Below are 259,879 nucleotides of genomic sequence, written 5' to 3' on the forward strand. Positions count from 1 at the left end.
GGCGGCTCCATCACCTTGCATGCATGTGCATACATGGTGATGTATGCGCACAAATGCGTCATTACACAGGCATGCATGTTTGATTCTGCTTGCCGCGAGTGCCCTTTTTTAATTTACTTATCTGGAACTAATAGCAAAATGTAAAAAACGTAATGCAAAAAAAATGTTTAAGTATACTTTTTTAAACTATTTAAAAAAAATAGGTCTGCAGGGTGGAGCCAACGGAGAAGCCTTTGGGAGCTGGAAGCAAAGGGAAAGGAATAGCAACAAACGAGGGAGAGCAACACAGTGGATGTGGAGAAGCACATAAGCAAGCCAGAGGAGTACTTAGGGCAGGGGAGAGAAACACATGGATGAGAGTGAACAAAACAAAAGTAGTTTCCTAAAACTGAGTGATGGAAGTGGCAGGGCACAAGTAAAGAGATATGCAGAGAGAAAAACACATGATGTATAAGGCAAGCCAACAATTAAGCAAGTAAATGAAACAGACAATAAAGCCAACCAAGGCTAAGCAATGAGAGGACTTTAGGCCCACGGTAAATTCGGTTCCACCGTGTGACACACAACATTGGCTTCTATCACACAGTCACCTGGTGAGGAGCCAGCATCACACGGAGGCAGAGAAAACAGGCTGAAAACCACTGTAAACAGTGGTCTTTAGCTCTTTTTCAGAGGCTTTTAACTGCCGTTAATGGGTGTGAACACACCCCAGGACATCGGCAGTAGCCTCAGCAAGCCTTTTTTTTTCCTTTTTAGAGGAGGGGATTTGAGGCTAAGTGCCTCCTAGGTGCTTCTCGGCACAAGTCCACGCCCCCTCCAAGGTCCCACCCCCTCCTCACACTGACATTTTTCTTGAAGTTGGCAGGTCTGCAATAGGTCATTTTTAGGCTCAACCTAAAACTCAAGGAAAAAGTCCCATGATCATACATTGACACTCTGTAACATGATATATGTTCAGAGTTTTGATTTCATGAATGCTTGGATCTTTGTAGGTGTAGAATGAAGCTGTTTAACAAGTTAGGGCCACAAGTATGAAGCTCTTGTCCAGTCGCAAACGGGCTGATTCTGCAAATTGCCCCGTTTGCGAAATGGAAAAATGCAATGTAGGATGTACAAAGCCAAAATTGCGATTAGGTAACTTGTTTTCAGATCGCAAATTGGGTTTGTGATTCAGTATTAGAAAGGGACGCGTTAAGGGCTTTCCTTTCTAATGTTGAATCGGAAAGGTATGTACGAATTCTTTGCAACCGAAATGAGGTTGCAAAACATTAGCATTTTACCGTCAATGAAAAGTTGGTGGTAACCCCTTTGCAAAAGGGAAGGGGTCCCCATGCACCCCTTCCCCTTTTGAGAATGGTTGGGAAAATATGTTTTAAGAGCAGGGGCCACTCACTGCCTGCTCTTAAAAAATGAAACTTGAACGTTTCATTTTTCCTTATTAAACACATCCCGTTTTTCTTTATGGAAAACGGTCTGCGTTTAGAAACAAGATTGCTTTATTTAAAGGCAATCAGAGACATGGTGGTCTGCTTACCCTAGGAGGCCATCATTTCTGTGATTTTTGCAGTTCCCAATAGGTCGCAAATTGTGCCCTACCTCATTAATATTCACGAGGTAGGTCTATTTGTGACCCTATGGGAATTGCAAAAGAAACACAATGGAGTTTCGTACATTTGAGATTTCCTAATTGTGAGTTGAATGGAATTGCAATTAGGAAATTGCAATTTTTAACATATGTACATGTGGCCTCCTAACTCCTTCAGGTTCTTTAAGTGTGAAGAGAAGATCCAGACCATTTGACAGCTGCACATGTAATATTCCGACCTGGGCTGGTGTGATAAATCCTTGGCTTTTTTCATTTGCAAAGTACTGTTTTAGATGCAAAAGTAATCAGGAGCTTTCGTAGGACTTCATCGCTCTTTAAAGTATGTAGTGCTATGACGTTGATCCGAGACGTAGCCCTGCAGCACAAATCACGAGTTGTTGCTTAAGAGGATCTTGAATTTCTGATTTTACTTCACTCCAAAATGGTTTACCGTGATTAAGTTCATAATCATATCCATCAATGTGACTTTAAATTTCTGACAGTGCCAACATCAATCTGGATTTCCTAGATCCAGTCAGTCCATAGGACGTCCATGGCGTGTGATGTATTAGCATGAACGGGACCTGAGCAATTGTCAGACACTTGATTTGTCCCCTGGCAGCCTTCAAACCAACATGCGCACTTACAGTGTGCGCTACTCCTCCCCCGCTGTCATCTTGACCCCGACCCACCCTAGACTCGGCTGTGTCTTGAGCCGTAAGAAAAATAAAATGATAATAAAACATTTTTACTATCATTTTCTTTTTCACGTTTCCCACTACTGGCTCTCAGCAGGAGGGTGACACTCCTCTGCCCTAATGGAGGAGCCGCTGCTGATTGTGGGCACAGAGGTCTCTCCATTAGTAAGGAAAAAAACATGTTGTCTATGTACACTGCCAGTTTAATTGATATGATGCCAAAATTAACACCATTGATGCTTTCATCATTCTGTAAGGAAATTAACAAAGGCTAGAGAAGAATTGAAAGGAAAAGGGGCAAAACGGGACCGCCCTGCCTTCTTCCTTGTTTCAAACTAAAAATTCAGGGATGGTGACCTCTGCTTTACTATTTGCTCAAGGGTTATGATCTATTATGGCACCATCAGTGACCTTGACTCAAACCATCTAACTGAGGAAGTCACTAGTTCTGCTATCCCCAGCAGCAGGGATACAGGACACACACTACTGCGCCCGGCAACTCAAGGATTATGATAAAGTGTCATGACATCTATAACATACGAGTCACTCAGCCTTTCTTCATAAAGAGTTGTTCAGAAAAACGGCAAAGACACCTTATCAAATGCCTTTTCAGCGTCTAATGTTATAGTGGTACGATACCTTTACTTTACAGGCTCCACAATGGGAGTCACTACATCATGGGAGTTATAATGGGAGCCTTTACATAACAGTTTTCAGTATTTTTCTTTGCAGCTCTTTACTTCACAGGTAATTGACTTAACCTTAACAACGACATACATCTGTATATACTTGTATATGTCTGTGTTTGTGTGTGTTTGTGTGTATGTGTGCACACATTTACAAAGTATTACAGTTAAGGTAATTAATTTATAACGCAAAAAAATAAACATTAAATCCAGAATTTACAGCAGCTATGCTTTTGTTGTTTGCTCATCCCAACGCAATCCCACAGTTATTAGGGATACTGTTATAAATGGAACACAATTTTCAATAAGTGCCGTCCCGGTGTATACACCCAGCCACCTAGGATGTAAATGCCAAAGTGGAAAAAAAACTGTTGGGCTGATAAGTCCATCAAAATGTTTTACCTATTTTTTCATTACTGTCTTTAGGCTTATCATGGCCTCAACACATGATTAATGTTCAATTAACGTCCAGTATGTTTTTGTTTTTTTTAACGCTGACTCTTTCCCAAGTATGTTATGGGCTATAATTTAATTAAATTATGGGACCTTGCCATAAACATATGTAACTCATACATCATATTTGTATGATTTCGCAGGTTACTTGGAAGCGGTCTACCACAACCATGTTGATTATAATTATACACACCCCGATTACTAATAGGCAACACATTTTTAACGGGACATTCATATACATTCTGTGAAGAATCATCACAAGCTTTGGGTATGTTGTGTTGTGTTCTTTATGTATGGCCACTATAGCGATCCCTATTGTTGCTTCATTCACTAATATTGATTGATTTATCCTGTCTGGCACTTGGTGTTTCTTTTTAAGTTCTTTGGCATATTTATTGATCGCAACGGCTTGTATACAAAAATCTGCAAATCTCTTGCCGTGTAAATCCGGGTACTGCTGTGGTTGCACACGGATGATCCCCTTTCTGTTGTTTTGCACCATTCTTGATTGGAGATGATGCTCATTGATGGGTTGACTCGAAGTTTTTATGCACCTAATTCATAATTAAATGAATAGTATCCCTGATAGCATGTATGTACATAATTACAACACCATGTACATTTTCTTTGCATCCTTAAAAAAGTAATGATGAGGAAACACGTGTTGGCTGTAGAAACGCACTGGAAAAACTGTATTAACGAGTACATTTATTTTGATTATAATTAATCTCTGTTAGTGGGTAAATGTACTTTGGTTAGAATTAATCTTGGTTTGCCTAAATATACATCCATTTACTCTCCGTTCCATATAGTTAATCACCTGGATTTCATACCAGCCTGGTTACGGCCTGTTTCATTTTTAGCAGGATTGTAATGAAGCTTGCTGTTGCACAGAACTTGTGCTGCCAATGGCACACAGACTGCAGACGTCATGTTTTTCGGATACTCGATGAATATAACTTTGTTCTTTCTCTGTATACTCACATTATAGATAAGTCTTTGTTAGAAATGGGGTCTTTGGTTGACAGTCAGGTTACCCCTTGTTCAAGCAAGGACCCTCACTCTAGTCAGGGTAAAAGAGAATCACCCTCAGCTAACCCCTGCTTACCCCCTTGGTAGCTTGGCAGAGCAGTAGGCTTAACTTCAGAGTGCTAGGTGTAAAGTATTTGTACCAACACACACAGTAACTTAATGAAAACACTACAAAATGACACAACACCAGTTTAGAAAAATAGGAAATATTTATCTAAACAAAACAAGATCAAAACGACAAAAATCCAACATACACAAGTCAAGTTATGAATTTTTAAAGATTAAACTCAAAAATAGCGCTTAGAAGCAAAAATGCTTCAATGAGATGTTAACATGGCGTCGTGACGGAGTCGTTCCCAACAAGCCGACACCAGCGGCGCCGGACACGGAGTCGTGTAGACCCCCAAGTACAGTACCTTTGGTGAAGAGTGAAAACAAGCCGAGGCGCGAAGTCAGGAATTGCGGCGTCTGTGCAAAACGTTGAATCCGTGCACTTCAAGCGGCGTCAGTCACGACGTGGTGCGGCGACTTCCACGGAGTCGCGGACTTCAGCGGGGCTGCTGCAGCGACGGGCCTGCGAAGAGTGTCGCGTTCCAGCGAAGGTCACGGCCTCAGGTGCAGGCGGCGTTACCGGATTCAGCAGCCGCGTCGGTCCAGAGTCGTCCGAAGTCGATTTCCTTGGATTTCCACCAGCTTTCCTTTCAAGGGCCCAGGTACTGGATAGGGCACCACTTGTCAGAGCAGGAGTCTCTCCAGAGACTCCAGGTGCTGGCAGAGAGAAGTCTTTGCTGTCCCTGAGACTTCAAACAACAGGAGGCAAGCTCTAACTCAAGCCCTTGGAGATTTCTTCACAAGATGGAAGGCACACAAAGTCCAGTCTTTGCCCTCTTACTCTGGCAGAAGCAGCACTGCAGGAAAGCTCCACAAAGCACAGTCACAGGCAGGGCAGCACTTCTTCCTCAGCTATCAGCTCTTCTCCAGGCAGAGGTTCCTCTTGGTTCCAGAAGTGTTTCTAAAGTCTGTAGATTTGGGTGCCCTTCTTATTCCCATTTTAGTCTTTGAAGTCACCTTTCTTCAAAGGGGACTCACACCTACTTGTGAAATCCTGCCTTGCCCAGGCAAGGCATCAGACACACAGCAGAGGGTTGGAGCCGGCATTGTCAGTGGCAGGCACAGTCCTTTCAGATGAGAGTGACCACTCCACCCCTCCCTCCTAGCAGAGATGGCTAATCAGGAAATGCAGGTTACACCCCAGCCCCCTTTGTGTCACTGTCTAGTGCGAGGTGAAAAACAACCCAACTGTCAAACTGACCCAGACAGGGAATCCACAAACAAGGTAGAGTCACAAAATGGTTTAAGCAAGAAAATGCTCACTTTCTAAAAGTGGCATTTTCAAACGCACAATCTCAAAATCAACTTTACTAAAAGATGTATTTTTTAATTGTGAGTTCAGGGACCCCAAACTCCACATGTCCATCTACTCTCTAGGGGAATCTACGCTTTAATCATATTTAAAGGTAGCCCCATATTATCCTATGAGAGAGACAGTCCTTGCAACAGTGAAAAACGAATGTAACAATATTTCACTGTCAGGACATATAAACCACATTACTATATGTCCTACCTTAACCATACACTGCACCCTGCCCTTGGGGCTACCTAGGGCCTACCTTAGGGGTGCCTTACATGTAAGAAAGGGGAAGGTTTAGGCCTGGCAAGTGGGCACACTTGCCAAGTCGAATTTACAGTGTAAAAATACACTTACAGACACTGCAGCGGCAGTTCTGAGACATGATTACAGGGTTACTTTTGTGGGTGGCACAACCAGTGCTGCAGGCCCACTAGTAACATTTGATTTACAGGCCCTGGGCACCTCTAGTGCACTTTACTAGGGACTTAACAGTAAAACAAATATGCCAATCATGGAGAACCAATTACGTACACATTTTAAACAGGAGCACTTGCACTTTAGCACTGGTTAGCAGTGGTAAAGTGCCCAGAGTAACAAAAACAATAAAATCAGAGTCCAGCACCCATCAACAACCTGGGGAACAGAGGCAAAAAGTTAAGGGAGACCACGCCAAGGATGAAAAGTCTAACAGTCTTGAACAAGTTAAAAAATATATAAATACATGCCAGATAAGTTGTAAAGGTTACCTCCGGCAAAACGTCTTGTATAAATATGTGCTTTAAGATGTTTTACAAGAATGCATGTTACAATTATGTTGTAAATAGACTTTAAAAATGTGTTCTAAACTTTCAAATACCTGAGCAATTTTCATGACATATCACGTTTGGGCATTGTTGCATTCCAGAAAGTTATTTGAATGTGGTGATCTGAGGTAATAGATTTCGAAGGTTGCAGGCATGAATTACATTTTTTATTCCTTGTGGAAATTATAACATAACCTTGAATATAGTAGTGCTATTATAGCACTGTAACATCTATGTGTCCAATTAGAATGGACAAATCCTGTGTTATATGGTCTTATAAAAAAATGTAAGGTTTTTATGACAGGATAATAAACCATCACGCTGAAAGAGGTTTGTAAATGTCACTAGTTTGTAATATGTTACCTGTTATGTATTTTATATAGTACTGGTTTTTAATATAAAAATGTGTAATGAAAGTGGCTTTACCGAATACTGTTTTAAACTGTAGTATCCTATTCTATTTCCCAGGCTTCTCAGTGGTTGAAATGTGTTTTTGACAAGGATAATGTCATTTACATGAATTACAAAAATAACTCATGGGTATTACATGAGTTCCATGAAATATGAGTTTTGGAACATCTGCAGTTTGCGTAATGACAGTAGTCAAACATTTCATTTAGCGCTGGAAAAACGTTGATGTTTTAAGCTTTCCTCCCTCTCCCTTTCCCAGGCTTCTCAATTTCCCCTCCTGCCACTTTAACCGCAGACTTCTGCCTTTAGCCCTGCACTGGTCTGTAACTGGCAGGCCTGGGCTCCTGTGTAGGGCCCACAGACAAATCTAAGCAGTCTGACGAGAGGTTAACAGGCTAGGTGAACCAGCTGCCTTGCAACTTTGACCTGCCTCGGCATCTCTGTGCAGCCATGGGCCCCTCTGCCTTTGGTGTGGACGCCCCCCTAAAACCCCAAGACACGCATGGCAAATATGCCGAGGAAACCTGGCCAAATCTGGGCGTGGAAAACAACACAGTTGCCCGATCACAAAAAAAGTAAAAGTGCAGATGGAAATTTATATCTCTGACTAAAGTTAAATTTATGTTGTGGTTTCTTGTCTTCTGTTGGAATCTTCATGTAATGTGACATATGTGTCTTCAGCTGGCCGGAGGTGCATTTGTGGAGCGGCTTAACTTCACTTCCCCATCCTGGCATCTGTACAGTTAACATTTTATGTTGTTTATAAACTTTCCCAAAGGGACACATATTGGGCATGACAAGTGAGATCTCCTAGGCACTCCCACCCCACAAAAATCTATAAAGCACACACATCCAATTCAGCACAGCCTGCTGCTCAAATGCACACTTTTGTTTCTCAGCTGGGAAATAATTGTACCTATGGTGAAAGCCCTTCCTCCACCAAATGTGAGGGTCATCTGCTGCCATTCCCATCCTCAGAGGGAAGTACATTTGTGAAAGGATAAGTGCCAGAGCCCAAACTTTTGCTCAGAAGTCCGCGGCCGGAGCTACGACCACCCCAGCGCCTTGAGACCCTAACGGGTGATTAGTGCGCTCTGTAAATCCTTGATTGATTGATTGAATCAAAGGTTAGGGTGCCTAATACCAAGGCTGGATTGTCTTAATTCCACCTCATTACCCTTTCATCTACCACCAGACACTCCATGCCCCTTCATGCCACTCGTTCAGGCTCTTTTTATTCCCTGCTTTCTTTCACGCGATTTTTCCTCCTTTCAACCCCTCCTTCTGTGCCTCTGGTGCTTTTCTCTCTCCTGCTCTGTGTTGTAGTCTAATAAGGAAAAATAAGTACCGCTCCCCAAAAACGAGTGCCACTATGACGCCCCACTGGCAACCACCGGCTCAAATTAAGCAGTGCTTACTCCAAACTATGTACAGGATGGGACAGGGTTAAACCGGAATTTTTGAATGTCCAAAAATGTAATTAATAATGGCAGTTCACAAACTTACAAGGCAATCTATACCTTCTCACACCTCCCTCCAGCAACCCCGTGCAAGTTAGTACTGCAGATTTCTCTGCACGCAGAAAGAAATCCTTAGTAGTAAATCCCTTTTCGGCTGCTAGCAAGGCTTTTTGTGACTCCACGATGGGCGTAAATTAGGTATTTTTGGCCATATACTTTATTGGAGTTGGAGAGGTATTTTCCACCGTAAACCTTTGTTTACAACGGTAAATAACTTTGCGACTAGGGCCCAAAATGCTGAGTTCTGGAGCTCGAAAAGGGGAAAACATGATAAATTACCATGTCATTCCCCTATTATGATTTGAAGGAGGGCATTATTGCCGCCAATCCCCAGATGAGGACCGATATGTGTAAATGGCTCTGGAGTGTAGACTCAGGCCCATAGTTATACTTTTTTAGCGCTGCATTTGTGCAGCTTTTTGAAGCAAAAACGGCGCAAACTTACAAAATACAATTGTAGTTTACAAGGTTGCGGCACTTTTGCATCAAAGAGTGACGCAAATGCGGCGCTTTTGCATCAAAGAGTGACGCAAATGCGGCACTAAAAAAGTATAAATATGGGCCTCAGTCTCTGAGTCACGCGTGTCCTTGACGCTTCCCATGTTTTACGTGTGGGTGCAGCTCCTGTTTAGACTATTGAGAGCTGGCTGTATATTGCGCTGCATGAAAAACGTTTTATCTAGAACACCAATCCATCTGCGTGTGGGTGTTATTTACAACCGAGCAGACCACAGACATCTGTCTTTCACTGGAAGTGCATAGAAGCCTTCTGGAAAGAGGTTGATGGCCCGGTAATGTGTCACCAGCTAGACGTGCGGACGTGCAAAACTCAGTCTCTGACGTGCGATAAATAGTGTTTGCCTGGGCTTTGTGTGGTGCAAGTCCGTGTTGGTCTGAGACCCGGCAGTAAATAAGAGCTGACATTGAAACGGTTCCCTACTGGGACCTTTATTGATGTCCTTAACGTTAAAATAAAAAATGCTGGTTGATTTCTGAACATTGGCTATATAAGGACATTAAGTTAATCCATGTCGGTGACGTTGTTCCTGTTTACATTTTAAATGTTTTACTTGCTTTTGCAATCCTTAAGAGTACTTTGCTTTTCCCAGGATGTTGTATTTTTGAATTTTTATCGTGCCACAACTCGTTTGTACTGTGAAATGAGTCACATCTAGCAGTTTGTGTAAGTTTGTATGTGGGTGTTTATGACGGGCCATAGTTGGGAGCTCTGGAGTTCAGGCAGAAAGCAGTGCCTGCCAGTGGGCCATACATCGGTTAGAATATATGTTGGTCCAGGTCTTGGCCTTTCTGCAGAATGCACATAGCAGGGGTCCGGCGTGCAAATTGTAAATGTGAGTCTATGTGATAGTGTGTGAAGGAGCCACAAGGATGTCAAAATAAGACGAGAATGTAGTGCTTACATGTGTGTGGGTGCGTTGTGTGTGTGAAGGACATGCAGGGAAGTACGTGCGGGCGAAAGTGAAAAGAGGATGTGAACAAGAAAGAGATAAGGTATGAAATATGCAGATAGGGGGTTTCAGAAAGGTATCAGGGGAAAACAAATTTAAATATCTAACCGAGAGACTGCAGAAGAGAGCAATATGAAAGGAAGACCAGGTGTGATTGAGAAACTCTGAAAACCACTACCACTTCCACAGACCTTAGAAATGTTAAAATCGCAGTCTCATGATTTCAGAATGAAAACACTTTCCATTCCAATTGTTCACAACACGCTTATTGATGTTACTCATTCATCTGATACTGCTAACAAGCATTGACTAACCCAAAAGGGCTTTTTTTTTAGGTGCATGTCTATTACTGTGTGAAATCTCTGGATCCAATAACAGAAGCCCACAGAGAGGCCCCAAAATACTAGTCAGGTGGTCAGCTGTGGTGAGCAAAGTTTACATGATCTGACCAACGTCTTTGTTTGTATAGGTGTCCTCCATTGAAAAGTATTCCTAGTTACGGTTCTTAGGTCATGCTCCTTTCCGAGACTGCACACTGTTTTCATCCCACTTAAAGCCTTGATGTTTGCTGCCATGGCCGTGCAGGGGCGTAGCTTCAGTGGTGGGATGTGGGGTGTTACACTCCCCCCCACTAATAAATGTATTTTGTGATAAATAGTTAGAAGCAGCTGCTTTCAGTCTAGTATGGTGAGGAGTCTGTCGGATTTCACAAGGAATGTTTACACAGATAAAAACGCACACATACTCTCTCCTTCTCTCTATTTGGAAAGGCTTCAAAAATGTTGGATATTTCACAAAATAATGTGGTTTCTTCCACCTAGTACCCCTACCAAACCGCATTCCTCTCCCTTTCCACTGCCTCTTAAGCCCCTCTCATGTGTCCTGCTTGTTATATAATGTGTTTAACATTATATGCTAGTGTGATTATCACGCAGGTGTTTAACGTTCCCGCAGCCTTTCATTGCCATCTTGTGGCATCATGTAAAACTGCAGCAAGATTTATGTTGCTGGCCCTGCCACGTTTTAATTGTAGCATCTGCACGCAGGGATCAAATCTCAATATCCGCATGGGAACGGGGAGCGCAACTCACGGGTGCAATGATGGGGGCAAGGCTGGCACAGCCAGGGAAGAAGCACGTCAGCAATAACAGTACACAAGTCCCAGGGTAGATTTGTTTCGTACCAAAGACTTCTGTTTCAATCCATCGGTACTTATCTCGCTTGTCATCTCTACCAAAATCCACCAGGCAGTGTGTGATGGGCTGGTCTGGCAAGACAGAATGAGGGTCGGTCTTTTGTCTGTTTCTGCACCTGTTTTATGGCCTGGTGTTTACTGGTGATTTCCACAAACACTGCTTGAAGCAAGCACCGATGCATGCATTCTCCTCTAACTTGTAAAACACCTATACAACGTGGACGTTCAAAACCGCCCTGATTTGCAAATGTGGGCGAATTGGATATCTAATTGATTCACTAATGGGAGCCACTTTTATGCGGGCCTATGTTCTGTCTTAGTCCAACCCTGCCAGTCCAACCCTCCCTTGCACCTCTACCTCTCGATGTTGAATCTGCATTTCTGTTTTTTTCTTGTCATACCACCGCCCTCCTCTTACCATCATTTCTTCCTCCCGCCCTCTCACATTCTCATGCTGAAAAACTGTCCTGTTGTGTTATCCCTCAGCCTCTGAATTTCCCTCTCGTTTTACCCTTTTTTTCTCTGACCTCCATCTTTGCCATCTTCTTCCCTGTCTCGCTCACTTTATCTCTTTGCCTCGTCTCTATTTCTGCAAGTTTCTTTTTACCACATCTGCTTCTGTCATTCTATTGTGCATAACCCTCCTAGTTTCTCTTCCTGTAATTTCTCTTGCTTTAGCTCAATTTCTCTCTCGTCACCATCTCAAAATCTATTTTTCACCTCTGCCAGTTTCCATCTCACAAGGCTCTCTTAAGTTTGTATCTCACCTTCACTTCTCTTTATTCTTTCACCGCTCTCCTTCTCATATTACCCCTGACTATAAATAGAGGCGTATTACTGCCACCTCTTGTTGGACCTGGCCATTTTGGCAGGGTTATCCCCAAACATTTTGCCTCCTTCCTCCTATTTTTTTACGACCTGTTGTTATTGGCTTTAGGACTCTGGGCACTTTACCACTGCTAACCAGTGCTACAGTGCATATGATCTCTGTCTAAATTATATTGGTGATTGATTTATTCATGATTGGCATATTTGATTTATCAGTAAGTCCCTAGTAAAGTGCACCAGAGGTGCCCAGGGCCTATAAATCAAATGCTACTAACGGGCCTGCACCAATGATTGTGCCACTCACATGAGTAGCCCTGTTACCATGTATCAGACCTGCCACTGCAGTGTCAGTGTGTGCAGTTTGTAACTGCCAGTTCAACCTCGCAAGTGTACGCATTTGCCAGGCCCAAACCTTCCCTCTTACTACATGTAAGTCACCCCTAAAGTAGGCCCAAGGCAGCCCCATGGGCAAGGTGTAGTGTATTTAAAAGGTAGGACATGTACTGGTGTGTTTTACTCTCCAATAGGTTAACATGAGAACTGCCTTGAAATATATTTTAAGTGTAATTTCCCATTGGGAGCAGATAGAGATGTGGAGTTTGGGGTCTCTGAACTACAATTTAAAAATACATCTTTTGGTAAAATTGTTTTTTAGATTGTAAGTGTGAAAATGCCATTTTTAGAAAGTGGACATTTTCTTGCTTAACCATTCTGTGCCTCTGCCTGGCTGCTGAATACATGTCTGGGTTAGGCTGACAATTGGGCTGTTTGTGAATTCACTCTAGTCAGTCACACAATGGGAGCTGATGTGATCCTGCATATCCTGATGGGTCTTCCTAGGTTACAGTGGAGGGAGGAGCTGACACCTGCACCTGAATAGGGCTGTGCCTGTCCTTACACAAAGCAGTCTTCCCTCCCCTGGAATGTATCTGGGGCCATGACAGGGAAAGGCAGGGTATTGTGCACTACAAAGACTTTCCTTTGAAGTTTGCCTATTTCAAAGACAGAAATGAGCATAAGTATTGGACTGCTGACCCCACAAATTTAGAACACTTCTGGATCAAGAGGAGATTAAGGGGGTCATTCTGACCCTGGCGGTCATTGACCGCCAGGGTCAACGACCGCGGGAGCACCGCCAACAGGCTGGCGGTGCTCCCAAGGGCATTCTGACCACGGCGGTATGGCCGCGGTCAGAAACGGAAAACCGGCGGTTTCCCGCCGGTTTTCTGCTGCCCTGAGGAATCCTCACCGCCATCCTGTTCCTGGCGGTTTTGACCGCCAGGAACAGGATGGCGGTGAGGGGTGTCATGGGGCCCCTGGGGGCCCCTGCAGTGCCCATGCCAATGGCATGGGCACTCAGGGGCCCCCATAAGAGGGCCCCTAAAAGATTTTCAGTGTCTGCCATGCAGAAACTGAAAATCGCGACGGGTGCTACTGCGCCCGTCGCACCCTTCCCACTCCGCCGGCTCCATTCGGAGCCGGCTTCCTCGTGGGAAGGGGTTTCCCGCTGGGCTGGCGGGCGGCCTTCTGGCGGTCGCCCGCCAGCCCACAGCGGGAAACACAGAATAACCGCGGCGGTCTTCTGACCGCGTAGCGGTATTCTGTTGGGGGAACTTTGGCCAAGGAGAAGAGCTGAAGAGCTGTGAGGAGGAGAACTGTCCCTTTGATGTGTGTACTTTTCTGGGTTGGCCTGCAGTTGCTGCTTCTGCTTTGGAGAGGACAGACACTGGACTTTGCTGTGTATCCTGCTTGTGAAGTTTCTCCAAGGGCTTGGACTGAGCTTGCCTCCTGTTGAGAAGTCTCAGGGGCATCAAAGACTTTACCTGCCAGCCTCTGGGTTCTCTTGCTGAGGACTCTGACTTGCCAGGTGGTGCTCATTCCAGTTCCTAGGTTTTTTTGGGAGTGAAAGATGGCCTAAAAACAAGAAGAACGAGGCACATCAACTCCAGACAACTCCAGAACCGGTTCTGCTGCCTGACTCCATGCTGCTGCCTGCACAATAAGTTGTGGTCCCAGCTGAAGTACAACGACCGCGACTGACGCTGCTGGCCCAAAGCCGCAGCAGCACCAGGTGAAGTCCTACGACATTGTAAGTCCTGAGTGCCATATCACTGATGTCTGTGACATCCGACTCCGCCTCAGCGCCTGTGGCCCCTGTGAGAAGGTAGCCTCTTTCTAGCCTTGTTACCCCCACTTTTGGCCTGTTTGTGAGTGTATGTCAGGGTGTTTGTCACTGTTTTCACTGTCTCACTGGGATCCTGATAGCCAGGCCTCAGTGCTCATAGTGAAAACACTATGTTTTCAGTATGGTTGTTATGTGTCACTGGGATCCTGCTGGTCAGGACCCCAGTGCTCATAGGTTTGTGGCCTATATGTATGTGTCACTGGGACCCTGTCACACAGGGCCCCAGTGCTCATAGGTGTGCATGTATATGTTCCCTGTGTGGTGCCTAACTGTCTCACTGAGGCTCTGCTAACCAGAACCTCAGTGGTTATGCTCTCTCATTACTTTCAAATTGTCACTAACAGGCTAGTGACCAATTTTACCAATTTACATTGGCTTACTGGAACACCCTTATAATTCCCTAGTATATGGTACTGAGGTACCCAGGGTATTGGGGTTCCAGGAGATCCCTATGGGCTGCAGCATTTCTTTTGCCACCCATAGGGAGCTCTGACAATTCTTACACAGGCCTGCCACTGCAGCCTGAGTGAAATAACGTCCACGTTATTTCACAGCCATTTTACACTGCACTTAAGTAACTTATAAGTCACCTATATGTCTAACCTTTACCTGGTAAAGGTTAGGTGCAAAGTTACTTAGTGTGAGGGCACCCTGGCACTAGCCAAGGTGCCCCCACATTGTTCAGAGCCAATTCACTGAACTTTGTGAGTGCGGGGACACCATTACACGCGTGCACTACATATAGGTCACTACCTATATGTAGCTTCACCATGGTAACTCCGAATATGGCCATGTAACATGTCTATGATCATGGAATTGCCCCCTCTATGCCATCCTAGCATTGTTGGTACAATTCCATGATCCCAGTGGTCTGTAGCACAGACCCTGGTACTGCCAGACTGCCCTTCCTGGGGTTTCACTGCAGCTGCTGCTGCTGCCAACCCCTCAGACAGGCAGCTGCCCTCCTGGGGTCCAGCCAGGCCTGGCCCAGGATGGCAGAACAAAGAACTTCCTCTGAGAGAGGGTGTGACACCCTCTCCCTTTGGAAAATGGTGTGAAGGCAGGGGAGGAGTAGCCTCCCCCAGCCTCTGGAAATGCTTTGTTGGGCACAGATGTGCCCAATTCTGCATAAGCCAGTCTACACCGGTTCAGGGACCCCTTAGCCCCTGCTCTGGCGCGAAACTGGACAAAGGAAAGGGGAGTGACCACTCCCCTGACCTGCACCTCCCCTGGGAGGTGTCCAGAGCTCCTCCAGTGTGCTCCAGACCTCTTCCATCTTGGAAACAGAGGTGCTGCTGGCACACTGGACTGCTCTGAGTGGCCAGTGCCACCAGGTGACGTCAGAGACTCCTTGTGATGGGCTCCTTCAGGTGTTAGTAGCCTTTCCTCTCTCCTAGGTAGCCAAACCCTCTTTTCTGGCTATTTAGGGTCTCTGTCTCTGGGGAAACTGTAGATAACGAATGCATGAGCTCAGCCGAGTTCCTCTGCATCTCCCTCTTCACCTTCTGATAAGGAATCGACCGCTGACCGCGCTGGAAGCCTGCAAACCTGCAACATAGTAGCAAAGACGACTACTGCAACTCTGTAACGCTGATCCTGCCGCCTTCTCGACTGTTTTCCTGCTTGTGCATGCTGTGGGGGTAGCCTGCCTCCTCTCTGCACCAGAAGCTCCGAAGAAATCTCCCGTGGGTCGACGGAATCTTCCCCCTGCAACCGCAGGCACCAAAAAGCTGCATTACCGGTCCCTTGGGTCTCCTCTCAGCACGACGAGCGAGGTCCCTCGAATCCAGCGACACCGTCCAAGTGACCCCCACAGTCCAGTGACTCTTCAGCCCAAGTTTGGTGGAGGTAAGTCCTTGCCTCACCTCGCTGGGCTGCATTGCTGGGAACCGCGACTTTGCAAGCTTCTCCGGCCCCTGTGCACTTCCGGTGGAAATCCTTCGTGCACAGCCAAGCCTGGGTCCACGGCACTCTAACCTGCATTGCACGACTTTCTAAGTTGGTCTCCGGCGACGTGGGACTCCTTTGTGCAACTTCGGCGAACACCGTTTCACGCATCCTCGTAGTGCCTGTTTCTGGCACTTCTCCGGGTGCTACCTGCTTCAGCGAGGGCTCTTTGTCTTGCTCGACGTCCCCTCTCTCTGCAGGTCCAATTTGCGACCTCCTGGTCCCTCCTGGGCCCCAGCAGCGTCCAAAAACGCCAAACGCACGATTTGCGTGTAGCAAGGCTTGTTGGCGTCCATCCGGCGGGAAAACACTTCTGCACGACTCTCCAAGGCGTGGGGGATCCATCCTCCAAAGGGGAAGTCTCTAGCCCTTGTCGTTCCTGCAGTATTCACAGTCCTTCAGCCTAGTAAGAGCTTCTTTGCACCAACCGCTGGCATTTCTTGGGCATCTGCCCATCTCCGAGCTGCTTGTGACTTTTGGACTTGGTCCCCTTGTTCCACAGGTACCCTCAGACAGGAATCCATCGTTGTTGCATTGCTGATTTGTGTTTTCCTTGCATTCTCCCTCTAACACGACTATTTTGTCCTTAGGGGAACTTTAGTGCACTTTGCACTCACTTTTCAGGGTCTTGGGGAGGGTTATTTTTCTAACTCTCACTATTTTCTAATAGTCCCAGCGACCCTCTACAAGGTCACATAGGTTTGGGGTCCATTCGTGGTTCGCATTCCACTTCTGGAGTATATGGTTTGTGTTGCCCCTATCCCTATGTTTCCCCATTGCATCCTATTGTAACTATACATTGTTTGCACTGTTTTCTAAGACTATACTGCATATTTTTGCTATTGTGTATATATATCTTGTGTATATTTCCTATCCTCTCACTGAGGGTACACTCTAAGATACTTTGGCATATTGTCATAAAAATAAAGTACCTTTATTTTTAGTATAACTGTGTATTGTGTTTTCTTATGATATTGTGCATATGACACTAAGTGGTACTGTAGTAGCTTCACACGTCTCCTAGTTCAGCCTGAGCTGCTTTGCTAAGCTACCATTATCTATCAGCCTAAGCTGCTAGACACCCTATACACTAATAAGGGATAACTGGGCCTGGTGCAAGGTGCAAGTACCCCTTGGTACTCACTACAAGCCAGTCCAGCCTCCTACATTGGTTGTGCAGCGGTGGGATAAGTGCTTTGAGACTACTTACCACTCTTGTCATTGTACTTTTCATAAGAGAAAAATATACAAAACAAGGTCAGTGTATATACACATAGCCAAAAAGTTTTGCATTTCCTCTTTTCACTCTTTTCTAAGTGCTGAAAAGTACTTCTAAACTTTCAAAAAGTTCTTAAAAGTTTAAAAAGTTTTTTCTGTCTTTCCAAAAAGTTCTGAAAACTTTTTTCTCTTTGTCTATCACTTTAACTCTCTCTAAAAATGTCTGGCACAGGAAAAAATGTTGAACTGTCCAAACTTGCATATGATCACCTTAGCTGGAAAGGAGCAAGGAGTCTCTGCATAGAGAGAGGTTTGAGTGTAGGGAAGAATCCTTCCTTAGAACTGTTAATTAATATGCTTAGATTACAGGATAAGGCCATAAGTGCCCAATCTGTAGAAAAAGTAGCTAATGGTTCTCAATCTGATCCAGGGACTCCCCCAGGAAAAGGTTCAGGAAAGAAACTTCTCAGCCTGCCCATTACTAGACAGTCTAGCATAGTTGGTACAGAGGTTGAATCACACCATACTGATGGTGTGCTCTCACATTATGCTGGTAGCCAAGCTGTTAGGGTGCCCTCTGTAAGGGACAGGTCTCCTTCTGTTCATTCCCATCACACCTCTGTATCTAGAAATGTCCCTCCCACCCACCCTGATGACAGATTGTTAGAAAGGGAGCTCAATAGATTGAGAGTGGAACAAACCAGACTGAAGCTCAAGAAGCAACAGCTGGATTTGGATAGACAGTCTTTAGAAATAGAGAGGGAAAGACAGAAGTTGGGTTTAGATACCCATGGTGGCAGCAGCAGTATTCCCCATAGTCATCCTGCAAAAGAGCATGATTCCAGGAATCTGCACAAGATAGTTCCCCCTTATAAGGAGGGGGATGACATTAACAAGTGGTTTGCTGCACTTGAGAGGGCCTGTGCTGTACAGGATGTCCCTCAAAAGCAGTGGGCTGCTATCCTATGGCTATCATTTAGTGGAAAAGGTAGGGATAGGCTCCTTACAGTGAAAGAAAATGATGCCAATAATTTCCAAGTTCTTAAGAATGCACTCCTGGATGGTTATGGCTTAACCACTGAACAGTACAGGATAAAGTTCAGAGAGACCAAAAAGGAGTCTTCACAAGACTGGGTTGATTTCATTGACCAGGCAGTGAAGGCCTTGGAGGGGTGGTTACATGGCAGTAAAGTTACTGATTATGAAAGCCTGTATAACACAATCCTGAGAGAGCATATACTTAATAATTGTGTGTCTGATTTGTTGCACCAGTACCTGGTAGACTCTGATCTGACCTCTCCCCAAGAATTGGGAAAGAAGGCAGACAAATGGGTCAGAACAAGGGTGAACAGAAAAGTTCATACAGGGGGTGACAAAGATGGCAATAAGAAGAAAGATGGTGAAAAATCTCAAGATAAGCATGGGGATAAGGGTAAAACCAAAGATCCCACTTCAAATCTTAAACACTCTTCAGAGGGTGGGGATAAAACAAATTCTTCCTCTTCTTCCCAACCTGCACACATTAAAAAGCCTTGGTGCTTTGTGTGTAAAAACAGAGGCCATAGGCCAGGGGATAAGTCCTGTCCAGGTAAACCCCCTGAGCCTACCACCACTAATACATCAAGCTCTAGTGCCCCTAGCAGTAGTGGTACTAGTGGTGGGACTGCTGGCAACAGTCAAGCAAAGGGTGTAGTTGGGTTCACTTATGGGTCCATAGTGGAAACTGATGTAATCAGTCCCAAGACAGTTTCTGTCACACGTAGTGGCATTGGCCTTGCCACACTGGCTGCTTGTCCCCTTACAATGGATAAGTACAGGCAGACAGTTTCAATAAATGGTGTTGAGGCCTTGGCCTACAGGGACACAGGTGCCAGTTTCACTTTGGTGACTGAAAACCTAGTGCCTCCTGAACAACACATCATTGGACAACAGTATAAGATTATTGATGTCCATAACTCCACTAAGTTTCTTCCCTTAGCTATAATTCAGTTTAGTTGGGGTGGAGTTACTGGCCCTAAGCAGGTGGTGGTATCACCTAGCTTACCTGTAGACTGTCTCTTAGGTAATGACCTAGAGGCCTCAGGTTGGGCTGATGTAGAGTTTTATGCCCATGCAGCCATGCTGGGCATCCCTGAGGAATTGTTCCCTCTCATTTCAAGTGAAATGAAAAAGCAAAGGAGAGAAGGCCTGAAAACTCAGGATCCCTCTCCATCAACAGGTAAAAAGGGTATCACAGTATCCCCTAACCACCCTACCATTCAGGATACTATTCCTGTGGTGGGAGAAACCTCTCCTAGGGTGGCACCTGTTCCAAGGGAATCATCAGGTGGCAAAGCTGGACTCCCTGAGGTAGAAGTACCTCTCTGTGGGATAACTAACATTGGTGAGAAAAAGAGCACCATTTTAGTTAACATGGAGCATCCCTCCAACCCTCCCAGAGAAACTTTAGTGCAGAAACTCTGCACTGCCTCACAACACTTAGGACAGCATCCCTGCCCTAGTGTGGAGCTGATAGGACAGCATCCCTGCCCTGCTCCAACTCAAGAGAAACAGCATCCCTGTTCTCTCTTCCAGCCAGATGGACAAAGTTTTTGCCCAGCTATGGCTTTTCTGAGACAGCATCCCTGTCTGGCATTTCCATCACTACAAATAGGTTCAGTGGACAATTCCCACTGCTCTAAACTAAAACTTACTGATAGAAACTCTGAAAATACATCTTCACATTGTTGCTTAGCTAAAAAACTTCAAACAGGGTGGTTTACATCCCCACAGGGAAGTAACCATATAGTGGATGATAAAGGGAGTAACCAGTCTATTGCAGAGCTACTCTCTACTTATCACCACTTAGACAATAAAGTATCAACTGGCCAAGGTTAGCCTTATTGTCCTTCGTTTGGGGGGGGGTTGTGTGAGAAGGTAGCCTCTTTCTAGCCTTGTTACCCCCACTTTTGGCCTGTTTGTGAGTGTATGTCAGGGTGTTTGTCACTGTTTTCACTGTCTCACTGGGATCCTGATAGCCAGGCCTCAGTGCTCATAGTGAAAACACTATGTTTTCAGTATGGTTGTTATGTGTCACTGGGATCCTGCTGGTCAGGACCCCAGTGCTCATAGGTTTGTGGCCTATATGTATGTGTCACTGGGACCCTGTCACACAGGGCCCCAGTGCTCATAGGTGTGCATGTATATGTTCCCTGTGTGGTGCCTAACTGTCTCACTGAGGCTCTGCTAACCAGAACCTCAGTGGTTATGCTCTCTCATTACTTTCAAATTGTCACTAACAGGCTAGTGACCAATTTTACCAATTTACATTGGCTTACTGGAACACCCTTATAATTCCCTAGTATATGGTACTGAGGTACCCAGGGTATTGGGGTTCCAGGAGATCCCTATGGGCTGCAGCATTTCTTTTGCCACCCATAGGGAGCTCTGACAATTCTTACACAGGCCTGCCACTGCAGCCTGAGTGAAATAACGTCCACGTTATTTCACAGCCATTTTACACTGCACTTAAGTAACTTATAAGTCACCTATATGTCTAACCTTTACCTGGTAAAGGTTAGGTGCAAAGTTACTTAGTGTGAGGGCACCCTGGCACTAGCCAAGGTGCCCCCACATTGTTCAGAGCCAATTCACTGAACTTTGTGAGTGCGGGGACACCATTACACGCGTGCACTACATATAGGTCACTACCTATATGTAGCTTCACCATGGTAACTCCGAATATGGCCATGTAACATGTCTATGATCATGGAATTGCCCCCTCTATGCCATCCTAGCATTGTTGGTACAATTCCATGATCCCAGTGGTCTGTAGCACAGACCCTGGTACTGCCAGACTGCCCTTCCTGGGGTTTCACTGCAGCTGCTGCTGCTGCCAACCCCTCAGACAGGCAGCTGCCCTCCTGGGGTCCAGCCAGGCCTGGCCCAGGATGGCAGAACAAAGAACTTCCTCTGAGAGAGGGTGTGACACCCTCTCCCTTTGGAAAATGGTGTGAAGGCAGGGGAGGAGTAGCCTCCCCCAGCCTCTGGAAATGCTTTGTTGGGCACAGATGTGCCCAATTCTGCATAAGCCAGTCTACACCGGTTCAGGGACCCCTTAGCCCCTGCTCTGGCGCGAAACTGGACAAAGGAAAGGGGAGTGACCACTCCCCTGACCTGCACCTCCCCTGGGAGGTGTCCAGAGCTCCTCCAGTGTGCTCCAGACCTCTGCCATCTTGGAAACAGAGGTGCTGCTGGCACACTGGACTGCTCTGAGTGGCCAGTGCCACCAGGTGACGTCAGAGACTCCTTGTGATGGGCTCCTTCAGGTGTTAGTAGCCTTTCCTCTCTCCTAGGTAGCCAAACCCTCTTTTCTGGCTATTTAGGGTCTCTGTCTCTGGGGAAACTGTAGATAACGAATGCATGAGCTCAGCCGAGTTCCTCTGCATCTCCCTCTTCACCTTCTGATAAGGAATCGACCGCTGACCGCGCTGGAAGCCTGCAAACCTGCAACATAGTAGCAAAGACGACTACTGCAACTCTGTAACGCTGATCCTGCCGCCTTCTCGACTGTTTTCCTGCTTGTGCATGCTGTGGGGGTAGCCTGCCTCCTCTCTGCACCAGAAGCTCCGAAGAAATCTCCCGTGGGTCGACGGAATCTTCCCCCTGCAACCGCAGGCACCAAAAAGCTGCATTACCGGTCCCTTGGGTCTCCTCTCAGCACGACGAGCGAGGTCCCTCGAATCCAGCGACACCGTCCAAGTGACCCCCACAGTCCAGTGACTCTTCAGCCCAAGTTTGGTGGAGGTAAGTCCTTGCCTCACCTCGCTGGGCTGCATTGCTGGGAACCGCGACTTTGCAAGCTTCTCCGGCCCCTGTGCACTTCCAGCGGAAATCCTTTGTGCACAGCCAAGCCTGGGTCCACGGCACTCTAACCTGCATTGCACGACTTTCTAAGTTGGTCTCCGGCGACGTGGGACTCCTTTGTGCAACTTCGGCGAACACCGTTTCACGCATCCTCGTAGTGCCTGTTTCTGGCACTTCTCCGGGTGCTACCTGCTTCAGCGAGGGCTCTTTGTCTTGCTCGACGTCCCCTCTCTCTGCAGGTCCAATTTGCGACCTCCTGGTCCCTCCTGGGCCCCAGCAGCGTCCAAAAACGCCAAACGCACGATTTGCGTGTAGCAAGGCTTGTTGGCGTCCATCCGGCGGGAAAACACTTCTGCACGACTCTCCAAGGCGTGGGGGATCCATCCTCCAAAGGGGAAGTCTCTAGCCCTTGTCGTTCCTGCAGTATTCACAGTCCTTCAGCCTAGTAAGAGCTTCTTTGCACCAACCGCTGGCATTTCTTGGGCATCTGCCCATCTCCGAGCTGCTTGTGACTTTTGGACTTGGTCCCCTTGTTCCACAGGTACCCTCAGACAGGAATCCATCGTTGTTGCATTGCTGATTTGTGTTTTCCTTGCATTCTCCCTCTAACACGACTATTTTGTCCTTAGGGGAACTTTAGTGCACTTTGCACTCACTTTTCAGGGTCTTGGGGAGGGTTATTTTTCTAACTCTCACTATTTTCTAATAGTCCCAGCGACCCTCTACAAGGTCACATAGGTTTGGGGTCCATTCGTGGTTCGCATTCCACTTCTGGAGTATATGGTTTGTGTTGCCCCTATCCCTATGTTTCCCCATTGCATCCTATTGTAACTATACATTGTTTGCACTGTTTTCTAAGACTATACTGCATATTTTTGCTATTGTGTATATATATCTTGTGTATATTTCCTATCCTCTCACTGAGGGTACACTCTAAGATACTTTGGCATATTGTCATAAAAATAAAGTACCTTTATTTTTAGTATAACTGTGTATTGTGTTTTCTTATGATATTGTGCATATGACACTAAGTGGTACTGTAGTAGCTTCACACGTCTCCTAGTTCAGCCTGAGCTGCTTTGCTAAGCTACCATTATCTATCAGCCTAAGCTGCTAGACACCCTATACACTAATAAGGGATAACTGGGCCTGGTGCAAGGTGCAAGTACCCCTTGGTACTCACTACAAGCCAGTCCAGCCTCCTACAGCCCCATCCTGTGACAATGACCCCAAGAGGTTGCACCAAAGTGTCTTGACCTGCTGGACTCATTGACCCCGCCGGATTGTATGGAACCGCCACCTCGCCACCGACACTGCATCACCTCCCCTGCAACCGTAAGGAACCCACCACTCCACACTTCTGCCTCTTAGTTAGGAACCAACTTTGCTTATCGGTACAAGGCAACACCCCCTTCAATGGCCCACCCCTCCTTACACTGAGATTTTTCTTGAAGTTGGCAGGTCTGCAATAGGTCATTTTTAGGCTCAAACTAAAACTCAAGAAATAAATCCCATGATCAGACATCGACACTCTGTAACATAATATATGTTCAGAGTTTTGATTTCATGAATGCTTGAACCTTTGTAGGTGTAGAATGAAGCTGTTTAACAATTTAGGGCCACATGTACGAACCTTTTGTCGAGTCGCAAATGGAACGATTCTGCAAATTGCCCCGTTTGCGAAATAGAAAAATGCAATTTGGGATGTACAAAGCCAAAAGTACGATTAGGTAACTTGTTTTCAAATCGCAAATTGGGTTTGTGATTCTGTATTAGGAAGGGACGTGTTGAGGGCTTTCCTTTGTAATATCAAATCGGAAAGGTATGTACGAATTCTTTGTAACCGAAATGAGGTTGCAAACCATTTGCATTTTCCCACCAATTAAAAGTTGGTGGTAACCCCATCGCAAAAGGGAAGGGGTCCCCTTGAACCTCTTCACCTTTGAGAATGGTTGGGAAAGTATGTTTTAAGAGCAGGGACCACTCACTGCCTGCTCTTAAAAAATGAAACTTAAACGTTTAATTTTTCCTTTTTAAACACATCCAGTTTTTCTTTATGGAAAACTGGATGTGTTTAAAAACAAGATTGCTTTATTTAAAAGAAATCAGAGACATGGTGGTCTGCTTACCCTGGCAGGCCACCATCCCTGTGATTTTTGCAGTTCCCAATAGGTTGCAAATTGTGACCTACCTCATTAATATTCATGAGGTAGGTCTATGAGGCAAAAGAAACCCAATGGAGTTTTGTACATTTGAGATTTCCTAATTGTGAGTTGCATGGAATTGCAATTAGGAAATTGCAATTCGTCACATATGTACATGTAGCCCCCTAATTCCTTGCAGGATCTTGAAGTGGGAAGAGAAGATCCAGACCGTTTGACAGCTTCACATGTAATATTCCCACCTGGGCTGGTGTGATAAATCCTTAACCTTTTTCATTTGCAAAGTACTGTTTTAGATGCAAAAGTAAACAGGAGCTTTCGTAGGATTTCATCGCTCTTTAAAGTATGTGGTGCTATGGCTTTGACCCGAGACGTAGCCCTGCAGGACAAATCGCAAGTGGTTGATTAAAAGGATCTTGAATTTCTGATTTTACTTCACTCCAAAATGGTTTACCGCGATTACATTCATAATCATATCCATCAATGTGACTTTAAATTTCTGACAGTGCGAACATCAATCTGTATTTCCTAAATCCAGTCAGTGCATAGGATGTCCATGGGGTGTGATGTATTAGCAAGAACCTGGCCTGAGCAATTGTGAGACACTTGATTTGTCCTCTGACAGCCTTCAAACCAACATGCGCACTTACAGACAGTGTGCACCACTCCTCCCCCCGCTGTCATCATGACCCTGACCCACCCTAGACTCGGCTGTGTCTTGCACCGTAAGAAAAATAAAATTATAATAAATCATTTTTATTATCATTTTATTTTTCACATTTCCACTATTGTCTCTCAGCAGTAGGGTGACACTCCTCTGCCGTAAAGGAGGAGCCGCTCTGATTGTGGGCACAGAGGTCTCTCCATTAGTAAGAAAAAAAACATTTTGTCTACGTACATTGCCAGTTTAATTGATATGATGCCCAAATTAACACCATTGATGCTTTCATCATTCTGTAAGGAAATTAACAAAGGCTTGAGAGGAATTGAAAGGAAAAGGGGCAAAACGGGACAGCCCTGTCTTCTTCCTTGTTTCAAACTAAAAAATTCAGGGTGGTGACCTCTGCTTTACTTTTTGCTCAAGGGTTATGATCTATTATGGCACCATCAGTGACCTTGACTCAAACCGTCTAACTGAGGAAGTCTTTTTGTGCCATATACTTGCTGAAGTGCCTTTTAGGGGTCGAGCATGCTGTTTTGTGTTAATTACTTGCCATATGGTTTTATAATGTTCCTGATATAGGCATTTATCATACTTTTATGACAAGTGCATTTATTTCTTTACTATGATTCCTGACTCCTGCTTAAGTTGCAGAATTCTGAGTACTTACGTGTTCTAATGTGACAACAGCTTATTCGTGCAGAGTATTAGTAACCTGTGTAACGTTCTGACAACTACTAAGGTAGCAGGGTATTACTGACATGTAATGTTTGGTCTAATTATGTTTTGTGCAATACAGTTTATTTTTACATAGCTCAGTGTTGTGTTTACTTTGTAGAGTATATATTGCATCATGTGTGTTGTGTGTGTTGTGCAAACGCTTTACACATTGCCTCCGGGTTAGGCCTGACTTCTCGTGCCAAGCTAACAAAGGGGTGAGCAGGGATTATCTTGGACGTGTAATTCCTTTGCCCTGACTAGAGTGGGTGGGTTCTGCCTGGCTTAGGTGCATACCCTAGCCAACCAGAAACCCCATTTCTAACATTGGTTGTCAGCGGTGAGGATAGGATTTGCGTTTGCACAATACCATTGTGGCTCATTTTTGCACCGCAAATTGCACTTATACCACTACATGCTCTAATTCGTTATTCTCCTGTTCCCTCAAACTAGTCATTTTTATTTTATTACTCCTGTGTTGTATTCTTGCACTGTGGACTCTTGTTGTTTTGCACCTTTGTTGTGCTCTCATCAAAAGGGAGTCTACCTTTGAAATGGATGAGTTGTGGTATTGCACTCTAGAAGAGTTAAAGGGATTCTGCAGGGAGAGAGGTATACCTGTTATTGGTGGAGAATCTAATATGATGGTCCTCAAGAGAGCCCTTATTAATTTTGAGGAGGCATACTGGATAGCAACAGCAAAGGAGGCCCAAAGGCGGGGGGGCAGTTCTGAAGGAGACATTGAAGAGAACCATGACAGTAGTGAGGACTCTGAGGAGGAGGGTCCCCAGTCCACACCCTAGGAGGACAGTGACCCCAGAGAGTTAGACACTGAGGGAGAAGATGACTGGACAGGGACACCAGCAGAGAGAGAGGACCCCATAGATAGAGAGTCCCTTACTGGATCCTTGCCTAGCAGTATCGCCACCACCCATTCCCTGTCACCTGAGGAGCTCAGAGATAGGCGGGAAGAGAGGGACCTGAGGCTGCAGCTAGCCAGGCTGGCTGTAGAAGAAAGACAGGCTGAGGTTGAAAAGACCTTAGTCCAGAAGAGGATGGCAGAGGCTGAAAGGGCCTTTGCCAGGGAAAGACTCGCTCTAGAGCGCAGTCTGACAAATCTGGACTCACCAGCACTGCAGGTGGAGTCCAGTGGTGGCAGCATTGATTGTAGTGTTAGGCACAATCCTTACCTACCCACAGACTTAATACTTGGGTTCAAGGAGGAGGACAATATACATCAGTGACTGAGGGAGTATGAGAAAGCTCTAGTTGCGCGCAGGATCCCTGAGAGGGATTGGGAAACTGTCCTGGAGAGCTATATTCCTGAGGTGGAAAGGGATGCCCAACAGGCCCCAGAAAGGAGTGACAGGCAGGGGTATCCCCACACCAGAAAGGCCCTAATAGAAAAGTATGGTCTTTACCCTGAAGGCTATAGGTTGAGTTTCAGAGGCAGCATAAGCAGTCTCACCAGTCTTGGGAGGATTTCATGGGGAACTGTTGCAAAGCACTAGAAGGATAGGTGGAGATTAGGACATCAACCACTTATGAAGGGCTGTTTAATCTCATTGTAGTGGAGCACATGTTCCGTTGCTGTTTTTCAGAGCTACGCCAACACGTGTCACACTCTAAGTTCTCTGACCCCAGGGAACTTGCAAAGGAGGCCGACCTCTGGCTTAGGGCTAGAGGAACTGGTCAGGCATTAAGGGCTGTCTTAGCTTCACCCCGGCAAAGGTGTGGGGAAGGTTCTGGGTAATCCAGTCCAAGTTCTGAGCTGGGAGGGTGCAGGATCTAGAGGGACCTGTCCTCTTAGGCATGTATTGGAAGGCACCCAGAAGGGACCCCAAGGCTGGTAATTAGTTGTTACCAAAGGCAGATCCTCTGAAAGGGATCTCCTAGTGTTTGAAGGAGTGGGAGGGACAACTGGAACCAGTGTCCCGCCAGCTCTGGAGACCAGCAGCACCACCCCGCAAAGGGGGGTGCGGACGCTTCCTTTGAAGAGTTTGAGGGAGAGGGAGGACTCTCCCCTAACTCAAGTCCAGCCCAAGGGTACCGCCCCTTGGTTGGAGAACCAGGTCATGGGCTACCCCCTAGATCTGGAAGTAGAGACTGCTGTACCCAGCATCCCTACTGTTTTGTTCCCTAGGAAATCAACTTCTGAGGGGAAGGGTTTGAGGGAGAGGGAGGACTCCCCCCTAACTCATGTACAGCCCAAGGGTACAGACCCTAGGTAGGAGAACCAGGTCATGGGCTGCCACCTTGACCTGGAGGTAGAGACAGCTGTCCACAGTCTCTCAACCAATACTTCTTGGGTAGCACTTCTGGTGGGAGGGTGCGCAACTCTCAAAGAAGGGGCACGAGGATGAGAGGCTCTTTCCTGACCCCGGCTCAGCCAGAGGGGAAGGACCCTGGGTTGGGAGACCAGTTACAGAGGGGCTCCTCTGAGCTGGTGGGTGAGCAGACCAGGACGACTGACACCCGCGCCCTGGCAGTTCTGGATTCTGGGGGCACCCCTCCTCCACGGAGGGTGCAGAACCCTAGAAGGAGGGGTAGGGGGAGGAAAGACTCTCCCCTAGCCCCTATTCAGGCTATGGGACCAGTCCCTAGGCTAGAAGACCAGTGGCAGGGGGTAACCCCTGAACTGGTGAGAAGGAGAGTGGAGAGAGGATGCTATGCACCTGGGGCTACCGCCCCCCACTCAGAGAGGTTTCAGAGACCAGAGGCCCCAGTATGGCCTGGGACCTGGCTCTGGCCACAGACAACTAGGACGCCTCCATGGGTTAGCTTAGATTGTCTGGGGATCATAGACAGAGGGAACCAACTGAGTTCAGATTGGCGTAGAACTGGATCATGCGCCTGCAGTTGCGGGACAGAGGCCTGGTTCTGTCGCCTCAAGCAGGGAAGTCCATCAAGGTATTGATTGGTCCCCCCTGGCTTAAGGCAGGTAGGGGGTCATGTTGGACCTGGCCCTTTTACAGGGTCATTCCCCAAACTTTTTGCCTTTTTTCCTCATTTTTCTGACCCTTGTTGGCTGACGTTATGACTCTGAGCACTTTTTCACTGCTAATCAGTGCTAAAGTGCATGTGCTATCCCTTGTAAACTTGGTATGATTCGCTTATATCTAAGTGGCATATTTAATTTATCTATAGGTCCCTTGTAAAGTGGCCCCCCTATACCCAGGGCCTGTAAATTTAATTCTACTAGTGGGTCTGCAGCGCTGCTTGCGCCACCCACTGAAGTAGCCTTTCAAACCTGTCTCAGGCCTGCTAGCGCAGGGTCTGTGTGCTCAGTTTTCTGCCACAGGGACCTGGCATCTAAATTTACTTGCCAGGCCCAGAACGCCCCTTTTACTACATGTAAGGCACCCCTAAGGTAGGCCTTAGCTTGCCCTATGAGAAGGGTGCCATGTATGTAGAGGGCAGGACATGTGCCTATTAATGTGGCATGTCCTGGTAGTGACAAACAGCCTATTTTCTTTCTCACAGATGTGAGTGCTGCCTTCTCATAGGATTGCATTGGAAATGCCCTGCCTTATGTGTAAGGGGTATTGTCTGAATTATGAGGGGTAGCATAGGCATGTTTGGTATGGTTGTAATGGTAGTGAGAAATGCTACTTACTGGTGTAGGTGGATTTTTTATTATCATTACAGAAATGCCACTTATAGAAAGTGAGCATTTCTCTGTGCTTATGACTGGTGTTTTGTAGCTTGACTTCAATCCACTGTCAGGGCAGAGTGTCACTTGGGCTTTGTGCATACTTTTCAGACAGCCTGTACACAGGGAGGGTGGAAGTGTCACAGAGGTGCATCTACATACTGAATAGTCATCCTGGGCTGAGAGAAGGGAGAGGCACACCTGCATTTGTAAAGGCTTTGCCCTGGCCTCACACAATAGGATTGTTTACCCCTCCCACTGATGTTTGGAGCCTGTGCTGGAGGAGAGAGGGGACACTCCTAGAACCAGTTGTAACTGGTTGAAACCCCCCCTCCTCCTCATCAAAAATGCTTTGCAGAACTGAGTATAAGTACAGGGGATTTTCCCCCACAATTTAGACATTCTTGGGACTCCGGGGACTCTTCTGGAACTGGACAGAGGGTGCTGCTGAATGGACTCACCAGGACCCACCTTGGACTGCTGCTGCTGTGCTGACCTGTGACCTGCCTGGTCACTAGGAGGAACCGCCACCATCTGCATCCATTGTGCTGGCCTGTTGTTGGGCCTCGTAGCCCTGTGCTTCCCTCCCCTCTGCTGTCTCCAGGGGCAGGGTGCTGTGGCCCCTGAACCCTGCAACTATCCAATATGAAAAGTGCTGCTTTTTCTACATATATTGTGCCTGGAGAAAAAAAAAATTCTGTGCCCTGCACTTCACAGTACCTGTTCAGCGAAAGGAATTCACCGCTGCAACCCGGGGTCTGGTTTGCCCCTAGCGCTTTGAAAAGCACTTTGTGGTGGAAGGAAATCACCGCCGCGGCCCAGGCTTCCGTAATTATCAAAGTGCGTCTGAGCGCGCTGTGTCTTGTGCCCCCAGGGCACCAGGACGATGAACAGAGGAGCCGGTGTGCTCCTTCTAGTGCCCCCGGGACCCGAAGCTCATAAGATTTCTAATGTTCCTAGTATGGACATGGTGAATGGATTATGTTAACCTGTTACTTTTTGCGCCATATACTTGCAGATGTGCATTTTAGGGGTCGGGCATGCTGTTTTGTGTTGATTACTTGCCACATGGTTTTATAATGTTCCTGATATAGGCATTTATTATACATTTATAACAAGTGCATTTATTTCTTTACTATGATTCCTAACTACTGCTTATGTTGCAGAATTCTGATTACATACGTGTTCTAATGTGACAACTGCTTATTCTTGCAGAGTATTAGTAACCTGTGTAACGTTCTGACAACTGCTAAGGTAGCAGGGTATTACTGACATGTAATGTTTGGTCTAATTATGTTTTGTGCAATACAGTTTTATTTTTACATAGCGTGTGTTGTGTATGTTGTGCAAACGCTTTGCACATTGCCTCCGGGTTAGGCCTGACTGCTTGTGCCAAGATACCAAGGGGGTGAGCAGGGGTTGTCTTGGACCTGTAACTCCCTTGCCCTGACTAGAATGGGTAGGTTCTGCATGCCCTAGCTAACCAGAAACCCTATTTCTAACACATATGTTGTCAGAATAATGGAATTGTTATGAATGTTGAGAAATGTGTAAAACTGACAAAGTAGTGCATGATCTATGTCAATGCAATATCATTATGAAAACATAACGATGTGTGTATAAGGATTAATTCAGGTATTATTTAGTTAAATGCCAAAAATATTCCTCAATGCTTCACCTATTATTCATCTGTATCTTTTTCCTTTCACGCAAATTTCCCTTGCTCTCCATCTTTACTGCTCTTGTGCCCGCACTTGAATTTTTCCCAAATTCAGCCTCATTACCATGTCTGCCTCCTCCCCTCACCACTGGTCGTAAGTCACTATTTGATGTTCAAAGTATTCACCTTCTAAAATATCGCACTGGCTACCACTACATCATCACGTTAAAGTATATCTCTCTTATTGTTTACTCCATACCTACTTACCTAAACTTACCTTGCGATGCAGTGGTAAGGTTGATATCGCGGATGCAGTATTTTTGTAGACCAATAGTTCAACCTCAGCATAGTGGCAGAACACCGTCTCTTTCACTCCCAATGTCCGCTCCACTGCTCCTTCTCGCCGTCCTCCACTGTTCCTTTACCATCTCTCCATTCCATGTCCACTCCGCGGCTCCCTCTCTCCCCTCAGTCACTGGTCCCCTCACCTCGCCACCTCTCCCTCTCTCACACTGCATCCTCCATCTCAAGATTTCACCATCATAGATCCTTTTCCCCTCCACATCAGTTTTTTCACATCTCTATGTCTAATTCTCTCAGTATAACAACTCCCTCTATCCCAGGTTCTCTCTCATTACCTCCAAGTTCCTTTTCCTTCCTCCACACGTTTTGTTTTACTTGGTAACCTCCCCACGTCTCTCCCATGCCCATCATCTCTCCTCCTGTTTTAGTTTCCTCTAAGTCCACCTCAACTTTCAACCGCTTCTGTTATTTACCTTGAAACAAGAGGCCTAATCCTTATAGTATTACTTGAAACAAGAGGTATATTGCCATATCCTTATAGTAGTACTCGAAACAATAAGCCCCTCTCGTTTCAAGTAATACTATGAGGATATTGCAATATAAATTATGTGTGGAACTGAGAAGAATTACATAGTGCAACTTTGAAAGAATTGTAACAGATGTGGCATGTGGCAATATTATGTTGGGGAGATTTTGGAAATATGCATCTAAATAGAACACTTTGGGCCAGATGTAGCAAAGGGTTTTCCCCATTCTGTGTCAATGGGAAAATGTGTTGGTACATATGGCCCCTAATATTTGTCTGCAGTGGTTAAACGCTATTTAGCTACGATGAAAATGGACACTGTGGACTTGAATGATTACTGATTTATTCTAGATGCATTTGGGGAAATGTAGGATGTTACCTGCAGTCATGTGCCTGCCTGGATTGAAAAGCACATGAGTGTCAGTAAATGTGAATCCACTCACCTGTGAACAAGGCTTTACACAAAGCCAAGCCAAACCCGTCAGGAAAGAAACTTGATGTAACTTTTATTTATCAACATTAAACGTCTGATTGTTCCAGGAGCTGGGCCTCAGGACCTTCTTTGGATGTATATATATATATATATATATATATACATATATATATATGCTCCTCTCTGTTGCTGTTCGCTACTGATAATATGGTAGCATGACTTGAATGGCTCTTGCCTTTCCAAGCATTTCTTCCTCAATCCTGTTGTCCTGCTTCACCTTGGCATTATTATGGTGGTCATTATGATATTGCCGGTGAGTGATAAAGTGGCGGAAATTCCGCCAACAGACCAGCGGTAATTACTGCTAAATTATGACCATGGCGGTGAGAACTCCCATAGACAGCCAATTGTACTACACCAACTGCCAGGGCGTTAACATCATGCGCCATGGCGGTAGCCATCAACAGCCAGGCGGAAGACAAAGTACCGCCCACCATATCACGACCCAACACACTGCCACGATATCTGGGGCGGAACCAATGCCTTCAAAAGCCTGGCAGAAACACTGCACAGGAGACGAAAGACACCATCAGAGACACAGAGAAGGACAATGCCGCCATGGAACTGGAACTGCAAGGCTTCCCGATGCTCTTCTACGCCTTGCTCCACCTGGAACACCAACGCCGACAAAGATGACAACGGTGAGTACAGCCGCCTAGCACACAGGGGAGGGAGGGAGGAAAAGGAGAGTGACACACACACGCACAGCACACACCAGCCACACACACACACCATACACACAACCAGCTGTAGACAAAAAGCAATGGCACACGACACACGGCATAATAATGCAAGGACAACAAGAAGGCAGTAATGAGAATGTATTGAATGGGAACAGCCTCCAAATGAACCAAAAACAAAGAGATATGTACAAATGTCCACAAAGGGCCAATGCCCAGTCCAAAGTACTAAGGCCCCACATGACCACAGGGCACAGTCCAAGGCCCAACTTGTTTCCTGACATCATCCGCACAGAACTCAGCAGGGGTATCATTTTACAAGTGGGCAGACACCTCAGGGGGATGAGGGGCACCTCAGCCGAAGTCAGGAACTTGCCCACTGATTCTGGAGGGGGCTCCATGCCCATTTACCTATGCTGGGGAGTGCAAGGTCACAGTCTCTCAGGTGGGTGACTTGCCCACTGGTTCTGGAGGGTGGTCCATGCCCATTACCTTTGCTGGGGAGTGCAAGGTGACAGTCTCTCAGGTGGGTGACGTGCCCACTGGTTCTGGAGGGGACTCCTTGTACAGCAGTCCCTGGAGGGTGGCCTACATGCCCTCTGCTGGAGGTGAGGGCTGCACTGTCTCATCTGGAGGTGAGGGCTGCACTGTCTCAGCAGGTGAAGGTGCAGCCTCTGCAGGAGGAGTAGGCTGCACTGCCTCAGCTGGAGGTGAGGGCTCCGTGACCACTGGTGGTGGTGGTGTCACCCTGCCAGTCTCTGCTGGAGGTGAGGGCATCTTCCCCTTCATGGCAGGAGTCGAGGGCTCCTTCCCCTTCATGGCAGGAGTCGAGGGCGCCTTCCCCTTCATGGCAGGAGTCGAGGGCTCCTTCCCCTTCATGGCAGGAGTCGAGGGCTCCTTCCCCTTCATGGCAGGAGTCGAGGGCTTCTTCCCCTTAATGGCAGGAGTTGAGGGCTTCTTCCCCTTCATGGCAGGAGGTGGGGGATCCTTCCCTTCTTGGCTGGTGGAGTGGGATCCTTCACTGTCTTGCCTCCACGACTAGGAGGTGCCTACACTGTCCCTGTGGACTGTTTCGCTGAGGTGCTGGGCTGGGTCGTTGGGACCCTGCTCTTATGGGCAGGACAGGGGGGGAGGGAAGAGGTCAAGTTGGGCAAGGAAAAGGTTCTTGGGGATGGTGGGGCCGGAAGAGGGAGGAGGGATGGGAGTGGAGGTTGAGGGAGTGGGTGTTGGAGGTGTATGTCTCTGGACATGGGTGCAGGTGCATGAGCAGTGTGCGTGTGTGAGGTGGATGGCTGTTGTGTGTCTGAGTGCTTGCGTTTGTGTCCTTTAGGAGGGGGGACAGACAGGGTGGGAGAGGACACAGGGGACGCATGGATGGATGTTGTGGAGATGTCTGCTAGTGAGGAGTGTGTGTGCTGCTTGGTGTGGTGATGCTGGTGGTGGATGTTGATGCAGTGCATGCAGGTGTGAGTGTGGACGTGACTGTGAGGGAGGTGGAGGAGGAGGAGGAGGGGTAGACAGTGGAGGCAGTGGATTTGGTTGTGTCTGCAACTGCCTGGTGTTTGTGTGAGTGCTTGTGGCTGAAGTGTGGTGCCTGTGTTTGACTGTGCCACTCTTGTGTGATGTCTTGTGTGCACGCTTATCTGTATGTGTGCATGGGATGGATTGGGGTTCAGGAGACTGGGACTGGGAAGTGGTAATTGGAGGGGGGTACAATAGGAACAGGGACAGTGGCTGCCATCAGAGAGGAGGCCAGAGCCTGAATCGATCTCTGATGGACCGCCAATCCACCGAGGATGCCATCCAAGAATGCATTGCTGCATCTGGGGTGCCAGCCTCTGGATAACATTCACAATGGTTGACTGCCCTACAGAGATGGATCGCAGGAGGTCAATAGCCTCCTCACTCAGGGCAGCAGGGCTCACTGGAGCAGGGCTTGAGGTGCCTGGGGTGAAGGAGATGCCCACCCTCCTGGGTGAGCGGGCACCAGCAACTCACTGAGGGGCTACTGGGAGGGCGGTGGCTGTACCTGCAGCTGGGGAGGTCACAGAGGTGTCCGCCACCACCAGGGAGCTTCCACCGGAGGAGGTATCTGAGTCTATGTTGTCACCTCCTCTCTCCGCTGTGGTGCTCCCCTTGCCCTCCGTCCCACTGGTTCCTTCGACGTCGGTGGACTCGGCCTCCTGGGTCCTGTGGGATGCAGCTCCCTCTGTCACCTGTGCCCCTGCTCCTCTGCCAGATTATGCTAATGCACACATGGACAGGATGACGGATGAAAAAAGGGGGGAGAGAGAAAGGGAGCCCTAGGTCAATTACTGCACCAACACCACAGAAGGCATACACAGTATCGTCACACACAGGGATCAGGATTGAGCACTATGCATTGAACTGCCAAACAAATGGCTAGATGCCACAGCAAGATGAGGGCCAATCACTGCCAACTGCACCCCTCCTGCGACCCACTAGGCCCTGTCTGACATGGAATGCAACCCAGCTAGGTTACCTTGATTTCCCTCCCAACCATTACCCTTGAGCTGGATCACGCTACAATGTCTGGCCTAGCAATAAGGGGCACCCACTAACTGACACCCACCACCCGGATCCCATGCCACCTACCAATTATTTTTGTAACTGCCACCCTACTCACCCCCTTGTGGCTGCTCTGATGCCCTCAAGCACCCATCCAGCTCTTGGTAGGCCACCAACAGTATGCAGGCTATCAGGGGGATCAGGTTTCGATGGGCACCCCGCCCTCGTTGGGAGGCCATCTATAGCTGGGCCTCTGCGGTATTCCATGCCCAGCTTCCCAGGTCCTTCCACTGTTTCAACAGTGGGTGCTCCACCTGCCAAAGACCCCCAGGGTCCGCACGTCCTTGGCGATGGCACGCCATAATCCCTTCTTTTGATGGGCGCTGACCTGCAGAAGAGATACAGACGGGAGAACACCATTACAGACACAATCCAGCCTGTCACACATATGGCCCACCAATCCCGTTTCGATCATCATTGGCACACACATCGCCCGCCCACCATGTACACCACCACAGGCCATTTTCCCCCCGATGACACGATGCTTGAACACACATCTCTATGCATCCTTCCCACATGCATTGTGCCCAAGGTGTACTCACCTGTTGGTCTGGAGGCCGATACAGCAGTCCGTTCTGGGGTAGGACCCCATCCAGCAATTGCTCCAACTCCTCCGCAGTGCAGGCAGGAGCCCTTTCCCCGGTCACACGGGCCATGATAGGCTCCAGACACAGGTCACAGCAGCACACGCAGTGTAGATGTTCTCCTGTTGAAGATCAGGAAACAAGTGAGGATTCAGATAGAAAATGGCGGTCATGTCCGTGTCGGTGTACACCATCACTGCTGGCGCTGATCCCCATTGGCCACTGTACTCTATAGAGCCCCATATTATTCAATGAGAAATTGCACGGCGGTGCAAGACCGCCTTCCACCATGATGCCCAACATCGGTGGAGTTACCTCACTTCCACCTGTCACTACATACAGGACAGGCAGTCGCCATTTCATTGTGGTGGACAATGATCAGATTCACTTTAACTGCGTCACTGCCTAGATTTGCATATACCTTGCCATTCCCACTGTCCCATCACATAAATACACTAAGTACACTGAGGTGCGGGTTCCATTGTTCAAATTGTGACAGCCTACTCAATCTTGTGTCCCTTAGTTACCTACCACTGAGGATGATTGGGAGGAGAAGGCAAACCCAGGTGTACAGACCCCTTGTGGACCTGGCTACACTGGAGGACAGGCACATTATACTGACTTATAGACTGGACAGGACCACAATCACAGAGCTGTGTGCCCAATTGGAGCCTGACCTGATATCAGCTATCCGTCATCCCACTGGGATCCCCCCTCTTGTGCAAGTGCTATCAGTGCTCCATTTCCTGGAAACTGGCTCTTTCCAAGTGACAGTGGGCTTTCAGCAGGAATGTCACAGCCAATGTTCTAATTGTGCTGGCAAGGGTTTTGTCTGCCTTGATGAAACACATGTGCAGCTACATTGCTTTCCCTCAGGCGGAAGATTTGGCCACTGTGAAGGCAGGATTCTATGCAATGGGGAATATCCCCAATATTATTGGGGCGATTGATGGTACACATTGCATTTGTACCCCCGCCAGAATGAACAGGTGTTCAGGAATCGTAAGAGTTTCCACTCACTGAATGTGCAAATGGTGTGCCTGGCGGACCAGTACATATCCCACGTCACTGCCAAGTATCCTGGGTCAGTGCTTGACGCCTTTGTCCTGAGGAATAGCAGCATTCCAAATGTGATGGCCCAACTACAGAGGCACAGGGTTTGGCTAATAGGTGAGCCAGAGTCCCCACCCACTGTATGTCAGTATATGCCTTCAGGTGTTATCCCCATAGCATTGTGTAAGACTAAATGTTGTCCCTCAATACTTGCAGGTGACTCAGCTACCCAAGCCTATTGTGGCTCCTGACCCCTGTGAGGAATGCCAGGACAGGGGCTGAGGACCGTTATAATGAGGCACATGGGTGAACCAGAAGAATAATCGAGAGGACCTTCGGCCTCCTGCAGGCCAGGTTCACGTGCCTCTATCTGACAGGTGGATCCCTGTGGTACTTACCCAGAAAGGTCTGCCAGATAGTAGTGACATGCTGCATGTTTCACAACCAGGCCCTCAGACGACATGTGCCTTTTCTGCAGGAGGAGGAGACTGGAGATGCCCCTGTGGCAGCAGTGGACTCTGAGGACAGTGAGGAGGAGGAGGAGGCAGAGGATGAGGATTTGGACAACAGAACATCAGTTATATGTCAATGCTTCCAGTGACACACAGGTGAGACAGTGGAACTGATCATTGCTTTGACTATTGATTTCATCTGTGTGACTGTAGCATGATGGCATTCACTTCCTTTACATCTCAACTTGCTTTCACCTGTGGCTTCTCATTTTCCAGATGTTGGTGGTATGACAACAATGTCCTGATGTGATCACTACAGACAGTTACAGGTCATTAATTGTATGCTATCACAGTGTTCTGATCATTTGCACTAGATGTGACTGTTTCCATAAATGCACATTTTCAACACATAAAACAGTGTAATTCAAATTGTGTTCAAGGGTGTTTATTGTATTGCAAATAATTGACAGAAAAGTGCAATGGAATGGGGTGATGGTAGAGGAAAGTCCAGGGTATTGTTCCAGTCTGTTTGTAGCACATGTCCGGTGTCCAAGGGGCCATAGGAAGGGGAGCAAAGGCAGATCAAAGTGGACAAGGTGACAGGGTGGTTCACAAGTGGGACAATCAGGAGAGTCTCATTTCCTGGAGGTGGCCTTGGTCTTGGCAAGTGTCTCCGGCTTCCGTCTGGGTCGCATGGAACGTTTATGGGGTGGTTCACCTTCTGTAGGGGGAGCGGTGCTGGTGGCTGAGGATCCTATGGGTCCTGTGGCAGGGTCCCTTGTCCACTAGCGGCAGCGGAAGTGGTGGGCTGGTCAATAGACTGGCTAGTGGTAGGGGCCCACTGGTGTGCTGTCCATTCCCTCATGATGTTGGCCATGTCTTCCAGCACCCCTGCTATGGAGATCATGGTGGTGTTGAGGGCCTGCAAGTCCTCCCTGATCTCCTGATGGTGTTCCTCCTGCAGCCGCTTGTTCTCCTGCATGTTGTTCAGGATCTAACCCATCATGTCATGGGATTGTTGGTACGCCCCCAGGACATTAGTGAGTGCCTCCTGGAGAGTCGGTTCCCTGGGCCTGTCCTCCCTCTGGCGCACAGCCGTCCTCCCAGTGTCCCTGTTGCCCTGTGCCCTTGTCCCCTGAACGGTGTGCCCACTGCCACTGACCCCAGGTCCCTGATTGTCTTGGGGGGCGAGGTGTGGGCTGGGGTCCCTGTACAGATGGGAACACTGCTAATTGATGTGTCCTGAGGACAGAGGTGTGGGGACGCTGGGTGGGTGCTGTGGTGTTGGATACTGATGGGGGAGGCCCTGTAGTGGACTGTGAGTGGGCTGGGGTGACCGACTGTCCATGGGCTCGGTAGTTCATCCAGATCTAGAAGTCCAGGGTTACCGTCATCACTGGGGACATCTTCTGTTGGGGGACTGAATAGTCGTGGCACCTCCTCTCCGCTGGGCACCTATGGGAATGTAAGTGATGTATTATGCTTCATGCTTGTGACATATTGTACATCCCTAGCTTCCCCTCTGTCGTTGCTGTTGCCCTGCCACCTTTGAATGTGTATGGTGATGTATTGTGGGATTGTTAGTTCCCCTATGCTGTGCATGCTTTGGTGATGGATGTCCATGCAGGGCTGGGAGGGCTGTCCATGCATTGGTATGGCATGCAGGGCTTAGCATTGGGGTTAGTCATCTGCGATGGTGCGGAGTGTGTGATGTAGTGGGGTGATGTGAGTGGGGGTGAGATGGCATGCAGGTATGGGGGGGTAAGTGGTAAATGTTGACTTACCAGTGTCCAGTCCTCCGGCTACTCCAGTGAGTCCCTCTGGATGCAGTATTGCCAGGACTTGCTCCTCCCATGCTGTGGGCTGTGGAGGGAGGAGGTGGGGGTCCACCGCCAGTCCTCTGTATGGCGAGCTGGTGCCTTGCTGCCAGGAAACGTACCTTTGCCCGTAGGCCGTTTCACCTCTTCCTGATGCCCTCCCTTGTTCTTGGATGCTGTCCTACCGTGTTCACCCTGTCCACGATTCTCCGCCATGGCTCCATCTTCCTTGCAATGTGCATCTGCTGGACCTTATGCTCCAAAGAACTGTGGTTTTACCCTGACTATTTCCTCCACCATAACCCGCAACTCCTCATCTGTGAAACAGGGGTGCCTTTGTGGGGCCATGGGTGTTGTGTGGTGTGTGTAAGTGTGTGGGTATTGGGCACTGTGGTTGGGTGTGCGTAGTGGAGTGCGTGAGGGATGTGTGGGTGTGTGGGTGTAGTTGTCTCAATGGTCTTGATGTCTGTCTGGTGGCAATGATTTGTATTCGTAAGGGGTTGTGGGTAATGTGGGTGTGTGTTTTATAGTAGTGTGGGTGTGGTGTGGGTATATGGGTGTCAGGTGTGTGTTTTTCTTATTGGCCAATGCTGTGTAGTTTAGTATTTGGGTGTCCATTCTGAGCACGGCGGTTTGTACCGCCAATGGTTTACCGCTGTTGAATGTCCGTTGTGGTGATTTGTGGGACATAACGTGGTGCGCGTTGTTTTGTTGGCATAACGATATGGGCGTTGGTACGGACAGTTTAACACTGACCTTTGGGCTGGCTGATTTTTTGTATGTGGCTGTATTCTGTTGGTTTGGTGTGTGCGTGTCATAATATGGCAGACTGATATCCGCCACCGTGGCGGTATGTTGGCAGCCGTCATAGTGGCGGTAAGCGGGATTTACCGCCAATGTCATAATGAGGGCCTATGTTTTAAAGTTATATTTCCTGATCTTTCTTCCTCCTTTCCCCATTAATCTTCTTCAGGGTAAGACTGGCCCTCATGGCAATCAGGCAGTGCCTTATGGGCTAATCTGACAGGTTAATGTGTGGGCCCTCATTGAGCTGTTTGTGGGCCGGTACTTTTATTGCAAGGCCATTTTTTTACTGTTAAATTCCCTGATATAGAAACAAACATTGCAGGCATCAAGCTCAAATCCATGCAGTCTTCCATACCTTACAAAACACCATACCTTTAGAAGTTGAAAATGGCCCCATTTTGTAAACATGGGCCACTTGTTTAGCTTTTTAATTCACTGGGGGAGGCACTTTAATTTTGGTGCCGGCCCTATTTTCTATCCTTGTCTGACCCTGCCCATCCTCCCTTTTTTTTCCCAATATTTTTATTGGCAGTTTCAAGAAATTATTGGTCATCCATTCTTAATCAACATATAAGTGTCCAGTTTGTTTCAAAACAGCCTCTGGTATATGGCCTGTACAATACATAAATACTTAAGGAATTATGTGGACAAAGGTAGTGACTAAGTACGTTGACATTCTTTTTCCATTGGAGATTTCTTTTTTCGTATTCATGGCAATCACATTTGTTTCTATGTGTTTTATCGTAGTTTCCTGAAGTATACATCCTGTTATTAAGGGGAGTGAAAGATCCCGGACCGTGTACCAAGTCAAACAGTTCAGAAAAGGGTAGAGCTGCCATTGTCAGTGCCCATATAACTTTCATAATGTTTCAAACAAAACGTCTCAAACATACTCAATAACTTGATGAACAATGGGATCTCTGGAAGGTAGGTCGCAAGCGTTACGGGGAGTGGGGGGAGTCAGCCCCCCTGAGAAGGGGTGGCTATTTGGTTGTATGTGTATCAGATTTACTGGGCAATATGTCCAATTCCCTGTCAAGGAATGAGGCCATGGGATAGGTTACTTACTCATGTGTATGACCCCGGGGAGATCAGTGGCGTGCTGCAGCGCCTTGTCTACCTGAGCTAGTTTAAGGGCATGCTCTCACTCTGTGTCCTTCTCCGCTGGTGGTGCTCTGTGTCAGTGTCGCTGCTTTGTTCTGAGTCAGGGACCTCAGTGGGGCACTGCCAGACCCCCAGTATAGTGCTCCATGAGTCAGCCAGAGGCTGTCTACGTGTTCCCTTTTTGTCCTCAGTTTCGAGCACCCCTCCTCTGCTTCCACCCATTTCGTGATGTCTTGTATCCAACACTCGTAACTAGGTCCCAGTCTGGCTTTCCAGGCCATTGCAATACGGCGCTTAGCGAGCTCCAGTGCAAGGTCCAAGGACAATGCAGGCCTCCATTTATGCAGGCCTCAATTGTCTGTGGGATGTGTCATCCCACCGCAAGATACACCCTGTGCAGGACAGTCTTCCAGAACACCCGAAGGACTGAACAGCCCTAGGTCATGTGGAGGATGTCTGTATCCGGATGTCCGCATCTTGGGCATCCCCCTGCGCCATATATTACTCGAAGCCTATGTTGTGTAAGGTAAGTCATGTGGAGGAAGTCGAACTGAATGTACTTAAGCCCGGAGTTCCGAGATACCCTCTTGGGATTTTCTAAGATATTGTCCCAATTCTTATTGGAAAATACCTTCCCACATATGCTATCCCATCTGGCCCTTACTGTGTTCAAAGGCTGTCTTTCCACATCACTTAGTGCTCTATAGAACCAGGTGACTTGTTGTTTGAAAGTACCCAGCCTCAATAGTAATTTCAGAATAGCATGTGGCGTGGGTTCCTACAAATGAGCTGCGTACTGCTACATACCACAGGATTTGGTCTCCAGGCAGTGCATACGCTTCCATAATGTCTCCCAGAGGCATAAGCATCCCCATTTGATAACAGTCACCCACAGAGGTCACCCCACTGCTGTCCAAGCATGGAGGTCATTTGCAGTAAACAGAGTAACTGGGTTACAATGTGGCAGACCCACCAGCGGGAGGTCTGGCGCGTATGGGATCGCCCCATGATTTCTCACTTAGCATCGCCTCCAGGTGTATAGTGCCACCTGCAGTAGAATAATGGAGTGAGGAATCTTAGGGCCAGATGTAGCAAAGGGTTTTTCCCATTGTGTGTCAATGGGAAAATGTGTTTGTACATATGGCCCTTAATGTCTTGCGAAGGAGCCATGGGAGAAGGAAGTCTCGGTGCGGGGAGAGGCCCATGTGTACCAAAGTACCACAGGTCGAATCATGAAGTCATTTTGCCATCAACTGCAATTGTGCCGCCAAATAATATAATTCAAAGTCTGGCACCCCCAATCCACCCTCATCCAATGGGCGTCTTAGGGTTTGAAGCGAGACCCGGTATCTGCTCCCAAATCAGATCCCTGAGCAGAGTGTCCACTTGTCTAAACCAACTGGTGGGGATTCTCAGCAGTAAGAAATATAGGAAACATGGAAGAACCACCATCTTAGTTATGGCAATACATGCCATCAGGGAGAGTTTCAGTGATCTCCAAAAGGTGACAATACCCCTAAGGGACCTGTAGGTCCTCCCTAGATTTACCTCCTGGAGGTCTTCCACTGAGTGGTATGCGTGTATGCCCAGGTATTTAAAGGAGGAGGTTTCCCATCTAATGCCCTCCGGCTTATCTGGGGGACAGAGCATGTCAGCAGAACACGGAAATAGGCAGGTCTTAGACCTATTCAAATGGAAGCCAGAGATTACCCCGAATTCCTCAAGCCTTGCCACCGCTCTCCCCGCCCCCCCATGCCCTTTGCTATGTATATCAGTAGGTCATCTGCATAGAGTGATATAATATGTTGAGATCCATCCACCATTATTCCCTCCCCTACACCCTCTGCGTGGAACAGTGATGCTAGGAGTTCTATGGCCAATGCAAACAGTACTGGTGACACAGAGCAGTCCTGTCTAGTGCCCCTGTAAATATCTTAGAGGAGACAGTATTCCCAGTTCTCACTCTGGCAGTAGGGTCTTATAGAGTAGAGTGACCCACCTAATCCATCCCTCCCCCAGGTCCATTTCCCGCATGACCTAGACCAGAAAGTCCCATCTGATTGAATCGAAAGCCTTCTCCAAGTCCACTGACATGAGTACAGCCTGCGGTTGAGTTAGCACATCTGGATGATATAGAACATGGAATAGTCTACATAGATTGAGGGCTGTGCTTCTGTTTGGGATAAATCCATTCTGGTCTTCATGCAGCAGATTCTGCATGTAGGGTAGTATTCTATTTGCTAGTATTTTGCTAAGGATTTTGAAATCCGTGTTAAGCATGGGTAAAGGCCTACAAGCCATAGCCTGCATTCTTGGGAGTTTAGTATTAAGAAGCGACACCACCAACGCATCTTTGGTAGACTCAGGGAGACGCCTCAGACGTGGTGCGGTTGCATAGAGAAGTGTAGGAGGCTGGACTGGCTTGTAGTGAGTACCAAGGGGTACTTGCACCTTGCACCAGGCCCAGTTATCCCTTATTAGTGTATAGGGTGTCTAGCAGCTTAGGCTGATAGATAATGGTAGCTTAGCAGAGCAGCTTAGGCTGAACTAGGAGACGTGTGAAGCTACTACAGTACCACTTAGTGTCATATGCACAATATCATAAGAAAACACAATACACAGTTATACTAAAAATAAAGGTACTTTATTTTTATGACAATATGCCAAAGTATCTTAGAGTGTACCCTCAGTGAGAGGATAGGAAATATACACAAGATATATATACACAATAGCAAAAATATGCAGTATAGTCTTAGAAAACAGTGCAAACAATGTATAGTTACAATAGGATGCAATGGGGAAACATAGGGATAGGGGCAACACAAACCATATACTCCAAAAGTGGAATGCGAACCACGAATGGACCCCAAACCTATGTGACCTTGTAGAGGGTCGCTGGGACTATTAGAAAATAGTGAGAGTTAGAAAAATAACCCTCCCCAAGACCCTGAAAAGTGAGTGCAAAGTGCACTAAAGTTCCCCTAAGGACAAAGAAGTCGTGTTAGAGGAATAATGCAAGAAAGACACAAACCAACAATGCAACAACTGTGGATTTCCAATCTAGGGTACCTGTGGAACAAGGGGACCAAGTCCAAAAGTCACAAGCAAGTCGGAGATGGGCAGATGCCCAGGAAATGCCAGCTGCGGGTGCAAAGAAGCTTCTACTGGACAGAAGAAGCTGAGGTTTCTGCAGGAACGAAAAGGGCTAGAGACTTCCCCTTTGGTGGACGGATCCCACTCGCCATGGAGAGTCGTGCAGAAGTGTTTTCCCGCCGAAAGAACGCCAACAAGCCTCGCTAGCTGCAAATCGTGCAGTTAGCGTTTTTGGACGCTGCTGTGGCCCTGGAGGGACCAGGAGGTCGCAAATTGGACCAGGAGAGAGAGGGGACGTTGGGCAAGTCAAGGAGCCCTCTCAGCAGCAGGTAGCACCCGGAGAAGTGCCAGAAACAGGCACTACGAGGATGCGTGAAACGGTGCTCACCCGAAGTCGCACAAAGGAGTCCCACGTCGCCGGAGACCAACTTAGAACGTCGTGCAATGCAGGTTAGAGTGCCGTGGACCCAGGCTTGGCTGTGCACAAAGGATTTCCGCCGGAAGTGTACAGGGGCCGGAGTAGCTGCAAAAGTCGCGGTTCCCAGCAATGCAGCCCAGCGAGGTGAGGCAAGGACTTACCTCCACCAAACTTGGACTGAAGAGTCACTGGACTGTGGGGGCCACTTGGACAGAGTTGCTGGATTCGAGGGACCTCGCTCGTCGTGCTGAGAGGAGACCCAAGGGACCGGTAATGCAGCTTTTTGGTGCCTGCGGTTGCAGGGGGAAGATTCCGTCGACCCACGGGAGATTTCTTCGGAGCTTCTGGTGCAGAGAGGAGGCAGACTACCCCCACAGCATGCACAAGCAGGAAAACAGTCGAGAAGGCGGCAGGATCAGCGTTACAGAGTTGCAGTAGTCGTCTTTGCTACTATGTTGCAGTTTTGCAGGCTTCCAGCGCGGTCAGCAGTCGATTCCTTATCAGAAGGTGAAGAGAGAGATGCAGAGGAACTCGGCTGAGCTCATGCATTCGTTATCTAAAGTTTCCCCAGAGACAGAGACCCTAAATAGCCAGAAAAGAGGGTTTGGCTACCTAGGAGAGAGGATAGGCTAGCAACACCTGAAGGAGCCTATCACAAGGAGTCTCTGACGTCACCTGGTGGCACTGGCCACTCAGAGCAGTCCAGTGTGCCAGCAGCACCTCTGTTTCCCAGATGGCAGAGGTCTGGAGCACACTGGAGGAGCTCTGGACACCTCCCAGGGGAGGTGCAGGTCAGGGGAGTGGTCACTCCCCTTTCCTTTGTCCAGTTTCGCGCCAGAGCAGGGCTAAGGGGTCCCCTGAACCGGTGTAGACTGGCTTATGCAGAATTGGGCACATCTGTGCCCAAGAAAGCATTTCCAGAGGCTGGGGGAGGCTACTCCTCCCCTGCCTTCACACCATTTTCCAAAGGGAGAGGGTGTAACACCCTCTCTCAGAGGAAGTCCTTTGTTCTGCCATCCTGGGCCAGGCCTGGCTGGACCCCAGGAGGGCAGCTGCCTGTCTGAGGGGTTGGCAGCAGCTGCAGTGAAACCCCAGGAAGGGCAGTTTGGCAGTACCAGGGTCTGTGCTACAGACCACTGGGATCATGGGATTGTGCCAACTATACCAGGATGGCATAGAGGGGGCAATTCCATGATCATAGACATGTTACATGGCCATATTCGGAGTTACCATTGTGAAGCTACATATAGGTAGTGACCTATATGTAGTGCACGCGTGTAATGGTGTCCCCGCATTCACAAAGTCCGGGGAATTGGCCCTGAACAATGTGGGGGCACCTTGGCTAGTGCCAGGGTGCCCTCACACTAAGTAACTTTGCACCTAACCTTTACCAGGTAAAGGTTAGACATATAGGTGACTTATAAGTTACTTAAGTGCAGTGTAAAATGGCTGTGAAATAACGTGGACGTTATTTCACTCAGGCTGCAGTGGCAGGCCTGTGTAAGAATTGTCAGAGCTCCCTATGGGTGGCAAAAGAAATGCTGCAGCCCATAGGGATCTCCTGGAACCCCAATACCCTGGGTACCTCAGTACCATATACTAGGGAATTATAAGGGTGTTCCAGTAAGCCAATGTAAATTGGTAAAATTGGTCACTAGCCTGTTAGTGACAATTTGAAAGAAATGAGAGAGCATAACCACTGAGGTTCTGGTTAGCAGAGCCTCAGTGAGACAGTTAGGCACCACACAGGGAACACATACATATAGGCCACAAACTTATGAGCACTGGGGTCCTGACTAGCAGGGTCCCAGTGACACATAACAAACATACTGAAAACATAGGGTTTTCACTATGAGCACTGGGCCCTGGCTAGCAGGATCCCAGTTAGACAGTGAAAACACCCTGACATACACTCACAAACAGACCAAAAGTGGGGGTAACAAGGCTAGAAAGAGGCTACTTTCTCACACAACCCCCCCCCCCAAACGAAGGACAATAAGGCTAACCTTGGCCAGTTGAGACTTTATTGTCTAAGTGGTGATAAGTAGAGAGTAGCTCTGCAATAGACTGGTTACTCCCTTTATCATCCACTATATGGTTACTTCCCTGTGGGGATGTAAACCACCCTGTTTGAAGTTTTTTAGCTAAGCAACAATGTGAAGATGTATTTTCAGAGTTTCTATCAGTAAGTTTTAGTTTAGAGCAGTGGGAATTGTCCACTGAACCTATTTGTAATGATGGAAATGCCAGACAGGGATGCTGTCTCAATAAAGCCATAGCTGGGCAAAAACTTTGTCCATATGGCTGGAAGAGAGAACAGGGATGCTGGTTCTCTTGAGTTGGAGCAGGGCAGGGATGCTGTCCTATGAGCTCCACACTAGGGCAGGGATGCTGTCCTAAGTGTTGTGAGGCAGTGCAGGTTTTCTGCACTAAAGTTTCTCTGGGAGGGTTGGAGGGATGCTCCATGTTAACTAAAATGGTGCTCTTTTTCTCACCAATGTTAGTTATCCCACAGAGAGGTACTTTTACCTCAGGGAGTACAGTTTTGCCAACTGATGATTCCCTTGGAACAGGTGCCACCCCAGGAGAGGTTTCTCCCACCACAGGAATGGTATCCCGAATGGTAGGGTGGTTAGGGGATACTGTGATACCCTTTTTACCTGTTGATGGAGAGGGATCCTGAGTTTTCAGGCCTTCTCTCCTTTGCTTTTTTCATTTCAGTAGAAATGAGAGGGAACAATTCCTCTGGGATGCCCAGCATGGCTGCATGGGCATAAAACTCTACATCAGCCCAACCTGAGGCCTCTAGGTCATTACCTAAGAGACAGTCTACAGGTAAGCTAGGTGATACCACCACCTGCTTAGGGCCAGTAACTCCACCCCAACTAAACTGAATTATAGCTAAGGTAAGAAACTTAGTGGAGTTATGGACATCAATAATCTTATACTGTTGTCCAATGATGTGTTGATCAGGGTGCACTAGGTTTTCAGTCACCAAAGTGATACTGGCACCTGTGTCCCTGTAGGCCAAGGCCTCAACACCATTTATTGAAACTGGCTGCCTGTACTTATCCATTGTAAGGGGACAAGCAGCCAGTGTGGCAAGGCCAATGCCACTAGGTGTGACAGAAACTGTCTTGGGACTGACTACCCCAGTTTCTATGATGGACCCATAAGTGAACCCAACTACACCCTTAACTTGACTGTTGCCAGCAGTCCCACCACTAGTACCACTACTGCTAGGGGCACTAGAGCTTGATGTATTAGTGGTGGTAGGCTCAGGGGGTTTACCTGGACAGGACTTATCCCCTGGCCTATGGCCTCTATTTTTACACACAAAGCACCAAGGCTTTTTACATTGTGTAGGTTGAGAAGAAGAGGAAGAATTTGTTTTATCCCCACCCCCTGAAGAGTGTTTAAAATTTGAAGTGGGATCTTTGGTTTTACCCTTATCCCCATGCTTATCTTGAGATTTTTCACCATCTTTCTTCTTATTGCCATCTTTGTCACCCCCTGTATGAACTTTTCTGTTCACCCTTGTTCTGACCCATTTGTCTGCCTTCTTTCCCAATTCTTGGGGAGAGGTCAGATCAGAGTCTACCAGGTACTGGTGCAACAAATCAGACACACAATTATTAAGAATATGCTCTCTCAGGATCAAGTTATACAGGCTGTCATAATCAGTAACTTTACTGCCATGTAACCACCCCTCCAAGGCCTTCACTGAATGGTCAATGAAATCAACCCAGTCTTGTGAAGACTCCTTTTTGGTCTCTCTGAACTTTATCCTGTACTGTTCAGTGGTTAAGCCATAACCATCCAGGAGTGCATTCTTAAGAACTTGGAAATTATTAGCATCATTTTCTTTCACAGTAAGGAGCCTATCCCTACCTTTTCCACTAAATGATAGCCATAGGATAGCAGCCCACTGCCTTTGAGGGACATCCTGTACAACACAGGCCCTCTCAAGTGCAGCAAACCACTTGTTAATGTCATCCCCCTCCTTATAAGGGGGAACTATCTTGTGCAGATTCCTGGAATCATGCTCTTTTGCAGGATGACTATGGGGAATACTGCTGCTGCCACCATGGGTATCTAAACCCAACTTCTGTCTTTCCTTCTCTAGTTCAAAAGACTGTCTATCCAAATCCAGCTGTTGCTTTTTAAGCTTCAGTCTGGTTTGTTCCACCCTCAACTTATTGAGTTCCCTCTCTAACATTCTGTCATCAGGGTTGGTGGGCGGGACATTCCTAGATACAGAGGTATGATGGGAATGAACAGAAGGAGACCTGTCCCTTACAGAAGCCACCCTAACAGCTTGGCTGACAGTGTAATGTGAGAGCACATCATCTGGATGATGTGCCTCCACCTCAGTACCAACTATGCTAGACTGTCTAGTAATGGGCAGGCTAAGAAGTTTCTTTCCTGAACCTTTTCCTGGGGGAGTCCCTGGATCAGATTGAGAACCATTAGCTACTCTTTCAACAGATGGGGCACTTTTAGCCTTATCTTGTTCTCTAAGCATATTAAGTAACAGTTCCAAGGAAGGATTCTTCCCTACACTCAAACCTCTCTCTATGCAGAGACTCCTTGCTCCTTTCCAGCTAAGGTGATCATATGCAATCTTAGACAGGTCAACATTTTGGCCTTTGTCAGACATTTTTTTGAGAGAGTTAAAGTGATAGAAAAGGAGAAAAAAGTTTTCAGAACTTTTTAGAAAGACAGAAAAAAAAACTTTTTAAACTTTTAAGAACTTTTTGAAAGTTTAGAAGTACTTTTCAGCACTTAGAAAAGAGTGAAAAGAGGAAATGCAAAACTTTTTGGCTATGTGTATATACACTGACCTTGTTTTGTATATTTTTCTCTTATGAAAAGTACAATGACAAGAGTGGTAAGCAGTCTCAAAGCACTTATCCCACCGCTGCACAACCAATGTAGGAGGCTGGACTGGCTTGTAGTGAGTACCAAGGGGTACTTGCACCTTGCACCAGGCCCAGTTATCCCTTATTAGTGTATAGGGTGTCTAGCAGCTTAGGCTGATAGATAATGGTAGCTTAGCAGAGCAGCTTAGGCTGAACTAGGAGACGTGTGAAGCTACTACAGTACCACTTAGTGTCATATGCACAATATCATAAGAAAACACAATACACAGTTATACTAAAAATAAAGGTACTTTATTTTTATGACAATATGCCAAAGTATCTTAGAGTGTACCCTCAGTGAGAGGATAGGAAATATACACAAGATATATATACACAATAGCAAAAATATGCAGTATAGTCTTAGAAAACAGTGCAAACAATGTATAGTTACAATAGGATGCAATGGGGAAACATAGGGATAGGGGGCAACACAAACCATATACTCCAAAAGTGGAATGCGAACCACGAATGGACCCCAAACCTATGTGACCTTGTAGAGGGTCGCTGGGACTATTAGAAAATAGTGAGAGTTAGAAAAATAACCCTCCCCAAGACCCTGAAAAGTTAGTGCAAAGTTCCCCTAAGGACAAAGAAGTCGTGTTAGAGGAATAATGCAGGAAAGACACAAACCAACAATGCAACAACTGTGGATTTCCAATCTAGGGTACCTGTGGAACAAGGGGACCAAGTCCAAAAGTCACAAGCAAGTCGGAGATGGGCAGATGCCCAGGAAATGCCAGCTGCGGGTGCAAAGAAGCTTCTACTGGACAGAAGAAGCTGAGGTTTCTGCAGGAACGAAAAGGGCTAGAGACTTCCCCTTTGGTGGACGGATCCCTCTCGCCGTGGAGAGTCGTGCAGAAGTGTTTTCCCGCAGAAAGAACGCCAACAAGCCTTGCTAGCTGCAAATCGTGCGGTTAGCGTTTTTGGACGCTGCTGTGGCCCTGGAGGGACCAGGAGGTCGCAAATTGGACCAGGAGAGAGAGGGGACGTCGAGCAAGACAAGGAGCCCTCTCAGCAGCAGGTAGCACCCTGAGAAGTGCCAGAAACATGCACTACGAGGATGCGTGAAACGGTGCTCACCCAAAGTCGCACAAAGGAGTCCCACGTCGCCGGAGACCAACTTAGAACGTCGTGCAATGCAGGTTAGAGTGCCGTGGACCCAGGCTTGGCTGTGCACAAAGGATTTCTGCCGGAAGTGCACAGGGGCCGGAGTAGCTGCAAAAGTTGCGGTTCCCAGCAATGCAGCCCAGCGAGGTGAGGCAAGGACTTACCTCCACCAAACTTGGACTGAAGAGTCACTGGACTGTGGGGGCCACTTGGACAGAGTTGCTGGATTCGAGGGACCTCGCTCGTCGTGCTGAGAGGAGACCCAAGGGACCGGTAATGCAGCTTTTTGGTGCCTGCGGTTGCAGGGGGAAGATTCCGTCGACCCACGGGAGATTTCTTCGGAGCTTCTGGTGCAGAGAGGAGGCAGACTACCCCCACAGCATGCACAAGCAGGAAAACAGTCGAGAAGGCGGCAGGATCAGCGTTACAGAGTTGCAGTAGTCGTCTTTGCTACTATGTTGCAGTTTTGCAGGCTTCCAGCGCGGTCAGCAGTCGATTCCTTATCAGAAGGTGAAGAGAGAGATGCAGAGGAACTCGGCTGAGCTCATGCATTCGTTATCTAAAGTTTCCCCAGAGACAGAGACCCTAAATAGCCAGAAAAGAGGGTTTGGCTACCTAGGAGAGAGGATAGGCTAGCAACACCAGAAGGAGCCTATCACAAGGAGTCTCTGACGTCACCTGGTGGCACTGGCCACTCAGAGCAGTCCAGTGTGCCAGCAGCACCTCTGTTTCCCAGATGGCAGAGGTCTGGAGCACACTGGAGGAGCTCTGGACACCTCCCAGGGGAGGTGCAGGTCAGGGGAGTGGTCACTCCCCTTTCCTTTGTCCAGTTTCGTGCCAGAGCAGGGCTAAGGGGTCCCCTGAACCGGTGTAGACTGGCTTATGCAGAATTGGGCACATCTGTGCCCAAGAAAGCATTTCCAGAGGCTGGGGGAGGCTACTCCTCCCCTGCCTTCACACCATTTTCCAAAGGGAGAGGGTGTAACACCCTCTCTCAGAGGAAGTCCTTTGTTCTGCCATCCTGGGCCAGGCCTGGCTGGACCCCAGGAGGGCAGCTGCCTGTCTGAGGGGTTGGCAGCAGCAGCAGCTGCAGTGAAACCCCAGGAAGGGCAGTTTGGCAGTACCAGGGTCTGTGCTACAGACCACTGGGATCATGGGATTGTGCCAACTATGCCAGGATGGCATAGAGGGGGCAATTCCATGATCATAGACATGTTACATGGCCATATTCGGAGTTACCATTGTGAAGCTACATATAGGTAGTGACCTATATGTAGTGCACGCGTGTAATGGTGTCCCCGCACTCACAAAGTCCGGGGAATTGGCCCTGAACAATGTGGGGGCACCTTGGCTAGTGCCAGGGTGCCCTCACACTAAGTAACTTTGCACCTAACCTTTACCAGGTAAAGGTTAGACATATAGGTGACTTATAAGTTACTTAAGTGCAGTGTAAAATGGCTGTGAAATAACGTGGACGTTATTTCACTCAGGCTGCAGTGGCAGGCCTGTGTAAGAATTGTCAGAGCTCCCTATGGGTGGCAAAAGAAATGCTGCAGCCCATAGGGATCTCCTGGAACCCCAATACCCTGGGTACCTCAGTACCATATACTAGGGAATTATAAGGGTGTTCCAGTAAGCCAATGTAAATTGGTAAAATTGGTCACTAGCCTGTTAGTGACAATTTGAAAGAAATGAGAGAGCATAACCACTGAGGTTCTGGTTAGCAGAGCCTCAGTGAGACAGTTAGGCACCACACAGGGAACACATACATATAGGCCACAAACTTATGAGCACTGGGGTCCTGACTAGCAGGGTCCCAGTGACACATAACAAACATACTGAAAACATAGGGTTTTCACTATGAGCACTGGGCCCTGGCTAGCAGGATCCCAGTGAGACAGTGAAAACACCCTGACATACACTCACAAACAGACCAAAAGTGGGGGTAACAAGGCTAGAAAGAGGCTACTTTCTCACAAGAAGTGGCAACTATTTGGCCAATATATCTATATAGGTCCGAATAAATTTAGCCGGTAGGCCGTCTGGACCTGGTGTTTTACCTGAAGCTAACTCCCTGACCACTTGTTTGATTTCCTGTATGGTAATGGTTGGATTGCCTAATAATGCCTAATATTTCTTTAGCCACGGAGGGCAACTGAGGCAGGTGAATCCGTGTAAGGTAGTCAGATTGTGCTTGAGCAGGCAGAGTTTCTGAGTGCCCGTACAGTGTCTCATAATACCCCTAAAACTCATCATTGATGGGTCCCGAGGCAAATACGTGCTCCCCCTCAGATGTGGTCATGTGAGTGATGGGGGCACCCTGAGTCTCCGGGTGTATCAGCCACACCAGAAGCCTTCCAGACCTGCCCTCCTCGGCATGCACTTTGGTTAAGTACATTTTATAATCAACTGTTTTCAACCTGTGCATGACTTCATTGTATTGTTTATTGGCTGCACTGGGCCTTAAGCCCACCGTGGGGTCTGTTTGTTTATCTGTTTCTAGAGTGTGTATAGTAGTTTCCAACGTTACTAGCTTTCTGTGCAGCTCTCGTCGGACTCTAACAGTCTGACCCAGGCACTGCCCTTTTATCATGATTTTGAAAGCCTCCCATTCCATAAGCACAGATGAGGCAGTCCCTGAGTTCAGTTCGAAGTAGTCACTGAATGCCTTGCACAGCCGTTCCCTGTAGCTATTGTCCTCCAACAAAGCGGACTGTAGTCGCCAGAGAGGTGTCATAGGCCTATCCACTAGAGGGTGGAAGACTACGAGTAGGGGACTATGGTCTGAGAGGGTACGCCCCAGGTACTCGGTACGTTTAGCATAAGTACAAGTCTCTCAGAGCAAACCACTCCATCTACTCTGGTATGTAAATCGTGGAGGTGTGAGTAATAGGAAAAGTTGCGTTCCTGAGCATGTTGTAGCCACCATACGTCTATCAATGCCCAGTGATGCAACCAGGTCCTGAACCCCATGGCAAGCCTATGGGCCGGGCTGCCTTGAGGTGGGATAGAGCGATCTAGCATAATATCTCCCACACAATTAAAATAGCCCTCCAGTAAGAGATCCCCGTGCATCAAGGAACCTAGCGGACTAGACAGCGAGTGGAGGAATCCTGAATTGGGGCATATATGGAACCAATGACCACCTCTCTGCCCATCAGTCGACCGTGGAGCAGGACATATCTCCTGTCTTTGTCTATTAGTTCCTTGATGAGTTCAAAGAGGTCCAGCTCTGATCCAGATCAAGTCCCCTCTCGCATACACTGAATAGGAGGTAGAGTATAGTTGCCACCGTCTTCGAAGATGTTCAGTCTCAATTCCCATGAGGTGTGTTTCCTGTAACATCGCCACCTGTACCCCTCGGTGTCGCAGGAAACAGTGAATCCTATATTGTTTCACTGCAGATCCCATCCCATGGACATTCCATGTTATACAATAGACTTCCTGTAATGAGCCTACCATTTAGATGTAAGCGTGTTTATTTGCCCCCTCGGAGCTTTCCCCCTCTCCCAAGCTGCATAAGTATTACATGGCCAACCATCTGTCATTCCAAGAGAATTAGAAAAAACATAAAGCATAAACAGGTAACTCAAATCCCTAACTCCCTCTCCCCAAGGCCTCAAGGCAACAGCCAGCCACCCAAACACTGTTAGTGCCACAGAGGAAACATAATCAAACGTATGGATCCACAACACCCTAATATAGAGTGAGGTGATGGGGGTGGAATACATGTACCGTCAGTCAATGAGTCTCCTTGGCCCAGTAACTCCAATCGATTCTGGGGCCCGGGGCATCCAGGGAGTCGAGCAGCAGGACCATTCCTTAAGTCCACCATGCTCCGTTCGCAGAGTTCCATTATGGTACAGCCTGCACCTTTCTATAGTATGGAGCTAAGCATGTATCACCATGCAGCAGCACCCGTTTGGGGCTCAGCGTGAAGTAGTGTCAGATCAAGTCATCCGCTGTTTGCGGGGTTACTGTTGGCCCATCCTCCTCTTCCAGCGTAGACTGTTCTGTGTCCGAGTCCATTGCCAGTTTGTTGATGTCTGGGCTTGTTCCCACGCGAATCGCTGACTCTCTCTCCTCCTCCGCCTGTTCTCTAGTTGGTTTAGGTAGTCTGTGTATGTATTCTGAAATCTGGAATTGTTTGGTGCCAGGGTGCTGCCATCTACCCCTCCGTTTGCGTAGCCGTCCCTTCCAAGGGATGCCAGTCTTATAGCCCTCCCATGCATCTTAGGGGTTGTCACAGAAATGCGCCGTTCTGTCTACTATAAGTTTTAATTTGGCAGGGAACATGAGTGAGTATTGAATACCCTCATCTCTGAGTTTCTTTTTAACTTCGGTATAGAAGGCCCATTGAGACTGGACAGCCATTGTATAGTCCGGAAACATAGTCACCCTACTATTCCCATCTTGGTAGGGGCTTTCTGCCCTAGCGTGTCTCAGAAAAGCATCCCTGTTGCAGAAGTGGAGCAAATTAGCAATTACTGTATGCGGCTGTCTGCCGGGGGCAGGTGGCCTCGAGGACACTCTATGCGCACTTTCTATTCCAAAGAAAGGAGTTAATTAGATCTGTACCGTGAATGATCTGATGCAGCCACCATTTCCATCCCCTCAATGTTTTCAGGAAGTCCCACTATACGAATGTTGTTCCGTCTGTTCCGTCCCTCTGCATCTTTGGCTCCACGTTCCAGGACCCGTACTCTATCAGTGAGGGAGGTGAGTTGACGGCCACGGTCTTTCTGTGCTAGGCAAATTTCTTCGTATCCTCTCTCGACTTCCTGAACTCTATCGGCCAGCTTCTGATGTTCCACGCGCAGCAAGCCCAGGCCCACGGACACCGCACTTATGTCCTGCTGGAGAGACGTCTTGGTGTCTACAGTAGCCGCCAGGATCTTGTTGAGTTGGAGCTACATAGACAATGGCATGGCGTCCACCTCCTCAGTTCATTCTGGTGCAGATGTTTGTGAGGCGGGCATTCCCTGGATGACCTATGACTGTCTGGTTTTAGACTTCCCCATATTCCGTAACAAAACGTGTGGAGCTGAGGCATGCAGCATCCTGATGCTATATATGCTGAGGAGAGAGTCAACAGCGGGTTCCCCGGTCGGATGGGCGCAGGTTCCTGACTCAGCCCTCAGCCTGCAGATGTATGGTAAGTGTCCCAGTGCAGCAAAGGCCACTGCAGTAAGACCTTCCTGCAGGATCCGACTGCACTTGCAGCTCCTTTCCCAGAGGCGGCCTGGTTCATCCTAGGCCCTGGTAACTGCGCTTGCTTTTATTTTCATAGACCTCCACGTGCTTATCCCTCTGGCCCTCTTTCCAGCTGCCCTGGGGTCACCGATTACCTCTGCTGGTCCTCTCCATTTGTCTCTGAACCCGAGATGGGGGCCACCACTCCACTGTCTCTGATGCAACCTCTGTCCCTCTGCTCTTGCTCATGTGAGGCCTAATCCACCATGCAGGCTCCGTCCAGCCAGCAGTCCCTCAGTCTGTCTGCTCACCTCCGCTCTGCTGGGCACTCTCTCTTCAGGGGCTGCTAACAACACCAGAGCTAGTGTTGAGTCTCGATTGAGTGGGAAGGTCTCCATTGGCGGCATCCTCTCTGCTGCGTTAGGCTTGGGGGTCCGCGGGTCTGCCAATCCCGTCTCCGTCCGGCCAGCAGCCCCTCCTCCAGTCCGCTTATCTCCGCTCCGCCAGTTGCTCCAGACGAGTGGGCTCCCTCGGTCTTCCACGCTGCCGAGTACAGCCACATTGTCGATAGGCTGCAATCTAGGCCACTGTTTCCATGCTCAGCATCCCTGCTCCATGTCCAGGCGCTGTCCTGTGTTCAGTTCAGGGGGCTACAGACATGCAAAGTCGGGGCGGGCTCTGCTGCCCTCCCCTCCCACCTCCGGGTGCCTGTGGCTTAGGGTTTAAGCAGATAATTCACTGGCCCGCAGCCGAGCATTTCATTCACATGTCCGCCATCTTCAGCGGCTTTGCCTGCACCCCCTTCCCATCCCCCTTTACCTGCATCAGAGCTACCTCTCCTCTTCTTCCTACCCGATTTCTATCCCACTTAAGCCACATTTTGTACACTGGTTGTCTACATATTTGTTGGTTGTGCAATACATAAAGCACTCTAGTACCATCTTGATGTCGCTGCACTGTGGAAAAATACAAATAAACAAATAAGAAAGGTTTTGCAAACACTGCTTTAGTTTTATGGTATCACTAAGACCCCCCTTGCTGTGGATTCTGAAACATCCTTTCGTTTTTTTCGAGGGAGCAACATGATTGTCCTTATGAAGTCAGTGCAGCAATGTTTTGCTTCAATAAAACAGGGGACACCTTGGTTGTAATATTTTAACTCTTGGCTGTACTGATGTGATCTTGTATCCGAAATTTGATCTTGTCAGTCCTATCTTACAGAGGACACGTGCATTCTAGTTGGTAGATGATGAATGTGGTATTGCAGTTGCTCAAGCTGGATCATATTAATTTGTGTCAGCTATGTAAGCAACTTGTTTACTAGATGGGCTTAGATGACAGATGCTAAGTTGCCGCAGGGTTTGTGGTCTCTTGTTAGAGGTAATTCCCATAAGGCCTACTGTATCTTTGTCTTCTCTAAATTGTGGGTGTGGACAAAGCGATCTTTTAAATTGCTAGATCCCTTAAGACAAACGTGGCTTAGGAATTGTTTCTTCACGCTTCTCTAGAATTTGCCAGTGTTTACTAATAAGGCTACATATCTTGGTGGACAGTAGATCGAAGTTCTCAACGAAAGCTCTGCATTCATGCTTAGTTTTCACGGTAGTTTCCAGTAGCATAGATCGTGGCTAGTTTAAAGCTCACTTGTATGGCTAAAGTATAACATTTGGGGGGCGTGCTTTGTCTACTGACCACTGTTTGGTTGGCAACTTGCTGGTATTACTACTGTTGCACTTGTATTGGAAAACCTGCCTCACTGGGAGACTGTTACAGAGAAACCGAGGGTGGAAGGATCTATAAATAGGCTATCTTGTTTTAGGTTTTAATCGAAAATAACTGATAATCCTCACTGAAAGGGAAACAGCCCTCATCAGAGTAACTATATAACACTATAAACACTGATAAACACCTGCACAACCATAAACTAAAATGCCACTGAAGAAAGGAAATTGAGTGGTAATGATTAGCTTTTGCTTCCTCCTGAAAGGGCCAGTACAATATAACTATTTTATACAAGGTAGCAGCAAGAAATACTGGTCTACAATAATTCTGTTTCAGTTTTCTTGCATAGGGATATAAGTAAAATATTATTACCTCTTCCTTTTGTTTCCTTCAATTTTGTGTACCTGAATTAAAGATGCAGGGTTAGGAAGCATGGTTTCGATCTAAACTAATTATTTTATACACTGTAGAGTATCTGGAAATATTAAAATCACATTTGATCTTTTGGCAATGCTTAATTCTTTTACTGATTGGTGAAATGGATCTTAAACAATATGTACTGTCACATTTACCCACTGACACAGACCAGGTAAAACCCTTTGATACTCCAGCCCCTATCCCTAACAATCAGTATAGATTGCAGGTCATCTGCCAAACATCCCAGGAAGTCTAAACATGTTCTATAGGCCTAGTGCAGCTTGGCATTAGAGAATAGAAAATGTCTTCTAATTCATTCATATACATCATGTCATTGATCCAGTTAGAGTATACAGAAGCTGGACTCCTGTACCACTAGATATCAGCCCGCCATTTGGTAATGTTAGCTTCCTAGTATAGAAAGCACCACTTGGCTGAGTCTCAAATATTTCCAGTATCCAAACTTCACTCAAGGTTTGAGAATCCATCTAAACAAGACCTTCAAATGCCTCTTGGTAAAAATTAGGATTTGTAAACAAAACCCTGCCATATGAATGAAACCAGGCCTGTCTTGCCCACATCTAGAGCACCTATTTGGTACTGAAGCGTCTTCCTTATGCTACAGTGTAAATAAGGTAGGCATTGTGGAGAAAATGAAACTGAATTTACTTGTGCTTATAACAAGAGAAACTTTCTTGGTTTGCAGGCAAGCATTTACCTATTCATTATCTGAAAAAGAATAACCCAAGTCTGTTTCCCAGGTAATGATGGATGCTCAGGAAGGCACTGATCATGTGTCAGACGAACTAGAGTCAATATGTGATACCATATGCCTGGAGAGTGGTGCAGTCAGGATGTAATGAATTAGCTTGGATGTTAATAGATTCTTCAGGAACCAATAAACCCCCTGCTAGTGCAGCCTTGTGCGAACATGCTATCTGATACTTATAACACCTACAAGATCTTTGTATATATATCCACTCTTCCCCTTTAGTAACTGTAGGAAAGTACCATCTTGCCTGGCATGTTACCCCCATTTCTACACCGTGGGACATCTTCTGACTAAAGGAGAAGCTCCTGGCACCTTCGGTTGTTGCAGAATCTTTGGCTTCTTGCACCCAGAGGCAGCCCTTTTGCACCTTCATTCGGGGTTTAGTGGGCTCCTGCCCCCCCCGGACACTTGCGTGACTCTTGGACTTGGTCCCCTTCCCTTGCAGGTCCTCAGGTCCAGGAATCCGTCTTCAGGACTTTGCAGTCAGTTGTTGTCTTTGCAGAATCCCCTATCTCGACTTACTGTCTTTCTGGGGTAGTGGGGTAACTTTACTCCTACTTTTCAGGGTCTTAGGGTGGGGTATCTTGGACACCCTTAGTGTTTTCTTACACTCCCAGGGACCCTCTACACACTACACTAGGCCTGGGATCCATTCGTGGTTTGCATTCCACTTTTGGAGTATATGGTTTGTGTTGCCCCTAGGCCTATTGTCTCCTATTGCATTCTACTGTGTTCTACAGGGTTTCCACTACTTTTCTAACTGTTTGCTTACCTGATTTTGGTCTGTGTGTATATTTTGTGTATTTTACTTACCTCCTAAGGGAGTATATCCTCTGAGATAATTTTGGCATATTTTCACTAAAAAAATAAGTACCTTTATTTTTAGTAACTCTGCATATTGTGTTTCTTATGATATAGTGCTAAGTGATATAAGTGGTATAGTAGGAGCTTTGCATGTCTCCTAGTTCAGCCTAAGCTGCTCTGCTATAGCTACCTCTATCAGCCTAAGCTGCTAGAACATTACTAATCTACTAATAAGGGATAACTGGACCTGGTTCAAGGTGTAAGTACCATCAGGTACCCACTATAAGCCAGGCCAGCCTCCTACAGTAGCTTGATCAGCGAATCAGTCAGTAAGCCGGTAAGAAATTATAGTAACAGGGAACATAACCACATCCTCAACCAGCACTGCCCAGTTTAAATTGCCAATGAAATACCTAAACACCATTGTAACTTGAACACCAACAGGAGCACGTTAAACAACACAAAAGGGAAATGTGTACTCATGCTAGCGCTCCACGGAGAGGTCACATGCGTCCGCACATGGAGGAACGCCCAGATGACTCCTGTGCAGGTCTGGGGGATGCTGCCAAGCTTCAGCCCACCCGTCGAAACAATCTCATCTTTGTGACCCAGAGTGCCTGCTGTGGAACCAAAATACAAAAACTTATGCAGCACGGTATAGTTGAGGCAAAGCAGGACTACAGTGACATTGGGTAGGTTGCAGCTAAAAATTACATTGGACACCCATATTGATCCAGCCCACTGCTACCCCCAGTCTTTGTGTAAAAAGCAACCACGCTGCTGCAGAACTGCAGTTTCAACACTTGTCAAGAGAGAAACATTTGCAACAGAATAGTACATAAAGAGGAGAGCCCATGGGTAAAGTGCAACCCTCTCACGCCGATGCCATAGATAGAAATATCCAAGAGAACTAATATTTGGAAATGAAATGGGAAGCATCAAAAGGCCCTCTTAGAGTCAGCCCAAAAAGTTCAGCAACCCACTCAGGATACAATGAAGTTACACCCAACTATCAACATAGGTTCCTCAAAACAACCCATGCGAGTACCCATAGGTAGGAAATATAAACCAAGCTTATTACAAAACAGGTAGCAACCAAATTGGGGATATTGTACATTCTGCCATATATTAACACACATCTCAGAGTCCAGTGCAGGATGTGAACACCCTTCCTCTTCACAATGCTAAAATATCCTGACTGGAAACTATAACTGTTCGGATGTCCCCTGCATGATGTACAGTTGTGTACCCTACCCTGAATGAACGAACTGCACACATGTGATCTTGTTTTTTAATTTTGATCATGCACCACATTATTCCAGTGTGTGCGCATTGACGTAGGCTCGGCTTGGTGACAATGCTAGGTTCTAGACTTAGGGGGTCATTATGACCCTGGTGGTCTGGTGGCAGTTTCACTGCCAACAGGCTGGCAGTGAAAACCGCCACATTATAAGTGTGGCGAGTTGGCCTCTGTCAACCCACTGCATCTCCACTCATACCGCCAGGGTGGAGATGAGTATCTCCAACCCGGCGGTCCACAGAAGTCCGCCGGCGGTATTAGGAGCCACTTATCCACCAGGGTTTTCGAGGAAGTAGCACCACCAGGAAAACCCTGGCAGAAAGGATACTGGTGACAGGGAATTTCTTCCCTGTCACCGGTAGACGACTCCCAAACCCCACCTCCAGACACAGCACCCTGCACCCACTACCCCCTCCAGACACAGCACCCCCCTCCCTGCATACATGCACACAGACACCAACACGCACCACGCATACACTCAATCACCTACACTTACATACACGCATTCATTCACACGCATCCATGCTCGCCTTCACCTCAGCACTCATACACTCATTCAACCATGCATACTCACACCCATCCAAACATGCACACTCACATGCAGTCAAACAAGCATTCACAACACTCATACTCGCATACACACATGCATACACACTTACATGCATACAGGCACTCACTTCTGCATTCAGACACGCATACACCACGCATACATACATTCATGCACACATGCAGACACCACACACTCACAGCACCCCCCACCCTCCCACCCCGCACCCCTGTCCTACAATCAACTTACCTGGTCCGGGGAGGAGGTTGTCCGGCAGGGAACAGGAAGGGGTGCTTCCATCGTCGGGCAGCACCCCGCCGTGAGGACACCGCCAGGCCGTATTATTGCTCATAATACGGTGGGCGGTGTCCTACTGGTGGGCGCTGGGCCATTGGTGGAACTGCCCATGTGCCTCTGCCCGCCAGCACGACTTCTGCTGGATTTCCGCCCAAAGTATGTGGAAATCCAGCAGTACCCGTGATATTGTGTGGCACCCATGGCCTTGGTGGTCTTCATGTATGTTAGATACAAGAGGGGAGTTCATGAGCTACATCCACCAGTTTACCTGATTGACCCTATGTGGACTATGAAGGGGGTGACGCAGTATCAAAGGGGGAGCCAGGTGATGGCCTAATCAGTGGAAGCCCCCAAGAGCACCAAGCCCTGCATGGCATGTAGGAATTGGCTATTCATGTATAATTGAATGTGCAGCGATTATCTTTGTTTTTTATGGAATACATGTACTTGTCTTTTTTCCAACAAAAAGAAGCACTGGGCTGGACACTGATTTTATTGTGCTGCTTCTGGGGGCTGGCATTGATTCTTGATCCAGAGTAACCCCCACACTAACCTCCCTCAGAAGCCTGTTACTGCTCACCTACGCTATCAATGAGACTCAAGTGTGAAGAGGGTTGTACTTGGTCCAGTCTGCAGAGCTACAGCCGGGCTGGCCCGGAGATAGAAGAGGTAAAAAAGCCTCAACCCCCATGGTTGTGCCCAGCAACCCCTGCCTGCCCCGTGGCCTCCGGAATGTAGTATGACAATACCCAAGTTGGGTGGTCCCACATATATTACCAGCATAACCAAACAGGACAGGTAGCTAAGGCCAACTGAGCACAGTGCAGAACATCTCGTCTTGCTCGTCCATGTAGGGGAAACATACCTTAGCTCTGAGTCTATTTTTAGTTTTTACCATGCCTTGGTGCCCAGCGTGGGCCAGCTGTACCACATGGGAGTGGAGGCTGGCTGGGATTACCAGTCTAGGGCCTCTTAAGACACATCCTCCAGAATCAGCTACCAGCACTTGTCGAACATGATAGAGGCTTTCAAGTATGCGCCCGGCTTCCGGGGTCTTGTGTGCCCAGCTTTCCTTGAACTTCTGCCACCTGTTGGTCTGGATGGTTTTCAGAACGTGTTGCAGGCACTCGTCTTGAGCTGTGGCCTGTTGTAGGTGTTCCAGAGACAATGGAATAGGGCGAGAACGGTCCATGACAAAGCGGACGTACTCCTCAATCTCTCAGGCTTCGTCTTCCTCCGCTGTAGTGGCTTCTCAGGGATGGCGAGAGAGATAGTCTGCGGGGTTACTTGATCTGGGGCGATATTCAACCTGACAGTCATATTCTTGTAGCTGAAGCAGCCACTTCACTATCTGGGGGGGGGGGCGGATTTTCGGCAGTGCCCCGGAACAGGGGTTTCAGCGGCTTGTGATCAGTAGTGACGACAAAGGGCTGGCCATAAGCATATAGGTGGAAATGCTGGCATCCCCAATGTAAGGCTACGGCTTCTTTCTCGATTTGAGAATACCGTTGCTCTGTACTTGTGAGCGATCTGCTTGCGAATGCCACTGGGGCCCACTCTCCGTCAGCTGGTTGTTGCATCAGCACAGCACCTAAACCTTTAGGCCCTGCATCCACTGCGAGTGTGGTTTCCTTCAAAGGATCGTAGTACAGCAGAGTGGTGTCTGCCGAGGTGGCTGTCTTAGTGTCTTCAAACCCTTGCTGTTGTGTGGGACCCCACTGCCATGGAGTAGCAACTCTGGTCAGATCTTGCAGGGGTTGCAACGTGGTCGTCAGGTCTGGGATGAACCACCCGCAGTAATTTACCATCCCCAGAAAACTGTGAACCTCTGACACGGTGGTAGGAGCAGCAGCTTCTTTGATGGCTCTGACCTTTTCTGGGTCAGGAGCTAGTCCATCGGCTGAAAAGGTGTACCCAAAGAAGCTGATCTGTTGCGTTAGGAACTTGCACTTGTCTCGGTGCAGGGTGAGTCCTGACTCCTGCAGACATTGGAGCACTCCCCTAAGTCAACTGTTGTGCTCTGGGATGGACTTTGCATATATCAATATGTCATCACTGACGTTGATGGCTCTTGGCAATTCCCAAAGGATCTCGTGAATGGTGTTCTGGAAAACTTCGGCAGCACTGGAGATGCCAAAATTCAGTCTGCGGTATCTTTGGAGTCCTTGGTGCGTTGAAAACGTAATGTAACGCAACTCTTCAGCCAGTGTGATCTGATGGTATCCAGAGCGAAGGTCTACTTTCGAGAACCAACAAGCACCATTCAGTTCCGATAAGAGGTCATCGATGGTGGGAGTTAGGTGTCGCTCTCGCTTGATGGCCATGTTGGGTAACCTCATGTCTACACATATGCAAACCTCACGGCGCTGCTTCGGTTTCCTTGCTACGACGATGGGAGATACCCACAGGGTGGGTCCATCCACTCTCTCGATGATTCCTTCTTTCTCTAGCTTGGCTAACTCCTTCTCAACTTGGGGCCTCAGGTTGAATGTGATTGTCTGGTCAATGTGAAGGGTCACCTCTTTGTCTCTCAGGCATCCGATCCCTTCAAACACACCAGGGAATTCATCCAGAATGTGCATGATTGTTTCATGGTGTACCCCTAGGGCGAAAGTGACAATCTTCAGGACTTCTGCCGTTTGGCACCCTAATAGCATTCCATGTCTGTCTCCCGTGACGTAGACAGTTGAATCGCATACCTCCGACTCATGCGTGATAGGCGCACGGAACCTCCCGTGGATGTGTAGAGTTTGGCTCTGTCCATACGTGAAGACTTTCACTGCTGTCTTGTCCACTTGAGGAGTAGAGCGTAAACTGGCATATATTTCTTTGGACAGCAGGTTAACGGAAGCTCCTGTGTCTACGGTCGCCAACACTTCTTGGGTGCCCACTTGCAGATGGCACTGTTGGAGACGCGGGTGCTTCCCCATCTCTTTGCCTACAGTGACGATAGTGTGAACTGTGTGCTCAAGTTCATCATCGTTCATGTCACTTTGTTGGTCTACTAGCAAATAGACACGTGTTGGGGTGGTTCCCTTTTCCTTCGATCGCAGACCTTGGCGAAGTGGTTGAATTTACCGCAGGCCGCACACTTTTTTCCTTTGACAGGGCAATTCACCACGCGGTGAGGGGGGCCCCCGCAGTACCCACACGACTTTTGCGGTGTTTCAGTCTTCATGGACATCTTCCTGGGCTTGTCTGACGGGATGGCATTTACGGTTTCCATCTTGATAGGTTTGTTGAGGACAGCTTCCATGTGGGAGGCTCGAGCTTTTGATAGCTCTTTGTTCCTCCCCAACGTCAGGATGTCAGTGAGCGGCTTTCCTGGTTCTTCTAGGATGCGTTCCCTCAGTTTGGTGGAGGCACACCCTTGAATGATTTGTCCTCTTATCTCCTCACACTCATCCGTGAAACCACACGTGCTTGCTAGTTCTTTGAGTCTGGTGTGGAATACATTGAGGGACTCGCTCTCTTGCTGTCCGGCCTGTCAAAAAATGAACCACTCGTAGTCTTGGTTCACCATGGGTGCAAAATACGCATTAAGCAATGTTATTAGTGTAACATGCATCTTGGGGTCTGCCTCCAGGAGTGTCTTGGATATCCTGTGCAGCTCTTTCCCTCCTAGATGTAGGAGCAGGGCTCTCTTTCTTTCATCCTCAACATTCATGGCGTCGAAATACAGGGTAACTCTCTCTACCCAGTCTCTCCATCTGGAGGTTTGAGCTGATGGGGCCCCTTCAATGATGAATGGCTCTATGGGGGGAATATTTGTCATGATGGGTGGCTCTTTGCTTGTTTGCTGCCTTCGTGCACTGGTGTGTTGGTGTAGGTGGGTGTTGTGCCTGGCTTGGCTTTTATTGGTGCTCCCTCATTTCTCTCCGCGCTAGGGTTGATGACCCACCTTGTGCTCCTCTTGCTTCTGTTGCGGCCTGTATCAGCTCGTGCCACGTGTTGCTGCCCAGTGGTCTGACAGCTGCATAGCAGAAGGCGATCCCGTCTCTCGTCGCCAATTTGTAGTGTTGCCGTAGCAACACTGAAGCACACTCCCTGTTGCTGAGGTAGCATGCGTAGCCCATTAATGGCTGAGCGCCTTTCGTTCGCACTGGCAAACGAGCGGGAAGCAGTAACGGAGACCACACAGTCAACTAGTTTCACTCGCGCTCCAGCGGGCCACACTGACCTCCCGCCCCTTTGGGTCTCGCTATTTATTCCTTCTCGTGCGCTGACCCGGGGTCGAGCGCACCTTGGCTGAAACTGCAGGGGTGTTCATTTCACACCCCTGACAGAGCTCGCACATGCGGCTATCCTATGACGCACAATTAATGCGCTACCGCGCACAACATTACACACTCAATCTAGATTGTAAGTGCGCACACTTCGCAGGTCAGGCGAGAGATATTTGCAGCTGCTTTTAAAAATGCGAGCCTGCACAAAAAAATACAGGTCATTATCGAGTTGGAGAATCACAGGGAGAAGTGAAGGCAATCCAGTGTGGAGGAGCACTTTACTGTGGAAGAGGCAGTGTTTGGGGGTCTGCCGAGGGTCACAAGGTGCTCAGCAAGTGGCTCCCGCACATGCCACTTGCTAAATTAGTTTCAGTGAAGGGGTGGCGGCTACAGCGGTGTACAAGCAGCAGTGGCATCTCTGATTAATGCATTTTTTATGGTCATGCATTAATTCGCATTGTTGGCATCACTCAAGAGTTTTTTACTAATGTTTTGTGTAAAGTGCTCTGAGCTTTTTGTTTACAAACAGTTGATGCTCCTGCAGGGACGGCTTCTGGTGTTCTTGGCCCAGCCATTTCACTGGTGGATAAAGATCAGCTTGTTCATTCTAAGTGAATCGGTGCACAGGCCCTGCAGACAGAAAACATCACCTAAAGACTCTTCATAAAACAAAAATGCAAATGTCTTTATCACTCGAAAGCATTGGCATTAATACCTCACATTATACCACTGCACTGATAGGCACTGATAAAAAGTAAGTTGTTGAACATCGTCTCAGAACCATTTCTCCCCCACCCTCATAACAATGCTGTTTGTGAGTTGAGCCAAGTATGCGGCTCCTATTCTTACACAGAGAGCCGCATTACAGTCTATTAAGGCAAATACAATAGGATTGTATGCTTCTTATGCTGAAATAACCTATTTGAAGATGTTTTTAAATGTAGTAATGAACAAAATGGCATATTGCTGAAATAAAATATGCGCCTAAGGTCACACAATTTGGCAGGAATTAATCTCAGGTTTTCTAGTTTCACTTTGTGTAAATCAGCCACTAAATAGGCATCTGTTTCCCCTTTTTACCTCAAATGTTAATGCTTTGTTTTTACCTTTTTTTTGCATAATTTCCATCCACAGTGCTTCTCAAGCACTAGAGAGATAGGCGTGCTGTCTTCGTCCCTCATTCCAACTTGTTTGTCCCAGTTTGTATTGAAAGGTAACAGTTACATACCTCAGATTGTTAGCATTATTGGTAATGTTGTCACTACTGCTATCTTAGAATGCGATAGCCATTGTGGCATGGGCCCTAGTAAGGGTGACCAAGTGCCCCAGATTTGCCAGGACCGTCCCAGTTTTTCACCAATTGACCCAGCAGATTTCTGCAATTTTGGCTCATGTCCCCATTTTCAGAAAGGTTTGACTGCAAAGAATGGGATGCATGCTTGTATGTGTTCTAAAGCAGAACTAGTTTTCAGCTGAAGAAAGCAATTAATTTAAAACATATGATATTGATTTTAAAAACTGCACTGTATTTACTGTGGGTGTGTGATTATGCTGGGTCATGACTTAGGGCTCTGTAGTTGAGGAAGGATGAAGTGTCAGTTGCTCACAGTGCCTGTCAGTGGGTTCTAAAGCTGTTTGGCCTACATCTACTTCCAATTTTAGTCTCTGTACAAACCACAGAGAGTGATGGTCATATATATGTAAATTGTAACTGTAGAAAAATAGGTGGAAAAGTTACACAACTTTCCAAATAAGATATCATCAAAGAGAAACAAAACACAGCGCTTGCTGTAGGTGAGTGGGTGTGTGGTGTGTGAAGGATGTTGAAGCAGAGGAAGTGAAAGGAAGTATTTTCATGAGAGAGTGAAAAAACAGTGCACAAGAGGAAAGATGATGTGTGTGATATGCATATGGAGGATTTCTGGAAACTGTGAGGAGAAAACGAATGTAAATGTCAAACAGAGTGATAGACTGCAAGGAAAATTGGCATGAAGGGCAGACATTTTCAGCTCACATCATTATAACAATATCATTGTTACTCATTTGTTTGCCACAGCCAAAATGCATTGGCAAAGCCAATAGGTCTGGCTTATTTTAGCCGCAGGTCCATTGTTGTGTAATGCCTGGATGTAGTAACAGAAAAAATCCCAAATACTGGTTAGATTTGCCGCTGTATGAAGAGCAGGATTCTGATGCACATGTTTTCAGCCATACGTCTTGGAAAGGATGCTAGTTACACTTATTTGGCCATGCCCCTTTTAGAGATTCCCTACCACTTTCTGTACACTTAAAGTACTGCTACACATGTGCAATACTATTAGGACATTCTTTGAATTAGTGCTGCAGGGAATGGTACCATAGTTTTGTCTGTAGTCTCCCCAAAGGGCCATAATCAGAGTGTGTGCTCATCTTCTCAACTCCACCACATATGCACATAGGGTCAGGGAGACAAGTTCAAACACTCCATTTAGATACTGATGGGTGTCAGGGTTGTGGTAGTCTGATGCATAATTCATTTGGTGTCATGGTCAGTCATCATTTTGCTCTGCTATCATCTAGTCTGCTACAAAGAATTGAAATGCAGCCCTTAATGAAGTACCTTTGCTGTATCATTTCATGTGGGATATTCTAATGGATTGTATCTGGCTCAGCCCTGCCTATGAATTTCCTAGTTTGCATATCTCTGCCTCTCGTGCAGCATGAATGCCAGGAAAAAGCTGCATCGCAGAAGGAGTAACAAACAATGCTGGTTTAGAAACCTGTTTAGCATAGTAAATGCTAATAAAGAAACATGTGAGTACATGCCTGTTTGGCCTAAAGTGGAACCCCAGGTAACTGTTGCATGCATGGTCAGTTTATTGGCGCACACAGCCTTGGCTCCAGTGCACAGAGACGTTACATTACCGCACACAGAGGAAAAACGTTAGAGGGAACATTGGTTAGGATCTCCATCTCCTTCTCAGAAAAAATTCAATTTTCTTTTCCTTCCCGCATCCTTATCCCCTTCCTGGCATGCCATTGTTTTTTTGGAGAGGGGGTGTTCTCGATGTATCACCAGCAGTTTGCAGTACCTCCTACTCTCTCTGCTTCACCGGCAGGAAATGAGAAGCACTTCCTAGTTCAGGTGTTTGACCCTGAGGGTGAAACACCTGAACCAGGAAGTGTTTCTCTGTGTTTAACATTACTTCTGCAATTTGCGACCATGGTCGCAATTTTGGAAACCGCAAAATGTGATTTAGAAACTTCACATGAATTGCGAGTCAAAATTAGTCAATTCAAAATCAGAACATACCAATTTGCTATTACTTAATTGCGATTCGCAAAAAATCACAGTTAGGTAATCGCAAAAAGGACCGCACACACATCTGACCCTTTATTACTCAAATTATGACTCCTTCTTGACTCTTTTGAGCGAGATGAACTCTGACCCAAAGTTCATAGCTTATACACTCCTGTTGTATGGGAATGCAATGGGAGAGATTCAAATAAATGGCACAATATCAACCTCCATCTCAATACTCAGAAGCAACCAACAAGAATATTGTTTTCATTCACTATTGTGCCATTGGCAGATTAGCACCAGAGAAATGACAGGGTAGACGGCTTTCATTAGGCCATGTTGTTGGAGGATAAGAGGTTGCTTTTTGCCAGTAGTTTACTGATAGATCTCTGAGATCAAGCAACACTTATGGTCTCAGGACAAAGCAAATACTTATTGATTTCAGGCCCAACAGGTCAAATGGGATAAACCTACATGTCCATCCCTCTGTGTCTTTGGGGATATCTGGCTCTTAAATCACAATGACCCTCCGATCATTCAAATATCTTGGTATGCGTATGTCCCCAGATGCATCATTTTCGTGGGAAGCAAACAGCCCCAGTGGCAGATACCTAAAGTGCAACCTTGGGTACTGGAATTCAATTCCACTCTCCCTAAGGGGAAGAGTGGCACTAATTAAAATGGTAACACTTCACAGAATCTTATTCACTTTGCAGTTTCCTATGCCATTCCAAAATCGTTCTTCCAAAAACTACTGTGTACCATTTCAAAATCATTCTTCCACAAATGTAGGTCCAATCTCAGCTCCTTTTTTTGCAGAACAGAACTCTATGGGTAAACATGCTAAAATGCTGCACATCGACTATTGATGGTGAACTGGCAATGGCAGACTTCTGTGGAGTTGCTAGGCCTAATAGGCCCAACCGAATAAGACACTGGATACGGTATTAGTGTATGCGCAAAGACCCCAGGTCGAGACCCTGACCATCCTTTTCTTATCTGCTTCACGTGACCTATTGGTCTGAACCACCCACTCTAAGACAGCTCCACACCACCCCCCAACATGGCATGGGCCTGTCACCTCCTAGGAATACTACATCTTCTTCTTTTAGTATCGAGCAGCACACCTCCCTGTGATCAATGAGTGGATATATGCCCCGGAGCAGACTATCTATAAACACAAAAGATGAGCTATTGAGGGAAATAAATGAAGGCGTCCTCCACTCAAACCATGTAATCATCACAACAGCCCTTAATATGCCTCACACAGCTATTTCAAACTATAGGGAGACCATCTATTTTCTATTAGGCGGCAGCGGTTCGAATGTCTACTTAGGAACACCCCCAGTGTGTGTGTTACATTAAAAAGACAGGTCCTCCTCCAAGGGAAACACCATATGTGAAAGAAATAGATATAAAGATATATGAAAATGTATAGGAAGTGCCTTACGTAAGCAACTACCATAGAGCAATTGTCAGGTTCTCATCAAATTGCTCAGTTTGTCATCATTAGCAACATTGCTATATATAGGGAGGAACCAGCACCCAAGCAAGATCAGAAGACTGTTGGGTGTGCGTCTATATAACCCTGTTGTGTCTAAAACACGTCTCAAACATCCTCCCTGGGCCCTATTGAATTTCTTATGCCCACACTCATGATTAAAAACAGCATACCATGTTCAGACCATTTAAGAAGAAAGGCCAACATGTTTCATTGCCATCTTTTACTTACTGGCAATGTCATCAGGGGATGAGGACCATATTTCACCCATGTGTGTACCGGATCTGTATATGAAAAGAGATAAAGAGGAGAACAGACATACATAGCAGACATATATAATTTGAAACCTATACATGGTTCCCACCACCTGCACTCCAGATGGATCATAAAAAGAATTACTATATGACCAACACGTGAATGCCTACCGGTAGGCCAAGGGGAAGGGAGAGGATAAACTACTTCAAATGCATGATCGCCTGAAAAACAAATGGTGTACATCCATTTACTCTTCTTGAAATCTGTGTTTTCATTAATCATAGCAACAGTGAATTCCCGCTGATTACAACTCAGTGCAATGCTTTTCAACACCCCCACACAAATACACCACCTCAAACGGCTGCTTACAGGACAACAGGAACACAGGAACAACAAACATAACAAGCGCTGGTGACTGCTGCTTTCATGTCCTGTTGTATTTAGAGGTATTTTCTTAGAGCAAAATGCTGGGTTACACTCCGAGCATAATTGTGCACAATCATGTTTAATATTACTGTAATTTCACAAAATGTCTTTAAAGCAAATAACGCAAGTTATGGCCACCTTAGTCTTGGCATCTAGATTTGTAGACATTTTATATCAATTTTGTTGAGGTCACCTAAGAGTTCCACGTAAATATTGAACAACATGAGGTGAGTATGGATCCTTGCAGTGTGAGGTACAATGTGAAAAGGTATGGAATCTGCAATTGCCGAGGTGGATTTCCATGTTTCTGGTGGACCTATAAAATGTGAACAACCGTAGCAGAAAGCTATCTAAGCCCAGCGTTTTCTTTAGGAAACTTTGGAGAATGTTGTGCTTGATGGAATGGAATGTTGCGGGTAGATTGAGAAGCACTAAGATGGTCAATATGACCCTGATTGTCTTCTGACCGCCAGGGCAAATGTGGCGGTTTCACTGCCAAAAAGGGTGGCAGTGAAGAACGCCACATTATGAGTGTGACTGGATGGCCTCTGCCAACCCGCCCATCTCCCCTCAGACCTGATGGGCCACAGATGAGCATCTCCGACCCGGCGGTCCACAGAAGACCGCCGGCCGTATTAGGAGCCGCCTTTCTTCCAGGGTTTCTGCCGCAGTAGCACTGCCACAAAAACCCTGGCGGAAGGGCTACCGGTGACAGGGAATTTCTTCCCTGTCACCATTAGATGACTCCACCCCACCACCAGCAAGCACAAAAAAACCTCCCTGCATACATGCACTCGCACACAGACACCCACACGCACCACGAATACACTCATTCACCTACACTTACATACACGCATTCACTCACACGCATCCATTCTCGCATTCAACTCAGCACTCATACACGCACTCAACCACACATGCACAAACCTATCCAAACACGCATACTCACACCCATGCAAACCCGCAAACTCACACCCATCCAAACAGACATACACACACCCATCCAAACATGCATACTCACACCCATCCAAACACGCATACTCACACCCATACACACGCAAACACCCACTCACACACAACACACCCTCCCCTCCCAACCCCTTCCCCTATCGGACAATCGACTTACCTGGTCTGGGGAGGAGGTAATCTGGCAGGGAAGGGCCGCTTCCACCTCCAGCCACGCCCCGCCATCAGGACACCGGCACGCCATATTATTGCACATAATACGGCGGGCGGTGTCCTTCTGGTGGGGCATGGCCGGTGGTGGAACCGCCCATGCGCCTCCGCTCACCAGCACAACTACTGCTGGTTTTACACCCAAAGTGTGGCGGAAATCCAGCAGTACCCGTAATATGGTGGGCGGAAGACCGTCCGCACTGGCAGTCCTCTGGTGCCTGAGGCTTTGGCGGTCTCCAAGGAAGACCGCCAAAGTCAAAATGAGGGCCTAAGTGATGTGACTCACTGCAGTATAGGACATTAAGTGCATCATCCACAACCTCGTTCTAACTATATTCCAAATGTAAGCCTAAATCACCTACGAAGATATTCCTGTTGGACGTGGGTGTAAGGTCCATGTTTTGCTCTGATAAAGTAGTATTCTGTCCATTGGGGTTTGTATATAAGATTTGAATATAGGGTTATCAAGGGTGAGAGGTGGGGATCTGTGGTCAAGTCCTGGAAAGAACTACATTTTTGGATGGAGACCAAGGAACATGATGCTAGAGGTGTGCAAGCCAACAAATTAACAGGGCAAGCCAAGCCACAGCCGAACTAAGGGTCTAGCTTGGCCCATGCATGAGCCGAGCCCTGAAAACATTTGCCATGTAAATCAAACAACAAACATCATATAATATATGATGAAGTCTCTTCAAAATTCATAAAACTGTATTACATGTGGAAGTGTTGACATTATTATGTGACATTATAGCACTACAGTGAAAAGTACTTATTAAAAGTGATAGTTTTTAAACATGAACTTACAACCATTTCTGCCCCCACCCTTGTAATAGTGCCATTAATGGACTATGAGGCAAGACTGTTTTCATGTGAACCCTCTAGGAGGCCCAGAATCTTATAGCGGGAGCAACATTATAGTCTAGTAAATTAAACAAGGCCTGGGTGTGCAGTTTCACTGCCACTTTGACTTGGCATTTAAAAGTACTTACCAAGCCTTATTCTCCCCTTTTTCTACATATAAGTCACCCCTAAGGTAGCCCTGGGTAACCCACAGGGCAGGGTGCTGTGTAGGTAAAAGGCAGGACCTATACCTGGGTGTTTTATATGTCCTGGTATTGGAAAACTACTAAATTAGTTTTCCACTGCTGTGAGGCCTGCTCCTTTAAAAGGCTAACATTAGGGCTACCCTCATATACTGTTTGAGTGGTAGATTCTGATCAGAAAGGGGTGGACAGGTCACATTTAGTAAGGCCAGAATGGTAATATAAAATCCTGCTTATTGGTGAGGTTGGATTTTATATTACTATTTTAGAAATTCCACTTTTAGAAAGTGAGCATTTCTTTGCACTTACATCCTTCTGTGCCTTATAAATCCACATCTGGACTGGGCTGGTTGACACCTCTCTTGTGCATTTTACCCAGACAACCACAAACACAGGATACTCAATCACACCTGCACACATCTGCATACTGAATGGGTCTTCCTGGGCTGGAATGGTGGAGGGCCTGACACTTACATTTCAAAGGACAGTGGCCTGCCCTCACACAATGGACTGCCAAACCCCCTACCAGGAGCCTGGCAGACAGGGTTGTACTGAAAGGGGACCTTGTGCACGTCAAAACCACTCTTTGAAGTCTTCCCCACTTCAAAGGCACTTTTGGGTATATAAGCTGGGTCTCTGACCCTAACAATATAGACACTTCTAGACACTTCAAGATACTCCTTGGGACAGACACCCTGCCCCAGGACCTGCAACCTGCCAAGAGGAACTGCCTGGCTGCCCAAAAGACTCACCAGGACTGCTTTTCTGAGAAGGACTGCTGCCTTGCTGTTGCCCTGCTGCCTTGCTGGCCTCTGGCTCTGCTGAGAAGTGCTCTTCAAGGGCTTGGATTGAGCTTTCCTCCTGTTTCCTGAAGTCTCAGGGGCAAAAAGACTTAGGGGGTCATTCTGACCTCGGCGGTAAAAGGCGCTTACCGCCGGTCAGAAGCCCACCATAACACCGCCGCGGTCGCGGTAAACCGCCACGGTCATTCTGACCCGCAACTGGCAAACCGCCAGAAACCCGACACCAACAAAAGTCCGCCACACCAAAGGTCAGCGAAAAAATGGCGATGACCAAACCTCCACCGTCACGGCAACAGAAATACGCCCATGCCATTACGACCCACGAATCCACGTGGCGGTCTTTCATCCACGGTATTCTATTGGCGGTACACACCGCCGCGGTCGAAATTCACACACCTATACAAAACATCCCCACATTGGTCAATTTGAAACACACACACCTGAGATACATATACACACCACTCCCACACACCCAATACAGAATAAAACACACACCCACATCACCCACAAACCCCTACGACAACAATTGCGAATCAAGGACAGAGAGAGACAGCACTGCTTAGAGTAGACCATCACACCGAGGCAAATCACAACATCACCCACACAATTACCACGCACAAAACACCATACACCACCACACACATTACACTCCACAACACATACACCACCCCTCACCTCATCCACACCACACCATGGCACCCCAAAGACACCCCAGGTTCTCTGACGCAGAACTCCGGGTCATGGTGGAGGAAATAGTACGTGTAGAGCCCCAGCTATTCGGGGCACAGGTGCACCACAATAGCTAGGAAGATGGAGCTCTGGCAAAGGATAGTGGACAGGGTCAACGAAGTGGGACAGCATCCACGCAATCGGGATGACATCAGGAAGCGATGGAACGACCTACGGGGGAAGGTGCGTTCCATGGTATCAAGGCACAACATTGCGGTGCAGAAGACTGGCGGCGGACCCCCACCTACTCCCCCCGAATTTACAGCATGGGAGGAGGAAGTCTTGCACATCCTGCATCCTGAGGGCCTCGCAGGAGTATCTGGAGGATTGGACTCTGGTAAGTCAAATCTTAACTACTACTTCCCACCCCCACCCCCACCCCACCTGCATGCCAGCACATACCCCCACCCTCAACCCCACCCCCATCACACCAACTCCTTGCAAAAGGCTCACCATCACAACCCACCCATCCAAACACCAAGCCCTGCATGCGAGCACAAAGCATGGACACCCATCACCAAAGCATGCCCACTGCACACACACATCACCCCCACAAGCCACCCTCACAAAAGCCCCCACAAGGGAATGCCTGCACATGGGTACACGGACACCCACCCATCACACGAAATGCCACACACAGAAGCTATAACCATACCTTAATACCCCTGCAGGACCCGAACGCCACCACACCGCCACGTAGGGTCCAGAGATGTCCATCCCACCCCCAGATGAGGCCCCCAGCGATGACAGCAGCTCTGTCTCCCTGGAGCCAGACGACCAGCCCGGCCCATCGGGGACCTCTGGACAGTCGGTTCCCCACAGACAGCCACAGGCTACACCAGACCCAACCCCCTCTGGGAACACCAGCACAGCTCCCACCCAGCGGGCCCATGCCTCTGTCTCCAGGACACGTCAATCAGCGGTGTGTCTGCCACTACAGGGCACCCAGGTTGACCCACCACCCCAACAACCACAGGGACCTGGGGGCAGTGGTAGTGGGCACACCGTCCAGGGGACAGAGGCCCAGGAACACAGGGGAACTGGGAGGGCTGCTGTGCGACAGGGGGGGACAGGCCCAGGGAACCCACTCTCCAAGAGGCCCTCTCCACCATCATGGGAGCATACCACCACTCCCAAGAGACGATGGCGACGGTACTGGTCAGGTTCCAGGAGATCCAGGCACAGCATGGGGTTCAGAGAGGAACTGAGGAACATCGGTTCCACAATGGGGACCATCGTCCTGGCCCTTAACCAGATAGTCACCACATTGCGGGACCATGTGGCACCACAAAGGGCCCCTGTCACTAGCCAGGACCAGGAACAGGCTACAACATCCGCCGGAGCTAGTGGACAGGAGGCCCCCACACAATGACAGTCCACCAGAACCCCACCTCCTGCTGAAGAAGAACCACCCTGCAAGCGGAACCTGAGATCTCACAAGAAGACAGAGTAGGATTGCAAGACCCCCGCCAGCATATGATACCCCCTGATGTCATCCCACTGTCCCACATAGTCACCCTGTCCAACCTTGAATTGCCCCTGCTCCATCCTTCCACAGGCATATGGACAATGCACCTGTGCGACTGGGAACTGGACTCTGCCATGGACATTACTCCACCCCCACCCATCCCCGCTTCCCAATCATTTACCTATATGTAGCACTTGAAATAAATCACTCATTGCACTTAAAATAACAGGAGTCTGCTTCTATTTTTCACAAATGTATTACACATAACGGTGCAATTATGTTCAGTAACATTGTGATGACAACATACCAATGTCAATAAGCTTTAGTCCATGGGCAAACAAAGCAGTAGTCACGCAGTCGGTCATACAGCTCTGAAAAGGGAAGGGAAAGTCACAATTAACTTTAAAGGAACTGGGGGGAAACACAGACAGTAGAGACGCAGGAGGCCTTAAGTAAATGTAAATTGGGGTGGCTGTTTCTTACCTGTGTGCTACTGAAAGTATTGTTGTATTACTGTATCCCTGTTGTCCGTGTCGTCCCCGTCGTCTTCCTCCTCTTCACTCTCCACAGGCTCCACAGCTGCAACAACACCACCATGTGGACCATCCTCCTGCACAAAAGGCACCTGGCGTCGCAAAGCAAGATTGTGAAGCTTACAGCAGGCCACGATGATCTGGCACACCTTCTTTGGTGAGTACATTAGTGATCCACCAGTCATATGTAGGCACCTAAACCTGGCTTTCAGGAGGCCGAAGGTCCTTTCTATGATCCTCCTAGTTCGCCCATGGGCCTCATTGTACCGTTCCTCTGCCCTGGTCCGGGGATTCCTCACTGGGGTCAACAGCCAGGAGAGGTTGGGGTAACCAGAGTCACCCAATAACCACACACGGTGTCTCTGTAGCTGTTCCATCACATAAGGGATGCTGCTATTTCGCATGACATACGCGTCATGCACTGACCCAGGGAACTTGGCATTTACATGGGAGATGTACTGGTCAGCCAAACAGACCACCTGGACATTCATCGAATGATAACTTTTTCTGTTCCTGTACACCTGCTCACTGTCTTTGGGGGGAACCCAAGCCACATGGGTCCCATCAATGGCACCAATGATGTTGGGGATATGTCCAAGGGCATAGAAATCACCCTTCACTGTAGCCAATTTGCCCACCTCAGGGAAAATAATGTAGCTCCGCATGTATTTCATCAGGGCAGACAACACTCTGGACAAAACCTTAGAAAACATAGGCTGAGACATCCCAGATGATATGGCCACTGTTGTCTGAAAAGACCCACTTGCCAAAAAATGGAGTACTGACAGAACCTGCACCAGAGGGGGAATCCCCGTGGGTTGGCGGATGGGGGACATCAGGTCTGGCTCCAGCTGGGCACATAGTTCATGTATAGTTGCTCTGTCAAGCCGGTATGTAAGTATGATATGTCGTTCTTCCATTGTCGACAGGTCCACCAGCGGTCGGTACACGGGAGCATTCATCCTTCTCCTCGCAAGTCCCAGCGGACGGTGCCTAGGAAGGACAACATGGAGCACAGAGTCAAGCAACCCACAGGTTAGTTCACACAGCTTGCACAGTACACGAATCGCTATGCATGGAACGGCTTGTATGAGTGGCTATGCAAGGCCTAGGCCTGTGTGACGCAGTAGAAATCATGCCATGTGGGCCCTTGAAATGGCTGCTGCCTGACCTGTGAAGTGTGACAGTGGGATGTGAGGTCACTGCGCTGGCGTGGCACACCGTGGCGGTAGGCGGTCGAAGACCGCGGCGCAAAGCAGCATTGGTTAACATTGAACCCTATGGGTCTCAGGAGCCAATGACGATGTGCGCCGGCGGGCGCGGTACGCACCGCCGTGGTACGCACCGCCGCGGGCGTGACCGCCATTTTCTATCTGATTAATCACTCGAGACCTGATCATCCACAGGAGAGGACCTATACTGCAAGTCCTGCTGTGACCTCGGTCTGGGAGATACAATGGCTGCTGTGACTGGGGAAAGGGCCCCTGCCTTCACTGCCGAAGAATTGGAGAAACTTGTTGATGGGGTCCTCCCCCAGTATGCGCTACTCTACGGTCCTCCAGACCAACAGGTTAGTACACAGGGTGCACGTTGAATGGGCTATGCCTGTGTTGAGTGGGGTGTATGTAAGATGGTGGGGAGGGGAGCGAATGAGGAGTGCAACGCACGAAAGATGAGAGCATGTGCCACATGGCAAGGTTGAGGAGGGGGGGGGCACTCACATTGACCAGGCAGAAAACTGATGCGATTTCCTTTACCACCCTGTACATGTCACATAGGTCAGCGCCCATCAGAAGATCGACATTTGGCGTGCCATCGCCAAGGACGTCCGGGCCCTGGGGGTCCACAACAGACGGGGCACCCACTGACGAAAGAGGTGGGAGGACATCCGCCGCGGGACCAGAAAGACCGCTGAGTCTCTGCTGGGGATGGCCTCCCAACGTAGGAGGGGTGCCAGCCGCCAATTGACCCCCCTGATGTCCCGGCGGTGGCCTACCCCGATTTGGATGGGCGCGTGAGGACATCACAGCAGACACAAGGGGGTGAGTATCAGCACATTCTGCTATCTTTGCGCGCAGTTGAGGTGTCTGGGTTGGGGAGGAGGGCTGTGGGTAACTCAAGGCCAGGGCGCTTTCTGTAGGCTAGTCCCCTCCGTTAGGCATGGCCCTGTGCCCCCGCCCCCCACCTCTGTAGGGTGCCAAGTACAGCTATCCATGGTCCTGCATCACCCATGTGTGCATTTGTCGTCCATAAACCTGTAGGCCTAGTCACAAGAACTGAGTAGTGTACCCCGATTGCGCAGCGTAGTGCAGGGGGCTTCTGTGTCTGTCCTCTCCGCCAACGGTGTTGCCAATGCATGCACTCAACTTGTCTTCATTTTTCCCCCCCACCCATTTTCTTTTTCTTCCTGTGCATGTGTGCATTAGCATCATCAGGCGGAGGCGAAGTGGCATCGGCGCACGAGGGAGCTGCATCTCACATGGCCCCGGAGGGCCATGCAACCGACTCAGAGTTCACCAGTGAGACGGAGGGCGAGGGGAGCTCCACAACGGGGACCCGTGGAGACGTCAGCGACACAGACACGTCCTCGGAAGGGAGCTCCCTTGCGGTGGCGGCAACATCCGTGCCCACCGCCACAACAGGTACAGCCGCCACCCAGCGCACCAGCCCCGCCCTCCCAGCAGCCCCTCGGCCTTCGTTCCGTGCCCGCTCACCCATGAAGGTGGGCATCTCCTTCGCCACAGGCACCTCAGGCCCTGCCCCAGTTACCCTTGCTGCCCTCAGTGAGGAGGTCATTGACCTCGCAGACCATCATTGTTGGGCAGTCTACCCTTTTGAATGCCATCCAGGGTGTAGAAAGGGAGGTGCATCGGAGCAATGCATACCTGGAGGGCATTTATTCGGGTCAGGCTGCCCATCAGCGATCGTTCAACGCTCTGGCCTCAGCACTGACGGCAGCCATTGTCCCTGTCTCCAGCCTCCCTCTTCTAACTCCCTCCACCCAGTCCCAGTCTCCTGTTCCTCTGCCTATCCCATCCACACCATCGATCCCACAAGCATTCACACAAACAACATCCAGATGCAGACATGCCAACAGTCACTACCACCTCTGTGTCCCCCTCCTCCTCGTCTCCCTCCTCCCTCCCTGTGACGTCTCCACTCACACCTGCATGCACACCACCATCAGCCAGTCCTTCCATCACCAGCACACCCTCCATTACAGTCAGCACACATGCAGTCACCACCCCCACTGCCATTTACACGTCCCCTGGGTCCTCTCCCACTGTGTCTGTCACCCCCTCTTCCAAACCACACAAACGCATAACAGCCATCCACCTCACGACAGCCTCTAGCCCAAGCACCTGCACCCAAAGACAGCACACTTGACTCTCCTACAACCACATCCTCTTCCTCCACTCCCATACCCACTGCACGTACCCTTCCCATTGCTCCTAAAAAACTTTTCCTCTCCAAAACTAACCTCTTTGCATCACCTGACCCACCCCCTCCATCTGGTAAGAGTCCAAAGAGCACCTCAGCCACCATCAGCCCTGCATCTAGTATCACCATAGTGCAGGGCTATTGGAGTCCACCAGCTCCTAGGGAAGGAACATCGGCCAGCAGCAAGGGGACAGCCAGCCCACCCCCTGGGAAGAGGACAAGAAAAATTAAGGGCCGGCGCGAAAAGCCTGAGACGGCTGCCACCAAGGAGAGTGGCCTAGCCCCGTCACCTGCCACATCATCTAAGGGAGGCAAGGGCCAGAGAGCTGCAGCGAAGGAGGGCAAGGGCAGCAGGGCGGAAAAGACATGCAGCAGGCGAGCGCACCAGGAGGGCCCCACCAGCCCCATACCGGGGGTGAAGGACGATACCCACGGGCCCAAGACTCCATCACAGGAGGGCGACTAAGCGGGGAGTCTTGGCCAGGTCTGGGTCCCTTGAAAGACAGGACAAGCACCGCTGAACAGGGCCCCGCCAAGACAGGCACCGCTGAACAGGGCCCTGCCGTGAAGAGCACCGCTGAACAGGGCCCCGCCAAGACAGGCACCGCTGAACAGGGCCCCACCGTGAAGAGCACCGCTGAACAGGGCCCCGCCGTGAAGAGCACCGCTGAACAGGGCCCCGCCGTGAAGAGCACCGCTCCGCTGGGCCCTTCCTGTCAAGCACCGCTCCGCTGGGCCCTGGGCCCTTCATCTCAAGCACCGCTCCGCTGGGCCCTTCATCTCAAGCACTGCTCCGCTGGGCCCTTCATCTCAAGCACCGCTCCGCTGGGCCCTTCATCACAAGCACCGCTGCGCTGGGCCCTTCCTGTCAAGCACAGCTCCGCTGGGCACCGCCGTCTCAAGCACCGCTCCGCTGGGCCCTTCCTGTCAAGCACCGCTCCGCTGGGCCCTTCATCTCAAGCACCGCTCCGCTGGGCCCTTCATCTCAAGCACCGCTGCGCTGGGCCCTTCATCTCAAGCACCGCTCCGCTGGGCCCTTCCTGTCAAGCACCGCTCCGCTGGGCCCTTCATCTCAAGCACCGCTGCGCTGGGCCCTTCATCTCAAGCACCGCTCCGCTGGGCCCTTCCTGTCAAGCACCGCTCCGCTGGGCCCTTCCTGTCAAGCACCGCTCCGCTGGGCCCTTCCTCTCAAGCACCGCTCCGCTGGGCCCTTCATCTCAAGCACTGCTCCGCTGGGCCCTTCATCTCAAGCACCGCTCCGCTGGGCCCTTCATCTCAAGCACCGCTGCGCTGGGCCCTTCCTGTCAAGCACCGCTCCGCTGGGCACCGCCATCTCAAGCACCGCTCCGCTGGGCCCTTCCTGTCAAGCACCGCTCCGCTGGGCCCTTCATCTCAAGCACCGCTGCGCTGGGCCCTTCATCTCAAGCACCGCTGCGCTGGGCCTTTCCTGTCAAGCACCGCTCCGCTGGGCACCGCCGTCTCAAGCACCGCTCCGCTGGGCCCTTCCTCTCAAGCACCGCTCCGCTGGGCCCTTCCTCTCAAGCACCGCTCCGCTGGGCCCTTCATCTCAAGCACCGCTCCGCTGGGCCCTTCATCTCAAGCACCGCTGCGCTGGGCCCTTCATCTCAAGCACCGCTCCGCTGGGCACCGCCGTCTCAAGCACCGCTCCGCTGGGCACCGCCGTCTCAAGCACCGCTGGTCCATTGACAGTGCCGGTTCTGTGTCGAGCAGGTGTTCACGAAGCATTCTGGGCACCATGCCTCCTCCAATACCAGTGGAGTCGGTTATCCATCTGATGGACTGTGGCTTTGCACTCCCTAGGATGGTACAGTGGGCATGGAGGCCCCTCGTGGATCTGGCATCGTGGACTCATGTGGCTGAGGTGCCCCCCTTTCCCTTCCCCCTGAGGTGCCTGTTGTTTTATCATCTGATGCCCCTGCAGTGTTCTCTCCAATGGTATCCGGTCTCCTGTGTGGGCTTTGCCCATGTGTTTGTACACATTGGCCCACGGACTATGGATATTTAATGGACTGTGCAGGACTGATTGACTATGTTTATACTTTGCACTATGTTCATTATTTCTTTTGTATATTTCATTTGGCATATTTACCATGACTTCAATGAACCTATTTTATACATAAATATGTAACTTCATTTTAATTATGTCTTTGCATTCTTCTGGGGGGTTTGGGGGGTGTCACTCTGACTTGTTGCTCTGCATTGGTGTGTAGGTATTGGGGGGGTGGGTTGGGGGGGTGGGTGTATCGCGTATGTGTGTGCACGTAACCTTTCCTCCTCCCCCTCCCCTGTGTCTTAGGTGCAGTACTCACCGTTGTCGTCTGCGCCGGCGTTCGTACTCGTGGTAGATGAGCAGGTAGACAAGAGCTGGTAGTATGTTTAATTCGGGTTCCATGCTGTCCAGATTCCTCGTGGAGTGTGTGGAGGTGAGCGTTTTCCCGTTCGTAGTCTGTTTCCGCCGTGTTTTTATCGGCGGGGCTCCCGCCCCGGAAAAGGTGGCAGATTGGTGAGTTGTGATAGGGTGGGCGGTACATTGTCTGCCGCCTGCCTGTTGGCGGGGACCGCCGCGCTGTTTGTCGGTCCCGCCGTGGCGGTCGGAGTGTTAAAGTGGCGGTCTGTGTTGGCGGTTCCCGCCAGGGTCAGAATTGCATTTTTTGGACCGCCTGCCTGTTGGCGGGTTGGCCGCCGCTTTATCACCGACCGCCAGGGTTGGAATGACCCCCTTAATCTCTGCAAAGAACTCCTTCTGCGGTGAAAAATCGACGCACAGCCTGCCGTAAACGACGCACAGCCTGCTTAGCGGGGAAAGAATCACTGCATCGCCAAACACAGCCCACTGGATCGCCGCATTGCCGAACCAGAACGACGCATAGTGTCTTCCTGGATGAGGAACCGGTGCAGCGCCTGCCATGCAACAGAAATTTGAACGCATCACCCACCGGATCGACGCAACCCCTGTGGCTTCATCCTGCTTGCACAGGATTTCTCCGCATTGTCCCTGGGTCTCAAAAGACCCCGCATCACGAAGAAGGTCCAAGCCCTACGCCGGAATTCGACGCAAAGCCCTTGCCATGTGGAAAAGAATCGATGCATTTGCCGGGGGTCACCTGGAAATCCGACGCATACCCTTTGTTTTCCACACATCTCCTTCTCTGCGGTCTCCGTGCGTGTAATTTTGACGCAAACCAAACTTTATGCAAGAGACAATTGTTGCTTTTAAGAACTTAAGACTATTCTCATTGATATCAAAAAGTGATATTTTCAACTTTAGATTACCCAATCTTTTGACCTTAAATTAATCAGATAAATATCTTATATTTTTCTAAATCTGTGTGGTGTCTTTTTGTGGTGTTTCCACTGTGTTATTGCATGATTTATTGCACAAATACTTTACACATTGACTTCCAAGTTAAGCCTGACTGCTCAGTGCCAAGCTACCAGAAGGTGGGCACAGGATAATTTGGATTGTATGTGACTTACCCTGACTAGAGTGAGGGTCCTTAGTTGGACAGGGGGTAACCTGACATCCAAAGACCCCATTTCTAACAAGGCCTATATACACAAAGTTTCCCTACGTGTTGTGCATCTAAAGCTAATTTCCCTTGTGTTTTTATTTTGCTAAATGCATGATCATTTCTAAATGTCCTTTTCTCTAAACCTTTCTCTAACTTCTCCTTTTGTGCCTTTGTCCTATCATCAGTCTGATCTAAGAAACTCTTTTCTATAGGTGTCAGTAAGCATGTGAGGTTGTTTCTTTGCACGTAAGCTGTGCCAAATGTCAATGTATGTTCAAAGAATACTCTCACTAACTCTGTATTATTTTCTTTAGCTACCCTACTCAGGTATTTAATTATCGGAACAAACGAAAACACTAATGCCCTCATTATGATATTGGCAGTAAAAACCACCTACTGCCACAGCGACGGCCGCCAAAAGACCGTCACCGCGGCTACCAGCCGCCTGCTGTATTATGACCACAAGAATGGCGGAAATCTAGCTGTGGCCATGCCGGTGGATGGCAGTAAGGTGGCGCTGCTGCCATCAGCAGCGCCACGCCAGTAGACCGCCGCCAGCTGTATTATGTCAAATAATACGGCCTGGTGGTGTTCTGCTGATGGACGCTGCTGCTGGTAGCAGCGCCCCGTCCCGTCTCCTGCCGGTGGACCCCCTGCACACAGGTAAGTGGGTGATCCGACATGGGAGGGGGGGTTGGGGTGTTGTGTGTGTGGGTGGGGGTGGGGGTGTGTGTGAATGTTTGTGCGTGCATGTATGCGGGTGTGTTTCATGTTGAATGTGTGTTCATGTATGTTGTGTTCTGTGAATGCGTGTCTGCATGTATGTATGAAGGGGGGGGTATCTGGAGAGGGGGTCAGGGGTGGAGAAGACCTCTATCAGTGACAGGGAACGGATTCCCTGTCACTGAGAGTGCCTACCGCCATGGTTTTCGTGGCGGTAAGGAAGCCACGGAAACCATGGCGGTGGGCGGGGTCATTATCCCGCAGGTGGAACAGTGACGGCCGTCGGGCTGGAGATTGATTTCTCCAGGCCGCCGGCTGTTACCGCAATGGTGATCGGTGTGCCACATTGGCGGTTTGGCTTCAGCCAAACAGCCAATGTCATAATATTACCACCAACCGCCAAGGTCATAATGAGGGCCTAAGTCATGATTTGTGTAGAAATACTGAATGTGTTCTCCTGGTTATAAATTCTTGTAAGTAAAAGACCACAACTTATTCCATAAGTAAGAGGCAAACTGTGGTAAGTAATTCTTTCCTCCACTGATGAAGGAATTTGCGTGCACACATAACATTCCATTGCATTCATCTTCTCAACATACTCACGCAATAGGCGATAGAAAACATTGGTAGAAAGATCTCCGTGGTTGTTTTCTACATGCATATATTTCTCATCTATTCTAAACTTGTCTAATTCTGTAAATGTAGTAGTTGTCTATAAAGCAGAGGTATGGTTGGCCACAATCTTGTCAAGAAAAGTCATACTCACAATCATTATCAAACACCCTATCATGCATACAATCGCCAAGCCAGTACCTAAGTATTTACAGCACCTATTGCTCCTAACCTGCTGGTTGTAGTTACACGTGATCTGTAAAGAATCAGAAAGTAGAGGAGAAAAAAATATAGCTATGCAGCAAAACAAAACTAAAATCTCCAATCTTCTTTTAGCAGTTATTTACAGCTTCTGCTCTTTCTTCCAGGACCCTTTTTTGTCAAAAATAGGTAGCGTGTCAAAATCAGCAACTGGTCAAAATCGGTTTAGCAGCTTGTCAAATCAGGTTGTTTCAAAAGTCTCTTCCGGTTACTCTCAATTTTCTTCTTTTTTTTTCTTAGCTTCACGATTTTACAAAGTTCAGTTCATTGATCTTCTTCACATGCCAAAATATTGACCTGGGATTTCTTGATCAAAAGAAAAAGAAAAGAATTCACTCTGCCATTCACTTGTCGTTGCATACCCCCATTCAGGACCTGCGTATCTTCGATTTGCAATTAGCTTTTTTAAAAATCTTTGATCTCCATTTAACTCTTCATCACTCAGATCTTCTTTTCTTCTTGTGTCTATTTCTTCTTCGATAGTTGTCACTGTAAATGCTTCTTTCCTCTTGGCTTGTGATTTCAGATACTTATCTCCTTTCAGTGGACCTCTTGTTAATGCTCTTTTCAGTGTTGGACTTGTAACTTCTCTCTGTTCTGCAGGATTTTCTTTTGATGTACTTGTGACTGGTTCAGGAGGAGTCAGGTCCCTTTGGCTTTGATCAGCCTCAACTCCTTCCCCCTCGGGTCTGTCATTTGCTCTGGTTATTTTTCAAGACCAGTTGCTCTGGGAGAGCCCTCCTCTGGCTAGATTCTCCTGCTACGTCAGTTGAGGTTGGTTCACTGTCACTCTCCTGTATGTTTTCCGTTTCGTCTCTCACAGGAGTGTTCAAACTGCTTTCAGTTTGTTCAGAATCAGTCTCTGATTCTCCTGCTCTCTTCTCCATTTCTGGAGTTTGTCTTGAAGTTGTTGGTATTCTCAACAACTCTTCTTCATCGTCCAAAGGACAGGGTACTTTCTGAGTATGGCTGGCACGAACCCAGTTCGGAACACCAGCACACTTCACAGCTGTAGTAGTAACCAGTACTACTTAGTATGGGCCTTTCCACAGAGGTTCCAAGGAAGTCTTCCTCACATGTTTTCTGATCATAACCCAGTCTCCTGCTCTCAGGTTGTGGCTTTGATCTTGAGATGGTTGCAGTGTGGTGGCTTCCACATGATGAGAGAAAGAGCGAACTACATCAGCCAGACCTTGCAGTAGTCCAACACCATATCATCTGTTATGTTCACAAGAGTATTTGCAGGAACCGCTGGCAATCTCATTACTCTGCCCATGAGGATTTCATGCGGTGACAGTCCAGTTTTCCTGTCGGGTGTAATTCTCATACTCATCAGAACTAACGGAAGTGCGTCTGACCATTTCAGATTCGTGGATGCACAAAATTTCGCTATCCTTGACTTCAAGGTACCATTCATCTGCACAACAAGTCCTGAGGCTTCAGGGCGATAGCTACAATGCAGCTTCTGCTCAATGTTTAAAGCTGAACATAGCAATTTAATTACTTCATTGCTGAAGTGCCTTCACCTATCTGATTCTAAAGAGACCAGAAAACCAAAACAAGGTATCAGTTCCTTAAGCAGTAACTTTGCTATTGTGAGGCTGCAATTTCTTCGTGTGGGGTAAGCTTCAATCCAATGACTAAAGATACAATTACAAGCACATATCTCAATCCTCCACACACAGACATCTCAATAAAGTCCATCTACATTCTGCTAAATGGACCTCCCCCTCTTCCAATGTGGCTCACGTTGACCACAGTCCCTTTTCCCACGTTCATCTGCTGACAGATAATGCAACGATGACAAACCCCTTTGGCAACCTGTCTAAATTTTGGATTGAACTAGAATTTCTTGAACGAGCGAATCATGGCATTCCTTCCAACATATGCTTGACCATGAGAATACCTAGCCATTTGAGTCAACAAACTGTTTGGTAGAACCACTTGTCCCTCCCCAGACACCCATATGGCGTCCTCACGCTGAACACATTTTTATTTTAACCAATTTTTCTTTTCTTCCCTGTCAACGTTTTCCTGAAGCACTTTTAGTTCTTCCAATGTGCCAATTACATGCAAAGCATAGCTGGTACAATTCACTTCCTCAGGTAACAATTCTGGTTTGTCTTTGAATGATATACAGACTTGATCCGCATATCCATTTCCCATTGACACAAAATCTTTTGACTTCAGGTGTGCACTGCATGAAGGTTTTTTTGTAGTCAAGCATTCCCATGTTTCTTCATGGGAAGGGGGTCCTTGGGCTTGGGTATGGGAGGGGGTGGGTCTTTACCCTTCTGTTTAGGGGGCGGAGGAGTGGGCTTGGGGTGGGAGGCTGGAGTGCCACTCTTGTGCCCCTTTGTGGCAGGTGTAGTCGTAGGGGGAAGAACAGGAGTTGAATGGGAGGTGGTGGTACTGGGCTGGGGGGGAAGGATCTTTCTCTTACGGGCAGGACAGGGGAAAGAGGTCAAGGTGGGAAAGGAAAAGCTTCTTAGGACCAATGGTGTGGCTTGTGGGAGGATTGGGAGTGGAGGTAGAGGGAGTGGTTGTAGGAGCAGTAGGTGTACTGGACTTGGGTACAGGTGCACGGACAGTGTGCATGTGTGAGGTGGATGGCTGTTGGGTGTCTGCGTGGGAGCGTTTATGTGTAATTCGAGGGGGACAGACAGGGTGGGAGTGGACAAACAGGACATGTGTAAGTATGTTGTAGTGTCTGCAAGTGAGGTGGGTGTGCTGCATGAGGTTGTGATGGTGGTGGTGACTGCGCATGTGGTGTGAGGGGTGCATGTCTGCGTGTCCGCTGTTGTGGTGCCTGTGGACAAGGCTGTACAGGTGGCAGGCTCTGGGACTGATGATGCAGTGCATGCAGGTGTCAGTCTTGATGTGACTGTGAGGAAGGAGGAGGAGGGGGAGACAGTGGAGGCAGTGGTTGTTGTAGTATGTGCATCTGTGTGTGTGCTTGTGGAGTGAAGTGAAGTGTGGTGCCTATGTTTGTCTGTTCGAGTCCTTTCTGTTGTTTTGGTGCATGCTTGTCAGATTGTGTACGTGGGATGGGTTGGGGGAGAGGGCTTCGGGACTGCCAACAGGTAGTTGGAGGGGGGACGGTAGAACCAGGGACACTGGCTGCCGTCAGAGAGGAGGCCAGAGCCTGAAACAATCTCTGTAGAGCAGCTAAGCTACCGTGAATGCCCTCCAGGTAGGCATTGCATTGCTGCATCCCAGATGGAATTCACTATGGTTGACTGCTCTACAGAGATGGATCTCAGGAGGTCAATAGCCTCCTCACTGAGGGCAGCACTCCGGCTACGCAAACCTGTCCTGGCTGTTGACCCCTGTTAGGAATCCCAGAACAGGGGCTGAAAATCAGTACAATGAGGGACATGGCCATACCAGTAGGGTGGTAGAACGCACATTTGCTCTACTGAAGGCCAGGTTCAGGTCCCTCCATTTAACTGGTGGGTCCCTATGCTACGCCCCAAAGAAGGTCTGCCAGAATATGGTGGTCTGCTGCATGCTGCACAATGTGGCCCTCAGATGCCATTTGCCCTACCTGCAGGTGGAAGGGGGAGATATACACCAGTGGCAGCAGTAAACACTGAAGACAGTGAGGAGGAGTAGGAAGATGTGCACCACATCTTTAACAAATCAAGCGCCACCATCGCACCCCACCTCTGCAAAGTCATCAACATCTCCTTCGAGACCGCTGTAGGAAAGTACCATCTTGCCTGGCATGTTACCCCCATATTTTACTGTATATATGTTGTTTTAGTTGTATGTGTCACTGGGACCCTGCCAGCCAGCCAGGGCCCCAGTGCTCATAAGTGTGCCCTGTATGTGTTACCTGTGTTATGACTAACTGTCTCACTGAGGCTCTGCTAATCAGAACCTCAGTGGTTATGCTCTCTCATTTCTTTCCAAACTGTCACTAACAGGCTAGTGACCAATTTCACCAATTTACATTGGCATACTGGAACACCCTTATAATTCCCTAGTATATGGTACTGAGGTACCCAGGGTATTGGGGTTCCAGGAGATCCCTATGGGCTGCAGCATTTCTTTTGCCACCCATAGGGAGCTCTGACAATTCTTACACAGGCCTGCCACTGCAGCCTGAGTGAAATAACGTCCACGTTATTTCACAGCCATTTTACACAGCACTTAAGTAACTTATAAGTCACCTATATGTCTAACCTTTATCTGGTAAAGGTTGGGTGCTAAGTTACTTAGGGGCTCATTCTGAGCCCGGCGGGCGGTGGGAGCCGCCCGCCTGGAGGGAGCCGCCAAATGACCGCACCGCGGTCAAAAGACCGCGGCGGCCATTCATACATTTCCTCTGGGCCGGCGGGCGCTCTCCAAAAGAGCGCCCGCCGGCCCAGAGGAAATGCCCCTGCAACGAGGACGCCGGCTCAGAATTGAGCCGGCGTAGTTGCAGGGGTGCGACGGGTGCAGTTTGCACCCGTCGCGTATTTCAGTGTCTGCATTGCAGACACTGAAATACACAGTGGGGCCCTCTTACGGGGGCCCCTGCAGTGCCCATGCCATTGCCATTGGCATGGGCACTGCAGGGGCCCCTAGTGGCCCCGCGGCACCCCCTACCGCCATCCTGTTCCTGGCAGGAGACCCGCCAAGAACAGGATGGCGGTAGGGGGTGTCAGAATCCCCATGGCGGCGGAGCGCGCTCCGCCACCATGGAGGATTCCCCCGAGCAGCGGGAAGTCGGCGGGAGACCGCCGACTTTCCACTTCTGACCGCGGCTGAACCGCCGCGGTCAGAATGCTCGTGGGAGCACCGCCAGCCTGTTGGCGGTGCTCCCGTGGTCGGTCAGAATAACCCCCTTAGTGTGTGGGCACCCTGGCACTAGCCAAGGTGCCCCCACATCGTTCAGGGCCAATTCCCCGGACTTTGTGAGTGCGGGGACACCATTACACAAGTGCACTATACATAGGTATGTATAGCTTCACAATGGTAACTCCGAATATGGCCATGTAACAATGTCTAAGATCATGGAATTGCCCCACAAATGCCATCCTGGTATTGGGGAGACAATCCCATGATTCCCCGGGTCTCTAGCACAGACCCGGGTACTGCCAAACTGCCTTTCCCGGGGTTTCACTGCAGCTGCTGCTGCTGCCAACCCCTCAGACAGGTTTCTGCCCTCCTGGGGTCCAGCCAGGCTTGGCCCAGGAAGGCAGAACAAAGGACTTCCTCAGAGAGAGGGTGTTACACCCTCTCCCTTTGGAATAAGGTGTCAGGGCTGGGGAGGAGTAGCCTGGAGGGCGACACTACGGAGTCTGAATTCACCAGTGGGATGGAGGGCGAGGGGAGTTCCACAGCGGGGACAGGAGCTGAGACCAGCGACACCGACTCGTCCTCTGATGGGAGCTCCCTTGTGGTGGCGGCAACATATGTGCCCCCCGCATCTACAGGTACAGCCGCCACCCCCCCTACAAGCACCACCCTCCCAGCAGCCCCTCAGCCTTTGCCCCGTGTCCGCTCACCCAGGAGGGTGGGCATCACCTTCGCCCCAGGCACCTCAGGCTCTGCCTGAGTCACCCCTGCTGCCCTCAGTGAGGAGGCCATTGACCTCCTCAGGTCCCTCACTGTTGGGCAGTCTACCATTTTGAATGCCATCCAGGGTGTAGAGAGGCAGTTGCAACAAACCAATGCATTCCTGGAGGGCATTCATTCTGGTCAGGCAGCCCTTCACAGAGCTTTTCAGACTCTGGCCTCAGCACTGATGGCAGCCATTGTCCCGTCTCTAGCCTCCCCCTTCCAACTTCCTCTACCCCGAATCAACCCCCTGTACCTCTGCCTATCCCAAGCACACCATCAGACCAGCCTGCACACACGGAACACACAAGGGAAGCTCAGGCAAACATAAGCACCACACATCCCACAGGTACTCACGCAAGCAACACACACATGCAGACCCACCAACATCCACTGCCTCCACCGTGTCCCCCTCCTCCTCGTCTCCCTCCTCCCTCCCAGTCTCGTCTACACTCACACCTGCATGCACTACCTCTACAGCCACTACGTCCCTCTCCAGCACACCAACCACCACACCCCGCTCACAAGCAGTCACCACCCCCACTACGATTCACACGTCCCCTGTGTCCTCTCCCAGTGTGTCTGTGACGCCCCCTCCCAAGATACACAAATGCAGGCACACACCCACCCAACAGCCATCCACCTCACGACACCTCCAGCGCATGCACCTTCACCCAAAGTCACCAAACGTACACCTCCTACAACCACCACCTCTTCCTCCACTCCCAAACCCCCTCCAGCTACCCATCCCAGTGTGTCCCAAAAACATTTCCTGTCCACCCTTGACCTCTTTCCCACACCTCCCCCACCACGTCCATCTCATAGGTCCGAAGTAGCACCTCAGCCACAACATCTCCGGGACCAGTGGTGCCTGTAGTCACCGGAATGTGGAGTGCACCAGCCACCAGGACAGCCAGTGTGCCACAGCACAGATAGTCCCCCACCTGTGAAGCATCAGAAGTTGGCCAGTGCCCGGCGGGAGAGGGGACAGACTCCAGCCACCAAAGCCGCTCCCAGGGGTCCCGTTGGGAGTGTGGAGTCAGCTGTGACACCTTCCAAGGTGGGGAAGGGCCACAAGAAACCTGGCAAGTCTGGGAAGAGCAGCACGGCGGAGAAGACCGCCATCATCCCCGCTGCCCAGGAGGCCACCGCCAGCCCAAGCCCAGCTGCCCAGGAGGCCACCGCCAGCCCCAGCCCAGCTGCCCAGGAGGCCACCGCCAGCCCCAGCCCAGCTGCCCAGGAGGCCACCGCCAGCACCTGCCCAGCTGCCCAGGAGGCCACCCCCAGCACCAGCCCAGCTGGGCCATGAAGGACCGCAAGCAAAAGGCCCGTTGGGCCATGAAGGACCGCCAGCAGCTGAGACCCTGCAATGTAAACCGCCATCTGAAGCACCGCTGAACAGGGCACCGCCACCTCAAGCACCGCTGAACAGGACACCGCCATCTGAAGCACCGCTGAACAGGGCACCGCCATCTGAAGCACCGCTTCAAGCACAGATAGCCCATGAGCGGCAGGGGCACTGGCGCAACTGGGTCCGTCACGGGGTGAATGATGCACTCTGGGCCCCAGTCCCCCTACCAGAACCAGTGGAGAGATCCATCCACTACCTCTGTCCTTAACAGGATGAAGCACTCTGGGCACCAGTCCCCCTCCAGAACCAGTGTAGACTGTCATCCACTTGAGAGACTGTGACTTGGCACTCCCCAGGATTGAACAGTGGGCAACCCACCCACTGTATAGACTTGAGAGACTGTGGCTTTGCACTCCCCAGGATTGTACATAGGGCAACCCACCCACTGTATAGACTTGAGAGACTGTGGCTTTGTACTCCCCAGGATTGAACAGTGGGCAACCCACCCACTGTATAGACTTGAGAGACTGTGGCTTTGTACTCCCTAGGATTGAACAGTGGGCAACCCACCCACTGTAGAGACTTGAGAGACTGTGGCTTTGCACTCCCCAGGATTGAACAGTGGGCAACCCACCCACTGTAGAGACTTGAGAGACTGTGGCTTTGCACTCACCAGGATTGAAGAGTGGGCAACCCACCCACTGTAGAGACTTGAGAGACTGTGGCTTTGCACTCCCCAGGATTGAACAGTGGGCATGTGGCCCCCTCGTGGATTTGGCGTCGTGCACTCAACCAGCTGAGGTGCCCCCCTTTCCCTCCCCCTGAGGTGCCTGTTTTCTTGCTCTCCGATGCCCCTGCAAAGTTCTCTCCGTCATGGTCGGGGATCTTGTGTGGGCCTCGCCCATACCGTGTGGTCCCAGTGTTCCACTGACTTTCTTTGTGCAGTACCTGGACTACTATGCCTGGTATTTATTTTGTACATTGTGTATATATATATTTCCGCCTACTTGTTTTTAATATATTCAGATGGTTACACTCATTTTCTTTGGTCTTTGCATTCTTCCAGGGGGTTTGGGGGGTGTAACTGTGATGTATTGATATGCATTAGTGTGTGTGTTGTGGTGGGTGAGGGTGGGGGTGTTGCGTGTGTGTGTCCCTGTTTTTTGCCTCCCCTGTGTTGTAGGTGCTGTACTCACCGTGGTCTTTGCCGCTGGCGTTCGTGCTCCTGGTAGAGGAGCAGGAAGACTATCGCAGGGAGAATTTGGAGTTCAGGTTCCATGGTGTCCTCGTTCCTCGTGGAGTGTGTAGATGTGAGCGTTTTCCCTTCGAAATTCCTGTTTCCGCCGTGTTTTTATCCGTGGTGAATCCGCCCCGGAAAAGGTGGCGGATTGGTAGGTTGTGATACTGTGGGCGATACATTGTCTCCCGCCTGTCTGTTGGCGGTGACCGCCGCGCTGTTTGTTTGTACCGCCGTGGCAGTCTGAGTGATAAAGTGGCTGTCTTTGTTGGCGGTTTCCGCACCGGTCGTAATTGCTATTTTTTTACCACCGGCCTGTTGGCGGTCTTACCGCCGCTTTAACACCGCCAGCCAGGGCTGTAATGACCACCATAATCTTTTCACTTTGTATCATTGAATCTGGAAATCTTAACCTTTACCAACTTCTCTACCAAATCTGCGAATTTTATTGCTTTCTTAATGAGACAAACCTTGCAACTCTTTTACCAGAAAAAAGGATCTTATGATGGCCTCTTAAGGAAACTAGCCATCCTACTCTGCTACCATTTCTGTTAGCGAGTCAATCCTTATTTGGTCCTTTATTGTTTAATTTATAAGGGGACGTGTTAGAGGTTCGATAGACCTTTTGATTACACTTAGAGTGATTCCACCTTACGTCCCAAATTCAGTGCAAATACAACATCGTAACCAATAAACATCATCAATTACATCTCTGAACTCAATAATCTCCACGCACCATGACCCATTTGGCCATGAATAACCACACCTTTATGTAAAAGCTAGAAAGTTTATTTCCCTAGATTAACAATGCTAATATGACGTAAATTAGTCTCAAAACCAAATGGTAAACATACATAAACAACACTGGTTGACCGAATCTTCTTAAGAATGTCAATTTAGCTAGAGCATTTATAACTAAGCATTCAAGCCTCACAGTACAAATTAATAACATGAAAAACTGTGCAATAGAAATGACATACATCTAGATTCAGCAAATGAACAATATCAACTATTCATTAATAACGATTTGTTAGCATTTCTGGGTCTCCCTAACTAACCTTTTGATTGGAATAGAATGTTTGGACTTCATGACAAACAATTTAGTCAGTTAATTTGGAAAACATCTAACTATGGCTTATCAAATAGCGGTTGGTAATTAGAAACAAAGAACAAAATGTACGACAAGAACAACAGCATTTTGTTATATCTCTCTTTAACTAGATCAGCAAGCATTGCTAAAAAACACCCGAACGCACATGGCGCCGGTATGTAGATGCAGGAACAAGCGCCCCATTATACTCACCCAAAATACCACTACAGACCATACCGGGTGTAGACAAATTGCGCGGTAGGTTAGATCTGTCAACCTGGGTCACAAAAGGTGTCCAGACGATGGGGGACCTCTTTTCGGAGGGACCACTCCTCTCATACAAGACGTTAGCAGAAATACACAATCTAGGCAGTGGCGAATTCCTTGTATACAGGGCATTACAGCGGTTGATACGAAATGCATGGAGAAGCAGTAATAAAGAACCACAAACATCACTAATTCTACACGAACTACTCCAGGGCTCGGGAACACAATCAGGTATCTCTTGGCTGTATAAGGCTTTACAAGCCAACCTAGAAGCAGCACAACCACAGGCTAAGATCAAATGGTAAGAGGGACTACACATTCCTCTGAGCACACAAGCATGGTCCATGGCACTCACAACCACACGCGAGATATCACGCAATGCCCGCTTCCAATATACACAATTCAATTATCTACATCAAACATACTTAACACCAGCCAGAATACAACACATGTTCCCGCAAGCGGGATCTGATTGTCCAAGATGTGCTCATTCACCAACTGATTTCTACCACATGACGTGGGACTGCTCACCATTGCCTCACACATTGCAAGATATAACTAAGCAGACCGTGCTTTTGACCGGGCTTCCCCTATCTCCAAATCCCGAATCTTGCATTTGGGGAATACACAAAAGACGCAGTAAAGAGAAACAAAAACATAGATGCGCAGACCTAGCGTTCATTATATTAAAGCGACTCATCGCGACACATTGGAAATCACCAAGTGCCCCTAGCGCACGCCACTGGACTTACTACGATGGGCCACAGCAGAGATACAAACGCTACACGAACTCTGCGATAGGGGTGTAGTAATCAAAGGAATAGAAGTATGGGAAGCTTTCATAGAACAGCTGGCAGAGAAAGATGACACCCGCCCCCCCCTGAACTGCACATGCAACACCAAATCGAAATGCACAGTTATTACCCAATAAGATCGATAACACCACCATAACAGCACAGTGACCCACCCAGACACTGAAAACACGCAAAGCATGGACAAGTAACTCAGCTGCAATATACAGAGCCTCACAGATCTCTCATACCCCATACTATTTTCTCCTCCTATAACATAAGTTTAATGATCAAATGCCCCTCTACCTCCCTGACCGTCCCTCTCCCTGCCCCGACTCTCACTCCGACGTTTAATAGAACTCCACATATTCTCTCAAGGTGACTTCTTCTTTTCTCTCCCTATTCTTCCTTTCCTTCATTAATGCAATTAAGAGTAAACCATTAACTCAAACTCATTTTGATTAAGCAATTAATCTGTTAACGCAATATGATGGGCGCAGGAGCGTCTGAAGCGAATTTCGTAACTCATTGCATTATCATGATCATGCTTTTAACCACTGCACTATATTTAACAAAGTTAATAAACAGATTTAAAAAAAAAAAAAAAACTAGATCGGCAAGTCGCGATTCTCTTCGTTAGTTGGACATCCGTCTGCCCAGCTTCAGCAATGGGCAATGAAAGGAAGTGGCTCAGCACTGGCTGGGCCCTAGGTTAGCTGAACCATTTAGGGACATTAAGCAAAAGAGTCAACATTATCTGAAATTAACAAATACATGGAACTATAATGCTCCACAGAAATAGGACTCTAACAAGGACAAGTTGAATAGCTCTAAAGGATTCAGGAAAAGGGCTGCAAGACATCAGGATAGGACCTGGCTTCTCCCAAGTGCAAGCAGACTAAGTTAAACTTGCATAAAGTAGGTTCTCAAGCTGTTATTGGTCAAACAATTGTACGTTCACAGTTAATCCAATAGAAATGAAACCCTAAATCTAACATATAACTAAACTGTCTTTCACACCTCGATGATTGGCTCATCTTCTCCTGCTCCCATTGTCAGACTAGTCAGGTAACTTTCCTGCAAGAAACCGTACTCAAGTCAGTGCATCCATTGTTGGTTACTGGGAACATCGCTGTCTCACGCATCAAACTCTACAAAGTAGCAACTTCTAGTACAAGACATTCTAGCAAGCAGTTCTCATGAGAAAATTTAAGACATCTGCTAAACATTTGGTCAACACAATGTGAACAATAAATCAGTATTTCTCAGGACATACATTCCCACAAATTTTATTCAGACATTGCAGCATAATATGAGGTTGTGCAGAGCAGTCCCAAACCTCGCTAACTTAAGGCCTAAGGTTAATAAACCAGTACATAACATGAAATCATTAATGTAGCACATTACTGAAATCTTCTCCACACATGCACTTTGAATAATAATACTTAAAATGCATTCCCTAAAAGCTTTACGTATTTAACGGTGGCCACTCGTGGGCACATTTTCCAAGTCACATGTTATTTCCTCTATTAGCCTAATTTTATGCAAATTCTTAACACATAATACATAAAAAATCATTAGCAATAAACTCATTGTTCACACAGCCCACCCTGCATGGAGGCCCTGTTCATGCTCACAGAGGCGTCACAGACACTGGCACACAGAATTTCACAGAGATCCCATTTTTGGCACCATGTGGGAATACCAACTTTGCAGTATCTCTGCAGATGGTCCGCGCTTCTGATGCGGTCCTGACCGGGCCAACCAGTATCACACTTCGCTATTCGGGGTGCAATCACCAGTATCCCCTCTAAACCTCACTTCTTACAGCAGCTCCCCTCCTCCTTCTCACAGGGCTTCATTGATCTGTGAAGGGCAGACAGACTCAAGGTGCTCTCCATCTCACAGGGTGCACTGGTCTTGACAGGCAGGCAGCCTCTCTTTCAGCCTTCTTGTCTTGACATGCAGACAGGCCCTAGATGATCTCCTCCTCACAGAGGCACTCTGCTCTTGCAAGCAAGCAGAAGGCTGGTGCTCCAGGCTAGCAGCTAGTATTCTTGAATCCCTGGATTATATTCGCTCACCCATCAGGGAGACTGGCAGAACTCTCTCCTAGTTCCAACAGCAAAGAAGTCTTGGTGATCTTCACTTTCCTGATAAGATGGGGCTGTTCAACATAGAAATGGCCATATGCTTCCACATTTATAATCCAAATCCAGACATAACTGTGATGTAGTGTCTGATCTTTCAAATTTGTATTGGGGGGTGTCACCTTCTTTAAAGTGCTTTGCCCTTTATCAAAAGGACAGTCTGCCATAGAAGGAATATGTCCAATTCAGAGTGACTCACAACCTAGGCCAAGTGCCTTGGGCTCACACATGGCTGTCGGCCTCCACCGAAACATGTGTCATAAAGGTTCAAAGGAATAAGCCTTCCTCTCTATCAAAATTGCCTGGTAGCGACAACCTTATTGATGCCACTGTCTTCCCGAAAATGAGCCCAGGCCCAACTGACCAGTAGCACCTCCTGGAATGAAAGAAGATCTAATGTGCACTGAAGAATCCCTGATCCTTTCCTTTCCGGAATGTCTGTTCCACATGACCAAAAATCTGTACCAAGAGTCCAGATATTGTTCCAAGTTTGGGCAGTCAGGGCAGGGATGCACATCAGACACCATGCAGGGGACGTTTCCATCCTAACAATGTACCTTTGAGATCCTCTGCAGTATAAGCCTGCAAAGTGCAGTATAGCTGACCACTGTAGTAAACCCTGTATACCTAATATACATTAAAATAACGGTCATGCTCGTATAAAACCAGCCAAATAGCAACATTACATGGTTGAAAGGTGGTGATACGAAGAACTAATGGCTTAAAGGGCTGACTTAAAGCCCTAAACTGGCCGTTCTTACTGCTCGGCCTCTTCTGACATCCCTACAGTGACCATCCTCACAAACTAAAGAATGTCACTGCAGTGGAAGAAATAGAGACCACAGTCCTTCATTAAACATGAGCCTTGATTCCCCTGCAAGTAGGCAAGCACAACTTTGCATATCATATGAACAACACACATAGGCCCTCCTTACAACATTGGTGGTAAATGCTGCTTACCGCCGTGCAGAAGACCGCCAACACACCGCCACGGAATTCCACCACAGCTATTACGACCCACAGCTCAGAATCCGCCAAAATCTAGACACCCACACAAGTCCGCCACGCCAAAGGTCAGTGATAAACTGGTGATAACAAAACCTCCACCGTCACGCCAACAGGAATACGCCCACACTATCACGACACACGAATCCATGTGGCGGTCTTTCAACCACGGTATTCCATTGGCGGTATACACCGCTGTGCTCAAAATACACACACATTTACAAAACACTACCACACTGGACAATTCCAAATACACACACCTGATACGCTTACTCACACCACTCCCACACACCCAATACAATATAAAACACACACCCACATTACAAACCCTTACTACCAAAAGTTTTGAAGAAGGCCAGAGAGACAGCAAAGCAAAGACAACACCAGCATACAGAGGCACACAACACCATCACACATACACATCCACGCACAAAACACCACGCACTCCTAAACATCACCCCACACATCACAACACACACCACCTCACACATCACCCACACCACCCCATGGCACCGCAAAGACACCCCAGGTTTTCTGAGGAGGAGCTCAGGGTCCTGGTGGAGGAAATCATCCGGGTAAAGCCACAGCTATTCGGATCACAGGTGCAGCACACCACCATAGCTAGGAAGATGGAGCTTATGGCGCAGAATCGTGGACAGGGTCAACGCAGTGGGACAGCATCCAAGAACACGGGAAGACATCAGGAAGAGGTGTAACTACCTAGGGGGAAGGTGGGTTCAGTGGTCTCAAGACACAACATTGCGGTTCAGAGGACTGGCGGCGGACTACCACCTCCTCCCCCACAATTAACAACATGGGAGGAGCAGGTCTTGGCTATACTGCATCCTGAGGGCCTCGCAGGAGTAGCTGGAGGAATGGACTCTGGTAAGTCAAATCTTAAATACTTCATCCCCCACCCTACCAGCATGCTATCACATACCCCCACCCTCGCCCTCACCCCCATCACTCCAACTCCTCACATATGTACCATTAACACAAACCACACATCCAAACACCAAGCCCGGCATGCAACAACAAAGCATGGACACCCATCACCAAAGCATGTCCACTACACATACCCACACAGACCCCTAAACAATTATCACACAAGGTCCTACACAGGAATGGAAGCACTGGGGTACAGGGTTACCCATCCATTGCACACCGTGGCACACACAGATGCAATAATCATGCCTTTACACCCCTGCAGGGCCCCTACCCAACGTCACCGGACAGGAGGTTCCAGACATGTCCACTCCCCCACAGAAGAGGTCCACAGTGATACAGCTGCTCTGTCCAACTGGATCTAGATGACCAGCCCGGCCCATCTGGGATCTCGGGACAGTCGGTTCCCCCCACACAGTCACAGGCCACCACAGAGCCTCCCCCCTCAGGAAACACCAGCACAGCACCCACCCAGCGGGCCCATACCTCTGTCCCCAGGACACGTCAAGCAGCAGTGTGTCCACCACTACAGGGAACCCAGGCTAACCCACCACCCCAAGAACAGCAGGGACCTGGGGGCAGTGTAGTGGGCACACGGTTCAGGGGACAGAGGCCCAGGAAAACCGGGGAACTGGGAGGTCTGCTGTGCGACAGGGGGAGGACAGGATCAGGGAACCCACTCTTCACGAAGCCCTCTCCAACATCATGGGAGCCTACCATCATTCCCAGGAGACGATGGCAACAGTACTGGCCAAGTTTCAGGAGACCCAGGGGCTGCAGGAGGAACAGTATTTGGGGTTCAGGGAGGAACTCAAATCCATCAATACAACCCTGGGCACCATTGTAGGGATGCTGAAGGACCTTGTGAACACCAGGAGGGACACTGTGGCACAACAAGGGGCCCCTGACACTAGCCTGGACGATGAACTGCCCACCACCTCTGCCGGCGCTAGTGGACAGGAGGCACCACCACAGGACCACGACACCAGCACCCCATCCCCTGCAGATGGAGAACCACCTTGCAAGCGGTCCCTGAGATCCAGGACAAAGACAGAGAACAATGCCAAGACCCCTGCCAAGAAATGAGACCACCCTGAATGTCATCCTTCTGTCCCACTTTGTCACCCTGTCCATCCTTAAACTGCCCTAGCTCCACTTCCTATGCCCCTTTGGACAATGCACCTGTGAGACTAATAGACTGGACTCTGCCATGGACATTCCTCCACCATCACCCCTGACCATTTTACAACCCCATCCAGTATTTAGCACTTAAATAAACACCCTTAAATCACAAAACAATCTGGACTCAGTCTGTGCTTTCACAATTGTGTATTTGCAATAACTGAGGGAAATAGCAATGTCCATTGTATTGTCAACATACCTATGTCACACAGCTCTACTCCATGAGGTAATATAGCAGAGGTCACACAGTGGGACCCACATCTGTGAAATTGAAAGGCAAAGTGACAAATCAGGGTCCATACACTGGGACAAAGTGACAGACAGATGAGAGGTCGAACAATTTTATCAGATGTAGGAGGCAGTGATGTCTTCTTACCTGTGTCTCACTGGAAGTATGGATGAGAACAGCGATCAGAGGGTCAGCCAACACTGAGGTACGAAATAAACAACTTTATTGCACACATTTGTCAATCCGCTATGTGGCTGTCTTAGTGTGTATGCAAGGCCTATACATGTGTGACGCATTTAAAATGAATGCCATGTGGCACCCTGAAATGGCGGCTGCCTGACCTGTAATGTGGGACAAGGGGATATGAGGTAACTGCGTTGGCGTTGTACACCGTCACAGTAGGCAGTCGAAGACCGCGGCGCAATCCTGCATTGGTTAACATTGGACCCTATGGGTCCCAGGAGCCAATGACGATGTATGCCGGAGGTGACGGTACGGTACGCAGCGCAGCACCGCGGACGTGACCGCCATTTTCTCTCTGTTCACTCACTTGATACCTGATCTTCGACAGGAGAGGACCTACACTGCAAGTGCTGCTGTGACCTCAGTCTGGAAGTGACAATGGCTCAAGTGTCTGGGGAAAGGGCCCCTGCCTTCACATCGGAGGAGTTGGAGAAACTTGTGGATGGTGTCCTCCCCCAGTACACGCTACTCTACGGTTCTCCAGACAAACAGGTGAGTACACTGTGAGCATGCTGTATGGGCAATGCCTGTTTGGAGTGGTGTGGATGAGAGATAGGGGGGAAATGAGACGTGCATGAAACGACGGTGAGTGTGTGTGCGTCAGGGCAAGGGTGGGAACGTGGGCCAATGACTGTGACGGTTTGGATGGTTATAGTTTTTCCTTTTTCCTAGTACTATTCCTGTAGGTCAGCGTCTACCAGAAGAAGGATATTTGATGTGCCATCGCCAAGGACGTCCGGGCCCTGGGGGTCCACCACAGACGGAGCACCCACTGCCAGAAAAGATGGGAGGACATTCGCCGCTGGAGCAAGAAGACGGCAGAGGCCCAGGTGGGGATGGTCTCCCAACGTGGGAGGGGTGCCCGTCGCACCATGGCCCCCCTGATGTTCCGGATCCTGGCAGTGGCGTATCCGGAGTTGGATGGGTGCTTGAGGGCATCACAGCAGCCACAAGGGGGTGAGTACACTCACATCCATCTGATTCAGCGCGCATTGAAGGTGTCTGGGTGAGGGAGGTCGGCTGTGGGTTCCCCTAGGCTAGGGCGAGCCTTGTAGGCAAGGACCCTTTATGAGGCAGGCTATGTGGCACCCCATCCCCACCTGTGGTAAGAGCCATCTACACCTAGTCAGGCTCCTGTGACTTGCATGTGTGCAGCAATCGTGCATAGGCCATGTACCCCATGTCCCTGTGATCAATTAGGGAACTCCAAGTTCATGGCGTAGTGCAGAGGGCTGCTGTGTCTGTCGTCTCCGCCAAAGGTAGCGGTATTGCATGCACTGAACATGTCTTTCTACTTTATTCCCCCCCCCCCCCTTTGTGGTCTCCCTGTTCTTGTGTGCATTAGCATCATCAGGCGGAGGAGCTGTGCCACCGGAGCAGGAGGGATCTGCATCCCACATGGCCCTGGAGGGCAAGACTACGGACTCAGAATTCACCAGTGGGACCGAGGGCGAGGGGAGCTCCACGGTGGGGACAGGAGCTGAGACCAGCGACACCGACTCCTCCTCTGATGGGAGCTCCCTTGAGGTGGGGGGCCCCTCTGTGCCCCCCACATCTACAGGTACAGCCGCCACCCCCCCCCTACCAGCACCACCCTCCCAACAGCCCCTCAGCATGTGCCCCGTGGCCGCTCACCCAGGAGGGTGGACATCTCCTTCGCCCCAGGCACCTCAGCCCCTGCCCCAGTCAGACCTGCTGCCCTCAGTGAGGAGGCCATCGACCTCCTCAGATCCCTCACTGTTGGGCACTCTACCATTCTGAATGCCATCCAGGGTGTAGAGAGGCAGTTGCAACAGACCAATGATTACCTGGAGGGCATTCATTCTGGCCAGGCAGCCCAACAGCGGGCATTTCAGACTCTGGCCTCAGCACTGATGGCAGCCATTGTCCCTGTGTCCAACCTCCCCCCTCCAACTTCCTCCACCCAGACCCAATCCCCTGTACCTCAGCCTATCCCAAGCACACCATCAGACCAGCATGCACACACCTCAACAAACAAGGGTAGCTCTGGCAAACATAAGCACCACACATCCCACAGTCAGTCACACAAGTATTAGACCCATGCACACATACCAACATCCACTGCCCCCACTGTGTCCCCCTCCTCCACGTCTCCCTTCTCCCTCCCACGTCTCCACTCACACCTGCATGCACTACATCGTCAGCCACTACGTCCATCACCAGCACGCCCATCACCACACACCGCTCACGTGCAGTCACCACCCCCACTACCATTCACACATCCCGTGTCCTCCCCCAGTGTCTGTGAGCCCTCCTTCCAAACTACACAAACACAGTCACACACCCACCCAACAGCGATCCACCTCAGGACAGCCTCCAGCCCATGCACCGTCACCCAAAGTCAGCAAACGAACACCTCCTACAACCACTAACTCTTCCTCCACTCCCAAACCCCCTCCATCTACCCGTCCCAGTGTGTCTAAAAAAACTTTTCCTGTCAAACCTTGACCTCTTCCCTTCAACCTCCCCCATCCCTTCCGTCCCCTAGGGCCCGCCTTTCCAGGTCCCAACCCAGCACCTCAGCCACCACATCACCGGGAACAGTGGTGCCAGCAGTAACCGGCTTCTGGAGTGCGCCAAGCAGCAGGGCAGCCAGTGTCCAAAGGAGCGAGGCCAAGGACATTCCCCCACCTCCAAAACAAAAGAAGTTGCCCACAGCCCGGAGGGAGAAGTCCAAAACACCTGCCACCAAGGGCTCAGCCAGGACAACAGTTGGGAGTGGCAAGACAGATGCGCCACCATCCAAGGTGGGGAAGGGCCAGAGAAAGAAAGGGAAGTCGCCGCCAACCTGCACGGCGGACAAGACCGCCACTGGCACCGCCACATGCACCGCCGCTCAGGACACTGCCACCAGCAGCACGCTCAGTGAGCCCCCCACCAGCACAGCCGCTCAGGACACCGCCGCCAGCAGCACGCTCAGTGAGCCCCCCACCAGCACCGCCACGCAGGACACCGCCACCAGCAGCACGCTCAGTGAGCCCCCCACCAGCACCGCCGCTCAGGACACCGCCGCCAGCAGCACGCTCAGTGAGCCCCCCAGCAGCACCGCTGCTCAGGACAGCGCCGCCAGCAGCACGCTCAGTGAGCCCCCCACCAGCACCGCTGCCCAATGAGTGCTGCAAGCGCCGCCGCTACTGAGCCCGCCGCCAGAGCCACGCCACATCCTGTGCCAGTGGCACCACTGCAGACATGGCTGCCATCCCCAGTGGTCATTTGTACGAGGCTGGTGGTCAGTTCCAGGGGCCTGGACAACTTCCATGTTGCCCCTCCGTCAGTGGAGTGTCAGAGCCAGTACCTCAGTCCTTGGCAGGATGAAGCACTCTGGGCACAAAGCCCCCCTCCAGAACCAGTGGAGTATCACATCCACTACCTCTGTCCTTGGCAGGATGAAGCACTCTGAGCACAAAGCCCCCTCCAGAACCAGTGGAGACTGTTATCCACTTGAGAGACTGTGGCTTTGCACTCCCCAGGATAAAGCAGTGGGCAAACCACCCACTGGAGAGACTTGAGAGACTGTGGCTTTGCACTCCCCAGGATGAAGCAGTGGGCAAACCACCCACTGGAGAGACTTGAGACTGTGGCTTTGCACTCCCCAGGATAAAGCAGTGGGCAAACCACCCACTGGAGAGACTTGAGAGACGGTGGCTTTGCACTCCCCAGGATACCTCAATGGGCATGGAGCCCCCTCGTGGAGCTGGCGTCGTGCACTCATCCGGCTGAGGTGCCCCCCTTCCTTTCCCCCTGAGGTGCCTGTTTTATTTTGATCTGAAGCCCCTGCAGTGTTCTCACCGTTTGGATCGGGTATTGAGTGTGGGCCTCGCCCATGCATTTTGGGCCCAGTGGTCCACAGACTATGTAGGTGCAGTACATGGACTTGAATTCTTGGTGTACATATTTGTTAAGAGTGTATATATATTTTTGAGTAATGGATTTTTTCCTGATTACAATTGTTCAACTCATTTCCTTTTGTCCTTGCGTTCTTCCAGGGGGGGTTGAGGGAGGAAATGTAATGTTTCAGCATGTATTTGTGTGTGTGTTGTTGTGTGTGAGGGTGGGGCTGTTGCGTGTTGCGTGTGTTTGTCACTCTCTGTTCGCTCCCCCCTCCACTGTGTCGTAGGTGCAGTACTCACCGTGGTCGTCGCCGCCGTCGGTCGTGCTCCTAGTAGAGGAGCAGGAAGACTATCGCAGGGAGAATTTGGAGTTCCGGCTCCATGGCGTCCTGGTTCCTCGTGGGGTGTGTAGAGGTCAGAGTTTTCCCTTCCAAGTCCTGTTTCCGCCGTGTTTTTGTTCGCGTTGAATCCGCCCCAGAAAAGGTGACAGATTGGCCTCTCATAATGGTGTGGGCGGTACATTGTCTTCCGCCTGTCTGTTGGCAGTGACTGCCATGCTGTTTGTTTGTACCGCCATGGCGGTCGAAGTGTTAAAGTGGCTGTCTATGTTGGCGGTTTCCGCCACGGTCATAATTCCATTTTTTTTTACCGCTGGCATGTTGGCAGTCTTACCACCGCTTTAACACCGACCGCCAGGGTTGTAATGAGGGCCATAATATCTTTAATCAGTCTACACTTGGCTGTGGGAACCTATGAGCAAGTTTAATGCTTGATTCTGCCTTCGCTTATCTGCTCACGGGTCAGGTGCCCCCAATAAAACCATACTTAGTTAAAGAAATTGATGGGAAATGTATTATTTCATGTTAACATTATAAAACATCAATTGGTTAATGCCGTTACTGAAGAAGTTGTGTTAACCAGAAGGAAACAGAATTGATTCCTGGTTGGCGGAGTGGGGAATAGCGACTCTAGTATAGCCTGCAAAGAAAAGAACAGAGAATATGCACATTGTTTTAAATTGCATTACACACAGTATAAGAGTACGGCAAAACGGGCAGAGATTTAGAGGTATAAAGCAAGCGTTAACCTTCTAATTCAAGGGTTTAACTAGTCATGCGTGGGCCGGGGAAACTTGACAGCTCATCTTGTGTACATGTAAAGTTCTCCAATGCCCGTAGGCCAAACTAAGGCTATATAAAACTGCAAACGCATGAAAATATACACCATAATCTGTCCGTGGCCAGACCAAAGATTTGACCTTCCATGGTGTCTTCGTTTCGTCTTTAAACCATAATTAAGCTTGCTTTTAAATGATGGATTTTCGGTACACCAAACATGGCCCCCTTGCAGAGATGGGAAAACTCCCTTGCGCTCTAGCTCGGAAAGTTATGTATCGGTTCGTGGCAGTCCTACAGTCATGTGACATGGTCGTCGTCTGCTCGCCCTCAATACATTCATCTGTCCCCGCTGCCACCCCCTCTCTCATGCACACGCAGTGGCAATCATGGGAAGAGCGAGTCGGTTGCTGGGCTGTCTGACGGAACTGGGCATAATTAAACGAAGCTTTCAGCCCTTGCTATCCCCTTTCCGACAACCCCTCAGAACGATACCCGCCATGCTGTTTGTTTGTACCGCCATGGCGGTCGGAGTGTTAAAGTGGCTGTCTATGTTGGCGGTTTCCGCCACGGTCATAATTCCATTTTTTTTACCGCTGGCATGTTGGCAGTCCTACCACCGCTTTAACACGGACCGCCAGGGTTGTAATGAGGGCCATAATATCTTTAATCAGTCTACATTTGGCTGTGGGAACCTATGAGCAAGTTTAATGCTTAATTCTGCCTTCGCTTATCTGCTCACGGGCCAGGTGCCCCCAATAAAACCATACTTAGTTAAAGAAATTGATGGGAAATGTATTATTTCATGTTAACATTATAAAACATCAATTGGTTAATGCCGTTACTGAAGAAGTTGTGTTAACCAGAAGGAAACAGAATTGATTCCTGGTTGACGCAGTGGGGAATAGCGACTCTAGTATAGCCTGCAAAGAAAAGAACAGAGAATATGCACATTGTTTTAAATTGCATTACACACAGTATAAGAGTACGGCAGAACGGGCAGAGATTTAGAGGTATAAAGCAAGCGTTAACCTTCTAATTCAAGGGTTTAACTAGTCACGCGTGGGCCGGGGAAACTTGACAGCTCATCTTGTGTACATGTAAAGTTCTCCAATGCCCGTAGGCCAAACTAAAGCTATATAAAACTGCAAACGCATGAAAATATACACCATAATCTGTCCGTGGCCAGACCAAAGATTTGACCTTCCATGGTGTCTTCGTTTCGTCTTTAAACCATAATTAAGCTTGCTTTTAAATGATGGATTTTCTGTACACCAAACATGGCCCCCTTGCAGAGATGGGAAAACTCCATTGCGCTCTAGCTCGGAAAGTTATGTATCGGTTCGTGGCAGTCCTACAGTCACGTGACATGAAGTCGTCGTCTGCTCGCCCTCTATACATTCATCTGTCCCCGCTGCCACCCCCTCTCTCACGCACGCGCAGTGGCAATCATGGGAAGAGCGGGTCGGTTGCTGGGCTGTCTGACGGAACTGGGCATAATTAAACGAAGCTTTCAGCCCTTGCTATCCCCTTTCCGACAACCCCTCAGAACGATACCCGGTACACACGACCAAAAGCGACTTTACAGCCCCGGCACTACAGGCACAAGGTGAGTGCAGACACCGGTCAGATGGGCACGCAGTGACGTCACCACGCACAGCGGTTCGGGGAGGAGCAGTAAATACACCTGGGCGGAGTCGCTAGCCTAACAACAGCCTTTATAGATGCAGTTTAGTTCCGTTCACTTGTGGGAAAGTCGGAGACCTGATTGTAGGAGAACCAGTAAAACAGAGGCATACCTTCATACTTAAAGTGTTCGTCAGTATAGGTAGCTTCTTGTAGTTACTTTTCCTTCGCGTGTCTCCTGAACGCCGTGGGGTTAACAGTGAGTAGGCTTATCAGCAGTTTAGCGTATCAGAGGGAGGTGAAAAAGGAAGGTAATGGTGTGGTGTGGTGAAGGAGGGGTAAAGGTGACCGTGTCAGCATTACTTAAGCATCACAGAGGTGTTGGTGGTACCGCAGAACATTTTAATTGAAGTTAAGTGGCTAGAATTGTTGAGAACCGATGGCTGAAGGATACAAGGGACAGATAGATCATGGGTTCTTCTCTAATGTGTACATGGACGCTTTGATACACTGTTTTAAAGCTCATTGGGTATGAAAATCCCTCAACGTCTATTTCAAGGGTACAGGGAGAGGGATTTTCTTTTTTTGGGGAGGTCAAAATAAAACAGTGTAAATACTACGGTAAAGCAGATTTGCTAAGCACCAATGATACACGTCTTTCTGATTATTAAATGTGCTGCAGGTTTAATATTCACACTGTGTTCCTAATAAATATACAACATTCAACATCTCGTATCTAGAAAGTGCCTCGATGTCAACTTTATTTCGGTCCATGCCCATTTGAAAGCGTGAGACACTCTCAGGCATGTAGAATTATTGATTTATTTCTAACTTTTTGATACGCAGCACCGGTGCCGCTTCTTGAAACGATGGGCATTCCATCGGTGAGCACGTCCGTACTAGAGGAATGAGGAATCAAATTGCTGGGAATATACAGTTATGCGCGTTCTATAGTGGTCACTCTACACTAAGGGCCAGATGTATCAAAGGGTTTTACCCATTCTGTATCTATGGGAAAATGTGTTCGTACATATGCCCCTAAGTGACTGCCATGTCGAATAAAACAAGGTGCCATGTATTGAACCCATGCAGTACAATGCCACTCCCCTTTTAACCCCTGTTCCTTAATTACCGTGTACGGAAGGCTCTGGGAGTTCTGTAAAAGGACAATGTGGGCACAGACTATTTACTATTCAGACGCAATCTCTAGTGCCCTCATCAGGGCGGAGTAACTTGTTTCTGTATATTTAAAAATATGTTGTCTATCTTTGAATAAACAAGAAGGAACAATTATGTTTACAGACATCCAACAAACTACTTAGCATTTCTTCTTTACCTCAACATGTTGAAAGAATGCCTCTGTATAACAACAAACAATGTACACATAATTGAACGCGGAAGCAACGTGGAAATGAAGTGCCCCTCTGAGATCTGTTTTTCTTGAATGTTAGTGTTTAACACGCGAAAAATCTAGCATACGCAATCGTAAGTCATATTGGGCCAGATGTATCAAAGGGTTTTACCCATTCTGTGTCTATGGGAAAATGAGTTGGTACATATGGCCCCTTGTGTTTTCTTCCTTTTTGGATGTGACATCATGACATATCACATGATCACTTGCTTTGCTGGCTGTAATAAAGATGTGTGGACTTACACTGAAAAGACGGAGCCTTTCCAGTTATACTGAGCACAACCTACCTACCAAAGGACAACCTAATTGTCTCAAAACGAATCACATACTATGTAACGTCCTCTGTATAGACTCTGGGAATGCTTGAGTCTAATGTAGTTGAACTGTGAGAGAATTTTGTAATGTATTCTGCCTGAATAGTTTTTTTCTTGCTTGTTTCTCATTGATGCATACCCTGTGATCATTGTCAAAACCAAAAGTTCTGACATTGGTGGTCAGCCTTTTGGGTTTGTCAATGTGTGTCTAGTTTTGACATGGGTTTTGTAAAACGTTATTGTTGTGGAGCTGCCAGACCCTCAGCATTATAACAAACATTGGCAATAGCAATTATATATATTTTTGGTTTCAGAAAGCACACATTGCCACAGTAGTTTCTAGCAGTGAACACAACTACATTGTGTGCCAATATGCCCCCTGTGACAAAGCAGAATCCTGTCACTCACAGTGAAGCCATGTATAGATAGTAAGAGGGAGACAGAATTTAAATAAAAACAAATGGTCTTGTTTAACTCAAGATCTAATTAGTTGCCCAAAACTTAGTCATAAAAGTGCACTGCACCCATGTTATATGCTTTTGTATTAGTGCATATTTACAACCTTCATGAATTCACAATTTACAGAAGTTGGCCAGGAAATCGTACTCCAAGAAAATATTTTTGAACTACATTTTAGCACAAGCTAATATGCAGGTGTAGATTTGCTCATGCAAAAATCTGTTGAGCGTTTACAAGTTCCTCCAACAACTTTTCCTAACAGTGTCAGGACCAACCTTTCTCAGTATGAGAAAAAATTAAAGAAGAGCTAGTGAAAACTCCTCAAACATGCAACTAAGTAGGTTTGCACAGACTCTAAAGTAAATTCCAATCCTGGAACTATTGCTTAATGCTACCTCCAGCCCCAGTATGTAGATCTGTGGAAAGGTGGCGAAATGCAGGAATTGTAACATAATCAGAATTCTGGCATAATCAGTGGCCTTTATCAGAGCACTTTTATAATGAGATTGCTGCATTAATTAATCGTCACACTACATGGCAACAAAGGGACAAGTGGATTTTTTTTACGTGATAAGTATATTTATAAAACAACCTGTCCCATGGACAAGTAGATATTTTTTTAAATCCCACACCCCTGGAAAACCTTTATCTAAAGTCCTATAAAAGGATGCATTTGTTTTCTGGTTTGGGGCATTCACCTTCTGCCTTTCTTAGAAGGCGAATCTACACTGGATTTTCTATGGAACTTTAATAGATTAATTATGTATTGCCCAGTATTTGATTGTTGACCCAGCCTATACATTTCTATACTTATTTCCTTTAAGTAAACTTTTACATTTCTCTACTTGTCTTCCATTCATATTGAGGATGGTTACAGCCTTTTCAAATGTATTAATTTAATCCAGTAGAGATAGGTTTATTGGGGAGCACTAAAGTCCATATAAGGACTGTCCGAGGCCAAGCCGTTGTAGTGTATTAAGCAGGTAGATAAGATATAGCTTGGCTCTCTGATAGATCTGGTAGCATAGCTGATGGTTCTGATTGGATCTGTCCGGCACAGAATGGACCTACTTGGATGAGGTAAATTGACTTTAGAGCCGATTACTGCACCTTCGCTGCTCAGGCGGTTTTGCCCTCACATTCAGATTCCCAGAAATTCTAATTGACCTAGCCCCAACACAATCCTGATTCCTGAAGACGAGGTGACTGTTTCGGTAACCCAGAAAGACCAACATGAGTGTCAATAGGGATTTGTATGCTGGATGGGAAGCGAGGTAAAGCAGTTCATGTTGGGACTTGAAGTTTGAAATGTCGTTGGAAAATGTGGTGGACACATTTTTAACTTAACTATTGCATGGCATTAGTTCTTGGACTTGTGGGCACAGCAGTTATTGTGTTTTTGACTATGTGTTTAATTTCATTTCAAATGAAAGACGCGTATGGCATAAAGTGGGGGTGACGTACCACAGAAAAATTTTGTTGAGTTGTCTGCTAAGGTGAGGTGTACTTTCCAGACTTATCAGTCACACTAGGATAGGGAAGTAACATTTATTTTGCATTAATGTATTAAATGAACTCAGTAGGTGTTTATTTCTTAGTGCACATAAGTGATCACGCTAGGTATGGCAGACTCCCACAGGTCGAGAGTTCACTACTGTACAATGTGGGTAGTGTTCTCCACTGTATAGTAATATCTGTTTAGAAAAAACAGACATACTTTAACATTAAGAAAGGTAGAAACAGTCCAGGAGAAGCTTGCAGTATACATGTGTTCATTTCGTAGAGTGCCTGCAGGGACCTTTGATTGAGAAGCTCTGGTATTGTGAATTTAGTAGAAAAGAGTGTGCGTGCAATTGTAACAAGGAGCAATTGAGAATATTGACAGAATGGGAAAATCCCTTTTTGAAAAAAGAGAAAGATGCAAATAAGGAAAGGAAATTTTCACCTGAAGGCACACCAGCTTGAGAAATGGCAGCAAAGAGAGGGTTACACATATGTATGTTGCTCAGCCAATGACGTGAATGCATAGCAAAGGATGGGGAATTATGTTTTTCACTAACTAGTACTTTCCACACCCCAAAAACACAATATTTGAGAAGGAGAATGTACAACTTAAGACCCCAGCCAGACCCACACAATTTTAGGCCTTGAATCGTTGGGTCCTCCCATTTTAACAATCACAAGCATGCCGCAGAATTATACCATTCCGATTGTCTTTAAAATCAGTACATCTATCCAGTACATTAGATTCAAGCACTCTGCAGAGAGAATCCTTCAAAACTCCTGATGCAGGATGTACCATTACTACCACGACTCCACAGTCTACCCGGAAACACAAAGAACCAACCCCTCAGAAACTCCATGTCGCCCAACTAAAGACTGAGTTTCAAGAAACTGTAAAGGGCATTGGATTTCTTTGGACAATATAATGAGAAAGAGTTGCTTTATGCGAGTAAGGAATCTGCAAGTGTGGCACGAGAGGCATATGCGAGAGTAGAAGAAGTGATAGGCAAATGTGGATTTGATCTGACACAAAGAAATAAATTGCTAAGAAATGTCAGGATGATGGATGATAAGGAATTGAGACTGTAAAAACTGAAGGGACTGAAGACGCACATCAGGGAGTTGGTTGAGAGCACTAGGGAGTGGAGTGCTGTGGAGCAATTTAAAGAGTTGTGATCTAAGAGAGAAAGGCCAAAAGCGAAACAGAAGAAATAATCTACAGGGAATGAGGCTGGAGTAGTTGCAGAAAATGTAGTAAAGGAATACCCCTTGGGGGAGTTCCAGGGAGGAGCATATGTACATGTCCCGTAGTATTAGACATCTGCCCTCAGACAGAGGGAGAATCCCAACAAATGATATACTCCGATAGAACAGTGAGTGACCATTTCTAACATCATGTGGAAGGATTTGCTGTTTGAAGTGGCAGACCCAAAGGGCCTATGAGCAGAATGCAAGAGAGCCTTGGATTGGTGGCCGACACAAGAACCCCTTAAAGTAGTAAACACAAATGCACCATTGCCATTGGTCAGAACTAAATATGACAGTCATTGCTCACCTTAAGTCTAATGTTTCACAAAAGGAAATTAATTGGACCAAGATTTCTCGAACATCCCAAAAGCCCAAGAAATCTGGACATGCATACATGTAGAGATTAATGCATGTGTACAGGGAGCATGGTCATCTGAATGACCCAGGTGGAGATAACATGAGGGTTTTCTTGCCTCCTTTGTGCAAAGACTACAGCCTGAAATTAGAAAAACAATCATACAAGGTGTCTGCTGGCAAGGCAAGCCTATAGACAAAATTTTGCAGTATGGAAAATATTGCAGCAACACACTAGATACTAAACAAAGAGGGATGAAGGAAACAATCATGGTAGCCCAAACCCAGTTAGCGCAGAATGGAGGAGTAAAAGGGTGGAAAATGCCTAGCCTAGGGCTAGACCTTGATCACAGCATAGGATTAAATCTGCATGCAGTCTTCATGGCTTATGGAGGAAATACCCAAGGAAAGGGATTGGGGAAGTATGCCTGGAACCAACATAAGTGTTTTAAATAAGGGTACCCTGTGTCAATTTTGCAACAGGGTTGGTCACTGGAAGTATAAATGTCGGTATAATCCTGATCGAGTGGTGAGTGATGCCCAACCCTCTAGTTTCTTGAAGCAGGGAGAACCTCCCCATGTACCACAGAATCCCCTTGTGCCATACAGATGCGAGGAGGGAATCTCCCTTTCCAAACTAACAAGCAAGTTCAGCACAGCCCATTTACACCTCAGACTGCCCAATGCCCATAATGTTTGGGAGCACCAGAGAACTCGAACAGACCCAATGATGGTGTTGGGTGGGGGGCTTTGATGCATGTTTGGCACAGTCCCAAAGGTGGATCAGAGTGGGCCATATGTGGATGGAGAGGTTAGTGGACATCCTGTATCCTTTCTGATTTACACAGCAGCCACTCATTCACCTGTTAGAACAGTTAAGGTCCTGAACCTAGCGCTCTCAGGAAAGGAAGTCCTAGCCATTAGCATCACAAATCAGCAGCATACAAACCAGATTAGAGCCCCAGTGAAGATTGGGAACATCAAACAGTATCACCAGTTTATTAAATGTGAATCGAGTACCGTAGATTTGTTGGGAAGAAACCTACTCTGTATCTTTAATTGTGTTATATATTGTACACCAGACAGAGTGGGGTTGGAAACTTAAGCAGCGGACAATGAGTTGAAATTGCAGGCACTGAAATCTGCAGTCCGAATATACCCAGTTCTTACTAAAGAGGATTTACATTCACATCTAAAGTAATCAGTCAGGTAAGATGTGTGGGACATCACAGGAAAAAAGATTGGGTTGATTAAGGGTTCTAAACCCATAAAGATAATCCTTCGGTCCGATACAGTTTTCCTTCAAACACGTCCTTATAAATTGTCCCCAGGATCCATTGCTGGAATTATCCATATAATTGAAAGCATAGCATTCTGACGGAAGCAATTAGGAGTCCATGTAACTCACCGATTATGACCTTGCATAAAACAAATAAAAAGTGGAGGATAATTCATGATTTAAGAATGATCAACCAACTAGTAATGCCATGCTATACCATAGTACTGAATCCTGCCATAACCGTATTCCAAATTTCTTCAGAAGCTGAGTGGTTAACGGTCATTGACCTATGTCAGACATTCTTTTCTGCCCCCTTTACGAAGAGAGACAGTTTCTATTTGCTTTTCGATTCCAAGAGAAAACATGTGTGGTATCACACTCCTTAGGGGTGCAGATAGTCCCTCATAGTCAAAAAGAATTTGGAGCCCTTACAATTACCATGCAGTTCAACCCTATTTCAGTACATGGATGAGCTACTTGTTGCATCGACGACAAAAGAAGTTTGTAGGCAAGACACCATCACCTTACTCTACCATCTTGCTGAGAATGGGCATAAGGTTTCAGCCAAAAAGCTGCAGTGTTGTCAGAAAGAAGTTGAGTATCCAGTACATCAAATTGAGAATGGAGTCAGATGAGTGTCCCACAAGCTCATCAAGACTGTTCTTAAAATGAGATTAACAACCAGACAAAGAAAATTACAAATGTTTTCTGAAATGGTTGGCTATTGCCAAGAGTGGATGCTGAACTTTTCACTAGTGGCAAAGCCTTTACTGAGGCTGATGCACACTGATGAAGGGTGATGAGAGCATAGAAGCCTTTCAGGCTTTTACTTTGCAGTGCATCCACTCTTGGAATTCCAGACTACACCAAGGAGTTCATACTCTTTTGCCATGAGCATGATGGGTGTGCTTGTCTGTGTTGAGACAGACCCATGGAGAGGCCAAATGACCAGTGGCCTACTTCTCGGCAACTCTTGAGCCAGTAGCAGCAGCATTACCTGGTTGTTTCAAAGCGGTCGCGGCAGTCAGCCTGAGCAATCAGCAAACACAAGGCATTATGATGGGTCACCCACTTATTGTGATCGTGCCGCATTCCATTGACACTCAGTATTTGACCAACAGCTGCCTAACCTGTTATGAAATAACTATTCTGGCTGCAGACAATGTTTCTTTAAGGAGGTGTAACACACTAAATCCATCTTCTTTATTACCCACCCCAGATGAAGACGAGGAAAGTGAGCTCTGTCATGATTGTAGAAGTGTTACCAAGTTGTGCACAAAGCCATGACCGGATATGCTGGATGTTCCCCTTCTTGAATTTGACCACACCATGTTAATTTATGACTTGCTTCAGAAACAGACACAGCATTTTGAGAGCCGCATATTCTGTACGTACCCTAAGTGGAGTTGTGGAAGCATCCTACCCGTGTCATGTAACCTCTGCACAAGTAGTGGAACTGATTGCCCTCTCCAGCGCCTGTTACGCTTCAGAAGGCTCACAAGTTGCCATTTACAGTGATAGCCAGTACGGATTCGGTGTTGTGCATGACTGGTCAATTGTGGTAGTTTAGAGGATTTATGGTGGTAAAGTGTGCTGCATACGAGCGTCGATGACTTTGTCACTAGAGGCAACCACTCTGGAAATTAAAAAGGACAGATGGGAAAGAATGGGATGTATGAGGCTTGCTAGTAACATCTGGGTATCAGTTGAGAGAAACCCTGTACTTCCAGATTCAATGTTGCTGGCAAAGGTGGATTAAAATGTGGGACAAAGAAGCTGTTGGCAACAAGTGGAAGAAATAGAGAGTTGATGTAAAAGACTATGAGATGCAGAGCGAATGTTACGATACCATAAAGGAATTGGAAGGATCCAAGGAGAAGAATCCTAAAATGATGACAACTCTATTGTAATTTATCCCTAGATGTGATGATTTAGAAATCATCAGGCGGTGGGGGAATGGAGGAGGCGGTTGTGATATCTCTTTGTCTTGAATTATAGTGCTTAACACGCGAAATCAAGCTTACACTAACTTAAGTCAATTTTACCTTTTCTTCCATTTTGGATGAAACAACATATCACGTGATTGCTGTTGTTTTTCTTGTTGTAATACAGAATTATGAGCTTACACTGAAAAGACTGATGCCCTCATTATGAGTGTGACAGACCTAAGACTGCCACACCCGCCGCGACAGTCGGACTGCCGCCAAATTTGCAGTCCGACCGCCACATTATGACTGTGGCAAAAGCACCACAGTCAGACTGCTGCACTGCCACTTTTAGTCCGGCCAACGGTCTGGTGTTGCTGGCGGTTTTAATACACCAGGGCAGCGCTGCGCTGGGGATTACGATCCCCGTGTCTGCCAGCCTTTGCATGGCGGTGGAACTGCCATGCCGAGGCTGGCGGAGACGGGGTGCCAGGGGCCCCTGCACTGCGTATGCACATGGCATGTATAGTGCAGAGGCCCCCATGACCGCCCGCCACGCTTTTCACTGCCTGAATTACAGGCAGTGGAAAGTACGACAGGTGCTGTCGCACCCGACGCACTGCAACATTGCCACTGGCTTGATTATGAGCCGGCGTCAATGTTGTGGTGGGTTTCCCGCCACCTGCCAAACTCATAACGAGGCCCTGAGACTTTCCCAGTCACACTGAATGCAGTGTACCTACTCAAGGATAAACTAACTGTCTCACTACAAATCACATAGTATGTAACAAGTCACGTCAATTGAATAGACTAGGAATGCTTTAGTTGAATGTAGTAGAACTGTGAGACAATCTTCAAATGTATTCTGTAGTAAATTGATTGATTCATGCAAGTATCTTAACCTCACCCACTACGCCCATGTACTATTCTACCGCCTACAGAACGTTGCTTTCACTTTTCCATGGAGGCAAGAGGTAGTGTTGATGCGTGTTTTCAATATAGAACATATCACCTGTGACAAAAAAGTTCACATCTCTAGCCTCAGCTATTTCTTTCACGTCTTCTTTCTTACTCCCATTGTACTTAGTTTTCCCAATTGGGATTTGGGGGGGCTTTTGTTTCTGGTGGGGGTCTTCAGTGTAATAGTCTGTGATGCCCTACCTTTACCCCAAGTACCCCACCTAACATATGACCATGCACAACAAAACTAAGTACATCAAATGGGTAAGAGGGAGAAACTGAAGAAAGTGTCGCTGAGTAGTGAGGTTGGGGTCCCATCCACAACTGAAACTCAATGGTGGTGAAGTGGGTAGAAGATGAAGGAGCCTGGTGTTTTTAGAGGAGTAGGTGGCAAAAGTCTCTCATCTGCCAGAGATCAGTGCTGGAAAACCATCATGGAATGACATCTTCATCAAGCTGGCCTAAAACAGAGGTGTAGGAACTACCGTGGCCAAACACTTTTATTGCAACAATTAAAATGTGGCTGTCCTAAATATCTTTGCCCCTGGACACCAATTAGGACAGTTTCCTAGCAACGGGACTTCCCGATATGGGCAGCTATGCACTTTACAATTCCTACACATAAATTTGGCAACGCTGGTATATGCTGTTGAATCAATATTTGATAACTACGAACACTTGGAAATTACAACCTAGAATATGTGCTAGCAGTCAGCTGTTAAGCACCTTCAACTGTATTCTTGTAAAACAGTTTTTTTGGTGGCACTATACTTGTATGCCAGTAAAATGCCAGCTGCCTTATGTTATGGTAGGAAGAAGCAAAATCCAAACCCAATTGATAAATATATTTGATAAAACACCCTTCTATCTATCTATCTATCTATCTATCTATCTATCTATCTATCTATCTATCTATCTATCTATCTATCTATCTGTTACGGTTCCATAGATGGAGTGTTTTTTGTATTTCTAATAACTAAAGTGACGTTTGACGAATCTTCACAAAATTTACAAAACTAATATGACAGTCAGTTCAGCTGCTGTGGGGAATATTTCAGGGTGATTCATAAAGTGGGGACCGAAAAATGGGGGAGGGGGATCCCAAAACACTTTCTCCCCAACTTTTCTCCAACTTTGGCACTGTTTGACAAATCATCACTAACATTTCTAAACTAGTACACTACTTACTTCAGCTGCTGTCTTCAGTGTTTCAGGATGATCCGTCAAGAGAGGGCTGAGAAAAAGGGGGTCCCAAAAAGGGTATTCCCCTTGCACTTTCCCGTAGGGATTTTGAACGCGACTACAGCCCAAACCGCTGAATGGAATTATGCCAGATTTGGCAGAAAGGTAGATCTTGGCTGAGAAAGATCTCTTTTTTTGTGATTTGGTATGCACAGCCACAGGAAGTGAACTCCCATTGGAGGAAAGGGGATTATTGCAGAGGTCAGGAGATGGAGGGGCAGAGAGAACCAGGAAGGATATCATCGTTGATTGACAGGAAAAAGATTCACAGAGGCCAGAGGGGTGGTACTACATGAAAAGGGCTCCAACAGTGGAGTCAGAAGACGGGGCCGACATCCATCCTGAGATAGACAGCAGACACGATCACAAGGAGGTACAAGATGCCGACCTAGACGCCGAACAGGAGAATAGGTTGGAGGAGTGGTGGAGCCCAATGATGCCAAATATTGTGCCAATGCCCGCCACAACTGAAGGAGAGTTGTAGCAACTGCAGTGAGTGGGAAAGGGCCTGTTATCCACAAAGTTATTGTTTTCCTTTTTCTTCCCCCGTTTTTCTTGCATGGATATGGGGAGAACTCTGGGTCAATAGATAAATTGAAAACATGTGTCTTGCTGTTGACGCCTAAACGTGAGATCACTTTTGGGCATTCAATATATATATATATCGAGGTATACATCAAAACAGCACCCTTTCAGGGTTAGAGTGACACATAAATTATGCAAAACACAAGAGAGAACTGTGGGTAGTTCCCAAGGTTAGGTGGAGAGCAGCTCCTGTAAGGAGCACCCTGCAACACCAGCGACACTAGATTTGCTCACCTCAAATGTCTGTTTTTCTAGTAGTTTTTAAGCATAGGATTCAGGGATGTGGAATTCCTATCGCCCCACGCCCCGGACATCTTGTTTGAGGTCAAGGGCAACAAGTTTTTATGTTCACTTTGTCCTTGGGACAAGTAGGCCCAACCTTCTGCAGCACAAACCCTGTGGCTGCCTGTTTACAGAGAGTGGAACTCTCTGCAGTTGAGGTAATGTGTTTCCAAAAGATAATGCTGTTCGAACTTGTATTTATGGTTCATTATTTGAAAACCTTCATTATTAGGGTGAGTGCTGTAAATAAATGTTTTAAGGTCACACTTCACTACTGACGTTGGTTCCAGTACAAAAAAAAAAAAAACGTGTATACACATGTTTGAAAAGTTTAGGCTATGAGGCTAAGTATAATGCTCCCAGAATGCTCTCTGATTAGATGCAAATGAAGTGTCATTTAGTAAAATGTTTTGATGCATGCTAGTATTTCACAAAAATATTTCGAATGGAAAATCAGTGTAACCATTTTCAACACTATTATGGGAAGCATGAAAATAAACAAACACTGACAAAGCCAACTGATCTGACATATTTTTATAAGTCTTTTAGTTTCATCAATGTGTGTCTTGTTTTGACATGGCTTTTGTAACACTTTATTGTTGTGGGAGCTACCAGCCCCTCAACATTGTAACAAACACTGGCAAAAAAAAACCAAGCGTTTTTGAACTCCAAAAGCACACGTTGCCACCAGTGGCATAACAAAGGCCCCGCAGCCGCCCTCCAGGGGGCCCCTTCAGCACAGCACCTGCCCTGAGTGAGTCTGGAGAGGGGGCTCCTCCATGTTCTTTGCAAAGGGGCACCCTCCAGTTTCGTTACGTCACTGATTGCCACTGTTGTTCCTGACACTGAACAAAACTACTTTGTGTGCCAATATGCTCCTTGTGGAAGAGAAGAATGCGATCACTCACAGTAAAGCCAGCCAAAAGAGAGAGAAATAGAAGTTTAATAAAAACAAAATGTCTTTGTTAACACCAGACCTAATTAGGGACCAAGACCCACATGTAGGTAGCTTTTTGCATGTCGCAAACAGCGACTTTCGCTGTTTGCGATGTGCAAAAAGCACATTGCGATGCACAAACCCAGTTTTGCGATTCGGTAACTTGGTTACCGAATCGCAAAACGGGTTTGCGACTCGCAATTAGGAAGGGGTGTTCCCTTCCTAATTGCGACTCGCAGTGCAATGTAGGATTGCTTTGCGAACGCGGGCGCAAGCCAATCGCAGTTTGCACCCATTTCAAATGGGTGCTAACACTTTCACAAAAGGGAAGGGGTCCCCCTGGGACCCCTTCCCCATTGTGAATGTCACTGTAAACATTTTTTCAGAGCAGGCAGTGGTCCTGCGGACCACTGCCTGCTCTGAAAAAATTAAACTAAAACGTTTCATTTTTCGTTTTTGTAATGCATCTCGTTTTCCTTTAAGGAAAACGGGCTGCATTACAAAAAAAAAAAAACTGCTTTATTGAAAAGCAGTCACAGACATGGTGGTCTGCTGTCTCCAGCAGGCCACCATCCCTGTGAGGCCGCCATTCGCAAAGGGGTCGCAAATTGCGTCCCACCTCATGATTTTTCATGAGGTGTGCATTTGCGAAGCCCTTGCGAATCACAGATGGTGTCAGGGACACCATCCTACATTCGGATTTGCGACTCGCAATTTACGGGTCGCAAATCTGAACCTACCTACATGTGGCCCCAAATTCTTAAAGAAAGTCACAAAAGTGCACCCATGGTATATGTCGTATCCCTATAAAATATTTGTGAACTGTATTTTAGCATGGGTAAATACGCATGTGTAGATTTTCTCATGTGAAAATCTATTGAGCATTTGCAAGTTCATTTTCCCTCCAGCCACTTTCTTTCCAACCCTGGAAGAAGTTCTAATTCTGCCATTGTCCGGAGTAAATGTCCAACCTTTCTTATTATGGGAAAATATTAGAGAGAAGCTGGTGAAAATCATTAAAACATGCAGGTTAGTAGGTTTGCAGACTCAAAGGCATTCCAGCCCTGGAACTATTGCTTACTGCTTCCTCCAGCCCCAGTATGCAGATCTGCAGAAAGGTGGAAAAATAAGGAAATTGCTACAGTAGGGATTGAAACTGCAAGTATTCAAGCCCTACTATGGTAGTAGCCCTGGCATAATCAGAGAGGCTATTATCAGAGCTCTTACATAATGAGATTGCTGCCATAATTTGGCGCCACACTACATGGCACCAAAGGGACAAGTAGATCTTTTTACAGGACAAGTAGATTTGAGAAGCAGCCTGTCCCGTGGACAAGTAGATATTTCAATAAATTCCACACCCCTGGGATTGCAACAATGCCATCCATGCTGAGCTAGAAAGCGACAAAGTCTTTTGCCATTTGTACAGCAAAATCTTTAAGTTTAGGATTGGCCCAGTGCCAACCTTGATGAGCTGTAAAATGACAAAAGCCTTTCACCACTCCAGACACTGTATTACAGCTTTGGACTGGTAAAATACCACCCAAGCCAACCTGGAATGAGCAAAAGCAACCCCTGACACGTGTTTCAATGTCATTACATCTCTTCAGAGAGGTTTAGATTTGTCCAGACACAAGGGAGCACCCAGTATAAGTCAAAACAACATCCTTTCAGGGTTAGAGTGACACATACATTATGCACAAAAAAAAGAGAGAACTCTGGGTAGTTCCCAAGTTTAGGTGGAGAGCAGCTCCTGTAAGGAGCATCCTTGAACACCAGCTACACTGTAGATTTGCTCACCTCGAATGTCTGTTTTTCTAGCAAAGTTTTTAAGCATAAGATTGGCACAGTCCCATCCATGCCGAGCTAGAAAGCGACAGTCTTTTGCCATTTGTACAGCAAAATCTTCAAGCATAGGATTGGCCCAGTGCCATCCTTGCAGAGCCACTGTAGTTTTGTTCTTTGTACCCTTTCTTATCATCCTTCGCCCCCCCCTTCTCCAAGGACATGACCTTCTCTCCCGAGACTGGGGTCTTGGTGCTATATCCCTCCAGCCCAAGCATGCTAAATACCACCTTAGGGTGAGATGGTGATGGTTTGTGCATTGTAAATAAGAACAAACCACTTATCGCGTTGTCTCCTTCCTTCAAGGGTGCTGGCGGGCGATATTTCTGGATTCTATGGAAAAGAGAGAAAACAGAGAGCATATTACCATCCAGCACATGCCCATAAATCCCAAGAGAAGAATACTACCAGAATAAAAGATGTGACTGGAAGACCGAAGAGCTCAGTTAATATAATTTTTATTTTGACAATTTCTGCTGTAATTCTGCTTTGAGCCTCCTTAATAAACGCTTAGAGTCACCTATGAAACAAGTCTCCTTAGCTGTATTTCTGCCCCTCCCTCTGACACAGTGGATCCACAAATCTGCAGCAAAATTAAAAAAACATAAATGTCCAGCTCTCTCCGTGCTGCTGAATCGCTCTTGCTCCTGTCTTCTCCTTGCTTTTCTCCCTGTTATTTGAGTGCCTTCTCCTTGTTTTTCCCTCATTCTCACTGCTTTCTCCTTGCTTTTTTCCCCATTTTTTGTGTGCTCGCTGTAGGAAAGTAGGCTATTTTTAGCATGGTTACCACTTTTTGCCTGTTGTCAGTGTGTTTGACTGTGTTCACCCGGATCTTGCTAAACAGGACCCCAGTAACTAGAGAGTGCTCTCTCCCTGTAAATGTGGTAGCTTGGACCACACACCCCACATTTGGCATACTGGTGGCCCCTTACAAGTCCTTAGTATATGGTACCCCGGTCCCAGGGCATGGGGCACCAGGGGTCTCCCATGGGCTTCAGCATGTATTATGCCACCCATGGAAGACCATGCAAAGTGTGTCTGCAGGCCTGCCATTGCAGCCTGAGTGAAAGGGTGCATGCACCCTTTTCACTACAGGTCACTGCATCAGGTCACTGTAAGTCACCCCTATGGTAGGCCCTCCTAAGCCCAGAGGGCAGGGTGCAGGTACCTGTGTGTGAAGGCACCCCTGTTGTGAGCAAAGATGCCCCCAAGGACTCCAGACCCATTTTCATGGACTTCGTGAGTGCGTGGACGCCATTTTATGCGTGTACTGGACATAGATCACTACCTATGTCCAGCTACATAATGGTAACTCCAAACCTGGGCATGTTGGATATCAAACATGTCGGAATCATACCATAATACTGTTGCCAGTTTTGGAAGTATGATTCCATGCACTCTGGTGGCTTCTTAGAGGACCCTCAGCATTGCTCCTACCAGCCTTCTGGGGTTTCCCAGGCAACCCACGCTGCTGCCACCCCGAAGACAGGTTCCTGCCCTCCTGCTGCTTGATATGCTCAAGCCCAGGAAGGCAGAACAAAGGATTTCCTTTGAAAGAAGGGGTAACACCCTCTCCCTTTGGAAAACAGTTGTTACATGGCTTGGGAGGGGTAGCCTCCCAAGCCATGTATATACTTTGAAGGGCACATTTGGTGCCATCCCTGCATTAACCAGTCTGCACCAGTTCAGGGACCTCCAGTCCCTGCTCTGGGGCGAAACTGGACGGTAGAAAGGGGAGTGACCACTCCCCTGTCTATCACCACCCCAGGGGTGGTTCCCAGAGCTCCTCAAGGGGTCCCTTGATTCTGCCACCTTGAATCCAAGGTGGGCAGAGGCCTCTTGAAGCATCTGAGTGGCCAGGTTTGGCAGGTGACGTCAGAGCCCCCTCCTTGCTAGGTGACTAATCCCCCTTCCAGGGCTATTTAGGGTCTCCCTCTTGGGTGGGTCCTCTGATTCAGCTTGCAAGATTTCAGCAGGACTCCTCTGCAACCTCTACTTCGACTTCTGGCCACTGGAACTGCAACTGGATCCTCCAGGAACCGACAGTCTGCATCCATGGTGAAGACTCTGCTTGCGCATTGTTTCCACAGCTCCTTCCAGCTTCTGCAACATTTCCCCGGCTGTGCATCCTCTGAGGGCGGCAAGTCTTCTGCCTGCACGAGAAGGAAGAAGGAATCTCCTTTGGAGAGAACGAGTCACTCCCCTGCGTCTGCAGGCATCAACTGCAATGGCGACCGGCTGCGTGGATCTCCTCTCATCCTGAGCTGCGTGGATCCTGCATCATGGGTGGTGGGCTAGAGTGGTCCCGTTGGTCCTCCCTACCAGCTGTACAACTTTGGTGGAGGTAAGCCCTTGCCTTCTCATGCAGGACACTACCCGTGCACTGCATCTCTTGCAGCTACCAAGGCTTGCTCACCTCTCCTCCAAGGCGTGGGACCCTTCTTCAGTTGTGCTGCATGGGTCTCTCTGCGACTCCTGGTTCCTCGTCCAGTGGGTCTTCTGTGGGGGCTGCCTTTTCTTCTGTTGACTCAGCTTTTCTGAGGGTCCCCCAGGACTCCCCTTCTTGGCTTGAGTTCTCCTGGACCTTGCTGGTCCCAGGCAGCTCCACCTTTGCTTAATCATGACTTCTGCCTTTGCCAAGACTTGTTGGTGGATTTTCCACGCCTCTGACTGACTGCAATCTTCCATCCGACGGTGACTGCATCCTCCAGGAACTTTTCACCGACTCCAGGGCTGCATTGCTGACCGTCTTTGTCCTACAGTTGACCACTTCTGCAACCACAGACGGGTAGGTAGTGGCTCCTGCCCATTTTGCAGCATTTTCTGTGATGTCTGGACTTGGTCCCCTTCTTCCATGGGTCTTCCTCTTCAGGAATCCACCGATGGTTTCTTGCGGTCTTGTCTGGGTTGGGGAAAATCCAGTACCTTAGTCCTTTCTTTCTGGTCACTGGGGGCACAGTGGTACTTACCTTTGGGGTTTCCTAGTTCCTCCAGCTCCCCTCTACAGACTCTGCTTACCTGGGTGCGGGTCCTGTATTTGCATTCCATTCCTTTAGTATATGGTTTGGGCTTCCTCCTAAGTTCATTATTGTCTATTACTTTTGCACTGTTTTCTATTGCTATTTATGCCTATTTCTGATTACTAGTGTGCATATTTAGTGTGTTTTCTTACCTCCTGTTGGGGTAATTGCCTCGCTAGTATTTTCGGTAATTGTGTCACTAAATAAAAGTACATTTATTTTTGTAACACTGTTTTCTTTTCTTCCAAGTGTGTAAGTGCTGAGAGACTACAATGGTATTGCATGAGCTTTGCATGTCTCCTAGATAAGCCTTGGTTGCTCATCCATAGTTACCTCCAGAGAGCCTGGCTTCTAGACCCTTCCTACACTACACTAATAAGGGATACCTGGACCTGGTAAAAGATGTAAGAAACTTCTGCACCCTCCACACACCAGGCCTGCTTCCTATACCCACTCCTTGCTTTTCCTTCATGTTCACTGCTTTCTCCTAGTTTTTTTCCCTGTTTTTGGAGTGCCTTTTGCTTTTCCATTGTTCTGACTAATTTCTCATTCTTTTTGCCCTGTTTTTTTGTGTGTCTTATCTTTTCTTTTTTTTGGTTTTCACTCCGTTTTCCTTGCTTGCTTCCTCTATTGTGTGCCTTCTCCTTCCTTTTCCCTAATATTCACTTTCTCCTTGCTTTTTCCTGTTTTTTGAATGCCTTCTCCTTGCATTTACTTTGTTTTCACTGCTTTCTCCTTGCTTTTTCACCCGTTTTTTGTGTGCCTTCTTTTTGCTTTTCCCTCGTTTATTCTGTGCCTTCTCCTTGTTTTTCCCTCACTCTCACTGCTTTCTCCTTGATTTTTCCCCTGTTTTTGTGTGCGCCTTCTCCCTGCCTTTCCCTAGTTTTCACTGCTTTCTCCTTGCTTTTCCGCCCATTGTTTGTGTGCCTTCTCCTTGCTTTTCCTTTGTTTTAACTGCTTTCTCCTTGCTTTTTCCCTTGTTTTTTGTGTGCCTTCACTTTGCTATTTCTTAGTTTCCACTGCTTTCTCCTTGCTTTTTCCCAGTTTTTTTGGGTGCCTTCTCCTTGCTTTTCCCGCATGGCGTGGGGTTTGATGCACTTGGGGGGGGTGGTGGGGGACATTACCCGCAGGCCAGGCCCTGCCATAACCCCCCTTCATCGTTATGAAAGCCATTGAAGTTCACTGAAACATCCAAACGTTACAGGGACATTGAGTCTGAGTCCCAAGATGGCTGCCAACGCTTCCTGGTTTAAGTGTTGGTAGCCAATCAGATCTGTCAGATCCGCGGACCCTTTGCGTTCCTAGATACCTATTTTTTTTTCCTTTAATAACTCTAAAACTACTGAACAGATTTACATCAAATTACAAAAAGAGATCTTTCTGGACCAAGATCTAGCTTTCGGCCATATTTGTTGTAATTCCATTGTGCGGTTTGGGCTGTAGTTGTGTCTAAAATCCCTGTGGAAATTTGCATGGGGAAAACTTGTCTTGGGACCCCCTCTTTTTCTCGTTCCTCGCTTGACGGATCATCCTGAAACTTTCCAGACGGCAGCTAAAGTGAGTGGGAAACTAGTTTTGAAAATTTCATGAAGATTTGTCAAACGGCATCAAACTTATTGACAAAACAAAAAAATGAATAAATATAAGTGCCTTCAAATAACTAATCTTGGCTTCATATGTTTAGGTGGGTAAAAGGATTTGTAATCAAACTTCTTAAAGTAAGTGTTACCTCCAGTAAAAGTGGGCTTACCCAATGATATATCCTTTGTGCTTTGGTGGAACTGGCTATTAGTTTTTTTTAATGATGAATTTCATTAGGTTTATTTGCTTGTTATCGTCGTAAACAGGAAGAAGTATTTGCAGAAGATACAAATAAATTCTTTTGATCACCCTCCTCTTTCCTTCCTGACAAAATTTCCTTTTATGGTTCAAATTCCAAAACGATATAGCCAAGAGAGCATAAAACAACTGTTTAATACAGATCACTATGTCAGTTTCATATCTACAAATTTCATTGTCTTCTATTGCTGTTACAGGGATGGCTGGATCCCTAACAATTTCACAATGTCGGCACAAGTCTAACCAAATTTTGAAATGCTTCTGTGGACATCCTCTGGCCTCATAAATGGGCTTTTCTAAACTGATACATCGGGCTAGACCCTCCTTCCTTTCCGCCAAAAGGGGCACTGTGCTGTCTTTCCACTGACAAGCAGTGTCCCTGTTTGTGACCACCAGGCCCAGCCACAACAAAGCCATTTTATATTGGTTAACATCTAAATCTACATGAATGGTGAATTTGGCATCTCCATCCCAACCCAATGCACATCCTAGGTTTCTAGAGAGCGCGCTGTCAGAAGGGACAAAGTACCTCACACCCCCATATTGTGTGTAGCAAGTCCCCGACCTGTATAGAGCACCTCAAGCACACTCGGGAGGTCACCACTTCCATGGGACCGGGCATTATTTTAGTAACAAGTGAAAATCATAATGGTTATAAATGGTTGACAAAAAGTTCCTATATTTTTTTATTATATTTGCTGAACAAGCTGTCAGCTTTCAATTATCAAGTACTATAATTCACCTGTAAATGTAAGTGCCTTCAAAATTATTTTGAGCAAACTGGCTTCTGAGTGGCATTATGCATTTATTTCAATATTCACAGTCATTTATATTAAAGCACACAGCTTAGTGTTGTATGCTGTGGTCGGAAGAATTAAAATGTTAATGTCGGCGGAGCAACACTTCTTTTACTGACATACACACTCATATACATACATAGAAACCTGGATTTTTTTGTCATTACTAGAAGTCCCTCGTGAGTCAGATGAAAAAACATTCAATTTCTTTCATGAAGCTGTAGTTCCTCAAGTTATTATGTGAGGTAGGTGCATGTGGTGATGAATGGGTACTCTTACAGAATGACACAACATTGGTCACATCGTTTCTCCTTCTTACAAGGCGAGAACTATTGGTTTTGCCATAGCTTGTAAATCCATGTAGTTTACTTCATTATTATTTGTGCATTTCCTCCCTTCAAGTTAAATTTTTACGTTCTAGCTTTTGTCGAGAAAGAATACTTATACAATGTCACGTTGATTTAACATGCAATTTACACATTTTGCAAGTCAGTTGTATTGAATCTAGTGTGCTAATTTAGCTCCCGAAGGCAAATGTAACCTAGTCCCTTTTTGTTTGATGTTTAGCTAGAGAGCGAAGGAGATAGTGTTTAGTGGACAAATTCCAGGCTGTGTGACTAGGGAAACAAGGGTTTAAATCCCAACCAGAATCTCCAAATTACAAAATTCTGTGACCATAAGAACGAGTTACTTACCTTCGGTAACGACTTTTCTGGTGGATACATTAGCTACCTGTGAATTCCTCACCTAATGAATACTCCCATGGCGCCAGCATTCGATGGAAATCTTCTTCCTAGCTTCTGCACGTCGACGAGGACGTCACTCTAGCCTGCGCGACGCCGTCTGACGTCATACAGGCAATAAGAGGTCCTCGCCGACATCAGTACCAACATTTTTGTTTTTTTACGTGCATGAGAATAATAACCCAATGCAATGAAAGAGCAAGGCAACATCCCATAACATTGTAAATCAGACAACATTGGAATAAAATGGCTGTAGATTTAATATAACTCTCCTTTTTTTTTTTTTTTTTTTTTTTTTTTTTTTTTAAATCAAACAAACAAATATATGCAAATCATGTATATACAAAAAGATATATATATATATATATATATATATATATACAAGTATCCATATATACAAAATCTATTGCAGCCTTGAAGACCAAGAGGAGCGCACTCAAGGATTACTTGGTAAGACCAGAAAGGCAACGGGGAGGCGGGTGGGACCGTGAGGAATCAACAGGTAGCTAATGTATCCACCAGAAAAGTCGTTACCGAAGGTAAGTAACTCGTTCTTCTGATGGATACAACTACCTGTGGATTCCTCACCTAATGAATAGAGTCCCAAAGCAGTACCACGCCCGGTGGTGGGTGCCGAAATGGTCAAACCAAGAAATCCTGCAGCACTGACCGTGCAAAATGGCCGTCCCTTCTGACCTCAGAGTCCAAACAGTAATGTTTCGCAAAAGTGTGAAGGGACGACCAAGTTGCGGCCTTGCAGATGTCGACCACAGGAACACCCCTGGCCAAGGCCGAAGTGGCCGACTTAGCTCTGGTGGAATGAGCTCTAATGCCATCAGGAGGATCCTCCTTTGCCAAAGAGTAACAGATTTTAATGCAAAGAACAACCCACCTGGAGAGTGTTCTCTTGTGGACTGCCTTTCCTCTCCTCTTGCCCACGTATCCGATGAACAGCTGATCCTCCAGCCTGAAATCCTTCGTTCTATCAATGAAGAAGCTTAACGCCCTCTTTGGGTCCAAGCGATGTAGTCTCTCTTCCTCCTTAGAAGGATGAGGTGGAGGATAGAACGTGGACAAATTAATTGTCTGGGCCACATGGAAAGGTGAAACAACCTTCGGGAGGAAAGCAGCCTTGGTCCTCAACACCACCTTATCCCCATAAAAAGTTGTATAAGGGAGTTTTACCGATAAGGCTTGCAACTCACTCACTCTCCTTGCAGATGTTATATCCACCAGGAAGACTGTTTTAATAGCTAAATACCTTAAGGGGCAGAATGCATAGGCTCAAAAGGGGACCCCATAAGGAAAGTGAGGACCAAGGACAAATCCCATTGAGGCATAACGAATGGTTTCGGAGGATATTTATTTAGAAGACCTTTCAAGAATCTGAGAACAATAGGGGATTTAAAGAACGATGGTTGGTCTGGAAGACAAATGAAGGCTGACAAAGCCGACAAATAACCCTTAATGGTAGCCACTGCACAACCTTTCTGCGCTAGAGACAGAGCAAAAGACAAAACGTCCGACAGATGAGCATGTAAGGGATCAATCTGTCTCTCTCCACACCACATAACAAATTTAGACCACCTATTAGCGTAGATAGATTTAGTGGAGTGTCGCCTGGCCGCTAATATAACATCCACTACATCAGGCGGGAGAGAGAAGGAACTCAGGTTGCCCCGTTCAATCTCCAGGCATGTAGGTGTAGACTCTGGAGGTTGGGGTGTAAAACCTGCCCCTGCGACTGCGAGAGGAGGTCTGCCCTGAGAGGGAGACGGAGCGGAGGGCACAGCGAGAGTTGGAGAAGGTCGGAGTACCACACCCTCCTTGGCCAATCCGGAGCTATTAAGATGACTTGGGCCCGGTCTTGGCGAATCTTCCTCAACACTCGTGGAATCAAGGGTATGGGGGGAAACGCGTAAAGCAACTGGTCGCACCAGGTTATCAGAAACGCGTCCCCCAATGCTCCCTGCACCGGATACTGGAGGCTGCAGAATAACGGACAATGCGCGTTCTCCAGAGTGGCAAACAGATCTATCCGAGGAAACCCCCACATCTGGAAGATTAAACGGACTTGATCTGGATGGAGACGCCACTCGTGGTCGGCCGAGAATTGGCGACAGACTGTCCGCACGTACATTCAAGACCCCGGCCAGATGATTTGCTACCAAGCAAATCTGATGGTCCTTTGCCCAGGACCATAGTCGAAGAGCTTCTCTGCAGAGAAGGTACGACCCTACTCCTCCCTGTTTGTTTATGTACCACATCGTGGTAGTATTGTCCGTCAGGACATGTACCGACTGACCACGAAGGGAAGGGAGGAAGGCCTTGAGAGCCAGACGTACAGCCTGTAACTCTAACAGATTGATATGAAACATCTATTCCTCTGGAGACCAAAGTCCTTTGATCTCCAGATCCCCCAGATGAGCTCCCCACCCTAGAGTGGAAGCATCCGTTATGACCGTGGCCACTGGTGGCGACTGCGCAAACGGCTTTCCTTGTGAAAGATTGTTGCTCGCAATCCACCACTTCAAGTCCACAGCAGCATCTCTGGAGATCTTGACCACACCTTCTAGATCTCCCTTGTGTTGAGACCACTGCCTTCGGAGGCACCACTGAAGAGCCCTCATGTGCCAGCGAGCATGCGTGACCAACATTATGCAGGAGGCAAACAGACCGAGCAGACGAAAGACCTTGAGGACTGGAACTACCGCTCCATTTTGAAACATTGGAACCAATTCCTGAATATCTTGAATCCGCTGAGGCGGAGGAAAGACTCGATTCAATGTTGTATCCAGTACTGCCCCTATGAACAGGAGGCGCTGAGAGGGCTCCAGGTGAGATTTGGGCACGTTCACCGAAAAGCCCAGGTCGAACAACAACTGGGTTGTTGACTGCAGATGATGCGACACAAGCTCCGGAGACTTGGCTTTGATCAACCAGTCGTCCAAGTAAGGGAATACTGCTATCCCCTTCCTTCTGACCTCTGCCGCAACCACCGACATCACCTTCGTGAAAACTCGAGGTGCTGAAGTAAGACCAAACGGGAGGACCGCAAACTGATAGTGCTGCGACCCTACCACAAACCGGAGATACTTCCTGTGCGACTTGAGTATCGGGATATGAAAATAAGCGTCCTGCAAGTCGACAGACACCATCCAATCTTCTTTGTTCAACGCCAAAAGCACCTGTGCTAGGGTCAGCATCTTGAACTTTTCCTGTTTGAGGAACCAATTCAAGATCCTCAGATCCAGGATCGGTCTCAACCGACCATCCTTCTTGGGAATCAGGAAGTACCTTGAGTAACAACCTCGACCCCTTTCCTGCTCTGGGACCAACTCCACCGCGCCCTTTGAAAGGAGGACTTGAACCTCCTGTTCTAGCAACAGGAGGTGTTCTTCTGAACAATAAGATGGGCGGGGCGGGATGGGGGCGGAAACTCCAGAAAGGGAAGGGTGTAGCCTTTTCCCACAATACTGATAACCCAAGTGTCCGTTGTAATAGTCTCCCACTTGTGGAGAAAATGCCGTAACCTTCCCCCTACAGGAGAGGAGTGAGTGGGAAATGGTGGAAGCCTAAGGCTGCTTTCCCTGCTGCACCCCTCCAGAGGACGAGAAAGAGGCAGAGTGCTGTTGAGAGGCTCCTCTGGTGCGGGCCCTACCTCTCCCTCTAAATGATCTATAGGGGTGGGAAGAGGCGGGTTGCTGGAATCTCCCCCGAAAGGAAGAGGATGAAGAGCCACGCCCAAATCCACGAAACCTCCTGAAAAACCTGGAAGAGGCAGAGGAAGAAGGAGCTTTCAGCCCTAACGATTTGGCTGGGGCCCTGCTCTCTTTAAATCGCTCCAAGGCCGAATCTGCCTTGGCCCCAAACAGTTTGTCCCCATCAAACGGGAGGTCCAATAGGGTCGACTGCACGTCCGCAGAAAACCCTGAATTACGGAGCCAGGCCTGTCTCCTTGCCACCACAGCCGTGCCCATCGCCCTAGCCACCGAGTCGGTCGTGTCCAGCCCAGACTGGATAATCTGGGTTGCGGCAGCCTGGGCGCCCGAGACAACATCCAAGAGTCCCTGGGGAAGCTCCGTAAATGAAGATGAAATATCGTCCATAAGAGCATGGATGTATCTCCCCAGAATGCAAGTTGCGTTGGTGGCCTTCAACGCCAAACTGCAAGATGAAAATATTTTCTTGGATGGTGCATCCAGCTTTTTGGAGTCCCTGTCTCCAGGTACCGTCAGGAAAGATCCAGGCGCTGACTTCGATGAACAGGAGGCTTGCACCACCAAGCTCTCCGGCGTAGGGTGTCTAGAAAGAAAGCCAGGGTCAGATGGTGCAGCTCGATATCTCCTGGCCACAGCCCTATTAACCGCCAAGGAAGATACTGGCTTCTTCCACACCTCTAACACCGAATCAAGCAAAGCCTCATTAAACGGCAAGAGAGGCTCCACTGCAGCAGAGGCCGGATGCAATACCTCCGTCAATAAATTCTGCTTCGCCTCTGCCACCGGCAAAGGCAGGTCCAGAAAGTTAGCTGCCTTCCTTACCACAGCGTGAAAGGTAGCAGCCTCCTCCGTATACTCCCCTGGAGATGAAAGGTCCCACTCAGGGGAAGTATCCAGACCATGCAATCCATCACCAGAGTCCTCAACCTCTCCTTCCTCCAGGACTCGTTGGTACTCCTGCTCTTCCAAAAGACGGAGAGCACGCCTCCTCGAATGTAGTCTCTGCTCGATACGCGGAGTCGACATGGCCTCCGCCGAAGTCGAAGATCGGCGCCGATCTCCAGAAGTATCCGACGCCGCGTCGGGCGCCACAGACAGCTTCGGCGCTGTTGAAGGAGCAGGACGAAGAGATCTTGGAGCCGATGGACCCACCGGAGTCACAGGACGAAATCCTGACGTCGACGGGATGGAAACCTCTGGGGCCAATCCCTCTGAAGCCACCGGAGCGGCCACCGGCACCGAGCCCACATTCCCAAAAGGGAGAAAGGGCATAAAGGGTGCCGGCCGTAGAGGCGCAGGATCACCCAATGAAAAGGCCAAAGGCCCCGAAGGACCAGCCAGAGCACCCCCTGGAGCCATCTTTTGAAAGATGGTATACATCGCATTCAGGAATGCGGTACTATCGGCTCCAGGGGTGGGAAAAGCCGGATACTGGGGTGCCTGGATCGAAGGCGACCCCGACGCCGGCCTCGACATCTGCGACGCCGGAGACAACACCAGAGGCTGCATCACCTCAATCACAGACGCCTGTCCAGGCGAAGTCGGTGACGCCGGAGAGGGCAACGGCGTCGATGGATGCGGCGTGACGGTGGGACTGACCTCCCAAGTTCTCCGACGCCGAGCCGAAGGCGACCTCGAGCGAGTCTCCTTGCTGGAATGACGCCGTGAATCTCTACGGCGCCGGGAGTCTCGATGACGCCGATGAGACCTTGGCGAAGAAGACTTTTTATGATGTTTTTCCTTTCTCTTCGACTTCGCCATGAATAGTTTAGCCTCACGTTCTTTGAGGGCCTTCGGGTTCATGTGCTGACATGAATCGCAAGTTGCGACGTCGTGGTCGGTGCTCAAACACCATAGACAGTCGGAGTGAGGATCTGTAACGGACATCTTGCCCCCACACTCTCGACAGGGCTTGAAACCCGACTTTCTCTGAGACATTATTACCGCAGAGAAGAACTACGCAGCAGAAAATACACTGTAACTACGAAAGTAACAGTAGCTCCCTCGAAGATAACCGTTTCGAATGCACGGAAAATAGGGAACTGATGTCGGCACGTCGGCGAGGACCTCTTATTGCCTGTATGACGTCAGACGGCGTCGCGCGGGCTAGAGTGACGTCCTCGTCGACGTGCAGAAGCTAGGAAGAAGATTTCCGTCGAATGCTGGCGCCATGGGAGTATTCATTAGGTGAGGAATCCACAGGTAGTTGTATCCATCAGAAGCTAAGTTATTTGCTTCACACTTCTATTTCTTCACTTTCTATATTATGAGTTCTCTGAAATAATTCCGTTCATTGTGCTCTACAAACAACTACATTCATAAAAGGTTTACCGTGAAGTGTTGCTCAAAATATTAAAGTAATATTTACTATGTGTATGAAGCCCTTGACAATTTGAATATCTCCTGGCTCTCTCAAGACAGTGACGTGGAACTGAGAAGGCAGCATTCTTGAAACTTTCTGTGTTCATGTTTAGAGACTAACAGTTTTAATAAATATCACTGAATGCAGTTATAGAATATCATGTAATACGTTAAACATTTTTAAACATTACAGAATTCAACTGTTTTTGTGTTATAGAGTCTTCAGGGGTGTGGAATTTATTGAAATATCTACTTGTCCACGGGACAGGCTGCTTCTCAAATCTACTTGTCCTGTAAAAAGATCTACTTGTCCCTTTGGTGCCATGTAGTGTGGCGCCAAATTATGGCAGCAATCTCATTATGTAGGAGCTCTGATAATAGCCTCTCTGATTATGCCAGGGCTACTACCATAGTAGGGCTTGAATACTTGCAGTTTCAATCCCTACTGTAGCAATTTCCTTATTTTTCCAACTTTCTGCAGATCTGCATACTGGGGCTGGAGGAAGCAGTAAGCAATAGTTCCAGGGCTGGAATGCCTTTGAGTCTGCAAACCTACTAACCTGCATATTTTAAAGATTTTCACCAGCTTCTCTCTAATATTTTCCCATAATAAGAAAGGTTGGACATTTACTCCTGACAATGGCAGAATTAGAACTTCTTCTAGGGTTGGGAAGAAAGTGGCTGGAGGGAAAATGAACTTGCAAATGCTCAATAGATTTTCACATGAGAAAATCTACACATGCGTATTTACCCATGCTAAAATACAGTTCACAAATATTTTATAGGGGTACGACATATACCATGGGTGCACTTTTGTGACTTTCTTTAAGAATTTGGGGCCACATGTAGGTAGGTTCAGATTTGCGACCCGTAAATTGCGAGTCGCAAATCCGAATGTAGGATGGTGTCCCTGACACCATCTGTGATTCGCAAGGGCTTCGCAAATGCACACCTCATGAAAAATCATGAGGTGGGACGCAATTTGCGACCCCTTTGCGTATGGCGGCCTCACAGGGATGGTGGCCTGCTGGAGACAGCAGACCACCATGTCTGTGACTGCTTTTCAATAAAGCAGTTTTTTTTTTTTTTGTAATGCAGCCCGTTTTCCTTAAAGGAAAACGAGATGCATTACAAAAACGAAAAATGAAACGTTTTAGTTTCATTTTTTCAGAGCAGGCAGTGGTCCGCAGGACCACTGCCTGCTCTGAAAAAATGTTTACAGTGACATTCACAATGGGGAAGGGGTCCCAGGGGGACCCCTTCCCTTTTGTGAAAGTGTTAGCACCCATTTGAAATGGGTGCAAACTGCGATTGGCTTGCGCCCGCGTTCGCAAAGCAATCCTACATTGCACTGCGAGTCGCAATTAGGAAGGGAACACCTCTTCCTAATTGCGAGTCGCAAACCCGTTTTGCGATTCGGTAACCAGGTTACCGAATCGCAAAACTGGGTTTGTGCATCGCAATGTGCTTTTTGCACGTCGCAAACAGCGAAAGTCGCTGTTTGCGACATGCAAAAAGCTACCTACATGTGGGTCTTGGTCCCTAATTAGGTCTGGTGTTAACAAAGACATTTTGTTTTTATTAAACTTCTATTTCTCTCTCTTTTGGCTGGCTTTACTGTGAGTGATCGCATTCTTCTCTTCCACAAGGAGCATATTGGCACACAAAGTAGTTTTGTTCAGTGTCAGGAACAACAGTGGCAATCAGTGATGTAACGAAACTGGAGGGTGCCCCTTTGCAAAGAACATGGAGGAGCCCCCTCTCCAGACTCACTCAGGGCAGGTGCTGTGCTGAAGGGGCCCCCTGGAGGGCGGCTGCGGGGCCTTTGTTATGCCACTGGTGGCAACGTGTGCTTTTGGAGTTCAAAAACGTTTTTTTTTTTTTTGCCAGTGTTTGTTACAATATTGAGGGCCTGGTAGCTCCCACAACAATAAAGTGTTACAAAAGCCATGTCAAAACAAGACACGCATTGATGAAACTAAAAGACTTATAAAAATATGTCAGATCAGTTGGCTTTGTCAGTGTTTGTTTATTTTCATGCTTCCCATAATAGTGTTGAAAATTGTTACACTGATTTTCCATTCAAAATATTTTTGGGAAATACTAGCATGCATCAAAACATTTTACTAAATGACACTTCATTTGCATCTAATCAGAGAGCATTCTGGGAGCATTATACTTAGCCTCATAGCCTAAAATTTTCAAACATCTGTATACACGTTTTTTTTTGTTTTGTACTGGAACCAACGTCAGTAGTGAAGTGTGACCTTAAAACATTTATTTACAGCACTCACCCTAATAATGAAGGTTTTCGAATAATGAACCATAAATACAAGTTCGAACAGCATTATCTTTTGGAAACACATTACCTCAACTGCAGAGAGTTCCACTCTCTGTAAACAGGCAGCCACAGGGTTTGTGCTGCAGAGGGTTGGGCCTACTTGTCCCAAGGACAAAGTGAACATAAAAACTTGTTGCCCTTGACCTCAAACAAGATGTCCCGGGCGTCGGGCGATAGGAATTCCACATCCCTGGTCTTACATTTTTACATGGCATCTGTTTATATGACATTTCTTCCAATGGCTCGATTCTTACTTTAACTCTTAGGATCAAGCCAAACCCCCTGCTCAGCTGGGGTTAGAACCAGGGCCTTATTCACAAAGGTAAACTACAGTTTTGTGTAATTTATACTTTTGAGTAAGTTTACTGTTTTTGGTTATTCACAAAATCAGCTTGTAAATTTTACTCCACAAATGTAACTTGCATGTCTCCCCCAAATTAAAGGGCCCGGAGATCTTTAAGAGCTTTTCTAACCGCCTCTATTCCCATCTGTTTCATAGGGAGCATCTAAGTCGTGGCCTAGGCCGTGGTCTCCTCACATTTTTTCAGCTGCTGTGTGCTCAGTCCTGCTGCCGTCCATCTTGTTCCAGCAATCGCAGTCCCAGGCACCCTTGCTAACTCCCAGTGCTTGTCTGTCAATCCCCCAGGACCCGTAATATTTTCTTTTTATTACTTTGACACAATACTGAATCTCACTTCCACACCATCCCTTCAGTGTTTTGGTGAGCCCAGCCTGAATATTAAAATGTACTACCAAGAAATTATGTGCGCTTAACTACCCATATACCACTCACCTTTTCACATCCAGCCTAACCTCTCCCATATTTCAAATAAATCCTTGAACCTCACGCTCACTCCGAAATGAGTAAATCACTCCTGTGTAAAACCTGAGCAGAAGGGGCTAGATCTGTACAGTCAGATAAAATCTAAGCGCAAAGTCATACAATAGGTTTCAACATTTTTCACAGACAAATATGATCGATGTTCCCCTTTTGGACGTCCCAAGCAGGCCTCTGTTTCTGCCAGTTCTAAACATCTGAGCAACCTTCCCCCCCCTGATTTTTGCTGCAACACATGCTAATTTCTAAATAATTGTTAGGAGAATGCGCGCAGTCTACTTTGTGGATACTGGGACAGCATTAATATTAAAATTTGACAAGGTCGCACCTCTGTCATATGTAAATATGTGTTCCACAGACGTGCATATATTTGTGAATTGAGCCATACCAGTCCTGTAAAACTTTGTTTTAATGTGTATTTCAATAATACACTAGAATGTGTTATAATTTTGCTCCCAAGGGGTTGAGGTCAGTTACACTTTTTTTCTCTGTTGGCAGGCGTTCTTGATAATGTATTTGAATTTGTAATATTGAACAATTCTGCTAGTCTTTTACCGTGCAGTATTTAGATATGTTGTTAAAACTGTAATGTCATTGATTTATTTTTTTCTATATAAAACTTTGAAATGAAATGTTTTTTTTCTGTTTTGTGATTGTTTCTCCCAGTACCGTGACGCTGGCGTATGACCTGTTTGATGGGAAAGTCAATGAGGTGCCTCTTGTGTTTCTCCATGGTCTTTTTGGCAGTAAATCCAACTTCCAGTCTATTGCCAAAGCCTTGGTGCAAAAAACTGGCAGAAAGGTGAGAGCTGTGTGTGACTGGCAGAGCCGTTGCTATGCGGGGTGGGGGGGGGGGGGGGGGCGGAGTGTTAGGGTGTTACACACCAGCGATAAATGTATTCTTCAATAAATAATTTCGTGCGTGTGCTTTCAGTCGGGTATGGTGAAGTGGCAGTCCGGTTTCACCTAGAATTTTTACATGCATGTACAGACAAAAAGACACACACACTCTCTCTCTCCTGTTTTGAAGTTCTCAAAACTGTTGATTATGTTACAACGCTCACTATGAAATGATACATCACGCTCCTATGTAAAACCTCAGCAGAAGGGGCTAGATCTGTAGAGTGAGATACATTCTAAGTGCACAGTCATACAACAGGTTTCAACAACCTTTTAAGTAATCCTAACAATCGTCACTGCTCTCCCTTTCCACTGCCCTTACGCCAGCTCATGCCCTGCTTTCCATTTAATGTGTTTTGACATATGTCAGCGTGACTGTCCGTAAATTTGAAGCTCACCCACTCGACCCCCCCCCCGACCCCCCCAATATTACTGACCAAGCTACACCCCTGGTTACTTGGGATATTAATTGAGGCAGTGGAGGATAGCTGTGGCCCCCTGAGAAGATTGAGAATAGTGAGGACTCCTGGTTTCGCATGAATGTTGCAGGTCTCAGTGTAGCAGAAAGGTGTCACTGCGTCATGCCAGATCCCTCTAGCGAGAAGCATTCCTTTCCCAGGGACTTGTGGGATGAAGATTGGGCTCGGTCTTTATGAAAAACTTCTGCAACATGGCAGAACCTTTCCACATCCAGGGCGCAGAAGCAATTGAGGTGTCTTTGCCTTGAGCCCTGTACAGTACTCCACTGCAGCTCCGCTTGGATTGTGATACTTGAATAACACAAACATACATACAGAGAGGTTCATGGTATTTCTGTGGAATAACTAACTAGAATAAACTGGTCAAGGAGAGTCCTGTTTTCTGATGGATGCATCTTCCCGTGTGTTCCCCTTATTAAAGATTCTATTTCTAGACCTTGATTGTTCCAATTTTTTTTACCTGGCATACTCCTCCAGTACCAGCATGTTGGCCAGTGCTGTTCAAGCTGTGACTCTGCCTACTCACATGATGGCACCAGAGTATATTAGACACCAACCAGCACACTAGCATCAGTTGCTTATTTTCCTTGCTTCATTGACGTAGTTCCAGAGCCTGTCTCACCAACAAAAATTGCTCAGCATCATACAGCAACTTTGTCAGAAATCTTTCCCAAATCTTTCAGGTTTCAACTGCTAGTTGCCTCCGTGCACCTGAAGGCCATCAGAGATTGGGAGGGCACTGGCTAAGGACCTCCAGGAGATGCCTAAGTGACCAGTAACTCAGCTGTCAAACTTCCAAAATATCCTCTGACCAGTGGCATAACAATATCCCAGCGGTATGGTGGGTCTCCGAGCTCCAGGGGGCCCTTTCCGGCACTGTGCACGAATGGCAGGCCCCTGGTCTGAGAGCTCCTGACTGGGTCCGAAGCATGGGGGGCTTCTTCATGAATTTTGCAGGGGGCCCCCTCAGGTTTTGTTACGCCACTGCTTGACATAAAAAACAGAAAGTACTATACGAATAAGCTGTCCTTTTCTTCAAGGAAAAAGTTATACTTTTGCATCCGCTGTGAGTCTTGATGCTGTTCCCCAACATTAAATAGTTCCTCGTTGTCAACGACCCCGATGCTGAAACAGATTAAACTGGCATTTCCGGGTCCATCGACTGGCCACACTCAGGTTTAAGCCTACTGCCAAAACTGAAACATGCACTGGAAAATACATTGTAGCGGAAGGAGGGACAGAAAGGGTTGCTGATTAGCTCGTTGACCCAGCGATGTGTCATAATTGCCTCCCAGTAAGTGGAAAATTGGTGGACTCCCCCAGCAAATGATGATAATGTGAGGGGGAGGCCAGTTATAGAGGGTTTGAAGCAGCAGAGCAGACAGAGAATGGTAGAGACTGCATATGTTGCTGTTGTTGGTTCATGCCTGCCCCGAAAGGAGCATTATAGTAGATAGGGTATCTAAACAGTCTGAGAAAGGTTTCCCACCCAGGACTGCAGTACCCTGGATTAGCCACAAAACCTCTTTTGTTAGTGAACTTGACACTAAAGAGATGCTAGGCTGTAGCTCTGATGTTATTGAAGCACTCCAGGAAGGATTTGATTTTCTCTCCTAGTAGATGCTTGTCATCGATAGGTATGTCCATGAGTGTGGTTTTGGAGTGACAACGCTGGCTATTCCAGTGGAACGCATGCAAGCCGGTTGTCTCAGTGCAATATCTGTGCCTTTAGATGGAGCAGCAGTCTTTGCAGAATTCAGGCAGCGCTTTAAGATCTGTATGGATGCATCCAGGCTGTCAATGATGAGGTCCGTAAATGGCTTTTTTCAAGTGGTCTAGCAAGCTGATTCCCAATTTGCCGTAGGCAAGAACGTTGCTACCTAGGAAGCAGGTTGTATTAACCATGCGGGCAGCCAAGCTGCCTGAAGCAAAGACTTTTCAGCCTTTGAGTCTGGGTTCTTCAACTTTTTCCAGGGCAGAGACTGATGCATGCAAATCATGCAGGAGATCTCCATCTTAACAGAGACCTTTTCTAGCTATTTACCTTCTGAACTTGTTCATTTGACAGGGCAGGTTTGAGATTCTTGGCCTGATTTAGATTTTGGCGGACGGGTTACTCAGTCACAACGGTGACCGATATACTGTCCGACGAAATATAAATTCCATAGGGAATAATGGGATTTATATTTCAGCAGTCTCTTAGCTAAGTCTTTTTGTCCCTGAATGGGAGAGACTTGTCAACATCCACGGATCTCCAGGACACCTATTATCATCTTCCAATTCTTTCCATCCACAGGCATAATCTGAGGTTTGTGGTGAAATCCCAGCACTACCAATTCAGGGGTCCTTCGTTCACACTGACAACTGCTCCACACAGCTTTACAAAAGTGAGAGTATTCAAGGCAGCTTTAGTATGACAGTTGGGCCTCCAAGTATAGGCCTTGAAAAATCGTAAAAATGTTACCAGACCTGCAGGTCTAGTGATTTGAATAATCTACTCAACACAACTGTTAAGTATGCGACCCATAAACTGGTCTCAAATTGTGTGGTCCTAGGTAAAAATTGTATTTTACAAAGCTGCCTTTTTCTTCATTGTCTCTTATGTGAGCACCATCAACTATGCCAGTTCAGCATTTCTGCTGTGCAAAAAATTGTTTTGGTTTATTTACTAGACTACATTTTTGCTCCATGTATAATAAGAATTGGCCCACATATAGGGTACACATGACTCCTGTTGTGCCTCATCACACCAGTAGCATTGTAATCAGGACAGGAGCTAAAATGTTTCTCTGTTCATGTTTAAAAACTTGCTTTGAATAAATATATCACCAAAGCATGATGTGCTAGCGCACTGTCATCTATTAACAGCACATTTGTCTTTGAAGTAGCCACAGACGTTCACACCAACATGCAGGTTTGCTGATAAAACTATATAGCATATACAAAATAATATGTAGAAATTGGTTTTCTGCAAAAAATGTAGCATTTACACTTCACCAAGTAAAGATTTCTGATTTGTTTTCATCCTATTAAATTCTTTTTTTCATCACACACAATTTAAAAAGTGTTTTCATAACTGCTGAAATATATTTTGACATGTTTGTAAGTTCATTTACTAGCTATTTAAATGTTGTGTGTTAGAAAAAAAACTGAAATCTACAACTCTTCATTTCACACACTTTGTATAGCACGATTGTCAGATAGTTAATTTAACAAAATTCTCTAACTTGGCAGTCAGAGAAAGAAAAGTAAGCACCAATTTCCAGAATAAAATAAGGAGCAAATTGTAAGAAGACATAAACCTACATTAATCATCTGTCTCTGAACACAGAGCAAATGTGACAAGTTAAAAGCAAGATTTAAAGGAATTTTTATTGCTCATTTACTTTTTGAGTGAATGGAACACCCATTGTTTGTCAGCTGTCAGAATGGTACAGAGGGCCCTAAAAATTGCTTGCCCTGATAAAATCTGATTCGTCATAGCAAGTTGGTGAGTAGATTTCTTGAGGCCTGAAGTATTTCCATAGTTGATTGACTAGCTGGTGAAAGCCGAGTCCCCAGCACAGGTCGGGAAAAGGACTTTTGTGGACAATAACTCTCCTCTGTGACTTGGCTTTATCATCAATGTTCTGAAGTCCCACATGTCTCGTACACAGAGGCTGACCTTCATAGGGACGGTTTTGAACACAAACCCATGAATGCCTTGCTTCTTCCTCAGAGGACTGAAATATTCAAGAAATGATTTGGAGGAAGGCAAAAAGGTCGAGATGCCATCAAAGGAAGTCAAAACACCATTCAAATCCCACTGAGGCATAATAAACAAGAGTCACAGTAAACAGCTAAAGGAAACCATGGCATGAAGGCAGACAGTGCTGCCAATAGTTCTTAACTGTAGCCACCACCAGACCTTTCTGAGCAAGAAACTACATGAATTACAAGACGTTGAAAATGCTTTAAATATCTCCTCTCCACTACCCAGTCACAGGCTGCTTCTAGTGTATTGAAGAAGGTGGTTTATGAGTTATAGGTGGCCTTAAGTCTTGACTTTCTCTGCTGTTGGCCTGTGTGATCGGGTAAGATTAATATCAAGGAATACTGGAACCCCAGTCCCTTGGTGCCTCTGTGGATAGCACCCCTCTCTTTATACTTTTGCACTATGGCAATGAGAGGATGGGATGGGTGCTGGGGAACATGGGAGTGGTTCTGAGTAGGGAGCTCTGTATCAATGTCTTGTGGGCCATCTCCAGAATGAAGCAAGATGAAAGTTAGTCAATGCCCCTGGGCATTGGTGGGCCGTCAATCCCTCTCCAGTGGTTGGGGATGGGTCAGATACAGGCTTTGTGTATCTGTCTATTTTGGCGTGTGCGCTTGTTGGGACAGTGTAGTCTTTTATCATGATGGAGAGGTAAATGGCTACAGAGCAGAAGGTCCTCTACCATAAAACCCTCCAGGTACCAGTGAGGTAGTGGACCAGACAAGACAGTACAAATTGCCCTGGAAGAAGAGATTCAATCTTCAGTTAGGGCAGAGAGAATGCAATCAGGTCCGCACCACTTTTGTTGGTGATTACAAGGTCGTATTTAATACTGGCCAAATCCACAGTATGTTTATATTGGACACACCAGGTTACAGAAGGAATAGACAGGAATATATTATTGATCATATTCCCGGTTAGCCTTGCTAAATCATACCCCCATGATTTCAGCCTGCAGACAAAGTTATTCACCTGGCCCAGGGCCACCCCATTACATAATCTGCCAAGGAACAATGTGAGCCCATGTCACTACAGGACAATCACCTTTATGTTATATCCCAGGCGGCGTCAGACACTCCAATAGTCCAGTTCAAACTCCTGACTTCGAAGCCCCAGTCCAGCAGCTGTTCCCCCAGGTCTGGACACTCCATTGCCAAACCTGTCGGGGGATGGGCTTCATACCCCACCCGGCCTGCTTTTTCTACAGATTAACTGTGCTCCGACTCAGACAGCACCAGCAGCCCAGTGGGCCTTGCATACCAGGTCCAATGCATACCAGGCTCGCAAGTCACAGTCATGGGGGTGGCCAGGGAACAGTCTTTCTGGTAGGAAGGGGTGGGAGGAACGTTCCTCAGATTGGCACCCCTCACTTCTCATTCCAGCAGACAGGAAGCAGAATGCTTACCCAGCCATTAAGGCGTGCTGAGGTTTCACAGTCTCTCTGGACCAAGACAGGTACCCTGGACCCAACAAAGAAGAAGAAGGTATGGGAGATAAGCCACACCCTTCTTAGCCCAACAGAGCTACAGTGATTCGTCTCGCCCATCCAGAAATCCTCATATGTATTGGGTAGGGCCATAGGGCAGAGCTACTTGCTATCATGGGCCTATTACAGCTCGGCTGCTTCCAGTCTCATTGGGGGCAGTGGACCTTGGGCACAGAGTTCATTACCATGTCTTGTTGCTTTAGTAGGCAGTCACTGCATGGCATGTTTCAGGGTACTTGCAGTCACCTAAGTGTATGATGGCTCAGGATATTGGGGGGATAGGCTGGAGCACAACTCTCTCCTAATTCTGTTTGGGTGTTTGACTGTAAAAACATTAAGGCACTTTCAGTGCCAAGCATCACTACTTAGACATTCAGCTTCATGCGAAGTTGCATATCTATTTTGTAGCGGTGTGATCCTACCTGAGTGAAGGGTATTTGCAGAAGGCAACCCATACGTGTACATAGGCTCTCACTGCAAAGCTATATTCATCTCCAGTGAAGTGGCCCCTTTATCTGGTGCTTACTTGCTGGAAATCCAGAAGAGATTTGGCCCAGCTGCCTTTTGCTACACAAAAATTGCTCCACTCTCATCTGTATGCCCAAGATGAAGGGTCACCACTCTTGCATTTCTGTTGCTAAAGGAGAACTGTTTTCATAGTTTCATAGCATATAGCACATTATGGTTTGAAGAGTCTAGGGAGTAATAATCTTGCCAAATGATAAAAGTGGTGATGCTGTGCTGAAAGTTTGCAAAAGGGCCTGGTGTTACCATGGTTAGACGTTCGCAGCTTCTACTCACTCCTGACATTTGTGCCATACGTTACACATTGTTGAATGCATGTGTAGGCACAGCTCATATGATTGGAGTAGCCACTTAATGGTTGTTGTCTTTTTCATTCTAATTCTGTATATGCATTGTTTTTTTTTGTTTTTTTTACTTTGTTACTTTTCTGGCCCAGCTAGGTACTGACACTGGATGCCCGTAACCATGGCAGTAGTCCACACTGTGCCACTATGACATACGAAGCAATGAGTGCTGATGTCCATAGGCTACTGGAACTGCTTCATATCAAGCGCTGCATCCTGATCGGTCACAGCATGGGTGGCAAAACTGCCATGACTGTGGCACTGCAGTGGGTAGGTATCTAGCTCACAGAAGTATACATTTGTTGGAAGTTAAGGTGGTATGTGATGTTAAGTAGTGGTAGCTAAGAGATTTAGGAGGGAAGCCCAATTGGTCACAGCAGGTTATGCGATGTTGTTTCTTCCAAATTAAATGTACAGAATACACCGGGGTTATGTATTGTTAAGATTTCACTGCAAAGATATGCTCATATCTATGATGAATGCAGTTTAACTATGTTTTTTAAATTCTTGCTAAGGTGTAAAAATGAGTTTCCAAACAACGTGCAAATTGAGCAGTTTATACCCCCACCACGCCTGAGAAACGAAGGCCTTGTGGCTCCGGTAATCACTGAGTCTCCACAGTGTGACAAGTTCAGTCTGTAATGTGTAGTAAGTGGGTATGCTTCCAGCTTTCGTATATTCCTTAGCAGGCCGGTGGATGCTGGATCTGGTCCTATTTGACAGATGATGCCTTCAAGTGATATGAAGCTATTTGCTAAGCGTCACCAATGTAGATGGAGATGTTGCCACTTGTAATTTCCATATTTATGTTATTTTTATCCTCCTTAGTGTCTTTTTTGCCAGTTTACTAGCTTTAAAAACTTTCTGCTTAATTTGGAAAACTAACTAAATTAAATTTGGTAGCACAAATACCTGTACATTAGAGTGCTTGCAAAGGGTTATGAACATTGGTGGCATTCCCATGATGGAGAAAAATGTTACTTATTCGTTACACCAGTTCATGATTTTGTTCATTTCATTTTGTTCATTTAATTCACACACAATCCTCTTTCCTCCAAATGGAGCCTGTAAAATGGAAGCGGGGTTATTAATTTGAGATCCTTTGCACTTCTGTACGCATCTCAGAACGTGGGAGCAACTGACACCTTGGCTTCCATATTCATTCTCTAAAAAGGGAGTGGGGGAGCATTCATGCGCTTTTAAATCTTTTTATATTTTCCCGGTGGATGTCTGATATTTATGGAAGCATTTGTTGTGTTAAAAGATAAAAAAACGTAATTTCTAAGATTGGAATGGTTTTTCCATCCATGGAAATACTCATTCTTTATCAATTTAATGAACAAACCCATAATGAAGTACAAGGATTACAATTAAGTAACCAGTTCTTATCCCTCGTTATATATGGCACTTCCTGTTATCAGCACGGCCTCCCTCAGCAGAATGGCCACCCAGCTTATAATGCTTTTATATATCTTGCTCTGAAATACAACAATCTCACAGTATCAGAGAATTTCAGTTATTGGGTGAACCAACAACAGAATACCAACACCCAAAGTGTTATATGAAATTTGTCAGACTTACATTTTATTCAGTAAGTTGTTGGCCACATGCACTTTGCCTGTCTGTTCCTAGAACTGATTCAGGGCAAGTGTAAAGAAATCTTCAGCTGGACACTTCACTTTTTTTCATGTGGTCTGACCACAGGGAAATTAACTTTTTAATACTGCCTTTCTTACATCGGTCTGCAATGAAACATACCTCATGCTGAAAGTATTATTGAAAACAGTGAGGCAAGGAGCTTTTCATGTCACAGCTTTCACCTTGATTTTCAGTGTCCCAATCTGGTCTGGTATTAAATTCGGCAGTTGGCTGAACATGGAGTTGGATAAGAAAGATAAGTAACCAGATCTCGGGTGCTGCAGATAAATGCAGTTTACTCTAAAATCTCTGAATCAAAAGATTAAATGCTTATCGGAAGAGAAATACACAACTAATTTTAAATGTCTTAAAAAATCAAGCATTCCTTCTCCTCTCACTGAGAACTCTGTTAAATTATGGACAGAGTTTGAAAATGTATTTCCTCTTTAGCCAAACCAATCTCCTTCACAGAACATCTGTAGCTCCATTGTTGGTTTGTTGAGCAAAAAACAAGTTGCATCTATCACTCATAGTGTTCATAAAAAGTAATTTTATGAGTTCTACTAGCACTACAGTGACTTCTGAGGCTTCTGTAACACTGTCTAATGTTTATCACTCCCTAATGTGTGGCTTTACACCAGTGTCCTCCAAAACATCTGCATTGCATTTGCATTACAAGGCCTTTTTTGGATTAGATGAGGTATGACCAGTATGATCCTCGAGGTGACTTTCTCAATGCAGTGTGTCCCTATTACACTGGATGAAACTGTAAAACTGGATAAAACTGAAATCTCTTGTTTCGAAACCTTAATGAAACACCAGTGACCTGTCCAACTACAGAAGTATGTCTGGGTTCCTTTATCCAGCTACATGCGCTTTGCCCTAGACAAGTTGGAAACCTTCATAAAGAAAAATGGCATACTTGAATCAGTCTTGGTGCAGACTGGCCCTAGAGTACTGAGTTTGTTGCCACAACGATCATCTTTTGGACACAAATAGTTATCAACAGCATTGGACCATTGATTCTGCTTGATCGATTGGCAACTTTCAACATCGTTGATATGGCATTCTGTTATCCCGACTCCACGAGGAAGGACTTTCAGATGCTGGACTGTGTTACTAATTTCTTGTTTGATCCAAACCCGTGCCGCATATACATCTGTACAGGGCATGAAAATTGGATTGCCGCAGGGATATGCTTTGCTGCACCTCTTTTTAAGATAATTTCTTGGTTCCATCCATCAGCCTTATCCAATTTTTGGTGTTTGTTTTTTTCAGCTGTATGGAAGGAACTCATCTAATCCGATCTACCATTACCACTGCTCTATGAGCAGAAAGAGTCTAAAATTATACCCTGCTGAGATCATCTTAAATGGGGCATCAGCTGCTGCATGGCAGACTAATATCAAATTGGCATATTTTGAAGACCTGCCTCACCCTGTTGCAGCTCTGAAAACTATTGTAATGATACTGTATGCAAATTATCGACGACCCATTGGTTTCTAATGTCTGTAAAAGGTGATTCCCTTATCTGAAGCTATTAAAAAAATCCCCCTGAATAGAATAGAATACATTTACATGTGAGTGACCTCGAAGAGCAGTAATTAGTAGCAGGCGTCCTTTCAAAGTCCAAAGCTGTACCTGTGATTGATTTAAAAAAATATATATTTTGTTTTCATTTTCTTTGGAATTTGCTTGCTAGATTAACATGAAGGTCTGCATATGATTAATAACTGGAATCAATCTTAGAATTAATCATAGCACCAACTACCGCCACTTTATATGTCATAGGAAAAAATAACTGATGTGGACGTGCTACCCATAATACTATATGGCTTCATAAAGTGTGACAGACATTCAAAAAATCTTGTCTTCAAAATTTTAAAGCACTATCTATTGTTTCTACATACCAAGGGAACCTGAGAGTCGTCAGGGACCTTGTGTAAACACTGTAAAACAAAACAAGTGACCATTGGTTGGTAGCATTGTTGCATTCATATGTCATGGGGCAATTGTATTGTATTACAGGACTATTTATTGTAACAAATTAAATCAGTAGTGTTTTGTATACAGTGTGCATACATGTGAAAATAAAGTATTCAATTAGAAAACCACATACCTTCTTTACATACATACAAAGAACGCCATAATGTTCAGATCTTTAAGATAAAAGGCAAATTTGACCTGTATTAATGCTGGGCTTACCTTCTAAAGTTGAATTTAATACCAGAAAAGATGGCACATTTACTGTTGTTGTGCAGCTGAAACTTTGTTTGACATTAGATCAATGTGGCACTCTTGAAAACTAAAAACAAATGGCGCAAGTAAATTGTAATTCAGATGTTGGTTCACAAGTTACCCTTTCACAATGGTGATGGATTTCCCATCAGCCGAAATACAAATCCCATTATATCATATGTGATTTATATTTTGGCAGATGGAAAATTGTTACCGCTATGATGGAGTAACTCATCCGCCAACATCTAAATCAGGCCATATTGTCTTTGATTGCAGCATCAGCTACTCTTGCAATCTTATTTCATGTGTTGATAATACAGTCATGATGCATCACTTGCAAAAACAATTAGGGCTGAATGTTGAATTCACAAACAAAAGTTAAGGAGAGGGCAGCTAGGAACTCAAGTGTTTAAAACTTGTAGTTCATTTTAGAAGACTTCATATTTAATATCTGTTCTGCCAATGCATAGATGGATTATCACCTACGTTTTGCGTGGGTGTGATAGTTCTGACACTTTCTTTTGTTAAGATGCCTCCTATAGGCTCTTTTCATATGCCATACAGCAGGTTCAATCCTCCTCTGATCTTCCACATGTCCAGGAGTATTCTGAAGTGGATGGCTGGAGATTTCAAATTTATGCCAGCCACGAGCTGGTGGGTGCGAATGACCCCTTTGGGACGCCTTAACCAATGGGGTAAACGTTCCCAGGGCTAACTCTACCCACTTTGGACATTTTCAAAGTTCTGCCACTCTCAGTTTGGGCACTGAGGACTATGGGGGGGGGATGTGGGGAGTGTAGTATGGTAATCCTAGTGCCCTGCCAACATCTAACACTAAAATCATGTTTTAGCAGTCCATGTACCCCCAACAAAGTCAGAGACAGAAGTCTCGTAACATCAAAGCTGAGTTTGCAGTAACCGGGCCGTGGATGCACTCTAAGAAAGTTTTTTGGCATTCTGTTTCCCTTCTTTGATGTGGCCCCAAATGTTATATGCAAAACCCTGTAAACCTGCCAAGCAGGATCTGACAATGTGTTATCCAAGCAGGATTTGACAGTCTCATTTCAAAGACGATGCTCACAGTCCGGTAGTCACTTCATATCAGATCTGGGGCAACTCTCACTCCCACTTGGGTTGTCGCAGGACTGTCAAGAAAGACCAAAGCGGGGCAGAACCAAGTGTCATCTACATCTGCTTGTGTCAGAGAAGGCCCTTTTGAAGTGCACCACGAGTCGGGGCTTAGCCCCAAGGCTATACTGTCACGGGGATATCCGCAACTCCCCACACCCAAGGACCATGTTCCCTGTCCTGAGAGCAGGTCACGCCTCACCACAGTGGAGCCATCAGGCTGCCAAGTGACTATGGAATACTTACAAAAAGGCCTCCAGAGAATTAAGGCAGGCAAAAGGTAACCTTTCTAAAGTGCGTTGTCTGAAATAGACAACATTTGACTTTACCATTAAATTGGATTTTGTTTAACTATCAAAAAGAGTCCTTGAAATATTTCTCTAGCCATTACTGTAGGAAAGTGTCTTCATTCTTGGCATGGTTAGCCCCATTTTCTGCCTGTTGTCAGTGTGTTTCACTGTCTACTGGGATCCTGCTAACCAGGACCCCAGTAGTTATGCTCTCTCAGGTAGATTTTTGCTAACTGTATCTTTTTCTTCCCACAATGGCATACTGGTCCCCCCATGTATGTCCCTAGTATATCGTACCTAGGTACCCAGGGCATTGGGGTACCAGGAGATCCATATGGGCTGCAGCAGTTTTTCCTGCCACCCATAGGGAGCCCATGCAAAGGGTTCTGCAGGCCTGCCATTGCAGTCTGCATGAAACGGGTGCATGCACACATTTCCACTACAGGTCACTCCACCAGGTCACTGTAAGTCACCAATATGTTAGGCCCTCTCAGTCCAGAGGGCAGGGTGCAGGTACCTGTGTGTGAGGACAGCCCTGCACTAGGAGAGGTGCCCCCACAAACTCCAGATCCATTTTCCTTGACTTTGTGAGTGAGTGGACGCCATTTTACGCTTATACTGGACATAGGTCACTGCCTATATCCAGCTTCATAATGGTAACTCCAAACCTGGGCATGTTTGGTATCAAACATGTCCGAATCATACCCCAATACTGTTGCACTTATGAATGTATGATTCCATGCACTCTGGCGGATCCTTAGAGGACCCCCAGCATTGCTACCACCAGTCTTACAGGGTTTTCCGGACAGCCTAAGCTGGTGCCACCCCTCAGACAGGTTTCTGCCCTCCTGCTGCTTAAGCTGATCAAGTCCAGGAAGGCAGAACAAAGGATTTCCTTGGGAGAGGGAGGTAACACCCTCTCCCTTTGGAAATAGGTGTTACTGGCTTGGGAGGGGTAGCCTCCCCAAGCCACTGGTATGCTTTAAAGAGCATATTTGGTGCCCTCCGTGCATAAACAAGTCCACACTGGTTCAGGGATCCCCAGTCCCTGCTCTTGCGCCAAACTGGACAATGGAAAGGGGAGTGACCACTCCCCTGTCCATCACCACCCCAGGGGTGGTGCTCAGATCTCATCCAGAGCGTCCCTGGGTTCTGCCATTTTGTTTCCAAGGTTGGCAGGGAACTCTGGGAGCAGTCCAGGCAGGTGACATCAGAGCTCCTTCCTGACAGGTGCTTACCTGGCTATTTGACCAATCCCCCTTTCAGGGCTACTTAGGATTTCTCTCTTGAGTGAGTCCTCAGATTCGACTTGCAGGACTGCAGCAGGATTCCTCTGCAACCTCCACTACCACTTCTGGCCATTGGAACCGCGACTGGACCCTCCAGGATCTGACAACGCTGCAATCCATGAAGACTCTTCTGCAACTTTGTTTCCACAGCTCCTGCCAGCTTTGCAACCTTTCCCCGGCCGTGCATCCTCAGAACACAGCCACTCTTCAGCCTGCACAAGAAGGAATCTCCCTTGGAGTGTAGGAGTCACTCCCCTCCATCCGCAGGCAGTTGCTGCAACAAAGACCGGCTACGTGGATCTCCCTTCATCTTGAGCTGCGTGGATCCTGCATCACGGGTGGTGGGCTGGAGTAGTCCTCTTGGTCCTCTATGCCATCGAATTTGCAGTTTAAACCTGCACAGCCAGACTACTCATGGTAGGCATGAAGTCATATGTATTGACACTGCAGTGGGTGGCACAATGAGTGCTACAGCCCGCTGATGACATTTAACTTAGAAGCCCTGGGTATACTATGGTTACCAGGTACTAGTGACCTATAGTTCAGTTTTATATGCAAATCAATTTTACGATGTTCAAAGAAGGAGCACAATCACTTTACCACTGGTTAGTAGGAGTTCTATAGCCAGCAAAAATAGGGTTCAGCAAAAAGGCCAAAACAATTAGGGAGACCCCGCAGAGAGGGCACCTTTCCAAGATTTAGTTTATAAGGTTTGCTAGCCCATGAAAGGTTGCTTTTTGCAAATTTTTTGTTCTCTAACGTTGGATCTTTCATAGTTTCACATTCTTAAATTATCTCCCGACGTCAGACTGGGGCCCTTGGTAGACAACGTTAGTACAGCAGTCCAATACAGTTTCAATACAACATTGAAATTGAATAGACACACAATAATAGATAATCTCTAGACCATCCACCTTATTATGTGACCCCAAACTCCTGCGACTCGGTGGAGAGACTCAAGGTTTTAACCCTCTTCGGAGCCTTCGATTGCTAGATTTTCTATCACTTGGTATCAGTTAATGGGGAATCCCTCTGAGCTCCGCTCAGTTTTTTTTATGTACTGGATGTTTTGACACAACTCCTTGATAAGCATTCAAGGACTAAACTACCTGATCTTCATGAAAGCTTATGGTACAATCTTGTATTTCAAGGGAGAAACCATGTCAGAATCCTCTCAGCCAAAGTATCTCTGCAGGCCATTTGTCATGTGGAGCAAGAAATTTTTTCACAGTTGACCCACACACTAAGTATATTTATTGCTTACATAAATCTGCCTGCAAACACTAAGAATTTCTATATGCCACCCTTAGTAGAAAAACCTTGTAAGACAGAGAAAGTTGTCTTCTACACTCCCTCAATGCAAATGATCAAGCGCTTCTTCAGAAAAAACACTCTGAAGTATAAAAAGCACAAAGCAGGAAGAGCATGGTTCAAAAGAGGCAATTATGGGGCTACTTAAAAAACAAATCTTCCCTCCACCAAAAAACATCCTGTGCCTGCCTTGAAGGGGCAGACTTTTGGTCATGGTGAGGTCTCTACTCTGACTTCTGCTGTCGCTATTGAAGAAATAGGCAAAGTCAGTGCCTCCACTGTTAGCGACAAAGGATAATAACAAAGGATAATAATCCATTAACTGGAAAAATGACAACAAAGGAACTGTCGACGACTGCTTGTACACTTCAGATTTCATCCTTGCATATTGTTCCATTGTCGACGAAATTGATGATGAAAAGCAGATAGTCTACAGACCACAAAGATCCTTCCCCGGCACTACAACTACTGTTGACGCCAGCTCGACAACCAGAGATGAACCTGCCACAGAAAAAATCATCTTTGTTGATGAAAGAAATACTGCTGTCATCAAAATCATTAGTGCCAATGAGCAGCCTAGTATAGTCGGCAAAGATATTTTCGATAAGTAAGCTTTGGTTTTCCATCAAACCACCCCTGTCAACAAGGCTACGATGCAGGAACCTGTGCTGACTGTAATACCAGCAAATACAGTCCCAAGTAAAAGACTATTTCTTCATCAACGTCACAATTGTTAATGACAATAACAACATCCGCAGCAGTGCTGCATGTCACCACAATAACAACTGCTTTCCCTCAAACACCAATTGCTTCAATGATGCACCTAATGCCGCTGGTATCGCCAATCAGAATTAGAGAAATCCAGAACAACTCCCAGATGATTGGGAACTGTTATCTTCTCATAGTGAAAGGTTCTTCGGCCACAAGTCTGACAGAGAGCAAATTTATGCTGATGCTTAGTCTCCTAAGCAGAAGGGCAAAACAAAAGTGATATTCATTTTGCCACAGAAAAGTTGACAACACAGAATACAATTTTGGCTACCAAGAGCCATGTTACTCTGGTAAACACGAAGGAGTGCTGTTTCCACAAATCTCCACAACTCAAATAGTACAAGTAACCATGGAATGTTTCCACATCTTGAGGGAAAGCGATGCACATCTCTTGTTGGGAATTGCATCCATGTGTACTGGTAGCATAACCTCAGGCACCTCCTTTAGATTTGACACCAAGATCACTGAGAAATATGCAGTCAGACATCCTGCCACATCAGATGAACCTCTCTGGAAGCAACATCCAAATTGGCAAGAAGAAATATGGGGCATGGCACACCTTCTGAATCAGAACGCGGAGAAGGAGATAATTTCCCAGGCTATGGTACAGACTCTTGTCATGGGGATAATCAAGGTCCAAATAGGGTAGACTATACCAGCAGTGCAGCCAAGTCCAGATCCAAATCTAAGGGACTCCCCACTAGATTAATTAATTCTTTACTCATTATAGTAGAAAGATGGGATCAAGAATTGTATTCACTGTTGCCAACGATAGAAGAAAATCTTTTCTCTTTGACTTCAATGTTAGAAACAGATCACTCAGAATAATTCCAGTACTTGACTGTATATTGGCAAGAAGACCCAAGCTGCATGAGAAATCTTGCAATTGGATCTACTCTTATAGCAAAACTTGAAAAGACATTCAAGGCCGATGATACTACACCTGTTTGCTTGCTGAACCAGATTTAAATGGACTCATTGATCTCCACTGCAGTGCACAGGAAATCATGAACCCGGTGGCTCCATGCGTGTGTGCCCGCAGACAATGACAGCAAAAGGTTGGACACAATCTGAAAGAAAATTGGAGTGTTTGCTGCTGCAGTGTAAACATTTCTAATGCAAATGGTATCCTATTGAGATATGACAGACAATTGTGGAACGACTTCACAGTTTCCTGACAAACGCTTGAAGAATTGTAAAAGACAAACAAAACCAATTCTCAGAGAAGGCAAATTCACATCAGCCGCTCTCTTAAATGGAGCTCTAGACGGAGCTAATACTGCCTTCAGACAAATGGCAACAGGAATGTTGTAAGGCGATGTGGCTGGGTGCTCAGTACCACTTTCAAGGGGCAATCAAAGGTCATGAACATGCCTTCAGTGGTCAACATTTAAATTTGAATCACATGTAGACAAAGCCTTAAAAGGCAATTAAAATCGATACTGACACAGCCAAAGCATTGGGAATTTAGCAAAAAGACAACCATACTTTTATTACAAAAGACATGAGTACAGACAAAGCTTGTTTCGGCCCTACTTGAAGAATTATTATAACCAGAACCAAAACGCACAATAAAGAAGAGGACAAATGAAAAGCAAACAGCAAAGAAACATAGGAAGATCAGAGCCCCATCAAGTAGCAAGGGCCAAACAGAGGATGAGAGCCTGCCTCTCAGAACAGCCAGCTTCCCTCAATGACCATGCCGGTGGGGTGAAATTGAATGTATTTGTTCCTGGATGGCGAAAATAACATGAGATGGATGGATATTGGATTTAATCCAAAATGGATGCACAATAGAATTTACATTTGTGCCACCAAGAAAGCCTCCCATCAAGGAGAAGCACCACCACATGGAGGTTCTGAAACAACACATTAGATAGCTACTTCTCATTCCCTTTTGGCCTGAGGTCAGCATTGTGAGAGTTTACGAAATGCCTGGCTTCATTAACTGCTTATATGTGTTGTCAAGGGATAAGAATATATCCATACCTCCATGGCTAGCTTATCAAAGAACCATTGCCGCAACTAATACTTATTTCACTATCCTAGGGAAAAGAATTGCTAAAGAAATTGGATCTCACATTAAACTTCAATATGCCCTCCTAAGTGCCAACTCAGAATATATTGTTTGTGGCAAACATATCCTCAAATCAACTAAAAGCATATCCATCACAAGAAAGGACCGGAGAGCTCTTTGTAGTGATTCAGGAAATAAGCTCCAAAAGTTGCATAACAGTAAGAACATTTAAAGTATTTAAAGGATACATTCTCTATCAGCATTCCACTCGTACTACAGTGCAGGCTGAGACTGAGGTTTGGAAGTTTTAGACAAGTAATGGAGGCTAATACAAGGCATCAGGATGGCTACATACAGTTAACCACCAAGATGAAAAAATCTGTGGCCAGATGGAATAAAAAGCAACGGATATGCTGGCTAGCATCCATATGAGTTCAAGCCATGCTTTCATCTAATTACTGCTGCCTTGAAAGGCTGGGGTGCTCACATGATGGCTATGACAGTAAGCAGCACAAGGTCAATACAAGGAAAAAAAGCATTTCTACCTATGATAAGAAAGAAATATGTTAAATCACGAACACGAAGTATGACAACACTTTATTATACATGGAAACAGGGAGGAACGAGATGCAAATATCTGCCCACGAAGAGCAACAACTATGGCACTGGGCCTTGAAATACATCAGCTGGACAGTAGAGCATGTTCTGGGGTCACAGAATGAAACAGCAGAAGCAGTTATCAGAAAGATGGGGGAAGCCACATCTAGATATATTTGCAACACCGCAGAAGCCAAATACCAAAACAACACAGGCAGTGATGGTATCCAAACTCAAAGAAGTGTTTTCTAATTCCTGGTTAGGATAATTTATATACACTTTCCCCCAGTACTGCTTATTCAAAGGGTCTTGAGGAAAATGAAAAAGGAACCACGCCCCATCATATTAATTGCCCTAGCATGGGGCCATACAATTCCGGTTCACTGGTCTGTGGGATCTCTTGATGCAAATGAGTTAGACAGCCAGATAGACCGCAGAGTGAACACAGCAACATTTCCTGTGATAGCACATAACATAAACAACCCAACCCAAATCCCCCCACCTACACCGTTGAATACAATCCCCAGTGAATCCCAAATAACAAGAACATCCCATAATAAGTAACTATAGTGGTATAGACAATTGGGGTGCGGCAATTCACCGATGTGGGGAAAGCATCCAGACACAGTATATACCTGCCTTGGTCACAATGCCCTCGTTGGGTTTGACCTTCACCGCGTATTCATTTATGTATATTTTTCAGCGTGTGTCTATAAGCACAGCACCCTCCCGGAGGTCCTATGACGCAATTAGCATAAACACTGAAAGTAGGTCATGCATGCACCACGTGTGTTTTCTTAGAGATGCCTCACGTGTTTTAAGTGTTTTGTAGTGTTTCTTATATGTAGTACGTCTTGTATTCGTTTTTATGTATGAATTACTGGTGCCATTTAGCTGGGTGATGTTGACAACTGCACTACACCCCTGAGAGATGCATTTACGTCTTCTATTTTCCCTTTTCTTCCACAGATTTGCCCAGTAGAACATTGACACTGATAGGTAGTATTTAATTTAATTGGTATATATCACCTTACCACAGTGAATAGTAAGAGTACTCCCATTAGTGGTAGACACACAAGGAGTGATACTAGGGAGATCACTTTGGTCATGAAGAGGAGTTTAGGGGTAAACTCCGAAACTTGTAGACCACTAAGGAGGACAGGTACATAATATACCCACCCTCCTGACACCCCTTTTTAATCATACCACCCCAGTGAGACATATTAAACTAGTAATATCATCCAGAGGGTAGTATTTTTAACTTACCAAGACCCCACCACTCCTATTCTTTTCTAGCATCCACATCGTTGATACCAACAGTGCTCCCACGTATTCCGTCGCAGAATGCCTTGTTCTGCAGCAGAACGGGAAGAAACCCAATGATGAAGCATGCCACCAAGGGGTAACACTGGTGGGTGAGAGTTTTTCTAACAAAAAAACTTTTTTTCTGTGGAAGTTTTCCCCTTCTGGGTTGGGTCTCTAAATATGTTTACTGAAGCTTCAAGGAGGATAGACCCTTCCCATTTAACCCTCCTTCTCTCCCTTTGTGTAGCATAGTATATAAGAGCAGTATATTAAACTAAACTGGTTACTGCCTTGGGTGGTATCATAGATTCTGTCCAATAGGTCATAGTACATAGCATTTTTTCTGCACGGAAGGTTCAATTCTGGGGTCCGTCATCCAAGGACCTGGCGTCCCGCGACCGGGGTGGTGACTTAGGGGCTGAGTCCGTGGAGTTTGGCCCATTACGCCTCAGACTCCCCAGCTGGCGCAGCTTGGAGAAGGTCGCAGTCTCAGTAGGCGAGGTGAAGATATGATGCTTGCCCTCCGATTCAATGCGCAGTCGTGCAGGATATAACATGGCATAGCGAATGTTGTTCTTCTGAAGTATTGTCTTTACATCTGCATATTTGCAACGTGCATCCTGGACCAGCTGCGTAAAGTCAAGGAATGTGGAAATGGACATCTCCTGATACAACAAGGGCCCTTTTTCATGAGCCAGATGCAATGCAGTATCTCCAAAGTTTAGGAGCCTAGCAATTATAGGGCAAGGAGGTTCACCCAGGACAGGCCGCTGGCCCAGGGGTCTATGCACCCTTTCCACAATAAAAGTGGTGGTAAAGGCCTCCCTGCTAAATGGGTCCACCAGGAGTTTTTCCACAAAAAATTCCATACGTGTTTGTCGTTTCCACCACTCCTGTAATGCCCGATGGCCAAGAAAACAGGGGCGGGGGGCCCACAAGCACTCACCACGCTGGCAGCGGCACTCCCCACAGAAGTCAGTGCGGGTCCGCCAGAACCTTCCTCGTGGCCTGTCCGTCTCAGACCGCCACCCCACCCTCAGGCCCACCCACGGCCCCTGTCGCCGCGGGGCCTCAGAGGGTCACATCAGGCCGCTGCAGCTCGCACTGCACACCGCGGCCGGGCACCCGGGTCCTGGCTGCCAGCAACAGCATTGGCGGTGTTGAGGACAGCGTTCCCCGAGAGCTTCATACACGCAGGGCCATTATGGTCAGCGGTCAGGCCACGCCCCCCCTTTTCAAACTATCTTTATTTGTTTTTAGTCTATATTGTGACAACAGGTATGACATAGCCCAGAGAGGAAAAAGGTGCAGTCCCTGTCAGAGCCTTAGTACATTTTGCAGCATTCACACAGTGGCTTATGTTTTTTGCACTCCTTTCAGCCACATAATCAGAACTCTAGATCATAATGGCAAGTCGAGCAGTGAACATTATCAACATGTCAAGGCTGCCCTGTGATTCATAACAAAAAATACTAATTATGAAAACGTAAATCAGTGTGAAACGTAGAAAATTCCTAGCTTGGGTCAAAAACGCAGCCAATACGGAGCTTGAAATCTGTATCCAGGCACAGGTCAGTGAGGCGTGTTAGATTCCAACAGGTGCTGGGAAGGGTCAAGCGTGATTTTCAACCCCATTACCATTGCCAGTAATGCCCCCTCCCTGTGTAAGTCTCCGAATTCCCCTAGTTCTACCAGACCAAGTGCAATTGGGCAAGCCACTGATGCTGCCCCGCAGAGTAATACTGTTCATAATCTGGGACTCCCAAGCCTCCCTTAATAGTGGGTCTCTGAAGTATGCATAGTGGCACGCAGTTGTGCTGCCTATCCCATATCAATTCCCAGAGCAGTACATTCAGGGATTTAAACCAAGCCCCCGGTATCCAGACGTACAGGTTTGTAAAGTAGTAGAGAACTCTGGGCTAGCCATTATGGGGAGCTTAAGTATTCTCCGGAAAGCTACGTTGCTCTTCAGGCCGCACATTGCCCCTTCCAGGTTACCCTCAAACGTGCCAGCATCAGTAAGGTATACCTTAATCTCCCAAATATTTAAAAACTCCGGGCTCCCATTGGATTCCCAGATGCCGTATCCAGGTCCAGTGACACCGGGAATGCATATTACTTCTGCCAGTTATTGCATAGTCCAGAGACCCGACCATGATCCTCCAGCAAGGCAACACACCATGAGACTCTGGTTCGGGCCTCCATCAAATATATGAGCATGTTGTCTGCATATATTGAGACCACATGCTCTCCATCATGTAGCGGAACGCCTTTGTTACGCCCCTCTATGTGCAGTATGACGGTGAACAATTCAGCTGCCAATACAAAGAACATTTGTGAGAGAGGACAACCTTGCCTGGTGCCATGGCAGATCGTGAAGGGATCTGAGATACAGCAAACCCTTGCGGAATCTTTCCTGCACAACTGCATACAATAAAGTTACCCTTTTATTCCAGCCCTCTCCCAGTGATATCTGAGACATGACCACTTTGTAAGTGTTGAACGCTTTGTGAATGTCTATAGATAAGAACTCAACCTCAGGGTACTGGGACAGAAGTCTTGTGAAGAATGTGGTATAAACGCCTTATGTTATACAGTGCAAAGAGGTGTTTCATCTTTGTTGGATAGAAGTGCTGGATGGTTCTGACCAATGGAATGCACCTGCAGGAAATTCATAATCAGTGGGCACAGAACAAAGTCCAAATCAGTGGAGGCTAAATCACAAAGTAAAAACCATGCATGACAGACTCTTCAATTTACACAACGAAAGGTAAATCCGTATTTTACAGGTTATTTCTATGCCGAGAACACCTCTTGGGAAGTGGCATTTTGATCAGCAGCTGGAAGTGTTTTCTAAGGTCATTCAGGTCCTCTTCAGGTATATGTTCAAGCTATACATCACAATGATGATTTCTCGTAAACCCATCTTCAGGAAAACAAATATGATTTTCAGACTTCACTCGGATATAGAGGATTCTCACATATGGTTACAACTGAACAAGATGAGCTAGTCTGCTTGCTAGGCTAGCATCTATCCATCAATGCCTTGAACCTTTAGGTAAACTCTCACATAAGCTTGAACTGTGTTTTCCTCCAATAAACAGATAACCAAGAATAAACATTCCTGCCCTAACCACATGAATATCTGAGGTCTAATCGTGGATGAGACACATGATATTCAACCTCGCCTACAGAAGTTTCCGCTAGCCCATATCCAACTTACCAACGTACTGAAGGAATTTAGGGGAGAGTTAAAGAGCCACCTTCTAATCTTGGACCAATAGAGCCTGAATATGCCTATATGATAGCCGGAGCACCTATGAGAAAAGCTCCACCACAGATTGCTCTCTGATCCCACACACAAAGAGTAGGTACACTTTAAATAATGTGTTTACATTTGATCCCAATGTTAAATGCACTCATTGTTCACCCTCTGTGTTATTCATTGATTTTTGTTGGTAATGGTTTCTCCTCCCTAGAATGTATCATGTATTTCAAATCGTTTGTTGTATTATTGCTGTTTTACTTTGCGTCGTGCCATTTGCTTTCTTGATGTGGAGTGCCCTACCACCTTAGTGGGAGCCTAGAAAGTGTTACGTGTAAACAAAATAAAATAAATGACTTGTAATGTGGTTCCATGGGCAGTGAGTGCCAGTATTAAGTAAACATACATTTTAGCCTCTGGCTATAGATACCTTTAGCTGTCTGTTGCAGAACACTAATGCAAGGTACTATCTTTTTGTGAATTATTAGAAATTGGGTCTCTAGTTGGCAGTGGTTTGCACCCTCTCCAAGTAGGGACCTTCACCCTAGTCAGGGTAAGGGAGCCACACAGCTAAAATAACCCCTGCTCACCCCCTTGGTAGCTTGGCACGAGCAGTCAGGCTTATCTCAGAGGCAATGTGTAAAGTATTTGTACACACACACACACTAACACAGTGAAAACACCACAAACGTACTCCACACCAGTTTAGAGAAATAGCCAATACTTATCTGAGTAAAACAAGACCAAATTGACAAAAATCCAAAATACACAAGTTAAGGTCTTAATTTTCAATGATTAAATCTTAGCATAGCACTTAGAAACACAATAGATACAACAGGGGCTATCATGGCATCTTGACAGAGTCGTTCCCAACAGTCAGACACCACTTGCGAGGAAGAAGACGAGGAGGAAGCAAAGACATTGAACGGAGTCAAGGAGGTGAGGCTTCACAGACGCCGGTGCGACATTGGTTTCTTACTGCCACCGGGGAGGTGAGGCATTGGTTCCTCACTGCTAGACAGGGGAGATAAGGCATCAGCTCTTTACAGTTGCAGGGGAGGTCATGTGGTGTTGGCGGTGAGGTGTTGGTTCCTAAACAACACAATGGGATCGATTTATCCAGCAGGTCAAGACGCGAGGCGTCAACTTCAATGTCACAATCACACCACGGGGTCACAGGTGCTGCGGTGGAGTCTGAGTCAGGTGCCACGGATGTCGGTGACAGGACGCTCTAGACTCATGCTGTGGCGGGACTTCGGAGGCACTGTGGCGGGACTTCAGAGGCGCTGCAGCATCACTAGTGGTCGTTGCACTCAATGGGACAACAGCTCCGGTGCAGGCAGCAGTGCGGACTCCGACATTGGCACCAGTTCCGAAGTCGCTCTGGAGTCGATGTGCTTGGTTTCTTCTTGGTTGCACCAGAACCTACTCCCAAGGGCCCATGGACTGGATTTATCACCACTTGGCAAGTCATGACTCTCCACAAGAGAGCCCAGGTGCTGGCAGATGAAGTCTTTGATGTCCATGAGACTTCGTAACATGAGGCAAGCTCAGTCCAAGCCCTTGGAGAACCTTTGAAAGCAGCATGTAGAAAGTAAAGTCCAGTCCTTTAACTCCCAGCACAGAAGTAGCAGGCCAGCACAGCAAAGCAACAGGCAAAGTGCAAGTCCCTCCTACAGGATCCAGCTCTTCTTCCTGGCAGAACATCCTCAGTCCAGAAGGGTTCTAACTTTGCAGGGTCAGGGGTCCAGTACTTCTACCCATTTCTGCCTCTGAAGTAGGCAAACTTCTTTGTAGTACACAAGATCCTGCCTTCCCTGCTCTGGCCCCAGACTCCCTCCAGGGGTTTAGGACTGCTTTGTGTAAGGACAGGCACACCCCTATTTAGGTGCAGTGTCGGCTCCTCCCACCAACTCAGGAAGACACATCAGGATATGCAGGGCACACCTCAACTCTCTTTTTGTGACTATCTAGGGTTAATTCAAAACAGCCCAACTGTCATCCTGACCCAGACGTGTATTCCACAGCCAGGCAGAGGCACAGAATGGTTAAGCAAGAAAATGGCCACTCTCTAAAACTGGCATTTTCAAACTTACAATTTGAAAACCAACTTCACCAAAATATGTATTTTTAAATTGTGAGTTCAGAGACTCCCAAACTCCATATCTCTATCTGCTCCCAAGGGGAAATTATACTTAAAATATATTTCACGGCAATTCCCATGTTGCCCTATGGAAGTAATAGTCCTTGCAATAGTGAAAACCGAATTTAGCAGTATATCACTATCAGGACATGTAAAACACACTGGTACAAGTCCTGCTTTTTAAATACAATGCACCCTGGCCCTGGGGTTTCCTTGGGCCTACCTTAGAGGTGACTTACCTGAAGTAAAATGGAAGGTATGGGCCTGGTAAGTGGGTGCACTTGCCAGGTCAAAAATGGTAGTTTAAAACTGCACACACACTGCAGTGGCAGGTCTAAGACCTGTTCCAGGGCTACTCATATGGGTGGCATAATCAGTGCTGCAGGCCCACTAGTACCATTTGATTTACAGGCCCTGGGCACACATAGTGCACTTTACTAGGGACGTGCTATTAAATCAAATATGCCAGTCATGGGTAAACCATTTGTCAATATGTTTTAGACAGAGAGCATATGCACTTTAGCATTGGTTAGCAGTGGTAAAGTGCCCGAGTCCTAAAGCCAGCAAAAACAAAATGCAGCACAAAGTCAAAAATAGGAGGTCAGAGGCAACAAGGTTGGGTGATAACCCTGCACAATGGGCCATTTCCAACAATTACACACTGTGCCATTGACTTGGCGTTACAGCTTCTTCATGGCAGAAGTAAATCATGTAACAATAATGCCACTGCGGGACTCACTGGGTGTATTACTGGCATACATTCAGAATACAAACCAGGCCTGCTACATTTGCTAATGCTAGTTCAAACCTCCTTCCGTGTATGATTAGAGATGGGTAAAAATAACTCCCTACATCAGGGCTCCCACCCTTTATGTGAAACATTTTCACAAGGACCGTTTAAGTTGAGGCCAGATTTCAATTACCTTAGTACAGCGATTTGCCCTCTTCTAGAGCTAACTCTGAAAAGTGTGTTCATGTTTCATCTTTCAGGGAGTGAAATCCTTCCTGCGAGAGCGCTTTACCCTAGAACCCCCTCAAACCTCATCCTGGTGTCTAGGCCAGATGATAGGGGATCTGAGATCCACTGGATAAACCAGTGTTTGGAGCTCATTTTTGTATTACAAGCCAAAGACAGAGCATTGTGCTTCTTAAAGTCATTGTAACAGGAACCCTACAAGCCCTTGCACAAATGAAAGTATGTTTTTTTGACATTTATTTTCAGTTGAGAAACTTCACAGACTGATGCTTTCTGCGTTCACCGTTAATGATGGAGAGTAAATAGTGCAAATGCTCATTTTGAAGAAGGGCTTTAATAATTGTTGTTATTTATGCAGTCCCTTTACCTGTTCTCTTTCAAAGTCTTTCTACTGATGGTGATCAAACTCAGTACAGTATCTGAGGAATTCTAACAAGGTAGTTGAAGGCTGTCATGAAAAAAACGTGACTGTGACTTTTGTTGCAAACATACAACATTGGTTTCTCAATTCTGTGTTCCTCTAATCCTGTGTGATGACCACAACCCACTTGCATCCTTCTATATCAATCAGGAGCATATGACAACTAAGGCACATTGCCTCAGATTTTAATATCCTTGGGGGTCCCTTTTTATAGTTAAACATATAGTGGTGTGAGTGGGTTGTGGTCACCGCATAGGATTAAACTCATGAGTAGTTGCTCGTAATACAGAGATGGGCTGGTAATAAGAAATAACCTGTTAATTCTTGATTTTCAAAATATCGAAATATGGAGTTTGGGGCTCGCCTGATGCAACTTGTTTTATTCTCTTAAAGGATTGAGTTACTCCTCAAATTACTGAGGGTTCCAATAGAGAATTTGTCGTCCGCTTGGAAGACTTAAGTGGTTGTGTAACCCCATAAACGTAGCTTTACAAGCATGAGTGGGCATCACAGTATAGAGTGTGCTAGTGAATAAGGAAAGATATGAGAAGCCTGCTGTGAGAGAACGTATATTTGGGGTCTGTAATGGTCATGATGTAGAATGACAGACAGTGGGGGGCCCCACTGATGAGTGAACTAGCACTCTGTAGTTTGAGGTGTCCTTCTATGAGTGGTAGTTTGAACGGAGTGCATGCCTTGATTGCAAGAAAATAATGGTACCTCTACAGTAAGGGACAGGTTTGGGGTCTGTATTTATAGATATTATGATACAGAGTTTTGAGAAATATAGTTTTGTGTATTATGTCTCAACAGATGCTTTTAATGTTTGTATGTGGGAGAATATGATGTTGCCCTGGAGAAGGTGGTGATAACTTGTGAAGGCCATCGAAATGCATCAATGTAGATGTGATACTGACTCGGTTTGGTGGCATGTTACAGTATATTGTGACCTTTATGGGAATGGCATGTAACATACATACACAATTGTTTGCATCAGTAACGTTGAAATAGACAACTGTGCTGTATTGTGTGTCCCTCCCATTTTTTTTTAGACCGTTTTCTTGTAAAGTTTTATGAAGATATTAGTTTGCACGGTTTTGTGGGGCTGAATGTGGGGATTGTGTTTTTTAGGAACTCTGAATAATTTGAGCAAAATACCTGTATTGACCTGTCTATAAAACCTATTGTGTGATTAGAGGAAACGCTTTCATGCCCATAATTTGAGTTAGTGATCATGATATTGTCGTTGTACTGATCTGAGCATTATTGCATTGCTGAGTGGTGTGGTTTCAAGTGAAAGTTGGTGCAAGGAGTGCCTGATCGTAGAGCGAACACCCAAGGGGAACTCTGGTCTTTGATTGGTCAGATAAAACCCTGCGAGCGTGCTGCTCCGCTCATGGAGGTGTGAATGCTCCAGTGTGAAATAGTTTTTCGATTAATGGTTACCCAATGGCGCTAAAATATCCCAAAATACATTTCTAGTGTTCTGATAGTCTCTCACAGTGTAATGGTGTATTCAAAGCATGTGTCTACTTGGAATCCCAATGGTGGAGAGCCATTGTTACACGGAACTCTTCTTTCTGTATGTTCCCAGAACAGTAAAGTAATGTATCGCTTGCCGGGTTACCCAGCTGTATCTGACCATCACTATGGATTTTCTTTTATCTCACATGAAGCCGGATCTTGTGCAGGGATTAGTGTCCGTGGACATCAGCCCAGCTCCAACAACTGCTCACAGCCGCTTCCACACCTTAATCTCTGCAATGAGGAGCGTTCAGGTGGAGGCGAACACCCCGCGGTCCACGGCCAGGAGGCTCGCAGAGGAGCAGCTGCGCCTGGTGGTACAGGTAACTTTCATTAACCCGTGACTCCTCAGTGTGTTTTTGAACAATTGGTTACGTTTTGTGGGCATCATTCAAGTGGGCCTTGCACTGTAGCAGCCAGGGGATGCCAGTGTTTCTTGGTGGTGGGCACAGTCAAGGCTTTGTGTTTGCCCTGTTAGGATTGCCTGGGTGGCAAGGCAATGTTGTGTGCAAGTTCTTCAGGGGTCAGCAGTAAGTGTATGGTAGCAGACTTTCACATTCGGAAGGGCGGAGTGTATGTGTCTGGTGTGATGTATGTGTGAAGGAAGTCCCTATAGTAATTGAACAGAATAGCACCCTCTAGGGGAGGGCCATTAGGTTAAAGGGTCGAAGCATTTAGTTAAAAATCAATTCGAAACTTTTCGTATGAAAAGCATTTAATCAAAACATATTTAGTCGGCAATATAAATCTTGGAATTTCACAATTTGCCATTACAGCAGCTTGTGAGGAAGGAGATGTTGTTTTTGCAGGCGGCAGCCCTAGTCTGGGTGCCTCTGAATGGAGGCAAACGTGTGTTTCTTTTTACGCCACTGCATGTCTCTGTCACATGGTACCAATGAGTCAGTGCTAGTGTCACAGCTGCATCTCTTTCCATAAACTCGGTTTGTTTTACAGTCTATGCCAAGGGTCTCCTACCTTTTCAGTAATAAGAGCTACTTGTGTTCAATGAATAGCATCCCATCTACTAATTTTAGCTCATTGCTCTGAGAAATGATCAATAATACAGGTGCATTTCAATAGCTTCCTAAAGGACATTTCTGATCGCTCTTGTCTGATATGTCCCGGAAGCTTATTCCAGAGTTTAGGAGCTAGATATCTGAAGGAACTACCGCCCCTCCTTACTTTCCTGATTCTAGGAACACAAAGAAGGCAAGATTACCAGCAGTGATAACACCTGGCACTATTGCCAGCATTAGTTTAATTAATGCTTTGTCTGTGTGGAATATCTGTCAGTCTTTGCTAATGTCACTGTGTATTTTTGTCCTTCAGGCAGCAACACTTAATTTTTGCAAGTCTCACTAGACGTGCCTCTCACCGGAGGTTTCCCTCTGTATGTGCTTACAGGAGACTTCCAGAGTTTAGCATTCAGTTTAAAGCAGCTCCCTTCACATTCCTGCCCATACCACATCGGAAATCCAGTTGTGTATTGTGCTTTTGCTTTTCTAATTTTCAGTAGGTCATCTGACATACCACCTTTAAAATCACCTCATATCACACCACCAGGGAGATTTCAATGATTTTTGTTGTTGTTGTCTTTGTTGAAACTAATAGAAAGCTCATAGTGTAGCAGCATCATAACATGTTGTTTATTGTCACAAAGCGCTGCATGTCTGTACTTGTCTGTTTGATTGTATGGACCCATTCCAGGTTATATTTAGAGAGAGATGATCACTAATAGTTTCTACCTCGAAAGGTTAGTGTCTGTGGAAATAGTCTGTATTTACAAAAACGTAAAATACTGTGGCACATTCCATGGCTCCATAAAAAGGTCAACATCAAAAGAGGGACAGGGAGGATTAAAGGTCCAGTGTACAGTCTCCCAAGATATCACTCACACAATAAAGAGTACACTGTTCCAAACAGAAAAAGGGAACCTACAGGTTTAGGAGCTAGAGCCCTCACACATCCTATCGGATATCATGCTTCATCATCGGGGTGCTCCTCGTCAGACTGGCACTGCAATGTCTGACGGGCTTCCCGTGAGGGGGTTCTTTGCCGGAGATCTTTTGTGGTGACTGCCGTGGTCAGTAATATTTAGAGTGATACCTACAGGCAGGCACTTACTCAAGACAGGAGAGAATTGAAATTGGTTCTAAACCCCATCAAACATCACCGTTTAATAATCAAAAAGGGTTAAGACCAAGATTAAAAGCAACACGAAAGTGATATAATGAGAGATAATGCTCAAACACTTTCTATAGCGATTGGGGACCAGGCAATTCTCGCGTAACCCCTAGATACAGGTCAACAAGCAATGACACTTTTGAGGTCTGTCTGTATTCAAGTGATTAAATAAATAACAAACAGTCACTTACATTGAAGTATACTGTCCAACGGGTCACCTGAACACACAGATCGCCCATCCCCTCAAGACAAGGAAGGGACATGGCACACATTATTGGTGTTGTTTTTTAACTTTTTCCCAGAGATTTGTCTGAGGAGTGAAGAGAGGTATCTTTAAAGGGGGATCAGGATACTGCCTCCCTATTTTCAACTCTAAATCACAAATGTATCCTACTACCCTACTGACCGAGTCTTCACTTTGACTGACCCAAGTCCTTTATGGATGGAAAAACCCACACTGGTTTATTAGGGACCCTCACACACCATGTTGGTGTCAAGCTTCTTCATCAGGTCTCATCCTGATCCATTATTTGTGGACCGAAACTGAATGTGACTAGGAAATGTTTTCTTTTAAATTGTTATTTGTTTCTTGAGGATAGACAGTTGTATCAGTATCAAACATTAATAGAATTGAGAGTAAGGGATATCACTTAGCCTTTGTGGTGATTCTTTAGGCAGCAAAATATTGAATTAGCCGGACATGGCACTTGAACTTTATATTGTGGCTATAAAAGTGAGATGTTGGTTTGAATAAGTCAAAATGATATATTTAAGTGCAGGGACTAAAGTAACAGATGACAGTAATCTGTAAATTGCGACTAACTTTTTTCTTGCTGTCAGTATTTGAGAGACGTTTTTTGGATAATCCTTTATACACATATGCCATGCAAATATTTTTCTTTTATGTAAAAAGCACAATAGAGAGGACATCCCACGTAATATGGATTTTGCTATTGTAATCTGAAACATATTTTTGTATTGGAACATTGGCACTAAAATAAACTGATTGTTTTTACATGTTTAAAATTTTTTCTTGTGAAACCTATGTCTAGTATGTTGTAAATCGGTTTATTTAACTGTTACAATTGAATAAAATAAACTCAATGCCTCATACAAGAGGCAACATTGATTGCTCTAATTTCAAACTGTGTTTCCCCCACAGGAGACAGCACTTATTCAGTGTCTCTTAAACGAGGCAGGCTTGAGCTTGTGCCAATATCTCTGTAATTTTCCTTGTAGGACCCAGCGGTGCGGCAGTTCCTTCTCACAAACCTGGTGGAAGTTGATGGGCAATACATTTGGAGGGTAAACTTGGACTCTATCTCACAAAGTCTGCCCCACCTCATGGGGTTCCCTGAGTTTCATTCACCGTACACAGGTTCATCCCTCTTCTTGGGGGGTGCCAACTCTCCATACATAAGGTAAGCCTTCAGTGTTTGGCATGAGGTAATGTGAGAACCCACTTTAACATAAATTAACTATAATGCAAGGGCTATTCTGCATCACGAAACAGCAGTCAGTCAGTCAAAATTCTTTATCCAGCGATATGCCATAAAAGTACAGATTAATTTATGTCAAAAAAATTTAAATAATTAAAATGCAATGCAAATAGTTTAAAACAATAATGACGAAACTTTTTCACTAAACAAAATTACAGAACTGTTTACAGTACCTTTATCAGTATTTCCATCAGACCAAATGTGTGAAATGTAGTAATTTACATATAATAAATATCTTAGCATCAAAATAAAATCATATACTTCCAGTTTGTATTAATATACAGCTTCTTCCACCAGTTCGTATTGATTCCTAATGGCAATAGCAGATCTAATAAAATTTAGAACAGAATGACACATTTGTATTGATGAAAGTCTTTGGATGCTTATCAGCGCTTCCTTGTGAGAAGTGGTTTGCAATTCGTGCAAAATTGTCAATATAAAAGCATGTCTAGAAGCAGAGTAAAGACAACAGAATAAAAGAAAGTGACATGTGCTTTCAAGAGCATTTTTTGCCAGGCACGTTTCTTTGGGAAAGCCACTCTAAAATGTATCCGATTTAATCTTCATAAAACAAGAAGGGAATATGATGAAGAACTCAGGAACCAGGTTAGATATGGTTCTGTTGAAATCGAAGTAGAAATCTGGACATAAGAATCAAATGTTTTCAATTGTACTGCCCCCTGATATCTAAGGTTCAAGGTGTGCTCTATATATTGAGTTTTAACCAATTCCTTAGCATTAGTAGGCAGGGACCCCGGGTTAGTAAATATGTTCTCCAACCCCAAGTTCCGAAAGGAATTTTGCAAAAATATAAGCCACGGAATTCTATTAAAATTAGCTGATTGAATACAGTCGGTCAAGCAGTCTTGTACCAAACTAGCTGCAGGATTTGACCAGACTTTCAGCCACAACAAGAGTGGGGGACACAGTCAGGTCCTCAATGTGACGTACTCCCAGCTTCTCATGGCAGATGATGTTTGCTACGTTCTTAGAAACCAATAATAACCTATGCAAAAATGCATTGTCAGCACGTTGTAGGAAAATGGATTTAGTATAGCCCCACAAGCCCGCCCTGTAAGTGGCTGCTGTTACACATTTAGACTTATAAAGCATGATGATCGGATGTACTGGTCTATGTCCCAATTTACGGGCAAAACGAAACATCGCTTCCAGGTTTCTCACCATTTGTTGAGTCTTAAGGGTGAGATGGGAATTCCATGATAAGGAAGAGCTTAAATGCAAACCTAGATAGTAGAAATCTTTCACTTTGTTTAAGATATTTCCACCCATAGTGAAACGTTTAGTTTGTGTATTTCGAGGGCCACAAGTCATAACATACGTCTTTGTCAAATTAACTTTCAAGTCAAGTTCCTGCATAAAGGTTAAAAAAAGATCCAATAGGTTTTGAAGGCCATTAGCTGTGCGAGCAATTAAAACTGCATCATCGGCATACAGGAGAACCAGAAGATTTCTTAATCCCATCCTGAGGAAATCCTTACCATTTTTTACTAAAAATCCATAAAGGCCATTGATATATAACAAAAATAAAAACGGTGCTAGGATACAACCCTGTCTAACTCTTCGCATAGATGGAAAGGGAGAGGACCTCTCACCATGCTGGCCATACTGGACTGAAGTCGTAAGATCAGTATATAAGCGTTTAATTAACTCAAGCAAGTTCTGATCAACCCCCAATGATTCCATAATTCGCCAAAGCTTCTCTCTATTCACCAAGTCAAAAGCACTGGATAAATAGATAAGAGCTAGGTGAATAGATTCTCTCCTGGCGGTGACATATTTACCAAGGATGAGGTGCAAGTTTAGAGCTTGGTCCACTGTACCTAAGCCAGGTCTAAGACCGTATTGGATTGGGGAAATAATTTTGGTCTTTCCCACCCAGTCCTCAAGCCGTGTCGAAATCACACTCCCCAGGATGTTAACCGTGGAATCCATGAGGGAAATTGGCCTATAGCAAGTTGGATCGTGCCTGTTACCCTTTTTAAAAATAGGAACAATTATTGCCGTTTTCCATGAAGAAGGAATATTACATTTTACTGCGCTGCTCAATACATTTGTTATTAATGGGCCCCAAAGCTCCGGCATAGATTTAAAAAGATCAACCGGGACCCCATCCGGGCCAGGAGCTTTCCATGATCTCAGTCGTTTAATAGCTGTAATTAACTCATATATCTCAAAGGATAAATCAAGCATATTCAAATTAGATGCTACAGAATTCAAATTACTACTGTCCCCCCTTTCAGGTTGGGGCTCATTTCCAGGCTGAAAAACCTTTGTAAAATGTTTCACCCAAACCACTTCAGGTAGCAGACAGTCATCCTCCTTATTGTCATGTTCCCAAAAATAGGGGTGGTTTACTACTTTCCAGAATTGTGTAGTGTCCTTCAGTTCCGTAGCTGCCAGAAGTTCTTCCCATGCTCTAGTTCTAATTTTAGTTCTTCTTTCCGCCAGAGCTGCCTTATATCGACCCCTTTCCAGTCTGACTGATTCCCGACGAAACGGGTTTGCCTTCAAGGCTAATTTTAAATCTTTGTGGGCTGCTGTACAAGTAGAATTGAACCATCACCGGGGCTTAGGGCCCTGAATAGACCTGCTACTCACCAGTGCCTCAGAAATAGCATGACTTAAATGTTCAAATTCAGATACAAGGTGAGCATGAGTTGACTGTGGCGACAAACATGTGTTGATAGAATCAAAATTTTGTTCAATAATTTCCTTATGAAAAGTTTTTGAATCTACCCTTTCCCATTCATGTGGAGGCCAGAATTTTAATTGAAAACAGATTTACCCCCTGCATTCTCTGCTAGTTGAAACCGAGCTGTTGTTAAAAGCTAAATTAATACATAAGGGGTTATGATCACTAGCACAATGTGGTATTATCTTAAAATCCAAAATTAATTGGAAATCTGAAGAACTAATTAAGATAAAATCAATGATGCTTCCTTTGGAGTTCCCCGTGTAGGTAGGTATCTTTTGAATATGTGTGGCAGCCTTCTCCCATGCATAGACGAGATCAAATTTGTAGATAAGAGTATTTATAGCTTCACCTTGGTTTGTATGAATAAAATGAGTAGACATCTCTCTACCCTCTATAAAAGCACCACACACATGTGAAATTCCTGGTTGCATAATGACACATTCAAATCTCCTACCCAAATCATAGCTAACTCGCTGTCCTGGAGCTTTTCAAGAGAATCAAGGACATCTGTTAACTCCTCAAGACATCCCTTCAAGAGATCACATGGAATATTATTGTAAAAATGTATTAGCAAGAGGCCCTTGTTCCCTTCAGTCAATAATAAAATAACCATAAAATATGCAGAAGACCAGATCAAGGACGCCTCCATTTTAGGAAGTTGCAGTGAGACGAGAACCAGAAGTCCCCCGCTTGCCCTGCCCGCTAAAGAGGGGGTTGCTGGTTGGAATACGGAGTAATAACCGTCCAGCTGGAAGGGGTCCTTGGACCAGGTCTCCTGTAAACAAATAACATTATAGGTGGATATGAATTCCAGCCACTCTGGATATTTAACCTTTGACCGAAGCCCTGCGATGTTCCAGCTGAAAAGTGTTAGAGGTTTGTAACATGGCCCTACCGCTGGCTCCTTGTCAGTAACAGCATCTACCAAGACACGGGGAGGGGTATCTATCTCATCGGGCCCTTTATGTAATAGAAGGGTCTCATGCCCATCACCCTCCACTGCTCCAATCGAGGCTCCTCTTGTGAACATATCCTTGTCCGCCTGTCAGTCATTCTGGTCTAAAGGGGTCGGGTCCTGACAGCAGCTGGAGGTAAGGGTATGTACTTGAATATGTGTTATAGGCAGCCCTGCGTTAAAATCACAATGCACCACTGTGGGACGGGCAGATAAAACGGTTAAGTCATTAAAAAAAAGTTTTATGGGTGTATTTGAATCCCTTCTGCTTTCCTAACACAACATAACGAATCAGCCAACAAGCATTTGACCAAGCAAGGATTAGCAAAGTTGATCACAACACAATCACCATCATACGCTTTCTTTGAGGAGCCTACCCAATTCACTTTACGTGTTATAAGTATCTTATTATTTAGATCCTCTTGATAGCTGAGCTTAAACCTCAGCCAATGAGCACATTTCCTCATTAATGCCTGGGTGTTTTTCCTATGGCAAGGATCAAGGAGGGGCACATTTGCTAAGACCAAAACATACGGCATGCAGCCAGGGGGAAGTTGCAAAAACTATTTTCGGGCAATAATAGTTAGTCTGAGGAGCAGGTGGACATCCTAAAGGGGCCTCCATTCTATTTGCCAAGGTAAGGTTAGACTCTGTAGATAAAGTTTCATGTTTAGCTGTAGGATGAACCAAAGGTGGACCATTGCCGGTTGGTAAATGAGTTTGTGGTGCTTCTTTATATACAGGGACTGCCTCCTGCATATGAAAATTACCCATTTTTGGTGAGAATGTTTGAGTAATCATCTTGATCATGTTAGTATGACATTGTTCAAGATTTATGGTTATCAAGGTTACAAGTTTCTCCTCCAGGGCTGCAAAAAGAGGTTTGAGTGTAGAATCAATTATATGTGTGTGGTCGACCCAAGAAGCTCTCTTCTGTCTGGTGTCAGGATTTGGATCCTCAAATGATAGTCCTGGAGCTTGTAGTTGACCAGCAGGAGATTCCAGAGGTATATGAATGTTGCCCTTAGCCCCTAAGATCCGTTTTGAAGTCTTGGGATTTTTATGACGGCCTCCTGCTTTTCTCTTTTTCAGTGGTGGGGAGACCACGGAGAAACGATCCACATTAGATTCTTCACATGCATTAGGAGTTTGCAGACAAGGAACACCAGTTCCAGGCTGGGATATATCATGATTAAAAGCACCGAAGGGAGGACCCTGGTTCCCTTTGTCAGGCATTATAAAGACAGAGGGCTCAAGGGGTATTCTCTGGGTGAGTTTATGAGCAGCCCCGATTTTTTTTCTTCATCCTGCACAATTTCGGTTTCAATGGCTCTGATCACAGATGATAAATAACTAGTTATGGCTGGTTGAAGAAAGGGGCCCTGTGCACCCTCTCCCCCTTGTTAGGTAATTTTCCTTTTGCCCATTATATAAAATAAAACTAGGAGTCCTATATGTAACTAATCAGGAGGTCCTATCCCTGGAGTGGTAAATAGGTCAGGGAACTGCCCAGGTACCAGTCCTAACGTTAATCGCACACTGTGCTGCCTTAGACATGAGGCTAGCTGAACATAAGCATAATGCTTGGTTCAAACAAAGCAGCTTACCTCTCTTCTCCCCAAAATGCAGTTATCAGGGGGGCGGCCCAGCCCGGCATTTTCCCGTCGCTGACGGGCGAAGGACGGGCCCGCCCTTGGCCCAGGCACGCCCCTCGGCGTGGGGTTCCAGCAGCACTTTAGAGCGCACGGGGGAATACCTGGCCGTGCCCCCTGGTCTTCTTGTGTGTTTCTGGGACCTCGAGTCCCCAGCAGCAGCGTCCTGTGCTTCCGTTGGTGCGGGGTTCCAGCAGCGCTTTAGAGCAAACGGGGGAAAACCTGGCCCGCCCCCTGGTCTCCGCGTGTGTTTCTGGGACCTGGAGTCCCCGGCAGCAACGTCCTGTGCTTCCCACATATTTGTACTGCTATTCATGATGCAGTTTGTGGCCAATTCTGTAGCACACCATCTGCAGGCCTAAGGCCATCCAGGATCATTTCTTCCCATTCCATGCTGTTCCGCAGGCTCACATCCCCTTGCAGGCCTGTGCTTGTCTTTGGTCCAACAGCACTTAGGTGCAAAAAACGAGTGCCCAAAATGAATCCGAACCTACCTCGAATGAGACCTACTTTTCCCATGCCTTTCTCCTTGTATTTAGAAAAAAGTTATTTTGGCCGCCAAGAGTCAGCTGTTGATTCAGCTAATGATTATTATGATTTACACATCACTTAAGATTGGTTTCTCCAGTAGGCACTGGTGGCATAATTTGAAGTACATGCCATGTCACTAGTCTCTTGTGTTTAAAGATCATCTAGAAAATCCTTCAAACTTAGGTGAAAAAGGAATGGAAGGATTATTTAGGATGGTCCCACCATTCGCAGACATATTCATGCGTAAAATTTGACATAGTAAATTATATAGGCATAAACAAGAGTGAAAACTGAGTACAATAGGAGGTCCAGAGTGCCTCATCTTTCAGGAATGATGAAGATATATAGTATATCAAGTTTTTTAAGGTGCTTATTTGAAAAGGACGCTTTAATTTGTTGGTAGCCTTCACAGTGGTGTTAGTGGTTAGAATAAAAATTGAATGTGAGTTTACTCTCCTGAGTAGGTGAACGTACTCGCTGTACTCGCTCACTCACTCACTCTCCAGCGACCGACATCATGATAACCTTAACTCCAAGACTGATGTAAGTAGTTTGACACTTCCTTGTTAAATCATCACTTGTGCCTTGACTAACAGTTTGAGTTACACATTTATGATTACATAGCTACAGTTCTCCTCCAAGGAATCAGCCGTAGACTAGATGGCTTCCTTTCTGGAAGATCACTGCCAATCAGTTCACTTACTCCCTTTCATTTGTTCCAAGGTCCAACTCAACTGCGGTGTGTCCCGGGGATCTTCTTTGTCCCCCACCTCTTCAATCTTTACGTGCATCCCCTTGCACACCCCTTAGTAAAGAGGAAGGTCAAGATTTACAACTGCGCAGAGCATATGCGACTGCTCTTTGCTATCACAACTTGCCGAAATCTAAATGTCTTCCAAAATACTTTACTATTCATCCGTGATTGGATGAATAGTAACCAGTTGAAATTAAATTCCAGTAAAACTGAAATTGTTATCACCAGTACCTCGACTAATTTGTGGAATCCTAGTCGTTGGCCTGCAGCGATTGGTACCCCACCCCAGAAGAAGACTACATTAAAGAGCCTTGGGGCTCTTATTGATGATAAGCTGTCCATGAATCCCCAAGTTTGGACTGTGATATCCTCTGGCTTCCTGCAATTGCGTAAAATCAGGAAAATAGGTACATTTCTAACTCTCAAAGCTCTTATTCAGGTAATCATTGCTCTAGTGATTTCCAGGTGACTCCAGTATTGGAACTTTCATGGATTCACATGCTTGAATCATTCCCTGTCGTCGAGATGACAATCCCCAGTACATTATAATAGCAATGTAATGATAACTATAGTGTATGAAGGCTCAAGGCCTCCCACTTTAGTAATCTATCCTTGTCAATTTGAGCAAAGAGACCAAACTTAGATTTCAGCCAATCAGGCTGCCCTTCCCTCTAGAACACTCCTGTGAGAAGCTCCAATTCCTCAGATTTTCTACTGCATGTCTCCACTGAGCTCTACTCAGTCACACGTTCAAAAAAGTATTTTCTAGTATCTTTTTTCCTCAAAATCTTACTTCTTCCAGTTGTAAGCTATGTAACCTCTTTTCTGGTCTAGAGGAAATCTATTTCTCAGTCAATCACCATATCTGACTAGTCTCTTCAGAGCCTGCAAGACCTGTGGTAAGAAGAGGCTTCACTTTGAGGATCCACACAAGGACGGCATATATTGCCTTTATCCAGACCATTCTGCAAAGGAATGTAAGGTATGCAGGACATTTTCTAACAAAACCTTTAAGGACAGGGAGTCCAGGCTGCTCATTTGACTCCAGAAGTTAAAATCCAGGACAAACCCTGTTTCTGGTTCTGATAGTGAGGAGTCATCTGCATCCTCAGGAGAACTCATAAAAGGGACAGATCACCTCAAGGTCGTCTTTCCGAGGATTAGCCTAAGAAAGCTTTAAAGAAGACTAAACAAGGGTCTTATAAAGCCCACAGCCCTTCTAGTTCTCCTCACAGGAGGTCTGCATCCCACTCATAGAGAGAGAAAAGAATGTTCTGCCTCATCAGAACATCGTAAAAAAGCTTCTTCTGAGCTTTCTACACCACCTCCTACGGTTCGGCATTCCTTCAAGAAACCATCTGGCACACTAACAATGACATCATCAACGACATTGTTAAGAAAAGAGTGTTCAGCATCGTCGTCAACCTCTACAATGAAAATTTACACGACATGCAATATTTCCAATGTGCATACGACGACGATGCCATCGTCGACGGCCCTTTCGGTCACGCCGTCAACACTTAAAATATACATTTCCTCACCTTCGTCGACGAAAGGAATGACGAAACCATTGTCGACAACTACCATCTACTCCCGACGACAGCCTCGTCGACGAGGTACACACATTCGTTACAGCAGGCAGCACCTGTCGACGACCCCGTCGCCGATACCATTGACGACAAAAAATGTCAATATAAGAAATCTAAATTCCTGTCACCATCACACACGTCTCCAAGTAAGGTATCTCCATTAATCCCTACGCACCTTTTGGAAGAGTATGACTCGGTGGAGGAAGGGCCGTTTGGAGTTGTTCACAGCCCTTCCAAGTTGCATCTAAAGTGCCAGGACTTAGACAATGACAATCCGTATGATGCTCAATCCTATTATTCACCTAGGGAACAGTATTCTTACCATGAGCAAATGTTCCCTATGCCTGGATCCCTTATCTCAGATTTGCAATTAATGCTAGAAGAATACAGGAAGAGATTTCCCCCAGTCAGCACTGAGGCCCAGCAAGCCTCTCTACCTTCATCAGCACCACCTCCTTCCACACCTGTGAAGTCAAGGGTTGAACTTCCACCTGGAGAAGAACAACGACACCAACACCACCACCCTACTCGCCAACCTCGCCAACCTCGGTCTCAAACAACTGGTGAACACCCCCACCCACATCGCTGGACACACGCTCGACCCCATCTTCTCCGCCAGCAACCACGTATCCTTCAGCCACTCTTCCGAGACACACTGGACCGACCACAGATGTGTCCACTTCACCTTCAGACGCAAGACCCACCACCCTCGCACACAACCTATCACCCGCAGACCCTGGAACAAAATCTCCACAGAACAGCTATTCTCCACCCTCAACCATAACCAACCTGCCATCACCACAGACGCCAACAACGCAGCCCTCAGCCTTACACAGTGGATCAACAACTGCGCTGACAACCTCGCCCCCCTCAGACGCCTCCCAAGACAGACCAACATCAGGAAACCTCCATGGTTCACAGACGCCCTCAAAGAATCCAAGAAAACCTGCGGTACCCTCGAAAAGACCTGTCGCAAAGAACACACCGCAGAAAATATGTCATCCCTCAAAATCGCCACCCGCGAACACCACCAGCTGATCCGCGCCACCAAAAGAGCATCCTTCAAAGAGAGACTGAACAAGAACACCCACAACATCAAAGAACTCTTCAACATCGTCAAAGAGCTCTCCAATCCCAACGCCAGCTCCAACTCCATCACGCCCTCACAAGAACTCTGCAACTCCCTCGCCACCTTCTTCCATCGAAAGATCACCGACCTACACAACAGCTTCGGACCACAGATCCCGCCGACCACCACGGAACTCACACCCCCATCCATCACCCTCAACGCCTGGACTCCCATCAGCGCCGAAGAGACCAGAACTACCATGAACACCATCCACTCCGGTGCCCCCTCAGACCCATGCCCACACTACATCTTCAACAAAGCCGATGCCAGCATCGCCCCCTATCTCCAGAGCGTCGTCAACAGCTCGTTTGCATCTGCCACCTTCCCCAAGAGCTGGAAACACGCGGAAGTCAACGCTCTCCTGAAGAAACCTACGGCGGACCCCAACTACCTGAAGAACTTCCGCCCCATCTCGCTCCTCCCCTTCCCGGCCAAAGTCATCGAGAAGGCCGTCAACAAGCAACTGACCAACTTCTTCGAAGACAACAACCTGCTCGACCCCTCCCAGTCCGGCTTTCGGGCCAACCACAGCACGGAAACCGCCCTCATCGCAGTCACCGACGACATCCGAACCCTACTGGACAACGGAGAAACAACCACCCTCATCCTCCTCAACCTCTCGGCTGTCTTCAACACCGTCTGCCACCGCACCCTAACAACCCACCTCCACTCCACCGGTATCCAAGGACAGGCCCTGGACTGGATCATCTCTTTTCTGTCGGACCGATCCCAAAGAGTCTACCTCCTGTCTTTCCGCTCGGAACCCACTGAGATCATCTGCGGCGTCCCACAGGGCTCCTCGTTCAGCCCCACTCTCTTCAATGTCTACATGAGCCCCCTCGCCGACATCGTTCGCAAACACAACATCAACATCATCTCCTACGCCGACGACACCCAGCTGATACCCTTCCTCACCAGAGACCCAGCCACCGCCAAAGCCAACCTGCAGGATGGAATGAAAGACGTCGCAGAATGGATGAAACTCAGCCGCCTGAAGCTGAACTCAGACAAGACGAAAGTCCTCATCCTCGGAAACTCCCCGTCCACCTGGGACGAATCCTGGTGGCCCACTGCCCTGGGCACCGCACCGACCCCTTCAGACCACGCACGCAACCTCAGATTAATCCTGGACCCCCTTCTCACAATGACCAAGCAAGTCAACGCCGTCTCGTCTTCTTGCTTCCACACACTTCGCATGCTCCGAAAGATCTTCCGCTGGATCCCCGCCGACACCAGAAAAACTGTGACCCACGCCCTCGTCACAAGTCGTCTGGACTACGGAAACACCCTATACACAGGAACCACCGCAAAACTTCAATAACGCCTCTGCACGCCTCATCCTCAACGTACCCCGCCACAGCCACATCTCCGCCCACCTGAAACACCTGCACTGGCTACCCGTCAACAAAAGGATCACCTTCAGGCTCCTCACCCACGCACACAAAGCCCTCCACAACAAGGGCCCCGAATACCTCAACCGTCGCCTCACGTTCTACACGCCCACCTGTCAACTTCGCTCCACCAGCCTCGCTCTCGAACCAACGCTGGAGGGAAATCCTTCTCCTACCTGGCAGCCAAGACATGAAATTCCCTCCCTGCCCACCTCAGGACCACCTGGCCTTCCGGAGGCGTCTCAAGACCTGGCTCTTCGAGCAGCAGTGACCCCCCCCCAGCTTCTTGAGACCCTCACGGGTGAGTAGCGCACATTATAAATACCTTGATTGATTGATTGAAGGGTTTTGCCATTAGACGTACCTCCGCATACACCTATATCAGTTCCAGCACAAGATCTTTCAACATCTGATGATGACAGAAGATGGAGAGTTGCCAAACGCAGTGGCGGGGTGGGATGATTATCAATTACCTACTCCATCTTCGCCTTCCCCTGTCCCAGTAGACTCCCCACCAGGTGACATCGATGGATTTTACAATTTATTAAAACGGGCTGCAAAGAGATTTGCACTAGGCCAACAAAGCAGATGGACTGCTTTCTTTATGACTTCCAGGAACCCTACCAAAAAAATGTGAAATCAATGCCCACAGTTGACTACATATGGGATGAAAGGCTGAAGGTAATGGAAAATCCTCCTACTGTTACTGCTGTCTTGCCTCGCTTAGATAGGAAGTATAAGGCACCTGACGATTCCCCAGCCTGCCTAACCAGACACCCCAAACCAGACTCAGTTATTACTCAGGCAGCACAGCGACGATCTAGGAATCCTTCGGCACCAATTTTTGTTCCGCCTGACAAGGAGGGGAGAAGCCTTGATAACATCAGAATACGCTTCTCCTTTATGTCATCTCTTATGGTAACAGCATCTAATTCATTAGCGCTAATAAGCAGATACGACAGGCAGCTATGGGCAGACATTGCTCTTTACCTGGACCAACTTCCTGAAGAGTCAAAGACAGCAGCAAGCAAAAGTTTGCAGTAAGGGGAAAGGGCTTCCACTGAAGTCATCGACTGTGCAATGGACATCGTTACCACGGCGTTTCAGCAGCTGGCAGGCTCTGCTGTTTTAAGAAGGCAGGCTTGGCTCCATGCTACTTCTTTTTGGCCTGCAGAGCATAACAAAATTCTCGATTGATGGAGAACCCCTTTTTAGGAAACATATTGATGATGCCCCGCAGGCTATAAAAACAGATACGGACACAGCCAAGTCCCTTGGAACCCTACAATTTAGAAAACAGCCCTTTCGGGGGCTAGAGGACGGGGATATCCATCCTACAGATGGGGATTCCAACAATATAAATATCCATCTTTTTCCTCGGCTTACCAATCCTTTCGTCCTCAATGCCAACAGAGGCAACCTCCATAGGCCGCATATACTAGGACCGCGCAAAGAGCAAGAGGAGGCAGGCAAGCAAGGGAAACAGGACGCAGGCACTAACTCCGGCTACTTATTTTTCCTCAAATTCAAAAATAGGAGGAATATTTTCACAATTGGCAAGAAATTACTTCAGATCAATGGGTGTTAAACCATATCCATTTTTATTCCATACTCTGGAGTTCCTACATATGCCACCAGCAAGACCTCCTCCTCCACGCAATTTAAAACACGTAAATCTTCTAAAAAAAGAAGTCAAGACAATGCTCCAGAAGTGAGCTGTAGAAAAAGGTCCTGTTCAGGACAAAAGGAGGGGTTTTTATTCACGTTTCTTCCTGGTCCAGAAACACTGGAAGTTATGGCGTCCAATCTTGGATCTCAGAGAGCTGAATACTTACCTCATTCCATATGATTACTGTAGGAAGTTGGCTTTGTATATACTATCTCAAAGTGAGAGATAGTGTGCATAGAGTCCAAGGGTTCCCCTTAGAGGTTGATAGTGGCAAAATTAGATAATACTAAAGCTCTATTTTGTGGTAGTGTGGTCGAGCAGTAGGCTTATCAGAGGTAGTGTTAGGCATTTGTTGTACACACACAGGCAATAAATGAGGAACACACACTCAAAGACTTAACTCCAGGCCTATAGTTTTTATACATAAAAATATATTTTCTTTATTTTAGAACCACAAGATTCAAGATTTGAGGTAAGTACATAAAATGAAAGGTACTTCACACAGGTAAGTATAGAACTTTGATTTAAAACAGTAGTACACACAGTTTAGGTTAAAATGGCAATAAGCTATTTTAAAAGTGGACACAGTGCAAAAATCAACAGTTCCTGGGGGAGATAAGTTGGGTTAAGTTTCTCAGGTAAGTAAAGCACTTACACAGTCAGTCTCCTGGGCATAGCCATAGGCAGCCCACCGTTGGGGGTTCAAGGCAACCCCAAAGCCACAGAACCAGCAACACAGGGCCGGTCAGGTGCAGAGGTTAAAGGAGGGCCCAAAACACATAGGCGCCTATGAAGAACAGGGGTGCTCTGGTCCTAGTCTGCTTACAGGTAAGTAACTGCGTCCTCGGAGAGCAGACCAGGGTTTTTTTGTAGAGCACTGGGACACACACACACAAGTCCACAAAACACACCCTCGGCGGCACAGGGGCGGCCAGGTGCAGTAGGCAAAGTAGGCATAGGGTTTGGTGTTAAAAGCAATGGAGGAACCCGGGGGTCACTTAGGCGATGCAGGCAGGGCACAGAGGGGCTTCTCGAGCCAGTCACCGACTGGGCTAGGATGAGGGCCACCTGCTGGTCACTTCTGCACTGGTAGGTGGTTCCTCTCGGTCCTGAGGGCTGCGGGTGCAGTGCTTGGTCCAGGCGTCGGTTCCTTTGTTACCAGGCAGTCGCGGTCGGGGGGAGCCTGTGGATCCTCTCTCGCCTACGTCGTCGTAGTAGCCTGGGAGTCCTCTCTGCGGTGTTGGTTCTCCTGAACAAGAGCCGGGGGCGTCGGGTGCAGAGTGTGAAGTCTCACGCTTCTGGCGGGAAGAGAGAGTTCTTTAAAAGTTGTTTCTTTGTTGCAAAGTTGTTTCAGGTTTTTATCAGTGCCGCTGCTCTCTGGAGTTCCTTGGTCCTTTAGGTTCAGGGCAGTCCTCTTAGTCCTCAGAGGTCGCTGGTCCCTGTCGGATGCATCGCTGTGCAGGTTCTTTGAGTCTGGAGACAGGCCGGTAGGGCTGGGGCCAAGTCATTTGGTGTCTCCGTCGTCTCTGCTGGGCTTTCAGGTCAGCAGTCCTTCTTCTTGTAGGTTGCAGGAATCTGATTTCATGGGTTCAGGGTCGCCCCTAAATACTGAATTTAGGGGTGTGTTCAGGTCTGGGGGGCAGTAGCCAATGGCTACTGTCCTGGAGGGTGGCTACACACTCTTTGTACCTCCTCCCTGTGGGGAGGGGGGCACATCCCCATTCCTATTGGGGGAATCCTCCAAAACCAAGATGGAGGATTTCTAAAGGCAGGGGTCACCTCCGCTCAGGGCACCTTGGGGGCTGTCCTGACTGGTAGGTGACTCCTCCTTGTTTTTCTCATTATCTCCTCTGGACTTGCTGCCAAAAGTGGGGGCTGTGTCCATGGGGCAGGCATCTCCACTAGCTGGAGTGCCCTGGGGCATTGTAACACGAAGCCTGAGCCTTTGAGGCTCACTGCTAGGTGTTACAGTTCCTGCAGGGGGATGGTGTGAAGCACCTCCACTCAGTGCAGGCTTTGTTTCTGGCCTCAGAGAGCACAAAGGCTCTCACCCCAGGAGGTCAGAAACTCATCCTTCAGTGGTAGGTTGGCACAGACCAGTCAGTCCAGCACTGAAGGATTGGGTAAAATACAGGGAGCATCTCTAAGATGCCCTCTGTGTGCATTTTGTAATAAATCCAACACTGGCATCAGTGTGGGTTTATTATTCTGAGAAGTTTGAAACCAAACCTCCCAGTATTCGGTGTAGCCATTATGGAGCTGTGGAGTTCGTTTTGACAAACTCCCAGACCATATACTTAATATGGCCACACTGTATGTACAATGTCTAAGAATAGACTTAGACACTGTAGGAGCATATTGCTTATGCAGCTAAGCCCTCACCTGTGGTATAGTGCACCCTGCCTTAGGGCTGTAAGGCCTGCTAGAGGGGTGACTTACCTATGTCACAGGCAGTATTTTATGTGCATGGCATCCTGAGGGGGATGCCTTGTCGACTTTGCCTTTTTCTCCCCACCAACACACACAATCTGCAATAACAGTGTGCAAGTGTTAGGTGGGGGGTCCCTGATGGTGGTACAACACATGCTGCAGCCCTTAGGGACCTTCCCTGGTCACAGGGCCCTTGGAACCACTGGTACCTTTTACAAGGGACTTATCTGTGTGCCAGAGGTGTGCCAATTGTGGAAACAATGGTACATTTTTAGTGAAAGAACACTGGTGTTGGGGTCTGGTTAGCAGGGTCCCAGCACACTTCTCAGTCAAGTCAGCATCAATATCAGGCAAAAAGTGGAGGGTATCTGCAACAGGGAGCCATTTTCTTACAATTACTTTAAACAATATTCTTTCCCTTCGCAATCCTGGAGATTATATGTCCACTATCGCTCTCCAGGACTCATACTTCCCCATTCCTATACATCCATCCCACAGTGAATTTCTCAGATTCACTGTAGCCGGAGAGCATTTCCAGTTCAAGGTTCTTCCTTTCAGCCTAAAATCGGCCCCCAGAATTTTTACCAAATGCCTAGCTCCAGTTGCAGCTTTCCTCAGAAGACACAAACATCAAGTGTTTCCGTACCTAGACGACTGGCTCATCAAGGCCAAGTAAAGGTCGCAGGTGCAGAGCGCGACAAAGGCCTGTGTGGAGCTGTTTGGAAAAGTAGGCTGTTTTGCTTTCACTAATGACCGAGCTGACAAAAAGCTCTGGAATGCACTTCTTAGTTCAAAGAAGACATATATTATTACTTCACCACGAGGTTCCTAAAAAGAGATTAGTAGGTCGAAGGCACACGTTTAAAAATAATCACAGCAATGAAAGGAAAATATACCACAATGATTCTCAACTGCAATGTACACAGCAAATCTATGTGATTATATTATAGCATAATTACAAAGCAAAGAATAAAGTATAAATTCATCATCGTAGGGCCTGCCAATCTTCATCTTTCTCATGCCAGCAAAAGATGGCCCCATTTAACTGCGAGAAAGAAATATCCACCCTCACGGGACAAGTGTCAGGCATTTGACGTCTAATCCTGACCAAGGTCATGGAAATTCCCTTGCTACTGAGCAGGGCCACCTCTTTTATAGCTTAAACAACTATAGAAAGAGCCTTCTAAAAGGCCCTCCCCTCTCAGATGGAAATATTCAAACATGATGGCTACTGTAGGTCAGAGTTGAGAGAAATATGTTGAAAACTGGCCAGCATTTCAAGGCTTTCCTTCCAAGGCCGCACCTTTCCCTGCACTGAAGAAAACAAAAAATATGTACTTTCTTATCATGAACGGTTTGTGTTCGGTGAGCAGGAAATATGAAAAAACAAGCTTAGTTTACCATGTGGAAAAACACAGCTCAACTGCAATGTCTAATGCCACAATAAAGCCAATAGGCAGCTAAATTGAATCTAAAATGTAATCTGCAACTGGTAAACACTGAACAACTAATATGCTAAGTGGTGCACACAAAATCAGTTGTCAAACCTACCTATTTTCAATACGTAGGCCTAACTATCCGCCACAGCAAATCAGCTTTTCAACCACTGAAAAGAATTACCTTTCTGGGTGCAGTTCTGGACACATCCAACAACAAGACAGCTCCTACAAGGGAGAGACAGAAAAAACGAATTTCCTTGGCCAGACCGGTTCAAAAAATAAAGTCTGTTTCAGTTTGTCTCTTCAAGTCCCTATTAGGAATGATGTCCTGTTGCATCCCACTGGTGCCATTCTGTCATCTCAGAATGCGACCCATTCAAGAGCAAGTGGACAATGAGTGGATGCAGTCCAAGGGGTCTTTCTACGATTTAATCAAAGTAACAAAATCCATGATAACATCTCTGTCTTGGTGGACCCAGGAATCTAACCTGTCAGTGGGTCTCTTTCCTTCTTCAACCTGCCCCGTGGTTATCACTACCAATGTGTCTCTGGAAGATTGGGGAGCCTTCCTCCAAGACTTACGAGCCAGAGGCAGGTGGAAGCCACATCAGAGGTCTTTCCATATCAGTTATCTCGAATTAAAAGCAGTTCGCCTAGCGCTTTCAGCTTTCCTGCCAAAGATAAGGAACTCACCAGTGCTCATTCGTACGGACAACACTACAACGATGCGCTATATCACCAAGCAGGGGGGGACCAGCTGTCCGCTCTTATCACGAGAATCTCAATGTATCTGGAACTGGTCCATTCTACAAGGATTGCATCTTCGGGCAGAGCACATACTGGGCACTCAGAATGTCATAGCAGACTCTCTCAGCAGGTTGACAACATCCAACCACGAATGGGAACTAGATCAGAGAGTTCTAGATCGCTTTTTCTATCAATAGGGCAAGACAAACCTGGACCTTTTTGCCACTCCCCAAAATGCAAAATGCCAATTCTTTGCAAGTCGCGATCCCCATCTGGGTCCTTGGGGGAATGCGTTTTCAATGGCATGGTCAGGAATTTATGCTTACACCTTTCCTCCCATTCCTCTCATACCGAGAGTCCTGCAAAATTCTTCTGATTGCCCCAGCATGGCCTCGGCAGCATTGGTATACAGAGATGCTTCTCCTTTTAGAGAGCCACAGCATCCCTCTACCAGTAACACTCTGCCTTCTAACAATGAGTGACGGTCAGATTCTCCACCCAGATCCAGCGTCACTTCATTTGACAGCCTGGCACCTGAACACCATGAATTCGCACACTTAAACATTCCCACGGACTGCAGAGTCATTCTTGCCAGAGCTGCAGCAGACAGTACCAACAGATCTTATTGCCTTAAATGGAAAAGGTTTTGCATATGGTGCAAAAAAGCTCTGGTGCACCCGTTCTCTTCGGTGCCAGAGCAGATACTACCTTATCTTCTCCACTTAGCTAGATCAAGGCTTCGATTAGAGTCTACATGGCTGCAATTTCCCATTATAGGTGGATGAAGAACTCACCATCTTTGTGGTCGACAAAGGTTATCAAACAGTTTCTTAAAGGACTTTTTCGTTCTTTCCCACCAATCAGACCACCACTGCTGTCTTGTCAACTTAACGTAGTTTTGGCCCAGTAAATGAAACATACATTCAAGCCTATACACAGGGCGGACTTAAAATTCCTGTCATGGAAAGTTGCACTTTTTCTTGCCCTGATCTCAGCTTGAATGGTTAGGGAAATCCAAGCCTTCACTCTCCAAGACCCTTTCTTGCAGTTTAAAGAGGGATAGTCCTGCAAACAAAACCAAAGTTCATACCCAAAGTTTCTTTGATTTTCACCTTAACCAACCAGTAGTATTAAAGTCGTATTTCTGAAATCCTTCAACACCAGCGGAACAGCCTCTTCATTCCTTAGTGTCAAAAGATGTCTCAAATTTTTATCTGTACAGGATGATAGATTTTAGAAAATCAAATCAACTGTTTGTAGCATTCAGTGCTCCTAGGAAAGGCCAGCGATTTCCAAACAGGGGATTATGAGATGGATATCCTGGGCAATTGATTATTGTCATAAGGCTGCAGGAAAACCCCTGCGCAGGCCGACACATGTGCATTCTACAAGAGTGGTTGCAGCATTCACAGTGTTCTTCGCGGGTGTGCCCATCCAGGACATTTGCACAGCAGCCACCTGAAGGTGCACGCACACTTTTGCACAGCAGTATTGCTTGGAGGAAACGTCACAGGGTGATGTAGCAGTGGGACAAGCGGTGCTGCAACATTTGTTCAAGTAACGGTCCTTTTTTTCCCTCCAACCCAGTATAGCTTCTGCATATTGTATAATAATGTTTTCTTCCCTTGACAATACACTGTTTGTTGTTTAGCACTGTGTACTAATTGTTTGCATAACAATTGATCGTTTAAAGTTCTCTTTTTCCATTCATACTATTTCTTCTATCAATTAATATAGTAATGTTTATCATACAGTGTGTTTCACTACTGCTTGCTTTTCTGATTCAAGCATGTGAATCTATGAAAATCCAATACTGGAGTAAGAAAATTAGTTACTTACCTGTAACTGTAGTTCTTCAGTATCTATCCGGCCCATAAAACCAAGGACTACAAGGTATGTTGCACGTTTTTGACTGAGACTCTAAAGGACGGTAAAGGACGACTGCTTCTATGCCTCCAGGAGCTAAAAACCAGAGATCATCCTCTCTCTGACAGTGGGAGTGATACGTTATCTATATCCTCTCAGAAGACGCCTATTAAAAGACCTAAAGATGAGTCAACAGCTCATTCATCTGATGAACCACCTAAGAAGGCCAGAAAGTCTTCTCAGGCTTCTTATAGACACCACAGTCCATCCAAGTCCCCTCACAAGAGTGGCCTCCCTTCAAAACGTAAAGAGAAAAAGACTGCTTCCGACTCACCAAAGAGATCTCAAAGATTGACCTCTGAGCTTCCAACACCTCCACCTCAGTTGAAACACACTTTTAAAAAGCATTAATCTGCTCCTCAGACAGATGGCTCGTCCATGACATCGCTGTCGGTGAGAAAATCATCTTTGACTACCCCATTGAAGACCAGGGTTGTGACGGCGTCTACAGCTAACGCTATTACACTCTCAGTGGTGGCATCTTTGACGACATCATAGTCGACCAGCTGTACACCTATTTCGTTGACAGTGAGGATTACTTCCTTTTCGCCAATCCCGTTGACGGCAGCACTTCTGTCAACAAAGACTCACCCGTCTACGATAACACCACTGTAGACGATGACTCTGTCAAGGACACCACCAGTATCGACGATGACACCGACGTCGACAGTGAGCGCCCCATCAATGGTACTTACCCTGTCGACGCTGACACCATCGTTGTCGAAGAAATTAAAACCTTCTTTTCTGAACCTTGCATTATCGACAACTTCGTAAACGACGACTTTGATAACTGTCAAACCTATGGGAAAACACAAAAGTCAGAAATTGATCACACTTGCTCATACCTCGCCTAGTAAAGTGCCTTCACTACTGTCCTCCCATGTCCTGGATGAAGACTCTGAAGACAATAGTCTTTTTGGTGCTGCAGGTAGCCCGTCAGAACTGAATGTTAAATATCAAGACTATTCTGATGAGGGGGAAGGCTATGATCAAGAGTTCTATGCGACACAAGAACACTTTCGACAACCCCTGCAGTACCAAGAAGACATGATATGCATTCCATCTGTTTTAGTTGCAGACCTGCAACGGATGCCATCAGACTATAAGAAAAGATTCCCTCCTGAGATCCTGCTCAACGCAGCCCCACTCCAGAAATTTCAGTTCCGCCTCAGCCTTCCATTCTGCCACATACACAACAGTTGCCTTCTGCCCCACTGTTACCACATTCTCCGCAGATGCCACAAGTAGTTGACCCCACATCATCTGAGGGAGAGAGAGAAGATGGTGGGCTCCAGGGCTGTAACAATGAATGGGATGATTACATATTACCAACACCCCCATCTTCGTCACCAATACCAGTTGACTCTCATCCACAGGATATAGGAAGATTCCACAGTATCTTGGAAAGAGCCGCCCTTCCTTTCAATCTTCTGCTCCCCACAAGGAACCTTTCTGAAAAACTGTCAGGGCCATGCCCATTATTGATTATATTTGGGAAGAGGGCTTAAAGGTGATGCGCAATCCAGCCTCAGTTCCAGCAGCGTTGCCCCTACTCGATTGAAAAAATATAAGGCCCCGGATCACGCACCAGCCTGCCTAACAGGTCATCCCAAACCTTAATCTTTCCACAGCACTATCAGCAGGTGAGTAGATGCCTCAACAACATTGGGAAGTTTTTTTCAGCTATGTCGGCACTCAAAGTCAGAGCTGCAAATGCGCTTGCTCTACTTAGTAGATATGATCATCAGCTATGGTGCAATATTGCTCTGTATTTAGACTAGCTTCCAGACAACATTAAAAGGGAGGCCAAGAAAACACACATCTTCAGAGGTCATCGATTATGCGATGGATATCACTACTACCAGATTTAGGCAGCTGGCTGGAACAGTGGTTTTACGCATCAAGGCTGGCTCTAAGCTACCTTGTTCAGGCTAAAATACTGGGCCTACCCTATGACAGACAGGTTCACTACTGTTATACCAAGGCACACCGCCGTAGTCAATAAGGTCCATTTCTTGGTATGCTGTATCAATCAAAGTTCAAAACGCATGTTTATACGTAGCAGGTTTATTCATCCAGTGCATGATAAATCCAATGAGCATCAGCCAAGACGTGTTTTGTCAACAAGACTTTCTCAAGGCAAAATAATATGTTACAATGTAATGTCCCAGAAATGTTGCAAGATGGACAGCATCGAGAAAACGCAAGAGTAATAGGTTGTTGTGCCCAATTACTGACAGAAAATGAGTATTTACTGTAGTTATGGCCTTGATAAGCCATCACAGGTTTGTGCCGCGTGATATAGGAAGTAAGTAAAACCAAGGCTTATCAAGGCCATAACTACCGTAAATACTCATTTCTTGGCTGCCAGGCTGATTTTTCACATACCTAGGCAATGTCACGTCAAGACTGGTTGCATCATTTTTAAAGTCCTATACAAGAGCAGTGTTTGTTTCGGCTCGTCTTCAAAAATACTCACCCATTTGCAATTTAAGATCCTCTCGTCTGAACCTTCTTGCCATTCACGTCTTTAAAAAACAGAGGCTTGGTGGTAGCAGGTTTTTCGTTTTGGTCCCCGTATAGGGAATTCCTTGCCATTAGAAATTAGATTACCCCCCCTGCTACATTTTGATTCAGATGACTCCTAAAACATGGCTTTTTAAACAAGCATATGACAAGGTTAAGGACATTGTATTGGTTGGTTCTGTTACCCTAGCGCCAAAAAAACAGCTGGTGTACTTGCGCTCTTAAAAATATTTTTAACATAAACAGAGATCTTCATTATTAGGCTTAAGCACTGAATTGTCCAGTCCACGTGCAGGATTCTATAGCAAGTAAAAAACAATTATATATGTGTGTGTGTTAAAAAATTAAAAATACACTGCACTACACTATATTTTACAAATATATGGCCAGATGTATCAAGACATTTTGCATTCGCAAACAGGTGCGAATCGCAAGATTCCACAGTTTGTGAATGCAAAATCGCCTTTCACAATGTATGAAAGGCATTGCAGTGCAATTGTAGGGAATCACAATTTTTAGCGATTCCCTAAAATTGCGACTCCGAGTAGAGAATCGCAATTTGTGATTCCCTAAATAGGAAATTGAAAATAGGGAATACCTATTTGCGATTACCTGTGCACATGTTATCATGCATTTCCTAAATGCGAACTGGTCATTTAGGAAATTAAATTACCACCAACTCCAAGTTGGTGGTGACGATGTGCAATTTTAAATTTTTTATATAAAATGCATTTTTTTAAAGTGCCATGTAGGTCACTCATGCCCCTAGGGCATGTGTGCGCTTTACATGTGCTCATTTTTCTTGGGGGGGTGCATCAAATGGGGCCTTAGGCCCCCAGCATCCTTGGATTTGCATTACCTTCAGGCCCACAGGGATGAATGGAGTCCCATTCCCAATAGCGATTCCCTAATGGCGATTGCAAATTTTAAGAAATTCCTATTAGGAAATTGCAATTTTTTGTACATACCATTTTGCATTTCTCAAATAGCGATTTCTTAAAATTCGCTACTTAGGAGATGCTAAACAGTACTTTGATACATCTGGCCCATAGTTCCCTACAGTGATTTTTCATTTTGTAACATATGTAAATCTTCACAAAAAAAGTTTATGGAGTATCGCGGTAATACCTATTAATTACCACACTACTTAGAAAAATTAAAACAACAATGCACAGTTCTCCATAAACTGCTTTAAACATATTTATTACCATTTTAATAAAGTTGTAATAGGTAGGGAACAACAATAACACCATTATGCCTTCTTCATGCGCTGCCTATATCCTTCTATATTATATTGTACCAACTAAAATAATAGCATTTACAATAACACTTGTGACATCACAAATCACATCATTTGTGAGAACAGAGTGCATGATAGACTGGCTAGTCATAGTTAATATAGTGTGGCTACCGAGCTCAATATACTGTGTATCGAGGTGCGCAAGTTAAAATATTCTGTAATTGTTGTGTAAGTTATAAATTAAAGGTATAAGTAAAAGTTAGAATTTAGCATTCTTATATGGTTTAAGTTGTGGAACATTTTGCCCGGGCTGTAGAGAGAGATAGGTCCTGAGGACAGATCATGGAGTGTAGTTTAAGTTTGCTTTTCTCTAAAGAATTAAGTTCTAGTAATTTAAAGGTGGTGCATAAATTATAAAATCAAGGTATACCTATGACATTACAATTTGTAATGTTTGTGTAGTGAAGTGTTTTAACTATAACAAAGGTTTAACCTTTCATTGAATATATTATGAATGCAGACCTTTCAGACCTAATCTTCTTTTTTTTTTTCTTCTTTTGTTTATAGAAAAAAGCATTTTTAGACAGATGCATCCTATTAAAATCTATGAAAAACTTTGTTGGTCAAATTTCCTTAAGTTTCTGTTGTTTTTTTTCTTAACAATTTTTAATTAAAAAAAAGGATCACTAAGTAATAACAGTGATAGGAAACTCTTTCACAAAGCCTTTTTAAATAAATACAAACATGTTAGGATAATGTAGAAAGATAGGATGCAAACTTGAGGTGCTGGAATACTTAAACAGCACCCTTAAGTGCAGTACCAACCAGTAACCCAATATGCTATGTCATTGACAATCAAGCCAGTTCTTTTTCCAGCTCTGGGAAACAGTATCTTGGAGCACTTACCTCAGCCTTTCTTGGCTTGTTAAGCCTTTCCAAACCTTGATCTTTGTGATTCACTCAACATCGGTTAGTAGTGGGTCCCTTCATTTTCTCACAGGAATGATTTTCCTTCTTTACACATTATGCCATCACTTTTTGTGAAATGCCCTTCCTGTTATAGGAAGGCACAGTCAAACGAATATGGCCTCTGCGTCATTTGTTTGCCTAAAGATCTAATTCTTGGAAAGTGCCAGCACTACTGGAAGTCTGGGAGGTCTTTCCAAGACATGCAGAAGATTCTATTGAATGTCTTGCAAGAAGATCTGGCAAAGCAACAGGAGTCAACCTCAGGAAGATTTGGTGAGCAAGGAGAAGGGTCTCCTTCTACCCAGCCTCAGTCTTCAGTCTCTGAACACTCCCAAAGAAGGAGTCCACAAAGAGGCATGAACTTGGAAAACTGCACTTTCCCAGTCAACCTTGAGATCCATGATGTCAAGAACAGGAACAGTAGTGACTTGTTTGCTGTTGAGAGCAGATGCTCTGCTGAGCCACACATCAAAGTGCTATGCACCATCAGTACATGGCTCAATGTTGAAGGCACTGGTCCATTTATCTCAAAGACAATATCATCAATGAAACCTCCATATATGCCGACTGCCTCGGTACAACTGTCTGCAGAGTGGGTCTGCTAGTTGAAAAAGAGTAGGTTGCCAGATATGTCAGATTCAACGTATTCACTGGCTTAAATGCCTTTGCTTAAGGTTACTTCTCTGGTTTTCACCTCTCCTTCTCCATCAAGGTTCATGCCACCTTATTTTCCACCAGCCTTGCCACAGGCCCTACCACCTTCTGTTACACCAGTTTTTACTAGCTCAGCCTGCGTCTCAGCATTCTGCAGTACCTGTTACTGTGAGGCCATGCATTAAGAGTCCTGACAAGGTCAAAATATGGTGACATGAGTCATTCCAAATGTTCACATTCACACTGCCTCAAACACTTAAGAAGAAAGATTTGGATGCTTCTGCATTGTTACTCTCCAAGAACAGTCAGGTGTACTTCTTTATCTTCCTTTTCCTCCATTACAGGACATACACTAATCTTAAGAGTCTCCAACATCTAAAGTGCCCCCCATTTATGATACTTGCATGTTTTTATGAGATACTGGGGAGAGGCTGTACAAAAATTAGCATACCAGTGCATGTACCCTAGTCCTCTACTTGAGTAATACATCATCATTTAGGGCCTGATTTAGATCTCGTCGTATGTAATACTCCTGTCTGCCGTATTACAATCTCCATAGGATATAAAGGGATCATAATACGATGGACGGGCTATCCGACATGTTTGTTACGGAGTATTCCCCGCCATCAAGAACTAAATGAGGCCCTTAGTCTCTAGAACTCTCCTTGCTTTAGTTCTAGAGGTGCTTTAGAACAAGCCATGCAACTTTTTCTTATTTCTTCCTCTGCCCAACTATGCTCCTTCCAGACCTCTCCAAAAAATGCAGGCCTCTGGATCAAGATCCACCATTCTTGTGTGTAGATCGGCACCCGATTCAGGGATTGCCTCAGCAGGCAGAAGTATCATGCCATAGCTCCTACTTCTACAGTGCCTCCAGATCAAGAGAGCAGGCCTATGGACTCCTAGGCAGAAAGATGTTTGTAACCACAATGAAAGTTGCAATTACCACTCCCTTTTTGGGGAGATACAACAGATTTCTCTGAGATTCGCTTAAACGTTTTCACGTTCTACGAAGTAGGTAGCTAACCACAAAGTTCCCCATGAGAGAATGTCTGACTTTAATCAAGTTATTAATGCGGAAGCAGATTTTTTAGAATTGATATCACACTGCTACTGCCGTGATTTGACATTGAGAAGAGAGACATTGTGACAGAGCTTAAACCAGAGGTATAAAGTTTTAACTCTCCTTTCTTAGGCAATACGCATGCAGATGCCAAGATACAGCATATTGAAACAGAAATGGAGGCAATTAAAGCAGCTTCTCTTAAAAACAAGAAGGAATTCTGAAAACATCATTATAAGTCCTTCAACAGACAATATTTTCCATGCAGGGTATTACCCCTCAGAGGCTCTAGCAGCAACAGATATAGCCAAATTGTAGGAAAGTAGCACCTTTCTGGGAAAGTTACCCCCACTTTTTGCCAGATGTCAATGTGTTCAGACTGTAGTACACTGGGAATCTGTTAACCAGGACCCCGGTGTCAGTGCAGTCTCCCCTAAATTTAGTTGTAAGGTAACTTTTACACCCCATAATTGGCATACTGGTGCACCCATGTTACTCCCTGGTATATGGTACTTTAAGTACCCAGGGCATTGGTACACAAAGGGTCCACCTTGGGCTGAAGCATGTATTGTGCCACCCATGAGGGCCCATGAAAACTATGACTACAGGCCTGCCATTGCAGCCTGTGTGGAATGGTGCATGCCCCTTTCAGCCCAGATATAAGGTTTGCCTTAAATCATGGTCACTACACTCTTACCCTGTAAGCCACCCATAAGGAAGGCCCCTTAGCCCAAGGGCAGGGTGCATTGTTCTAAGTGTGAGGGCTACCTGGCATGAGAAGTTGTGCCCCTACAAACCCCAGACTCCATTTCCTGGGCTTTGTAAGTGTGGGGAAGCCATTTAAAAGTATGTAGTAGACACTGGTCAACACGAATGATCCAACTACATAAAGGATTCCCTGAACATAGGCATGTTTGGTATCAAACATGTTGGAATAGTGCAACTACACCAATTCCAGTGCTGGTAGCATGATACCATGCATTTTGGGGGTTCCCTAGGGGATCCCCCATGCCTGCCTTTACAGCCTTGCAGGGTCTGCATGCCAGCCCTTGCTGCTGCCGACCCCAAACGTTGTTCTGCCCTCCTGCTGAGCCTAACGCGGGCAGGGGAAGGCAGGACAAAGGATTTTCTGTAGGACAGAGGTGTGAAAACCTCTTTTTTAGAAATAGGTGTCTCTGGGGTGGGGGTGCCTCTGAGCACCACCAGACTGCTTTGAAGGACACATTTGGTGCCCTCGCATAAACCGGTTTGCATCAGTACAGGAACCCCCGGTTTGCACTCTGGTGCGAAACCGCACAAAGGACAGGGGAGTAACCACCCCCCTGTCCAGCTCCTCCCCTAGGCAGGTGCACAGAGCTCTGCCAGGTGCTCATTTGATTCTCACATCTTGGAAATAAGATGAGCAGAGGCCCCTGGGAGCATCTGACTGGTTAGTCCAGCTGGGTGACGTCCCTGACCCCCTCTGATAGGTGGGACACTGCAGTAAGTGTTCAGCCCCCTTCCTGGGTTACTTAAGGGCTCCCCTGAGGGTGGGACCATAGATTTGTCTGCAAGACTTCAGGAACCATCTGCAAGTCCTCTCTGCTTGACACTTCTGCAGCCTGGACACCGGAACCACTGCTGTTCTTTGCTGGAACCAGAAACAAGACTATACCCAGTAGCAGGGCTCCTACCTCATCTGTGTTTCAAAGTTCTGCAAAGACTTCTCCAACCCTGTGACCGTGCATTCTCCAGACGCAATGGGACTCTGCCTGCACTTAGGAAAGCAAGAAGGAATCTCCCTTGAAGTGAAGGAGTCACTCCCCTCCATCTGCAGGCATCTCAGTAACGACAACCGGCTTGTGGATCCTGCTGTCCCAGGGACTCTCCAAGGCTGCTCAACACAGGTGGTGGTTCTGTGGCTTTTCAGAGGTCTGACCTATCTTCCTTGCAACTGGGAAGTTTGTGGTCCCTCGCTGGAGCTGCTTGGCTGGAACCCCTGTGCACTGTGTCTATTTGTCGTTGCCAAGGCTTGTTGGCTATTCAGCCCGAAGACCTCCTACCTCCAAGAAACCCCTGCCTCCAGCACTCTCCAGCTCCAAGAACAACGTCCTCTCTGAAATTCCTCTGACGTGTGCATCCCTTTTTGCTGTGCTGCTGAGGCCTCCCTTTGACTTCTTGTGCCCGCTGCCAGAGGGTCCTGCTGGGGTCTCCAATGATTCCTGCTGGCTCTCCTGCTTGCTGAGGGCTGGCCCTGACATACCTGCCAAGGTTGGATCATCTGGACCTTGCTGGGCCCCACAACTCCTGCAAACTCCTTGCAATGCTTCCTGCATTTCTCTAGGCTTGTTGGTGGTCCCACTGACTCCTCTGCAACTCACTAGTGGGCGTGCGACGGCTCTTGGACGACTCCTGAGGTCTTTCTGCATTGTCTGGACTCCCCAGCTGCATTTCTCCATCCTCCATTTGCCTCTAGGAAGCATCAACAAGAAGGGTGGGCATTGCCCCCTGCACTGCCTGGGCACCTCTGGGTGGTCTAGGCTCTGGCCCCTCTCTCCTTAGGTCCTCTTCTTCTGGAATCCATGCCTGGGTTCCACCATCCTGGTCCATGGGTCGTAACAGCAGTGGGCCAACCGAGATCCCCATTGACTTCACCGGGAGGTTCCAAAACAACTTCACCTCTATGCACCTGGTTCCCTGTTGTAGGTACTCCACTGTTCTGGGTATCCACGGGTGGGGGCACTATCCAACTTCCCTTGTCCTTAAGGGTTTCCTCGGGGTCCTCTAGAAAGCTTCCTAAAATGCGAAAACTCCAACCGCGACTTACCCATGTTAGCCTGTGTACTCTGACCCTTGATTTCTACTCTGCATACAGGCACTTGGGTAATCCTACCTACTTACTTTTGGGGTTTTAGTACTTCCCCAGTATTAAGGGTTCTTAAGTGGTTGTGTGGGTTGGGAGTGATTTTCACATACTATGTTTTTTACTATATGGTTTCCCTCCCTCCCATCCCCCTCTCTCCATACGGACCCATGTTATTTTATGTGTTTACTTACCTTTTGCTAAGTATATTTTTCTATGACCATATCTCTGATTAGGAGATATACCAAAGTTAGTCCTAGAGTGTGTTATAAGAAATATTACGTATTTTTCTAGAAATGGTGTGGTTCTTTCTTGTGTGTACTGCCAGGAATTACCCTTTACCTCAGGCTCTGCCTCTGACAATGTCCTAGAGGACTCGGAGGAGCCTTTAAGGACAACCCTGGGACTGGAGAGGGAGGTACTTACAGTACAGAATGGGGTCACCTAGGTAGGTCCACTCTCACTCCCCCGGGAGGGTCCAAAGCATTCCCAGGAGGAATAGATCCTCCTCCACATCATACTCACTATCGTCAGCATCCTGTGCCAAGACTACCTACTCTAATCACTCAGAAGAAGGGTTACCACCTGCTCAGGTTTGAGAAAACTAAGCTGAAGCCGAAAAGGGAGCAGCTGGCTCTGGAAAGGGAGGCACTAGAGATGGAGAGGAAGAATTTGGGGTTAGAACACCATGGTGGCAATACAAGAGACTCCAGAGTCAGAGAGGAACACTTTGATTCTAAGAATCTCAGCAGGATAGTTCCCCCTTACAAATCTGGAGATGACATCCACTAATGGGTAACTGCTCTGGAGAGGGCCTGTAAAGTCCAAAAGGTCTCCTGAGGCAGTGGGCAGCTATCCTGTGGCTCTCCTTTGCAGACAAAGAGACAAACCTTTGGCAATAAGGGAAGAGGATGCAGATAACTACCAAGTTTTGAAAGAGGCATTGATAGATGGGGTTGGGCTTACTGCTGAGGAATACAGGATTAAGTTCAGGAAAACCCAGAAGGAGTCCTCTCAAAACTTGGTTGATTTTGTTGACTGTGCAGTTAAGGCTCTGGAAGGCTGGCCACATGGTCATGGACAACCAGACAAAGCCATTGTATTAATGTTTTTCTTAAAATGAAGGGGGGAAACAAAAGGGAGTAAAAAACTACAATGACCCACAAACACCATTCACCCTCCTGTGCTTTACACCAATAACTCTTAGCCATACTCAATAGCAGCCACGCTAGAGTATAACAATGCTGAAACATATTGGCTAAGCCATAGGTGAGACTTATTAGAAATGCCAATACATATTTTAATTTACAGTACCTCTGTACTGCTGCAGGACCAACCGTTCATATATATATATTTTTTTAATCCTTTCTAGCCCACATTGATTACTTCTTTAAATACAAATTTGTCAATTGGCTGAACGTATTTACACCAAGTAACAAGTTTTAGTTCTAACTTTCTGCCAAATTTGGTAGAATTCAGGTCAGCTGTGTTTTCTTTATTGCTTCTGAAAATTTTGTATGGGAATTAACATGGGGAAATGACTGTCTGGGACCACTCCACCTCTTTTTCTCGATCTCCATAGGGCCGAACTCCCCAAACCAATCCGGGAAGGAGCTGAGGTGGAAGACTTTTTGGGGGAACATTTTGTGAGAATTAACCAAATGGTTCCAAAATAATTAGCTCCCCAAAAAAACTTCTCTTCCTATGGAAATTCTCACCTAACTTTAACTACACAGTTGTGACCGCCACTATGTAATGTGTGTGTATGTGTATATGTGTATGTATATGCAGATTCATTGCAAAAGAACAAAGGTTACAGAGACGTTATAGTTAGGTTCACGTTTTGATAACACACCCTCAGAAAGCAGTTATAGTTAAACTTATAGTTATACTTATGTTAAGAAACTATAACTTGTAGCCTAAAGTTACTTTCCAACAGGAGTTATAGTTTCTTCAGATAAGTATAACTATGACTGCTGAATTTCTGTGTTTTTGTGTGGGTAAAACGTAAACTTTACTATAACCTCCGTCTAACCTTTGTTTTTTTTAGTGAATTTCTATGTATTTTTAACCTAAAGTAATATACAAATAATGTACGTTAATACAACCATCGCCGTGCGCAATGGGGGCTAGCTGCCTCCCATCCCCCACATGCACCCAACACAGGTATTGTGTGTGAGTGTGTGAGTTTTTTATTCCTATTGGGCCTCGGACCACAGGTATCCGTGGATCAGCATCCCTAGATACAAATTCTTATTGCTATTTCTTTATTTACTCCAAAACTATGAACTGATACCCACCAAACAGCAAAACCAGATCTTTCTGGACTAAGATCTAGCTTTCTGCCAAAATTGGTGTAAGTCCATACAGTGGTTCGGGCTGTAGTCGTGTTCAAAAGTGCAAAATCCCTATAGACATAACATGGGGAAAAGTGTTTTGGGATTACCCCCTTTTTTCTCGGCACCCACTTGACAAATCATCCCGAAACTTTCCAGACAGCAGCTCAACTAACTTCCATACTAGTTTTTGAACATTTCATGAAGATTCGTCTAACAGTTTTAAAGTTATTAGCAAAACAAAAAATGCTTTGTCTTTGGGAAAGCTTATCACAGTAATGAACATTCTTCCTCTTGAGTAGAACTAGGATTAGAGGTAAGTAACGTTTCCATACAGCAATGCAAAGAAAAAAATGTTTGGGTGACATAATGCCTGACTTGAGGCACCTTGACATCTCTATAGAAATATACCCAAATATTGTGTTTTCGCATATAAAATGTGGCTAGTTTGTCCTTTCCATTTACCCTTTACAAATGCAGCAGTACAAGTTGTAGTAACAAAATCCATCCAGAAGAATGGTCAACTTAAAGTGAATTTTTTTGTCTGAAGCCACAAGGTAGCGGAGGTCGGACATGCAGGAGCTCCTCCGCCGCCAGCCACCAGATTCTGGGCCCCATTATGAGTTTGGCAGATGGAAACCTCTGTCTGCCAAACTCCCGAAAGGACGGCCACCACCTACGCAGTGACTTCCCCGCCGTAGCTATTATAGGTTCCCTGCTCGGTCGGCAGGCGGAAACCTTGGGTTTCCGACCGCTGGCCTAGCGGGAAACAGGTTACAACATTGTCTCCGGCTCATAATCAAGCCAGCAGCAATGCTGTAGCGAGCAGGGTGCAAAGCAGACAGTGAACACTGGGATGGTGCTGGGCAGGGGGACCCGTGCACTTCCCACATAACTTTTACATAGAGAATTTCAATACAAACATAATATATACATGTGTAACAGTCAATGCAGCTCCCCCACAGACCCCTGCCCCCATCACATCTTCAACAGGGCCATCCTAATCATCGCTCCCCAGCTCCGCTCCGTAATCAACAGCTCCTTCGACACCGCCTTTGGAGAAGGAGGCTAAAAATGCTTGATTTCTTGGAGGTTTTTTTTTTTAAACATACATTGAAAACTTCAAATAAAAGTGAAAACTTCCTGCAGTCAAAATAGAAGACAGAGAAAATGTAATCACTCTATTTTAAAAGAGAAAAAAACTGCATTTGAAATAAAGGAGCATTATTAGCCAATAGGATGCATGCAGGTTACAGCAGAACTAAAGATTTGGCACTGTGCCTTTAAGACCCTCAGCACCTCCAGTATCCCACCATGCCTCAGGGGTGAGAGTGAGGTGACAGTTGGCTTACAGTTAGGTCAGTTATTTTTTCTGGCTTCTGTGAGGATCCTGGAGCATTGAGCTCTAATTTTTCCGGTTATTTGGCCAGAAAAAGCACCTAGACTGGGTTTTTCTCTGATTTACTCGACGGTTCTTCATATTTCCTGAGTGGAAGGACAATTATTTTCTCACAAATATGCCTTCACTGTTTGTGAAATGTCCTTGTGGGAAAAAGAAGGCCCAGTCAGACCCACACTCTGTGTGCATAGTCTGTTTGCCTCAGAGTCACTGTCCTGACACCTGCAGACATTGCAAGAATCTGTCCAAAAGAACTCTCAAGGACAGAGAAAGGATTCGACTACATGGTCTGCATGAAAGGGAGAAGATTTCTAAAGACTCTTCTGCACAAAGGCGAGCCAGATCGACGTCGGCCTGTAGGAAGGTTCCTGTCTGTTCACCGTCAGCACCATCCCTTCCATCGTCACATCACTGGGTGTCGAAGAGCACACCGCCATCGACGGTGACTCAAGCGACATCGAAAGAAAAGACATCAAGGCTTCAACTCCCTCATTGGGGTAGTTCTCCGTCAACGGTTGCACAGCGATCGACGTAGAGCAGGTACATCAGTACTCACACGCCGTCAAAGGCTAATCGTCATCTGACGTCATCGGGGCATCCGCCGTCGAAGTCGACCTCAAGAGCTAGGTCGAGGTCCCCTCATTATGTGACATCGAGGCACTCGCCTGTCTGCACACCGCTCGATGTCAAGACATTCAACGTCGAGGCATATTCCTGCTCCGGACCACCGTTCGTCGTCGAAGCATGTGACATCGAGACCTGAGAAGATGGGCAGGTCTCGCTCAACGGCAGGAACTCATGGATCCCTGTTGACGGCAGCACAACATCGATCAACGTCGAGACAACCTTCTCCTGTAACATCTGTCTCGCAAAGGGCTTCTCTGCATACCAGCCCCCATCAAAAGTCACCTACAAATCCTGAGACTGGCCTTCTCCACCAAGACCCGGTAGTCACTGTTCAGAGTGACTCTTCAGGGGCATCTAGAGCTTCATCAGCAGGACACATATCACCTATAAACCTGTCTCCAAAGTGGTTGGAAAGCCTGAATAAAACACCAGCTTCTCCAGATTCTCAATACTCAAGACTTTACTCACCATCAGCTTCTTTGCCTTGTGCGCCCTCGCCATCAACACTCTCTGAACGTGCAAGACCTACTACTGACCAGCCCAATCCAAGACGTCAGCGCAGACAGTCAAGGGCATCCACAAGAAATAGGTCACGATCCAGGAGAAGGTCTAGATCTAGATCCTCTAGATCACGGCAAAGGCGGCGCAGATCTCCTTCATGGTCTACAGCATCGGAGTCTTCCATCAGAGACTACTCACCTACCTTGACTAACTCCCCTTCAGCAAGAGTATCACCAATTGACGAAATTACTACCTTCAACAAGGTTTTGGTCAGAGGGGCCCAAAAACTTAACATAGATGCTCCAGAGCCGACTACGTCATCGTCTTTGATTTTTGAGACCCTACATCAGCGTGCCTCCTCCAGGCAATTATTGCCTCTGGTTCCTGGTCTTTTACAGCTGGCTATGGACACATTTCTCACTCCGGCTACCCTACGCTCAGCCCTGGCTCAGATACTAAAGAAATATAAAGCCCCAGACCAGGATCCTTTGTTCCCTAGAGTCGACCCACCTCTGGACTCTGTGATTTTAGCTGCTGCCTGTAAAACTAATTCCATGGCGTCATCATCTACGGTCCCTCCAGATAAGGAGAGTAAACATTTGGATTCATTGGGCAGGAAAATGTGTGGCACTTCAGCAGCATACATGAAGGTCTCCAGTGCTTCTGCACTTTTGGGAAGGTTCGACCGTTGTTTGTGGGACTCTTTGAACAGGTTCGTTGATAAATTGCCTAGGGAAGATAGGCAAGATTTTCAGGAGATCCTGCAGGAGGGGAGTTTAGTATCCAACCAAGTTATTAGTGCTGCTGCAGACGGAGCAGATTTGGCTGCTCATGGCTACGCACATGGCATTTGTGCAAGGACGTCCTCATGGCTTCGCCTCACAGGGTTGAGGCAGGAAGCACAGCACCGCATCTTGATCCTTCCATTTAATGGAAACTCATTATTTGCATCTCACCTGATGAATTGGCGAGGATCAAATCGGAGGTAGACCCTATGAAAGCGGTGGACCTAGATAGGCAAAGAGAATCTAGAAGGAGGTACAGGCCTTATGACAAGCGCCCTTTTCAGCAGAGGGTTCAAGCCCCTCATTGGTCCCAGAGGCCTCAACAGAAACAAGGGCGACCTTTCTTTCAATCACGCAAAACTGCGAGATACCATGCTCCAAGTAGACCACATCAGTCTACCCCCAAGACAGCGTGAAAACAATGAGGATTCCCTTCCCCTAAACCTGTCCACCACTCCAGTGGGGGGAAGTATTACTAATTACGCTGACGAGCGGCACACCGTTACAAGAGACAAATGGGTGCTAAACATTGTATAGAATGGTTACTCTCTTCGGTTCAAATCTCCTCCACCTCCTCTGCCACCAACAAGGTCAGTGCCCGCTCACCACTCGGTACTACGAAAAGAAGTTTGCATCCTGTTGCAGAAAAGAGCGATAGAAAAGTTTCCATCCGCTTTACGAGGAAAAGGAGTGTATTCCCAATATTTTCTGGTAAAAAAGAAAGGCCAAGAAGGGGTCTTCAGACCCATTCTTGATCTAAGGCATGTGAACAGATACATCCGGAAAGAAAAATTCAGAATGCTGGCCCTTCATCAGATTTTCCCTCAGCTACATCGAGGAGCCTGGATGTGCTCCATAGACCAAAACATCGGAAATGTCTTCGGTTCGTAGTGGCATCACAAGACTACGAGTTCAAAGTGCTGCCCTTCTACCTAAAATCAGCCCCTCGGACATTCTCCAAATGTGTGGCAACAATAGCGGCAAGAACAAGAACAAGAAATAACTTTATTTATCCATACCTAGACGACTGGCTGCGCAAAGCCACCACCGCAGAGCAGACTGTAAACCATCTCAACCTGGTTCTGAATGCTTTCAGCTCTGTGGGTCTGCAGATCAATATCCAGAAGTCCACTCTCATTCCAACTTAGACGCTAGAAAGAGTGTATCCTTCGGAGGAACGACTATCATCAGTAACGAAGAAGTGCCACACTCTTCTCTACACTCTGAGGCCTACGGATCATCAAGTAGCATCTCTGTTGGGCCCCATGGTCTCCTGCATTTCCATTGTCCCAAACACCAGGCTGCATGTGAGACCTCTTCAGGAAGCTCTAGAGGATCAGTGGAATTAACAAACAGCCAGATGGGAGGACAGAATAACTCTTTCAACCGGGGCTCTAGCATCAGTGCAGTGGTGGATGCGCAGACATCACCTGTTGGTGGGGGCTCCTTTTCACCAGACCTCTCCTTCTGACACCCTGGTAACGGATGCATCACTACAGGGCTGGGGAGCTCATCTGGGCCCCCTCCAAGCTCAGGGCCTATGATCCAGCAAGGAACAGAGTTACCAAATCAACCTGCTGGAACTGAGAGTGGTCCATCTTTCTCTCAAGTCATTTGCCCCATTTATCAAAGGAAAGTCCTTTCTGGTCCAGACGGACAATACAACCTGGATGTATTATCTGAAGAGACAGGGGGGCACGAGATCTCGTTCTCTGTCTCGAGAGTCTCAAACCATCTGGCACTGGCCAATAACGAGGGGAATGTCTCTCACGGCAGTCCATCTTCCGGGACAGCAAAACTCAGAAGCAGATTTCCTAAGCAGAAGTCTAATAGACTCCCACGACTGGGTCCTTCAAGACGATGTCGTAGCAGACTTCTTCCAATGGTGGGGTCAGCCTCAATTAGATCTGTTTGCAGATGACGTAAACAAAAAATGCCCAGACTTCGCATCCAGGTTCTACCCTCTGGTGACGCAAGGGAATGCCCTGTTGATAGACTGGCCAGGGATATTTCTTTACGCCTTTCTACCGATTCCCCTGATACCTGCTGTAATCAACAAGTACGACAGGTCCAAAACCAGGATGATACTCATAGCCCCACAATGGCCTCGACAATACTGGTACACAGATCTCCAGTTGTCAGAGCAACATCACAAGAGGCTGCCGTGCAGAGCAGATCTCCTCCACAGATTAGGGGGGAAAATCCTACATCCCAACGTTCCCTTTCTGAGCTTGACAGCATGGCTCCTCAATTCCTGCAATATGGACATCTAGGACTCCTGCAAGAATGTATGAATATTTTAAAGGAGCCTAAAAGACCATCTACACAACGCTCCTATGCGTTCAAGTGGAAAAGGTTTTACATGTGGTGCCAGCAGCAGGATTACAATCCTATTTTGTTCCCAGGAGGAGGTTATCTTGCCTTGCCTGTTACATCTTGCGAAGTCAGGACTGCATTTTTCCTCTTTTAAGGTACATTTATCTGCCATTATAGCTTATCGTAAGTCCCCCTCTCAAAAATCTTTCTTTACTAGGCCAGTAGTTAAGGATTTCTTAGAGGGCTTGAAGAAGGTCTTTCCACTGATTCGGAAACCCTCACCTCAATGGGAATTGAATGTGGTCTTGTCTAGACTTATGGCCTCTCCTTTTGAGCCCATCCACAAAGCTTCTTTACAACACCTTACGTGTAAGACAGCTTTTCTGGTAGCCATTACCTCTGCTACAAGGGTCAGCGAGATTCAGGCTCTATGTTCGAGGGAACCCCTCACAGTTTTCCACGATAACAGGGTGGTTCTGAGAACACATCTATCGTTCTTGCCTAAGGTGGTGTCGGACTTCCACATTAACCAGACAATATCTCTTCCAACGTTTTTCCCTAAACCTGTTACTCCAGCGGAGAAAGCCTTGCACTCCCTGGACATTAAGAGGGTGCTCACATTTTACCTTGATAAGACTAAGTCAATCAGACAATCTGGTTGTCTGTTTGTTAACTATGGACATAAGAGGACAGGGAAACCTGCTTCAAAATAAACTATTTCTAGATGGATAGTTTCATGTTTTTTGACTGCTTACCAATTAGCTAACAAACAATTATCAGCTAAACCTAAGGCTCACTCCACGAGGGGGAAAGCGCCGACTGCAGCCGTTCTTAAGAATGTACACATCTCCGAGATGTGCAAGGCTGCCACATGGAGATCTGTAGATACTTTTACCAAGCACTACTGTATAGATTCAGATGCCAAAACAGACACTCAAGTGGGTCAGGCTTCTCTAAGAAATTTATTTGCATAGCATAAAGTTTTTCCTGCACTTCTATCATTCCGTCCGCAGGAGTTTGGGATGGGCTTGCTAATCTATTCAGTGTTTGACTATTGATGAGGATCCCCTGGAAGCGAAGGACAAGTTACCTACCTGTAAATCCTAGTTCTCTTCGAGGGGTATCCTCATCAAAGTCATAAACAACCCACCCTGCTCCCCGGACGTGATTTTTGGAAGTGCAAGACTACTTACTGGTCTATTCTATTTCTCCTATCCACTGACAAAAAGTACTGACCTAACTGTGAACCAACTGTCACCTCAATCTCACCCCTGAGGCATGGTGGGATACTGGAGGTGCTCAGGGTCTGAAAGGCACGGTGCCAAATTTTTACTTCTGCTGTGTTAACCTGCATGCATCCAATTGGCTAATAATGCTCCTTTATTTCCAATGTAATTTTTTCTCTTTTAAAATAGAGTGCTTACATTTTCTGTGTCTTCTATTTTGACTGCAGGAAGTTTTCACTTTTATTTGAAGTTTTCAATGTATGTTTTAAAAATAAATTATCAAAGAAATAAAGCATTTTTAGCCTGCTTCTCCAAATAGGCTGCATTGAATGTTGCACATGTATATATTATGTTTCTATTGAAATTCTCTTTGTAAATGTTATTTTTTTCAGAGGTATTTCATACATATACATGTGTGTTTTGTATGTGCTCCGGGGTCCCCGCACGTGGGCGGGAATATTCAGTGTTTATGACTTTGATGAGGATACCCCCGGAAGAGAACTAGTATTTACTGGTAAGTAACTTATCCTTCTACACTCTATTACATCATAACATACTGCATGCACTATCTAACTGTATAAGTGATGATTAACTACGCATCTCTCCTTCTTCCCAAACAAAATACTTATGCTCTAACAAGAATAACGAAAATTACAACTATAATACAAGGCACACATCCACTTACGCTAAATAGCAAATGTTGAACATATTAAACACGGAACCAGTAAGGTTTAATTATTATTCTAGGTATAGCCTGAGATTTGTCAGTCATTTTTCTTTTGATTAGACTGAGCATTCTCTCTTTCTTGTACGTAATTGTCATCAGATAATAGCATCTTATGTCTGACAGTTTCACATTCATCATCCATTTCCTTTTCTTTCACAACTTTGGATAGGTTCCACAAGTGTCCCCAAATTACTTATATGGCATTCCCACAGACCTTTTCCACTTTAACAGGTCTACTGAATTTATTTTGCCCTTTCTGCACATGTACCACAGACTTGATGCAAACAAAATCACCTTTCTTTATGTTAACTAGTTTCACACCTTTTTGTATCAGACCATTTTCTCTGTTTTTGTTGGGTGAGATGCACATTCCTTTTGTCTAAAGCCATCAGTTGTTCCACATCAGAATCAGTCTTCAACCTCTTTCTCATCCATGGCGGGTGTTAACTGGTATTGGCCTTCCAAACCCTCAGTAGTTCAAATGGTGATATTTTAGTGGTAGAGTGTGGTGTAGTTGTATAGAACCATAACATTCCTTGTTCCGCCTTAACCACATCATGTCCACCAAAACGATTCACGGATACATCGTTTGGTAAGCGATGACCTTATGTGTCCCTCTTGGGCTTTCCTAATTATGTTAAATCTCATGGAATGAGTAGGAATTAACTTATCAGATCTTAGCAGCAGACCATCTTCGACCGAAATTTCATCACCCACCTTACTATATGGTTGCAGCAATGGGGATACAACTTTCTCCCTAGGCCAACTGCTTTTAACAAAGTCAATGACTTGTTGTAAGACCACCTTACCTTCCATCTCTCTTGTCCATTCTCCCTCAGAACACACATTTAGTTCATGGATTTCTATTGCAGCCACTAAACAGTCCTCAAAATCTTCATCCATCAAATCTGCAAGCACTAAGTCACTGATGGAAAGTCGTAGTACATTCAGAACACCATAAAAACTTGACTCCGTTGTTTTAGTAAGTTGATAATGGGTCTAACTGTAGATGCAAAATTGGAAATAAAACGAGAGTAGAACTCGCACATTCCTGGAAAGGCTTTAACTCCTACTTTGTCAGCAGGTTCCTTTACAGTGGATTCAACCAACCCAGATCTGGGTCTGATTCTATCTTTGGAGATGATTTGGCCTAAGTATTCAACTTCTCTGCATAAGAGCTTGCATTTTTCTTTTTTTAACACTATACCATGCTCATTGAATGCTTCTAACACTATTTGTAGAACAGCATCATGCTGGACTACATCTGTAGCAAATACCAAAACATCGTCCTGGAACACTAGTACTCCGTGTATGCCCTACATTGTACTGTCTCTTGTAAGCTTTAGAGATTTTCACTAACAGTGTATTTTTTCCGATTCTGGATGATGTTTAATTTATAGTTTCAAATAATTTGACAACAAACGGATCGCTACATTCAATTGAGATTGTTTAAAACCCTTGAAATCAGAGTCTGCAGCACTCCTACTTGCAGGGATTCAGCAGTCACAATAGCACTGATGTGCGCTATGACAGCAAGAATACTTGGCCATTGCTGTTCCTTGGTGATTGTGTCACACACGTTACCAGCCACTGCCCAAGTCACTGGTGCACTGTGATATACTGGAACATCAAGGTTCCGTCCCTTGTCATCTGTCTAGCACAGTATAGGAGATACCTCTGGCCAACAAGAGCAACAGAGGAAATGTTGAATTATTGGTTATTTGACAGTATGCAACGCACAGCCATCCATGTACATGTGTATATCATATTCGGCACAAAGTTCTTTTTGCGCGTAAAAGTTCATCAGCTTTGCTGTTTGCTTCATTATGAGTCGTTTAGAACTACTTAGCATTTCGTGATGCCCACGCTAAAGCATGGAAAATCTTTGTAATTTGAAAAAAGCTAAACATACAAACCCTTGTACTACCTTTTCTCCCTTGCTGATCCCATTCGTCCTGTGTTCCGCTTCTCTTCTGTGCTGGTGGACAGAGGGTTGCTGTTATTTCTAGACATGAGATTTAGGGACATTATAGCCTAAGGAACTTGTAATACAGCGGTTGGGATCTCTGTCATGTTTGTGACGGAGTAACCTCTCCACCAAACTCTAAAACAGGCCCTTAGCTTGAAGTGTTGAATTTTGTAGTTATGGCCATTTGAACACACTCTTGTTGGTTTTTCGATAAGCAACTATTAAACTTTTTATTGTCCAGTAAGCATGATGCAGACTTAAACTCAGTTGGAAGATTTAAGTTTAAGAGGAAGATTAGCAGTAATGTTTAGTAGTTCAATTCTGTTTTTGTTCCTCAGGGACCAGTTGACCAGCCAACTATCGGATGTGGAGCTTTTGCATATTGCTCATATCCACCTATATTGACACAAAAATTCACTTAAGTGCTGCACCAGCACTACATTCTCACACACTCATCACGCATGCCTTTCTCAAAACAAATCAACACAAAAAATGCAATTGTCTGAGGATCTTTTCATAGCGGTATGAAGGAGACTAAAAGAGCTATGTCGCTAGGAACTCGAAATGTTTCAAAAGTCGTTCTTGTTAGCAGAGCGAGGAAAGAGACTGTTGTATCTGTAGCTTTGTGCCCCATTCCTCTGTGCCTGGCACCCCTGGTTGGCCATAAAGTCTGTTTATGTCTAAAGCCCTGTCCGCTGCCTCGTTATTATTCTGCTGTCATCTTACACCTTACTTCTCTTCCAGGGGAATCCTCTTCAAAGTCATAAGGACTAAATTATTCCCGCCCGCGTGAGGGGACCCCGAAGCACATAACACATATACATATAAATATACATATATATAAATTAATACACATGTACATGCAGCCTATGTCATGGAGGTAAAAAACATGTCTAATTTTCGTTACGTTTTCTTTTAATAAATATGAAAAAGAACTCCGGAATTTCTGAAACTCAGAAAGAAAGGAGACGTAGATAACAGTACCATGTTTTATTGAAGAGAAATCTGTAATGAAAAGCACAGACGTTTTAGCCAATAGGCTGCATTCAGGTTTACATGGTAAAGCCAATAAATGGCACCGTGCCGTTAAGGCCTCATAGACCTCCAGTATCCCACCATGTCACAGAGGTCAGAGAAAGGTGACAGTTAGGTGACAGTTAGATCAGTTGTTTTTCCCGGCTCCTTCAGAAAGTGTTCCAGAGCACTTGCTCCTTAGTTTTTTGTGAACAAAAGTTAATTTTCTCTCAGAAATTCAAAAGAACTTGACTTCATTCAACGCTTTTAAGTACATTTTGTACTTTTCAACAGTTTTCTGACTGAAAAGTAGAGTTTTTGTAAGTCAAAATGCCATCTCTTTTTAACAAATGTCCCTCCTGTGGGAGGAATATGGCTATCTGAGACCCTCATTCAGTCTGCATTGCTTGTTTACCAGCTTCTCATAATCCTGACACATGTTACCATTGTAAAACCCTGTCAAGAAGAACTCTCAGGGACAGAGAGAAGAGCAGATTTCATACACTTCAAAAGAGAGGAAAGGTGAGACCTTGAATTGGCTGGGTGGGGGACTGTCAAGAACCTCCTTCATAGACCCCTCCTCTCTGGAACATCGAGGCAGGTCAAAAGAAAAATGAAGTTCCTCACCTCAGTCATTAGTTAGGATGAAAGAAGTACCTATCTGTTCCCCGTCGGCGTCGGGATCAACGTCAAGAGGGCCTGTCCGACCGCCATCAACGTTGACAACACTGACGTCGGAGAAGTCACCGACGAGGCATGATCAATCAATGTCAAGAGTTCCAGTCCGGTCAACACGACCAACATCGCAAAAGTCTCAGTCAAAACAGGGTCATTTGACATCAAGACAGGCTACATCGTTGGCGGCAGGTTCACCATCAACTAATCTGATGCCACAAGAGATGTCGATGGCACATGATTCGGCCCAAGGCCTACCTCACATCACCCGACGTCAGCTCCACCTGCGGAGGGCCCATTATCAACGTTGGGAGACGCTCGACGTCAAGCACTGTCGACGTCGAGTTAGATTCCATAACAGCAAGACAGGCCCAGGTCGACGTCGCAACTAAGATATTCAGCTTCGAGAAGCAGATCTCTTTCCACAGAGATCAGATCTGTTCATGAAGAGATGGTGCCAGGAGCTGATAAGTCCCCAATACAATCTCTGACTCCAGGTTCAGATTATTCAAGAACCTATTCTCCATCTAGAACACCTATGCCTACGAGTACGCCATCAATAACGCCAGGCAGGTCTAGGAGTACACTCAGAAGGAAAACACCAAGTAAAGAACCACAGTCTCATAGATCTCTCTCTAGATCTACACATACCAAATCTCGGTCCAGGTCATGTCACCACTACTGTTCCATGTCTCGAAGAAGGCATAGATCACCTTCTTGGTCTTTGACTTCTCGTTCCTCCATAAGGGACTATTCACCACCACTGTTGGACTCCCCTCCAGCTAGAGTTTCCCCTGTGGATGAACTGGTTACATTCAATGATGTCCTCATCAGAGGAGCGGGAAAGCTAAATATTGACATTGCAACACCTGTGTCTACGTCGTCAGTCATTTTCGAAATACTCCATCCCAGTTCTTCTTCAAGACCACTGCTACCTTTAGTACCCAGGCTTCTTGAACCTGCCATTCAGACTTTCCTTACTCCAGGACTGTTCGAGCTGTACCATCAAGACACCAGAAAAAATATAAGGCTCCTGATCAAGACCCTTTGTTCCTCCAATCAGATCCTCCCCCAGTTTCGGTGATTGTGGCAGCTGCAAAAAAGACCCATGCCACTGCTTTATCCTCAACGGCACCACCGGATAAAGATAGTAAGCAATTTGACTTGATGGGGAATAAAATGTGAAATACCTCGGCATCATACATGAAGGTATCCAGTGCAGCGACGTTGCTTGGCAGGTATGGTAGGTCTTTGTGGGACTCACTTTCGAGGCTTACACAAAAACTGCCTAAAGAAGACAGACAAGATTTTCTGGAAATCTTAGAAAAGGGTGGTCTAGTGGCAAACCAGATCACCAGCGCAGTAGCTGATGCCTCCGATCTCTCCGCTCATGGTTATTCTCATGGCATCACTACGAGACGTTTATCATGGCTAAGACTTACAACATTAAAACCTGAAGCTCAGCAGAGAATATCAAATCTTCCCTTCAACGGATTGTCTCTTTTCGGTACACACACTGATGAGGAAATTGCCAGAATGATAGCAGATGGAGACACTCTCAAGGCAGTGGGGCTTGAAAAACGAAAAGATTTCAGAAGAAGATACAGGCCCTAGGACCAACGTCAAGTGCAACAGAGGGTTCAAACCCCTCACTGGGTGCCACAACAACAACAATTGGGTCGGTCGCATCACCATCCTCGATGACCAGGAAGAGGAACAAACGCTTACCATCCTTCCACATCCTCCTCCAAAGGACAGTCAAAGCAATGAGTCACAGCTTCCCTCTTCTCTGTCTCACGCTCTGGTGGGGGGAAGCATTAAGAAGCATTTAAAAGAGTGGCTTGAAATAACAAGCGACAAATGCTTTTTGAACATTGTTCAGAATGGTTATGCACTCAAGTTCAAATCCCCTCCACCAGAAGTACCACCAAAAGCAACATTCCACCATCAACCGAGCTTGTTGCGAAAGGAAGTAGACATGTTACTTCAAAAAGAAGCAATAGAGCAGGTTCCACTATCGCAATGGGGTGCAGGAGTTTATTTGCGTTATTTCCTCATCCAGAAAAAAGGCCCGTCTCAGGAATACAGGCCGGTCTTAGACCTGGGACTCCTGAACATGTTCCTCCAAAAAGAAATATTCAGAATGCTTGCTTTTCATCATATATACCCACAACTCCATCAGGGGGACTTGATGTGCTCCATAGATCTTCAGGATGCCTACTTCCATATTCCAATTGCAAGAAAAAATTGGAGGTATCTGCACTTCAGGGTAGCATCCAAGCACTACCAGTACAAAGTCTTACCCTTCAGCCTAAAATAAGCCCCGTAAACATTCTCGAAATGTATGGCAGTAGTTGCTGCACATATGAGAAGGAAATACATTTTTGTCTATCCATACCTAGATGATTGGCTGATCGAGAGTGCCACCCCAGAACTAGCACAACAACATTATCATGTTTGTTTCCAAACTCTGTAGACTCTTGGGTTACAGATCAACATTAAAAAATCCACACATATACCAACCCAAAGCATCCATTACTTAGGAGTGACACTGGATACAAACCACACAGAGTATATCCTTTGGAGGAAAGGTTATACTCAATCAACATGAAATGTCGAAATCTCCTCTGCGCTCCTTGCCCATCAGCCAGACAAGTGGCATCACTACTGAGATCAGTGGTCTCCTGCATCTTCATTGTTCCCAGTGCCAGGCTGCACCTGAGACCTCTAAAGCAAGTTCTGGAAGATCAGTGGTCTCAATACTATAACCAATGGGATGACAAGATACTCCTCACAACTGAAGTCAAGCAATCTCTCCGATGGTGGATGCAGAAACGTCATTTATGGGTAGGAGTCTCGTTTCACCAGGAGCTTCCTACACAAACTTTAATTACAAATGCTTCCTCACATGGCTGGGGGATCACATGGGTCCCTTACAAGTTCAGGGCCTGTCGTCTGACAAGGAACAACTTTATCATATAAACATGTTGGAACTCAGAGCAGTCCATCTAGCACTGAAATCCCTCTATCCTTCCATTCAGATGAACTCAGCTTGTTCAAACGGACAACACTACCACAATGTATTATCTGAACAAGCAAGGAGGAACCTGCTCATGGACCCTATCGTTGGAAGCGCAAGCAATCTGGAAGTACCTACTGGCCAAAAACTTGACAATATTGGCAACTCACCTACCAGGATCCTTGAACACCCAAACAGATTTTCTGAGCTGCACGTATGCAGAAGATCAGGACTGGGTCCTAAATGACGATGTCATTCAAACTATTTTTCAGGAATGAGGGCAACCGCAAATAGACCTATTCGCAGACGAAGCAAACAAAAAATGCCCAAGCTTTGCATCCAAGTTTTACCGCCCAGGGACAAAGGGGAACGCTCTTTTGATCAACTGGTCAGAAAGTTTTCTGTATGCGTTTCCTCCCATTCCTCTAATTCTGAAGGTCATCAACAAGCTCTACAGAATCAGGCTCAGGATGACCCTAATAGCCCCTGCATGCCTCGCCAGTGGTGGTACACGGACCTACTACGAGAAACCACACATGAGATTGCCTTGCAGACCGGATCTCCTTCACAAACTCAATGGGAAAATACTCCATCCCAACCTTCCTTTCTAGAGCTTGACAGCATGGTTCCTGAATTCTTCCAGTATGGTCATCTAGGTCTTTCGCAGGAATTCATGGACATTCTCAAGGAGTCCAAAAGACCATCGACAAGACACACATATGCATCTATATGGAAAAGTTTTTGTATGTGGTGCATCCAGAATCTTTTCCATCTGATCCTGGGGCAGGAGGATGTCCTTTTATCATACCTCCTCCATCTGCCAAAATCAAGTTTGCAGTTTTCATTGATAAAGGTACTTCTTGTGGCTATAACTGCTTATTGAAAATCGCCTTCTCAGACATCCGTATATCGGATGTCTGTTGTTAAAGATTTTTAAGAGGGTTTAAGAAATGTTTTCCCCCTGTTTGTTCACTCTCTACTCCCTGGGAGCTAAATGTGTTACTTTCGAAACTGATGGTCTACCCTTTGAGCCAATACGTAAGTCTTCCCTACAGCATATGACATGGAAAACAGCATTTCTTGTAACTATTACCTCAGCATGCAGAGTAAGCAAAATTCAGGCTCCCTTTGCAAAAGAGCCTTACACAGTGTTCCACGACAATAGTGTAGTTATGAGAACCCATCCTAGTTTCCTGTCAAAAGTGGTTTCTGATTTCCAAATAAACCAGACTATTTTGCTCCCTACGTTTTTCCCCAAACCATCTGTAAGGAAATGCCTCCTTGGCATGGTTGCCCCCTGACTTTTTGCCTTTGCTGATGCTATGTTTACAATTGAAAGTGTGCTGAGGCCTGCTAACCAGGCCCCAGCACCAGTGTTCTTTCCCTAACCTGTACTTTTGTATCCACAATTGGCAGACCCTGGCATCCAGATAAGTCCCTTGTAACTGGTACTTCTAGTACCAAGGGCCCTGATGCCAAGGAAGGTCTCTAAGGGCTGCAGCATGTCTTATGCCACCCTGGAGACCTCTCACTCAGCACAGACACACTGCTTGCCAGCTTGTGTGTGCTAGTGAGGACAAAACGAGTAAGTCGACATGGCACTCCCCTCAGGGTGCCATGCCAGCCTCTCACTGCCTATGCAGTATAGGTAAGACACCCCTCTAGCAGGCCTTACAGCCCTAAGGCAGGGTGCACTATACCATAGGTGAGGGTACCAGTGCATGAGCATGGTACCCCTACAGTGTCTAAACAAAACCTTAGACATTGTAAGTGCAGGGTAGCCATAAGAGTATATGGTCTGGGAGTCTGTCAAACACGAACTCCACAGCACCATAATGGCTACACTGAAAACTGGGAAGTTTGGTATCAAACTTCTCAGCACAATAAATGCACACTGATGCCAGTGTACATTTTATTGTAAAATACACCCCAGAGGGCACCTTAGAGGTGCCCCCTGAAACTTAACCGACTATCTGTGTAGGCTGACTAGTTTTAGCAGCCTGCCACAAACCGAGACATGTTGCTGGCCCCATGGGGAGAGTGCCTTTGTCACTCTGAGGCCAGTAACAAAGCCTGCACTGGGTGGAGATGCTAACACCTCCCCCAGGCAGGAATTGTCACACCTGGCGGTGAGCCTCAAAGGCTCACCTCCTTTGTGCCAACCCAGCAGGACACTCCAGCTAGTGGAGTTGCCCGCCCCCTCCGGCCAGGCCCCACTTTTGGCGGCAAGGCCGGAGAAAATAATGAGAATAACAAGGAGGAGTCTCTGGCCAGTCAGGACAGCCCCTAAGGTGTCCTGAGCTGAGGTGACTCTAACTTTTAGAAATCCTCCATCTTGCAGATGGAGGATTCCCCCAATAGGGTTAGGATTGTGACCCCCTCCCCTTGGGAGGAGGCACAAAGAGGGTGTACCCACCCTCAGGGCTAGTAGCCATTGGCTACTAACCCCCCAGACCTAAACACGCCCTTAAATTTAGTATTTAAGGGCTACCCTGAACCCTAGAAAATTAGATTCCTGCAACAAGAAGAAGGACTGCCCAGCTGAAAACCCCTGCAGCGGAAGACCAGAAGACGACAACTGCCTTGGCTCCAGAAACTCACCGGCCTGTCTCCTGCCTTCCAAAGATCCTGCTCCAGCGACGCCTTCCGAAGGGACCAGCGACCTCGACATCCTCTGAGGACTGCCCCTGCTTCGAAAAGACAAGAAACTCCCGAGGACAGCGGACCTGCTCCAAGAAAAGCTGCAACTTCGTTTCCAGCAGCTTTAAAGAACCCTGCAAGCTCCCCGCAAGAAGCGTGAGACTTGCAACACTGCACCCGGCGACCCCGACTCGGCTGGTGGCGATCCAACACCTCAGGAGGGACCCCAGGACTACTCTGATACTGTGAGTACCAAAACCTGTCCCCCCTGAGCCCCCACAGCGCCGCCTGCAGAGGGAATCCCGAGGCTTCCCCTGACCGCGACTCTTTGAACCTAAAGTCCCGACGCCTGGGAGAGACCCTGCACCCGCAGCCCCCAGGACCTGAAGGACCGGACTTTCACTGGAGAAGTGACCCCCAGGAGTCCCTCTCCCTTGCCCAAGTGGAGGTTTCCCCGAGGAATCCCCCCCTTGCCTGCCTGCAGCGCTGAAGAGATCCCGAGATCTCTCATAGACTAACATTACAAACCCGACGCTTGTTTCTACACTGCACCCGGCCGCCCCCGCGCTGCTGAGGGTGAAATTTCTGTGTGGACTTGTGTCCCCCCCGGTGCCCTACAAAAATGTAGGGATAGACTCCTCACACTCTCTGGACAAGATGCAGAATCTTATGACCTCATGAAGGGTACCCTGATTGAGGGCTTTGGATTCTCCACTGAGGAGTATAGGATTAGATTCAGGGGGGCTCAAAAATCCTCGAGCCAGACCTGGGTTGACTTTGTAGACTACTCAGTGAAAACACTAGATGGTTGGATTCAAGGCAGTGGTGTAAGTAATTATGATGGGCTGTACAATTTATTTGTGAAAGAACACCTATTAAGTAATTGTTTCAATGATAAACTGCATCAGCATCTGGTAGACCTAGGACCAATTTCTCCCCAAGAATTGGGAAAGAAGGCGGACCATTGGGTCAAGACAAGGGTGTCCAAGACTTCAACAGGGGGTGACCAAAAGAAAGGGGTCACAAAGACTCCCCAGGGGAAGGGTGATGAGACAACCAAAACTAAAAATAGTAAAGAGTCTTCTACAGGCCCCCAAAAACCTGCACAGGAGGGTGGGCCCAGAGCCTCTTCACAAAACAATGGGTACAAGGGTAAAAACTTTGATCCCAAAAAGGCCTGGTGTCATAGCTGTAAACAGCATGGACACCAAACTGGAGACAAGGCCTGTCCCAAGAAAGGTTCCACTCCAAACTCCCATCCAGGTAACACTGGTATGGCTAGTCTCCAAGTGGGATCAACAGTGTGCCCAGAGCAAATCAGGGTCCACACTGAAGCTACTCTAGTTTCTGAGGGTGGGGTGGATTTAGCCACACTAGCTGTCTGGCCGCCTAACATGCAAAAATACAGACAGCAACTCTTAATTAATGGGACTAGAATAGAGGGCCTGAGGGATACAGGTGCCAGTGTCACCATGGTGACAGAGAAACTGGTTTCCCCTGGCCAATACCTGACTGGAAAAACTTACACAGTCACCAACGCTGACAATCAGAGAAAAGTACATCCCATGGCAATGGTTACTTTAGAATGGGGAGGGGTCAATGGCCTGAAACAGGTGGTGGTCTCCTCAAATATCCCAGTGGACTGTCTGCTTGGAAATGACCTGGAGTCCTCAGCATGGGCTGAGGTAGAACTAAAAACCCATGCAGCAATGCTGGGTATCCCTGAACTGGTGTGTGTGAAAACAAGAGCACAATGCAAGGCACAGGGTGAAAAAGTAGAGCTGGAGTCTGGAAAAATGGCCCAGCCTACCAAGAGAACAGGAAAGTCAGTTGGGAAACCAACTGCAACACAGCAAAAGAAAGGGAACCTCTCTTCTCAGGAAGAAGTTCTGCCCTCTGAGGGAACTGAGCCTTTGGAGCTTGAACCTTACCAGGTTGAGCTCTTAGGCCCAGGGGGACCCTCCAGGGAGGAGCTGTGTAAGGGACAAGAAACCTGTCCCTCTCTTGAAGGCCTTAGGCAGCAAGCTGCTGAAGAGTCCAAAGGCAAGAAAAATGGAACGCATAGGGTCTATTGGGAAGATGGACTCCTGTACACTGAGGCCAGAGACCCCAAACCTGGTGCCACTAGGAGAGTGGTAGTGCCTCAGCTGTTCAGAGAGTTCATCCTAACATTGGCCCATGACATTCCCCTTGCTGGACATTTGGGACAAACCAAGACGTGGGAGAGGTTAGTCAACCACTTCTACTGGCCCAATATGTCCAACATGGTTAAGGAGTTTTGCCTCTCCTGCCCCACCTGTCAAGCCAGTGGTAAGACAGGTGGGCATCCAAAGGCCCCCCTCATTCCACTTCCAGTGGTGGGGGTGCCCTTTGAAAGAGTGGGTGTGGACATAGTTGGTCCACTGGAACCTCCCACAGCCTCAGGAAATATGTATATCCTGGTAGTAGTGGATCATGCTACCAGGTATCCTGAAGCTATTCCCCTTAGGTCGACTACTGCCCCTGCAGTAGCCAAGGCCCTCATTGGTATCTTTACCAGAGTGGGTTTCCCTAAGGAGGTGGTGTCTGACAGAGGTACCAACTTCATGTCAGCATACCTAAAGCACATGTGGAATGAGTGTGGAGTGACTTATAAATTCACTACACCATACCATCCACAAACTAATGGCTTGGTTGAGAGATTCAACAAGACATTAAAAGGCATGATCATGGGGCTCCCAGAAAAGCTCAAAAGGAGATGGGATGTCCTCTTGCCATGTCTGCTTTTCGCTTACAGAGAGGTGCCACAGAAGGGAGTAGGATTCTCACCCTTTGAACTTCTGTTTGGTCATCCTGTAAGGGGACCACTTGCCCTTGTTAAAGAAGGCTGGGAGAGACCTCTCCATGAGCCTAAACAGGACATAGTGGACTATGTACTTGGCCTTCGCTCTAGAATGGCAGAGTACATGGAAAAGGCAACCAAAAACCTTGAGGCCAGCCAACAGCTCCAGAAGTTTTGGTATGACCAAAAGGCTGCACTGGTTGAGTTCCAACCAGGGCAGAAAGTCTGGGTTCTGGAGCCTGTGGCTCCCAGGGCACTCCAGGACAAATGGAGTGGCCCTTACCCAGTACTAGAGAGGAAGAGTCAGGTCACCTACTTGGTGGACCTGGGCACAAGCAGGAGCCCCAAGAGGGTGATCCATGTGAACCGCCTTAAGCTCTTCCATGACAGGGCTGATGTGAATCTGTTGATGGTAACAGATGAGGATCAGGAGGCAGAGAGTGAACCTCTCCCTGATCTTCTGTCATCAGACCCAAAAGATGGCACAGTAGATGGAGTGATCTACTCAGACACCCTCTCTGGCCAACAGCAAGCTGATTGTAGGAGAGTCCTACAACAGTTTCCTGAACTCTTCTCCTTAACCCCTGGTCAGACACACCTGTGTACCCATGATGTGGACACAGGAGACAGCATGCCTGTCAAGAACAAAATCTTTAGACAATCTGACCATGTTAAGGAAAGCATCAAAGTGGAAGTCCACAAGATGCTGGAATTGGGAGTAATTGAGCGCTCTGACAGCCCCTGGGCTAGCCCAGTGGTCTTAGTCCCCAAACCTCACACCAAAGATGGAAAGAAAGAGATGAGGTTTTGTGTGGACTACAGAGGGCTCAATTCTGTCACCAAGACAGATGCCCATCCAATTCCAAGAGCTGATGAGCTCATTGATAAATTAGGTGCTGCCAAATTTCTCAGTACCTTTGACTTGACAGCAGGGTACTGGCAAATAAAAATGGCACCTGGAGCAAAAGAAAAGACAGCATTCTCCACACCTGATGGGCATTATCAGTTTACTGTTATGCCCTTTGGTTTAAAGAATGCCCCTGCCACCTTCCAAAGGTTGGTGAATCAAGTCCTTGCTGGCTTGGAGTCCTTTAGCACAGCTTATCTTGATGATATTGCTGTCTTTAGCTCCACCTGGCAGGATCACCTGGTCCACCTGAAGAAGGTTTTGAAGGCTCTGCAATCTGCAGGCCTCTCTATCAAGGCATCCAAATGCCAGATAGGGCAGGGAACTGTGGTTTACTTGGGACACCTTGTAGGTGGAGGCCAAGTTCAGCCACTCCAACCCAAGATCCAGACTATTCTGGACTGGGTAGCTCCAAAAACCCAGACTCAAGTCAGGGCATTCCTTGGCTTGACTGGGTATTACAGGAGGTTTGTGAAGGGATATGGATCCATTGTGACAGCCCTCACTGAACTCACCTCCAAGAAAATGCCCAAGAAAGTGAACTGGACTGTGGAATGCCAACAGGCCTTTGACACCCTGAAACAGGCAATGTGCTCAGCACCAGTTCTCAAAGCTCCAGATTATTCTAAGCAGTTCATTGTGCAGACTGATGCCTCTGAACGTGGGATAGGGGCAGTTTTGTCCCAAACAAATGATGATGGCCTTGACCAGCCTGTTGCTTTCATTAGCAGGAGGTTACTCCCCAGGGAGCAGCGTTGGAGTGCCATTGAGAGGGAGGCCTTTGCTGTGGTTTGGTCCCTGAAGAAGCTGAGACCATACCTCTTTGGGACTCACTTCCTAGTTCAAACTGACCACAGACCTCTCAAATGGCTGATGCAAATGAAAGGTGAAAATCCTAAACTGTTGAGGTGGTCCATCTCCCTACAGGGAATGGACTTTATAGTGGAACACAGACCTGGGACTGCCCATGCCAATGCAGATGGCCTTTCCAGGTTCTTCCACTTAGAAAATGAAGACTCTCTTGGGAAAGGTTAGTCTCATCCTCTTTCGTTTGGGGGGGGGTTGTGTAAGGAAATGCCTCCTTGGCATGGTTGCCCCCTGACTTTTTGCCTTTGCTGATGCTATGTTTACAATTGAAAGTGTGCTGAGGCCTGCTAACCAGGCCCCAGCACCAGTGTTCTTTCCCTAACCTGTACTTTTGTATCCACAATTGGCAGACCCTGGCATCCAGATAAGTCCCTTGTAACTGGTACTTCTAGTACCAAGGGCCCTGATGCCAAGGAAGGTCTCTAAGGGCTGCAGCATGTCTTATGCCACCCTGGAGACCTCTCACTCAGCACAGACACACTGCTTGCCAGCTTGTGTGTGCTAGTGAGGACAAAACGAGTAAGTCGACATGGCACTCCCCTCAGGGTGCCATGCCAGCCTCTCACTGCCTATGCAGTATAGGTAAGACACCCCTCTAGCAGGCCTTACAGCCCTAAGGCAGGGTGCACTATACCATAGGTGAGGGTACCAGTGCATGAGCATGGTACCCCTACAGTGTCTAAACAAAACCTTAGACATTGTAAGTGCAGGGTAGCCATAAGAGTATATGGTCTGGGAGTCTGTCAAACACGAACTCCACAGCACCATAATGGCTACACTGAAAACTGGGAAGTTTGGTATCAAACTTCTCAGCACAATAAATGCACACTGATGCCAGTGTACATTTTATTGTAAAATACACCCCAGAGGGCACCTTAGAGGTGCCCCCTGAAACTTAACCGACTATCTGTGTAGGCTGACTAGTTTTAGCAGCCTGCCACAAACCGAGACATGTTGCTGGCCCCATGGGGAGAGTGCCTTTGTCACTCTGAGGCCAGTAACAAAGCCTGCACTGGGTGGAGATGCTAACACCTCCCCCAGGCAGGAATTGTCACACCTGGCGGTGAGCCTCAAAGGCTCACCTCCTTTGTGCCAACCCAGCAGGACACTCCAGCTAGTGGAGTTGCCCGCCCCCTCCGGCCAGGCCCCACTTTTGGCGGCAAGGCCGGAGAAAATAATGAGAATAACAAGGAGGAGTCTCTGGCCAGTCAGGACAGCCCCTAAGGTGTCCTGAGCTGAGGTGACTCTAACTTTTAGAAATCCTCCATCTTGCAGATGGAGGATTCCCCCAATAGGGTTAGGATTGTGACCCCCTCCCCTTGGGAGGAGGCACAAAGAGGGTGTACCCACCCTCAGGGCTAGTAGCCATTGGCTACTAACCCCCCAGACCTAAACACGCCCTTAAATTTAGTATTTAAGGGCTACCCTGAACCCTAGAAAATTAGATTCCTGCAACAAGAAGAAGGACTGCCCAGCTGAAAACCCCTGCAGCGGAAGACCAGAAGACGACAACTGCCTTGGCTCCAGAAACTCACCGGCCTGTCTCCTGCCTTCCAAAGATCCTGCTCCAGCGACGCCTTCCGAAGGGACCAGCGACCTCGACATCCTCTGAGGACTGCCCCTGCTTCGAAAAGACAAGAAACTCCCGAGGACAGCGGACCTGCTCCAAGAAAAGCTGCAACTTCGTTTCCAGCAGCTTTAAAGAACCCTGCAAGCTCCCCGCAAGAAGCGTGAGACTTGCAACACTGCACCCGGCGACCCCGACTCGGCTGGTGGCGATCCAACACCTCAGGAGGGACCCCAGGACTACTCTGATACTGTGAGTACCAAAACCTGTCCCCCCTGAGCCCCCACAGCGCCGCCTGCAGAGGGAATCCCGAGGCTTCCCCTGACCGCGACTCTTTGAACCTAAAGTCCCGACGCCTGGGAGAGACCCTGCACCCGCAGCCCCCAGGACCTGAAGGACCGGACTTTCACTGGAGAAGTGACCCCCAGGAGTCCCTCTCCCTTGCCCAAGTGGAGGTTTCCCCGAGGAATCCCCCCCTTGCCTGCCTGCAGCGCTGAAGAGATCCCGAGATCTCTCATAGACTAACATTACAAACCCGACGCTTGTTTCTACACTGCACCCGGCCGCCCCCGCGCTGCTGAGGGTGAAATTTCTGTGTGGACTTGTGTCCCCCCCGGTGCCCTACAAAACCCCCCTGGTCTGCCCTCCGAAGACGCGGGTACTTACCTGCAAGCAGACCGGAACCGGGGCACCCCCTTCTCTCCATTCTAGCCTATGTGTTTTGGGCACCACTTTGAACTCTGCACCTGACCGGCCCTGAGCTGCTGGTGTGGTGACTTTGGGGTTGCTCTGAACCCCCAACGGTGGGCTACCTTGGACCAAGAACTGAACCCTGTAAGTGTCCTACTTACCTGGTAAAACTAACAAAAACTTACCTCCCCCAGGAACTGTGAAAATTGCACTAAGTGTCCACTTTTAAAACAGCTATTTGTGAATAACTTGAAAAGTATACATGCAATTTTTATGATTTGAAGTTCCTAAAGTACTTACCTGCAATACCTTTCGAATGAGCTATTACATGTAGAATTTGAACCTGTGGTTCTTAAAATAAACTAAGAAAAGATATTTTTCTATAACAAAAACCTATTGGCTGGATTTGTCTCTGAGTGTGTGTACCTCATTTATTGTCTATGTGTATGTACAACAAATGCTTAACACTACTCCTTGGATAAGCCTACTGCTCGACCACACTACCACAAAATAGAGCATTAGTATTATCTATTTTTACCACTATTTTACCTCTAAGGGGAACCCTTGGACTCTGTGCATGCTATTCCTTACTTTGAAATAGCACATACAGAGCCAACTTCCTACACCATCCGCAGCAGAAAGAGCTCTACACTCTTTAGATCTAAAAAGAGTTAAAAATTTCTATTTGGATAAAACGAAAGACACTAGACAATCTGATCATTTATTTGTGAACTATGGACCAATGAGAACAGGCATGGCTGCTTCCAAGCAAACAATCTCTAGATGGATAGTCTCTTGCATTGTGTTTACCTATCAGTTGGCTAATAAGCAATTGACTGCCAGGACCAAAACCCATTCTACCAGGGGCAAGACAGCAACAATAGCTCTTCTGAAAAATGTGCCCATCTCCGAAATCTGCAAAGCAGCAACATGGAGATTGGTACACACATTCACAAGACACTACTGTCTCGATGCAGATACTAGAGCAGACACCCAAGTGGGACAGGACTGGTTATGAATCCTGTTTAAATGAACTGGTCGATTGCTGTAGCTTACTCTAGCTTTGTCCACAGGGGTATGGGGTGGGCTTGCTACTCTATTTAGTGCTTATGACTATTGATGAGGATCCCCTGGAAGAGAAGGATACTTTAATTACCTGTAAGCCTAGTTTTCTTTCAGGGTAATCCTCATCAAAGTCATAAGCAACCCTCCCACCTCCCCGGATGAACCTCGCATACAGCAGTTCATGTTTAAGTGGAGTTTTTTCCTTCTTCACTTCACTGTTAAAAAGAACTGATCTAACTGCCACCTAACTGTCACCTTTCTCTGACCTCTGAGGCATGGTGGGATACTTGAGATCTCTGAGCCCTTGAAGGCATTGTGCCATTTATTTGCGTTACCATGTTAATCTGAATGCAGCCTATTGGCTAAAAATGTCTGTGCTTTTTATTACAGTTTTCTGTTCAATAAATCATGGTACTGTTATCTATGTCTCCTTTCTTTCTGAGTTTCAAACATTCTGTAGTACTTTTTCACATTTATTAAAAGAAAACTTAACAAACATTAGACATTTTATTTAACTTCATGACATAGGCTGCATGTGTATGTATATTCATTTATATTTATATATATATATATATATATATATATATGTATATTTATATGTGTAGGTGTTATGTGCTTCGGGCTCCCCGCACGCGGGCGGGAATAATTCAGTGCTATGACTTTGATGAGGATTACCCTGGAAGAGAACTAGAATTACAGGTAAGTAACTTATCCCTCTCACTATTGTGTTGCGGCATATGCTTGCCTCTGCACGTACTGCTGCTGTCTCACACCTCTGCTATTTACCCACACTGTTACTGTAATCTACTGTATTTCTGCTGCTATTCAGAGTTCTGCTGCCTCTCACACTTCTCTGCCTCCTTGCTATTCCAATGTTTGGTATTCACTTTTGCCCCTCATTCCGTACCCCATCAAGCTATTACATTTTTATACCAGTAAATATTCTGAAATGTTTAATTACCATTTGCCCGTTGGTTGGAGAATTTTAAATCACAGACATTTATAACAGCATCTTGATGTGGCTCCTGAAAAATTACCTCTAGTCCTAATAATAATCACTGTTGGACTTAAGGCCTTCAAAATAATAATGAGAAAATTAAATGAGTAGTGGAAGATTATGGCCCACAATTTCTCTGCAATTCTTTTTTCTGCAGCTGGAAATTTTTCATGGATACGGATGCTTGTTTCTTGTGCCACTGACTTCCAATGTTCCAGAGAAATTGTTAAATGTGACTGGCTTGTGGGCCTGATTAGAGATCGTTGCCAGAATTATTTATTAATAACCTTAATTACTCCGTCATAGTCTTCCTCCTCATAATCCTTACAAGCATGTGCAGATATCCAAGCGAAGAAAATGTATATTGTGTACTTTTTTTTTTTTTTTTCCTTTATTTTATTGGACACACAGCAGTATATAATTTCATCACAGAAAAGACATCATGATCAATACATATATCTCAAATATCAATTATTAGACAATTTTATATACAGAGTAGGTAAATGTTCATGTAAAAAAAGTGGGAAAATTCATTAGCAGCCTGGTTTTTCTATCAATCCACTCTCAGGTCCCTGAAGCCATGAGCACAATGGTACTTAAATTCTGGAACCTTTTTTCCTAGACGCGGCACCCTTTATACAATATAAACAGTATTCCAGATGATATGCAGATAAGAGCTGCGTAATCCATTGATTCCAAGACGGAGGGTCAGATTCCCGCCAATCAGACGCAACATATCCACGTAGTACAGACATTGCCAAGAACAAAATGTATCTTGATTGGTTCTTACAGACAGACTTGTCTACCCCCAGCAGCACCAGTTGAGGTGTTAAATTAATATTCTGTTTCAGAACTTTCTTCAAAAATTCAGATATTTCATTAATAAGCCTTGACAGTTTCCCGCAATTAATAAACATATGGCAAAGATCTGCCTCCGAGCTTCCACATCGCGGACAGGTGTTACCATCTCTTTTTCGCCAGCTGGCAATCTTAGCCGGTATAATATAAAGTGTTCAAAATCTTGCAATGCTGGGCTTGTGGGCCAGCCGACAATAAGACATTCTGCGCCATATATATGGATTCAAAAACTGCAGACTCATTAGCGCCTACCTGCAATTCCCATTTCTTAACAAGCAGTGCCACATCATCCTATACTGAATCTAGAAGGAGCGGGTACAAGTTCCTAATAGTACAGCCTATGGATTTACCCACAGCCTCCATCAGCTTGATCCTACCCCCGCACGGGTTGTGTTTAACTGTAGTTAATAAAAAATTCCTAATCTTCAAGAACTTAAAAAAGTCTCTGCTTTCTAAGACAAACTCTACATTTAAATCCTCAAACGCCTTTATATGACCACCCTCGAAAAAAAAAGTCCCCCACTTTCTGAATCCCGCAACTAGCCCATCTTGTACAATACCTATCTTTGAAAATCTCTGGAAACATAGGTGGGTTCCAGAGCGGTGTATAGTAGCAAACCCACCCCATGCCTATTTTGCGCTTAACCTGCGCCCATACCTTAAAAGCAGATCTGATAGTTTTAAATTTAACCTTCTTGTAGTAGCTAGGTTCTAAAATTCGTAGGAAGACTACCTCAGCCTCCTTACCCAAAATTAGTGTATAGATTGAGGGAAGAGTGTCTTGCATAGTTCTATCCATAAAATATAGTGTCTGTGCATATTGTAATACAGCCGCCAGATAATATAATTTGAAGTTAGGGAGAGCCCATCCCCCCTCTCCCTTGGAAGCGTTAAATAGCAAAAAGCCTTTGGTGTAGGACCATATAAAATTACTAGTCAGCCCTTCCATTTGTTTAAACCATTCCTGCCCAATTTCTAATGGTATAGTTCTAAAAAAGTAAAGCACTTTAGGTAGAAAGTTCATTTTAATCACATTACAGCATCCCATCAGCAAGAGTTGTAAATTATTGATACGGTACAGGTTCTTCTTGGCCTTTGTTAAAACCGGGGCCAGGTTTATTTCTACTATCTAATCAAGGTTAGCCATCAGCTTGACTCCCAGATATTGGACCTGAGTCCTTTTGCGCTCATCCTCAAAGATTGTCCAGCCATTAGCTAGTATTTGACATTTAGGTTTATTCAGTAAATAACCGGACACCATTCCAAACCGTGCAGCCTCATATTCTATTTCCTTTAAAGCGGACGTGTGGTCAGTTGTAACGACCGCAATATCATCTGCATAGGCGAGTATTTTTGTGCTGCCCCCTATCAATTCCACTGGGCTGATCAGCTTATTGGTAAGCAATTTCCTAATCAAAGGGTCGATATATGGGGCAAACAGCAAAGGTGAACATGGACAATCCTGCTGTGTACCTCTCTGAATAATAATGGGAGATGATTTTAACCCTGCTACTTGCATAGTGGAGGTAGGGTTATGATAAAGCTGCTGAATCGCCTTAATAAACCCAGGGCCGATATTATTTTTACGCAGGATTGTCCATAGGAAGGACCAATGGACCCGGTCAAATGCTTTTTCCGCGTCAAGCAGTATAACTGCCATTGGGAGCTTAGCCACAGCCCTGGCGTCCCAACAGTGTAATAACACGTCTGATATGATCTGCTGTGCCTTTTCCAGGGATAAACCTGTGCTGCCACGGAGATACAAGATTAGAAATCACTGAGCTTAATCGACTAGCCAGTACCTTGGCATAAATTTTGCCGTCACTGTTAATTAAAGAAATCGGGCGATATGAAGCCAGTAGATGCGGCTCCTTGTCTTTTTTCAAAAAGACTGTTATCTTAGCCTCTTCCCATGAAGTCGGTTGTGGGGACCCTGTCTGTATTTCAAGAAATAAACTGAGTAGTTCCTTCCATAATTCTAAAAGAAAGGTTTTATAGAACTCAAGTGGAATCTGATCTACCCCGATTGCTTTGCCACTTGCCAGAGCGCTGATTGCTATGCCAATTTCCTTGGCTGTCACAGGGGCTTCCAGCTCACTCTTATCTCCCTCCTGCAGCTGTCCCAGCGGAATATTCACCATATTTAAGAGCATTTCCTCCTGCTGGAGATGCCCTTCTTGTGAGTAAAGTTTTTGATAAAACCGTCTAAATAGTTCTAGAATTTCAGGGCCACTGCTAACTAATTGCCCTTCTTCATTCCCAGGTGTGCTAATGCTGCCACGAGTTAGCTTCTGTCTTATTTTAAGGCCAACTGCTTACCAACTTTCTTGCTATATTCATAGCATTCTTGCCGATATGACAAAATGTAGCAGTTGCCGTTTCCATATAGATCTTTATGGCATCTGCTTTTGTAACGGTTATTTAATGTATCTATCTGAAATCTCTCCCTTGCTCCCCATCGCCTCCCCCAGTTGTTGCTCAGCTGCGGTCAGCTTTATCTGTATTAGCTTTAATTGTTCAGTGTGCAATCTCTCTTTACTCACTGCGTACCTCAGGGTTTCCCCTCTAACAGCAGCTTTAAACGTATCCCATACTATATGGCAAGGGGGAGTACCCCGATTTATCTAAAAAAAACTCCGGGATCCAGACTTTTATTTAGTTTTACATACACTGGGTCTGCTAGTAGTGCTCTATCGAAAGACCAAGACTTAACTTGTGGCCCTTCCTTCCCTAGATCCACCACCAAAACCAACGGATTATGATCCAATATAATTCTGGGATATCTCAATCCATAACCCCTTTTGCAGAGATGCTGACACAAAAAAATAATCCAGCCTAACTGACTTATTATGCGGAAAAGAGAAAAAGGTAGGGCCTGGTTCTAGCGGCCTGCACCTCTGCCAAGCATCAATCAGTCCATAATTTAATACTAATGTCTGGAGTGCCAGAAAAACTTTGGTTTTTCTACCCCTGTATGTCATTTGCTCTTGAATGGGTGTTTCGTTATCCAAATGTATGTTAAAGTCTTCACATATTACAATTGGGGTTGCCCAAGATATGATTACTGTGTTAACTAAGTCCAGAATTTCCGGATCATCCACATTTGATCCGTAAATTGAGCAAATTGTGAATTTGGACCCTTTAGCCAGACATTCCAGCAGAACCACCCAACCCGATTTATCCGTAAACTGTTTTACAACCACTAGGGACATAATTTGTGTAAGTATGGCCACCCCTCTAGTAGTAGTGTTCTGGTTTGTATCTGCCACTAGCTTCCATCCAGGAAATTCCATCAAATGCTTCTGCACACCTACAATATGTGTCTCCTGCATACAAATATTATCGGCCTTGAAGGCTTCCCTTACCAGATGGTGTTTTTTACCATCATTGAGCCCACAGACATTCACTGTAGTTATACGCATTTTACTTTCCTGACCCATATTTTATCCATCTTCTCTCATACCCTCCCTGGGCCAACCACATGATCTTTTCAAATTCTGCGTAAAAGAAACCCCTAGCATTGTTGCCGTCCTCCCCACTGTGTGTCATTTTACGCCCTCTCCCCCCCTCCCTGATCAGTCCCGACCCCGACCCCTCAAAACCAGCCCTCCCCTCCCTATCCCACCCACCTACCCATAACCCTGCAAATAGGATCGCCAGGCCACTAGGACTGTAAGATGGAAGTCGTCCACCTCACCAGCCCAGCCCGCTAATAAAACTAACATAATCAAAATTCTTCTCCACCACAACAGTTCCCACCTATCACACTAGCAGCAATCAAGGTAGAAGAAAAGGACAAGAAGAAGAAAAAAAAAAGAAAACACACAATACAAAAAAGCAGCCTCCGTTTAGACAAAAACATCATTCCATAGTAAAATTTCAACCCCCCTCCCCTAATCACCCAGACCCATAGATCAACTTAATTTCCACCACTATTGCTGCTTCTTAATTGCTGAAAATATTTCCCTGCTTTAATTTCAGACACAAAGGTCAGTGTCGTTGATTTGTAGATGAGTTTTAACCGAGCGGGGCTTAGAAGATACGCTTCTGCCCCTGCCTCCTGAAAAGGTGCAATCAACTGCCTCAACCGCCACCGTCTCTCTACTGTAGCATGTGCAAAGTCTGGTCTTGAAAAAAAAAGATACTCCCTCTACATTTGCCTTTAAGTTGGGCCTGGTTTTTTCAAACACTATCTGCCGCAGCAAGAATTTACAAAAGTATATAATAATGGCTTTGGATAGTTCTGTCCTCCACTGATATCAGATATTTGCTTTTTTTTTAAACAGTGGAAATGGATGTGCTCTCTGAATCTCTGTCTCCCAGTTCCATTCAAGAAGATCTGGGAAAGCTTTCTTAAATAACGACACTATGTAGGCCCTGGTGTCTTGCCCCTCCAGGCCCTATGCTATGCCCAAAATCCTGAGATTGTTCCGCCACTGGCGGTTCTCTGCATCCTCTAGTTTCCACTACATATCCAAAATCAGCTGTCTCTGCATGGCCGTTTGTGTAGCTGTAGCCTTAACCTCTGTCTCCAGCGCATCAGAGCGAGTATCCATTGAGGTAATACGAGTACTTATATCCTGACAGGCCTTTACCACTCTTTTAATAGAAGACGGTAGTTGTCTGTTCGCAATTTTAGCCTTCCTGCTCTATTTTTTAGCTTGTTCATGGTTATGTACCATAGTACGGTAAATAAGTTCCAGCGAGTGGGCCCCAGCCTGTTCTTTAGCCCCCAATAGCTTATCCTCCTTCCCCCTATAACTGGAGATCAATGCTTTAAATTTGGATGTTGGGGTGGGGGGGGTTTGCGATCTCTTGTAGTGTCTCATTTTGAGTTAAGCTGCAGGTCCCTGCACCGCTACTGGTCTCTCTCAGCTCAGTGTTCCCCTCACTCAGCAGCCTGAAGTTTGTCATATCAATGTCCCACAGGGGACACCCCTCCTTACCACTTTTTTTAGGGTCATACTTGTCTCATCCAGACTGTCCGTCCCTCTGGCCACCTTTCCTGTAGAGAGTGTCTGGTCGCCGTTATCCTCCGAGGGCCCAGCTCGATCATTACATAGTTCCTTTTGGGGGAGGTGTCCGTTTTATCTTCCCTATTTGTTTAAACATTGCAGGGACCTGTGCAGCATTTCCCGATGGTTTTTCCATAGCTGGCGCACCTTGCTGTGCTCCTTTTCCCTGAGCGCCAGTTCGATCTTTTAGAGGGGCAGCGAGCTGTTTTTTTCTCTCTCCTCACCACGGTGGCCTCCAGGCTGGGCTTCCCCTGTAGCGTCCGGGGAGTCTTTGTAGCTTTGGGCACCATTAAGAGCCAGCCAAACAGTGCCGTGACTCCAATGAGGGTACAGCAACCCGCAAACAACAAGCAGGACAGAGACCGCCCCAGCATGGCTTGGGCAGCCGCGAGCCGAGCTAAGCAGTGCAAGGCACCCCTTGCCGCGCACTGCCCTCCCAACAATCGTACCGCTTGCTGCCCGGAAAACACAGCCATTGCTCCAGGACTGCCTGCAATCATGGCGTGCGCAGCCGAACAGCGAAAGCCGACGTGGCAGCCGTAGACGAGTGGGCGGGCTGGAAAGCTGGTCCGAATCAGCAGGATCTACCGGCCGCTATCTTGGATCCTCGAGTATTCCTTTTGTGCAGGCTCCTGTGTACTTATTGAATTGAGAATCACGAATACACAGATTGTGCTACACCAAGGGAGGTTTTATCATACACAGAAAAAATACAGAGAATCTGTTACTGAATAGAATTCCAAACTGCTGTCCCAAATGAAGAAGAACCATCCTTTCCCATCCCCAATCTATAATTAGATACAATTATGTGTGAAAAAAGGCTCAAGTTGCTGCTGCACAAATATTTTCCAGGACGGCACACTTAAAAGACCGAGGTCCTCATCCTGGGTTCCACCTCCGCCTGGGAAGACTCATGGTGACCCTCAGCAGTTAGAACTCGCCCCACACCCACCGACCACGACCACGCACACAACCTCGGCATCATCCTCAACTCCTTGCTGTCAATGAACCACCAAGTCATCGCTGTCTCTTCTTTATATTTTCACACAGTATGCCTGCTCCAAAAGATCTTCAAGTGGATCCTGATCGAGTCCAGGAGAACAGTCACCCAAGAGCTCGTCACCAGCAAATTAAACTACGGCAACGCACTCTATGCCTGCACCACTCGAAAAGAAACTGCAGAGAATCCAGAACGCCTCTGTGAGACTCATCTTGGATGTCCCCGCCACAGCCACATCTCTGGTCACCTGAGGGAGCTTCACTGGCTCCTGATCAACAAAAGAATAACCTTCAAGCTCCTCATGCACGCATACAAGGCCCTTCACAACATCATACCCGCGTACCTCAACCATCGCCTAACCTTCCACATGCCCACCAGACACCTCCGATCTGCCCAACTGCCCTTGCCACTACTCCAAGGATATGCAAGAATGCAGCTGGAACACTCTTCTGCTATACCTCAAGCAATCACCCTCCGTACCTCAATTCAAGAAGGACCTCAAGACCTGGCTCTTCAACTGAACCCACTCTTCCTGCCCCTCCACCTCCCCCCCCCCCAGTGCCTTGAGAGACTAATGTATGATTAGGTGTGCTCTACAAAAACCATGATTGATTGATTGATTGATTGATTGAAAAACTGCTTTTGAGGTGGCCATTCCCCTCATAGTGTGACCCTGAATAGAAGAAGGAAGAAAACAATACGCTTTCAGATAAGCAATAGAAGTAGAATCCTTTACCCAGCTTCTCAAGGTAGGTGTGGAAGGAAGTTGACCCAATTAGCTAAGCCAATCTGCAATCAGAATGGAAAATCTACCTTACGTAAAAAGCTGTCCTGTTCATAGAGATAGAGAGTGCCCTAAGGAGATCAAAGGAATGCCTCAAGGTTTCCTGTTGTGAATAGAGAGAGGGAAGAAAACTGCAATAACCAAGTCCTGAAAAAAATTAAAAGAAGATGCCACTTTTGTCACAAAAGAGGTGGCCATTCTTAAACCACTTTGTCCTAAAAAAAAACTAATAAAAGGGTCTAAGGATAACAGGACACCAATCTGAGCCAATCTTCTCCCAGAGCAAACTGATACTAAAAAACAACTTACAAAGTAGGAAATAGTGTAGAAACCGACACGAAGGGTTCAAAGAGGATCTGCCTGCGGAGAATTCAGGACCAGAGGCAAGTCCCACAAGGGTGGATGACTAGCATTTTTAAGAGAAACAGTTTTAAAGATGAGAAGCCAGAGCAACAAATGTTAAAATGACACCTCATGTAAAGCCCCTCTGAAACTGTCTAAAAAGTAGAAACAATACGTCCCAAAAGAAAGCCATCATGCAAAAAATTACAAGATCTTCCTCCTTCACAAGGTTGGGGAGGAACACCTCTAGAACTAAATGATGTACTAACGTTCATCCATTGTCTAGCATAATAGTTTAGCATACTCTGCCTTCCGGAGGTTTGGATATACTGGGTCACCTCAGCAGAACAGCTTGGGGCTTTTGTCCTCCGCATTTCAATTTAAAACCGCCACTGCTCCCTCTCTCCCTTCCCCCCATGGGACATGTGAAGAAGGGATTTTTCTGGAAGACAGGAAAAGCTCAGAAGAGATGGATGAATAGGGAATACCCAAGAAGGCTGATTCCTGAATAGAGTGTAGTGACATTTTCCAGTGAGCACATGAGCAAGAGTTGAAAAGTTTTAAATAGAGTAGTTTATTCAGGAAACATCAGTAAGGCCCACAAGGGGAGCAGTCAATAGTACAGTCTAAATTCCATACAAATACTATTCCAAGAAACAAACTTTGACAACAGCAGATATAAATAGCAAGAAACAATAACCCCATACATCATAGAGAAAACCAAGGCCTATGACACCAGGCTTAGACATTCACAGGACTTCCACACTCTTGTTCCTGATTTTGGGAAGGGCTGTGCTGAAAAAAGTGAAGGGAGCGAATGCATAAATAAGCCCTTTCGACTACCAGATGCTTAAGACATTTACTTCCCAATCTTGAGGACAAATTTGCAGGGTGAAAAGGTTTGTTATAAGAGCATTCTCCTGTGATTCAAACACACCCAGCCATGGTGTTTCAAACCTCCTCAGGATTTTCTGAAGAAGAAGGGGCAAAGGGTCATGGTCAAAGAGCTCGGGAACACACAACTCAATCTGTCTTCATGCCCAGTCTCAGTCCCTGGGAAACAGACCACAGTCAGTGAAAATAGATTTCTCTCTACTTAGATCCTAATCAAGCCCACTAAGCTGGAAACCCTAGAACTGTCCAAGTGATTTAAAAAAAAAAATCATTTTAAAAAAAGCAATCACAGACATGGTGGTCTGCTGCCCCCAATAGACCACCATCCCTGTGAATGCAGGCCATTCCCAATGGGTCGCAAATTGTGACCTGCCTCATCAAAATTGATGAGGCTGGTCCCTTGTGACCCATTTGGGAATCGCAAACAGTGTCAGTGACACTGTTGTACATCGCATTTTGCGTGTTCTTTATTGCGAGTCACATAAAGTTGTAATTAGGAACTCACAAAATGTAGTGATCGTAGATGTGGCCCCTAGTTGTCTGTTTGGATTTAAATTGCATGGCCTCCGAGGGAAGGAGCAAAGGATAGCAAAACTCTGTAAGCTACTAATGACTCCTTCTAGTTGGAATAAGGCCTCCCTTCTAAGGTCGAACAGTGACCCTGGACTGACTGATCCTGCAGAGTGTCTTCTCACCCGCTGATACTGGCATCTGTATTTACTACAAGGGGAAAAGGAGGAGATAATCAAATTTCTTTGGCCACACATGGGTAATCCAACCGCCATTGGAATCATCTAGTCACTGACTGAAATATGGAAACCATCCTGTTGTAGTCTCTTAACTTCGGCTCTCAGTGGGAGATGAGGCAGATAGAGGTGTAGACAAGCCCAATGGTCCAACATTAAGGTAGCCACCATGTCCCCTGGAATATCAATTACTGTCTCACCAGAGACTCCTTCTCAACAGTGTAAAGAAGAGATCTGCCACGTAACATCAATTTCTCCTGTTTTGACTGATGCAGAAAGGCATAACCTAGATTTTATCCTGAACAAAACTCATATGAAGTGGAGATTCTGCACCAGCAATAGGTGAGATTTTGTTCTGTTCAAAACACCAGCTGAACTGCTTTCACCCCACACAGAAAAAGAGGCACAAATTAACCAATCTTCCAAGTAAGGTCAAACAAATAAACCCAGAGAATGCAGATTACCAACCAGAGAAGATTAAACCTTTGTGAAAAACCATGGTGCGGATGCTAGTCCAAACGGAAGCACTCTGAATTGTAGATGCTGTCCCACAGCAAAATAAAACCTTAGGTATTGAAGGTACTGAAGATGTTTGCACTAGTAGGGGCAGGAAATACCATCCTTGACCTTTTTCTTCTTCCAGAACTTGGATTACTCCCCCTTGCCCAATATGTCTTGAATTCCTTTTTCAGCCAGAGACGAGTCTGGCATTGTTGAGACAGTGTGTTGACAGAAAAACAGTTTGGTGGAGGAGTTAGGAAGGCGATCTGATAACCCTTTTCCCTTACTATTTGTAGAATCCAAGAGTTGGACATTGGGGGCTGCCAGAAATCCAAAAGCCTGCCGCCTACTATCATGACATAGTGAGGATTTTAAACCAATAAGAGGAGGCAGAGGGAGAGATGATGGTTTGCTCCAGGGAAAGGAGGTGCCCGGTCCTCAACCTCTTCCCCAAAATGACTGATAGGCTCGCTTGGATGTAGATGCTTGAGGACCAAATGCAAGTCAAAACCCAAAACCTCTTACTGTTTGAAGCTGTCGACATGGTCCCAGCAATCTACGAGCCTCTGCTGACTTTTTTACCAGCTCCTCCAACTGAGAACTAAGCATATTTTGAGCCAGAAAAAGAAAGATGGCTCAACAATGTTTTTGGGGAATTCTCAGACTTCTATGACCTTATCCAGATATGATGTTTTGCCAATATTGTTGCTCATGCTACCAAAGCTGCTGCACATAAACCATCAAAAGATATCCAAAAGGAACTTGCCATGTTCCATTATTGACAGGTGATATGTGCAGTCCTTTCCTTGTTGCATATTGTCTACTAAAGACGGAATTTTTCTTAAAATTGATTATACAGCATAGGAAACGTAAGTTCATGTTCTCAGTGTGTAATTGGAAACCTCATACGATTTTGGAAGAGCTCCTACACATTAATCAGTGACATCAGAAGAGCTTTCTTCTTCTGAAAAGATTGTCCCTTTAAAAGAATGGCCTGATATTAGTGAGCCAACTTTAACTGTAAGAGGAAACACATCCTGAAATCCTTCCAAAAGATATCTTCTGGACAGGACCCTCAGGAAACTGAACATTTCAATGTCTGACCATTCACGAGAAAACACATCCCTGATGGCGTTATGTTGAAGAGAATCAGGTACCTTACACCTGTACTGCGAGAAGTCCTCTTCCTGGACTACTGGATCCAGTAGGGACATTTGTTTCATAGATACTAAACTACCTCTGGTAGTTAGGTTCCTTGAATGTATCTTACTCTGTGGTCCACGTCTTCTTCAGAGGGATCACAGTCTGGGTCCAGACGTTGGAGAGGAGAATCCATTATAAAATGTTCTTCTGTGGCCTCTCTCTGGCAAAGAAAGGCCCCAAGAGCCTTATTGTTCATGGAGAAGCTGTAAAGGAGGATGGATAGATTGCATTGCATTGTAGATTCCATATGCCTCCTTTTGCTGGAGCATTGTCTGCTCCATTTTGTGAACTTTGATATGCCTGAATCAAAATCCTTCCTTTTAGCCAGACTCAGAAAGGCAACACAGTAGTAGACAGCTATTTGAAGTAAGGTTCCTAAAGGTCACAGTGAGAACTTCCTGCTTCTCCGGTGGTGCCTGATCTTGGTTATGGGACAATAATAAAGAACCATTAGGGCAGGCTCTGATAAATACTAAGGAATTTTTTGACAAATAATAAGGCTGCTGGAGCTGGCCCTCATAACCTATTACATGTATGTACTGGCAGGACACTAGATTAGGCCAAATTGTGGCATTAGGCTATAGCTTTTAGTGTCTATATTTCCAACAGATGTTTCACAGGTGGATGCTGGTCTAGCTTCATCTCATCTCATTCTCATAATCAAGAAGCTTACACGGCATGTGTCAGGAATACTGTGGAAGCAGTTCCTAAAATAAATATCTAAAATTAATTACATTCCAGGTGATGAAGTACCAAAAAGAAAGCACTATGAAGAATAAGATGCTGAAAAGAGAACAGATCGAGGAATGGGATCCTCAAAGAATTGTACAGAGGGGTAGGGAAAAATTTGGAAGGCTGATCTTCCATGATCACTTGTGCTCCAAAGACAGTAGGCTGGGTATATGCATCACAATTCTGCAGGAAACAATATACATTCAAGTACTTTTAGCATGCAGGCAATACTTGAGATTTGCTATAGGAAAACAGTATCTCCAATTCAATACGTTTGCCCCAAGGATAGGTAATGTAACGTAAAATAGATTTCTAAAGCGATCTACCTAATTACCTAAAAGGTTTCCTTGCACTAAGGAAATCACAGTAAGAGCTACATTTATCCAGTGGGAATAAAGCCAGCTATTCAAAGGTTTACGAAAATGGAATCAAGTGCATGCCCATTTGCGATTGTGCAACCAATTTTTGCAAAGTGCTGGCGCCTCGACTGAGAATGCACGGCTGCCACTTCTGGAATAGTGGACTCTGCGCACTATCAAGAAATCAGTAGAAGTAGATCTTGCTAAGTTAATGTTCTTTGGTGTGATTGATTATGCTTTTGGACATTTTCCAGCTTTCAGGCAACTGTGTTGCATGATTTACTGTTGTGTGGTAGGGCGAGGGAGGAAGAGGAATGACCTCCTTTAAGTTGTGTTGGGTGCATGGTGTTTTGCATTTGTGCTTGACTGCAGAATATTTTTAAATGTCAGAGTGGCTGGCAGATTGGGGAAGATTAGTACGCTTCTGCTTGTAGTTTTGAATCTACATACTGGATGTGCATATTTAGGTGTGCGACGCCGATGATTTCATCATAAAGTTTACTGTGTCTCCAATTTCTGAACTTTCTGGTCATCTCTGGCAGGGGAGCAGAAGCCTCCAGAACAATTTCTGCATATGTGAGGTTCATCCGGACGGGTTCTCATGCCCATTAAATATTACAGGATAGCAGCTGTCACAGTGGATTTTGAAACACTCTAATCAGCAAAAGATGCCTCATTACCATGAGATCAAACCATAAACTACACCTTGAATTTGGATGGCTCCCTCTCAAGAAGTGTGGGGCTAGAAATAAGTTGGTAGTTTGCCTAACACTAGCATCCAGCTTTGACTAACTTTGGAAACAAGCTGGTCATGGAGACCGGAATATCCGTTCACATTATACTTCAGCCAAGCTCTGTGCACTGATATAAAGACAATTTTGGACCAGGGCAAGAACTCTATTACCCTCTTTCAAGTACTAGGTTAGACCACAGGACTGGAGAAAAAAACATTCTGCCGCCGTTACTTTTGAAGGAGGTAGATTGCCCCGTGCTGGGTACATGACCAAACCCACCCCTGTGAACTATAAAGGCTTGGAGCCTTGAAGCCAAGCTTCCTATGTTGAGTATTCTGCTCCAGATCGCAGAGCTGTTTTTACCGCCCACCCTGCCCAAGACGGATCACACCAGGACAGAACTTCTTTATTAGACTCCTCAGATTGTCTCTCTGTGAGAAAACAGTACATCTGCTTTAGTGCTCCGGACCACAAATCACAGGGAAGAAAGAACCTGTGAGCCTCTAGGGCAAACCACTACTTTTTGGTCATATTACAATGCGCTCTTCGTGCCTTTGTCCATGCTCCCTGGGTGCATGATGGCCCTCCTCTGATTATCTTGCAGGCAGCTGATTGTCTGCCGAACTGCCGCACCACCCGTGACACATCCTGTGCTGTTGTGTACAGACCGAGCTGGATTGACCCAGTCCCCAAGAATTGCTTCCAGCGCTACTTATGCCCTTGTTATGGACACCTCCACATGACTCCAGTGATTTCCCACCATTTGGTGTTCCTATTGTTATCACCTGATCTTTGGCAGCGTGGCAGCTGTTATGTGCCTTGTTTGGACATCCCCCCAGAAAACTACTAAAAATGTCAATGTCACTCTTAAATAATTGTGCCAGCAAGACTAGCAGCTGCACATATACGGTTGTGAACTTGTGGGTTTTCCCCTCCTCTTATTGGAACAGGTACATTTGATTTAAGCTTGCAGTCTGCAACAGAGGACCCACAATATGAGTTCTAAATTGAAACCTATTCAACTGAGCGCTTATTATTTCACAAGCATTTTGAAGGTTTTGGTCAATTAAAATTTTGTGTTCATTTCATAGTTCCAGCCCATACTGGACAATCCATTTATTGCGTGTTCTTTAACGTTAACAGATCTAATCTTACATCACCACTCAAGAGTAAGCCTTGACGGCTTGCCATCTCTAGCTCCTAAGTGTGAAAGCTTTTCGATTCAGTGAGCTTGCAGTAGTGCTTATTTCCTGGAGATTGAGAGGCAAGGTGCAATACTTCCATGGTTGCCCAGGGCATGGAGACCTGTCCTGACCGCCCTGCACAGATACATTTAATGTATAGGCATGCTCTCAGACTTTCCCTCAGAGAACCTAAAGGTCATGCTTACTGCCAGGATGTGTTCCATAGATCTTTGTACAAAGACGAAATGGCTGAGATTTTGTCATATGTCGGATTCATAAATATTATTTGTTTTTCCCAAGCTACTTCCTTCATTCTCATCTGGAGTGGATTTAGTAAAAGAAAAAAAGGCTACCAACCGACCACCAGCGCCTCTGTAACTCCAATCGCTCGGTGGCCCACCCACCAAAGCTCAGAGCCCTAATTTTCTTATGTCTCAAAAAATGAAAACAAAATGGGGACATTTTCAAAAATGTTTAAGAAGGGTTAAAAATAAAGTGTTTTGTGGTTTGGCATGGCAACAAGAAATTATTAATGAGTTTTTTTTATAATTGTTAGGTCTAAATATTTATTTTATCTAGATGATGTAAAGGGGTCAGAGATGTGGTGGGATAACACGGATACCCTCATCGTCTATCCCTAGCAGATCTTCGCAATATCAATTCGAAGTAGCCATAGTACTATTCTTGTCAGGAAAACTGGACTGAATTATGGATCAGCGGTGGTGCAGTCCAGGAATATTTACTATTGCTAAACTGCTACTCTTTACATCTGGTCACAGAGCAGGAAAAAAACATCTATTATCCGTGTACAACCAGTGGGAGAGGGGAAGTGTTCTATCCTTGGGACAGGGTATGACCTACGAAATTGATATTTTAGATACCTGTACTGGGTGCTCAGTTGTGGATAGCCCATGGTGGTTATTCACAATTTATTTGACCCTCAAGCAACACTTGTGTTGTGGATGACCTATATGCAATAGAAGATGGGCCTGTAGCAGATACCACCATTTAGAATAAGGTTCTGGTTTGAATTAGAAGTTTATAAAAAATCAATTTTAGATGGTAAGAGTGAGGGCTTTTTATTGTCTGATGAGGGAACAACATTCAGAGTGGTGTTGCAAAAAAGTGGGTCATGTCTCGTTTGTTATTGTGCTCAAGTGTACTTGTCTCTTTGTGCGCATATATTTTCTTCTCATGTTACCTTTATACTCCTTTTTACGTCTTTGTCAGCCATATGCTTTGTATGCATGCTTACCTTTTTATTTACATTTTAGTTCAGAAGATTACCCTGAAATTGAGCGCCTATTTCCTGAGGCGGACATCCAGTATATCCCTGATGCTGGACACTGGGTTCATGCAGATCAGCCATCACTGTTCATCACAGCCATTTGTAACTTTCTGCTGCCCACATGAAGTGAGCACAACAGGGTGCATCAGTGATAGACGGGCTGGGACCAGACTCACAAGTGCCTGCATTCTGAATGAACATCTGACTACAGATCAAGAAACGTCAGGGGTAGAGGTGATATTGTATATTAGTTTGAATTGTAAACCTTTGAAACTCAGTTTGTTTACGAAACACAGATCTAGCTTCTGGAAACAATGCAGAAAACACAATCTGGGTGCTGCAGTTATGGAACAGGCTGGTCGAGACCTTCTAAGCTTTTTATATTTATTGCTTGCATCTACATTATTTCTCCCACCTGGAGTCATATCGACTTTACATGGAAACAGAAATAAAGTAATTTTACCATGGTTTTATTGTCTCTCTGTGATTTAATTATGCTTTTTAGAAGTTATGACCTTTTCAAGGTCCCTTACTATTGACGTGAATGTTTAAATACCAGTCTTTTTCCCACCATACTTGAAAATATTTTTCTTGTATTTCCTTCACTGCTAGACCAAAGCCTTTTCTAAAAACAAAAAACATAACAAAATACTTTCTGCCACAGAAAAATGCATTAAAAACACCCTTGAAAGCAAACCCTTCGTCTCTTTTCATAACATGGCATGGAGACCTATCACTAGCGTCTCGTGCTGGAGGCCAAGCTCAAGTCTTAAAGTTTACTTGAACTGAACGCCAAGTTCACTTACTTTGACCTGCTGGGGTGGGACTACATCTCCTAGCACGCTTTGGAACTTTGACCAAAGCCCCAGTGCCTGGAGGAGGGGCCACAACGCGCACGGCACTTTAAAAGCGCATTTCCCTGCCCACGATGTTGGACTTGCCCAGGGTAAGAGCAGACCCGTCTGCACTCGTCTGCGGACAGACTGGGCTGGGCCGGACCACCCCTCAGAAGTGACGGTTTGTATTGGATATGCAGGTGAGATTATCCCTTGAGTAAGGGTCACTCCCTGGGGGGCAATTATTTATGAGGCCTTTTCCTATTTTAATCAGGCCGATCTGCCCCCTGGGGTGGGGGGGACAGAAGCCACTAGGCACCAGGGATTTTTATTTTTTCTTATTTATTTTACACGTGGTGAGCGACCCCTTGGGCAAGGGGCGCTCCCCTGGGGGACAAATTTATTTTAGGCTACTTCTGTCCCCCTTTGGGGCAGATAGGCCCATTTTAATAAGGCTGAAAACATTAGGCACCAGGGATTTAAATTTTTTTTTTACAGATGGGGAGCAATCCCTTAGGCAAATTTATTTTAGGCCATTCCTGCGCTGGCAGATCGGTCTATTTAATCGGTGCAGAAACCATTAGGCACCAGGGATTTATTTTTATTTTTATACAGATGGGGGGCGACCCCTTAAGCAAGGGTTGCTCCCCTGTGGGGGGGGGGCAAATTTATTTTAGGCCGTTCCTGCCCCAGCAGATTGGCCCATTTTAATTAGGCTGATCTGCCTCCACAGGGTGCAGAAACCACTTAGGCACAAGGGAATGGTATGTGTGTGTTTTGTTTGGGGGGGCAACCCCTTGGGCAAGGGTCACTCCCCATGGGGGCACATTACTGTTGGCCATTTCTGCCCCCTTTGGGAGCAGATCGGCCTATTTTTTAAGGCCATCTGCCCCAAAGAGCGCAGAAACCCACCAGAGACCATGGAAGATTTTTTCTTTCTTTTTTAAAGGTGGGGTTATGGCCATACCCCCACGCACCCCAGACAAATGGGGACAAAGTTGTTCTGCCCCCCAGTGGGCAGATGGGGCAATTACCCCTGATCCACTCCCCTGGGGGGCAGAAAGCCTACTAGATGCCAGGGAATTAAGCAAAAAAAATAGTGGGGTGGTGGCAACCATGGTTATGCCCCCACCCCAACTGAAGAGGGTAACAGCATTTTCAGCTCTCCCCCGCACACTAAAACATCTTATCCCACTGCAAGCAAGAGGACATTTGATTATTTTGGGTTTTGGTTTTACATTTGGGCCATGAGAGCTTGTCTAACTCTCAAAATCGTCCCACTTGGAATGGTGAGGGCTGCACTTTTTGGATTTTGGGATGCTGCCATGTAGAAAAATCTATGAGACCTAGACACATCTGAAAACTAAACATCTGGGTGAGTCCAGGGTGGTGTGCTTCACATGCTTTTTCTTACCAACAATGCCCTGCAATCCTCCAACTTTGCTTGAAATCGCACATTTTTACCACATTTTTGTGATGGAACCTTCCAGAATCTGTAGGAATCCACAAAATTCCTACCACCCAGCATTGTCACATCCATACCGATAAAAATTCTGCCCCACTTGACAGCCAAAAAACTTTATTTTCAAACTGCCCTTTTGGACCCGCTTTGGTTCCCACTCAATTTCGACCTGTTTTTGGCTCTTCCCTGTCACAGGCACTTGGCCCACCTACACAAGTGAGGTATAATTTTTAGCACACAGAAATGTGGGGGAAATGTGTTTTTTTTTTTTAGCTAAATTTGAGGTTTGCTGAGGATTCTGGGTAAGAAAACACTGGGGGATCCACGCAAGTCGCAACTCCCTGGACTCCCTCGGGTGTCTAGTTTTCAGAAATGTCTGGGATTGGTAGGTTTACCTAGATAGCTGCCAAGACCAAAAGTGCAGGTTCCCCGTGCAAAAAAACAGGTAGTTGATCATTTTGATGTGTCCACGTAGTGTTTTGGGGCATTTCCTGTCGCGGGCACTAGACCTATTCACACAAGTGAGGCTCCATGTTTATCGGGACACCTGTGGGAATGCTGGGTGGAAGGACATTTGTGGGTCCTCTCAGATTTGAGAACTTTATATGAAAGAAATGCAAGGAAAAAGTGTTTTTTGTCACATTTTGAGGTTTGCAAAGGATTCTGGGGAACAGAACCTGGTGAAAGCGCCACAGCTTACCCCATCCTGGGTTCCCCTAGGTGTCTAGTTTAAAAAAATGTATAGGTTTGCCAGGTTTCCCTAGGTGGCGGCTGAGCTAGAGGCCAAAATCCACAGCTAGGCACTTTGCAAAAAACAGGCCAGTTTTCTTTGGGAAGATGTGATGTGTTGTGTTTTGGGGCATTTCCTGTCGCTGGCACTAGGTCTACCCACACAAGTGAGGGACCATTTTTATCAGGAGACTTGGGGGAGTACTGGGTGGAAGGGAATTTGTGGCTCCTCTCAGATTCCAGAACTTTCCATCACAGAATTGTGAGGAAAAGGTGTTTTTTTGCCATATTTTGAGGTTTGCAAAGGATTCTGGGGAGCAGAACCTGGTGAAAGCGCCACAACTTACCCCATACTGGGTTCCCCTAGGTGTCCAGTTTTCAAAAATGCACAGGTTTGGTAGGTTTCCCTATGTGCCGGGTGAGCTAAAGGTCAAAATCACAACTAGGCACTTTGCAAAAAACAGGTCTGTTTTTTTGGGGGAAAATGTGATGTGTCCATGTTGTGTTTTGGGGCATTTCCTGTCGCAGGCACTAGGCCTACCCACACAAGTGAGGTACCATTTTTATCGAGAGATTTGGGGTAATGCTGTATGGAAGGAAATTTGTGGCTCCTCTCAGATTCCAGAACTTTCCATCAGTGAAATGTGAGGAAAAAGTGGAGTTTTTTTTTTTGCCAACTTTTGAGGTTTGCAAAGAATTCTGGGTAACAGAACCTGGTGAGAGCCCCACAAGTCACCCCATCTTGGATTCCTTAGGTGTCTAGTTTTTTAAAAAATGCACAGGTTTGGTAGGCTTCCCTAGCTGCCGAATGAGCTAGAGGCGGAAATACACAGCTAGGCACTCTTCAAAAAACAGGTCTATTTTCTTTGGGAAAATGTGATGTGCTCATGTTGCGTTTTGGGGCATATCCTGTTGCGGGCACTAGGCCTACCCACACAAGTGAGGTACCATTTTTATTGGGAGACTTGGGGGTTTGCTGGGTGGAAGGAAATTTGTTGCTCCTCAGATTCCAAAACTTTTTGTCACCGAAATGTGAGGAAAAAGTGTTTTTCTGCCAAATTTTGAGGTTTGCAAAGGAATCTGCGTAACAGAACCTGGCGAGAGCCCCACAAGTCCCCCATTCTTAATTCCCCTAGGTGTCTAGGTTTCAAAAATGTATAGGTTTGCTAGGTTTCTCTAGGTGCCATCTGAGCTAAAGGCCAGAATCCACAGCTAGGCACTTTCCAAAAAACACATCAGATTTCAATGTAAAAATGTGATGTGTCCATGTTGCGTTTCCTGTCACAGGCATTATGCCTACCCACGCAAGTGAGGTACCATTTTTATTGGGAGGCTTGGGGTAGTACTGGGTGGAAGGAACACAGAAAAGAAGAACAAATGTTGTTGCCCCTTCTCTTTCTCTAAATTTTTTCATTCCAAATGTAAGACAGTGTGTAAAAAAAGACAACTATTTGAGAAATGCCCTGTAATTCACATGCTAGTATGGGGACCCCGGTATTCCGAGATGTGCAAATAACCACTGCTTCTCAACACCTTATCTTGTGCCCATTTTGGAAATACAAAGGTTTCCTTGATACCTATTTTTCACTATTTATACTTCACCAAATGATTTGCTGTGTAATTGGCATACAATGAAAACCCATTGCAAGGTGCAGCTCCTTTATTGGCTCTGGGTACCAAGGGTTCTTGATGAACCTACAAGCTTATATATCCCCGCAACCAGAGAGTCGGGCAGACGTAACGGTATAGTGCTTTTGAAAATCTGACATTGCAGGAAAAAGTGACAGAGTAAAACGTGGAGAAAAATGGCTGTTTTTTCACCTCAATTTCAATACTTTTTGATTTCAGCTTTTATTTTCTGTCGGAAAACCTTGTAGGATCTACACAAATGCCCCCTTGCTAAATTCAGAATTTTGTCTACTTTTAGAAATGTTTGGCTGTCCAAGATCCAGCATTGGTTTCACATCCATTTCTTTCACTAACTGGAAGGAGGCTAAAAGCACAAAAAATAGTAAAAGTATGTCCCAGTAAAATGCTAAAACTGTGTTGAAAAAATTGGTTTTCTGATTCTTGTCTGCCTGTTCCTGAAAGCTAGGAAGATGGGGATTTTAGCACTGCAAACTCTTTGTTGATGCCATTTTCAGGGGAAAAAATACAAGTCTTCTTCTGCAGCCCTTTTTCCCAATTAAAAAAAAAAAAAAAAAAAAGTTGGAAAAAAAGGATGCAAATTTGGCGTTGGTAGGTTATGTCGACAAAAAGTTATGAGGGCCTAAGCGCAAACTGCCCCAAATAGCCAAAAAAAGGCCTGGCACCTGAGTGGCAAAAGCCCTGTCAGCGTAGGGGTTAAAGCATGGGTAAACGCATAGTGGCTGGAGGCCCTGCATCCCCCAGCAAACCCCCCAACATTGACACCCTGCTGGAGAGGGCTGTAGGGGTCTTTCGTAATGAAATAGCCGTAACTAATCCCAGACTATCCTTGCGGCATGGGGTCAGCTTGGGAGGAATAGCTCATGGCATCGGTGTGTCTTCAGCTGTAACTCATAGTCCAGCGGAGGCAGCTGCTATAAGAGATGCCGAGGAGTCCGTTTCTCCCCACTTTGCATCTACCACGCATACTTTGGCAAAAGACAATCCATGCGTTTGCTCATCCCCTCTGAGTATTAACAGCTCAACCCTAAACCCCAAAATGATCGTCAAACGCAAAAGGGCCAATAATTGCGCCCCCGGGGCAAAATTGCAGAAAAAACTATCTGCTGGAAAGGGGCCGAGTATACCTGTTGGTAACACTAGCGCTGGGGAGCCATATAATAAGTTTGCCATAATTCCGGAGGAACAATTGAACCTATTAAAGGAACGCCCAGCTGCTAATGACGCCCATTAAGCAACTCTGCCTAAATCTCATGTTGGACCTTGTATTCAGATCGACGCCATTGAATCCCCTGCTCTTTCTGATCCTTGTATTGGGCCTCAGGGGAGTGTACAGGGGATTTATCTCATGTTTATTTTGTGCGCCGGGACACAGGTACCCTCCACACACACACAACGACTCTACTAATGGCACACTGGGACTTACTACCATAACACCTAGGCCCGTATTTATACTTTTTGACGCTAAACTGCGCTAACGCAGTTTAGCTTCAAAATGTTTTGCGCCGGCTAACGCCATTCTGAAGCGCCATGCGGGCGCCGTATTTATTGAATGGTGTTAGCCGGCGCTAACAGACCGGCGCTGCCTGGTGTGCGTGGAAAAAAACCACATACACCAGGCAGCGCCGGCGTTGGGGAAAATGGCGTTAGGGCGTCTTAAAATGGTGCAAGTCAGGTTGACGCCAAAAAATCGCCTCCACCCGATTTGCGCCATTTTTAACGACGCCCAGACGCCATTTACATGACTCCTGTCTTAGTAAAGACAGGAGTCATGCCCCCTTGCCCAATGGCCATGCCCAGGGGACTTATGTCCCCTGGGCATGGTCACTGGGCATTGAGGCATGTAGGGGGGCACAAATCAGGCCCCCCTATGCCCAAAAAAAATATAAAAACATTAAAAAATTATACTTACCTGAACTTACGTGAATGTCCCTGGGATGGGTCCCTCCATCCTTGGGTGTCCTCCTGGGGTGGGCAAGGGTGGCAGGGGGGGTCCCTAGGGGCATGGGAGGGCAGCTGTGGGCTCATTTTGAGCCCACAGGTCCCTTAACGCCTGCCCTGACCCAGGCGGTAAAATCCGGCGCAAATGCTGGGTTTTTTGCCCCGCCTACTCCCGGGTGTGATTTTTGCCCAGGAGTATAAATACGACGCATTTGCGTCGCAGTCATTTTTTTAGACGGGAACGCCTACCTTGCATCTCATTAACGCAAGGAAGGCGTTCACGCAAAAAAATGACGCTCTTTCCTCATACTTTGGCGCTAGACGCGTCTAACGCCAAAATATAAATAAGGCGTTAGTTTTGCGCCGAATTTGCGTCGAAAAAAACGACGCAAATTCGGCGCAAACGGAGTATAAATATGCCCCCTAGTGTCGGGGGCAGGAAGTATACCCCCTTCCAGTACAATCATTGGGCGGAGCTGCATGGCCAAGCAAAAAGTGGGAAGATAGAGTTATAGCCAATAAGCCCAGCACAGCGATTCTACATGTACTTCCTGAGGTCTGCCCCTACGTCCTGGTAATGGCTGGAGTCCTACCTGAGTGCACCACTGATGTTCCCAGGATAAATGGTGCCCCCGCCTGCTCTATTTTATGCGGATGACGCTGTGCTGATAGCCCGCACTCCCAAAACCCTGCGTTTACTTGTTGATTCCTTTGTACATTTGAATGGCGGACATCGATTTATCAACAAACTACACTAAGCCATCCATGATGTCCTGTGGCCTGAAGCGCACACGCTTATCATCGACTACAGTTGGGTCAAACTTTATTAAGCACCTGCACTTTTACCTATTTGAGAATTAAATTTAGCTCAACTGGTTCAAATTTTGGGAATCGTAGAACTCACAGCTTTACAAAGGAAAGAAAATCTATTCTGCAGGAAAATCTTAGCGGTTCCCTTATCTATTCCCCATTTTATCTGCCACTAGGAGTTGGGCTTAATTGAGCAATCTTATTCGTATTTGACCTTCTGTCCTGTGACTATTTGGAAAACGGATTAAGCCTCACTCACTAGGAGCAGAATCACTGATGGCCTGGCTTGTGAGAGAACCCTTTCCAGCCGAATGGCTGGCATATGTAAACAAGCATTTTTGTAATGCAACGGGTCTCGCGTTTGCTCGTGTTAGAGCTAATAGCGTTGTAAACTCCTAACCCTACTTTTCACTCGTAATGAAACCTATCGGCAAAAGTGCAATTATGTACGTAACCGGAAAAAGTGCAATTAACTGTATAACAGGGTCGATATTATGTAAAGCGCTCGACTTCTGCCAAGCAAGATCACGCTGGGAAAATAGAGAAAAAGTAGTCCACGAGCCGGACATAAAACAATGAGCCTTGCGTGTTTTCTGTACTTGGTTGATGCGCTCGAGGAGGGCTATCCACCGGAAAAGGCATGACGTATGCATGCCTTCCACTAATGAAATCAAGCAGATTCTAACAGGCAAGCCCACGAGCCAATGAAAGACACTGACGTGACGTGGACAGGGCTCCAAGCCCTTGTTAATTCTTAAAGCGTCTCGCTTAGCGAAACGCATGCGCAAGCGCATGCGACGCAGACTCGACCCTAAAAAAAAAGTCATTAGAAGGGATTGGTCTGACTGACGTCTTCTGCAGTACAACATTGCAAACTCTCACTGGTAGAAAGCAAGTGCAAGCATTGTCACTAGCACAGCTGCAAGCAGATAGAATAAGCGTTGAATCCCTGAAACCAACAGTTGGGAGTTATTTGAATATTTTTTTACAAAATGTGCACCAAACAGTTCTTAGTACCCCTTATGTGACGTAGGAACCTTCTGCAGTGTACCCAGGCTTACCGGTTCTTGGAACAACTGCCAGATGATGAGACCTGTATCTGTGTAACCTCATTGCTCCGTGTGGCTGTGCGTTCTACGGGCACTCTGTGCTTGGAGTAAACTGGTTTATGGGTTTTTAAATATCTTGTTTTAATTCAGCTAATAGGATGCATATCAAGTGTTTTAATATCTTTATAATTCTGTTTACTATGTTTTATGGTCGAATGGAATATTGGATTTTGTTTTATGCACTTGCACTTTCTTTTAACCAGATGAATTTGTGTAATATCATATGTGAAACTTTGTTTTATGTGAAAGTGGAGTGATGGATTTGTTTTAATTTCATGTTTCTGTATACTTTTATGGATGTTTTGCAGGCAATTAGAGTTCTCTGATTCTGATACTTGAACTGTTACATCACCACTCCCATGTCCTGCCCCTCTCATTATAACACAGAAGTCTATTCTCTATTGAGTTAGGTTGAATACACTTCTACTCTAATTAATCAAATATATTACAAATTTCAATTGTCTTTTGAGGTTCCTTTACCAAAAGGAACAAGTTCAGTTAGAACTTGTTAAGCAGACAGTATCTGCCTAGAAGACCTGTAGTTATTCTCCTCCTTTTTCATTTGTGTTGTGCTTTTCAAGAAAATGTCACATTTATGACATTTAGTTGGTATTAATGCCAATGGTGCTCATATCAGAGTTCCTAATGTCAGCAATATCATGAACACTTTTGAAATGCAACTCCCCTTTAGGGACTAAACACTGTCGTTCTCAAATCCCATCTTTAAATCATCAAAGATAAGTTTCTCAGAATATTTTATTCTCCATTAATGTTGATAACAACAGCTGGACCGCACTACAAGTCAACTTTGAAAATGATCTAGCTTTAACAGTTGCATAAATCAGCTGTTACATCTCAATGTCACTCATTTCTAAAAAAAAAACTTTCCGGGTGGGAGTCAATTGTCTCATGTGTCAATCAGAGCAAAACGATTGCTATGATCCTCCTTTCTGTGCCTGCCCCATTTGCTAAAATGAATTGTTCTATTTTAATCAAGTATCTAGCTTGTATGGGGATTGACTGTGCTCCCTAATGCTTTTGTTGTGGGGGGTTTTCTGTTAGACCGCTCACTAGCATTATGCGCACCTCTTTCTAATCCATCTTTACTATTCTCAAATGTCTGGGTCTTAGAAGGCTCAGTACTCTGATAGTTTATTACATATAAATGACCATTTGAAGTAAAACCTTTGGACCCTGGATATATGGCTTTGCTTGTGATACAAATATAAGTAAATTTAACATCCTCTGAATACATTTCAGCTACAATTGTTGGTTTGTTGCAGGTAGTCAACTACTGAATACTACTGAATGGCGAGAACATCAACGTAGCGTCTGGCGATTGTCGCTAGAGCCAGATGGTTTAACACGTTTATCTCAGCGGCCCAAGTGCAGAACCTGTGAGTTATCAATGGCACTCTAGGTTTCCACACTGGGGAAGTCAGGATATTTCCATGCTCAGTCACTCTGTAATTTGTTGCACCTATCTGGGATACCCTAGGAGAGTCAGTGCAGTGTCAGTTCTGATTCTGTCAGTGCTTGCTTTCTCTAACATGATCTACTTTAGTCTGTCACAACAAAGTTGCAACGCAATGTAGCATGTGTTGCTAAAGATGCACTAGCTTTGTAAACCCTGCCATCTACTGTTGGGCGTGGATGTTTGCAAGTTGTTTTGAGTTTCAAGATCCTGATGACTCCTTCTTCAGGTTGTTTTTTTCCTGCCATTTCACTCCCAGGTCCAGCAATGTCTTCTATGGGACCTTTAGTGCCAGTCAGCGGGGATTCGGCTCCAGTGATTAAACAATTCACTAGCAGCGCAGCAACCGCATTTTGGATTCTGCATCGAATGGCGTTAACTAAGAATTCAACAAATGGGTCAAACTTATAATGAATGTTGGGGAAGGGTGTTGAGGACACGCTTCCAGTTCTGCCCGAAAGGTATCTAATTCCTCTGGCCCAACCAACATTGTGTGTGCAACCTGTGCTTGTCCCTGAGCTTGAGGAGTCAACCTGTTGTCGTCCTAAGCGTTCAGACCATCTGGCACTCAATCAAAAGATACTGTCACCCCACAAGATGAAACGTCAGGGAGCACCCGTATTTGTCCCAGAGGACATCATAGCACCAAAGGAGGTGAGCCAGGGTCCTATGGAATCCAGCTAAAGCAGGGGGAGCAAAACACAGAGGTTCTGTCTTCTGACACCTTAGAGGCAAGGGAGCAGAAAGTTCTCCCATCAAAATCACTCCTAGGGCCTCTTTTCTGCCACACTCACTCAAGAATGAGCCTCAGGGGAGTGAGGCCGAGCAACAAAGCTTTCAGGTGCAAAAAGACTATTTGGCACTGACACCAAAGACGCAGGGCACACCACAATATGATTATCAATGCCAAGGGATGAGCCCAGGTTTTAAGGAATGTAACTGGCGTGGCGGGGAGCAAAGCCCAGAGTTTCTGCCCTCTGATTTCTCAGAGGAGAGGGAGCAGGAAGTTTTCTCATCAAAACCACTCATCGAGCCTCTTTTCCCCCCAACACTCACTTTATCATTCCTCCGGGGGCTGACCTCATACATGCCCTTACATTGAGGCAGAGCAACACTCCCAAGGTGATCAGGCATTGTGCCCCAGTACAAGCCTTTAGAGGCACCAACCTTCAGGTCTGGCTCCAAACTCCGAACCGCTCAAGCTCACGACTTCCCCTGGCTCGAAGAAACATTCTGGAGGAGGACAGCAAACCTCTGCACCCACTGATGCTAGTGCGACCCCAGGACTGTGAAACCCCCAACTCAGAGTCGAAATCGGCTTCAAGGCAGACTCTAAAACCTACATCCCCAGGTCAGCCCAAAACAGGCATTGACATCGAGACTGGAGTTAAGTGAGGTTCCACTTGCTTTAGAGCTCTCTGGGGTGCCTGAAGTTAGGCAGCGGAAGAGTTTCATCCACTCGTCCAAGGAAAATCGTAGCTTGGCCACACCTGCACGACCAATCTCAGACTGCTCAGGTTCCCAAGAACAGAAGGCTCACCTTTTGAAGAAGAAATATTTAAGGCAGATCCTACCAGATCCCCAAGAAGGTTAGGGAGGAGGCTACCAGCCTATCATGCAGCCTTATTTTGCGTAGGCTTCCCTCAACACTGCCATCACCTCTTCCTTAACCTCATACACCACCAGCTCCACCCCAGCCTTTCACACACCACCTCCCCAGTCACCATAGTTCTCATCCCAATCAGACAACGCTGCCATGATCCCTACTATTACAGTGTCGCACCAGGGGATGGGGAAGATTAAGACATAGTTGATACTGACCCTGACTCCTACCCTATTAATGCCACGCCAGTGACACTGTTACCTACTGTGCAGTAATTCAGTGGGCAGCTTAGCTCCACAAGGTAAAAACTGCATGTTGTAGAGGAGGATGAATTCTTAGGGCCTGATTATGAGTATAGGTGCAATTTATCACATTTGAAAAAGAATGATATCACAGGATACATTATTTAAATAGCACCTATTGCATGCTTCTGGGGATTAACATAAAGATTATGGTGTTTAACACACCAAAATTCACATGATACAGTAAATACCATATGGTATTCCCATGTTAAACTTTGTCAGGTTTACTTGCTGAAATTTAACAAAGGTTGAGGTATTTAAACCATCTGAAAATGATCAGATGCATTAAATAGCACTCAACTCAATTCCAACCTCTGCGCAAACAGGGGTTTGTGCAGGGGTTGTGAAATAACGACCCTCTGGTAATCAAGCTCTTAGTGGGGTCCCTCTTTAACAATGAGAGATCTGTACAATACCTGTCAATGCGGAGGAGGATGTTAAAATATACTACTGAATATTCCTAGGACCTGGACCTAGCCTGGCAGTTTGGTCTGGACTGTTCCTGTTGGAACAGGGTCAGAACTGATTTGTGTATGGCTGGTTCCAAACTGAGGTGGCATGGTGTGCAAAAGAACTATGGACTGGAATGTGGCCCAAGTAATTACCAATGGCTGAGATCAAGCATTCCAACCATTACTTTTTGTTTAGTTCAGTGTGTTACCCGGAGTGTGACGGATATGCCCAGATGTGGGTCCCGTGCACATTGTGCTATGGAAACCAAGTAATACCTGGCTGATGAGCCCTTATCCAGGTGAAACCGGTCATGGGTTGCTTGTGTTCCAGTTTGGGGAGTACCAGGCCTGGCAGTTTGAGCTGGAATGGTCCCACTAAAGCAGGGTCAAGACTGATTTGCATATGGAAGGGTCCAAACTGAGGTGGCAAAATGTGCAAAAGAATGTTGCATTGGGATGCAGCCCAAATAATTACCAGTGGCTGAGATTAATTCAGGCCTTCCATCCATTACTTTTTTAAAGTTTAGTTTGCTGCCCTAAGTAGTAAGGTTATGCCCAGACATTGGTCCAATGCTCTCTGTGCCGCCGAGACCAAGCTATAACTGGCTGATGAGCCCTAATCATGGCAAAACTTGTCCTGGGTCGCTTGTGTTCCAGTTCTGGGAGGAACTGGCATTGCTGTTCGGGCTGGACTGTTCCTGTTGGAGCAGGGTCATGACTGATTTGCCTATGGCTGGGCCCAACCTGAGGTGGCATGGTGTGCAAAAAAACTGTGGATTGGGATGTGGCCAGGGTAATTACTAGTGGCTGTGATTAATTCAAACATTTCATACATTTGTTTTTGTGTATAGTTAAGTGTGTCGCCCTAGGTAGCATGGGCATGCCCAGATGTGGAAACGGTGCACACTATGCCACTTGACCAAAGCTATACCTGGCTGATGAGCCCTAATCAGGGGGAAACCGGTCCTGTGTTGCTTGTGTTCCAGGAGGACCTGGCATGGCTGTTCGGGCTGGACTGTTCCCACAAAAGCAGGGTCAAGACTGATCTGCATATGGCTGGGTCCATACTGAGGTGGCATTATGTGCAAAAGAATGATGGATTGGGATGCATCCCTGAGTAATTACCAGTTGCTAAGACTGTCAAGCATTCCATCCATTACTTTTTCTGTATAGTACAAACAATTCCTAGGCAAGGTGGAAAAGAAGAAGTAGTATGGGGCAGCCCCAGATAACTGAGGGGTTTACTTACAAGCCCTGTGCACTGCCACTGGCTGCGAATAGTGCAGACCCATGTCTAAAAGGCCATGCAAAACCACTTTGCTTTGCCTTACACTGCGTCAAGGAGGCGTACCATGGGCGTTGTGGTGGGCTTTCTCACTCAACACCCTTGGTTTTTGATGCATTCCCAGATTTACAAGAATCTGTAAACCTGGTAGGGCATCAGAACTGTTTGTCTCCCCAGGGCAGGCGCAACACAGAGAAATATCTTAATTTCTCCTCATTGTTTCCTCTTTCCATGTGTGCTGCATTCTGCAGCATACATAGAGGAAAATGCCTCTCTGGGTTTGTTTTTGTGCAGGAAGGTGTCCCATCCTGCACAAGTACAATCCTGCTGGCAACATAGACACTCTTGCATGATGGTGCAAGGGTGCCTGCGTTGGTGCTAGGCAGCAGTTTATGTGCCACTGCAGTGGGAAAAGACAGAAATGCACTGTATCTTGTAAATATGGTGCATTTCTGCCTTTTCCCTGTGGGCAGGGCAACGCAGCAAGGTCACTTGCTAATCTGCCCTACACCTCAAGACTTGTAAATATGCCACCTAGTCTTCATCAGGGGCAGCTTCTGTCGGACTCTTTGGTAGTACATATAGCCAGGAAGAGAGCCTCAACACAGGCAACATGACGTCCCTTCTCAAGATAAGGAGAGCAGAAAGCACAATGAGGCTTGGAAGTGGGTAGCTGTGAGAGAAGCCACCCAGTGGAAGATTGCCACTTCGAGTGAACAGCTCTCCAGATATGATCCCCATCACTGGGAAGGGATGGGGGTGTTGGTGAAATACCTTCTTTAAGCCTAGCGTAAGCAAGGGCTGGAACTAGTCTTGAAAGGAAAGGCCATTTCCAGCGCCATTAATGGTACAGCCTGGAGACTGCTGACACTGCCTCCTGGGAGGCCCAAACCAGCATCCTGCGGAGCACCTAGCTGTGGGGCACAGGCTTTAGGCAGGAGGCACAGCAGCAGCTCTTCATTAATGTCCCATTTGGAGAGGAGCACCCACTGAGATCCTCACGCACCTACTTATGCACCCACTCACAAACCACTCAGACCCTCATGCATGCACTCACAGACCCACTCAGACCCTCATGCACTGGTGCACCCACTCACTCAGACACTGATGCACCCACTCACAACCCACTCAGACCCTCATGCACCCAGTCACAGACCCAGACACTCATGCACCCACTCACAGACCCACTCAGACACTCATGCACCCACTCACAACCCACTCAGACCCTCATGCACCCAGTCACAGACCCAGACACTCATGCACCCACTCACAGACCCACTCTGATCCTCATGCTCCCACTCACAGACCAATACACACACTCAAAACCTGCAAAACACTTACATTTTCATTTTAAATGCATGCAGCATTTGTGGTAAAGGGGTAAGCGTGGCAAAAATGTGTGTGGTAAAGGCATGTGTGTTGTAATGGATGCATGGTAAAGGAATTGTGTGATAATGACTGCATTGTTAATGCTGTTTCCCACCCCATATTTCATCAATTGGGCATTCCCACAATAGATTTGTTCATTTGTTCGCCACTGCACAAAATTCAAAATGGTAAAATTTCACATCGAGATATCCACACCCACAGTCCAAGGGCAATGCATGGCGCACTGGCAGGGATATTTTCCTGTGCTTTTCATCCACTACTGCAGAGCCCATACATTTTGAGAAAAATAACACAAGTATCCATGACCCTCTTTCTGGTGGCACTAACTAAGGCAAGACAGCCTCAGTATTGAGGATGGTAGAAATGTTGTTTCATCCTCAAAAACAGATTCTGCTCCTCCCGGATCTATTGACTCAGCATCAAGGCAAGCTCAGACACTCAGATCCCAGACAGCTCAATCTGGCACGTGAGCTCTTGAACCCTCATTACGAGTGGCCTGATAAATAGTGTGATATGTATTGCACTTGATAAAATTTTACTCCAGAGAGTTAGAATTCATTGGGTACAATAAAGGTCACCCAATTAAGTTTTAAGGGAATACCATGTGGATTTTGGTGCTTACTGCACCAAACTCCCCATATTCCAATCAGTCCCGGCCATTTACCCCTCATGAATATCAGCGATATTTATCACTGACTCCAAAACTGTGATATGCGCAGGACTAGCAGTTACCACAGATATCGCAGTGATCTGGGCTACTAGTAATGAGGGGCTTAAAGTTTGGTTCCCTCAAACATCCTTAGGAGTGAATGCAAGTCCTGCATGAAGCATGAAACCTGCTGTATGTGAGTGCTTAACGGAAAAATGGAAATGATTTGTACACTAGTGTTTGGGTCATTAGATGGGTCCTCTTAAAGCATCTGTGCAGGACATTGGCTGCTTCCTTTTACATCTGCAATAGGTGTGGCTAGCATACACCTCTAGGCGCTTACCTTTAGCTTCAATGGTAACCTACATGCAGAACACTGAACATCTGTCTCTCTTCAAAATACCCATTGATGAGGCTTTCATGCAGGCCATTAAGGGCCGCATTTATACTCTGGTTGCGCCGAATTTGCGTCGTTTTTTTCGACGCAAATTCGACGCTAAACTAACGCCAACTAACGCCATATTTATACTATGGCGTTAGACGCTTCGGGCGCCAAAGTGCCCGGAGTGAGCGTCATTTTTTAGCGTGAACCCCTTCCTTGCGTTAATGAGATGCAAGGGAGGCGTTCCCGTCTAAAAAAATGACTCCCAGGCCTTTACGTGGTATTTATACTCCCGGGCAAAAATGACGCCCGGGAGTGGGCGTGGCCAAAAACGGCGCATTTGCGCCGCTTTTTAACGCCTGGGTCAGGGATGGCGTTAAGGGACAAGTGGGCTCAAAATGAGCCCACAGTGCCCTCCCCTGCCCCCAGGGACCCCCCCTGCCACCCCTGCCCACCCCAGGAGGACACCCAAGGATGGAGGGACCCATCCCAGTGAAGTACAGGTAAGTTCAGGTAAGTATAATTTTTGTTATTTTTCAATTTTTTTTTGTGGCATAGGGGGGCCTTATTTGTGCCCCCCTACATGCCACTATGCCCAATGACCATGCCCAGGGGACAAAAGTCCCCTGGGCATGGCCATTGGGCAAGGGGGCATGACTCCTATCTTTACAATGATAGGAGTCATGTTGATGGGGGATGGGCGTCGAAAAAAAATGGCGCAAGTCGAGTTACGACGATTTTTTCGACGTAACCTGACTTGCCCCATTTTAAGACGCCCATACGCCATTTTCCCCCTACGCCGGCGCTGTCTGGTGTACGTGGTTTTTTTCCACGCAAACCAGGCAGCGCCGGTCTGCTTGCGCCGGCTAACGCCATTCCATAAATACGGCGCCCGCATGGCGCTTCAGAATGGCGTTAGACGGCGCAAAAATT

General features: G+C 46.4%; 1 protein-coding gene across 4 annotated transcripts; it reads left to right on the plus strand.

Moving 5' to 3' along the window:
• The first annotated feature begins 108,532 nt into the window (after positions 1-108,532).
• On the plus strand, positions 108,533-243,383 carry ABHD11 (abhydrolase domain containing 11). Of its 4 annotated transcripts, none has more exons than XM_069226841.1 (7): positions 108,533-108,760; positions 139,449-139,584; positions 146,367-146,540; positions 167,336-167,506; positions 170,607-170,788; positions 208,671-208,792; positions 242,863-243,383. In XM_069226841.1, exons 1-7 carry the CDS (start codon positions 108,603-108,605, stop codon positions 243,366-243,368), a joined length of 1,449 nt encoding a protein of 482 aa, XP_069082942.1. In that variant the 5' UTR covers positions 108,533-108,602; the 3' UTR covers positions 243,369-243,383. The 4 variants fall into 4 exon arrangements, with proteins under 4 accessions (XP_069082942.1, XP_069082946.1, XP_069082944.1 ...); XM_069226843.1 differs by lacking the exon at positions 108,533-108,760 and adding an exon at positions 108,883-108,979 and having other exon boundaries at positions 146,363-146,540; XM_069226842.1 differs by lacking the exon at positions 108,533-108,760 and adding an exon at positions 108,884-108,979.
• The last annotated feature ends 16,496 nt before the right edge of the window (positions 243,384-259,879 follow it).

This window comes from Pleurodeles waltl, chromosome 3_2 (genome assembly GCF_031143425.1).
Source record: "Pleurodeles waltl isolate 20211129_DDA chromosome 3_2, aPleWal1.hap1.20221129, whole genome shotgun sequence".
NCBI classification, from domain to species: Eukaryota; Metazoa; Chordata; class Amphibia; order Caudata; family Salamandridae; genus Pleurodeles; species Pleurodeles waltl.

Bases quoted from the DNA above. Each gene is read 5' to 3' on its own strand.
- ABHD11 (XM_069226841.1), top strand. From the start codon at position 108,603: ATGGGAAGAGCGGGTCGGTTGCTGGGCTGTCTGACGGAACTGGGCATA. The intron at 139,585-146,366 runs GTGAGAGCTGTG...TGGCCCAGCTAG, and splicing joins TGCAAAAAACTGGCAGAAAG to GTACTGACACTGGATGCCCG. The intron at 167,507-170,606 runs GTAACTTTCATT...TTTTCCTTGTAG, and splicing joins AGCTGCGCCTGGTGGTACAG to GACCCAGCGGTGCGGCAGTT.